Below are 243,793 nucleotides of genomic sequence, written 5' to 3' on the forward strand. Positions count from 1 at the left end.
AAGCACTGCTCTGCAATAACCAGAACATCCCTGAATTATCAACACTGTTTTCATCACAAACACAAAGCTCCATACTAGCTATTGTGAAGAAAATCATCTTTACCCCAGCCAACAAACACCAGAAGATTCTCCACCCCTACAGGTCATGAGCTGACCATGTCTGGACACCAGGTGACCACAAAGCCACTCCTCATACTCTTTCCCTGCTCTGATGTGAGGTCCCTCCCACACAGTGCAGTCCTTTGGGGAAGAGGCTGCTCCATCATGGGACCACTACAGAGTCACCAGTCCTGCAAGCAAATCTGCTCCAGTGTGCTCTTCTCTCCAAGGGACCAACTTTCTTGATGTTCTGTCGCAGACATCTTTTATGGAAAATTCTTTCCTTAGGATTTTTCCTCCTGAGAAGCTGAGAGGCCTCGGGAACAAAGTGTAAACTTTGATTATCTGCTGCTGTGGAATGCAACAGGTGGATCTTTGATTGGCCCATCTTGGATATTTATAATTAATGGCCAATCACAGCCCAGCTGGCTTGGACACAGAACCTGAGATACAAACCTTTTTTTATCATTCCTTACTATTCTATTCTTAGCTAGCCTTCTGATGAAACCTTTTCTTCTATTCTTTTAGTATAGTTTTAATGTAATATATATCATAAAATAATAAATCAAGCCTTCTGAAATACGGAGTCAGATCCTCATCTCTTCCCTCATCCAAGAACCCCTGTGAACACCATCACAATGTTCAAGTTTTTTGCTCTATTTATAGACCAAATAGATTCTCTGTGCCCTTTTAAAAGCCCTACATAAAGCCGCAGTTCTGTAGATGGATTATGTTATAGTTGTCATCAGCCATTCTTACCTGTCTCACCTCTTTCCCTCAACTAGGACAAATCTCTGAGCAAATCTTGAGTTACTGTGGAAATCTGGTCGCAGTCTTTGATAGAGTTTTGTAAAGGCTGATAATTTCATGCCTGGATAGCCAAAGTCCAGATCTCTGTCAGGCCTGTCAGGTGAAGGAACGTCCAAGTGCCTGAAGCTGTTTTTAGTGTTGTATCAGGCTGTCCATCAATGACAAATCCAAGAGTTTTCATGAGCCGAGAAACTGGTTTGACAGAGTAGCACCACTCTGGGGTCCTTGGTCAAAGGAGGTTTCTCTGCAGATGCAAGTTCTTCTAGGTGACACCTTCTGCTCATTGGTATCACCTTTGCTTTGCCAAAGTCAATGTTCCCTGACTGTTTTACCTTCAGAGAGTGCTCTATGTGCTCTTTCCTGCATGGTCTATCTTCTGCTCTTGGGACCTGACCTTGCCCAGGAGATGAAAGAAGAGAGAAGAAAGTTTCCAAACAGTCTCTGAACCTCTGGGCAAGTCTTTTGGCAGCCTCATGGCAGTGCTGCTCTCCAACAATTGTGCAGGACAGCCTGTTAGCAGGTGTACATCACTGTATCTCTCACAGGAAGCAAAACAAGAGATCCCAACGACTTCAGAGGCAGCAGGCATAGTCCAACTCACATCAAACCTGGATGCACCTTCTGGACAACAGACACCTTTGCCATGTATATCCACTGTTTCCTGAGTCAAGTAGTGTAGTGAAGCATTTTGTATGACCCTTTTCTGCCAAGATTGCTTTCTTTCTGAGTGAGTGCATGTTTCATTTTCCAGGAATGTCCGTCAGCAGTTTTTAAGATCTCAGGGAAAATCTTTTTACTTCCAAATCCCATTCTTGCTTTCTGAAAAAAAAAAAAAAGTAAATAAATAAGAAAAAAGAAAAGCCTTAGCTCTTCAGTGTGTCTAATGGAAGATCATACAAGTTTCATCTGAGAAATATGGTATTTGATTGTGACAACCAGACACTGCTTGATGTCTTCTTCAAATTAAAACACTTCTTTGAAGAAGGCTGTGTATTACACCTTTCCAGACATTTATTGCTAACCTTTATAAATAGCTGACAACACAGGAAAAACCAATTAACTGCAATCTACAGCAAGGGAGGTCAAGGGTTTACTGTAATAGAGACATGAAGGACAATGTTCTCTAGCTGGATCCAAGGGGAGAATACCATATAATTCCTCTTCTTTAATTAGTTTTCTCATCTAATTTAATCCACAGCTTTAAGTTCTTAGATTCTCTTATCTTTTCGCTTTCTTTGGCAAGAAATCTCTGAGGTGCCACAGAATTCCCAAGGCAAGGCAGTGCTAGCAGCCACAGCCCCAAGAAAGGGCATGTCTGAAGGGCCATCAAGAGCCAACTCTATAACTACAAAAATTGAAGTTGAAAGTCAGAACTGCCAGCACTTGCAAAAAAGATGTTCTCTTAGTTGAAGACCATGTTGCAATTATCTTATCCCTGTTCTTGTTCTGCCTCCCTATCTCAGCTGTGCCTAGATTGCCCCCAGTATCTGTAATGAAGTGGTGGAGACTCATCCAGAGTCCTTAGATCAGCAGAGCCTGAGCTCGTGAGGAAGTTAGGTGCTTGGCTGTAGCCTTGCTGAGGTTTTAAAAGAGCTTTATGTCCAGAAATATTGCATTGCAGTAGTTGGCACTGCCAATTGTTTCCAAATGACTTGAATACACATATACGTGTTTTTATACACACATCTTTACTAATAATCTTGAAAAATAAATGTTTTCTTGCAGCAAGTGTTCTGTCATCAGTAAACTCATAGGAATGGATTCTTCTCAACTAAAATAGGTTCACATAAATCAAATATTAGAGCACAGACTTGCTCCCACTAAAATTAGTGTAACTGAAGTGACCACTCAATATTCTGTAAAAAGATTTTCATCACATATTACTTTAAAAAGAAAATGAAAACCTTTTTTGGAAAATAGTGGTATAGCAATATAAGATACCCAGCCTTCCTGAAATCACAAACATGCCCATTTATTAAGGGCCATTTATTAATGGGCCTTAATACATGCCCATTTATTAATAACTTCAAAACACATTTTAAAAAATAGTTACTGTTTGATTAATAGGTGGCTAGTTAAGTGTTTTCCACTTTCCTTCAAACTGAAGGAAAAAATCATGGTGCACCTAGACTTTGATAGAGCTGGCTCTTCCTGTTACACATGCATGGTTAAACCAGATTCTTCAGCTTTCTGACTGTAGCCATTCTTTTCATCCCCCTCAGAGAGGATGCTCAGAGAAAACCACCAGGACTAAAAGGAAGACAAGGTAACAGGGGGATATCCAGGTAAAAGAGGTCTAAAAATTAAACAAAAATTCTGAAAATCCTGTGTAATTGTGATTTAGAATAATTCTTCAATGTTTTTATTACATGTTTTTCTATCTTTTGCCATCATTTTTCTTTTAATGGATGCAAGGATTTGTTGGGAAAAGGGTAGAGTATTACTCTAGACAATCTGAATCTGTGAATGCAGTATTCTTTAGGGTTCTCTCTTGCAATAATTGAAGATTTTGAGAGTTTTGCAGAGATGTCAGTGAGTATTACGGTAATGTTACTTTTTTTGAAGCTGTGTGCAGATATCTATTGCAGTGCCCAGTTTGTGGTTTTGCCTAGGAAACACATGGGAAATCTGGAAATCTATCTGCAAGCATTAATTCCTGTGTTTAGGGGTTTTTTTATTCCTTTTTTTTTCCTGTTTGGTTGGTTGGTTGTTTATGTAAAAAATTCATGCACATGTCTATTATTTCAGGAACAATGGCAAAGATGGGGGTGATGGAATTAGAGGAAAGAAATACATTATTTCCTTTCTTTTGCCTTCTTGACCTCAAAGTTGCTGAGTAGTAAAAATGAAATAATATACCATATTTTGTCTCTAAGAGATCTTTTGGTGTTCCTGGAAAGAAAGGAGAAAAGGGTGACTTTGGATATCAGTAACAGTCATCTTTTATTGGTCAGGGTTTGGGTTTAAGGACAATAGTATGGCTATTTCATGAAACTGTCCCTGTGAGAAATATCTTTAATAAACTCTCAAGCACAAGGCACAACTTTGTACCAAAAAGTTATTTGCACTTCTTTTTGTTAGAATTTCTGTCAGAAGAGATATTATAGGACATAAAATACTTTTTGCTCTTCAGAAAAAGAGCAAACTACTGATGAATAGCCAGTGGGTAGTTTTGAAAATGGGGTGTGCATTCAGTAGAAGAGGCCAGTGTAGGACAGGGGAAAAAACAGATAAGATTGTTGTAGTAGTCTTTATCAGGAGGTGGTTTGTAACACATGTGCAATGCTCTAAACGAACTGCTTGGTACCTCACTTCCAGATAAAACTTTCTTACCCTTTCTGTCCTTATAGAAGTGCTGAAGGATACACAGAGCTATATTTGTTCCAAATATTGCACAGATAAAACTGCAAGTTTTAGGTAATTATAGCTTGCATGTAATTATTGTTAGATATATAATATTTCTTTTTTCATTTATTTGTGTCAGCTTCCACCACCAGCCCTAGTGCTTAGCAAGTCTTTTCAGGTGACTACAGTATGAAATGATTTTTTAATGTCCATACACAAGATTTTATTTCAAGAGTATTACCACTGTATAATTTCAGGATTACTGACTTTGAATTGTTTTTGCTGTGTGGATTGCTAGTTCTTTCTGTGTCTGCAGTGTTCAATGCTTAAATCAGACTGAATAGATAGATCCTCTGGAATCTTCATTGACATCTGTAAATGCAAGGAAGTATGTTACACATAGGAGAAAAATGTAAAGAAAAAGTTAAACCTTTTTGATACAATGGATCCTGACATACTATCTGTCATTATCTGACATATGCTGTCTGTTAGGTCACACAAAAAAGCCTTAACAAGAAAAAGATTTGTTGTCATTTAGAAACAGAACAATTGTGAACAGCCTGGTTACAGTGGCTTGCAATGAAAAAAGTGATACAAAGGACCTCAGGTAAACATTTTTAATATTCACAAGTGGAAAAAACCCCTCAGATTAATGATTTGTGTGTGTTAACTGAACTTTTTTGTACATGTTGATTTTTACGGTCAAAAAGGACAGAAAAACCAGGAACTAAGAGTCTTCCAGTAATGAATATACTGAAAGTATGCTATGTTAATTATAAGGTACTGGATGTGTAACCAGCTGAGGATTGAAGTCTGAATGTTTTTCATAACAATAATTTTTCTTACAGTAAGAAGAAAGACGGAAAACAAGATGAAAGGTCACAGATTTGGTCATGCAGAAACTATCAAGTATGAATTGATGCCATTAATCTAATAATTATAATAATTTTTGTTTCTAGGAATTCCAGTTATTTCATTAGTGAAATGAAATACCTTTGCTCCTTGGTCTCCTTTCTGGTTGCGTCTCTTGCTCCAAGTGTCGTGGCACAGGGGCTTTTGCAAGGACTTGCTTTCAAGAGCTGTTGGAATTTTCATAGGTGTGTATTTATCTTTTTGTTGTTCATGCTCACACTTCCTACAGCCTTCATGGCATTCTCAATTATTCTGCATAATTGTGGTTTAGTATTTAATTTAAAAACAGAGTAAGTAAACTGATTTTCACTATCTGATGGAATAATTTAGCCCTACAAAAGACTGAATTTTTTTTCAGGCTGAATGTGAAGTATGAAACCCCAATCAATTCTCAAAACAATGAAAATTGCATAAATAGGACTGATCTGTGTAATTGGTACTTCACTTTAGGCTTCAAACAATAAGAATTCTTAACATCTGTACTCTCTGTGGATGCAGAGCTATCACCACAGAAAAAGCTGGTTCGCTCTTCCGAACACCATGCTTTGGTGACACTGTGGGCAGACCTCTGACCCAAAGCATTCTGGTAACTTGTCATTTTTATATGGGATAAACAAGAGTAAGAAGTACTTCATGTTTCCACAGTTTTCTGACTGATAGGCATTGCCCCATGGATACAGAAAATCTGCCAGATGCTTGTTCTTGTTGATCTCACTGGACATTTTCAATGTTCTGTGCACAGAAATTGCCTGTTAATATCTTCTCCAAGATTTGTGCTTACACAGCAATTAGGGAGCAATTAGAAGTTTTGTTAAATAAATTGAACTGACAGCTCTTCACTGTTCTCATGGGAAATCAGTGTGTGCTTCAGTAAACAAGTAGATAAATCACACTTTGGAAAAAGCCCACTTCTGCCACAGACAGTATTATTTGGAGAAAACACACCAGTCAACAGGATAGTTGTGGCAGATTAAAAGGAGGAGTACTTTCAGTTCTGTGAAACAAGATATTGCAAGTCTTTTGTTATCTTATGATGCTGCAGTAAAGTAACAGCTGCATCTCATTTTCCTTTTCTCCAGTAAAAAATTATTGACGAGTCACTGTGCAAAATTGGTTTGAGTTTTTTACACAAATCTATGACTAATTTTTTTATTCCATATCCTTGTGTTTCAGAGGGAAAATGCTGTCATAATTTCTTGAGAGGCTGTTTTTTTTTATTAGAAGAACTTCTTGTCAGATTTTAATTGCATTTTTTCCAGCTAACTAGGGTAAAGCTGGGGACAAGGGACTTGCAGGAGAACACAGACTAAAAATATATAGAGGCAGAATGACAAGTACATCATCATTGATACTCTTTAATTTTTTTTTAATAGATTCCTTCTTTACATGTGCTGATTTCACACTTGTATTGATTTTTAAATGTTATGTCTCTCATTTGCAAAAGCTTTTAATACTCTGTCTTTGTGTAAGTCACACTAAACAGAAGCAATGACCATCTCTGAATTTCCTACTATATGTGCTCCAATTCATCTTCCTTTCTTGCCTTTTAGGTAAAAAACTGCTGTAGAAGAAATAAGCTGGTTTAAGAGCAGTGAGATGATCACTTTTATTTCCCGTTAAGTTCTTTGTCCTGGTTTTTTGTGGCTTCTTTCTCCCTTTTCTTCACAAGATTTTGCATGGCTGAACAGTAATTTCAGATGTTCTCTGCAATGACAGGGACTGACAAGGGCTGGCTGCTCCCTGCTGAAGCATGTGCTAATTTTATTTTAAGGACTGTATTTTTAAATGGACTTTGAACATATTGGATGAATAACTCAGTTAACAAAAATGAGCTGAACTACTAGAAGAAAATTGGTGTTTTGATGTTATCCATTCAGGTTGTCTTATAAGTGAAAATGGTGTCAGACCTTAAGTTCTTCTTTCTTATTTCTCATTTACCATTAATTCAGCATGTTGAAAATAAGAGAAGAAGGAAAGAAATCTGTTAATTTCCAATAGAAAATAAAAAATTTATATCGCCTCTATATGTTGTTTGAATAGCACATATGTACAGTGCTACTATTCATAGAACTCTTCCAGGACCTGCTGGTCTGGAAGGCAGTTGAAGTGACAGGGGATCTCCAGGATGCAGGGTAAGACCTAGACTCCAAATGTTTTGCCATTACTGGAAACTATGTTTGTTCTTTTTCATTTTTAAGGGAAAATAAGGAGTGAAACAGAACATTTTCTTCCTGTTGTGGTGGTCTGGAGTAGTTATTTGTGCAGTGTTCTGATGACTTCCAATGATGTATTGCCCATACATTGTAAATTGCATGACTGTATTACCTTGTGAACTTCAATATTTTATTAAATAAAGGAGACAGGGAATCCATCTGTATGCAAGCACAAATCAGGTACTTCTGAATGCTGGTGGCTAATTGTATACTTATAAATGTAACTTTCAGAGGTCACCATCTAAATGCATGATTTGTGCACGTTTCAAAAGTGTACCTGACTCATGCTTTGAGCCTCTCCTTTTAAGTAACACAAAAGAGAATAATTACTGTCAGTAGCACCATAAATTTTGCAATTATGTGCTTCTAACAAACTCTTTACAAGTGCCATTGTGGGACTTCAACAGTATGTATCTTTAGTCTCAAATGAAGGAGGCTCACTTTAGAAATATTTATTTCCTCTTTGACTTTCAGCTTTGCAAGTTCAACACGGTATAAATGACAGATTGGGTTCATTTTCCACTCACTAATTGTTACCATTGCTAAGAAGTCTGCAGCTCTTGCTAAGGTGGTATTTTCCCTGTACTTCTTTCTAGAGATGATATACTGTGAATTTCTTACAGCTTCAAAATAGGATTAAAGGTGAAATGAATTGCAACAGTCATGTTCAAAAATTCTTCTAACTACTAGAGGTTGGTCCTTGCAAACAAAGAAACAGATGTTTTCTCAACCTAAATGGAAAAAACATTATATATCTATATGTATATGCACATATATGCGTATATGTGTGTATATATACTTATATATAAAAATATTTAATTAAAATAACAGATAACAGGTAGTAAAACCTTCAGTTCTATTGTGGAATTTCAGTATCCCAAATCATAGTAGACATGAAATAAAACATATAAAAATGTGTAATGCAAATAACTGTTGGCTTTGATTGGTTTTTTCCCCCATGATTAGTAAAATATCTGAGCAATTAACTGAGATGAAGACAACATAACTTGTAATTTTTTCTATTTTTTTTTTTAGGGGAGCAAATGACTGAATGGACAAGCCTGATTTTCTGTACATATCTCAAGCAAAGTCCATGTTACAAACACACACAATACACCGCCTCACCAAGTACTCCTGTGCTCATGTATGGCTTTTTGTTCTTGTCCATGTGAACTCATTACCTACATCTACAAAGACAGTTCATTACCTACATCTAGAAAGACAGCTATAAACATTCAATTGTGTTTTGATATTGTAAAGCTGAGTAATCCCTTTCTTCCCTGATTTACTAATATCACATTGGTTCTGTGTTCAGCACTCCTGTGAATGTATGATCTTAGCAGGCAGGTGCTTGAAAAATGATGTTAGGGCTGAGAATGCAAAAGTATTTTTTTGCCTGTTTAGATTACTTTATTTTACTGAAGTTACTGTAGCATAATCTGTTAGAAAAGTTAAGTGTGTTGGTATCCAGTGGTTCCAGTTACCATGAGGTAAGTTGGCACTCTTTTTCCTGGTCTATCTATCCTATTTCCTTAGGAGGTGGCTGTGCCAAATAGTAAAATTAAAATACAAATAGTAAAATAGTAAATAATAAAATCTGAGAGAAACCTCTCAATGAAAATGTTTGGTGTGGAGCAGGCCCAGGTCCTGCTTGTTCTCCATTCTCCAATAAAACCAAAAGGGGTTTAGCAAGCACACATAGCAGTGGAAGGCAGTAATGCATCTTAAATCACTGAAAGATTTAAAATCTGTAGAACTATGGAAAATAAATTCAGTGTGTGTTCCAACAGTGATTTCAGCTTTTGTTTCAAAAACTTTTTAGATGCAATGTTTTTCAACTAAACTTTCTTCTTCTCTTTCTTTACCGTTCTGGGATGGTCAGTACATCTTACTCCTATGTTACTGATACTAATGGTACTGTTTATTTGTCAAATTGTCCTAGCAGAGATCTGATAAGCTGTGAACTACTTTGCCTATGTAATGGTAGGGACCATTCAACCAAACACTCTGAGCTGTGTGTTTCCTTAACAGGGGTTAAATTCTTCATAGAGCCAGGTGTTTACTGATCTGCAGCTTCAGCTTGCTCATCCATTTGTAAGCAAGAGAAAATGAACTGAAAAACAGCATTTAAAACTAGATGTAGTTTCTTCAAATCTTTTTTATATCACAAATTTTTATTTACAATAATGGTCATGGGTCTTCTTAGGGTCTTGTATCCTTTTGTTTCAGTGATATTTTATTTAACACCATTATAAGGGTATTGCTGGCAATAATGAAGTAGTATGAGTTCCTCCTTTGTCATTTCCCCATATTCTCTATGTTTCTGTGCTTATTATTTTATTATTTCTTTCTACTTTTCCCTGAGACATACAGTTTGCATTATCCTTCCCTGACCTTTCATAATTCTAATTGTCTTGCAGCTTCAGGCCTGCCCTTCCTTGTCCCTTCTCTGACCCTCTTTTCTCTTTAAATTCACACCCAACAGTTCCTCCACTGCTTCACACTGAGCTGACAATTTTATCACAGCCATTATTTAAAACTGTTTATTTGTTCTCTTTATTTGTTCTGATTTCAATACTGCTCTCCTTTGTTTTACTTTGTGTGGTTTTTTTCCCTAACTATACTCCGTACTTGGCGTGTTCCATGCCCAGATGTGTCCATACCAGTTATGTACAGGAAATGATAATGGAAACCCCTGTCCTACACTGAATTTGGCTGGAATGGTGAGTCAGTAATCTCCTCCCTTCACTAGTGCTAGATAAATTATCTTATTGTTAATGTAGTTATGTTGCTTGCTGTAGCCTGTGATTTTTTCAAATTACATTTTTCTTCATGATGCAGCAGATTATTTTCATCAGCACAATTTCTGCTTTTAGATGTAATATAATGGCTGGAGTAATTACAAGATGAAACATGTTTCACAACAGAAATGTCACATTCATTATAAAACCTGAACAATTCTCTTAGTAATAATGCAGTAATAATACCATCAAATGAGTATCTGAACTCACTGCAGAACTTGAATTATTGTAGGCCCACACTGTGCCACAGAGGAGCTTTAAAAGGGAATATTGTGTGCTGAAATTGCAGGGTCCAGCTAAACACCCCAAGGCAGACTGTTGCAGGCTCACTCTGAGGTCAGTAGTGCAGGTCCTTCCTCTGCAGGCACACTCAGCAAGGGGGCTCAGGCTGCAGCAGATTTACCAGAGGTTCAGAGTGCAGGTGAATCTGAGCCTGCAAGAACTTGGACAAAACCCAAGATTATTTCTACCCCTGTTGTTTAGGTAGTGCTGGAAAAGCAACTTCTTTTCTCTGCTGCAGCTTATCCAGCTTTAAATAGTGCTAATAGAATTTACCTCTATTTTTCAAATATCTTAGTAAAATCTTTTCACAAAACCGAACAATTTTTATTCTTCTGTGCTTCACTTCAGTATACATTGGACAGGTTTTCGTCCATCTCCCTATTTTTCTTTGAGCTTCTATCAAGTGTGGAATGTAGTTTATCATTGTGTTACATAGCTTTTATGTGTATTACTCTCTGTGCCTGAGATGCAAGAGAACAAAATAATTTGGGGGTCTTTTTTGTTTCCTGCAACTCTGTTACCACCACCTCATCTACATCTCAGAGTTTCACAACAAGAGTATGTTACTCAAAGCACTAAAAAATATTTCTCACCAGAGATCCTCCAGTGAACAGGACACTAGATGTTTGATGAGATTTGTTGCCATGAATGTTTTCAGGAGAACTACAAGGTGCTAAAGTGAAAAAAAGAGCTGTGATTTACAGTCATGGACCATCTTCTTCTGTGAAACAAGCTGTTACGGAGAGCTGTTGAGATGAGTGCAGTAGAAGTCATTCCAGTAGTTATTATGAAGTTTCTTGTTTTGAGGGACTGCATGAATGGGTGTGGAGCTTCTGTTTCATGAGAAAAAACTGCAAAATGCCTCTACTTGTCTGTTCTGGTGAAGAGCCATCTTCTCACATGTAGATGTGTCTGACCTACTTTTGCCTATGAGTGAATGCAGATTCACTTTACAAAATGAGTTCTCAGAAATTAGTTGCCTTCTTCCACCTGATGTGCTGATGTGCTTTCCTCTTGTGATCTTATTTCTCATTCTCTGCCATTTATTTTAAAGAAAATGGATGAAAGGCTGATAAATGGGCTTCTTCCATCTTGCTTTAGGAGCAGAGTTCAGGGAAGCTACACTGGAAAAAAGCACCCTTGTGAGGCAGTGAGACTGACACAGTTCATGCCCTGTTTTCACAAAAGAGAAACTATGAAAGAGCATGAGCATAGGAAGTCTTTGGAACTGGGACACATGGACCAGCTGAGCAGCCTGGCTACTTAGTTGGATGTTGTTATCCACATTGCAATCTCTCCTATCCGTTGTTGCAAAAACTCCATTAGTTATGTTGTTGAGGTAGATGTTCCTTGTCACTGATGACTTCAAAATCCTCAAGCCAGTGAACTGGTTCTCTTGTAAATTTTGAGGTGAAATTAGTAGTGCCCATAGTGCAGCTAATAAGAACACAAAACCTCTTTTGAGGTGTTTTTCTACTTTTTTTCCCTTATATTTTAAGAAATAAAGCTCAAAATTATTAGTAATCATGTTGTTCTTAACAGGGCATTTTGTAGAATTACTATAGGTACGCTCTTCTTCTAATATAAATTACTGCATGCTGTAAATTCACTTAAGTATGGATTATTTTTTATTATTTTGCTGTTTAGTTTCTGAAAGGATTTTATACTCTTGTCACATGCTGCAAAAAAAAAAATGTTAGGAGTTCATTACTGTAGTGATTAATTTAATATTGCCCTGTGGCCCTACGGGGAAGTGTGATCTGTCTATGATAAATGTTCTAGGAAATAATGTAACTTCATACTAGATGAAAAAGACCAAATATAATAACATATACTTGGAATTAAAGAACATGTTGTGGAATGAGGGTGTATTTTTCTGAAAAAATATTAAAAATAGTGTAGAATAACTATAAATTTTGTGTTGAGAGTAAGGTATTATTCTGTCAGATTAGGAATGAGCAAAAGCATATGTGAAAAACTAATTGTAAGAAGGACACAGAAGATTTTTACATTAAGAAAACTGAGCTATTGATTTAGATTCTGTTAATGTTCACCAAAAATACTATGTGATGTTGCAGAAATTATAATAATACTGCTATGTAGGAAGGATTTTATGAATTTTAAGGATTTTTGCTCTATATTATAAAGAAAAACTCTTTATTAAAAATTTATTAGGTGGTGTTTCTCTAGCATGCAGTTGAAACTCATGGAGAAATGTCCAAGATTATTTTAAGCTATTAGGTTTTCATTCTGACTGGCATAATTAAATAATCTTAACTGGGAAAAAGCAGCACACTTCCATGTGCTTCCATGTGACACATAGTCTATGAAAAGACTATATTAGGTACCATGTAACTCATGTGAAAAAGCCCGAAGGGGAACTGTGTTTCTCATTAAGACTGAATTATTTAGTCCCATTCTGGAGGTTTCTATCTCAGATGAGTTATTTGAAATGGAAACCTCTTCCTTTTCCTCAAGTATCATGCTCAGCTTAGAGGTTAACAGATGAGAGACTGAGGCTTACTGAAAATCTCTGTTCTTGCTCATATGCCTCAGGCCTCCTCATGGGAGGGAGTCCAGGGGGACCTCACCTGCCACTTCTTTCACATTCACTGGATTTAACTTATTTCCTAAAGCACTTTTTGTCTTCATCCAAAAAGGTGTGACTTTTTTTTTTAACCAATGAATTAAAAAAAAATGCCTAAAAATGCCACAATAAAAGATTATAAAAGATTATGTAATTTGGTAAAGTTTAGTGTACTCTGGCATCCAGCACAATTTCAAACTTTGTTCACCTTGTAAAATCTCAGTGATCACTGCTGCTGCTTCCTCTGTGTCACGTGCTGGGCAGAGAGGGAGTTTACTGTCTTTCTTGTAAAAATGCGAGGAAGTTCATTTCAAGCTGTATCTGTTAGAGCAGAGTCAGTGGTGTGAGGGCAGACACAGACAGGGCACTGCAGAACTAGTTTTGCTGTTTCAGGTCTTTCCATAAGGATGAACAGTTGTCTGGAGACATAGTTCATAAACAAGAATGTAAGTGATCCAAAAAGCTGCCACCAAATGACCTGGAAGCCTCACTGGGTTTCTGTCCCAGACAGGTGATATTCTGGTCATTAGACCCCTGTATATATGACAGTGAAATCAAAAATACTACCTTTGTTTATTCTGAAGAGTTGTTGGGGTAACTCCTATTGTATTTACGGGGTGCCCCGTGGCAGGAAAAAATTATGAATCTGACTCCATGTTCTTAGAAGGCTAATTTATTCTTTTATGATACTATATTATATTAAAGAATACTAAACTAAACTATACTAAAGAATACAGAAAGGATACTTACAGAAGGCTAGAAAGGTAATAATGAAAACTCGTGACTCCTTCCAGAACCCCAACACAGCTTCACCTTGATTGGCCAATAAGTCAGAACAATTCACATTAAACCAATAAACAACCACCTGTTGGTAAACAATCTCCAAACACATTCCAAAGGAGCAAAACACAGGAGAAGTAAATCAGATGATTATTGTTTTCCTTTTCTCTGAGGCTTCTCAACTTCCCAGGAGAAGAATCCTGGACAAAGGGATTTTTCCAGAAAATATGACTGTGACAAACTCCTGAAAGTTGTTCAGTCAGATATTGGGGATCATATATTGTAGATTCATCATATAGTTAGAGTGGAAATTCAGCCATCATCAGGGCTGTTTAAAAACAGAGAATGCAAATGGGACTGTGTTCAGAATTAATTCTAGCACCTAATTTTCTCGCTACTGTAAAGATATAAACTCTGCCTGTCAAATAAGAGTGAGAACAGTCTAGTGATTGTCTGTATCCTTTACAAAGTGTGTTAAATTGTGTATAGACCATATAAAAAGTGTTCTGACTTGTCACTATATTAACTGACAAGTCAGAACACCTTACTAAGGAAATAAATAAGGTATAAATATAATCCTCAGAATCATCAAAATTTAAGTTTATTTAGGTCCTTCATTTTTTTTCTTTCAAATTTTCCTATTGATAAGTGCAGAATCAGACCACCACAGCATTCCTATATATATGTAGCATTTGCTGTAAGTGAATAAAATCAATGAATTTAAAATCAATGAATAAATTCAATGAATTTAGTCACTTAATTTGCAGCTATTCTTGGATAAAGGGAAAACTTTGCCAAAATCTTCTGAATCCCATAAAACTAATGCATTTTATTACTGTTTTCTGAACAGGAGAGGACAACTACACATCAGAAGAGCCCAAGGAAAAGCGCCGTAGACTCCACTTTCAGAATAAAAGAGCTGTGTAAGTCCATTAAATAATTATTCGGACATTAGGGGTTAATAGTGGATAAGATTTGCTTTCAGAGCACTGTCCTTCATGGGTATTTTCAAAAAGTTTTTTGTTTGATTGGTAAAAGTCTGCTTGATTTGCAAAGAGAAAGAGTGGAACTGGACTATAAAATCACATTAGAAATTTACATCATACTATGTTCGAAAAAGTCTAAAATTGTTATGCACAATTAATGGCATCCCTTGTGTTATTTCTGTGTTTAAATAAACCTTTACAGTCTCATGAAAATAGTCATTGGGCCCCTAAAATTTCCAATGCTGCAACATATTAATATTAAAATGCTGCTTTTGTTGTTGTTACACGAAGGCATAAACACAATGAAAAACGAGAAGTCAAAACTGAGGAAAACAGTCACTGGTGACAACCAGTTTTGTGATTTCTCCTGCCAAAGGCATTGGTTGGTTCTGAGACTGAATCAAAGGGCTCACTTGCAATGCAGAGATTCACTAGAGAACTGTCCACTAGGACACACACTGGAAAGTGCTGCAAAAGGACTGCAGAGCCAAAGTTCTGATCAGCAAAAAAAGGATGAAGACATTATGAAACATGAAGTTTCCAAGCCATTGTCTTCAGGCTTATTTCCCTGAAGCACAACAAAGAACTGTGTGAAAATTCCTAACATTTTCCTGGTTGCCATTACTACTGTACAGAAGGATCTCTGTTATGTAGGCAGGCACTTTGTCTTCTTACAGCTACTTGTTAAGGCAGCTTTAGCATGAACCTGGAGAAGAATTTGAATTCTTGCATTAGAAAAAATGGTGATAATAATGAGAAAAACCAAAGATTTTGAAAGCCTACTCTTGGAGGAAAGTAGCTAGAACAGCTGGTTGAGAGTTCTTGTTTCCATTTTCTTATGTTTAGAATCACCATCTCTTATCTGCAGTTACCTGTTTTGAGTTTTCTCTAGCAGCAGTTCACATTACAAGGGATCATGGCTGATAATAGCACTATTATTGACTCGTAACAGTCAACTTTGGTTTTGCCCCTGCTTCAAGCTGTTCTTTTCATTGCTTTTCTCCTTCTCTATTTGCAAGTGAATTATTCACATAAGCCTCCATCCATTTTCTGAGTGAATCCTCCCTAAGGGGGACAAAAAGCCTGATGCTTTTCCACTCACCTGCTGAGACCTAGCCTTTTAAAGTACAAGGTTGTGTTTTGGCTTCTCTCAGCTCCATGCTGTTTCCAAGATTTAGGTGAATAAAAACTGAACTGCAGAGAAGGTGTCAGAATAGTCAATAGCTGCTTAGCTAAAAGGAATGTATCTTCTTCAAGACAAAGTCCTACAAATCATTCTTAGCTTTTCCTTGAATTGCATTTCCTGAGAATGGGTTTTGGGGTTTGCAATCAAATGTTAAAACATGCTTTGTAACTTTTATTCTGAATTCTTTCTAGCTTTCATGCCTTTCTCAAGGTGTGAATTTCAACCACAGATACTATGTTATAAGAAGAAAATTGTCAGCACCATAAAGAGATGAAATGTTTTTTCCTTGCAATTTTCTGCTATTTGTTATCCCATCCCAATGCATCAGCAATGCTTGCTGAAATCATGATCTGATGAAGGCACTTTTAAAAACTTGCAGACAAGAAATCATTTTCAGCAGTTTTCTATGAAAAAGAGGGCCAGAAGGCAGGGATTTCAGGTCCTTTGGGCAGAGACTTAGAATATATCAAATTAATTGCAGGTGGAGTACATGGATTCTCCAGTTTCTATATCTTCATATCTTTTTCCATATCTTCAGCTTTTCATTTTTTCTTTTCTCATGCAACCTTCAGAGGAAAAAGAGAGTTATGTTTTGCTGTTAGGGACTACAGTGCTCCACAGTGATGAGAGATGTTTTATTCCCATCTATTTCCATCACAGGCTCCTAGAGGAGCACTCTTTAAATCTACAGTCTCATTCAAGCACATGAGTTGGGAAGAGATTCCCTCAACAAAATAGTTGGTATCTTGAAAACAAAGAGGACGCTGAAGATAGGGAGAAATGACCAAAGAAATAAATTTCTGTCTTCATAGGCAGATGTTTGTGTTTGTTTTGTCAGATGTCTGGGAAAGGGAGAAGGAATGTGCTTAAAAGGCACACAGTAACCTGAAGACAGGCAGAAGCTGTTCATGATTTTACTCTGGAAGTACGCTGCATTCCAGAGAGATGTCTGTTTCTCTTCAGTGTTTCCAAGAGTTACAGAGTCCAAGGTCCCTAGAAAGATACTTTAAGTACAGTACAGTTTTGAAATTAGAGTACCTGTTCCTCATGCCTCAGAGAAATAAAATATCTCCATTGCTTTCAGAAACCTGAAAATATACTTGAGCTCTGATGTTAATATGCAGCCTCTGTACTGCACAGGTGAGACTACTGAGAAGCTTCATCCTACCACAGTGTTTATCCTGTGTTTATTCTTTACTGGTGATAATTGATTTGCAAGGTGCAGTGAAGTTTGCTTTTTACTTTTTGTTTTGTTGTCATTGCTGTTAAAAAACTACATTGCAGAATTTCCATTTATCCTGATGGCGCTGCTCTAAAATGTATATCCTTCCTTATTAAAATCTTCTGCACGAAAATCATCCATAGGACAATTTCTTTCAGATGAAAGAGAATTGTGAAGTAAAAATTAAATTTGGCATATTTGTGAGATAGCATGTATGTATCCCTTTTGCTATTTACAGCCTCATCGATATCTCACAGTATGGAATTGTCCCCCACAGGTATAGGAATCAAGGAAATGAGAGGATTGAGTGCAAGGAAAAAAGAGTTTTCTTTATCTTCCAGGAAACCTTGTGAAGAGCTGGGCTGTAATGGAATTCTGATACAGAAAAACAGAAGAAATTTGTAGGGACACAACACTGTAGTGTCATTTGAGTTATGTAATTTCAAGTCATAAAACTGGAAAACATGTTGACTGCTCAAAGGTTGCACTTTTCATGAAGCTTCAGATGACTATTTTAATAAATTAACAGCAAGAAATGAGCATGTGCTCTCTCTTGTGCACTCTTTTGAGCCTATTAATTTTAATATATTCGACACAGAATATCAGCTTCTTTTTATAGATCAGTCAATTCTGATATTATTAAGATTACCAACCACTTCACATATTAAACTCTTTAATGTGGAATTTTGCTGTACCCAATATGACATGGAAGAATTGTACTACAAAACAAAAAAATATTATAACTATCAGAATTGCCAGTAAAATTACTTTAGATATGTCATATATACTGGGTTTCTCGCTGATCTAAACTTCTCTTAAATATAAGCTACTAAACCTCTTTTACAGAAGGAGGCTAACATTAACTTTATAGAAGAGATTAATTTTTGTATAATTGCTGTCAAAGAAGAATTGGATCTGGATATTCATAAAAGACTGGCTACTGTTTCCTTCATTAAGCTATAGGTGACTATGGGGGAATAAGGAAACTGCACATTCTCCATTCTACAGTTCAAGAAGTCTTTTCTAAAGTATTTGTTACTTCTTCATTCAAATGGGGGGAAAAAAATTAATACTCTTCTTGCAAAAGTTGTGTCCTTGGCCATGCTGGGCAAGAAAGGAGGAAAAGAATTGAAAGTGGGGCTCTCCCACTCAGATCTCTGTCATCACCCCAACTGTCCTGATTCTGCTTATAATGATATTGTCAGCATCATTTCCTCTTCTCTCTCCTTGCTCTTTCAGAGCACAGTTAAACACTGAAATCCATTCAGTTCTGCCAGTTCTTGTTCTTTCAAACCCTTCTCTTTTCTTTTCCAGTCAAAATATTTCAAAAAAGAGATCATTTATAGTAAGAAACTTACATCTATTTTAACCATTTCACAAAACCTAAAACCAAACAAAAAATCATCTCACTACTTGGAGACATCTTAATTCTGTGACACAGCTGAAGTTGTTTGATCCATCTGCCCCTTTCTTTGTGAAGTTTACCTTTGATTCTTACTTCACGTGTCTTAGCATGTCTAGCACAGAAGTACTTGGGCTTTCTTGGTAATGATTGCACTGTAAAAAAAAGGAAGCTCTAAGATGACACGGATGCACAGAATTATTCATTGCCATGGCTGGGTATATGTGATGTGTCTCCTAGACAGCAGGAACTCACACCTCTCCTGGACAGTATCTGAGCTCACACCCTGCTTTTCCTCTTAATAGACCATTGAATTTGTCCCTAACCTCTGTACTGCTGTCATCTTTCTAAACTCTGCAGGAACTTCAGAACTTTGGGATCATTACCTTTCCATCACATTTAGTTGAAATTGGCCAACATGTTCAAAATTCCACTGTGGCAAGAATAAAGAGACAGACGCTGTAACAATATCAACGTCATTTTCATTGGAAGGAAGGCTAGAAAAGAACTGTAAAAAACAGGACTGGTACACTTCACCCTTCCTTCTCAAAATAGCCAGATTTTCATTGTACATGTGCAAAACTTGTTTTTGAAAACTTTCTTCTTAAAACTAGCCCTGGTTATGAGATTGTGAAGAATTTTACAGGACGATGCCATATTTTTAAACTGAAAATGAAACAAGAAGTAGATTTCCAGCTAATCTTCTCTGACAAACTGTCAAATAAAAGCTGTCCCAGAAATTTATTTCATAATTTGTGCCATACATGATTAAATCTGTGGTTCTGGATCCTGAGTCCTTTGAGCTTGCTGTGAAGGTAACCACAGTACTCCTTGTGACTGTATAATTTCCAGTGGCTGCTTTGTACTGACTAACTCACTCTGGCTTTTTGATTCTTTTTTTTCCTCTTTTGATCCCTTTTTCTTCTTTTGTATTATATTCACAAAATATAATACAGCATAAAATGCTCATTTTCTCCAAGCAAAACAGAAAAACCAATAGGTTTTTCTATGTTCCAGCATAGCCTGTCTTGTATTATGATACACTGACAGGCATGGACTTCTGAAGCACGTGCTACTCTTCAGTATGAGGCTTGTGTATGATGGAAAAGCATCATTGAATGCCAGGGGCTTTTTCTTTCACTCAGCCTTTTTATGGCCTAGGACATAATGGCCTTTTCCTGCCTCAGTCTGAGATTAAAATTTTGGCTTGTGCTGGTTAATACAGAGCTATACATTTAGCTGTGTTACATTTTTATTGCAAGATAAGGATTTATGAATTTTAAAAGTCAAGTGTTCTGTCTCCCTTGGCAATATATTTTTCATTCTTCCCTGCATAGTTAACTCAGCTGGCATTTAGAAATAGATTCTTTTTAAAATTTGCTTTGCATGCAGGAGAATTTCCTGACTTTACACATTATTTCTGTTTTCACTTTTGCTACTCTTTTTTTTTTCAGATGCTAAAGCAGTCTTGCAATTTTTGTTTGAAAAGTCATTCTTTTAAAACCACACACAAGCGAGATATCAAAAAGAAGGATTTAAAAATGTAATTTTAAATAGATGCCTTTACTCATGCACCCCAAAATTGCAAGAAGTAGTAATAAAAATGGGAATGTCCAAACCTGGTTAGTAGTATATTCAGGGGATGAAGCACAGAAGAATAAACTACATTCTGGTTTCTGGTGGCTGCTGCTGGCAGATGGTTATGGTTTGACTTTCATTTCCAACCTTTTCCTAAGCATTCTGCCTTTGGCTCAAGCACAGGTTCCACTGAGATCATGTAAACTGTGCCAGAAGTGGACCCTCTAAACTGCATCTCACAGGCAGATGTGGTATTTACACAGAACTGCCAAGGTAAATCTCATCTTGAGGAGATTAGTGGGAAGCTCAAGCTCCTATTTTTTAATGGAAGTTTTGACATTCTGAAAACAATAGAAGATGATTTTGTCCTTGCCATTACCACTTCAGAATATTTACTGTAACTCATGTTGATTCATGTATTTATTAATTAATTTCAGATTCAGTGGTGATTATTTTAATGAGATAAATAACAAAAAGGTTTTTTCTTCTTGCAATGTCACCTTTTCGTACAGTGTGTACATGGATGAAGTCAATTTCATTTGCAGATTAGCCCATCTGACCCAGTTACCTTCAAAGATGTAATATTCTCCTTCTGATCATTTGCAACAGTAACATCAACCATCCTTGATTTGGGATTTGAGAGCAAGTTGTTTCTGTTACTCTGCTCGCTTGCATAATTCTCAGGTCTTTGTCTCCCCTGTGATTTTTAGACATACTCTTCTTGTCCTTGCTTTCCATAAATCCTTGACAGACCACTTTCTTTGGCAGTGCCTTTCTTTTCTGTGGATCTAAGAATATTAACTTCTCTCTCCTTAATTATGCTAGCCAGGTCTCTTGTGATATGGTCTCTTCCCAAGAGACTGTACTTGGTATCTCTTATCAAATCCCTTCTATGTAATGCCAATGTAATGTATTGTAATACTATTCTATTTCACTTTATTCTAGCCCCTGATTCACTTGTTCAAAACCTAGTTTTTACAGATGTATGTAGGTGATGATTTAATGTGTAATTATCTCTTTTGAAGCTGACACTTTGAAGAAATCAATGAGCTATGGAAATAATAAGGTGAGAAAATGGGCTTCATTTCAGTCATTATCCCTACACTGCATTCCTGAGGAAGGCTGCCAAAGTGGTGTCAGCTGGAATAGAAGAGTCTCTTGGAGGCTCCAACCAGCACAGCACAAACCCATTACAGTGCAGGATGAAAAACAGTGATTTTTAACACTTTGCTTTTCCCTCTCCTAGTTGGAGAAGAAAATCTGGACTGTTATCTTCACAGGTAAAAATAGAACTTTTCCTTCTACTTTCAGAGCTGTTGCCAGCTTTCCTTTACTGGTAATGCTAATGGTTTTCTGCCTCCCAGAATCCATGGCACCTTTGTGCCTTATGCCAGCTGGTCTAATTTTGACTACAACTAAATTATCTGAGCAAAACTGAGTCTCTGCTTTTTATGTAGTCAGGATATACTACCCCATGAGTGTTTAAAGTTGGAAGGAAATGGGATTTGTGATTCTGGCTGGATTTTTAAAATTGCAGAATAGTCAGGTAATTCATAACAGTCTTGCTAACATCAAACCATCTCTGTTTTCATGGCAACTGAATTCCATTCAGGAAGTTATTTTAATAAAAATACATTTTTCTCTCCCATTTTACAGAAAACTGTGTGCACACAAATAAAAATTTATTGTTTTTTCACAGGCCACTCATGTAAAAATTCAGTCTGGAATTGTTGCAAATCCACAACATTAATTTTCAAGATGGCTTTTTTGTACATATCAGTTTTGTTATCAGTAGCCCTTAATGGATTCTTTTTGGCTCTGAATGTACTTAAGTATTATTTGAACACAGGCAAACATTGGTGTTCACAACAGCCCAAAACAATGAGTTTCATCACTTAATGACATGCTTTATGAAACAGTACCTTCTTTTGTACATGTTTATCTCATCTTTTAGGTGATACTCTGTTGTTCTTGCCTTAAATACATGAGCAAACAGTTATTGCCTATTCAGTGTTTCCTGCCATTGCTTATTTACAGATCTGTTATCTCTTTCTTCAGGCTTCTGTTTTCCAGATGCTGACTCTGAGCCTGGTTAATGGTTCTTTATGTGGAAACCATTTTTTACCCACAATAGGCCTCCCACAGTTGTATTATATATATTTTCATTATTAAGGGGAAATACTACACACATTATTCGCAGTAAGAGGGCACCGTGGATTTGTTCACTGGTGTATTATCCTATTCTTTCCCTTGTAATATCTAACATTTAACTTCTGGATCAATATTGAGTACTGAGTTAATCTTTTTATAGGACTGTCTGTTATAATTCCAACATTTTTCCCTGAATAGGACTATGTATCCAGGACTCATTCAGGACTCTTCATTATAAACACAAAGTTAAGGGTTGGCTGTGTTTACCATGTACACCATTTGTACCTCCAAATAATTTAATTTTACATGGGATCATTCAGCCATCCATCACAATGAAATCTTTATGTAAAATTTCTGCAGTCACTTTTTTGTTCCTGCTGCCCCAAGTAACTTACTGTTTTCAGCCACTTTGGGCATATTGCTGCTCCTTTCTCTTTTCTAAGTCATTGATAAACATTATGCAAACAGAGGTCATGTCTCTCTACTGATGGCTTTACTCCACTGTGAAAACTGATCTATTTGTGGTATCACATATTGTGTCTTAACTAGAATTAAATAGTATTTAACAACTGTATTTAACAGTGTTAATCCTGGGAATATTTTGTATCAGATGACAGCATTAATTATTTTTGGAAGGCTTCCATTGGGTAATTTGTCCAAAGCCTTCCAGAAAAGCAAGAGAATTTGCCAGACATGTACTGTTCACATGGCTAGCAATTCTTTCAAAGATGAGTTTATGATAAAAGACTCCACCTTAGACTTTGACCCTTCCTTGATAGAGCACATTTATTGATGTCTTTACCAACCCTGCTTTTTTTTATAATTAATACTATTTTGCCTACTGCATACATTAGGCTGGTCTCAAAACTCCCCAGGATTTTTCTAAAAGATCTGGTGTGAATTCAACCTTTTTAAAACTAGAGCAATTTAAAGCAAGAGGCTCCAAACCATAGTTGGCAGTTTGGCTGTTTCATTCCTAATGCCCTTTAAAATACATCATCTTTTAGATGAGAATTTTCTGCTCTTGGCAATTTACTACTGATTGAAACCTCTCCTACCAAGCTGGCAGATGTTTCAGGCAGGGAGATCCTGTGGCACATCACATACATATGCAGAAAAGGGACAAGATTCTAGCACAGGAACCCCCCTGAATTCCTCCACAGCGAACACAGAGGGAAAGTACCCTTCTAATTATCTACCATGGCCTTGTTTTGTTTGAAATCTTTTACACCTTCCTCAATTATTGGCCACACAGAAACTGTCAGATTCTCATTCCCAATATATTTGGAAAGGAGTTTATTATTTGTTTTTATGTCTTGCAGAATGTTTTCCTGAGAATATATTTTCTATATTGTGTTTTACACATGGTTTCCAAAGTTTATTTTCCTGTGTTTTCTATTTCAGCATAACTTATGACTTTTGAAAGGTTTCCTTAACCTCATACTAGTCTTCAATATGCTACTGTGAATGTTATCTGAAAACATTATCCTTGTTTAAATGTCACACAGCAATAGGATGTCATCATCATCATGGCAGCTAAATGGAGTCTTTCATGATTGTGCTCTCCACCTTTGCAGTCTCTGTAGTTTCTTTTAGCACAGATGGAATTGCCTTTCTGGTAGAAAATCCATGCCTTCTTTTGATGGGATTCTACTGCTTCAGCCTCCCTTTATAGTTTTGCCAAGCTCTGCTCCAGGCCAAATCTGAGGACACAAAGCTTCTGTTGACACAAACCCAGAGGAAACGTCACTGAAAATATCATGCCCTTTCACATCCGGTCTCCACTCCCCTTGTCTTTTCTTTAAGTATTTCACCAAAACTTGTCTAATTGTAACTGTCAGCAGTGTGGTATAATTTTAGTTTAAGACCACTTTTCCTGAAGGAGCTAGAAATTATTCCCCTGTGCTCGCTGAATCTCAGTTCTGCTTCTGTACACAATGTCCTGTATCTTTTGTGCAAAATTCCTAAGACAGTTTTGCACTTCAGGCTTTGGGACTGGTTTAGCCAGCTGCTTAAAATGTTTTGAATTGTGGGTGAAACACCAAGCTCCTGAGTTCTAAGATGCTTTTGATTAAATATTGATGAAATTGCTGAGTTTTATTTGCCATTTCTAGATTTGGGAGGGAAAACAGGGACTGAACCAATATTGCTACTCTGAGAAATATTAAAATGAAGACATGTCCTGAATTACTGGGTAAATCAGCACTTTCACTTAGCTGGAAGCCTTCCTTGTTACAGGGAACAGTAAGTTAGAAGTTGAAAAATCCATGCTACTAATATAATAGTATTCTATAAGATGTAAGAGTTTTGATAAATATTATTGAATATAATTTTTTCTTTTCCCCCTTTTGCATGTCTACAGTGCAGCAGTGCATCATGGTTGTGTTTTCCTTCCCTGATCTAAAAGGTGCTCCTAAACTTAAATAATCCAGCTCTGATTTTAAAAGTCTGAGACTACAGGTAACACCAGAGAAGACCTCACTGTCTTCCTGGACTGTGACCCAGCAACATTTTCCCATGAGATCAGTCTCAGTGCAAATTCTTTTTAATACTATACCCACCATTGTGGTGTCCTATGTATTCATAATACTTAAAATGTCTTGTAAGTTTCATATGGTGTCAGTGGATTGTAACACCTGAAAATGAAAACTGATCTGCTTCTTTCATCAAAATACTTTGTCAGTGGGCAGAACCATTAACCAAGCAATGCAGCCACAAAGGTGATTCCCTTCACCAGGTGAATAAGGACCTGTTTAGAACTGTACACCAAATGGATATAGCAACAGAAAAAGCTTGACTTACCACCCTCTTCCTTGCTGCTCTGTGATATAAGTGGACTGAGAAAACCTTCCTTATTTCTGAATTCATACAACATAAAGGGACAGCACCAGCTCCTCTATACAAAGCCAAGGAAAATCTTCTTTCAGCATAACAGGGAGCAGCAATGATAAGGTCTGCAAAGAAATGTCACACTGTTCTTGAGCCCACTTCCTCTTTTGTTACACTTGGGGCAATGTCTACTACACTAAATCATCCAAGTAATGCACTCACTAGGGAAAGGAGTCTATCCATTGAATTCTGAGACTTTTTAAACAAGTCATTATTTCATGTGTTTTCTCTTCAAAGAACCCAGTTCACAAGTTAAGACCATTCCCTGCTTCTATCGGATACTCTGTAGAGAAGTAGGCTTCCATTTTTTTCCACTTACACTCAAGGAACACATGTAAAATTAGTGTTGTTTGTTGTCAGTGACCTTCTGAGTCAGAAGGTCCATGCAGAGGGGGTCAATCACTTGTTTTAGGGGAAAAAGTAGTACCTGGAACTGCAGATAAGGAATGTTAGTAAAGTTTAAGTATGACAAGGATTTGGAAATCTGAAGAATTGGATCAGATAGTGGAAGAGTAGTGAGAACATTTACTGTCCCTGTCTGACATTTAGAACTGCCTCTCACATGAACATTCCATGATGAAAAAGTACTTCCTGCTGAAAGCCATGTTTTGGCTATTTTTGACGTCCATACTGAATGACAGGGAAGACCATCCTGGTGGTGCTGCTTTAGGTTCCCAGGACAGCAGAGCTTAGCCTTAGACTCAAGTTTAAAGCAAGCTGGATGCAAGGCACAGTTGAGGAGCAAGGACACCACTGTCAAAGGACAGCTGAGGATTGACACAATGCTAAGATGATCTCAAATGACAATGAGCCCAATGGCTCTGCCAGCTGAGACTGTGGAATCACTGCAGCGGAACCACGGATGTAAAGAAACCCAAGTACCAAACAGGGAAGCTCAAGTGGACTTTATTATAGTTATTAGAATGTACAGGGACATCAGTGCACTGGTTCTTATCTCATTTCTCAGATTCAACACGGGAGCAGTTAGACACCAGCTCTTTGCTTTATGCATATTTAGAATGTGTCATGTGGGACATCCTGAAATAATTTTCTGAAAGGTTCTTGAAGAACAGTGTAGTCAAAACCAAGCTAAGTGACTTCATAGATTCCCTGCTATTTCAAGGAAATGCTATGGATACCAAAAAGCTTTAATATAAGAAGTGATTAGGAAGTGCCAACAGGGTGGTAGGATACAGGCAACTGATTTTATCATTGCTTTTATAGTTTTTAAAGTCCAGTCCATTCCATTAACTGGAATCAGTCCTTGAAAACTTCATTATAACACTATTTCTTTATTACAAATATTTACATACTATATATTAGTACAATTTTTATTTCCACACTTTAACGATCCCATCCCTTGACGCAGTTACTATAAACCCTTGTGTGGTCTGGAAAGTCGCGATATCGGTGATAATATCGTGATGCCCGACTGGGAGAGACTCTGGACCCTTCCGAGGGGTCTCATCACTGGGCCCCATCTTTTGCTTGTTCTGAATTTCCTGTAAAAAACAAAGTGAGAAATACTATTTACAGAAGGGTGAGCATTTGCAAAGAGAAACTGTCATCCATATTAGGTTGTGGGTCTAAGAAGACCACAAAACCTCTTCCACCAAAAAGCCAATCAAACAAAAATGTCCAAACATACCACCTCACTCCCTTTGACAGTTTTCTCAGGATTACTTCTTGGTTCATATCTTTTCATCATACACAGTCTAAGTCTTAATCTGAACTGACACTATAGCTCTTTGATTAGGTAAACAGTGGAGGTTTTTCTCGTATTTATTTCAATGACACTAAGATTTTATATTCCAATAAGGGGAAAAAAAGTTATAGGAACACATACATCTTGGCTTCCCAAAGCTTTTATAAAAACTGCTTCAATAGCATGAACGTAATATAGAAGTTTGAGAAGAAACACTAAAGAACAGTGCATTGGGTAGACCCCTACTGACTTGTTTTAGTCACCTTTGAAGTAGCATTCAATTTGTTGAACTGAATCAAACCATTGTGCTATTTAACAACTAGGAACACTGCCAGTTCCCAAAGTCACTCGGAAGGATGTAACAAAAACTTCAGCATGCAGGTACTGTATTTTCCTGGTGCCAGTACATCTCACATGCTAAGGTCCTACCCAAAAGACATTCCAAACACTGATCAAAGCCAAAAGTGTTAAAAGTCTAAATTTCAATATCCCAAAAGGAACATATGACTCTGGCTTCTGCATGTAAGTAGTATTTGTTGAGCCCAATTCTGTCAAAAACAAATTATGTACTTCTTTTAAAGTAACTTCTTCCCAACTGCCCAAAACATGCAATGCTGAGACCACCCACAAAACGTAAGAGTGAGTGAGTTCTGTTTGAAGACATCATGCAAAGAGTACAATCCATAGGGCCATCCAAAGGGAAGCAGAATAGGTGTCTATCAAACAAAGCAAAATACCTGAACCACCTCTGTGCCCTCAATTATCTTCCTGTAGTAGGAAACAGATGGGCAAGAACTTCCAGCAACAACATATGATCTCTCAGGGTAGGCTAGATCCCAAAACCTAAACATGAAGAAACAAAATCAAGGTGAGATGTTCAATTCTATCAGCTTAAAACAGCTGCTTGAAAGTGGTCTTGCTCTTACGATGAAAATGAGTGGGCTCAAATGCTATCTGCTTTCTACACTTAGCGGGAGGGAGTAATGCAGATAAATTTACGCTCATATCAAGCTCACACATGATTTATTTTTGGTTTTTGTCATGAAACCCATGAAGAATTTTACAGAAGGATACCCACTGTGTTTCAGAGTACACATTATGTTTCAGAGAAGCACCAAGTTCTGCAGTCCTTTTGCTGAGAACAATTTCCTCAGCCCACTGGTGTTTACTAATGAACACATGTTCAGTATTATTGTTTTGGACTCTTAGAGATTACTTAGGCAACACTTGGCAAAATTTAGTACACCAGCAGGGGTGGAGGGGAGGGTGACAAACAAGGAAGTTGTTTAGTTTGATTACCTTATTTTCATGTCTGAGCCTGCTGTCAGTAATATGGGATTACCAGAAGCTGGACTACAGTATATTCCATGGATGCTGTGAGGAGAAGGCTAGCAGGAAAAAGGCATATATAAAAATAACTTATCAGCAATAGCTGTTACATGATGCTTCAGAAAGGGAATGCATTCCTTGCCACATTCATCCACCCAGTTTCCAAATCTTTCTGGCAAATGCCAAGTCACTTTAGTGGGCCACATCTTAATATATTAATGTAAATTGCTCCCTTACAGTTTACAGAGCAATACAACAGAATTAACCCTCAGTAATCATCTTTTTTTTTTTTTTTAATCTTGGAAATTACATTCTCAATGATGAGAGATTAATTTTAAAAGAATCAGGCAGGCAAATCCTACTGAAAAGCACATGGATGCTTAAATTTTTAGGCTATGAAGGCATAATGGGACAGATATACAACAGAAAACTATCTTAGATCATGGAGACCCCTGTGTAAAAAAGGGCAGGACTGAAATTAACTCAACCTGCAATCCTTTTGGCACATACAAACTTAGGTTTAAGTAGATTCCAGATAGGCATTTACAACATTTATAGAAGCAGCTGTGGTAATTTTTGTCTATGGATTTGTGAACCATATTCCAGATTGCTCCTTTTCCAATTAAGTCCTTGAAGAAGAACCACTTCATGCTTTAAACTAGCAGTTAAGTGTAGTAGTGGTATTATATTACAGAAAGAATGTGTAAAAGAGCAGATGTTTACAGAAGTATGCATAGCCCCAGGAACAGAAAGCAAAAATAAGTACAAGATACCACACCATGAATTTTGACTTTTTCATAATCTTTACAAGCTCACTGGTTTTCTAAGAACATGGCTGGGCATAACAAGTGAGTGCGACAAGTACATTCCATAGACAGTGGAAGGTGCCAATGAAGATTTAGGTTACACTGCTGTTTTACAAAGGGCATTTAATTCTTACAAGTAAAACAGTTATGGTGCCAAAATGAATCCCAGGGCAAGTTCTGAACTGATGCACAGCATCAGTCTAAGGTTGTTCTAACCCTGGCTACACAACAGAAACTGGAAAAGAAAGAGACCAGACCTGCAGTTCTGAAAGAGGTGGCGCACTGCTGGCCCACAGAGTGAAGCGTCGATCACCAGTTTCCATATCCCACATGGAGACTTCATTGTTGCCTTGAACAGCTGCAGGAAAGATAAAGCCAGTGCAAAAAGTACAAAACAGATTGGTTGGCTCTTGCTGTTTGCTCTACTGACATCATATAGAGGGTATGACACAGAGACACTCTCTGTTTGCTCCCTGCAGCATTTGTGTTAGTCTTGCTTTAGTACTTTGGTTTTACTGCTTGAAAGCAGCTTCACTATAATTAAAAGTGCCTGATTTACAAGTGTTTAGAGGAAACCTGATTTAATTCCCAACCCTTTTAGAAATGTATAAAACCCTCAGTTTTATAAAACCCTCCCTAGATAACTTCTCAGTGTTCTTTGAGAAGGATATGTGGTTTGTTCAGCATAGTCTTCAGGGACACTTTGGAGAACACTCCTATGCATGTAAGAAAACAACCCAAAGTTACAGAGTTCAGTAGCTACAATGAACTTCCACACTCATGTGGACAGGTAAAGAATTCTGTTCAAGGGATTGCTTACAAGCCTGGCAGCAACCTAGCAGGCAAGGACTTTTAAATAATAATCCAAAATTACGAACTCTGTCATTCCTTTAGTCTCTCACAGCGAGGAAACAAACTGGAAAGCACAGTGAAACTTGCTTTATTTGTATGTTCTTTCAAGGAGTTTGTTTTATCTCCCAGGGTGGTTAATAACTCAGAATAGGAAGTGAAGCCTTAAAGCAAGTAAAATAAACTCAAACTACTCTTGTTTTACTGCAACTTGATAAATTTTGTTATTTAGGATTAGTTTAAGGTATTTGTCCATTTCAGAATGTGTTCCTGACACAAACATATAAAAGTCTATGACAGTGCCACATGCAGTGAGGATGAAGCAGCTGTAAGTGTATCAGATGAGGAATCTTGGAGATTTCCAAAAGTTCTAACCCATGACCCAGCTGGCTTAGGTTGAAAGGGAAATTGGAATTCAATCTCTGCTCTATAGAAGGCGGTAGCAGATTGTCCATCATCTTCAATGTATGTCATGGCTTTGAATTTAATCTTTTGTAACATTCTGTCCTTAAAAAGGGATGAGGTGGACAGCACACAGGGAGGGCCCCTCATGAGAATTGTAAACACAGTCATTTTGACAATGGCTAAACCCTACTTTTCTTCTTTTCAACTCTCCACCAGGGCTTGAAGCAGAAGCTGAAAAAAAAGCTGCTTTAATCACAATCTCTGGCAACTGTGAGGTAAGTTTAAGACATCTTTTACCTGCTATTACCCAGGACTGATAGACAGGATGCATGAGCAGGCGTCTGATTCGGGCCTTGGAAGGATGAGAGTGGCTGGAGATAGGTAACTGAAACCTCATGTCCCAGCATGCCATGGTACCATTGCTCGTTCCTAGTGAGAAAAAGCTCCCCTTAGTCAGAGGGATAAATATATGAGTTTTTGTCCCTATCTTTGTGCTATGTTCTGAGGGAGATGGCCTTCAGCCTCGAGTTCTTAGCAGGCAGAATGCTTCTCAAAAATAGACGAGAAGATATTTCTCTCCTCTTGTTTGAGAAGAGCATACACTAGTAAAATCAGATCAAGCAAAAGCTTGAGCTGTAGCTACTGTAAGAGAAAACCATAAGGAAGAGGGGGGCAGGGAAGAAAGGGGAACTAATAAGAAATACAGGCTTACCAATACACAGCCAGCACTGGTGTATGTCCACAGCAAATGAAGTTATGAGGCCTAACTTCAAATCGTGCTTTAGTGTCCAAGCATTGCTGCTGGATCGCAAATCCCATCCAACCAGAGATCCATTAACTGTTCCATAAGCCAGAACTGACTGGGCTCCTGAATTGAAGTGATGAATGTCTACCACACAGCCATCATCCTTCAGATCTAACGACCTGGGTTAAAATAATAAACTAATTTAGGCACAGGTAAGACTCCCTCCAAGTTTAAGACTCCTTCCCACATCTTATGCTGAGCAGCTTTTTCCTCTTTGTGTCACTTCTCAAGGCATCTGCCAGAAACATCTTTCTGAATTCAGTACAATGGATGCTTATGCTCTCTCAAATCTCTCTGCTGATAGGACCTGCAAGGCTGTCAGCAGCCCTTTGCAAACATAAACACAGCTCTGTGCCCTGGGTCGGGGCAATCCCAAGCACAAATACAGGCTGGGTTGAGAATATACTGAGAGCAGCCCTGAGCAGAAAGACTTGGAGTGTTGGCTGATGAGAAGCTTAGCATGATGCAGCAATGTCTGCTCAGAGCCAAAAAAGCCACCCACAACAGAAGAATCAAAAGTGTGGGCAGCTGGTTGTGGGAGGTGATTCTCCCTCTCTTTGCTCCACACTTGTGAGACCCCACCAGCAGTACTGTGAGTCCTTTCTGAGGCCTGGACATACCTCTCACTCAAACTGGAAGATCAAGCTGTAGCTTCAGTGCCAAACATTCAAACACTGCTCATATGGAGGTAAGAAAGAGCTAAATCAAGCCCAAAGACTCCCTTACATACTATCCCATTACCCGTATCTCAACCAATTTATCACATTAAGGGCCCAAGAGGAAAAACAGCAGGTCTCAAGCAACATCGCATGCTGTATGTCTAATGACCTGCAAAAGAACTTTCAAAATCACTTTGTAAGTATTAAGATTGTAACAAAGGAACTAACCAATCCCAGTATATAATTAAAACAACAGAGAACTATTCTGTATGGCTGTTTCAAGCTCATAATGTGTTCAGTGATGCAGGAAGTACAAATATCCTATAACTAAGAATGGTCAGCTCTGCAGAGTTGCCTTTCAACCCTTCTTCATGAAGCAGGATAAGAACATGGATTACAGCCTTCCTGTACACTCTGGGCTCAGCCAGCAGGAAGCCTAGAGCAAATTTAAGGACCTTATCTGAGGAATATAGTAACAGCTTGAGCTCTGTGTGTGATGAAATTTAATTGCTTGAAGTACATACCTGCTTTGTATTGGATGAATTTTTGGAGATTTAGGGAGCTTTGAGGATTCAATACCAAGAAGCTGGATGGCACCATTATCTGAAGCTATAGCCAAGTAATGTGAACCTTGGCAAAATGTAAGTGTCTTTACATGTCCTCCAATCCGAGAGTATGTTAAAATTGATCTAAACAGTACAGAGACAAATAGGGGGAGAGAAAAAGAGGTTATTTTTGGTGGCACTTAAAAAAAAAATTACTTCTCTTAAACACCAACTTAAAACCAATGGCTCTTGAGAAAGGTCTGAAAATAACATTTTCTAGCTGCTCCAAAATGAGAAAGCAAAAAATCCAGTGTTGGCTTTAAACAACAACAGCAGAATATATTTATATATGTACAGAAATGAAATCAAAAAGCCTGTAATTATTATGGCTACAAAGCAGTCCCTTTGCATTTTTTTCTTTTATTAACTAACTGAAACAGCAATCTAATATTATAGATGCAAGCCAAGAGGAACACTAATATATCTCTTCATTGATATTTCCAGTACACCCACAAGTGATTCGTATTTTGCTCCCTGCTCTACTTTATTTTTCACTCTAAAATTGCAGACCCAACTATCACAGGTTTTTAAGCTACCTGGTTGTAGTGGTTTTTCCTTCCATTTTTTGGCTGTTCCAGACCTTCACTGTGCCATCATTTGAGCAAGTGGCAAAAATGGAGTGTTCATCAGAGACCCGAATGCGATTCACGGCAGACTTGTGTTCATGAAGGTGAGCTACCAACAACCCTTTGGGACGCCAACCTACAGGGAAAACAAAACCACAACCTAATCAGGAACATGCAAGTCCCCCTAGATCCACCCACTAACAGCTATATCAGGATACTCCTTACAACTGCAAAGCACAGACAGCACTGAAAACAGTGTTAAGGCATTTTAAATATTAAAGCCAAAAGCCTACTTGCTCAGTTCTAAATTAGACACTAGTCATAGGTGCTCTGCACAGTAAACACATTTCCTAAACTGAGAATTTCTTCTTTTCCTCATTCTTTGCATTTTTTCCATGAAAGCATGATATCTTGACTCAAATTATATACATACATACATACACATAATTTTTTATCTAATAACCTCAGTGGCCAGTGATGTACCTGGAGGTGGGGGCTTGCTCTCCCACTCAGCATTCTCCATCATCTGTTTGGCAAGTCTCTCTGCATTACACTGCTCTCTCTTCTGCTGGATCAGCTGCTGCAGCTCAGTTTTGCAGGTGGTGATGCGCAGCTGGTGTGCAGATGGGGACATCGTGCTGCTCAGAGCCTGCAGGGTTGGTTTCCTGGGCTGGACAACTGCTCCATCAGATGCCTGCAGGAAATCAGCCCTTAAAAATATATGCCTTACATTCTACACACAGATAAATCCCCCTCACGAGATTTCTGTGTCACACACAGTGAATAAAAATAGCAAAAATCTTTTTTTATTGAATCAATTAGCAGTAAAATAGCATTTTAAAAAATGCTTGCATGAAGACAATAAAAATAGTGAAAATTATTGTTTATATAAAAGATTAACATTCTCTTATTCTATCCTGTTTGCCTACTCTGTTCTATATTCTGTCTAAAGAAACTATAATGTGCTGTACACACCTATTAATGTGATTATTACAGAGGCAGTTATTGGTCCCAAGACTGACAAATTAAAGGGCAGCTCTCAAATTTTTTTATGTTGGGCTTTAAAAACCAAAGTGTGAAGTGTTTCCCTTATAGTTCAGGGTAGACACATTTAAAGCTAGCAGAAGCTAATCTCCAACTAAAAGCCAAACAGAAAAGAGTGTTCAGTGTCAAGACATGCCTCCATGGCCCACAGAGCTCCCAGCCTATCCTCCTCCAGCCAGTACTAAGTATTACAGGTACAGGATGTCTAAATTATACTGTGATTTCCAAGTTAAAACCATGATATCTCTTCCTCACAACATGTATCAGGGCATTAAAGTTGAGGAAAAGTCTTCTCTGCCAGAGAAGTTTACATAATAATTGTCTAATCCACAAAGCCCCATCTCTCTCTGCAAAGCATCTATTTGTTAGTGAAGCTCAAGGGACTAAACTTATTTCAGTCCTCTCTCAGTTCCTATTTTAAAAATTAAAGCTTCAAAGTCAGCAACTCTGCTGAAGAAGACACCAGCCAATAGCATGGCCAGTGTCAAATAACCTCCAAACAAAACAAGAACATCACATCCCTATAGTGTCACCTGACTTTAAAACAATTTATCATTTTAGGTAAGATGCAAACAGAGTATTTTTCAGGTATACCTGTGGAGAGGATGACAAAGTGGCACAAATGCCAGCTGAGGACTCTGAACGAAGTGGCTTCCCAGCTTGGATGGCTTCAGGATCAGTAGTTTGCCCATGTCCTTTGGATATTGGCTGGGAGATGTTTGTGGGTTCCAGGGACCCAAACATGCTTTTCCATTCTTCATTTACATTTGAATCTTGCTTTACATGCTTTCTAGCTGTAAGTAGTTAGGAGGGAGGGAGGAAGGGAAGGGAAGGAGGAGGTGGGAGAAGAAAAAAACAAAACACCCCCAACATTACCATGACAACATTCACTCAGGATTGTCATTACTTTGGGACTACATGGAAATCTAATGTTTACAGGCCAGATCCCTACTGCTATGTTGTGGAGATCAGCTGACAGCATTTTTAAGGGAAACCAAACAAAGCACCTGCCTCATGTGTTCACATCCTCTGGATCATGTAGCTGACTCATGTAATAAATCACTTCACCAGAGGGAAAGCTTACATCTAGAAGGCTGCAGGATTATACTCCACCATATGACAATTTTTCTTAGAGAATCATGGATCATTTAGTCCAACCACCCTGCAACGAGCAGGGCATCAAGAAAAAAATTGTAACAGCACAGTACACAAATCATGGTTGGTGTCAAATACAATCAGTTCCCATCATAATTGCAACATCACCTGTAGATTCAAGTACATTATCTCTCTAAATAGGAAATTTATTTATTTCCAGCATTCCTTTAGAGTCACTTAGAACTGTAAAATATAGACAGAAAAAAAAAAACCCATGGAACAAATTAAATTTGGACAAAGACAGTGAAGAAAAGTTAAAGGCATAAAGACTTTAAGGGTAACAGCTTTGGGGGAAACAAATTATTTCAAGTATAGACTTCATATAGACTGTTTTAAATCATGTTGACTCCTAATACAAGGATGCAAAAAAAAAAGAAAAATCCTACACTTCTGTACTTTCCTTTACAATTATATGCAAAACACCCTAATTCTGGAAAAACGATGTTAATAGCTATAGGTTTTACAGATATTTCTGTATTTCTATATGTAAAAACACAGAACCTACCAGTGATGTAATAGAGGAGGGAATTACAAGCTTGAGAGAGTAAAGAGGAAGCTCAAACTGTCTGAGAAATGAAAATTTTGAGGATACAGAGAACTGGAATAGTTAGCAGCGAGTGGTTTTCATATCTGAACAAGGAAAGGTAAGAGGTTTTTGAGCTGAAAGAAGAGCAGGTAAAAAAAGTAAAATGGGAGTAGATGAGAAGCTGAAGAACCCTAGGGCCAAAACACATGTACTTGGGTGAGCAACAGCTGGGAACTCCTCAGTGCCAGCCTGAGGAGTTTTTGGTTTTCTTCAGGCTACCTCAAGAAAACACCCAGGAATTTCACAGTTAAAAAGCTTAGCCCTTGTTGAGAGGAGACAGAGCAGACATGTAGCCTCCAACATTTACACTGTTGCTATGAGTCACTAGAGTCCTGTTTGTCACAATCAGCTGAACAACTGCACATGCAGTCAAAATAATTTAAAATATTCTCAGGGGAAAAAATAATCCCCATTTTTCAATGATCAGAGAATATTTAATCACCTCACATTTCAAACAGAAGCAGTAATTTTCCTATTGCAAACTCAGTGAGGATGGTGATAGTCATGTAGCCTGATTTACTGAGAACACCCTGAAAGGAAGGCTATACTTCAACTATATAGATGACAAAATATACTAACCCCGTTTGTCATCAGAATCCTGCTTTGTTTTAACAAGATCCACTTGTCTTCCAGTTATTCCCAGAGCTGACAAGTCAATCACCCCTTTGTGACCGTTATCATGCAGGTGGCTCTGATCCACAATATTGGCTTTAGCTTTATTGGATTTTAACATAAAGTCCTTCAGTGCTAACAGTTTGTCTTCTTCCTCCTCAGTCATCCCCTACAGAATAAAAGAAAAGGTAATATTACTCTCTCTTAACAATAACATGCATCAAGGCATGAAGAGTTAAGAAGCAGTAAAATTAATGACTGGCTCAGAAGTGCAGAAGAACACATTCCCAGAATTCAAAGCATTGGTCCATTGCTCATAAAAAACATAAGGTAAGCTACTGCAGTGTAAGAACATCTTTCCTCCTAAGGAATGGGGCAAGGAAAAGTGAAAGGGCGGAACAGAATTTATTGCTGGATCACTTTCTGATGCAATCTGCTTAGCTGCCACCCCATAGCCCACATGCCATGGGGGAAAAACCCCACACAGCTACAGTCCTTTTTCTTCCCAGTTCTCACTACTTTGCGTGGGTGATTCTTTATGTTCCCCTCTTCACACATAACCCTCAAGACTTTCCAGCTCCATTTCCTTTTGGCACACATGTCTAGCACTTTGACAAATACATACTCCTTTATCCAGCACAATACACTTAATCCAGCAATGCTCTGTAAAGCTGCCACATCAAGGATGCATCAGAAATTTGAGACTTACAGCCATTTTTCAAAGACTTAGGTGGTATTTGTATGTCTCTGCATCTGGCAGATCTTTTAAACATCTTTAAGCTCTGAACAACTTGTCCCACAAGCATATACTGAAATCAGTGAAGTTAATGGCTTGGGGGATCAGAACCTCAGACTGGGAGTCCTTCACAGAAGAACTGCAAGGTCAGGGCTTGCCGAGGTGTACAGAGCCCAAGAGTCTCAAGCCTGACTTTTAAAGTACAAATAAAACCCAATTACTTGTGAAAGAAGCTTCTTCAAGAGCTGTGCAATGGCAGGGTCCTCTGGGGGTGGGCACTCAGAGAGAGCTCCAGTTCTCTTCATCTGACGCAAGTGCAGGTGTCGGAAGAGGCTCGTGATATCCTTTGATCTTAAGACATAATCAAATATGGAACGGCTGACAGGCTCCTTAAGGACACTTAACAGGACTATTTCTTTGTCTACCTGCAATTCAAAACAGATCAATCAACATGATAATATCCACATAACCTGTACAAATCATCTAGACCAACAATTGTCTCCTTTCTTGAAAATAAGATCTGTGTTGGTCATGTCAGACTTTCTCCATTCTCTTCCCCTCTTTCCTATCAAGTATTTCTCATAGCTGGCTGTCTACATGAAAAACAACTTCAAAATGAGTCCAGAATGAAGACTTAAAATTACAATCCAACTTCATGTTACCCACTACTCGATAAATATAGTGTTGCATAGCAGAGAAAAGATTTATATACTAAAATGAAGAAGAAATATTTAGATACTAATATGGCACAGGAAGTGAACAAGACAAATTTACCAATCAATGCCTAAAACACAGCACAAAGAACATGTAAACACAGAAAAATGTTATTATAGTGAATTTCCCATCTGCAAGGTTTTCAACAAAATATTAAACACAGGATACATTTCTCAATGTATGTGCTGCAATTATTTCTTCTTTATCTATTAAAACACCTGAGAGGTGCAGTCTACGGGTCCTGAAGCTGTATGCAAACATGCCTATGTGATCATATTACCAGCATCATGTAGGTCATTCCTGGACATGCACTAATAGTAAATGACTTAATTAATTCATGCTGAGCATTGTGCCCTGACCCCTGGCAAAGCACTGAAACACAGGAGTGGTTCTGGTGAAATCACAAGCACGGTAATCACTAATTAACAGACTGGTCTTGTAGATGAAAGCACAGAACATAAACCAACTTGTTTTACAGCCAACTTTCCATCCTTTTTAGACTCCGATAAACTAGCACAATATTGTAAGAGTTTGACTATAAACAAGGCCAAAAGGCTTGAATGAAAAACATACCTGCTGATTTAGGCCTTGTAAAAAGTAAAATGTTTTGCATTTTGCAACAAGTTTGAGACAACAGTCTTTAAAACATGGAAAGCAATGGCCATTCTATAAATCTGCCAGAGATTTATAGCAGAAATCAAAAAATCTATAATTGCCTGTAATCTCAATTGAAAAAAGTACATATGGTCCGTACAGCCAGGACCATGGCCAAAACAAACTTATGGATCATGGCTAGTCCAGACATTCCCACTAATATTATTTGAAGTATTACCTGTATTATTGGTTGTGTGATAAAAGGATGGAGGTATGGCATTAGCTTGCAATAGACATCAGCAATATTCAAATACTGTGCCACCACAGTGATAAATCCAACTGCACCATAACATATCCACAGATTAGGGTGACACAGGAATGGTGCTGAAAGAAAAACAGGCTGTTAAAATATATCATTCATATAGGAGAGAGGAGATCATCCTGCATATGGCAGCCTGTGATGTAATTTCCTTCTAACAGAATTACTCCCAAACTGAGCCTTCTCTCTTCCAGAGCAACAAGGTTAAAACATTCATACAGAGGAAATTATTTCATGGATTTCACTGTAGTCATGCTGCTCAATTTCCTTGCTCTTGCCAAAAAGCATATTTTCCTTATTTGCTCATTTCAATCCCTAATTGTCAACGACAGATTTGCAAGGGAGACAAATCCAAAAATAAATCTCAACCACATTTTAACAATTACAGTGAATCCTAAAACTGGTGATAGATTATTTTCTTTTTAAGTAAATACTTTATTCCTTCCTGCTTTCCCTCTCTTCCTTGAAAAGTCGCTACTTATATTATGAAATTAAGAGACCCAGAAGTCCCCCTAATTATGTGGGCTTTAAGAAGTTGTTGTTGAGGCACTGTATCTAGTCATGAGATGTAATCACAGATCATCTGCTCCAAATTCTGAGTGCATTTGTAAAACCATAACATTAAGAAGCAGCAGACTGCATCTCAAAAGATCATTTGGTATTTTTTTTTTTATAAATAGCTGTTAAATCTTGGGCATATCTAAATTAAATTGACAAGCCTGATCGGGAAAGAGAGACCAACTCTGCAACCAAGGATGTATTGAGTTAATAGGTTTTTCTGGTGTTAGAATAATAAAGGATCATGATTGTCTGAATTCTCTCATCTCCAAAGGCTAATGCATAAGTGTTTGAAAACGATGTGCCTGATGGACTACCAGAAGCATCCTGGACTTTTTCTTTACAGCAGGTTGCCATGCAGATCAAGGAAAGATCTGAAGGCAGAAAGTTTTTGGAGTGAATGTTTTTTGCTGCTGCCCTATATAAAATCTGGCAGAATGCATCCAATTTGTTCCACCAAAACTATTATTTTAGAGTCTTGAGCACTAACATGGTTCAACTAGCAGTAGGTCCATACCACAATTTTCTTTAGATTCTAAAACAGAACTACAGGTTTGTATTCTGGACAGCTAACCCGACAGTGGAGCTTTATGTAGAATTAAGATTTCTTTACTAGGAAAACAGAGTATTCTCCAGTATTCTAACTTACCTATATCACAAGCAAACTCATAAATATGGGGCTTTTGCAAGAGCCCCAGCTGGCACATACAAGTAAGAGCATTGAGGGCTTTATAAATGACAAATTCTTCAGCATCACTGAGACCTTGCTGAAGCAGAGGTTTGAGAATTGATGAGCTTTGCCAGCCAACATAAGCAGCAACACCTGAAACATAAAAATAACATAAAAATCCAAAGCAAACTGATAAACACCAGAAAACTCTATGTCTTCCTATCAGAATTAAGAGTAAACATAAAATAATTTTATTGCTTCTAATCTAATAAGGTAATAATCCATATACTTGTTTATGTCTTAATGCTGGACATTGCAATCCTTTGCTAAAAGGAAAGGAGGAAGGGGAGAGAAACAGCACTAGAAAGAGAAATACTCTCAGTGCCATTGCTACAGAAGGGCATCTACTCACAGCCACAGGCAGCAGTGCCTGCACTTAAATACCAGTTAGAGAGCTCAGTTCTAAAGATGTGCAAATGCCTGAAGTAAAATAAAACATAACTTTGGAACTTAATCTGAATTCTTCTGTGGATGTTCTGAATGGACACTGGGAAAGGAGTTAAAAACATAGGTTACATGTCTTCACTTTTAATTGCCTCACACGTCTCTATGTCTTTTGCAAGAAGGCAGGACACTCAGACCTGTGCTTTGGCTGTTCCATTGCTCCTTCTAAACAATTTCTGATAAGTTATCAATATCACTTCTTGGCAGTTTGCCAGCACAGAATTTTGTGGTTTCCAGTTACAATGGAATGTGTACCATACTGGCCCCACTGAAAGTTTGATCATGATTGTTTTTCCTGCCATGCACCTAAAGTACCATTTTTGCTCTCAGGAACTGCACTTGGGAAAGTTTTCTTGACCCACAAATCCGGAGCACTGACTCTCAGCAATGGTCATGTGGATTTCCAACATACATGGAACATTGGATATACTTAACAGCCGATGTCATTATTGGTAAGATTTTTTAAATTGTTATGAAGTATTCTCAAGTAACAAGAATCTTTCGGTGATGTTTTAAGCCACTAAAAAAACCTTTCCAGTTAGAACTTCAGCATATACCAATGCCTAGTTTTCATCATACGAATGGATCTACTGAAGTGAATGGGACCACGTGCATATGTGAAGTGATGCATCTATTATAGAGCTTGCAGAAATCCTAGTAATCACTTGCCATAATTTAGCTTTTTAAGTTAGTGGCTATAGGAGAGACTCAAAGAAGAAAAAAACATTTTAATTCCAATTTTTTAATGTTAATCTACCCTAGACTTAAATGCCTCAGTTGTATTTGTATTAAATATTTGGACTAAAAGAAGTATACATTTGTATCTACATTGTTTCATCTTCATTCCCTAATGAAACATTTCCTCCCAATAATTCAGAAAAAGTACTTTCTTATAAATTCTAGAAATCTTTATAAGAAAGGACTTTTATATGACTTATTTCTTCATATCCTGGTAACTGTTAATTTATTTATTTTCTTTCCACTCCGTATGGCCGAAACCAAACACTTACCAACAATGCTGTCAAAGAAAGCTCCTCGAAGATGCCAGTCATTCTTGTCATTTAAGAAAGTGATCATATGAGACAGAAGAACATCGTTGGCTTTTTGACGTCCAAAAAAGACACACAGACGTGTTATTCCATTTTCCATCAGTGTCTGCTTCACAATATTCTCTGGGTCACTTAGCAAAGTCACAACTTTCTGCTGGACCATTTCATGCAAGGCTTGCAATTCTGCAAGGGACAACAGGATGAGCATTTTGGCTGAGGAGAAACAGTGTGTGCATGTGTACCACCTGCTGCTAAAGGAGTTACAGTGACAGGTCATCCTGAACAACACCTGGCTCGGTAAAATTTGTAATGCAACAGAACCTCAACAGTTCCAACAAGGGCTTACCAAAGACTTCAGGCTAAGCATGAGGTGGTGACAAAGCCAAAGAGTAGAGAAATGTGAGACATTTTTACCCATATCAATTTATACTAAACATGTAACTTTCACTAAGATCATTCCACTCATTTTATACATATAGATGATATGCAGATGTGAAGAAGCATAAGAATGAGTCAGCAGCAATGTTACCACAGCTTTGAGGCAATTTTGGTTTGATATGTTTGACTACGAATTTCAAAATTTGTGAACTGACAACAGATCAAGACTATGTCTTTATTTAGGCAGATAGATTCACTTCAGTAAGCATGAAGTGTACTACTTCAAAAAGTGAGTGCTTCCAATTTCATTAAATTTCTGCAGTTAATCTAACAATAGTGATGAAAAATTTGATGACCTTGCCTATGGCTTCTACTTCATGACACAATTAAACCAAGTATTTCTATTAAATGGAAATAACAGATTGTTAATGCACTGCATATTATTGAAAACTACAAGGCAGGATCTCAAACGAGCAACACAAAAATTTCAGCTTCTGCTGCACCAGTTTTGAGGGGTGATTATCAGTCACCTGCAGTGAGAAGTCCAGCTAATTTGCTTTCTGTTGTGACCCTGTCCATCAGCCACATGAAATATCTGCCTCCTGGGTTCAAATTTCTCATGCTTGGTTTCAAAAAGGGTGAAAAGAACAGAACTACTCAAGCTTCTTTCTTCTTTGTGTTATTTCCTTCATCTCCAAGCTATCTCAAGGGATAGGAGACAGCATTCTTAGAAGCATAGCCCAAACAATGGAGCTTCCTCTCTCTCTCACGAATTCTGAGCACCCCCACCTTACATGAAGGAATTTGAAGAGGATCTTTTATATTTGGTTTTAGTAGATTTGTTGCTGTCTTATTTTAAAGTATCATCCTGCAACTAGTTAAGAGATAATTGCCTTTTCCCCAAATGGAATATGTGCAGGATGTTTACCAACTCTGATTAGTCACAGATTGCTCTACTTAGCCCAGAAGAGAAATGACAGTTTTTAACAACAAACTCTTCCCAGCTTAGTTTTGCCCAGCATTCTTCTGGGAATTCATGCAACACTAAAAGGCACTGGAGGTGACACATAGGTCGCTTATTACCATGTGTCTTTACAAAGGGAAAGGTTAAGAAAATCTATCCTTAGGATTTTAATTCATTCAACGCTAGTTATAATACAATGTTACAGTAATGTCACTGCCAAATGGCATCCACACATTTAGTTTTACCAGGCAAACAGACAAGAATTGTGAAGCACAGGGACAGAAAAGGAAGAATGAAAAATACAGTGCAATGACTATGCTAGAATTTGACAGATTTTCCAAAGCTAACGCTGCTTCCCACTCCAGAAGCAGTATTTGGAACACAGGCGTGTTTTTGCAGCTGTCTTGTTTATGAGATAAGCTGGAAGTGAAGCTGGATATGCAACCAAGCAACCAGCATCACAATCAAATACCTTGAGGACCTCTGGAAAAAAAAAATATGCTCATTTATGTACTTTTTTGTCTCACACCACATTCAGAGCAGAGGTGTCTGTCTCCGCAGGAAGCTGTCACACACTTTGATACTGGTCAAGGCAAAACATTCTTCCCATTTAATAGGAAGGCTAAGCTTTGAGAGATGAGATAGCTCAGTGCTACCTAGGAGCCTTGGCCCATGATTTGCTATTATAAGCAGGCAAAAAGTGACATTACCTGTGTCATAGTTATCACTAGGGTGAGATGTTTCATCCATTTCTTCACCATTTGGTTCATTTTCCATATTCAGATTTTTCAGCTGTACTAACTCCAGAAATCTCAGAGCTGTTTCTGCCAATAGTGCTATGTTTTCTGCAAAGGAAAACATTTTGGTTAAGAATTGTTCTATTTTGCCAATTTACATCAGTCTGGTGACCCCCTGAAGAGAGATTACAGTCACTGACAACACCAGTCACAACAGGCAAACAGGACTGAAATTAAACTGGATGCTCTGGTCAACCCACTTCTGTTGACTCCCAGCAAAGCTACCAAAGTACATCAAATTACACAGTACTTTTGTCATGTAAACAAGTGGAAAAATCCTAATGATATTAGGTGTAACAATGACTAATGTAATTCTTCTAGAACAAGCCCAATTAGCAACTAAATAATTTGATAGAAGGTAAAGGCCAAATAGCCTGAATTAACTAACATTGTCACATAGTAGACTGCAACAAAATAACAACAAACCACCACACCAGGACATTATCCTAGGAAATAACAACTTGTTACCCTGGAATCCACTTTTAGAACATTTGTCAGGGTATCTATCCAGACGATTTGGCACCGTTCTGCACCATTTGGAAGCTGCTGAAGCAACTCAGGCTGCATTATATGGGTCAGCCACTGCTGGCACAGGAACAATAACATCAAGGCAGAAGTCCCACTTAAGCAGCCGTTCTGAGTGTCATCCAAAGCAACAGCAACGTGCCAATGGAGCCTGTCCACAGCCCAGGCCAAATACTCTTAAGTACCAGTCTGACCACTTCCAAAAGTGTAACAGAAATTAACCCAGTTAGACTACCTTTAAATACATTAATGTATTTGAAATTTAAATTGATCATGGTGACCACAAACAATTGGTTCTATTCATTAAGCGTACAAAGTCTTCAATAATTATTTTTATCAGTTTACTTAGTAAACAAAAGAAAAACATCACTTGACGTTTTCAACTAAAAAAACCCCAAAATCTAATAAAAATGTGCTAGTCATAGTGAGTAAGGGCACAGAGTAAATAGCAAACATGGGCATGACTACAAAGCTTCTTCGTGAACTGTGCAGAACTCACACATCTGAATAACATCTAAAGAAAACATCTGTTACAGTATAAGCCAGTTTATTACAGAGCAAGTAATCTAATTTCAGCCACTGCATATCAAATTGCATGTTGTTGGAAAACAGCTCTGCAGCCCAGCAACACACTGATGCTTTAAGTTAGTTTCTTATTTATTCAGTTCCATCAGGCCATTTTATGGAAACAATCAGAGCTAATGAAATGTGACTACAGGTGTCATACCTGCAGTCACTTCTGAGACTTCTGGCGAGTTTTGCTGACAGAAACAGTTAAGAGAACACAGAAAAGCCCAAGATTTAGAGTTTTGACTGGATGTCCTCTTACCAGCATATGCAAGTCTGACGATGGTGGCTTCATCCTGGGCCAAGTGTGCAATGCCTGGCAGAATGTATTCTGGGTAAATGTTAATATCATTGCGTGGCACCTCTTTGACAAGAGCAAGAACTTTAGTTAGTGTCCTCACAGATTCTGCCCTCACCCTGGGCACAGAGTCGTTGCTGAAATGTAACAGATAAGGAGTAATACGATCCAGAAGAATCTCTACACTTAATCTTGGTGCTAAATGAAGAATCAGCTCCAAAGCAGCCAGTTTTGAATCACAGTACTTGAGAGTCTGTAAACAGGAAGTCATCACAGACACTAGAATAACCAGCCCATTCTCTTTTGTCTCTCCCTCGGCCTTCTCTGTGCGGTCGTGCCCACAGAGATTGTGAATGATGTTGTCCAGATCTTTACGTATTACCAATATACGCTCATCTGCTGACACAAACGTTTCCTTGGCAAACTGGGCCATGTAAGGCTGAAGGAAAGTGTAAAATATTTCAGGAAATGCATTGTTACGTTGCTGCTTCAAATAATCTTCAGCTGCTAAACGTTTATCTGGCTCTCGATGGATCATCTGAGTGACCTTGAGAAAGACAGAAGTAGGAGGGAGTGGGAGAGAAAGATCAGAGGTTTAGACATTTGTAATACAAAAACATCAAAACCCAAACCCAAACAATAAGCAATCTGTCACCAAAGTAGGGGAAATAAACAAACAGAACACATAGATGGTTCTAATTCTGTAGCCCATCCTTACCAGTTCTCTGATACTGCGGTCTTCAATTTTGTTTAGGACTTGGTCAGGGGAAAAGAGGCCATTTCTGTATGCCAAAAGCTGAGATAAATCAAACAAGGGTACACCTTCTGTGAAGAGCTCTGCTATTACACAGCCTGGGACAGAAAGAAAAAAAGGAAGTCAAAGACGTCAGAAGATTATAAACAGACACTATAACTTCGTTTTCTATATGCAGACAAGAACAAACCCTAAACAAGTCTTTGCTCAATTAAAATTAAGGCAAATGAGTTGCCAAATTAATTTGCGGAAAGGAGATAACATCTCAAGCTCCAAAACCTGGCTTTTGTACTTGATCCCTGAAATCTGTTCCAAGTAATGTATTTCAAGCATGTCAACAGCAGAGGAGTTTGCTGAATTAGAAAACATGAGGCAGTGACTTCAGCCACCTGCCAGCTGGAAAATCCATCACTAGAAAAGGAACTCACATCACCATCATGTGGAAGAAGAGAGTGGTAAGTCAGCACGGGTCTGGTAGTAGGTCAAAATTAAGCAGCCCTTTTACAGAAAGTAAAGGAATAACTTCTGCTCCTACAGCTGATGCTGGGGGACAGCATATATTCACTCACACAGGATTGCCAAAACCAGACCCCCAGTATCGTGTACATGACACAAGTCTCTCTTCAAAGAACATGCTCCTGCAGGTTGCTCCCAATAGTCTGCTTTATCTGTGGAGTGTCCTGGAAGTATGGCCATAAGAGCAACTTGTAAAATGAAGTAACCATTTCCTTCAAATTAATTTTCAATCACTTTATGGGGAGAAAAAACCCCCAAAAAGGGCTAAATAAACTCACGATTTTTAAGATAAGGCCAAGACTCAAGGCAGTCTCCCACAGTCAAACTCTTAACTAGTATTCGTGAGTGGGACCATAACAGGACTTTGCTTCCACTTTGTGCCTGTGGGGAAAATAAAAAAAGGGGCTTCTAGAGCCAGTACTGCCAAATTACCCTGAAAGCTGTGTCAGTCCCCCCAGCACTGGGCCATGGACTGGTTTCTCCTCTCAGGCCCCATGAGGCACATGCTTCTCTGCCAATGGAAGATGATGGACTGTGCCTTGAAGAACCACCTCTTTCCAAGAGCATAGGTGAGCCATAACAGAATAGTCTGTGATTTCTCTCCTCAGATAATAGTGATACACTTAACTTACGTAGCCTACTATGTTGTCTTTGTACTTCTCTGTGAATGGAAAAGGTTTGGGTCTTTATGCTTAAAATACACAAGTTTTTACCATGCTGCTCTCCGAGCCTGCTGTAAGGAAAGAAAAAAGGAATCAAAAACACCCAGTAAAGTTCTTCTGCACTGCATTAGTCAGAAACAACACCTGATAGCTCCAAGTACCTGCAGAAAAGATATCCATGGCACGTTTTAACTCCCCTCTTGTTCGCTGATTGCTATTTGCCAAGTCTACCAAAGGAGTGGAAGGGTCCCGCATGTTTTCCAGCTCTGTGGCAAACATGCTGCCATCGACAAAGCGCTCGGGAGCGATGTAACACGTTCTCCTCCGAGATGTGTCAAAGAAATAATTGAAGTCAGCAGGATTGTCTTCAGGAAGGTAAGTTGGTTTAAAACTGGCAAAGTCAGTTAGAAGAACCCAGTTCCAGCTGGTCACCATTATGTTCTCTGTTTTAATATCACCGTGGCGGACTCCAGATTTGTGCGCTTGGTCCACCGCGGTGAGGATCTGGAAAGCGATCCACCTCTTCTCGATGTTGTTCAGGAACGGCCTGGTACTAATTCGGTCATAAAGGTTGTCCCGTACGTACTGTCTGAAAAGCATGGCGGCCTTCTCGGACAGGGTGGCTTTCTGGAAGGGGAGGCAGTTCTGTGCCGAGTGTAACCTTATCTTCAGCTCCTCCAGCTCCTGCTTGTAGCTCGTCAGGGGTAAGGTGGGATCCTGAATGGCAAACACCTTCACGACCACCAGCCCCTCGCGGTGCTTGGCTCGGGCCACCTTGAAGAAACGGGTGCTGCCCAGGCTCTTGTCGTACTCGAAGTCGTGGATGTCCGAGAAGTAGCTGTCCACCGAGAGGATCTGCGAGGGGGCGATGCCAGCCAGCTGGTTCCCCATGGCGGCACCTCCTCCGGCCGCGGGCACCGGAGGGCTCAGGGGCTCTGCCTGCGGACAAACACAGCGCGGATCTCACGCAGCCCCGGGTCCGCCCCGCTGCCCGGGCCCGCGGGCCGCGCTCCCCGCCCCGAGCGGGCCTGGCCGCCGGCGCGGCCCAGGCCCGGCCGCCCGGGCCGGCCCCAGGGGCGCGGGCCCCCCGCAGCACTCACCGGCCCAGGCGGAGCCGGGACCCCCGGCCCCGGAGGCGGTGAGAAGGAGCGAGGCGGGACTCGGGGCGGCGGAACCGGCACCGCCGGGCGGGCGGGGAAGGGGCGGCGCCGTGAGCTCACATCCTGCCCCGGCCGGCGGCGCCCGGCTGTCCCCGAGAGTCCGCGGCGGTGCCTGCGCGGTGACAGCCGGCTGGCTCCTCTCGCCGCCTGGCCTCCTGATGAACTTCTTTTTCTCCCCCTCTAGCTCCGTTCCCTGGAAGGATTTCTTTCTGGGTTTTTTTGCTCTGCAATGGGAAGAGGCCAGGGCGGCAGCGTTTGGGGGATGTGTTCAGGCCAGCTCTAAGTTGTTTCCGTCTATTTGTTTAGCCGTGTTAAGGAAGAGCTGTGGAGGTGCAGCGTCTCCTGCGAGCCTGGTGCTGAGCCAGCTCAAGCAGTGCGGGGTCGGAAGGTGCCTGTAGGAGATGGGGGTGCTGGTGGAACGGGCCTCAGGAGCATCAGTCATTTGCTTCTCTCAGCAAACAGGAGAAGAGTTGCCGTGCTTCCTTCTGGTCCTTAGCACTGGGTGCCTGTAGGCTTTTTCAGGTGGCTTCACTTCTAGGTCTGTCCTGACAATGCATAGTATATCTGAAATATGAGGAAAAAGGCCTTTTTGTGGCAAACAAAATCATTGCCTTTCTCACAGTTTAATCTGAAAGTGCTTGAGAGCAAGAAGCCCAAGGCAGAGCTTGTTCATTCTTCCTTTACCTTTTCCCTTTGCCTTGTTCTTTCTTTGCTACCTATGATGCATTACTAAAGATGTGGTGTTTGGGTCTCACAGACCAGTGCCTGTATACTCAAAACTTTCCTTAATACAAGATTGCCACCAGCCATGTGTGAGGTCACTTAATCGTGCCGTCTTCAAAGTGGTTTGGGTTGTCCTAGTGAGGGTTTCTTGCCAGCAGGACTCACACATCAGTAATGGACACCTGGAGAGTTTTCCTGTCCCAGGGCAGAAATCTTAGTTCAGGCCTAGGGCTAAATTAGGACTAGGACCAGGGTGAGGAGAGTGAGAAGCAGGGAACCTTCTGGTGTTAGACTGGTGCCTAGGCACAGTTCCTTCTAGGGTCATAACTGTCATGCCATTTTTTTCTCTTTGGAATCCCATGATCTGGACATAACTTCCATTAACAAGACCTTTACCTGGAGGGCAGGTAGGGCAGGCATCAAGTGCCAGGGGAGCTTGGAAGAGAAGGCACATAACTCAGTTTTCTGCTCTGCTAGAAGCTTGGCAGGTTGGTTTTGTGCTGTAGCACTGTAAACAGCACTGTTTGACTCCTGTCATAGTGGGTAGGGAAGGGAATGTGGAGTGGTGACTATTGTGCTTCCTTTTTGACTTTGAAACAGACAGTATGCTAATGGTACCCTGGTATGAGCCTTCCTAATCACCTAAAACTTCATTCCCTCATTTTAGAGCATAATATGGCTGGAGAAAGCTGTCTAAGGAGACAACTGAGTGGCTGCTAAAAAGTCTGGCTAAGTTGGTAGTTGATTGTGTTATAAGTTACTAAAAAGGTAATCAGAAAATCTCCATGGGCTTTCCTGCAAACCAGTTACAGAGGTGTTGCTCTCTCTAATGGAAAACATAAATGGATTTAGGGCGGAAAGGTTTTCTCAGTTGCATCTGTCAGCCCCTGCACCTTAGCTGTGCACTCCAGCCTTTGATCATAGGAGGTAAGTTCCATTTCCAAAAGAGGGCAGGGCTTTTTCATAGCCAGGGCTCTTTGTAGCTGCTGCTACAAAGGCAGACTTTGCTCCAAGCTGAGCCATAGCTGCTGTCTCCGAGCTAAGGCAGATTTCTTGCCTGTGCACACGATTGTGATGGGCTAGAGTCATGCTTCAAGCCAGTTTTTCAGCCACCTGTGTCAGGGTGACAGCCTCCACATACTGCCAGGTGTATGTGGAGCGTGTGTGGGCACAGGTGCTGAGAGAGATACAACAGCATATTTTCATGATCTTTATTTGAAGTTTGGCTAAACTAGCCACAACAAATGGAGGAGGTGCATTTATGGCTTCAGAGCAATAAAGTGGAAAAAAAGAGCAAATTGTGTATATGCTCACCCCTTTCAACTCCTCTTCTTCCTAGGTTGTATACTCTTTTGGTGCTCCTCCAAATCAAAAACAAATAGGAAGGAAAACTTATAATTCACTGTGGCATCTTTGGTCAGCATTTATTCAGAAATATACAAGAAGCAAAAATAGAGAGTTTTAGCTGTTGATCATGCTGAAGTTAACAGAAATTATATAAGTTGCCAAATATATTGTCATATTTTTCCTTGTCTCCCAAATCTGTTTCCCTTCTAAAGCAAACATCCTTGGGTATCTATGCAAATGCAATGCCTTTCATCATGTCTTGAAAATGTCAGAACTCTGCTGCTTCTGCAGAGCAGAGCTTAGAAACAGAAAAGCAAAGAGCATTGTCATATCAGAAGTCTCCATTAAATCATGGATGAGGACTGGAAATTGCCTGGAAACTGCTTGGGCTCAGTGGTGTGTCCTATGGATCTCCAATGCTCTTGCCCCAGTACAAAGAATTTATACCTATTTACTCAGACCAGGGCTTATGGAAATATTTATGTTGTGTGAAACCAAAACTGCTTTGAAAGAAGAAAGAAGATTTAATGAATCTTCAATCTAAAGCATCTTGGAATAAGAACAAAGCTTCTGAAATGCTCAAATCTGTATATTTTACTGAAAAGGGTTTGTAAGGTTTTCATTTCTTATGATTCTCTATGCCAGCATTTTGGGTGATTTTTTGCTTTCAAAATGGTTCATTAATATGTCAGTTGACTTTCTAGGAATGGTGCTTTTTTAATTACTAATTTGCAAAGGGATTCAGGATCTGTGTGCATCACCCCTGATTAGTATGTCCGTACAATTTAAAACGTTCTGCAGCACCATTCTGTGCTATCACATCTTGTGACAGTCTGTCCTGCTGATTTAGCAAGACTGCACTGCATGCAATATGGCAGTGATCCCAGGGACTTAAATGAGTGAGAGAAATGGTTTATAGAATACTTTCTTTAAAAGTACCTAAGGTAGGGGAACTGCCTCAAGTTTAGTCTCCAGACTGATATACTGACAGATTTGTTCCCTAGTCATGTGCTAATTGTTTTGGAATGAGAATCACTTGCTCCTGGATCCTTCTACCAAAGCAGCAGGTATAAAATTAATTTCACAAAACTCAGCAAGAGACCATATGGAAGGGGAAAATGGTATTTATTTTAAACAAAGTTGATTTCAGTCACTAGCACATTGTGTTGTAGATGTCAGTCCCTTGCACTCCCACACCATGTACTCAGAAGCATCCAGTCATGTGTGGTACTTTCATACACAATCTTCTAATAATGGTTCATTCAGACCAAGTTCAGTATTTCTGCCACACAGCAAGTTAAATTGCTCTAGCACACATGGTTACACTAGGTTATTCTAGTGCAGTTTTATTCTGTGTCTGCAGTTACTTTTAACTTTGGGAATTAAAAAGAGAAAGATGGAAATTGTAGAGGCGAGTTCTATTACATACCTTAAAAACCTAAGCCTTAAACATACTTGCAAGCTGTGGATAGTTCTTAAAACCACCCCCTTGCAGGGAGAGTGGAGCAAGAAGAATGCTTTACTCTTTTTCTTCTGCAGAACTGTGGAGATTTACTGAGGTAAATGCTGCTGTTTTGAGCTTCAAATGAAATTTGAGTAACTCTTTAATCTCAGGAACTAAAGTGTGTAAATTTCCCCTTTCCTACATGTGATTCCTCTGCCTGAGACTCAGAAATGGCTCTTCTGTATTAGCCACAACTTAGCTAATGGTCATCTTTTACTGGACTAAGTCAGCTCCAATGCCAAACAACTTATACTTTTTATTTTCATGTATCTTAGTTTAGTTAACCTAAGCTCCAATGCCAAACACCTTATATATCTAATAAAATTAGTTTAATTTAATTTTTAAATTATTCTATTTTACTTTTTGTTTTATGTATTATTATTTATTTTATTTTATTTTGGTTTTTTTTTAATTTTATTCAGTGACTATTTAGTCTTCCTTTGAAATCCAGGGTACAAATGCCAAACTGGGCTCTTGGGCAGAGCTATAACATGTTCTTCAATAAAGGTACCAGCTCTGTGCTAAACAAGTTGCTCTCTGCCAGATCCAGACTTGGTCTTGGCTGTGACCCCACAGAAATGCCAAGTGTTTCCAAGGAAGCAGGCCTCTGCTGGAAGCTGAGAGGTTTGTGTGTTTCATCTGTTTATTTTGTGTGCTGATGAGAATTTGGGAGGGTCTAACAGAGTGGCCAGCACATTTTGAAAGCATGTTTTAGATAGGCAGGATTTATGGAAAGCGGATGCCTTCCCAAAGCAATTATAACTCACCATTTCCAGGGCTTTGGTTTCCCATGCCCCACTTGTTCCTGTCTCAGTAGGAAATAATTTTACCAAGACATAGAGGAGACTGTTCAAAGCATCTGCTGACAAAGGGCTGAGTATCATGTTGCAAATGCATGTCCTCATTTGCTGGAATTGTAGAGGCAAAAGATAGCACAGAACTGGGGTTGAATATTAAATGTCCCAGGGAGAAAAACAGCTAGCAGGTGCTAGTTGCTGTGAAATCTGGATGAAATTAAAAGCAATTCCTCCCTTGCAAGGAAGATGATGATGATGTGAGAGTGAGCTCTTTGGGAACAGGTAGACTTAGGAGAAAGCCTACTGAGAAAAGTCAGGTTTTAAGCTTGCCTGGCACACAACTGACAGGAGAATTGGAATGGCAACCTCTGGAGAGGTGATGCAAGGCTGGGAATATCTGGCTGGTCAGTGGTGTTAGCTATGGGAGTGTCAGGTGAGAGGAAAGTGAAATAGTTTTCAGTCCCATAACTGAGTTATTGTCCTCCAGGCCAATAATACTGCCTCTCTGTGTGAGAGCAACCACAGTGATACTGGGTTTGTCCATAGGAGGAAGGACTGAGAACAGAATCTCTGCTCTTCATGATCTTCTCATATGGACATACAGCATTAAAAACCTTATTTGCACCTTATTCTTTCCATTCTTTCCATGACAACTTTCTGGCAGAGACAGAAGCACTAATGTTTATACTGTGCTATCAAACAGTACCCTTTCTTCTCCACTCTTACCCTTCCCCACTGCAACTGTAAAATATCAGGGAAATTTGCCTGTGGAGTCTCTCTCTTGCTGCAGTCAGACTGTTTAGCTCCAAATCCTGGTCTGAATACAACTAATATTGCTGTCAAAGATTTTTTTCAAATTTGAGATAAAAATGATGGACTCAGGCCCATCTTTAGTGAAGGATCTATTATCAGATGCCAGGGGTAGTTAGATCAGAAGATAATTATGCACTTCAGTGCAATATTCAGTTGTTAGTCATTCTTCCCTGATGGTGAAATGCGTGACAGTTTCTGGTTTTGATTGGCACCTCCATTACCTGCTCTCAGTAAACAGATTATTGGCCTCTTTTTTTTTTTTAATAGAAATTTGACATCTTCACCTTGCACACAGTCTTGTTACCCAGCCTGCTCTAATATGTGCTGCAACTAATAAATGAGCAGCTGCCATGGCTACTGTAGCCATACAAAGAAAAGCTCTTCAGCTTTTAAGGAGTGGCTGGAGGCAGGTAATTAACCACAGCTTCACTCCTTGCATGCAAAGAGCCTGGAAAGCCACACACCAGGCTTCCCTGTGGATTTTCTTTTTATCAGCACTTACTTCAAGGATAGCAATGTCACTGCCAGTTCTGGCTACAGCAAGAGAATAAGAAAAAGCAAGGCAAATCTAGTTATAATTAAGCTGGTGATAACAAAGGGGTCCTAAAAATATAATAGCAGATTAATCTTTGGAGAACTGCCTTCTCCTTCTTCCTTTCCCCCATTTCAGGCTTTATTCCTTAGTGCTGTTGTCTGTTCACCGCTTCAAGAAATGCATCTCTAATGTGTCCAGGAGTAGGAGGGTGTTCACCAAACCATCCATTGTCATTTTTGCATCTTAATCCACTGGTCCTCCATTTCTGAAGAATCCCTAATATTATAGAGCTATTTAAACTAATTTTTTAGCATACAGGGTAAATCACATTCTGCTATGCAGCAGATTGTTATTTGTCTGTCAGGCTACAGTAAGAGGTCTGATTTCTGCCCACTGACTTCACTGCAAAATTGTGTGTTGCCTATAATTAGGGTAAAATTGGGTCCAAGAGTGTTAAATTATATCTTCTCAAGCACAGAAGAACATACCCTGACTTTCATCCATATCAATCTGTTTGCAAACAACAGTGAAATTCTTTTTGGGTCTCACTGAGCCATGACAACATGACAGTCTCTAAGAGCTATAGATTGGATTTCAGGACAGAAATTGCTACTGCTACAGCTAGTTTGGATTCTTGTAGAGAGAGGCAAAAATTCAGCCAGAAACTTGCTGCAAACCTATACATCCTGGGTGAGCTGTAGGCCAAGAACTGCAGCCTCTTTGTCTCAATAACAAAAAACTCTTACCAGGAAAGCTACTGGTACTGGTTTATTTGAGTATATTTTATTTCTTTCTCTCTCTCATGTCTCACTCAGAGCTTATTCACTTGTCTCAGAAATTCAGACCATTAGTAGTTGCTCTTTAAAGGTCAACAATAACTTTAAGTTGCTATAAAATTAATCTGAAGCTGAAGTTGCAATTTCACTCATACTCTTACTGTTCAAGTAGTATATTTTAAAAGTGTTTGGGGCTTTGGGCCAAACATGGGTATGAATCAAAATAAATACTTGGCTGACTTGCTTGGGTATCTTCTTTGGCAATCTGTTTCTAGCTCACAGTTTGGCCTTCTTTGCAGCTGAGATACCTGGTTCTTTTTCTGCCAGCCTTTTTTTAGTGGTTTATTTTTTGTTGTTGTTGTTTTTGGTTTCTGTTTTTGCATCTTCTGTCTGAAGCAAAAAATTGTCTTGGTTTAGCAGTCTAATATTGCACTTTGTGATTTCTCAACACTCTAATTAAGAGTTTTCAAGCTTCCTTGACTTTTGCAACTGCAGTCCATGCGTTTTTAAAGCATATTGCTTATTACCTAACTTGTGTAGTTCTCTATAATTCATTTTTTTCTGAGACAAAGAATTATGGTGATAACTGCTGGCATCGACTCACACTGCTGCTTGTGCCCAGCTTGCCTATCTGTTGACTACAGTCAGGCTGCTAGTGTAAGGTTTGCAAGCCTCTGCAAGAAAATAAGCTTCTTATAGATGCTCTTCTTTTAAAAATCCTCATAGGTTTCAGTCCATCTTTGTCCTTTCCCCAGACCCTCCTGATTCCCTAGCTGTTTTCTGTGGCCTCACTCCTAAGGCATGTTTGAGCCTTGCATGATGCCTGCCTGGGGAGGAGGGAAATAGTGATGAAAGCCAGCTGCCTCAGCCAGCTGGGGAACTGAGTGCTGGGGAAGCAGTTTTTGTCCTTGGTCGCCACCACCCCCTTCTGCACCAGTACTGAGTGTGGGAGCCAGCTCAATAACTGGTGAGAAACTGCAGCTGACTTTGGATGGCTGGGTTCCTCTTGAAAGCCTAAGTTCTAGCTCTTCTCTGCAACCTTTAAAAAGGATGAGTGGAATGTTTTGTTGTCCTGTTGTTTTCAACTGATTTTAGCATTCTTTGAACTTGGGTACACTTGGGGATAGCAAATGAAGTGTAATAGTTATCTTAGCATCTTTTCAAAATACTTTGAACAGCAGCAGACTGCAACTTAAAGGGAAAATATTTCCCATTTTGGGGTGGTTGTGTTTGCAGCCCTGGGTCATTTAGAGAATCTCTTAGCATGCACATTGCAGACCACCAGGAAAAAAAAAGAAAAAAAAGAAAGAAAAAAAAGAAAAATGAAAGAAAAAAAGGAGGCACTAAGCAGCTGGATTTTCTCCTGTAGTAGCATCCACTGGCTGGCCAATGCAGTCACTTAGAAAAACAGCATGATTGCATCTCATCCTTGTCAAAATCTGAGTGGTGAAAGAGTAAGGCTGAACTGGTGAGTAGGAATCTACATGGCTCAGTGCTGGCAAACTCACTCCAGCTCTGAGACTGGGAGGAGACTTCAAGCTCCTCTTGGGCCATACTTCTGCTGTGGACCCACCTGATGGCAAAAATACAGTAGGAAAGACCACTTGGAGAGTTATGGCAGATTAAGAAAGTGCTTCTGGAAGGAAATTCCTCCTCTTCGCACTAAGAGCCAGACACGCTCCTTGTCTTTGAGCTTTTTGACTACAGGGACAGGTTCTGCCTCATACAGGAGCAGTGTTGGTTGTCTCAAAACATTTGCAGAGGAGCAAAGCACAGCCAAGACCCACTCTCCACCATGTGCTGCTGGTCAGCTGGCACAACAGCACTGGACAAGGAAAACATCACTCTTCCTTCAGTAAAACACCCATTCTTCCTTCAGTAAAAAGCCCATTGCATTAGAAGCAGCAGGATGAATTCTGCTATGCTTCCTTCTTATACTAATTGTGTATTAGGGTATACACAAGATAATTTTATAGAGAGATTTTTCATTCCCAGGCTGTGAAAGATTCTGTTTTCCAGCTGCTGGAAAATAACATGAGCTGATCCTGTAATGAACTCTCTCATGTAAGAATTGCCTCATTACCACTAAATGTTGCCAGCTCTTAGATTTGTGTTCTACTTCATAAATTCTAAAAAGCAGCTCAATGTATTTAGAAGCTATTTCCCTGTTTTAAAAGGAACCAGAGTCTATTCCGGGACCCAAGCCAGATCCCTTACAGTGTAAATGAAGATAGACTGCCACGAGCTTCTTTCAATAGATGAAGAAAAAGTTTTTGCAAAGTAATTTCTCTCTCTCTTTTTTTTTTTTAAGGAAAAAGAACCTGTGCTTTTTGTGTTCCTGAAGAACAGCGAGTAAGTCTAACAAAATTGCACTATTGTGTGTGCCTGCTAGTCAAGTATGAATAGAATTTTTTTTCCATTGGCAGAAGGCAATAAAGGGCCAGAATCCATTTTCCCTTGGTTCTACATACCAAGTCCATAGTGTTCAATTCACTCCAAAATAAAGTGGAGCTACTTTGGAAGAGCTAATGATGAGGTCTGGAGGGTTTATCCCATCAGTTTTTAATTTGAATACAATGCATGTAAATGTTGAGCACTTTAGCTCAGTTCTGTGTTGCTTGAGTGCTATAAAACAATGAAAATCTCTTCTAATCATGTGAGTGGTTACTGTGAGTTTTCATATTTATTGGCAGCCTGAAGTAGTGAATAGGACAAAGAGGCAATTTTATTTTCTTACCTAGACAGGTATAGGCAGAGCAGCACAACAAATTTGTACTGTTATTCATGTTGCAGATACCCATAAGAAATAGAAGGGAATTTGCTATAGGCTGCAAAGGTAGTTCACAAAAATGAAGTTGCCAAGGAGAACATCTGTTCTGACCTGTGCACCTTCCAAATATCTGTGAATTCTGCCTGGGCAAAACAGTAATGTTGGATCCTAGTAGACAGTGTTACACACATGTTGGGTTTAACCAATGGATCTTTCCAAAGGAGATAGAGAGGGGAAAAATCCATAATGCAATTGGGCACATTTCTCTTTTCCCATTGAAATCTGTCTGCTTCCACCATGTCCAGGCAGATTTAAACTGATGAAAATGTCAACTAAACAATGGTTCTATATGTACATAAATTAAGATATGAGAGTGTTCAGTAATTTATTTTAGCTACTGAAATGCTGCTGTGATTTTGACTTTGAGAAAGGAAGAGTCTTAGAAGGATCAGAAGGCAGTATCTCATGGCAAACAACCAAAACTGGATGAGTTCAAAGATGCAAGAGGATGTGTTCAATCAAAGATGTATTCAGTCTGTTCAAGAAGGAGCATGCAGCTGTGTCCTAACAAAAAGAAATAATTGAATTTATTTGATCTTCTAGGGTTTCTTCCTTCATAGTCTATCCAAGAGAGCATTTTTTTGATGTTATGTCTTCTTTTTTTCATAATGTCTTTCAAAACCAGGCCTAGTGTCAAGAACCCTTCTTTCCAGTGTCAGGCCTGATATTTGGCCATTGGTACATTCATTACATTTGATCCCTGTTTTCTGCACTACTCCTGGAGAACTGCACAGCAGACAGCTGGGAAAGCCATGGCTAGACCTGGACTGTGGGTTTCCCATCCACATAGGACAGAAATATGCAGAGAAGGAAAGCACCAGGTCTGACATGACAGTGCTGAGAAAAACTTCCAGCTGAATTAATAGTTGCACCAGGATGTGGGGGGGATAGAATGTAAGAAAATAAAGATGGTACAGAAGGTAATCTTGCCCCTGAGGAGTTTCAGCTGTACTAACTACCAAAGATTAGGAACAGGCCTGCCCTTGATAGACCACAGCTGTGACTAGTAAGGAAGAGTGCTATAAAAGAGTGGGCTAGCTGGTCTAGAAGAGAGCTGCAGTTTGTTGGGTGTGCTTGAAGAGGGCTGCAGTTTGTAGTTGTGCTATGAAGAATGAGTTAGTACTGTGAGGAGCTGCCCATGAGAAATCACCAAAGAGGTATGGGACTTTTGAAATATGATTACAACACCAGGAAACTGTTGGACTATCTACATGGACTTGTTTTAGTATCTAAACCCAAAATTCAGTTTTACTTGTTATGTCCTAGCTGGAAGTAGAATGCATAAAACAGGCTGAAATTCCAAGTGTGAGTATAATTAAATATTTAACCCTAGTACCCTATTCAGCCGTTGCTTAGGGCTCCTTTCAGTTTTTCGAGAAAAGTGGATTTTCTTTCTATTTTCCCCCAGAAAACCTGTTAACAGTTATTGTTTCTTATTGCAAAAAGGGCTGAAAAATTTGGCATCTGAACATCATCACCTTATGGCATGCTGCACCTGAGCAAAAACTTACCCCTGCACTTCACAAAAGCAGAATCCATGGAAGGAACAGTTGTAGCACTTGAAGTGCTATTTAGGCTGTCAGTTCTCTTTCCATAAATGTTTTTAAATCAGGGATTTAAATTAAGCACTCACATTAATCACTCTCAAACTAATCAGTGAATTGATTCCAAATCTGGCAGCCAGTCAGTGTTGATATGAGATTTGCTGCATGTATACTCACAAATTTTGTTTGCACAGTATTTTATTGCAAATATAAAAAGGCAAATGCAGTTGTCAATTATGAATGAAGTTGAATCAGGACAAACTGAAGTATGAAACTGATGTGTATACACTCAGCAGCCTGTCAGTATGGACAAAACCACCTGAGATTTGACATCTTATTTGATAGATCTTCTTGTAAATAATAAATCACCTTTTCTTTCTGCAAACAACATGAACTGTGTTCATAATTTGAGATCCTTTATATTATTAACAGCTTGGCAGAGAGTTCAAAAACTCAGCAAAGACAATTTTCAGGAGATCATATATAGTTTATATTAAGATTCTGTGCTGATCTTTTGTACATAGCCTTTCTATTTGACTAGGAAATTTACATAATTTTGTATTAAAAAAGTCATGGTCTTCTGCTTCTTGGGGCATTTCCATACTGGAAGTATTCAGAAATTTATTCTTGAATGACAAGAATCACAGAATGTCTTGTTGAAAGAAACATTTAAAGATCATCTGGTCTAACACTCTGCCATGGACAAGGACACCTTTCATCAAACCAGGTTGATTAGAGCCCATCCAAACGTCACCTTGAGCATTTCCAGTAACAAGGCATCCACAGCTTCCCTCAGAAACATTTGTTAGTGCCCCATAACCCTCATCATTAAAAATGCCTTCCTTATATCCAATCTAAATTGTGCCTCTTTCAGTTTTACACCATTGCCCCATGTCCTACCACTAGAAGGCTGGAATCTTTGTTACTCAAGTAGTGCATACAGTTTGCTATGTATTTCAGAAAGTGAGATGTTTCCAGCAGTGCTCTTACATTTTTACAGGTCCTGGAGCTGATGTGCCAAGGAACAAATTTCTCCTCAGGTGCAGTCTGGCTCAACATGAGTCCTAAAGAAGCCATGGCAAAACAAGGGAAGAAAGTCAAAAGGTACAAAGAGCATACAGGCAACTCCTAGGACACAAAAATAATCCTATTCATCCTCTGAAGATAGTAACAAAAACAAAAAAAGTCTTTGTAGCTAAAGCTGGTTACTTTCTAGCCTTGATATGCTTTGAAAAATTTCCATGATGTAACCAACAATAACAGGCTGTTATCTGATGAAGACAGTGGTACCTTAAAACCCTCACTGAGTGATGGGCCTATATGTTTACTCCCAAAAATGCCAAATATTCCTGCTTTGGAAGGAAACTCCATGTTCTCACTGCAAGGGTTTAGTGGACAAAGAGAGGAAACCAAAAAAGCTATCACAAAGGAAAAAAGAATTCTGCACAAACCAGATGGTTTACTCCTTTCTCTCAATCCTTTTTGTTTTCTGAAATACACCTTCACAAAAGCAGAGGATTGCTGAGGCAGGGGAGAAAACTTATCAGGAAAGGATTCATGTCCATGCCTTTTTTCTGGTGCTGTAGTGAGCATGGGGAGGGTGGACATGGAGATGGGGGACAATGACACAATCAATGTTCTCTTGCATAATGGCCACTTAATCTTTGGCTGTAACAGTAGAAATTCTCTCTCCTCACGCTTCTAGTACAAGATCCATGGTCCTGAGCACCCTGGGGCAGCTGTAGGTGTTTCAGAAAAGATGAAGACCATCCTGTTCTTTCACATCCTGAAAATCTTTGCACGAATAGCCAAGCTTGGTTTTAGGTCTTGAAATTACACATGGGCTGCTGAAAGTAAAGCTATCATTAAATATTCATTAATTTCTTTCTAGGAGTAATTTATTCTTCTTACTTTTTTTCCTCCCTCTCAAATAGACATCTCTTTGACTGGTTTTTGTGGCAGATAACCTGCAGGGCTAAAGGGAAATTGAGTTTGTGCCCTTATTTCTAGAGTAATTTGGATTGGTGGCGTATCAGTGGAAAAAGTAGCCATCCTAGCTGCTAGGCAATTTTAATAGTGATTTAGCCACTTTTCCCTTATTTATTGTAGTCTTGTTTTCTTAGTTTCATATTTTCTTGTTCTTAATCTGAACATCCAGTTCATAGATAAATAATTATTTACTGTAAACAAAACATAGATTTCTTCCAATAGTGATTTGTAATAATTATATAAAATATAAAAGGAAGAAAAACAATCTGGTACCCTAGGGAATGTATAATATCTGCAACACATCTTCTTAATTGCACCAACCTGCATTTTTCAACACATACGTTTACTGAAAGGTCTGCAGGAACATCACAATTGCACATCTGATTAGCTAAAGCTAAATAAATCTGAGTGTTAATTCAGTAGAATCCTCTGAACTGGTAGACAGCCAACTCAATTAAACAGTTATCCTGATAAAGAGACAAACATGCTTCTGAAAAGACTTGCCATGACATAAAGTAGCCATCAAAGTAAAACTACAGCAATAAGAAGATTACTCACAACATCTAATTTGTCTTTGGTATTTATTTCCTTATTATGACTGGAATCTCTGTTTGTAATGGAAGTTTGGCATTTCACACTGATTTAAGAGCTTGAGATACTTCATTTCTGTATCACTAAATGAATATACCCCTGTTAAGCAGTTTCACTCTCATTAAGTATAATTGTGCTAAATTAGCATTCATGGAGATGTCCTGGTTAAAATCTTTCTCTATACCAGTGATTGTATACAAATCACATAATCCTGGTAAAAAAAGAAAAAGAAACCTAAGCAGTAGCTAAGAGAAGGAATTTGTAGTTGCTTTTTAGAAGAGCAGGCAGAGAAGTGTCTTCACACCAGCCTCTCCTGGGACAGGGAAGATTCAATTTCTCAGCTAAGTCAAGGGAGTGGTCCAGGCCCCTGAGGGTTGCTGTTTTCCACAGGTGTTTCTCTAAAAGAGACACATGGCCATTGCAGTCCTGCTTTTCCACAGTGCTTGGCTCTCTTGCTGAATGGAAATTATCTGCAGTGCTGGTGCTTCTTGGGCTTCCTCTGTGCACCCTGCACAGGAATGGTTTGCCGTACAAATTCTTGAAATGATCCTCTTAAGAATTAATGTTAGGAGAAAGTTTTTTTCCTTTTTGAGCTGTTCTGCTTAACATCTAATTAGCCCATGGTGTCAAGGCTAACATGGTAACTCTGTAGGCCAGACATTTTTCATGGAGAGTAAGGAATAATTTAAAACCATCATTAGGAGCTGCAAGGTCTTGAAAATAGAAATTCTGTTCACTCTATCTATGACTGTAGATAACTGTGCTACAGTATTCCTTCCAATTTAGTGCTCATTTCTGGAGTTACTAGGTAAAATAACAAGCTGACATCTGTACTGTATCATATGCTTGATTACCTGAATGCAGAAAATGGCAAAGAACCATTTCAGATAACCAAGTGATTTAATGCTTGAGAGAATTTCCAATAGAATTAATCAGCATCTCGGGACTTAAAACTGTTTGCTTAAGAAGGATGTTTGGTTAATTGAGGTTCACTAACTAAGGTTACATAGAATGCAGAGCAACTTTTAAAAGGCCTTGAAGTGTTGCAATGAAGGGTGTTTCAGAGGAATTTTTGAAAAAAAAATGTTTTTCACATCTAATAATTTGCCTCTTAGTTATCCTAATTACTTGCCATTTGATTATCTTTCTTATTGTGTAAGCTAAACTTATCTTAGAAAAAATTATCTTCCTTTTTTTTATGCAAAACAAAGAGTAAAAGTTGGGCCTTACCTACATACAGAAAAACTGAGTAAAGAAATCTGTTTACACTGTTAAACTACCAGGGCAAACCAGAAATGTTTACTGCTGCTGTCTGTAGCCTGTTCATCCAAATTTCATTATTTCAGTGACCTTTCTTGTGGTAGCTGTGTGTAATGTTTGTAAAAGCAAATTTTTGAGGCAAGGGATTTGTCTACAAATTCTCATTTGCTTCTATTCTACCTGTTTTATTTCTGATGAAAGGTTCTGATTGACAAATTAAGTGTAATTGCTTTAAAAAACAGCCTTGATACATGGTGCCTTACAACTAATACTTTATGAGGTGTTTGTGAACTTGGAGTCAGTATAAATGTCAACATGGGAAATATATTTAATCTTTCTGCACAGCTGTTTTTATCAAGCTTTTCCTCAACTATTAACAAATAGCTGATAAAGCCCTCAGGGGAACTTGCTGTGACACAAACTGAAATTAGTTTGCCCACCCTAGCCCTCCTCTTGCCTGGTGGAAGGTTAATGCTTTAAATTGGTCAGAGAGTTTGAGAAGATGGACTAATGCAGAAGCAGTTACACAAGTGATAAGAGGTCCGACCTTGTTCCACCATCTGGTATGAAATTAGAAGGCAACTCATTTCACTGGAAATAAGACTCCTCTCCTAATGCTGGGGTGATTTTGTGATTTGCTAATTTATATCAATGGCTCAGCTCCTCCAGATGGAAATTCTGACTCACAGCCAGTGGGGTTGCAGGTAAAGTGAGGGCAAAATGTTTCCCACCCATCTGCAAGCCCCAAAGGAAGGATGAAACTTGGTGAATGCTATTCCTGACAAATTCTTGGCACTATTCCTTTAAAAAGACTGTGTTAACATCCTTCTCTCATAAAATTGATAAGAGCATTTCCATTATTTTCAATAGAAACAGAATTTTGTGCTGAAGAGAAAGAAATGTAATTTCAGAGTGACTTCCTTGACAGTAGAGACTATATGATTTACCTAGGAAATTATTTTTCTAGTGCCTGGGAATTTCTGTTTTTCATTTTGGTCAAAATTGCTCTGTTGACAATGTTTATTCATGACACGTTACACTATGGGATAGTCTTTGTTTGCGGTGTTTACCTGAAAAAAGTGACTCAGTGAGACAATTGTGCTCTTGAGTAAATGATATTTAGGGTAGAATGTTTGAATTGTCCTTTGGCTGAAAGAGATGGGTGTGCTGCTGATTGTTGTTCATTCTGGCCATTTTTGAACTTAAAAGGTGCTGAGGAGTGCTTCAGCTCTGGAAAGACATGCTTTTGAGGGGAAAAAAAGGATAATATTGGAAATGACCTTTTTATTGGAGTTTTGTGACCTAGAAATTCTTAAATATTGCAAGAGTGAGAAGTGTTTTCCAGTAAATTTATGGCCATGTTCATAAATGGCATCCCTCACAACATTATAGGAGGTACTCTGGATTTACATATAATTGTTGAAGTTGGAAAAGACATTTAAGATCGAGTCCAGCCATTGCAGGCATGCAAGAGCTGTAGAAAGTAAAGCCTTTTATTTGCAGCCAAGATGTAACATGTGCCATGCTCTTGTAAAATGCCTCCTAGTGTCCCTTCAGCTTTTGGTAGAGAGGATCAGAGCTGAATCAAAGAATGGAAGTAAGGCTTGGTTTTCATGCTTTACTCAGAAAATGCATGTGGCAAGCATGCATTTTGTTATGTTACCTGTATGTCTACTTCTATGCCACTTACATGTGACCTGTATGTACATGACCACCACTGGACAAAATACATGAGGTAATTTTGCAGCTCAGTTACCTTTCCGAGTTAAAAGCTGGAATCTAGGGCAGTGAGCAGAAAGGGGTTTTATATATGACTGTTCCATCATCACTATGCAGTGAATCGGTGGTAACAAATCCACTTTACAGAACACGATGTTCATTTCATCCCAGTGGCCATGATGAGGCTGACTGGGTACTGGGACTTAAAGATCCTCTTACCTTGAGTGAGATTTGTCCTGTGTTTTTAGCTGCCTGAGATTCATATCTGATGAGTAGACAGCTCCTTGCAAATGCATCAGATAAATTATGCACAAACACTCTCTCTTAGGCAAAAAACCCCAGATACAAATGCTGCTTTCCTTTCCCCAAAAAGTGCTTGTTTCCATCCACACAATCTTCTCCTATCTCACACAGTACATTTATTTTATTTCCATTAATAGGCACTCTGTGCACTCATTTCATCAAGGGAATTAAATAACCCAGTACTGTTGAATGAAATACTGATACTGTAGAAATAAATGCAGATGTTTTCTATATGTAGGTTTCCCACATGGTTAATTGACAGTCTATACAAATGTTATTTTCTGGCACTGTTAATATTTTTTTTTTGTGATTTGTGTCATAATCCATTTATTTCCAGAATCTATCATTGCATTGACAGCAGGGAGTACAGTGTGCTTTTTGTAAAGTCAGTGTGAAGATTGTTATTTAAAGCAGAGTCCAAGGCTTACGAAGGAGATATCCCAGGAGGTGATAAGGGAAATTGCATTGAGACAACAGAGCAGGAGGTTAGCTTACTATGCTCTGGAACAGTGAGATATGAGGAGCAAAACAGAGCAGTAGTAAATCCCAGGGTAATGGCATCATGTTAATTCATGGAATGCCATGGAAAAAACATATGGAAGGAGAATAGTAATGTCTTACACATGCACTGTGAACATCTATAGGCAAATTGACCCATGTGCTGAAGATGGGTTTTAAACAGAAAAATGGGGGAAGAGAGGGGTAAGACACCCTGCTAGCTCCAGTTGTGACTCCACTAACTCAACTAGAAACCCTGTCTTGCAATGATCTCCTGTCAGTATGTAATGCAGCTCTTCATTTTCCCACCCAAAACCCATAGTCACTCAAAGGCTCAAGAGCAATGTTCTGTGTACAGAAAGCCCTCGAGATGACTCTTGACAGAGAACACCTGAAATGGAGGTGTTCTTGAGGAAATCTTGAGGAAAATGGAGTCTTCCTTTTTCTTCAGTCTTTTAAAGCCAGCAGAACACCTGGCATAAGCTTTCTGCATCAGATAGGGGTCTCTTGGATATCTGCATCAGATATCATCTCTTACAAGATAAGCTGCTGTTAGGGAACAACAACAGCCTGGAGGTGCTCTGAGCAGCTCGGGGTAGGCTGGGAACACACCGTATGTGCCACCTTAAGCATTTACCTTGTGCCATTTACTCCCAGCTAACTTTGCCAACAAGCTCTCATGCTCCATCCCTGAATATTTTTTCTTGGTGTTACAGGGTTTCCTGCACTTCAAAAGGTGATGCAACCAAGCTATAATAGCAGAGCATCCTCATCCTATTGCACATTCCCATTGCAGATACATGAGAAAAAGTCCCTGTTTTTGATAGCATCAGTGGATGAGAGTATTCTGCTCATGTCTTTATCTGTCCCAGCTCTGCAGTGTTATTTTTCAAATTTCCCCATACTCTGTAGAGTAAGTGAGCATTTCCCAGTTATATGCTGCACTGAAGATCCCAAATACAGTGACTGTAAGGTAATTTTCTTTGCTGACTGACAAATTGTGTACTGTTGCTCTATCATGGAACCTTGACTGAGTCTGGAAACAGCATTTGAGCATATTTGGTGTATTGTATCGATCAAACTGGAGAGAAAGCCAAAGAAGGCGTTCTCCATAGAAACACAAGGTTACAGTGAGAACACTGAGTCTTCTCTTGGTGATAAATGGTGCTGACACTGTGATTGCTCTGCTCTTGTAGTCTCTGGAGGTGTCTCTATGCAATAATTTTTTTACTAACATGCCCCTTACTTTCCTTTTTTAATCTGCTCAACATTTTGGCTGCCAGATTTTACGTAAGTGAAACACACTGTATCATTTTTTCCCATGAGTAGCTTTCCTAATATCTCTAAGCCCAAAATTTTATATTTGCATGTGAGCACAGTAGTATCAAATCACTCAAAGCAATTGATGCTTCTAGATCAAGGTCTGTTCTCAGTTACTGGTAAGAATTCAGCAGTGATTTAGCTGAATTTATAGTTTCTGCTTTTTAGAGTGATTCATAAAGGAATTCAACAGCCAGAGGAATGATAAGAAGGGGAGCTCATTGCTACAGAATGTTATGGGCAGTTTATATGGGCTCTTAGAGGAATTAGAGAAATTCATGCACAAAAAATTAACCTGGGCTGCCACACCTAAAGACACCCTTCCTGATGCAGGGACTCTGTGACCTGGAGATTGCTGGAAGCTGATGAAGGTATCTGGGGGAAGCAATGCTGTGTGCCTGCTCTGCTCTCAAGTCAGTTGTGTGTGCATCTGCTAAAAGCTCTTGCAGGAAGCAGCTCTCAGGGGACACATCTTCTGACTGGGTACGGCTGCTCTTGTGAACTGCTTCTGACAAAGGGTGACACCTGCAAAGAGAGCCCCCAGAACTGTGACCTGTGGTACAAGAACACAGCAGTAACACAGCAGCACTCCTTCTGTCTGGCAGAAATGGATGAGGACAGTCTCTACTCATGTCAGGGCCCTGAGGGTTTGACACAGCTAGTGCCCTGTGACACAGCTGCTGGTCTTAGGGAGAAAGTAGGTGGGACTCGGTGAGGTCTTTCTTCACCTGCCATTCACACAGGATCTGGTTTTAAGCTCAGGCTCTGGGTCCTTGGGTCCCAGCCAGTCTGCATTGCAGCTGCATCATGGCCATGCCCACACTTGGCTGGGGACCCTTCTGATGGACTATCCCTGACCCATGAATTTGCTTCCCAGCCTGACCCCAGACCTACCCCATCACCCATGGACTTGCTGGGCCTGGTTTGCCCCCTTCCAGCCTGCCCTGCTCCCTCCATGAGGGCAGTGGGATGAGCACTGGCTGGTGGGGCCATCCCCTGTGGCTCACAGCTACCCACCTCCTACCTTGGGAACTCCCTCCCTTGCTGTGCCACACCAGTAGCCCACTCTGGGGTGCCATGACCAAGTTGTTGACCCAGCTTGTGACCCATTGTGGGTGATGAAAGGTTGGTTGGTGGTTTGCTCACCTCTGGTTTTTATGCACCTTTAGCTGTGGGGCACAGGTACACCCTCCAGCTTGCCTTTTGTCAAGTGAATCTAGCACATTTGGTCCCACACACTGGGAGAAAAAGTAACAGGTCTGACAGTAATATACTTGATCATGCAGCACCATGATCTTATAATTTAATTATGTCTTTACAGAGATTCTCTTACAAGAATTTATAAGGTTGAAGATTACCGTGCTAAACACAAAGGTTAAGGGTATTTATGGACATGGCTGCTCAATAAATTTCAGTAATAATTGTAAGGTGACTCAGACAAGTTTTGCCTAGAGTTTCTAGAAGTTTGAGGGGGTCCTTTTGACTTCAAACAGACAAAGATAATAAAATGGCCTGGGCTGAAACATGGCTTATGGCTCACTTGTAGTCATAAGCCAGGATAATGAAGATAACTCCAGCCACCAACAGTTTGTGTATCAACATAGGCAATGTTCAGAGTGAGAGAAGTTAATAACACAGCAAACTCTGCAACTGGAATCTGTTAATCTAATTTGCCTCATGAGACAGAAAATAGGTTGCAGGTTTTCTCTTCCTGCCTTCCTTCCTTGAGAATTCATTGGCAGAGGAAGTCAGTGTCAAACAGCCCTGACAAATTATCATATCTGTGCACAAAACACATAATTCAGGTTTCATCATCCTTTCCTGTCAACAAGTTTCAGTCTGTTGGGGAATGATCATTTCTATGTTAGCTTCTGCCTCTGCTACAATTGAACTATGTTCAAGCTCAGGATGATAAATACACATAGCAAATAATTTAGGCAAATTGCCTCCCTGGTAAACCATCAACTTAAATTAACAAAACTTTAAAAACATTTAGTATTGCATCTGCTCTGTGATTTTTGTTTTAATAAAAAATCCATTTATTCATCTCTTCAATATGTCACATTTCTTTTTCACCCTCTCAATAAATGTGATGCTCTTTTACTCAAACATTTGGAACACTTTTCCTGTCTTTTCATAGCTCCACCTCATTGGGCCTAACCTCAGAACTTTGAGTTTCTCTCAGGGTGATTAACTGATGTTTCATCCCTTTTCTTTTTCTAAGGAGTAAGTTAGGGATTTTCTCTCTAAGTAACTACATGTTGATTTGTCTGTTTACTCATTTTATTTCTATTTCCTTTTTGCATCTGTGTCTTCCCCTTGTGTTTTAGGTCAAAGGCATTATGAATGAATTCACAATTCTTTCCTTGCCTGCCAGAATAACTGCTTATAAAAGTCTGGTTTCTAATTCCTTAGAGCTGTTGAGGGACCTTTGCCCTGAAGCATACAGTTTGATATCCCAGTCTGCACCCTTTCTAATGAATGTTCCCATTATATACTTACTTGTTCAATCTTCTTTTGAATCTGAGTAACATTTGACCCCTGAGATGACATGCAGAAAAAAAAAATTCCACATTTTAATCACTTCCTATTTTATTCAAAAGAAAATCTATTAAAAAACCAGACTTCCTTCCTGTGTTTCAGATGTGCTGTACCTAGTTCTTCCACAGTCTTTCATTTCCCTCTGTGTCTGTCTCCTTCCGGCTCTAAACAGTTTGCATCTTTTCAGTCCTTCTTCGTGTAAAAGCCTTTGTAGGACTATTCATGATCACTGTCTGTCTCATGTCTTTCCATTCCTGCAGCTGGTTTTTGTGAGATGATGATACATCTGGCTATGGGTGCTCTCAAGACACGTCCTTGATTTGTAAAACAGAAAATAATACAGCCCTCTATTATTCTCTAGGCACTTTTTTGATCATCTGTGCATAATGAGAGCAATAGCTTCTTCTTGATGTCTTTAAAGTAACTGTATATCATCTGCACTGGAGATCCAGGCTATCCAAAACTGACAGATAATTCAATCCTAAAATAATTTTTGGAGTGTGTACAAGGCAGAAGAGATTGACACGTAACTACTAGGAAGAGTGTCCTTTGATATATAAACAGGTAAAGTCTAAACCAGACATAATTTTTCAGAATCCATTTTTTGAATGTCTTTTTTACTTTCAAATACCATTCTTCAAGTCAGATGTTTGCCAATTTACAACATGAAATTCAGAGCATGTTGGGCAAGCTTTTATTCTAAACTATCATGCTGGTTCTTCCTTTTATGCTGCATGTAGGTTTCCAACACATTCTTCTTTTAGTCTGATCAATAGATAAATGAATTGCCCTTAGAGATAGATATTTTAAAATGGAATCTTTTCTAAAATAAGTTATGGTTTTTTTTCAGTATATGCTAAGCAGCTGAATTATTAATTGCACCTGGAGTTTCAGGTGCTCAGCAATTGGTCCTTACTCTCCACCAGCTTTCAAATGACATATGCTTTCAATTAGATCTTTTACATCCTGTCAGTGGCAGGATTCACATTCTCCACTGTAGGATTGTTAGCGTTCAAAACCACATAATCACATAAGTGATTATATGCAGTGCTTTTTATTCAAGAGCTCTGGGAATCTGGATAATTTCCACCCAAATCTGATTCTGACCATACATTTGAGGTGAACATGTTTTATACTCTATCATTACATAACTTTCATGTTAATTATTAAACTTATATTGTTCTATTGTATACACAGATTTCAGCTAAATATAGCCCTCTTTAAATTTCCAACATAGTTTCTCATGATTCTTCTTATGGTTATATAATAATTATATTTAATTACTAAACAATCATCACATCTAACAATTACATCTTTTATCATACTGCTTATGCAGGTGCACTGATCTGAGAAAACACAAAGCCTAATATTTTCAAAGACTATTTTTAACATTTTCCAGGGCTCCACTATCAGGATAAGGCGTATTTCATGCACTCACACCATTTTCTCTCCTTGCTTGCTTAACTCACATGCCTCAAATCTGAGATCTTCACAGACACAAGAGGAAAAAAATATAGAATTACCTAGCAGTAATCTCCTTAAATCATGTTCTAGGCTAGGTGTTTTAAGTGAGAGGAAGAGAACCTAAGGTGAGCTCTTATAAAGCCGATATTGCAATCCTTTTCCTTTCCTCCTCTGTGGTACGTAGTATTTCTGTAAGAGAAATGTTCCTAGGGGAACATTTGGAAGGGCCTTGGAAAAGAATTACAGACCATGAGAAGATGGGAAAAAAAGTCAGTTATTTTTATTTCTCAATTGTTGAATTATCTTGAGAATAGTAGGTACATTCAAAAAGAAAAAAGGTTTTACATAGATATGAAGTCAAACAAAAATACAGCAGAAGAAATTGTGCAAGAAGTTTGAGGAGTAAAGTTAAATTGCTAAAAGGGGCTACTTTCACTTGAGTGAAGAGACTCCTTACTTTCAAGGAGAAAATTGTATGCCAAATCTGGTAGAATGCATGTTGAATTTCCATGTTATCTTTCCCTAGTCTGATGAGGGGAATATTTTGAAAAGCTAATGCTAAGTGTTTAAAGGTGAATTGCTGGAATCAGGCTTAGTTTGAGAAACTTTCCTGTTTTCCTACAATCTCTTATGAGGCTCTTAGCACATATAAGTCTGGTAACCCTAAGTACACTTGCAGGTCTAGTCCTTGGTGTCCAGGATGCAATTTCTGTAGAGCTTGTACTTGAATAGGAGAGGGTTTTCTCAGTAATTTGACCTTGTGTGCCTCTGATTATGCCTTAAATAAGTGCTCTTGTTCAGAACCTGGATTGTACTGTAAGTGTTCTCCACCTTAAGCAAACCTCTAAGGGAAGTGCTTTGGCTTAGGGCTCTTCTGAGTAAGATATGGAAACTGTTCAGATGAGTCCTCTTTGAAGCTGGAAGAGTTGTGTGTCAGAAAAAAGCAAACTAAGGAGTAAAGGCTCTCTTCTTCCACCCTTCAGGCACTTTCTGCTGGCTAGGAGCTTAGTGGGTTTTTGGATGGCCTGCTACTTGCTTTCGAGTGTTTGAAGGCAGACTTGAGGATACAATACTGTAGGAACTTGAGGATACAATGCTAACAACGCTATAGGAGGATTAACTGGGCTAGAGAGATGAGACTGTGGTGATGTAATGAGTTAAACCTTGGGTGAAAGAGTAGAGGTGAGAAAAACTCAGCTGTCTGCCAGGTTCAGAAGCAGTGAACTTCCACCTGGCCTTTCTAGCCCCACAGCTCTGTGAAGCACCCTAAAACTAACCCACAGTCCATCAGTGCAGCGAAAAAGACGTTGTCATGCTCCTTTGAGATGTGTGAATAATTAGTTGAACTTTTTTGTTCAGACTAAGTTAATAAGCTGCAGTATATTATGTGTTTAATAGACAAGTGAAAGCACAGTGGATTTCTGTTATCTAACTCTACCATGGCTTCTTGTTGCTGTGTGTGGGAAGCTCCTTCAGGAAGGATTTGGAAGGAAAAAGCCCTTCTCAGCTTCATAAACCTGTAACATGAATGCAGAATTGCCTGGGCTACAATGTCAGGATAATTAACAATGAAACACCAGTGGTGAGGGAGCTATCAAATGGGATGTCTCTGAATCAGTATCGAGTCTGGTATTAATTAATGAAAGCACTAATTAAGGTTTCTATTAAACAATCTGGAAGACAAAATGAAGAACACATTGATCAAATTTGTAGAGGCTAGGCTGAAACTACAGAATGATTGATCAAGAGATTTTAGAGCAAGAGGCAAATTTTAAATAGGGTGTGATTTTAATTTAGATAAATTTAAACAATGCACTAGAGGGTGACACTTAATAAAATGGAAGGCTGCTGATTAGAGCTCATTAACGCGAAGAACTAGGAGAGTGGGTAACAAATGGGGCCCAAATCCTAATACCGTGGAGCTTTAAAAAGACAAATAGCTTTCCTGGCTATGCAGAGAGTAAAAGGTAGGTCATTTGTAGGACAGTGGCTATAAGAATATCTATTCTGTGTTTCTAGTGTGGCAATATGGGTATAAAACTTCAGCCTGTTATCCATGGGAAATTAACTCTTTGATTGTGACTCCAAGGTTGGCTATTAAAGGAATTAAGTTTCTGAAAGCAGTGCTGGGCTGATAGATCTGTGTACATGGCCTCTGAGAGGCACATGAGCACAGTGTGTTCCACTGACAGCCACCTCTCAGCCATGTGACACCTGATCACACACCCTGCTTACGATCCATTGATTTCTGATGCATTCCTTTACTTGGCACAATGTAACGGGAGGAAACTGCTTTGGCCAAGGAAAACACGGCAGGACATAAGCGTAGAAGTCTCAGCCTCTGTCTATCATCTTATCAACCTGTTCCTTCCTGTTCCTGCAAATTGAATATTTGACATTATCTTCTGACTGGGCAGGGTTAATCGGGTGAACATGAAGAGCGTTTCCAAGGAAAGAAGTTTTGAGAAATGGGTGCTGGGTTTTGAGCTTTTTTTTTACAGCTAGGGTCTCTCTTTTCTTAGAGTGACATCATCAAGGGTGAAGCCTTGGTATAGCAGAATTACCATTGCAGCCAGTTGCTCCTCATGACTTTGTATTCTTGGGAAATAAGGAAGAAAAGGGGGAAGCAAACTGCTTCATGCATGCTTGGGAGATGTAGGAAAAAATTCTGAAAATACTTCAGCACCTAGGATGAATTATAAACCAGTTATCTGGTCCAACAGTTTCAAGTAAGCTGTTGGCAACCAGACTTGTAGTATATGTAGTTATTTGATGCCTGTGTGAATGCCTCTAGACAAGAGTGCTGTATTATGCTTGAGAAGCATTCTGAAAACTCAGGCAAATTTTCTTGCAATGAAAGGAAATATTTTTTGGCACTGTACCAGCAATGAATCTATATATTTGGGAATCCGTTTACTGGTGACATTTCTTTAACTGTATCTTCTTCCTTTAAAAAGCACTTACTTTTACACAGAATTAATGATGCCATTTGCATATCCTTAGGGTTTTTTTTATAGTAATAGCTTATAATTGCACAGAATCATAGAACAGCTGAGGCTGGAAGGGACTCCTTGGAGATGGTGTAGTACAATACCACGCTCAAGCAAAGTCAGAAAGAGCAGACTGCTCAGGACTGATTGCAGGGCTTTGAGCTTTTGAGTCCAAAGTTGAAGACTCCCACAACCTTTCTAGCAGCAGGTTTCAATGCTTCACCACAGTAACTGTGGTTTAATAAACAATTATATTTAGATGGAGCTTACTGCATTTCAGTTTCTGCCCATTTCTTCCAGTCCTTTCACAGGGCACTGCTGAGAAGTCAAGCTCCTCCTTCATTTCAGCGTCTCAGGTATTTACGTATATTAAGAAGATCCCCCCTGAGCCTGCCCTTCTCCAGACTAAACAGTCACAGCTCTCTGTTTCTCCTCCCATAATTGGTATTCCAGTCCCTTAATTATCTTCATGGCTCTTTTCTGGACATGCTCCAGTATCATCATGTCTTTTTTGGACTCAGGAGACTGTTACTGGACATAGAACTAAAATTGAAGCATTAAAATCCTAGAAAATCTAAATTAGTGATGCATATCAGAGTTTGCATCATTCCAAATTAAAAAAAAAAAAAGGAACTGGATCAAGTTTTAACTAGAATTGAACTAATAAATCCTGCTCAAAAATACAGAAAATCAGATTAGTTGAAAATGTTGGACTAAAAGCTTTGCTGGAGTTATTGTTACTTATCAAAGCAATGAGGTGGGGGGAGATGGGGGAAGAAGCAAAATCTTATTCTGACTGTACACAAAGCCAAAATGCAATACTTCCTTTATACACATAGGATATGCTTCAAGCATCCAAAGGCCATGGTTTCCTTGGGATAGAGGAACTTTGCAATGAAAGGCTTTAGAATGCAAAAATGTCTGGCTGAGATATCAAGAATAGTTAGAGAAGACAATTAAACAGCTCACAACGAGCAAGAATTACCTGCTGCTGCCTGTCCTGCTGCCAGCAGCTTGCACTGAGTAGTAGGACAAAGTCTGTGTTTGTTCACCAGCTCCTAAATGTGTTTTCAGGGTGGGAGTATTGTGTACATAAGTAGTACCTACATCTATATAATCATACACATATACCTATTCAGATGCATACATATCTCTATTCTGGTGCAGGTTTTCTGCACTCAGTGAAAAAAGAATTATTTGCTACTATTATAGGGGATCTGGATGCTGTTTGTGGATTTTGTCTGCTAGTGATATATTTTATTATTGTCATTAGAGAAGCTTATAATACAGGGCAGGGGTTGTCTCAGTGCTGTGTGGGAGATGCTCAATTCACCTTGACTGATACCACAAGAATTAGTTGAACAAATAGGTTAGTGCTATTCCTGTTGATACTGGATAGTTGCCAGGCCGGAGCTGAGAAGTTTAGTCTCTGTTGTTTGCTGTTTTCTGAGCACACAATAGATCATTATTTTAGTATAAATTCAATGCATTCCTAGGCAGATTCAAAATGTTTAAATTTCTACCATTTTCTTTTAAACATATCATGGCATGAGAAGTGAGGGCATCTCTTTCGTAAAAACACGGGGTACAACGAGAAACTGTTCTTTCAGGTGTCAGAACATGTTTGGAAATTTTGTCACATTATTTTGCACCAGAGAAAGGAGACTTTTTCACTACAACTCTTAAACTAAAACATTCTGACAGCTGATACTGTTTGTTGAAAGCCTGTCTTTGCTTTTCTTGGCCTGATATTGCTTTTCTTAAACAGGGTGGAGGGCAGAAGAACATTTGTGATATGGACCCACTGACTTACTCTTGACAGTGCAAATATTTCCTAGTTAAGAAACCTTTCTCTCTGTTTCAATAAAGACTTAAGGTACCAATCAAGGAAATGCAGAATTCTGATATTTGCCAAGGTATGGCTCAACCAGGTGATGTTGTCCACACTTCTGAGGCTCCATCCATCTGGATTATTGCAGATGTCTCCCTTTGTGCTCCATAAGCACCCATATGGAGCACAGAAGGGGTAAGTGTACAACTGCCTGCTGAAACACTGCTGTTAGGCCAATCTGAAACAAGCCTACGGTGCTCTATTCCTCTGAAAGAGCTTGGTCATGCACTTCAGAATTTTGCAAAGAAGCAACTTCAGCCTGGCATGATTTTGCAGGGAATGGCATAAACATAACACTGTGATTTTAGGTACAAGTCTGAAGTTATACAAAACAAATATGTCCTCGTATATGTCATTTTAAAGGAATCACTACAGCAAACTGGAGCTCAGTGTTTTTCCCTGCTTGACTCTTTTATGCCTGTGGCTTGTGTTTTTCCTTTTACTATTCTTGTCCTTCTGTTTGCGGGGATCCTGGCTTTGCAGAGCAATTAAAATTCCCATGTTACGATATGTCACTGATCTTTGTAACATCCTCCTGGCATCACAGTAACGAGTGCACTTGGCAATTTACAGTGCTGACAACTCCAGTTTTCTTCCTCTGCTGCTCAGGTGGTCAGAATCACACAAGTGCCAACAAATTTTAAAAAGCACAGGAACAGTGATTCTGACTCAGCAGGGCTTTGTACCAAAGTGAGGGCAGGAGAGGTATTGTGCCGAGAGCCCAAAATTGGCTGGCATTTCTGGATAGGAAGTGAAACAGGAAGATCACCTTGTAAGCAGGCTTGGTGCCATCCAAACAGATGGGCTGAAATATAAGCAGCCAAACAGTCATTTAGGAACACAAAAAGGATTTGTTGAAGGCACAATTCCAAGCATGAAATGTCAGAATGTTTGCCTGTGTCAAGCATCAAACCTGAAGGGAGGGATATGTGCAAGTAGTGTGGGATGAGTTAACACTGAAAACAAACATGTAAATCTGTCCTGGATTCTTTCCTGAATGCATTGAAAGCTTTTTTGTAGCTGTGAGACCTGAAAAGGAGGAGTGGAAGAAGAGTCCTGCAAAGCAGTATTATTTCCCTACCATATGGATTACTTTCCACAAACTGTGCTGACAAGGTAAAGAAATTATTTCTTTTGCCTCCCACAAATGTTGATGTGCAGGAGGCACATAACGTTCTCTGGCTGGTTAGTCTTTAGCAGCTGTATTTAATAGCTTCAGGATAAATTCTGTAGCACTATCCAAGATGTAAATAATAGAATCATAGAATGGGCTGGGTAGGGACTGACCTTAAAATAATTTATTATGCACAGAGAAATACCTTAGGAAAGACTTAAAAAACTTGGAGTTGTAGCAAGGACTGAATTGCTTTACTGTAATAAGAACCCAGCTCTGTGACTTCTCTGCATAAAAGGTCAACAACAACAACAGAGAGAGGAAGACATCCACCCAAACTTCCATAACTCTGAAACTCAAGAACTTAGGATGATAATTGATGGAAATGTGCTTTGCCGTTTTTCTATCCACTACAAAAGCCAGATAAATACTTGTCTCCTGATTGAAAGTGCAAAGTAGAGAAGGGGTCATAAAGACAAATGTAATGACTTGAAAGGAAATGAGTTTGCAGGTAAGATTCAAGGCAAAGCCCCTAGTTGCAAGCTAAGCTTTATTTGAGCTTGCACTGTTATGCTCTGTAACTGGTGCCTTGCAGTTCCAGTTTAGAAAGTGGGGAATGAACGAATGCATTAATCTGACTGAAATCCACATAACAGGATTGTGTGTGAAACAAAAGTGAAACCAGACAGTGCAGTCAGTGAAATACAGCTTGAGGAGGAGGGGTGAATGTGCTGGAAACAGCAGTTTTCTATCCTCTTTACTGCAGCTGAACAAGCTTTAAGAGGCATCAGGCATTAGGGGGACTAGGAGAAATCAGGAGCTGGTTACTGTTATTTGATTTTGCAGCAGAATGTTCTTACCAGAAGTAGAGCTATTTGAGCAGGCTGCCAGGGAAATGATTTGCATTTGGTAGAACTGCCCCTCAGTTCTTGCAGCTCACACTGCCCTTGTGGCACTTTAACACTAGTCATTTGTTGCAGGCTCTGCATTTGATGTTTTGATTTTCACCAGTTGCTCTGCAGAAAAGGATTGTGCAACAGTCAAGGACTACGAGTCTTTGGGAAGAGGAGGAAAACATGCATTCTGAACTCCAAACAGGGAAGCAGTAAGAGAAATTGCCTAAATTATGGATAATCTGCTGCATAAATCTGTCTTCTCCTGTTTCATAAAGCTTCCTATCCATGCAGTTTGGAAACTTATATCGACAGTGAAAGCCAAGAGGATTCAAGAAAAGGTAAAAGCAAATTAAAAAAAGCACTACTTCAGTTGTAACCCTGGGGGTGATCTATCCATATCTTAAAGGGGAGGATCACAAGTTTAGCTGCACTGCTTTCTAAATGTCAGTATCTGCGAGTAATGGTTCTATTTAGGATTTTATGAGAGCACTGTGAATTTGAAAAAAATTTCTCTGAGAACAAATAATTTTTGATTCTGAGGAAATTGCTGGAGACTTAAAGCATTGAGACCATGAAGCTTTAAGTAGTCATTACCTGCCTCTTGAAGATCACAGAAGCCCATCTTTCACTGCTGTCATGAGCTGTTTTCAGTGTAATTCCAGTTCATCTTGAACAACTCATCTCCATACTAGCTGTGTAAAAAAAAATTGTTAAACTTCCTTATATTTAACATAGTCTTGAATCTGCTTGTTATGATAAGGGGAGTATATTTGACAAAATGAATTTCTAAATAGGCATATAAAATAAATAAAAAAATAAACCAGACTTTCCCTCTTTTAACTCTTTTCTTAGCCATAAGCTTTATGCTCTGCTGTTCTCTGTTCTGTAAAGGCTTTATCTTTTCTAAGAGATTTTCATTCTTCTAAGATCAGGTGTAGGCACTGGTCAGTATTTTGGCCCTTTGTCATGTAAATCTGCGTTAAATAAAAGGTTGCAGTCTTGGCAGTAGGGCTTGTAACCTGAATTCTTAAATGTTTTGGTAGATCATGATTTCTTGACTTAAATGCGACATGAATATCCTTAGGAGAACTTAATTGCAATCTGAAGCTGTTGCTGTTTCACAAGGAAATGGAAGCTGTTTTGCATGGGCAGGGGGAGAAGGGGTGAGTCTGGAATGAGGCTGTCGCTGATGAGTTACTGTTCCTTTTCATCCAATATATGCTGGATATTAAGCTGTGTGATGAGCATTCAGAAGAATAAGAGCTATAACAAGAACTGAAATTCTGCATTCCTTTGAAACAGTTAAACTTCTTTGTTCTCTGTGTGCTAAATTATGCTGAATAGCGTACTTCTCCAAATCAGAGGTCATCAGGCAAAGAAAGACACATTCCTTTGCCATGATATAATTTGGAAATAAAAAGTGCCAGGGCTGTAACTGGCAGGGGGTGGGTGGGAAGGAAATCTGCTTTTCCTGTTTTGGTACAGTAATGTTCATTATTTTCTTTCTTGCTTCTAATGTTTTTACAATGGCTAACAGCTCAAGCACTACATGCTTAAAGAAACATCGTGTTCATTCTCCTTGGGTTTGTCAGATGTTGGCAGGGCTGATACTCACCACATAGTAACACTTGCTGCTTTGACTCTACAAACACAGAGTGCAGTTTTGCTCTGGGAGCTGCCCTGCATGGTGTTGAAAATAAGCTCTTTATTTCTGAGGATCACAGTCTTTTATTTTGCAGGGTAAGTCCTTGGGATGGTTTGCTTAACACGGACTGAATGTCTTTTAATAAATGTTATGAGTAGATAAAGACATTTTTCTTTGAGGGTTTTTGTTGTTTTCTCACTATTCACCCTTTTCTGATCTCAGTGGGCATTAAATTTAGGTTCCAGAGAGCTTAGCACATTCTAACTGCGCTATTGTCATGTTCTGTTCTGATAAATTTTGTCTGATGCACATAGTGGTGCTTGTCCAGTCAGAGAGGCAAAAATCACAAGCAAAGGATGCATCCAGGGCTAGTTGGCTAATAACTTCTGAATTGTTCCAGATTTATCCTGACAGCTGAACTTCAGAGGATGCACAGGCCAGTTGTAACTTAAACATTCATTGGTGGAATTGAATGCGAGAATTAGAGATTGAATTAGAGAGCAACCTAACTTGATGCTAAATTTAATCATTCCACCTGCATAAGGATGTGAATATCCTTAGTGCATTATACTTCTGTCACTTCTGCTTCCACTGCTGGAAGAAATCCATTTAATCAAAACAAGCATTGATGTGGTTATTAGCATGTTAGTCCTGAGACAAAAAGCTTTATCAATATAAAATGAACTGAATGTGATGCTGCTATTCGTTCTCTTTACATTGCTTGATATTGTGCACTGAATGTAATGAGGCTTGTTGAAGAACTGCTGTTCACTGTGGAGTTCCAGAAAAGCTATGCATCCTAGGAGACTTGTTCTCTGATCAAACATTTTAAATGAAATACAACATTAAAATAAGTGTAATGGCTACAATCTGAGGTTAGCTTTGCATGCTCACTTTAATGAGTTGCAATTTCCTCTGGAAACTGACAACTAAAAAATCCTGTTTACCAGTTGCTTAGAAACTGATCATCAGTAAGAGCATTAGACATCAAATATCTCAGTAAACACTAAAGCTGGGAAATAAATGTGTATTGTTCAGAAACTATAGATTCTGGAAATTACCAGGGCTTTTCATGAAGTCCAAGACATAAACAGATTATAAGGACGTGTGTATAGATAAGAACATCCAGACTTATACTAAGAAGGATAAACTTGCTCGCTTCAATTCTTAAACCATACAAAATGGTTTAAGAAGACTATTTCAAAACTGGCAGTGTATTGTTTCTTTTCTTGGATCAACTTCTGGAATCATTCCTGACTGAACACACAAGGCCCAGGAGCATGGACCTCAGGGAGTATGAGTACGATCCAATAATGGAATTATTTATGATCTTTGAGATTCTTCTCTTATTTTTAATTCAAACTTGAATGTTTTAAAGCAAAGAAATCTGAAAGCTTTTTAACAAGCCTTATAGAAACAGTATGCAAATGTGTTTTGTGGCTACATGGTAAGAGTTTGAGAGCAAGTGACATTTTAACAGCACAGTTGAGTTTAGGAGGTAATTCTGGTTAAATGAGGCTTTTATCTAGACCTCTATAGCTTTTTCTTAGGAGAATATGTATTTTTTTAAGAGCAATTCTTATCTAATTCTATACATTGATTTTTTCCATTAAAATGATTATGATTAAGTTCTTGGAAGGTGTGAGGTTTTTAATATTAATTCAGTCTAAGTAAGGAAATGAAACATGCCACTTATTTTCCTGTCAAACATAAAAGGCCTATTATTTCAACATGTTTAAGCGGCCTCTCTGCTTTGATAAAAAACAATAGAAGGCATGTATGTGGCTTATTTAATGGTGTTTATGCTGGCAGAATTATCTTCTTTCCTTGAAAAAAATTTTCAATTCATTTGGCAAAACAAGAAATTATTTTCTTTTGCCTTTGTTGCTAGTTAGAGTATATCTCATTAACATTTGAGGAAATTACTTTTCAAGAGTATTGCAAGGTTACCTCTTTCCAAAACATGACCATAAAGCATAGACTTCCTGTTGAAAATTCCAGCTGGACTCAGATAAAATCTTTTCCTGGAAGAAACTACAGGATGCTTTTTTCATTCACAATCAGTCTCCAAAGAGTGTGTGACCAATGCTAAAGGAAATGGAAGAACCAACATTTTGTGCAGAGAAACCACCATCTTTCCTCCTGAATCCCAGCAGGAAATAGACATTTCTTACATCCTTTCCAGCCAATATTTCTTTAGAATTATTGCTCAGCCACACACCAGCCACAAGATGAATGCTAAAGTAATTTCTCTAGCTATTAATTCATGCATAAGAGTGATACCATCAATGAGGTTCTGTACAGGAGAATTAGCAGATGGGGCTTTATCCTTTTGGGAACCTACCAAATGAGCTTTGGGAGCTCAGAACTGAGGCAGCATGGAGTGATTTGTACATTGTGCTTGGCATTGAGACTATGTTTCTTTAACAATTAACACAACTGCTCTGGCACAACCCTTCTTAGCCTCTTTTCTGAAGAAAGTGAACTGTATATCTGCCCCTTTCCCCCAGTAACTGCAGAACTCCTGGATAGAGAGTCTCAAAGAGGTGAAACACCCACACACTTAATGAAAATGAGGCTGGTTGGTAAGAGGGGAGGCATCCTATTAAAAGTGCCTTTAAGAGCAGCATTACATCAAAGAGATCACGCAGGGGAGAATAATCAGCAGCACTTTGTGTGCTGGAAAAGCTCCCATCAGGTGTTTGCACCTCTCAAATATTGAAAAGAATAATTCCCAAAGCCTACCTTGGAGAGGGTAACTGAGAACAGCCTTTACTCCTGTCCCTGGTAGTGGCTGATTGCTCCAGCTCAGTCAGTTTATAATTCAGTCAACCAGAGGACATCAGACTGCTGGAGCCCAGGAGGGACATTCCCCTATTCATGAGAGACCTATTGCCATTAGAACATATTTGTCTATCTCAAGTTTTCCAATCAAATTAATTTAAAAAGCAGTGGCTGAATTGAGAGTAGAATTAGAAAATAGCATCTGTGCTGAGTGGTATTAAGCTTCCTTTCCTTCAAATCTCTGTTGTAACTGTGATGGACAGGATTTGTAAGTCCTTCTAAGGTCTGAGTAGGAACAGTGTACAGATCCTCTTGTGAGGATGTTCTCCTAACAGAGCTTATCAGATGCTTGCTTGTTTAATGCATTGTTATTTTGCCTTATCTTTAGTTTTTCCCCAAAATTGCAACTCTGTTCAAGTCAAGGTCTTATCTCAAAGTAACTGAGGATTTAACACAATCTTTGAAGAAGACAGTGCTCACAAAGGCTGGGTCTTTAATCAAGGAGAAAAAAAGCTCACAGGCTGCATGCAAATAGGATATAAAGTTTCAATCTGTATTTAACATCTGGAATAATTTATCCGTGGTCAGCTCATACTCTGAAATTGTGGTTGGAAATGCTTATAAAAGACTTTATACAGATGAATAGAGGTTATAGTCCTTGTGCACAGTTTACAGGTGGAAGGTCTCTGTTATATATGCAGTCAGACTAAAATAAATAATTCCTTACAGCTTTAAAATCTACATTTGTTGAGTCAAATTGGCGGTATTCAGCTTTGTAAAGGCAGTTGTTGTATGCCAAGCAACATTGGTGTAACTGAATCTGACATATGTTTGACACACAATTCCTGAAATTACAGGACTACAGCCATTTTAAAGTACACATTTCATATAGCAATCTAAGACTTTTGCAAGAATCAGCTCTTCCAAGTGGGAAAGACTTCGGACATCTAGTTAGTTAGCCTGGAGAAGAGATACTGAGGATGCAGCTAAAGGGTCTGAACAGGACATGACTTCATCCAGTGAAAGATCTGGCAGCTTTTGCTGTAATAGCTGGCACTTGATCTCTGCTCTGAGATGAACAATAGCTCAGATTCCACACAGGTTAACCTCTAGCTGGAAGTGATGCTGTCTCTTAGTGTGGAGAGATGTTTCTCTCAGCAGAGATGGCATCTGTGGTTGCTGGTGTTGTAACAGTGATAATGCTTTTATTATGGCTGTGATAGTTCAAGTGCTACTGCTGGCTTACAAAAAAAAAAAAAAAGGAAGAAAAGAGAGAGGCACTCTGGCTTTGTTTTCCTTTTCTAAAGATTTCTGTATCTAAAGAGACATTTGGTGCAGGGGCCTCAGGTTCACAGTATAAGTTCTCTATGAAATACATGGGTATTACAAATGACACAGTACTTCTCTACTAGGACAGCTAAGAAATCTGTATAGCTATTAAAGTTAATTGTAATGGCTTTATCATGTCTAGTTAATTTTGTTTACAACAGTGGTATTTTTACTTGTTGGTATGTAAAAACTAATGTATATGTTAAATTTAAGATGACACTTTAAAAATGCTGCTTGCTTTAAATGACTAAGGCACTCTGATTTTTGTGGTTAAACAGAGGCTTGACTAATTTTCCTAATGAAACATTTTCCCTTATTTCTCTTATTTGTGTTCTGAAGCATAAAAAGCTCCAAGTGCTGTGTATCCCTGGGATGTGATATCACCAGAATCTTTAATACTTGGATTCTCTGGGGCTGATGGATATTATGTTGTTTAATATTTTATACTTATATCCATTGTGTCAAAACAATTACTAATAGTTCCTTGCAGCTCACAAATTCATTTGGAAAACTCTAAGTTTTCTGATAGAGATGGGTAGCTTAGGTGTGTTCTTTGTCACATTAGCTTCTCCTAAGCTCACTTAAATCAATATTTGAGAGACTGCATCAGAACAAATCCCCATTTGGTCCAATTTGGCTTTGTGCTAGACTTTCTCCTGTAGTCATATAGAAATCCCTGTCAGGACTCTATGAAATTTTTCCAAAGATGTATAGATTCTTCATTTTTTTACTCAAAGCAAATTTTAATTTGAATTATGATCAGTGGCATCAAAGCTTGAATGTTTTGCCTTTTCAGATAAACGTCTTTGTTGAATCACCATCTCATATTTCACCCATAGGCTGGGTATCCACTGCTTTGTGGACAGACATGACCAGACATTTTTTCAAGCATATGCTATGACTACCTATACAGACACATTTTAAGATGAGCAGGTTTTGGTGTTGCTATAAGAAACCAGCAACTAATATAAACCACTTGAAGACACCACTAGGCTAAGCAAGGATCCTAATCACAAGGCACTGAGCTTCTGCCTTTTTCACAAAAGCAAGAAGGAGCTGCTTTCCAAACAGAAATCACAGAACTTATCAAGCTGCTGATGGACTGTGGCAGCTCTTGCCTAATGGTTTATTCAAATTCTTATTTTAATATGTTGTAAAAGTATTAATCTAAATGGTCAATGCTCATTTATTTTTGGAGTCTAAGTTTGAGATGATCTTCTGAAGAGATCTTACACCACTGACATTTTAAATAGGATTGTAGTACATTTCCTGAAATACTGTTTTTAATTTAGGCACTTTTTGTCACACAGGTATCACATCAATCAAACAGGGCCAGGTTGGATGTGTCTCTGAACAATCTGGCCTAGTGAAAGGTGTCCCTACCCATGGCAGGGAGGTTGGAACCACATGATGTTTATGGTCCCTTCCAACCCAAACCATTCTGTGTTTTGACAATTCTTCACTTAGGCCAGTATCAAGAGTGAATGGCTGCTGCTGACAGGTGTTGCTTGGGAAGGGAGGGGAGTGGGGCAGGCTGACTGCCACTCCTCAAACCTAGTGAAATGAAAAACCTTAACAGAATAGGCTGTGCAATAGAAAGCTTATTCTCTCTTTAATCCTTAAGCTCAACTATTATAGCTTTATTTACATGCACTGTTCTGCCAGTTATTTAAACACAAGTATGTCAAAGATTGAAAACCAAGAGAAAAAAATTGAAAACTAATATATATTCAATTACTGAAGCTTTATTTGATTACAAATGAAACAAATTATTTGTAACTAAAAGAAAAGTCTGTCTTATCCCACTGTTTCCTCTCTTCATATAAGAATATGTCTGCCAGATACAGATGGATTAGATTTAATTTTTGGAGCCTTCATGTTAGCATTTCTAATGTCATGAAAAGACAAGGAACCCAACAAAGCAACAAAGCTTAGGAAGCATTTAAAGTTCTGAGACAGTCAAACAAAACAGATGCTTGGTTCCTGTTTTCCTAACTGAATTTCCTCAGCTGTGCCCTATCAAATTAGCTTCTTCTATCATCAGATGTACCAACCATGTGCTACAGTTAAGAGTTATTGTGCTCATGAGCACCCAGTAACACATATATTTATTTATGTTTCTCCCCAGGAAATTAGACAGAAATATAGCAGCGCTACTTTTAAACCATATTTTAAAAATAATCAAGCAGAAACTGCTCAAGAGGCATTAAAAAGAGCTAGATGAAAATGGTTTTGAGTGTTAGAAATTCCAGGATTGTCAATCACAACCATTAAAAAAAAATGAATTACCCTTTCAAATTCTGATTTCTTTTCAGAGAAATTTCATTTGGCCTTTCTATTCAAGTTTTGAGGTTCATGCCTTCCAGATTTTCCATTCAACTAAAAGGATTAGAAGCTTTTTTTCAGCACAGGCAAACTTCTTTGATATAATGGCACCATTCCACAAACCAGCTTGTAATATCAAACAATACAATATTAAAGCCCAGGAACTACAAAAGCTTAAACACAGCAGTGTTATAGGCATCAGGCTTTGGGTTGTGACCTTCCCCTGGCATTCATGCCATGTCAAAGCCTCTTTATGGTATTTGCTTTGCATCCACAGGAAGTTTGTTATGGGCAGCTACTGCCTCCGCCCAACCCTGAAGTCAAAGCAAGGAATCTGAATTATTAAAAAGCAATCTCAATAATAGTGGCTGTCTTTCATAGTAATACAAGGCATTTTCACTGTGGGTTAAAATAAAATAAAATAGTATTTGCAACTATCCTATGTCTAGGACTCAGAAGTGCTGGCATTGCTGCTGGAAACTTTTAAACCTGACCAAATTTCATGTAGCTGCTCCTTCAGTTACAGTGCTGCAAAAGGCTCTGTATTTGGGCAGGGCTAATTTCACATGGAAGGACAGGATGTCATGCCACAGCTATTTTAAAAGGTTGCTTGGAATTACTGTCACCAATGACTAGGCTACTTCAAAATAATTTAAATACATATATATAAAAGAGTTGTGTTTAAAGAGAAGTGCTTGTGAACCTTGCATAAAGAAGTGCTTGTGAACCTGCAATAAATCTGAAACTCATCAGAAAATATTTGATAAGAAGTTCCCATTTGGATCAGAAGCCATTGTGTGCAGAGTTGCAAGAATGAAGTCGCTTGTTTTTTTTCTTCAGTGTGGATGTATTTCTTTAGGTGGCCTAGGGCTTGGTGGAGGAAGTGGTGGTATTCCTTTTGCTACAAACTGCAAAAGGAAATGCCGTTTTAGAGGTTTTGGCAAGTCTGAAAATGGACTTTATTTTTCCTCACCAATTTTCAGCTTCTCTGCTACAGTTCTGCATTCTTTGTGCTTTGACCCTAGAAGCAGTATCTTGATTACACTTTGTAGGATGAAACAGCTGAATTGATGCAAAGCTTAATTTATTCAAACCTAGCTCTCTCTTTAGATATTGCAGTGAGGCTATATTTTCAGATAAAACAGACTTTATAAACAGGAAAAACTGCAACACCAAGGTTAGTTTATTCTACATCCTTTATAATCTGTCCCTGGAAGAGAAAAACAGCATCACTGTACATAAATGGTGAAGATGTGAGGCTGTAAACAACCAAAGATCAAGTTTTCAAAAAGGGAAAACAATTTGGAGTGAAAATTGTGGGAGACATGAAAGATTAATTCTTAAAAGCACCTGGCTTACAGTAATCTGTATCTAATGAAGAAAATACTCCAGGAGTCCTGTGTTGCAACTCCAAGAGAAGTAAAATCATGATTTTGGTTCTGAATGCATACACATGTAAGTAATTTCTGACTAATCCATGTTGCTACTACAATGTCAGAGGCTCCCAATGATTGTTTTGTTTTTTCTCTTCATGGATGATTTTCCACAGGTGAGAAACTGATGAATCAGAAAGATTTACATCTTGGTATTGTTTCATTTCTGCATATTAAATAAGTCATAGATATATGGCTGGATAGATTTATTATTTGGTAGAACATAATAATAGATAAACAAATGATAAGCAGATTTATGATTAAGTAAATCATAGATATAATAGAAATCATGTAAATATAAACAGTACAATATATTGATGTGATGTGTGGTAGATATGTTCTCATAACAGTATCTTAAAACAACCAAAGATAATCTTCTGACCTTAAATTTATTGTATGACATATTAAAGAAGTAGGATAAAAACCATGCCTCTCATTAGATATCAAAATATTCTGGTCAAGTTCTAAATAGTATATAGGAAATTCAGGGCAAAAATTTACTTTTAGCCTGAACTTCAAATAGGAAACAAGATTTTTGCTGATTTATCACTACCAGTTTATGTACTCTGATTATAGAGTTGTATCCTCAGAACTCAACAGATCTGGATTAGGCTGGTTAGGCTGGAGGCCCTCAAAGATGGAATGGGAACTGCCCAATTTTTTTTCCTGAATGAGAAATGGTTTTTTTTCTCCTTCCTTCTGAATAGGCAGTTGTCATGCTGAATTGTACTGAATGTCCCCACTAGCCAGATGGTGGGGAGGAGGGCCTACAATACGAGTTTCAACTCTTTTTAAATTAAATCCTTCTCTGGTGCTTCTTGGCTTGTTGCAGATGCACAGAAGCAGCTGACGTTTGCTGCTGAATTACTGGGAGACAGAGGGGCACCTCAGGGCCCTTTTAACCTTCCCATTGCAACAGGCTGCTGGAATAAACTCTCCCAATTTATATGATATAGCTGTGGGGTTTGTCTCTCCCATATCCACTCCTGTCACTTTCAGCTGGGGCTGTATCCAGCCTTTGGAGATGCATGAACTGAACATGTGATCTATTATGTAGAGTTAGGCTACTAAACATGGTGATGCTGCTGGGTAATATTTTAGCACCTATTTTCAAGGCAGACAGGAGCCTTCTGTGAAATGTGTGGGGGTTTTTTTTAATTCTCTTGTGCTGAAGATTGATATTCATTAGCAGTGGTATGGAGACACTGCTGAGCACTTGCTCCCACCTCCACTCTGTCCTAGCACAAGCTTGTGTAGTTGGATAGGGAATGAGGTCAGAACAACCTTGTTAAATTTGGGTATTTTTTCTAAGTGTACTTTACTAACTTTCTGAATTTTACATAACCTGTGTGTGCAGTTTTTATTCCTCCCCCTGCAGTCTTATTGTTAACTTTGACTAAGAAAGCATCTGAATACAGATTTAGTCTTTCAGTTCACCAGTTGGGTCTATCTTAAAGTAAGGCGTTTCTACAATAGAGCACATAGTTGCAATAGAAGCATGCCACATTAATTGCTTTTATCAGTAACATTTACCAGCTTTAAAAATGTGACATCAGACCACTCTTTTTAAGACATAAGGTAAGGAAAAAATCCTCTGTATATTTGACTCCATTTACATGAAATTTGTAGTAATACTAAAAATAAAAATGTATATGGGCTCTCTGGTAAAACAAAAGTTTGTAACTAATTCCTTCCAACCTGAAAAGTTGCCACATGCTTTCACTTGATAGCATTTTTGGCTCTGAGTCTGAATAAAATTTCACAGCCCAACATATTATGCTTAAGTGTGTTATCAAACAAATCATCATATTCTTGCAGAAGCCAAAATTGTATAACTATGTAAACATCTGTTTATTAACTGCCAGCTCCTCACTATTACCTTTGCCCTGTTTTGCTCTCACCCATAGTCTTGAAGAAGAATTTCCAAGAGAGTGTTGGCAAGCTTACTTGTTGGTAATATATGCAGCATTCCTGAAATTCTTGGCACATTAACCCTGAATCAATTCAAACTTTGCTATCGCTGTGGTTTTTTTAGCTGTTTATAGTTTCATTGTTGAAATGTCTTTATTCTCCACCACAGACAGCTTGCTATAACGTAACTGAAATAATTTACAAGTAAATGTGAAGCCTTCTTTGCTAAGTAATAAATTGCAGTAATCCTTTAGAAGGACATAGGGAAGAGTTTTCCACCTTCTGCTGTATTCAGGCCACAACATGATGGTAGCTGCAGCTGGCAATGCAGAGGAGTGGGGTCTTTGTCCTGTAGCAGACATCCTAACAAGGCATTTTGTCTGCCTCAGCCAAGACTTCCAATAGTAACTTGCTTCACAGCATATTCCAATTATAGAGCACATGTTTCTTGGCTGTCTTTTAGAGGCAATGTGAAACTAGATCTTTACTTCACAAAATGTCTCTGGAAATGTGAAGCCTCCAGTAGATAGGATAGAGGCACTTGTGAGAGCTTCCATATTAGCAGTGAAACTTTTACTGGAGTAGTTAGCTTTGAAAACAGTCACTGAGGGGAAAACAGAAAGAAAACAGCTGAAGATCTCTGTGAGTCATTAATAAAGGGAAGGGAAACCTCTCTGGAAAATGTGCAATTAATATTTTTAACTATTTCAAAGTAGCGCAGCTGAAGGAGGAAAATAGCAGGTGAATATTAAATATGCATGTGAGATGGAAGGTATTAAAGAAGAAAAGTATGGAAGATGAAATGCAGGTTTGAGATAAGTTGAGTGCTATGGTCTGAAAATGAATTAACTTTCTTTGCCTGAAGGATAGATTAAACCTGATTTTCTTGAATGCTCTGAGTATACATTCGCAATAGTTCAAACTGATTAAAGGTTTTTAATCCTGTCACTGTTTTACACTGCCTTCCTCCACTAGTTCTGGGAGTTCAGTAGTAGAGCCTTTCTTGAGGCAGGCTTTCTTCTTGGCTAGATCAGTCCTCCTGAGCTGGGTTATCAAGAGAGGAAAATGTCAGGGCCAATGCAGAACTTGGCACCAGCAGAAGGGCAATCACAGAAGCCTGATTTTATGTCAAATTAAAATTCTGTGGTGCTGCACCCCTTCTCTGAATGTAGAATATTGGTAGGGATGCTGCTTAGGGGTGGGATGACATAGTTAAATTCAAGTGCTTTAAAAATCAGTGAAATATAATTTAAGACTCCCATAAACCAAAGTTCCTTAATTAGCATAATTGCACAGTGTCAAGACATGGCTGAGCTAAGGTAATTTGAAATTGTAGTTATGTTTCTTACATCCCAACATGCTCAGAATTATAAAATTAAATGAGCACTTATTTCCTCTGGGAAAACGGTATAATTTTTCTTCTTTTAAGCTTGAACTGATTTTATACACACACACACATACACACATAACATTTGGAGATGAGGTGATTGCTTCTATCTGCTATCAGTTGAAAAGCATGGATAGAAAGGATGTGGAGATGAAATTTGTAACAGGCTTTACAAATGATGTGCCGTTTAAAGCATGTAAATGAGAAGCTCCAGAATCATCCCTCCCCATCCTGACTCCAGTCATACAAGAACTCTGTAAAGGACTGTAAAAGCACTGGTGAGATTTTGACTTGCAGATGAAAGACAACAAAAAATCTGATTAAATCAAATGGAAGTCCATCTTACCAGAAACCAGTTTTCTTCTTCCATGAAAGCTGATTTATGATCAGTGTATTGAGGGATGTTTAAGTTATAACCTAAAGCAAAGCAAGCAAGCAGTGGAGAAGCCTTTTTTGACAGAGGGATCATATACTAGCCCTTTCTGACCCAAACTGAAGTCCTACAGAACGCTTTGTCCATATTAAAATATTATCAATGATATGACTCAGAAAAATGTCACTTATTATAATGTATAAATAAATTCCTATGAGATTAACAAAATTTGTAATAGATTTCAGTAGCATTACTCAACACTGACAAACTTCAAATGCATCTTGAGAAGGATACTATAAAACAATACTTTAAAAGAATTTGGAAGCTCACTTCAGAGCAACAAGTATTTCAAATGCTGTCATGGTCTGAAAAGTAACTTCAACAAAATTCTCTGCAATAAATCTCTAATCTGTGAACCATGTAGTTATAGGTATCCTTGTTATGTTTAAAACACATTTTGCTGCTTTTGGTAGTGCTGCAGCACATGGGAGCCATTGAGATGAAGCTGAATTGATCAAGATCCCAAAGACTAAACCAAACTTGAAGTTCAGCTTGCATATAAACAAACTGCAAGTTAAGGCCTATCTATTTTATGTCATTAGAGTGAATTCTCCCTTTTTTGCTTCCAACTGATTGATGGTACTTCCTGGAATATAATGTATTTACTACTTTTTAATTTTTCCAAGCTTTCCAGAGGCGTTTGATTCTTCTGAAGAAATAGAAAGGCAGCTAAAAACAGCATTTTGGGTTGCTTCTAAATTCATACAGAAATTACGTATGCTTTTTTACAGCTGCCTGTTATAAAACCCAACAAGGCATCAAAACCTAGACAACCAGTTCCATTTATCAAATCATTAGTTTTTAGCCCTGAAAGCCTAAGGGAGAAGAGAAAGTACTGAAAGCAGGAGTACCATGGACCCCATATTCTTCTACCCTTTTGGCTGTGCCAGAACAACCACTTCTGACTTAGAGAAGTCTGTATTCACTCATGTGTTGGGTTATTCCAGATATGAATCAGTTCCCACATGAATTCAGGTGTGGGTCAGTTTGGGGTTGTGAGTCTGAAATAATCTAGTGGCTGCCTGTTGCTGACAGACACTTACAGAAGGCAAAGTCTGACTTGGCCATGGAGAGGAGGTAAATGATGAGAATTTCATGGGGAAAAAGACAGGGAAGGGATGGGGTGGTGGTGGTTGGGTGGCAGGAACCCATTTTTGTTGATGTAGAACACTAAGGTGGTGCTGTGTGGCATTGAGACCTGGTAACACAGCAAGAGAAGGAGAATGCCTTTGGCAGGGGGCTGCCTAAGTTGCCATTGAATGCTCATGAAACTCTGCTCTCCTGAATGTAAACCTATTTCCACAAGGTTTGCTTGCATTTATGAAGTATTTTCATGTCTGTGAATTAGAAAGAGAAAATGCTAACAACCACAAGTATTCAGTCTTTTCCCTCCCAAACCTATCAGTACAGCATATCCTTTCAAGTAGTTTTTTAAAAAAGAGATTCTAACTCTTTAAGGAGTTAAAGGACTGTTTGTGTACATTTTTCTGGTTTGTATATGTATTTTCACTGGAACTATTCTGTTTGGGCTAGACATGTTTGTTTACTGGAAATTCAGAGGAGCATTTCATTGCAAGATTTTTTTTAAGATTAAAAGAAATAAAACAATTACTGTAGTTTGTGAGTACAACTGGCTATGACAGGTTACTGTAAGCCAAGCCTTTTTTTAATTTCAGACTTATCTCTACAATCATATTTTAATAATGTGCTTTGGTTTGCCAAATAATGCCTTTGCCACACACTTTAATAAGGCTTCCTGAAGATATTAAGGCTGTCCTAATACTCTTGTGAATCAAGCCCACATTAAGGACGGGATTTTTGAAGAAACAACATTTACCAGCAGCTGTAAATAAAATACTTTGAGCATTTTTTATTAAACAGCCACTGTTTGCATGTGTGGAATATAGCAGAAACTGTAATATGATTTTCAAGGATGGATACAGTCCTTGTATAATGCTGAAGTGGCACTTCCCAGCTGCCTGGCAGCATCACGGGCTGTAATATTGGTAGATGTACATAATGTGAAAGAGATTAAGCCTCCAAGATTAAACTTTTTTAGTTGTTGCTATGGAGTAGGACTTGCTTTTGACTTCTTTTCTTGTAAGATACCTGAACACAGAATGTTTCTTAGTATGCAGACTTTGGCACAGATATTTAGGTCTCAATTGTGAACAATCTCAGTAATGTTCAGGAATTCCCACTCTTCTCCCCAAAACTTTTTACAATGTAAAGAAGTCCAAACATGTTGTGGATGTAGACAGTATTAGGACTGACAAGTTTTGGTTTTTCTCCATGAAATATTTACCTAATTTTTAATATTTAATGTTAGCATATGATATTGAAAGCAAGACCTACCTGTTTTAACAAAGTAAGTAAATGTTCTTTTTGTTTTGTTTTTTTTTTTGTTGGCTGCATCAGTTTTGTGTTGAAATTGTGGCATTATAACTGTGAGCATGTCATGAGTGTCTTGGAAGGGTTTTTAGTTGCTTTCTTATATGCTTTCATACAGGTTAACAGAAGTGCTGTCTTGGAGGACAGTCACTGCTCCTTGTAGTGGGATACTTCATGGAGTAACCATGGAGATACTCCAGTAACGTGGCAACTACATGGGGCAGGTCAGAAATTATGTACGAGGTAATCCCAAACTATTAACCTGCCTGTTGTCATCTTAATTTCCTGAATGCAAATATCTGGAGCCTTTACTTTAGGGCAACACTTCTTCTTTACTTCTCAAAATATATTGACAAATCTATATTACATTAGCACTCAAAGTTATCTTCAAAAGAAGCAAGGATGCTCTTTTGCTTCAGGGACATGCTATTATGGGTTGTGAGATTCATTTGAAATGCTAAAATTCAGTTCTGTTAAATGCTGCTTATGAACTGACAAAGACTGAGTTTGGTTTCTTCTGCTGCTAAAGAAAAACAAAGCCAAGGTGACAGGTCGTTAATCATGAGATGTCAATGCAAGTGCTTTTTTCAGACCATGTTGTCACTGCTCCTTTAGAAATGGGGTGTAAAGCCTACAATTAGCATGTCTTCATTAGATTTTGACCTTGAAATCTGAAAGGTATTTTGTTCTTACTGGTAGTGTACATCACACCTTAATGAAAATGAATCATCTGAGTGGAAGTTACTTTTACTTAAAAACTTCCCCAGCCAAAGAGTTCAGCATTGCAACTATAGTTTCAAATAATACTCCTTTGGTGTCAAGATGAACATAATTGAGTTGATAAAGCGTTTTTTCCCCCCAGAATTCAACTAGTTATTAGGGTTGGTGGCTCCATAATTGGTAGCTAAAACCTACCTTTAAAATAGTTAGTTTTATTGAGTTGATTTTTTTTCTGCTAACATTTACATCATCTGTTTTGCTAACATATGATAATGTGGTGGCGCAAAACCAAGCAAGGCTGCCAGCCTAGCCTGGCTGTACTGTTAACTCTAATAGGAGCTACCTAAGGCCCTAAGATGACTCTGGGGAGATTCCCATTATTAGAAAAAAAAAAAAAAATCACTCTTAAGGCAATCAGGTGTTTGAATAGGCTGCCAAGGCAGGTTGTGGAGCTACCATCTCTGGAAGTGTTCAAGAAGGGTCTGGATTTGGCACTTAGTGTTATAGTTTAGTGGTTTAGGGATCTTAGTGGCAGTGCTGGGTGCACAATTGGACTGGATAATCTTAAAGGCCTTTCTTTTCCAGCCTTGATGATTCTGATTCTACTCCATGTGCGTGACCCCGGTTTGCATGGGAGGGCGGCAGAGCAGCGCTCTGAGGCGGGCGGGAATGACAGGGTTGTTTTCCCACGCCAGGAGGGCTGGGTTTGGCTGCCGGCGCTGGCGCCGGGCCCGGCGGGGCCAAGGGCACGGGCCGGGCCCCTCAGCACAGCCCGCGGCTCCGCGCTCCCCGCGCCGGCCGCTCAACGCCGCCTCCGGATCCGCCTTCTCGCGGCACCGTGCGGCTGCTGCCCGGCCAGGGGCGAGGTGGGCACCGGGCGGGCGCCTCCATGGCTCCCTGCGGAGGCTGGGCGTTCACACGCGTTTCATTTTCAACCGCGGCGCCGCTCGGCTCCCGCAGCCTGCGGAGCTGCCCGGCGCTGCGGCTGAAGCTGCTCTGCCGGGCGGGGGTACCGGGGGCCGGCACCGCGTGGGCGCTGCGGGCGGGGGCGCGGGCGGCGGGCGTGTGTGGGCTCCGCCCGCCCTTCCGCCGCGGCGCCCCGCCCCGTCCGCCGCCTCTGCCCGCGGAAGTGAGCGGAGCGGGGATGCGGCCGCGCCGCCCCGGCACTCCGAGGTGAGAGGCGCGGCCGGGCGCCGGGGCCGGGGCGGCGACCGAGCCGGAGCCGCCGCTTGCGCCTCCGTGCGCTGCCCCAGCCGCCTCCCCCGCGCTGCCCCGCGGCCTGCGCTACGGTGCGGGCGGGGCCGGGCGGCCGAGGGGGCTGCGGGCGGGGGTCGCTTCGTGCAGGCAGCGCTTCCCTTCGCCGCTCCGCTGTCTCCCGCCTGGCGCCGAGGATGCGGGGTGCGGGCAGAGCGGGGAAGGGGGGTTACTTGGGGTGAGGGTTTATTTTTAGGAGCGAACGCCCCTCCCCGGGCGGGACGAGGCTGTTGGAGGCGCTGGTGGCGAGGGGGAAGCGGCGGCGCTGCTCCTCCGTGTTGCTGGAGCTGCTGGGCAGCTAATCCTAATCCTCATCCTCGGTGGTCTCTGACAGCTCTGCGGGCTCCCTGGGTGTGCGTGTGCTGCTCTGCGCTGGGAAGCCTATAGGCATTTTATTTTGTTTTTTGTGTTTTTTTTTTTTTTTAATTATTTTTTCCTCTTTTAGCGTTGGTTTCTCTTGCAGATGTTGCTGCAGGTGGGGGCAAAGGGAGCACGGTGATTGCCTGGGATCTTGGGGCATTTCTCTCTTCACCTTTCCGCTCCCGCTCCAGCGCTGCTGTTGCTAAAGACTTTTGTAACTATCGACTCAAGTACAATTTCGATGGAAAATGAAGGTAAAGGTCTCATCAGAGTCACTGACTTCATTGGAGCTAAGAGGATTTTTGCATGCAATTTGGTGACAACTCCTACTGGTGCGTGTGTATGTTTTACCGTTCCAGGGGTTCGCAGGGTTGCTCTCGTGTGCTAATCTTGTGGTAGGGATTTTGATCTGCATTTCGAGGTTTTAAGATTTGTAGCATCATCGTTTTTCGTTATTTGTGTTGCTGCTTGTTGAACTGTCAGAGAGATTTTATTCTCTCTTCATATACAAAGTATCTATTGTGCGTTTTAGTGCTCCATGTGTTTGGAATAGAAATATTTTATTTAGACAGAAGCTTTTTAGCATTAGTTGCTTGGTATTTGCTTAGATTATATGGTTCTCTTAAATTTTTCTTTCAGGGACAGATTGAGAAGCATTAGTTGCATTTTTCTTTGAAATATTTTTGTATTTATACGTTCTTGAAAATTACTCAAATTTCCTCTCTTGGACAGTATTTAATTAAAAAGTGATACTGAAGTTTTGAGTACTGAAAAAAGTTGCTCTATTTTGCTTTCCCCTTCTTGTCTAGTTTGGAAATTACTTAACCTGGGGAGTTATTTCAGTTTTTTCCTGTTGGTCTTCAGTTTATGCTCTGGGAACCTTGAAAGCCCCTTTGCATTGTGACAGTGACTATGAACTTTATTGATTTGGTTTTTTAAAATTTTGTATGTTTCTCTTTCTGTTTGATTCTGTGTGTTGAAAATCTCTAAAATTTATTTTTGTTACTATGTGTATAAGGGAAGAACCATTGATATCCCCCCCCTTATGTCATCGCTATTCTCTGAAAATGGGTGGGGATTTAGGTGGCTGCTGGATTTGCTCTGCTACAGGTTGTTACATGACATGTTAGATGTCCCTTTTTCTCCCACCCCTCTCTGAAAAGAGGAGGGTTTTTTTAATTGTTTGACTTGAATGAAGAGCTGAATTGAGATTGAGGGGTAGACCTAAGTTATTTTTTATTATTGGATATTTTTCTGTTTTGAATTATGATTGTCATGGATGACTGGAAAGTTGTGGTAGTTGTGAAATCCAACCCATGTTGAAAACTGTGTATGTAGGTTGCTATCATCTGACATTTCAGAACTTTCCTCTAACTTTAAAATCATGTTAGAATATTTTAAATTCTACTGATCATGGCCTCCAGCTGGATATTTGTAAAGAAGAGTGTGGACCTTGTTAGGTAGCAGGAATTTTGAAGTGCACAGAGCACCTCTAGAAGATTGGTCTTTGTTTTTAGAGGCTGGATAGCTGACAGAAGTGGGGTCAGTGCTTTTGCATTGCAGTCACTGTTGCAAGTAAAAGGGTTTTGAATGGGCAACGCCCAGGAGGGGGGGGAAGGCAAGCAGAGATAATACCACTGAATGGAATCACACTTAAGGGAAAAAAGTATCTGTGTCCCAAAACCCAAATGGCAGAAAGACTTTTAATACCTTACAGTTCTGTTGCCAAATAAATAGTGTGTCATAGATGGAGTGCACAGTCGAGTTGTGTGTGATAGTGTGGCTCTGTGTTCTGTTCTTCCAAATGCACAAAGATGACGTTCCTTATGGAATAAATGAACTATACATAAAAATTAGTATTATTTCTGTGATAGAAATAATATTAAAAAAGGCTTTGGCTAGGAGAAAATACTTTAAAGTATGATCAGATCTATATTTCAAAGGTAGAAATGAAGGCTGTGGTTTATTGAGGGTTTTCAAAATGGGGTAGGAGAAAATGATGTATGATAAAAAGACTGAAGTGCTTCTTTGAATGCATGAATTACTTCTTCTCCACTATTTCTGCTCCCATATCCCTTCATCTCATGATTAATTGAGTCTCCAGATGGGCATGGATATTTACAACTGTGTACTATCTGTTTTGGTGTTCCTGGTATTTCTGAGCCCTTCTTTTTCTATCACTGTGACATTTTGAGGCAGCTGGACACCAACAGCTTTCATATTGGAACTTCCCAGCACTCTTGATGTTCTTTAATGTATTTTTTCCTGGCTGCAGCTGAAAAACCTTTGTAATCTTGTATAACAAAGATTGCATTTAGAATATTTTTAAGTTTTTTTTTCCCTCAAGTATGTGTTTGGAAAGTCTCATAAGTGAATTTTGTGGCTTCTTTCTGTAAGAGGAGCTTTTACTTAAACTGTAGGCAGTTAAGGAAATCTTGCATAGACAAGACATAATTTTGTAAATTTTGGATCTCTCCATTGATACCTCTAGGCCATTTGAAGTAATTTTTTGTAATGTAGTCTTAATTTTTTTTCTTCCTCTTATCAACGTCTTTTAGATTGTGATTTAGGCTGTTTGTTTGAATCAGGATTACCTTGTAGAAGTCTGCCTTTTAGCAGAAAAATAAAGAACAGGTTTCATAGACTTTGAGCTTCTTTAAGGTCAGACCATGACCACAAATACAAAATGTTAAATAGGAGTCCTGTTTTGTTTTCAAGGCCTTTAGGTAGGATTTATTTCTATATCATTAAGACCTGAATGGAAGAGGTCAAAGTAACATTTTTCTACAAAAAAGATTTTCCCAAAATCATATGGAAGGTGTGTGCAAAAAATCAGACCAGAGTTTCATGGGTGGTGGATTTTTGTTTTGGTGGCTTTTTTTAAATGACAAAAATGGGTTTAGTTGCTAAGCTATCAGATTGAAGATCATTGAATAGATTTTGGGTTTTGGGGGCAGGGAGTTTTAGCACCCTGGACTGGCTCATCATGGATTAGGCAGCTGTAAGTCCTAACGAAGGGGTGGAGCATGTGTACATGCCATAGACAACAGAGGGGGGAAGGATGCCTGCAGCAGCAGAGGCTTGAAAACAACTTAAATGGTTCCAGAGTGGCATCATCAGTTGTTCATTAAGTAATATCCAAAATAATCAGATTGAAATTTGCAATGTTGGAGGTTCTCAAATGGACTTGGTGTTACTGCTGCAGTTCAAGTTCCTTTTGGGATGCAGATGAATTCTAAACAAATTAGTAGGTGAAACAAGAAATTTTATATAAATTGATTACAATTTTTTACTATTTACAGCTTGTAGAAAGCTAGAAACTAATACTTTATCCTTATGTTGGCACAAGTTACATCTTTTGAACTTGGAGGTTAAGGTGAGAGATGAGAATTTTTCTCTTTTTTTTAAAAAAAAAAGGTGTGAGTTTTCACTCAAGACCAATTCTATTCCTATATTTAAACAGTACTTCAATAACTTAAATAACTGTTAAGTTATTATAGCTTAGAATTAATATGCATTAGAAACATGTATTTCCTTTTTAAATGAACAGTCAGAATAACTTTTTCATCTGTTTGGTTGATGGAGCATTTGATAGTTTTAGCCTTTTCTTTCCCCTTTTTTCCCCATGCAGAGAACTTGAAAATGTTAATGTATAATAACCTAGAAGTGATTTAACATGGTGCCACTTTGAGTTCAGATGTTGCAGAATGTATGTTTAATTATTTTGCTCCCTTTGTAACTTCTTTACTTGGAGAGTCTATGGTATATATAATCTCATGATGAGGCAGGAGGAGCATTGCTGTAAGGAAAATGCAAACAAAATTCAACAAAAGAGAAACATTTTTTCTTGGTTTTTTTTTGGTGAAGAGTGACACACATGCAGTGATTTTGAGCGTCTTGGGGTGCTTTTCTGTAGGACTGAATAAAAGGGTCTCCTTTATAGCTGAAAAAAGATCCTGCTTCTGAGCTGTGTTCCTGCACTAGCGTTGTGTTGTGTTGTCTCTCATGGTTGTTTTGTCTGGCTTGCAGACTTGGCAGAAGGTTAGCCCAGCCCTTCCTTCCCCTTGCCCTTGTTGGGCAGCTTTCTTGAGTTGGAAAATTGAATGTGTTCATGAAGTGTTCAGGTAATGTGGAAAATGGTGAGGGACAGAGGACTGAGACCTGTTAGCCTGACTCAGTTCCTGACATAATCACGGCTTCCATTCAGTATCAATTCACCCACATACCATGGTGGACTTTTGCAAGAGTGGCATAAGTTAATAAATAGATTTTTAATTGTGAGATCTGCTTTTGATCTAGGGAAAGAGTTCAAATGATACCTAATTGACATTGGGTGATAAAATTGACATTTGCAGTGTGGTTTGTAGAAGCCAGAAGGCATGATAAAGTTACAATGCAGAGAAGAGAGGGAAAATAAAATGCAGTAATCAAGGTATAAATTAGGGACAAGCATCTGTTTCTAGTTATTTGTTTTGTAAACATTCTGCTCCAAACAATTAGAAAGGATAAAATGGATAATGGACTAACAGATGCTATCAACAGAATCTTTTACAGAGGCTTCTAAAATATTTTTAAATCAAAAATTTTCTGCATACATAATTCACAAAAAAAAAGGAAGAAGCATTGTGAATACAGTGTTGCTGCTTTCTTGATACTAACCATAAGAAAATTTATTACCATAAGTGGAGTAATTATGCATTGAATTATATTTGCCTTTAAATTGACACTGACAGTAGTTAGGTCCTGAGAACTGTGGTAAACAGTAAGTTCAGTATTTTTTTACTTAGAAATTTATTTTATTGCACTATGAAGAGAGTGTATAGCTGTCAAAGATATAATCAGATATGGGGTCTTGCAGCTTCATTATTTTAAACAAATACTGAGAGAATATTTGTATTGCTGTTTTTGCTCAATACCAGTACATGGCAACTAAATTCTGCATGTCATGGATACATTAGCAGCACATCACAGGGTGGTAAAGCTCTTCATTTTAGTGTTTGCCATTCAAGTGCCATCCTTGATACAGAGAAGCTCAGCACTTCAGAGTGTTATGAGATACAAGCAGGCTTTTGGAGAGCAGCCATATGATCTTATTTCTAAGCTTAAATGTTCTCTTCTGGAAAGTTAGTGACTCTCTGGCAAGATAATTGACTGGTACTTACACCCAAAGTTTTTTGGCCTTGAACTTGTAAAGGCCTTCCAGCGAATCAGGATTTAACCTGAAGCAGGAGCTATTTAGAGTCAAATGAGGTATGGCCAGCAGGGCTCTCTTCCTTGGTGGCTGAGTTTCTGAACTGATGAGCTTTGCTTTCATCGAGGCACTAGCATTGATTTGCTAATTTTAGTGTGTGCTTAGGATTGTTTATCTTTTTGTTCTTCTGATTAGTAGGTAATGACAAATGTAAGAAATGCCCAAGGGGACTTTTCCAGTGTTCAAGGAGTTTTTTTGAACAGGAAGATTGAAAACTGAATATTTTGGCCAACCAACTATAGATAGGTCTGATGCGTTTGTCAGTGCCTTTGTGGTAAAGCTGATGCCATCTCCAGGCTTTCAGCAATGAGGCTTTAAACCCATTGTAGTACATCCTCCAGAGTATGCATAAATGCTCTAAATGGTAAATCTTTTGTAGAAATGAAAATAGAAAATGAGTTTGGCATTCTGAAGTTTCCCTGTATTGTACATTAAATAAGCTAAAGGAAGATAAGGTGATGTTGGAGGTTTAGATGGATTTCTTTTGCCGTCACTCTGACAGTCAACAGCACTGCAGTCAGGTTAAGGTATGATTATTTTTGTGAAATGTTTTCTCTAGCTAGAGAGTGGGCAGGTGCCACTCACAAGGTTTGCAAGATAACCACACAGTGTATGCCATGATTACAGCAAACTGCCCATCTTTACTCTTTGCTGGTAGCCTCAGTTGAACTAGATGTCCTACTTAGTTTGTTAAATTAAAGGAGACATTGGGAAACATGCTGGAAGAGTAAAATGTATTCCAGGTGTGGAGACATGTTTCTCAGAGAGTGTTCTTGGAGAGTATTCTTAGGACTTGAAAATAGTTCTTGAGGCTATTGTAGAGTTAATAAATTGCATGATAAGTGGATCATCTTAGTCTTTATTACACTGCCTGAAGTAGATGGGGTTGGGGAAAGGTCGCTTAAATATTTTATGACTTTTAAGGTAGGACAAATGTTGAGATTTAAAATGGTCAGTGCCAGTATTTGATTTCTGTTTCTTATTTGATCAGAAATGCCAAAGTTGTGTGTCAAAGAGTATGGTTCTGCATTATGGTTGTTTCTTGGCCATAGTGAAAGTCCTAAGCACTACTGAAGTGGTACTGGAATATGAGGCAGGGGTTTTTTCAGGGTTACAGAGCAGTTTACCAGGTATTTCTCATAATTTGGGTGTTTATATTTCTTTGGTTAATGGGTGGCATCTTGCCCTTTCTCTATAAAGTATTATGAAATGACACACAATAGCAAGGGTCTGAAAACTGTGACCTCCCAGGATAAAATTACTCTACAAGGAGAACTCATTAATGCAAATCAGTGTTTTTCTTCCCTTCTGGCTTTTTTAGAGTCAGAACTTTTCTGTGTGAACTTCCTTTGATGTGGGGACTCCTGGTAAATGTTTTAACTAAAATACTGTTGAATAGGAACAATTTTTTTTTTTTTGACTGTTAGAATACAGGACTGCTGCAGCTGTTTTCCCAGAAGTGAAAAATCATCGCACTTTTCCAGAGGAGTACATTCAGTAAAAGATAGTAGACAGTAACTTCAAAGCCTTCAAAAAGTATTTCTTTTTCTGAGCAAACAGTGCCTGGTAGAAAACAAGAGGCTCATTAGTTTGCAGACTTCAGTCTTTCGTGGGGTGGGAAGGGACAGCTCGTTGCAGTGACAAGCAAAACATTCTTTTTGCAAATTGGTCGTGGGTGGGTGTTTGTGTCAAATAAGTGTTGGCCCTTCTTGTTCTGAAAGCCTTATTTTCCACAGAGGTATGTGTCAGGGTTTAATGCTCTCTGACCAGGTTCTTTTAGATAACCCACATAAGGAGGGTGCAACATTGAATATTTGGGCAACAAAACTGGTGAAGGTCTGAAGCACAAGTCCTATGAGAAGCAGCTGAGGGAGCTGGGGTTTAGTCTGGAGCAAAGGAGGAGGAGGGGAGACCTTATTGCCCTCTAGAACTGTCCGAAAGGAGGGGGTAGCCAGGTGTGGGTTGGTCTCTTCTCTCAAGCAACTCATGACAGGACAAGAGGACATATCCTCAAGTCACGCCTAGAGGAGGTTTAGCTTGGACATTAGGAGGAATTTCTTCCCAGCAAGGGTGATTAGATACTGGAATGGACTATCCAGGGAGGTGGTGGAGTCACTGTCCCTGGAGGTGTCCCTGTTTAAGGAAAGACTGGATGTGGCACTCAGTGCCATGGTCTAGTCACTATGGTGCTATTTGGCCATAGGTTGGGCCCTGATCTCAGAGGTCTTTTCCAGCCTAATTGATTCTGTGATATCAAATGTGTGTGTTTGAAGATACTTGATGCTATGTGGGTTTTTTCGTTTAGCGGAAGCACACATGCATATGATGTTTACAGTATATTTTATAAGTATCGTTTGTAATTGGCAAAATGTAGGCATTTCAATACACAGTTCAATTGCAGTACCAATGTGATTCCCATTTCCTGTCTCTGTAATATATGCACCATTGTCATGCTGGGCATCCCTCATCACCAGAAAGGATCAGGTGGGGTTGAGACCCCATATGGTGCTCCTGAAATTTTTTGGTTCAGTGCATGTGGTCACTAAGCAATGTGAGCCTGACCAGCATGGGGGGGATGCAAACTCAGACATTAGCATTCTTTTGATGAAATTGGGGAGAAACATTCACACCACCAGTTGATCCACTCAGCTGACTGAGGTGTTTATCCAAAGCAAAGGCCACCCTCCTGTCCCACTGTGTAGAGGCCAAGTCAGCCTCTTTGCAACAGCAGTGGTTTGTCACACCCTGCGTTATTTCCTGAGCTTCGTGGGCGCTTCAGCCTCACTCATCTCCTACAAGCCTTCTGTTACAGGGCTCTGTGGTCAGTCACTGTACTTGAGTAGAGTTTGAGGCTCATTTGAGAAGTTGCTGGCCGATCACACTTGGTCTTCATGATTTAATCACACACAAGGTACAAACAGTCTGTAAAGATAAAGCCTTTCTCAAGATATCTTCCAATTTTATGCACAGAATTTAAGTATAAATAAATTAGTTCAAAAGCCAAGAATAAGACAGTAAAAATCAGAGTTTACTTAAGGTAAATATGTAGCTTGACTGCATTTATTGTTTGTGAACTTGATTGCACTGGGTTTTATTTATTTTATTAAATCTCTGTGTGCCACACTCAGCTGCTTCTGCCTGCTTCTTCTGCTAGCAGTAGTGGTTAATTTCTCTGGAGATTTAATTCCTGTTAAAATCTAGTGGAATCTCACAGATAAAATCAAGTCATTGTCACAACCATGTTGAGTATTGCTGGTTTCAAAATGGTCTGAGGGCTCTTTGTGTGCTCCTGTCTGCCTTATCTCCACTCGTGGAATCCTGCTATTGCTTCAGGGGTTTGCTTCTGGCTGTACAGTTGGTCTAGGATTTACTGTAACTATTAAGTGTGCCTAATGCCTTTTTTTGTGTGTGTGTGCTTTGCTTTTTGTGTCTTGTCATCACTTGGCCATGGTTCTGTGGCTGGGACTTGTATTGAGGTTCCAGAAGCACTTTGCCTTCTAAACAAGACGGGGAGGGAAAGATGGCATAAACATCTAGTGAGATAGATATTTTTAAGGGCATTGTTAGCTAGTGACTCTGTGGAATCACTGTTGTAATGCTGAGCAATGATCTATTGAAATAGAGAGCTTGATAGCTTAAGAGAGATAAGATAGTTCTGCTTTAAAGAAGACAGTTAAAAATGTGCATCTCCAACACCTCTAGCCACAATGTCCTAATCAGCAGGAGAGGATTTTGCAGTGATTCTTCACATCTGATGGAAATGACAGAAAAAAATGATTACTTCCATTCTGGGTAGTCTTTTCCTTAAAGATGCATTTTGCAGCCAAGAGTCTTTGCCTAGTGGGAACTGTGTCCAAAGTCTGTGTGCATCCACAGGGAGAGTCAGGTCTTTGTGCCATTGACATCTAGTTATCTCTAGTTCTGTGTGTTTTCAGGATTCCAGACAGTACAGAAGAATACTTGATATTTAAGTATCTTACTGTATGCATGGGTGTCTGTGTTGCCTCTGTGCACCTATTATCCAGGCTCTGGATTGTGCAGACTTGGAGAAGAACATGCTTTGTAGGATCTGAGCTTTTTAAACCTTTCAGTATATATCACACATAGCTTGATCATATAGAAAGTTCAGGAAATGGGAAGCTTGTATGTTTCAGTCTGGTGTTCAGTGAAATACCTTTTATTATGTTGAACACTACTGTTTTTTTTCAGTGTGGGGAAGATAGATTAAAAAATGAAACCTAATTTTTATGGTGGGTGAGGAAGTCCTTATTCTTTTGGGATCCCAGTAAAGAAAGGCACGAAAAGCAGATCACTTCTAATAACTGAGGAAAGGCAATAACAAGGTATAAAATCGTATACCCTTTCTAATGCTGTGAATCCTGACATGATACAGCTTTGGAAGGACCTCTGGTCAGGGCATGGCACATTGTAGATGTTGTTTACTCATTGTTCATTAGTACTGTTACGGGGTTTTACAGTGCAGAGTCATCCATCACTAATGGTAGTCAGGTCTGGAATCAGAGCTTTGAAGCATCCCATGGACAAAGTGCTCTAATATCCTTACCTCATCAATGAAACTGCAGTTCCTGAGCTGAGCAAGGTGCATGTAATATTTCAAGTGGGAAAGACAGCTCACTGTACACATACTTAAAATGAAATGCACATTGATTAGTTACACATTGATTAGGTGGACATTCATTAATTGTGCTATTGATTGGACACAGCATGACTCAGTAATGATCACACGGGATCTGTGATAATCACGTACCTGAATGTGGGTCACTGACTGCTCACACAGTAATAATCTTACAGGCAGATCATTACAAATGAGTTGAAAGGTCTTTGCAGTACTTGCATGGCTTGAAAGGGGTTCAGTTTTACAGGGATTGATGGGACAGATTCAGACAGATTTAGTGAGCTGTTCAGATGGACCTGAAGATTCAGAAGGAATCTCAAAGAATTAGAATTTCTTTCAGTACCTCAACTTAAATTTCTTTTTTGTGAACATCTGGGATTTTTTTTTCATTTTTGCTGTTCTCTATAGATTTGTTTCTCTACTACTTTTGAGTTTCATACTTGTAGGTCAGTTGAGTAGCTTTATATAACGTTTGGAGGGCTTTATATTAGCTAATTAGCCAAAGTGTTCTGGTCACCAGTTTGTCTAAAAATAGATTTTGCTATGAGGGTGTTCTAGATTTTTAGACCGCTCTTGGTGTGAATATGGGTCCTTCCATTTTCACTTCCTGAGCAAGAAGAGCTAAAATTGCCCTTAAAAATAATTGTGCAAATATACTGATGTCAGTGAGCCCTGCTGATGGATAATGGACTCATCCTGCTAAGCTGAGAAAAGCAATGCCAGAGGTAAGCTGTTGGTACTTCATATTGGTCATGGTAGAAGGAAGTTAGGTAGGCTCTTGTCGCCTATAAGAAAGAAGAAACAGTAACACATTGCTGTTAACTAGTTGACAAGATTTTTCTTCAGAGAAAAGAGAAGGGAACTCTGAATTTCTGGTAGTTTAAGCCTTCCAGACAAATTTGTATTTATTTTGTATTTATTTTGATAAACATCCTTTGGTCACAGTTCCATGGTCGTATGATTGATGCATATTTCTTGGCCTAGAAATGATGCTGTGTACCTTGGAAGTGGTCCAAGAAAAGCCCTTCCTGAGGCAGTGGTGTATTTTTGTTAGTTAGCATCCTGCTGCTTTGTTCCTTGGTGGAATCAGCTGCAAGTGGGGAATGGAAAGCTGTAGACATAGAAGCCTCAATGGTGATGTATGTGCTGCCTGTATCCAATACCTGACATTGGCCAGTATCATTTCTTAGTCCATATTTTCTTTATCCATAAAAAAACTTGGCCTGCAATGAAATACTGAACTATTTTAAGGTATGAACCGATGAATGATGGAAAATTGATTGCAGCATAGAATGGAAAGAAATTCTGCTATATGTGGGTTGTCTCCAACCCAGAGCACTGTGGTTCTGGGAATAGCTTCTGTTGGGTACCTTAAAGGGTGTTGTGGAGGCCCAGATCTCTGGTGGGCAGCAGTGCAAAGGGATGTAGAGAGCACTTGCCAACATCATAGAATAAATAATTTTTCTAGTTTTGTGGAAGTAAAAGATGCATAGTAAAAGCAAAATCATTTGCTTGAATATAGTTACTGCAGTCCAGCAGATAGCAAGCACAGCTGTTTTTCAGACCTAAATATGTTGGTGTAACATACTTTATATTTTGTGAGGAGAATAGTGATTGATTTCTCATTGACTAAGCAATTGAAATTTAATTTGTGGCAGGGTTAGACATTTGAAGCTGTTCTTTTCTGAACTGCAAGTGTAGTTTAATCTATAAAGATTGTAGAGGGTTTTTAGAAATTGGATGAGGATCCACGCAGAATTATTGTACCATATGTAATTCTACTCTGGTGAAAGAAGCTGGTTATAAAAAGACTTTCTGAGCCTTTCTCTTTCTGATTCTATATCAGATTTTCTCTGTAGATTTTTTCCACCACATAGAGTACAGCGTTCTTTGTAAAAGTGGAAGATAATGTGATTGAAATACATTCAATATGACTGGCTTTTTTGAGTCTGTCACAAAAAGGTTGTCAAAATAAGCTTTGTTTTTGCACTGTAGTTCTGTGCTAATAAAGATTTATTTTGAAAATAAACCTGGTCACTTAGAGAACCTTAACATTTCTGTTTAAGAATATTTAAATTCTTAAAATAATCTTTAAAAACATTATTAGACTACCTGAAGCCCTAATTGATAATATTAGGGAAATGACCTGTTATATGTCCTCTTTTGGAGTTGTTGTTTGTGTTTAGCACTGATGTCAGTTGTTACAGGGAAAAAGATTTTTCTTAGCACTAAAATTTGTAATGGCTGTCAGTTCATTTCTGCCTGCCCGTACTGGGAAGGCATGGTTGCATTTTTGTTGAGAATGTGGAATCACTTTGGTCAAAGTCACATGTTTGTGGGCTTGTTTTGGAGCACCACTTAGGCTTAAGAGTTTTCTGCCCAAAACTGGTATTGGGTAGCTACTAGGAAAATGAGCTACAATAGTAGAGTACGTGGCCAACAGTGTGCAATATAAAAAATGAAGATTCCAGCATTTTATGTCCCAGAAAAGGTATGGCAATCTCTTAATGTGTTGTCACCTTTAGGTACTCAGGTCTTAAGTCTCAGCACCCATAGAGGAGTTATATACAATGCAGTAATTATTTTCTAAAGCATAAACCTGCCACTTGAAATTCTGTGCAAGTACAATGTGAAAGCCATTTCTGTGGTCTGCATGTTTGCATGTTAGGTCTCTTCCAGTTAATGGTGGGGGGTTGTCTGTACAGCATGAAGTATTAATTGTGGCTGCAGTGAGACAGTCAGCAGGAAGAGTATCACTCCAGCTTCTCATGTAAACAAAAATCAGAAACTCTGAAGTTTCATTAAATATCAAAGCAGTGCTGACCTATGCAATCAGTGTTGCTATTGCGTTCTTCTGCAGTTCACAAAATTTTAGCTTCCTAAAATTACAGAAAACATTGCTTTTTATGGCATTGATTTGAAGCTTTTGTACTGTAGTCAAGTTTTATGGTTTCACTTGCATCTGTACTCTTGTTTGAGGTTTTCTTACTGGTGTTTCTCCTTTTTTATGTACAAGAAAATGTAAGTAGGCCTGCTTAGAGCACCTTCATTAATGACTAGAAAGTAGGAGCAGGAAGTGACATTTATCTGGGCTGACTTTCTGACTAGATATTGATGATAATGAGCTAAAGGATTATTAAGTTATTTTGCTGTTAGGATCTTTGCCATCAGTGAACATATGAGAGAAATTATTGTTCTCACTTGCATGTCCTGTGTTTTATTATTGCAGGTGGTAACTGCATGAAAATAAGATGAATTGTAGATTTTTTTAAAGTGCAATGTTTATAAAAAACTGCCTTTGAATGGTTTAAATACTTAATTGCTCTGGCATGTGTTGTTTAAAATAAAACATTAGCACTCTCCTTCCCTTCAGACTTTGGTTTTGTTTCTAGGTTGCACGTCTTCAAAAAATCCCTGATGGTGACAATGAGACAATGATTCCTGTACTGTCTTCAAAAAAAGCAAGTGAATTGCCAGTTGATGAAGTAGCAAGTATTCTGCAAGTAAGTAAATTTTTCATATCAAAAGAATGTACTGATGCTAGCAAGCAATAAGTGTGATATTTCTTAAGGACAGATCTTGCAATTGAATGTTGATGCATTATCATGCAGTTTCATGTTAGCTATTACCTGCTTCTAAAAGCAAGTTGATTTTTAACTTGTTACTAGGAATGCTTTAATCTCTTAATATTAAAAAAAAAATTGGACATGTGCAGGGGGAGTGAGATTGAATTTGAAAATGTTTGGATTTGTCTGCTTTGAACATTGCAATTTGTTAATAAAAATCCTAGAGTCAATTTTGCTATAAAATTCTGTCCTGGGTTTTTCTTTTTGTATTGCTTCCATTTCCCTAAGGAATCTTTAATGTTCTTAATTTATTTTGGTAGCCTCCATCTTAAGTGGAGAAACAGGACTGAGAAAGCTACCCATCGACAGATTTATGAACCATTCAGCCTGGATTAATTTTCATGATAGATGGTCTATTTTCATTTTCTGTATGCTTGACTGCTTGAGGAGTACACCATGATAAATATTGGTCACTGACAACTCAAGATTTTGAAGCTATTGCAGTCATTTGGCTGAGTCACTGAACTCCTGCCATCACCCTCAAGACCCTGAAGGATGTCCACAGTTTGGTTTGTTGTAGAGTTTTTTGCAGGAAAGACCAGCAGTCATTTACAGATGTGAAGCAACATTTGCTTCCGTAGTTCTTCTGTGAATTTTTGATTGAATTCCTTAAATACTGCCAGAGTTTAAAATAATTGTTACTTTAGTACAAACAGTAGTTCCAAGCTTGCCTTTCTGATGTTGCCCAGATTCGTATAATCGAAGGCTGTGTATTTGGGTGTGAGAATTTACCCCAGCTTCTCAGTGTAATTGGTGTTTCAATCTTTGCATATTTTAATAGGCTAATCTTCAGAATGGCTTAAAAAACTGTGAAGTTTGTCATAGACGGGCATTCCATGGATGGAATGAATTTGATATTAGTGAAGATGAGCCACTGTGGAAAAAATATATATCCCAGGTGAAGATTTTTGTCCTTTTTGCTTTTTGGTTTTAATACTTTTCAGTAGTTTTGCTCTTTATTTTGTTTTGCTTAGCTCTTGTATACATGAACATATTTTGATAAAAGTGGGGAAAAATCTAGTTGAGTGGGAACCTACAGCTTTTAAAATTTATATCTAATTTACCTATAGAAAAAGCTTTTACTTAGGTGTGTATCTATAAACATCATAGTGTTTTGATTGTGATTTGTTCTTAAATGTATGTTCATAGGTATCCAAAGGGTGCCATTCATAACTAGCCTGAGGGCTAGAAAAGCAGAATAAACTTCCCTATAGTCAAACTTGGTCCTGAGTTGTACTAAGATCAGAGAACAATGCATATGACCGTTGGTAAATATTTAAATGGAATGTGAAATATGAAGAACCTGATAGGAAATTTCAAAAAGCAAAACCGCTGCCTTTGATCTGAGGGTGGAGGTGGGACCAGCCTTGATTCTGGTGTTGAGCAGAACTGGCAAGAGTCAAGTGTGAATTTGTTTCTTGCCAGTGTGATATATCTCAAATACATATATGCATATCTGATGTGAAAGTGTCACTACTTTCTCCTGCCTACCCGTCCCGCCTCCCAGCTATACAAGATATTTGCACAGAGGATTCTTCTAATGCATTTGTAATGGTAAACCTTTTGGTCTGTGTTTGCTGCACCTTGGCTGTGCTGCAGCGCAACCCTGAAGTTGCACTCTGTGGTTGACTCTGTGCTCCTTGGGAGAGATTAAAAAGACATTCAGTGCTCTGATGATGGTAGTGGTGGGAACACATCCCATCCTGCTGTACTCTGGCGTTAATGCTTTATTTTCAAGTGTGTAGGGTCAATTACTCAGATACAACAGAGCACTTCTAAGGCATATTGCCCAGGACTATTTTAGATGGGATGTATTAAGATTCATGCTTGCTTTGAGTGTGCTTATCAGATCTGCTTTTGGAATGTTCTTCAACTGAATTGTAGGAATGTTCTTTTTTATACTGTTTCTCAAAAAAATCAGCACGTTAGCAACTAGCTGTCATAGAAGAAAGATCCTTTATTGTTTTAGCCTTAAAAAACTGTGGAAATCATATGATCTAAAAGGAAAACTTTTATCTTGTAAAAGAAGAAATCATGAATTGAAAGTTAAGAAATATATTGCTACCTTAACAGTGATCAGTTGCTGGAACAGGATCAGTCTTTTACCTCTAAGACATTTTGAATGTATTTCAGGCTTCTTTTTGTATGTTTGAATACAGTATAAACAGTTATAGGAGATTATTCTTTTTGCATTTAAAATGTGAATCAAGAAATGTAAGAAACATTTTCTTCCTGTTACATATTGAATACAGTCTATTCAAGGTCTTTGATATTTAAAAGAAAATGCCCCAAGTAAGCATCTGAACTGTAGAGTTAGCTTTTCTTTGCGCTGCTAGGTTATAAATATTTTAATAATGGAATAATATGTTTCAAAAATAGATCTGGTGTGCTCTGAGGGGGTAGGTAAAATGGCCTTTCTGTCAAGAGTGTGGCTGAATTACTATTCTGTTTCATTTCAGTTTAAAAATCCCCTTATTATGCTTCTCCTGGCATCTGCAGTCATCAGTGTTGTAATGCATCAGTTTGATGATGCTGTCAGTATTACTGTGGTAAGCAATTAAAATTCTGTCTTGGTTGGGAGTACTTGGGAATGTGTGACCACATGTGTGTTCAGCATCATGAGAGTGCCAGTGTGGGGTGGTATCACTTGATTGCAGTTACTGAGTTGGATTTGTGTGTTATCGTTCAATCCATTTAGTTTGTGACTGGATTTTGGTTTTTTTGTGTTCTTTGAGAGCAATACATATCAAAATACATCTATGAATAATTTTTGGCTGCTTCTTGCATCTTTTCTATTGGTAAAATGCCTGTCTTTAGGCATTTGTTCAGAGAAGCAATTTTTGGTGTATTCTATGTAATTTTAATCTAAAATTATGCTTTAATTTCAAATTGAAGCCAACAAAAACCTTCTGTGAATTTACTTGAAAGATGTAATCTTTTAAAACATGAAGTAAAACCTGAACTGTCTAGAAATCACAGAAGAAAGATAGAAGCTGAAATAATTTTTGTAGAAGGTTGCAGTTAAATAGGGTGCTAAACTAGTGAGCCAAATATAGTACTCATAACTGTTTGTCACTACAATTGGCACAGAGAAGAAAACTGTAATCCCTTTGACCTTTTAGGGGTCATAGGTGGTGACTGAAAATCATGATTTCTGTATGACTAGAGGCACGTCCTAGCTGGGGTTTTTTTCTGTTTTCTCTCGCCTCTGTACTTTCTGTGTTGACTTTACTTTTGTACATAACTCAGGGTAACTGGAGGTTTGCTCCTAGCCCCTCTAATTTTTTATAGAGAATAATTGCCTTTGAAAGACAAGCTGTGTGACCTCTTAAAGATGAAACTTGCAATTTTGAATTTGAGTGTAGTGTTAGTTTGGAATAGTTTGTTGTGTTCCTAAGTTGGATGTAGGTAAATTGTTGTATTATGAAATATATTTAATTATTGTGGCTGAAAGTTGACTTATTTCATGTTTTTTCCCCTTGGTTATTGCCTTTAATTCTATTTCTTAGCCCTTCTGAGCAAGGCAATGAGAAAAGACCAAGACAGTTAGTGTAAGAGAGGAGTAATTTCTGCATTCTTTGTTAGAGCCTGGGAAGAAATCTCTTAATTGCCTTGTGAACATTAGTAGAAATATCTTAAAATACAGCAAAAAAGTGTGATTGAGTTAAAAGTATCAGCTGTGTGTTTTGTCTTACTTCTAACATGTACCATTTAGTCTTGTTATTATCAATAATGCCCACTTTATCACCAAGTGAACATTTGTTTTATTTCATTTTCAGATGATAGTGCACTTTTTCTATGACTATGCATTGTGTTCAGAGCCTTGGCAACAAAACTCATTTGCTGCTAAAGATCAATGGCATATATTACTTTTGGTGGCATTGCTGTCTTGAGCTGCTTCTGCCATCCTTTTAGCTCTGCTGGTACAAATGTAAAACTTCTTGACCTGGACTGGGAACTGATGAAGATTAAAAGAAAAATAAATTCATTAAATACTTTCCATTTGGCTTCTTAATGCAAGCCATTACACACAGACACAAGCTGAGAGACTGATGTGAGGCTAGGAATGCAAAGCTTTTTCAGGTAGTGTGGTCTGTGGAGTATAATATAGCCTCCAAAAACCATGCAGCTGTGGTGGAAATATTCCATGGAAAGATGAAATATATATAGTTATTTCCTCATATTCAGTTGGTGAGGCTAATGTTACTATCACAAGTAAGGTGGTTTTATGTGGATTTATTCAAGAGTTCCAGAGAGTTTTTCACTTGCAAAATGGTAATATCTTGGTTATTTTTACTAGTTGCTGTGTGTACTTGAAAGGCTTAATTAATGGTTGTTGTGTTGCAGTTCTGGAAGGAATCAGTGTAACAACTCAGCTTGAGTAACAAATTCAGTTAATGTAGCAAAACTAAATATGAGAGTGTATTGAAGGAGAAGATGGGACTTGCTCTATAGTGAACTCTGATCTTTGTTGTTTCCTGAAATAGATTTATTTCATTTGCTCACTTTCACATCACATGCTTGGAAGCCCTGTAATGTTTATGTTGAATGTTGCAACCAGAATTGTATGTGATAGAGGGGACTATGAAGGCTGCTCTTGAGGCCTTAGTACTTATCTTGGATTTTTCCTAATAAGCAACATTTTTTAGCTTTTTTGTTTGGGATCTCTGACATCCTGTCTGTTTGGGTTGTGCCTGGTGTCCTGTTTCACTCTGTGGGTGCCTTGTGCAGTTTCTGAGGCTCATCCTCCTCTTGTTCTTGCTAGAATCTTTTATGGCTCCAGACTGGTTCTTCAGCTTGCTGCCTTTTATCTAGTCTTTGTGTTATCTTGGTATTTGAATGAAACCACATCTGTGATGCCCTATAGTAGTTAACACACCTTTGTTCTGGTCACAGAAAACACCAGTCAGTTTTTCTATTTGTGTCATGGGTCTCTTTCCATTGCTGTCTCTTACTCACTGTTTAGAAACAGGAAGCAGAGGCAGTTTTTCAAGTTTGCTATCTAGATATTAATCTTATTTTTAGTAAAATCAGGTTAATGCATTCTTGGACATCACTGAAGCATGTGCAAATAGATAATGGCATTGCTTTTATGACAGACCTGAGAGATACAGAGTGATTTTGAGCATGAGAAAATTAGTTTGTTTCCAAATCATCTTGTTAATATGTAGTAACAACTATGACTGAGCAAAATCAAATATGATTGCTTTCTTTCATGGTCATTTGGAATGCTTTTATCTCACCCACTTCTGTTCTCTTGCAGGCAATAGTCATTGTTGTTACAGTTGCCTTCGTTCAGGTAAGACAGCTGTTCCCAAATAAGATCATTGCTTTTATGTGAATTCCTTTATTAAAAAGACTGAAGCAGTTGTCTTGGTGCATTGTGCTGTGAATGGTTGAGTAATGTGCTTTCATCCAAGTCTTTGCCTTTCCTAAAGTGCATGATTTGTTCTGCGTTAACCATGTTGACATTTATGCACCTGTATCAGTATTATACTCAGCAATAAGAGTACTTGTAAGGAAGTCCTTGTGATAAACAGTGTAGAAGTACATAAACATATAACTTCATAGAAAAGAATTTGAAAATGTAGCTCTTGCTTAAATTTTGTGCAGAAATAGAAACAAAGATTGTCTTCATTTCCCAAGTCATAAAAAAGTTTTCTTTCTGTAAATGCACAGTTTTAGTCAGGGTGTGCCCAAACCATAATTGCTTTGTGTGTTTGTACTTTGTCTTTAATTATCTTAATTTTGTAACCTGTTTTTTGAGTTAAAGGTGAGCTGTGTTACCTTGGCTCTCGGGGGGCTAAGAACATGAGCACAGTATTTTTGGTACTCATTTGTTAAACTGTAGCATTCAATAATGTGTCTGATCCCTGAATGCTTCTAGGAAGTATTACAAAGACCTGAAGATATTGAAGGAAAATGCAGAGAACTTCTGCTATTTTTTCAGAAGAAATGCATGTAGGCAAATCTGTAAAATTTTTCAGTGTTGGGATCATATTTGCTTTTTAACCTATCTGATATAGAACTGTTGAAAGTCATCTCTTATCTGTTTGGAATATTACTTAATACAACTTTATTAATGAAATAAATTTCATTAGCTGTATTTTATGTTGTGCAAGTTTTCCCTGTTTAAACTGTGATCTGCTTTATTTAAAAAAAAATTTCTCTGCAGGAGTACAGATCAGAAAAATCTCTTGAAGAGCTTAGTAAACTAGTGCCTCCAGAATGCCATTGGTACGTAGTTTTGTCCTTCGAGTCCTAAAGTAAATCATAAAAAGTTTAATCTGAAATGAGTAAATGGGAAAGACTTTACTGAACTTAGTTCCTTTGTGTCAAATTTTTTTGCTGACATAGAACACACTTTGCTTTTGCTCATTTTAAAGATTGTTTTATGAACCTAAAACACTACACTGTGTGGTTGTGTCTTTGAACCCTTCCGGTGGTGTTAGTGGCCATGTAAGTTCTCAGAAACAAGCAGCAAGTTAGAAATATTTTGCTAAACTGTGTAGCATTGCAAAGTGCAACGGTGTGAATGCTTTTCTCAGCCAAAATGCCAGAGAAGTCACTCTCACTGCTCTTTGTGCCTACAGTGTGCGAGAAGGTCGGGTGGAACACACACTTGCAAGAGATTTAGTGCCAGGGGATACAGTCTGCCTGTCAGTGGGAGACAGAGTCCCAGCTGATCTACGGTTATTTGAGGTATATTCCTAACTTGGGTTTAATATTTAGTAACTTTACTTTCTGTGGGACACAGGGGAAGGGAAGATTGCCACTGAGTACTGAAGTGCAGTAAGTGTTCTTGTTTGAAGTTCACAATTATCTTGATAGAATATTTGATATAATTACTTTCCAAATGTCACATACATTCTTAACCAATGTATGTCGTTTCTTACTGTAGGACAGGAGAAAGACTTGTTCAATTTTATATATAATGTATTCTTGAAAATGCTATCTTTTCCCTCTCAGTGTTAAATATGTTGTAAAAACATACATGTTGTTTTCAGTCTGAATGCTAAGATATTTTGGCATCTGGTTGAAGGTGGTTTTCACTCTTTATTTGCGTTACATTTTGAGGCATAGTTCCACTGTTCTCCAATAGTGGAATATCAGAAAAGCTTGTGAAATTGTGCTGGTGTAATCGTTTCTCTCTGACACTTTTTCGTCATTGTGTGTTGTTGTATCTTCTAGTTTACTGAATACTTAATTTGTGGTATTAGCACTGCTGAAGTGCTTGAGTTGAAGCAATTGCACTATAGCAGTACTTGAACATTCTCTAAAAATGAAGTGAAATGTATATCTGTATATTAATCTGTCATATTTTGGTGGCCTTAGTTGAATAATGTTATTTTTCTGTCAGATTGGGCATCCTCAGTATGCTCAGTTTGCTCAGAATCTGGGCCATCTATCCTGGTAAAGTAGTGTCTGGATATAAAAATCTGTATGTCCAGGCTATCCACAGCTGATAGTTAATTAATCAGTGTTCATTTCATGACAAATTCTAAATTAACTAGTTGACAAATTTGTTTGGATTGTGTTGTTTGACTCTGTGGTGTAGTTGGTACTTGAGTGGGTTTATTTTTTATGACTGCAAACACTCTGCTTCCCTTGGCAATTGTGCAGTCCCTGCATTGTTATGAAACTGCTGTTGCAGCAGCACCTACTTTCCTGCTCATATCTGATACCATGCTATGATAGCAGCATGCTCAGGCCTCTTGCAAAGCAAAGCAGAAATGGAATTAGAAGTTTCTCAGCTGTCTGCAGCCCTTCACTAGATGAGAATTTTTTCCATCGTTAACTATTCTTGCAGATCATTTGAAAATAAGAGCATGTCACCTTATTTTCCTCTGGTGTCTACTGGGCATTGCTACAGGATGGTGGGTTTTAAAAAGGAATTATATGGAGATCACATTTTCAGAGAAAGAACTAGATTTGTTCTGCATGTTCTCATTGATGCTGTCCTAGAAAACTGTAGAAATGATAAGTAGGCACTATTTGCTTTGGGAAGGCATTTGTACAAATGAAAACTTTTCTTCACTGGTCTGATTTTTCAGCGACAATCTTGGTTTTTAAAATGAATTTGCAGATCTTTTCTGGCCTAGGTTTTCTGTATGTTAATGAGTGGTCCATCAAGTTTTCTGATCTTCTTTAAAGCCAGCATATTGAATCAAAAACTAATATACCTATAACAGTGTAGACATGAAACACAATTCCTTTTGGTAGTGGCAATGAATACTTCAGAGCTTGTTGCAAAATTTGAACAGTAGCAAAGTGGCATCTTCATCTTCCATCTTTGACTCTGGTGAGAGCTTTGTAGGAGTGCTTGTTGCTCTGTTGATCCTTAAAATATTGACATGTCTCCTAATCATATTAATAAATGGTTATATTTTAATGGTCAAAATTGTGAAACTTAGCATTTCGCTTCCAAATACTTACAAAATATTGTCATTTTTTTAAACCTATTTTGTTTTCAAAGGCTGTGGACCTTTCTATTGATGAATCCAGTCTCACAGGTGAGACAGCTCCTTGCTCTAAGTCTACAGCTCCTCAGCCAGCAGCAACCAATGGAGACCTTACTTCTAGGAGCAATATTGCTTTCATGGGGACATTGGTCAGATGTGGAAAAGCAAAGGTAAAATCATTATTGAGAGAAAAGGATATGTTCCGTGTTTTAACTATTTGAAAGTGGTTGTTACTTTTTAATTTTAACTCCCGGTGATTAGTGTGATACTTTGCACAGCTTTTCTCACTGCTGTTTTTTGATACACTAGTTTAATAAGAAAACTGTTGCCATGAGAGCTCAAATTCATAGGGAGTAGATGATGTGAAACTCCTCTGTCCAGGTTGTGGTGTTTTACTTCTAAAGCTAGACTCAGGTGTTTGAAAATGTGTAACAGAAAATATGGTTCTGGCTAGTATTAGGTGTTACCAGTTTGAGTTTTGCTACTGGTAGTTACTAAGAACTTCAGCAGTACACAGTAAAGCAATTTGTTTCACTGAGGCAAAAGGATTTTAGGAAAAAATCCCTACTTGTGACAAGAACTAATTCCATAAACCAAGTTAAATTTTTATTGGGCTAAATGGCATTTGCCCATGATTGGAGTCAAATCTGTTGATAACAACAACTAACATTAAAACTTCAGATTTGATTTTGCTTTATCTTTATGTTGTTTTTTGGTTTTTTTAGGGGATAGTTATTGGAACAGGAGAAAACTCTGAATTTGGGGAGGTTTTCAAGATGATGCAAGCAGAAGAGGTAAGAGAAGATATTTAGAAGCAAAGACAGTTTGAAAGTGTGTATTTCATTCATTAAAACTTTGAATTTATTCTGTAGGAACTTAGTTAAACATACATTGTTTTCAGTATTTCCCTTTCCTCTAGTGAAGCAAATCTTTTAGCTCTTGAACATGAAAGTAGTAATTGAATGCAGTGCAACAAAATATCCATAGCTGACCTAAAGATACTAATTGTGAATATAATACTCTGCACCTGTCTAAATATTTACATAGCTTTCTGTTTTGCTAAATTGAATTTTCTGTAGATGATTAAAAACATTCCTTCTGAAATATAACTGGCTTTCCAGGGCTCTAATGCCTGTATTTTGAAAATCAGTTTTATTCTTGTTACCAAGAGCTTTTTTGGTCTTGGAGAAAGTTCAGTAGCTTGTAGTTGGCATGATTTTTTGTTTGTTTAATGGAGTTTTTTATAAGACGTTTTATATTAGATTTGTTGCAGATATCACAAAGCCCTAGAAAAATATTTCTAATAAATATTTGATTTCATTGAAGTATTTTTGACTCTCATTGAATTCTGTGAAAGAACAGTCTGTTTTCCTAAAGTAAATGTATGGAAACAAAGGGTGTAACTGCATCTTATCCACTGACTGACTTGAATTTTGCATCTGTGAAGTAAAATGTTGTGCAGTTCATTTGTTAACTGATGCTTGTTTGCCATTTATCAAGGCTCCAAAGACACCTCTGCAGAAGAGCATGGATCTCTTGGGAAAACAGCTTTCCTTGTATTCCTTTGGTATAATAGGTAAGATAATTTATGTAAAATAATTGCAAAAGATTATCTAAAGGAAACTAGTGTGGGAGCCTGGGAAATGGAAGACTAAATCTCTAAAAATCTCTTGGCTCCCTATTTCATTGGTCACTTTGAGTTCATGTCACTAGTCATCTGCAAATTGCATAATGTGACATAACTCTAATCATAAGGGTGTTCACTTGCTTCTTCCTTCAAATGTACTTTACTGACTTTTTGTCCTCCAAATGCTTCCTTTTAAATTGCAATGTGTCTTGGATTCTGATTCAAGGTGTGCATAAGTGAGTACCTCACTTAAAGCTATGATTGGGCAACTTGACTGGCTAAAGCTCTCTCATCTTTGCTATACTAATGGAATCATGACAATGAAATAAATAATTTTTGTAGGTAGCACAGTTGTAAGCTTTATTCTGGTTATTTGAATTTTTTCTTGTCCCCATGAGGCTACAGTACTTGCTGGTTTTACATTTTTCCCCTTGACTGTTTTCTTTATAGGAGTTATTATGCTAGTTGGCTGGTTGCAAGGAAAGCATATCCTTGATATGTTCACAATTGGTGTGAGGTAAGATTTATGTTGTGAAATAATGCAGATCATTCATTACAGCAAGTGTTTGAAAGCTAGTGATCTATTTCATAAATATGCTTGCATACGCTGCTCTTAACTTCATGTAATACAAAATGAAAATAGAAAAGCAAATTCTTACATATTTTTAATAATGCAGTGTGTTCCTGTTAGTCTCTTAAACTTTACATTCATATGGTGATTTCTGACTGTCTTGTGGAACATCTGCAAACAGGCAATAGAGTTCTACAGTTTGAATTTTTGTTGCTGAGTAAATAAAGTAGCTGTAATTTTACAAGGCATATGACAAAGTTATTGCAAGCTTTGTCATGTAGTTCAATAACTCAACCTCTGCTATATTATGCAAACTTAATCCCAGTGTGTTTGCTGAGAACAGCACTGAATTTAGATGGTCTAACTCCATACTTCTAGAGAAGTTGTTGGGTTGCTGATTACATGGGCATAAGTGCTGTGCTGTAGGGTTTCTTTCAGTGACAGGATCAGATTCTGAAGAATTGCGCATTTGTGGAGGGGAGAAAAGAAACCCAGGAACTGCATCTTTGAGCATTTACACTGTCATCAAGTTTTTTATTTGTTTGTTTTATAAATGACCTTCAAGGCCATTCCCTCGCTTAATTTGCTGCCACATCATGATCTGGCAGTAGCAATTGTGGATCAGTGGTGGCATTTCCCAGTTCTGCTTAGTGCTGACTAAACTTATTCTTCACAATCTGGTCTGCTTTGCACAGCCCTAATTAGTGTTTTGTGTAGGCAAAACAGATGTACAATTGATTTCTCCCTCTCCCCTAGATTTCTTCATACTTTTGCATAAATAATGAGCAGAAATGATCTAATTTATTTCATTTGTTGCTGTCTTCAGCGGGTTTCTTATAATGAATGCTATACAACTGGAATCACATGGTGACTCCTTCTTTTCTGTTTTCATCTCAGTGACCAGTCAGCTACAGAAACAATGGTCTGAATTGTAAATTCATCACTACTGTGTAGTCCTGTGTGACATTTGAAGACAGATCTGTGTATTTACTTTCATTACAGTTTGGCTGTAGCTGCAATCCCTGAAGGACTCCCAATTGTGGTAACGGTGACACTGGCCCTTGGTGTGATGAGAATGGTGAAGAAACGGGCGATTGTAAAAAAGCTGCCTATTGTTGAAACTTTAGGTATGACTCGACTAACTTAGAGATAGTGTTTTTGGTGTAAATGTTAGGAAATATTGATGACTAATGAGGAAAACAAAGCAGGTATTCTTATTTTGCTAGCAGCATGTTGGCATCTTTAAAATATTCCTTAATTGAATGTGTGTTACCCTGGAGCAATGCAGGGAGATGTTTCTGTGCGCCTTCTAACTACTTTTTTTAAGAAATAAAAAATCTGCCAATTAATAGCATGCCATGCTAGCAATACACTAAACTGATTGTTTGCTGTAAGATGTTCTTGTTAAGTAAGACCTGTAAAATTTTTTTTAAATTAAAACTTTCTTGGTGTAAATTTAGGAATGATATTAACAGTTGAAAACAAATCCATATTTGAATATTAGAAAATGCTTTGTAATCATAATGAGCCTTCAGGATGTTATGCTGCTCATATTAGAATGTAAAATCATTTAAAAACTTTCAAGCTCAAAGAAGTTCTGTGTGCAGGTTGAGTCATAAAACATGTAAAGTACAGGACATGGAAAAGAAATAGAAATACTAAGTTAAATAAATCTGCTGCATCTGAATTCCTTTTTGCAATTTAAAGATTAAGAAATTTTTTTTCCAATGCCTCTAGCAGAGTTTCATTAGTGTTGCAAGGTTTTTTGATGTTTGTACAGCTCCTGCTGTCATGCCTAGAAATGTCAAGATACTGCAACAGTCTCTCAGAATCTCCATTCCAGAGTTAAAAAGGCATATACAAATCTCACATTTTTGTAATCTATTCAAGCTTATTAAAATTTTTGGGTTTATTAGTAAGTCACTTGTGACTTACTAGTGTGACACAAATATAATGACTAGTGTTAAGTACATGTTGTACTTTTTAATAAAGAAGAATGACTTCTGTAAAGCAGGCTCCTAGTATTTCTCCTCACCAGGAATCACAATTGAGATGTCAGTAATGTAGCTTGAGGTACAGCAGAATAAAATACAGGAGAGGCAGTGAGTGGACACATTTTGTATAAATTGTGAATTTGGGATTTAAATTAGTTTGGAGAGTTTTTTATTTATTGGACAAACTCTCAAAGACCCTTGTACAATCACTCATTATTAGTTGAAAATTTGCTGTCTCTCACTTGTTTTTCTTCACAGCTGCAATATTTCTAGAAATTTGCTCAGCTTGTGTACTTTTCTCTTAGTTACTTGGATTGTTCTGAACAAGAATTGTCTTATAAATGTTAATTTGTTATTTCAGGTTGTTGCAATGTCATTTGTTCAGATAAAACTGGAACTCTGACAAAGAATGAAATGACTGTTACCCATATTTTTACTTCTGATGGGCAGCATGCTGAGGTATGTGGTGTGACACTTAGACTTGAATTTGCCTTTTTATTTGGTTTTGTGTATCAGCTGAAACATGCTGGACTATACTACAGGTAAAGCATCAGTTAAGAAAGCATAAATTTATAGCACTGGACTCCTGTCCCTCAGTTCATTTAGTATGCAGCTTTTGAACTGTGCTATCCAAGCCTTCTCTGGTTACAGAAGCATTTTTTAATATATGCTAAGTTCTTACAACTTTTGGTGACTGTAGGTCACACAGAATAAGAGACAGATGCTAAGATACACAGACAAGCTGAGATACTGTTTTTCTTTAGTACAGAAAGTTGAGGCTATTTTGCTGTTTCAGGTATGAAGAAAACCCCTGAAAATTTACATGTTCCAAACATTTAAAGTGGAGATATCCAACTTTTTGCCTAAAAGGCAGTTTATTGTGTGAACTATTCATACTGAATATGCACTGTCATTCTTCATTTTTTATAATGGATGGACTTGCAAGTAGGAGCAGGACATGAAACAGTGATTGTTGAGATTAGGGAGTTGCTGGAAAGACCAATGATGTAAATCCACGGAAGAGAAGCAAAAGCAGGGAGGTGTGGAACTGGATGTGAGTTCATAGGAACGTTTTAATCAAGTTCTTAAATTCTCAAACTCCTTGACCTGGGTTTTGTTTCCACGATAGAGTTAATAGATGATCTTGTAATTTTATTCTGCAAGCAAAAATGCTGGCATTTTTTCACACTGTTTCCTATTATTTGCCTATATTTTCTTATATATCCTGATACTTGTTTTTTTTATTGCTGGAAGTCTATATGAATACTGCTGCTAGCACAGTTGCATCTGGGTCAAATCAGCTCCTTTTTCCTAATGGAAAGAGAACTTAAAATGGCTGTGAAATGTATTAGCTGTTAATGCTGTAGATATGAGGATTTTTTTAGGATCCTAGTAGGATGCCTGATTTTTATGCACTAAAAATACAATTTTACTGGTTTTAACACCTTTCTGAGGTATAACTGAGAGGCTGTTCAACTGTTTCTTTTTTTTTTAATAACTCGGTGGAAGTAGGTCTCTGCTCTGTAATTCCATTCCCCTGCAGGGGGTATGCATTATTAATCAGGGTGGAGAAAAATAGGAGGAAAAAGTTAGAAAGCAAAAGAAAGAAGAAAAAAGAAAAGCTTAATACTGTAAGGAAACAACATACACTACATTTATTTATGCTGAGGAATAAAATTGATACTGTTAAAAAAAATTAGTCCGTCTTATATTTTATTGAATTCCGACTGTTGCTGCATTAGAAGCTAAGTAAGAAGAATTCATGCACACTGAGTAAAAGCAGCATTATGAATGACCTTTTGAAATTCTTCAGTAGTTTATAATAAAAGCTGAGAGCAGTTAACCTGGTGAACACTACATTGCATGCTGCCTCTGGCTGCTTGTCTTGCAGGTTACTGGAGTAGGTTATAACAGGTTTGGAGAAGTGATGCTCGATGGTGAAGTTATTCATGGTTATAACAACCCATCCATTAGCAAAATTGTGGAGGTAAGATTTTGGCAAAGAAAGGTGAGTTTTAGCTGATGATGTAGCACAAGAGCTTTGCATGGCATTTACTTTGTGTTCTGTTTTCTCCCCCTTCCTTCCTCATCATTTAGGCTGGTTGTGTGTGCAATGATGCCTTGATTAGAAACAACACATTGATGGGGAAGCCAACAGAAGGGGCTTTAATTGCACTTGCTATGAAGGTGTGTACTTGATGGTGCTTTTTGGATTAATGGCAGGTGGGAAATGTGTAGAAATAAGTTGTGGCTTTGTTTTTCTCATTTTCTTCTCTTTTGGATCTCCTAGATTTGTATTGCAACTGCTCATCTCCTATGTTTCTTTCTTGTAAATCTTGGGCATTCTGAAGGATCAGAAAAAAAAATTTACAAGTGAAGTAAAATCTCTATTTTCATCTTTTTGCACTTAGTACTGTCTTTTCACCTGCCACAAACTGATTTACCTGTTGAGTATTGACTGTACTGTCTCTTTCCCAGTTTCACATCAGTAGCAGAGGGAAGTTGGTAACTGATGTATTGGTGACTGCAGAATTTATAGTGCCTCTTAAGTGCAGGGCTTTTGAATTGTAGACATTGTCCTGAAGTGTTTGGGCTCTTTTCTGTTGGGAAGGGAGTGGGGTTGTTGTTGGTTTTTTGTGTAATGCTGTGACGCACCCATTAAAGCTACTGAAAAATGTAGCAAGGCTCACGCTGAAGCCTGAAAGAAGTTTCTAGGTGTTTTCAGTGCTAGTTTGCCAAGAAGTCTATCTAAATTGGAACAGTGTGCTCAAAAGGCAACTTTGGAGATGAAATTGTTCTTTAATTAAGTGATGTTTGCTAACTAAGGTGTTTCAACAAGTCATCAAATTTCATACCTGTTTGAAAAGAAAAGGTCCTGACATTGTGGTGGTGCTTCTGTTTTATACAGATGGGTTTAGATGGAGTCCAGGAAGACTACATAAGGAAGGCTGAATATCCCTTCAGCTCAGAACAAAAATGGATGGCTGTTAAATGCATTCACAGAACACAGCAGGTAAACTTCAATCACTGTTTCCGTGAGCACTGGCTCTGTAGAATGGTTATCTACCTTGTTTAATATCTTCATTTTTCGCTTCAGAAGTTTTGGAAGGCTGGCAGTAGTGCACAGGCCTAGAAATATGGCTTGATAATAGACACAGCTTTAGTTTCAAGCTCTGAGGTAGAGAAAAGGAATCACAAGAAATAATTTCCCTAAAAGACATCCTGGAACATTATTTTAAGTGTTTTGAAAACTGAGACCTTGAATGTATACTTAGCTATTTCTCCTTCCTTCTTCTTTCTTCTCAAACATCCAAAGCAATTCTGCCAATCTTCTGCTGTTCCAGTGCTGCATAGTTACATAATGAATTAAGAGCAAGAGTATGCATTGATGTTCAATAGTAAAATTTCATTTGTTTTAAAACACAGGATTTCTGGTTTGATGCAGACATCACATCCCCAGCATTGACAAATGTTATTGATGTCAACACTGGCATGGATTATCAATAAAACCCACTCTTTTAATCTCTTTTTCTGCCTTCTGGTACTTTCACATACATATGTGCATTCATGTTTCCTTTAGATCCATATAAATGTTTTTGTTACAAGTATTGACATAATCGCTGCCAGTCTGATAACTGGAGCCTTCTAGACAGTATGTGCAACAACAGACCTTTTATTGGATTTATGAAAAACATCTTCCAGTACTTCAGATCAAAACCAGGCTTGCTGACAGTGTTCCAGTATCACTGTAAAATCTGCTTTGGAAAGAAAGCATTTGACTCCTTTTAGCTGTATGGGTTATGTTGTTGATTATCCATGTCTTTTTAAAGAGCAGAAATTGCTATAAGATTTTAATTCATGTAAAGACTTACCGTGTCTGTGTTTTGGAATCAGCAATTTTAAAAGAATGTTGGAAAATTGATAGCGGATTGGAAGGGAACATAAATTATTTGAAGACTAAGAATATGCAGTGGATTTAGAAACTTGGAAGTCTCTTAAGCCTATCATTAAAGATTGAGGTAACTTGACTGCTGTGCATATGAATAACTTCACAGGAAGAAAATAGGCATATTAAAAAGGAGCTTTTTAGTTCAGCTGGAGAGAAAGATGAGTGATCAGTGATTGGAAATTTAGCTGAGGCAGCAGTTCTTAATGGAAAGGTGGGGGAGAAGGAATGAGTTGATTTAGCATTGGAGTTAAGTGTTTGAGGTAGCTGGTGGACTCTGAGTCCCATGATATGATGATATCAAGGCTAAATGGATATCTGGAAAATATTAGAGTTACTAGGCCTTGTACAAGAATGGAGGGGATGTTTAATGACCTGTGCAGCTGGTTGGATGAGGAGCTTAAGGTCTTTCAGGTCTAATGTCCTGTGTAAGTTGAATTTCTGTCCTTTGCATGGCCTCCTAGTCTGTAAACTGTGACTTGCAGTGCCTGTGTTCTGAAATGAGAAATTGATTATTAGCTTGGCTCTTTTGACTTTACCACTCTTGAATTTACACTGTCTAGAGACACTCAAAAGAGCAGATTTTTATGTTTAGAAGTGTAAGTTTGATTTGCATTGTGTTCTTAAGATTGTAAACAAAAGTGCACATGTCATTCTTACGTATCCATGTGTGCATGTACTTGTGTATGTGTAGTTATGCATGCACACATGTACACACAGCAGCTCTTTTTTCTTTTAGGACAAACCTGAGATTTGCTTTATGAAAGGTGCTTATGAACAAGTCATTAGATACTGTACATCCTATAACTGTAAGGGACAGAGCCTACCCCTGGTGCAGCAGCAGAGAGAGCAATACCAGCAAGAGAAGGTGTCTATGGGTTCTGCAGGGCTTAGAGGTAAGGCTGTTTCAAAAGTCTCTCAAAATATCAAATTCATTTAAACGGCACTGCTTGTTGTTAAAAAAAAAAAAAAACTAAACCAACAACAACAAACAAGAGCAACCCAAAACACTGGGATCTTCTTTGTTTGGTTGGTTGGGTTTTTTTGTTCAGTAAGTGCCACTGTGTTTAGTTTTTAGGCCTGTATAATGCCATGATTAAACTGCAGAGGGTGAGAAAGGGCACTGTTGCTTTCTGTCATTTCTTGCCTATGACCATAACTGAACAGTACTACTTAATGAGCATTGCTACTTAATGGCTTCTATACCTTATTATGGATGCCTGTAGGGTTTTTTTTAAATGTAAATGTGTTTATTTGTCCATTACTTTGGCTTCTGTCACCTCATGAGTTAGGCTAGCACAACTGATTGCAGGTCAGGAGATGCCATTAGAATTGTCTTCTTAGTTAACAAGTTATAGAGAATTTTAGATAAAACAAAATCTTTTTCACAAGATGATTGACAGGACTTGATTATGGGCCAGGATTCTACATGGACTGGATTTCTTTGGCCTCTGTAATGAGATCTCTAGGCTGTTAAGTCCATGCACAGCTCTTTAATTTTTTAATTTTTTTTTTTTTATTTTTAAAGGGAGCCACAGAGTACCTTTGCTGTACTCTGTGGCTCAGGAAATTCCTAAGATACAAATTATTAGAAGCTGAGAGGATATGCTAGGAGTGGTATTTTTTTGCTATTTTATTTGAACAGTCATTTGTTCTGTCAGTCAAAAAAATCAAGGGTAATGTTTTGAAAAGAGCAAACTTGCTTTTTCCTTACAACTCTAATGATATTTAAATATATTTGAATTAAGAATCCTACTTGAAAAGACATTTCAGAAAATATTCAGCATGTACTCAATGAAATCTGCCTCTCAAAAGGTAAAAAAAAAAGTAAAGCAGAAAATAAATATGTTAAATGATCCTTCCTTTCATCCTAATGCATAAAAGAAATGCACAGAGAAATCACAAAGCTAAATGCGGTTCTCTTTCCACACAGTCAAAATATAAACACTTTCAGATGAGAATAAATAGGAAAGTTATCTTTAAAACCTGGCTGTTTGGTAAGGAGTTGTTTAGAAGACAAGAGTGTACATAAGTAGGCTATTGTGAATGCTCAGCATTGCTACTACCAAGGTTTAAAAAAAGGAAAATATCAATTCCAGCCCTTTGCTTTATGCTGGCCTCTTAGTTAGAAACAGTTGTTTTAAATGCTGATGTAAATATTAATTTCAAATCTTAAAATTTTTATTTCTTTTTCTTCCTAAAGTTCTGGCCTTAGCTTCTGGTCCTGAGTTGGGACAGCTGACTTTTTTGGGGCTTGTGGGAATAATCGATCCCCCGCGAACTGGAGTAAAAGAAGCTGTTACTACACTCATCACCTCAGGAGTTGCAATAAAAATGGTTACTGGAGATTCACAGGAAACTGCAGTTGCCATTGGTATGAACAGTTCACTTCCTTTCATATTTTCTTGTTTTCTGCTTAGCTAATTGTTAGGAAGTGTGCGTATTAAGGCTTTAACATTTGTGAGTTCTGTATTTTGAATGAATGAATGGCACAGTGGAATTAGCAGGGGAAAAGGCCCAAAACCCCCACAATCCTAGCCTGAAGTGATACTTTGGTTTCAGCTTGAATAGCAGCTTTTCTAGTTTGGTTAGCATGACTTTGGCTGTTTGAAAATTTTTTTTTTTCATGTTGTTTACTTATTACATATGCTTGATTTCTGATTCTTACTGTTACATCACCACCAGCACCCTGCCTACCCTCAGCTTTGGGTGCCTGTCTCTGACAGCAGGGATGAACTAAAAGAGCCAGTGACAAGGAATAATGATGTATGGCACTTCAGTGTTGTCTAGTAGTTTTGTCCATATAACTAAGTTTGAAGCTGAAGTATTTGTAATAAATATTTAAGCAAACTACTTAATTTCTTTTCACAATACAATGCATTAAAGAACAAGCACTTTAGCTAGAATAAAAATTCTTTACAAACAGGATGATGAACAGTTCAATGTGCACGTGAAGAGTATACCCCCAAACTTGGAGTGTATTATCAGAGGGTTTTTTGTTTTCCTTGTCTCCCTCATGTTATTTTTCATTTTCTGTCATGTTATTTTTGAACTGTAAATTCTTTGAGATAACTGAGCTCCTCTATTTGTTTATATGACACCTGACAGAATCAATTACAGACCTTTAGACCTAAAAAGACTAAGCAAATAAATACCTGATTTAGGATAGACTTTGTAGCATGTTGAGGGTTCATGTAATTTACTCCAACATACTGAATCAATAATGTAGTAAGATGTTCTGCTCCAGGTATTTCAAATCTGAAATGCTGCAGAAAATATTAGGATTAAAAAAAAAAAGAGTACTTAATGTCTTAAAAGGGTAAATTATTATAATAAGGTTTTTTATGACTCTTTTACAGCTAGTCGACTAGGATTGTATTCCAAAAATTCACAGGCAATCTCTGGAGAAGAGATAGATGATTTGGATATTCAGCAGCTTTCTCAAATAACGCCAAAGGTTTGTTTTGATATACTACTTTCTGAAATGTGGCAAAGGATACATTTACATATTGAGAAATGCTTTTTTTCTGTGGCAAGCTAAAATAGAATTCCTGAGTGACAAATAATATTGTTCTAATAAGTATCTTTTGGTCTGACATATGACCAATATGAAAATCTATTTCTTTCAACTTATGCAGTTATCCTTTTAGATCTAAAAATATAAATTGCTTCTGTCTCTTTTAATGATTTAGGGGTTATCTTCAACTTTCATTTTGCCACCTCTTATTGAACATCACCTTTTGGATTAGACCATTTTATTTCTGAGCAACTCATCATTTATATAATCTTAGAGTCTGCATGTTCAGACAGTGCATTCTTTTGTAATTTGTAAGACTTGTCTGTGTTTTTAATGATTTTGATTGATCTGAGGTCACTAGTAGGGAATTTTGAAAGGGTATATTTATTAAGTTACTGCTTAATACTTTTTAGTTATTAAATAACTAAATAGATTAATCAATGTCCAGGTTATGAATGTGAAGACATAATCAAATGCAATAGAGGTTCAAGTTTAGCCATGTTGCAAAATTCTTGCATCAAAATGCTGCTCTGTTTGCAAAGGACTGCAAAATTAGACTGCAGCATGCTTGAGCCTGGTGTAAGCAAGCCAAAAGCCAATATTTGCAATCAAGAAATGTGCATGTCAGCTTTCTGTCTTTTCTTAGTGACTCACAGAAAGTGGGAAAAAGCAAGAATTATGTGGCAAATAGTAATTTTTGGTTTATGTGGTAATATATGTTCTTAAGGGCTGTCCACATTAAATAACTGAAATAGATACAAATTTACTTACACGTGTTTGACCTTTGACCCAATTGCTTTTCTAGGTGTTTGCTTAAAATCTTACTAGGAATTAAAATCAACCAATAAAATTGATAGCTGTATACAGTCTAAACTGATTGGTGACAAATCTAGCTCTTTGTCAGGCTTCTTGAAAAGGAAAAATGATCACTGTATGGGCATTATGGAAAACTAAATTCCACATGCTCAAATTTCAATTTACAGAGAAGTCCAGAGACGAAGAAAAATCTGAAAGGTGGTCCTTCCAAGTCAGAATTTTTGTTTATCTTTAGGACTTCAGTTGTTAATAATATGCTATAAACTAGTAAAATTGAAATATCCTGAGTAGCTTGTCACTTGTGCTGACAAGGAAAAAGGATGTTGATTGTAGAGTCAGTGCCACAATTGCCTGCATGAATTTAATCAGAAAGGCCAGCAGCAAGCCATTATACCGCAGTTGCTTCGTTATTTCAGAAGGGTTTTAAATTGCACATTCTATCTTGAAATAAGTAGCACTAACTTTGTTTACCAGAACACACTTTGAATCTCCTCTAAAATTAATGATTTCACTCAATTAAAAACACAGCTCGCTGGTGCTTCAGCTTAAGAGCTAACAAGAATACAGTTGGCCTTTGATTGTATTTTTTGCCCTCTACCTTAAGAGAATCCAGTGCAATTCTTTACATATCTGAAATCTTCACCACTACTTCATTACTCTTTTAATAGGTTGCAGTATTCTACAGAGCCAGTCCCCGACATAAATTGAAAATTATAAAGGTATGTCTTACAGAGGCTCAAATGCTGGACTGTTGCTGTGGGTATTGTCTGTGGTGCCTTTACTTCAACTATAATGTGCTACTATAGTGTGTCAAGATGAAATTAGATATGTATCTGATTTGGCAGTGAAGTGTACTTGAAAATATTACCTAGAAAAACGCATAGTGCCCACAAGGAATAGGTAGGTAACATTGTGCTTTCTTCTATGTAGGGAGCTGGGGATTGATTGAGATTTTGTGTCACGTTGCAGTTGAATTGACTAGGAACTTGAAAGAACCATATTTCTGATACTTGTTAGATGAGATAAAAGGGAATGAATTTCAAACCATGTCTGGGGCAATGCCTCTATTCAGAAGTTAACAAAAGAAGGTAGCAAAGAAGGAGGGACTCAGTGTAACAATTGGAACAATCAGAAAAGTAACAGTAAGGAGAAGTCTAAACACTCAGACCATAGGGATGCATGCAAGACTTATAAGAAGGTGATAATGGTAATATGGAAATACAGTATCTTCTATATGTCTCTAGAGATTTTTTTCTTTTGCCTAAAGGCAAATTTTAAATGCCCTAGCTTTAAAATTTAGGCTGTGAATATATGAACTGAAGTTTAACCTAAAATCTTGTGTAAAAACTATTTAGAACAGAAGTAGCTGTTTTTTTCTTTAGGACATTACAGTGCAACTATAAAAAATGGGGGAGGGGGAGCAGTGATAAAAACCTTGTATCTAGAATAATTTTATAGGAAGGGTTATTTCAATCCCTGATTTCTTTTCCCTCTCTTTAGTCCCTGCAGAATAATGGTGCCGTGGTAGCTATGACGGGAGATGGAGTGAATGATGCTGTTGCTCTGAAGGCTGCAGATATTGGTGTAGCCATGGGACAAACTGGAACAGATGTTTGTAAAGAGGCAGCAGATATGATCCTCGTGGATGATGATTTTCAGACAATAATGTAGGTGGCCTTTATGTACATATCCTGTACTATATAACTTTAATGAGATGTTGCCTGGATTAAACAAATAGAAGTTTCCCTGAACTTGTATATGAGCTTGTAGCTGCTGTAAATGAGTTTTCTGCTCAGTGAGGAGTATTAACATGTTTGGAAATATAACTGAGGTGAAATTGTGAGTATATTAGCGCTTAGTAGATTTCATTCAATTTTGTACTTCAGAAGTATAAAACTAATCAGAAAATGACAGAGCATTCCACTCAAGATTAAAAAAAAATATGTATATCTCTGGTTTCAGCTCTTAAATGTGGTGATTTCAGAAAAGGAAAAAATAATAACCATTTAGATATCACAAGTGAAAATGGGTTATTAGTGTCTGGTAACCAGCTGTTTGTACTTGTTCATTTTTTGGTTGGTGTATTTCAAAAGAGCGTAGCTAAACTTAATCCTATTTTGACTTTAATTCATCTGACTTTTGAAGGTAGTGATTGTTGACCGAGCTGAACTGCTGTCTGGCAAAATAGCCTTCATTTTGAAATTATGCATCAATCTCAGAACACTTCAGTTCTAAAGTATGACATTTAACCCTTGGGAAGAAGTGAAAAGTACAGTATAAGAAAATCTACCTATGTAGCAGTATGTCAGAAGATGATCTGAGGTTGTCACACTAATTCAGCCAACAGAAATTTGCTGTTGTGCAAAAACATAACAGAGAAGGGAATCATTTTAACATAGGCAGAAGAGTACATAGGAAGGAGATCTGTAGTAAGTACGTTACATGGGCTTGGTGAGGTTTTTGCTGGACTGTGTTATCCAATTTTGCTCACTTCATCAGGAGAGTTCTCAATAGGAGAGAGAGAAGAGTGGTGAATGCTAAGGAAAAAAAAAGTATGAACTTCCATAGTTTTACATATTTTCCCCACCCTTTAAAATATTTTTAAGTTACCAAAGGAATGCTGTTTAATTATTGGGGGAGTGTTAGAAAAAAATCAGTTTTATTTGCAGCAAAGTAGGCTTGATTTGGGTACCAGAAAATCCTTTCTCACTGCAGTAATTGTGATAATGTGATAGGCAAGTTGTGACACATGCTAGGGGTTGTGAAGATTGTCTGTATATATTTCATTCTGGTACAGGAGGAATACATGGTCCTCTAAAGCCATGCTGCATTTCTGTGGTTTTTTTTAAAGAGTGTGTGTGGGGGAGTTGTTTGCTTTTTGGGTTTTATTTGTTTTTTTTGTGTTTTTTTTTTAATTATCTGACTTGATTTAGAAGGATCAAGGATGGTGGTGTATTTTGAACATAGAGGAGATCTTACTCTAATAATTACATTTTCAAAGTTAAGCATCTGGAAAAATAACTTGTGATTATTCACAATCACATAATAGTTTCGGTTCTTATAGACAAGTTGAAAAAAATGACCACCAAAGTTAAAAGAACCTCAGTTCCATTTGCTTCTTGCTGGTTTTATTGGTGCTTAAATTAATAGCTTTTTTGTTTGTTTTAAACATTTTTTGGCAGTAGATTCATCTTGTAATGTAATCTTTGTTTTTAATTGCAGGTCTGCAATTGAAGAGGGTAAAGGAATTTATAATAATATAAAAAATTTTGTTAGATTTCAACTGAGCACGTAAGTTTGAAAAGCTGTCAGTATCAGAAGTTTCTTGTGAATGAATCAAAGCATGAAGCAGATGCATAAATTCATGTTAATACTGTAAATTTTGAGTAGGATTCTGATATACTGTGCTTTTGAGTTTTCACTGTTTTGTGTTTGGTGGCTTGTTTTGTTTTTAAAGTCCCAGAAGGTAGTGCAATAAACAGACATGTAACTTTGTCACGGTTCTTCCTGCTGGGATGTGTAAAGTGAGTTACTGAAGGGATCATGAGAAACAGCAGAGCTGCCTTTGGGTCCCTGTTTAAATGGGAAGCTCATAGTCAGTCCCTCCTTAAGCAGTACATGTATTCAAATGGGGGAAGCCAGGGAATCAGGAGGGTAGTTTTTCTGAAATCCATGTATTGGTGTGTGGAATGAACTAACTATATGAAGGTGACTTCCTTTTCTTGCATACAAAGATTCATGTGCTAGCTACATAATGTGCATGTAAGGCAAGAGGACAAGAGTTTATTAAGCCTTAGTTTCAAATTTTTTGTGAGTTTATCTTATTGGATCTGGACTCAGGGACATGTTTTTTCTCTTCACCATGTTGTTCATATACTTTTTCAAAGCCTTCATGACTTTTCAGAGTGGTCTGAAATTTGCAGAAGTTTAAAAAACAAACAAACAACCAAATCTAAAACCTCTAATAAAACAAACTCAAAAAAGCCCCACAAAAACCCCAACCCCACAAACAACAAATACCACCCAAAAACCCCTCCAGAACAACACAAAATTCACATCAAAAACTCCCAACACAACAAAACCCAGAAAAGACCAATTTGTTTACTTGCATAAACGCTGTAACAAGTGGCATATACTTTCAGTCTTACCAGGTGTCCTGTCTAGTCTTACCCAAGACTAGCCTAGGAATCTGCTGCTGAAAAATAACTAAGCACAGATGTTGTAAGAAAGTGTGCTTACTACCTGTTTTTGATTAATCAGTTACCCTTTGATTTTTTTCTGTCTCTCTTTGCAGGGAGAGCATAATAGGGTTCAGTACAGTGCTAAATTTGGAATTATTGTAAGCCTTACTTTCTTCTTCTTGGTTATGAAACCTCTTAATCTTGCACTGAGAGCAAGTAGTGCATATTTGTTTACAGAGGTTTCTAATGCTGAGCTTGCAGCCAGCTAATCTGTTTTTCAGTCTTTGGCCTGGCCTTCTCATCTTGCTAGTAATGAGGAGTGGTTGTAGGTATTTTTAGGGAGCTTGAGTAGTACCTTGCCTTGACTGACCAGTCAAACCAGGGACAGGTGCACAGAGTGAGTTTGTTTACATCAGCAGTGGAAAAACAGTTTGTTTTTCAAAACCATGTTTAGAAGTTCGACTTTTGGCACAAGAAAACTATAGGACCCAGTCCCCCATAAAAAAATCAATTAGGTGATGGTGAGTGATAATTCTGAAATGTTACCTAAAAGTTTGGGACGTTTTAAAATGCAAATTTGCTGCCTTTTTATTGCTAGAACAATGCTGTTTTAAATATGGACTTTGTCAGAATGAGTATTTGAAAGGATTTCATGCTCTATCTTTAAAGTTCAATTAACATAAGTCATGATTCACACTGTCAAAATATGTATCCACTCTTAAACAGTTGAAATGTTGCTTACAAAGCAGTTATCAGTGGATCATCAGAAATGTTCAATGCTGACAGTTGTAAAAATGGATTCTTTCAACAGGAGTATAGCAGCACTGACTTTAATCTCACTGGCTACATTAATGAACTTTCCTAATCCTCTCAATGCCATGCAGATCTTATGGATCAATATTATTATGGATGGACCTCCAGCTCAAAGGTAAGTAATTACTCTAAACTCTGTTGGGTTCTGTAGTCCTTTTACTTCAACAAGGGAAATGGTTGCTCATAAAGGAAACTGTGAAGTGTTAAACTTCAGTGAGATGTTTCAGAAGTAGCAAACTTTTCTCTACAACTCCCTGAAAGGTGGATGTAGTCAGGTGGGGATTGGTCTCTTTCTCCAGGCAGCAAATGACAGAACGAGAGCCTTAAGCTGTGCCAAGGGAACTGTAGGTTGGATATTAGGAAAAAGTTTTTTACTCAAGAAAGAGTGACAAAGTAATGGAATGGTCTGCCCAGGGAGGTGGTGGGGTCACCATCCCTGGATGTGTTTAAAGAAAGTTTGGATGTAGCCCTTGATGTGTTAATTGAGGGGTCAGGGCATGGGTTGGATGTGATGATCTTGAAGGTCTCTTCCAACCCAATGATTCCATGTGAACTTCTCTGTGAACTCCAATGTTTGTAGTATGTTTCTGTGTTAATTCTATTTAGTTTGCTTTAGTATCTAATGATATGGGGGCAGGAAGGCTGTCTAAAGATCCATGGATATGCCCATGGAACTTGCATGCAGGGTTCTGGCTTCCCTCTGGGTTCTTTTTCTAACCCTCTTCACTGCAAGTAGATGGTGGGGGGAGAGATGGTGAGGAACTAGAATTAAATCCTCTTTTTTTCAACTCAGAAAATCTAATGCTTAAGTTAGAAGCAGTGAATTAATTTTATGATGATAAAAATGTAAAATGTTCTTTTAATTGTAAGCCTTGGGGTGGAGCCTGTGGATAAAGATATTATTCGAAAACCTCCAAGAAATCTGAAGGACAGCATTCTGACCAAAAACCTGATCATTAAAATACTGGTTTCTTCAATAATTATCGTTTGTGGAACACTGTTCGTCTTCTGGAGAGAGGTATGACAAAAGTGCCAAACCTTGAGTAGAAACTACCTAATTTAAAAGAAATCCTTTTTATACCAGCAGTTGGAATTCAGAGTTCATATGAACTTAGTAGTGAGTTTTGGGCATGCTTATTTGATACTAGCAGAGTAGAGAGAAAGATTTTCAAAACAGTTGTTGAAAAGCAAAATACAGTTTTATCCCCAGTCTCTATTTTAACATAGACCTTTTCAGGTTCCAAATCTCCTTTGGAAACTTTGCCCATAGAAAGTAATTATGTAAATCTTCTAACCAGATTATTATGAAACAGCCATTTGACTTTGTTTTCCCAGTAGAGAAAAATGTTATGTGAACATTTGGTAGTGCATCATAGAATTCCTGCTATTCCATGTGCTAGAATAAATGTTGGTCAGGAGGCTTCATTTAATCATAGCTTGGAATTACAAATTTTTATAAATTACAGGTGATTTCATGTATGATTTAATAAATCAGCTTGGAGCAGAAAACTTCCTTTTGCTTTCATTCTGTATCTGGTAAAACTTACTGTAGAATTATTGTAATAATTTTGTTTGATTGACTTTGTTTAATTATGGAGGGTTTAAAGCATGCTAAAGCCATTTCATTTTATTTTGTTGGCAGTTAAGAGACAATGTAATAACACCACGAGATACAACCATGACTTTCACCTGTTTTGTATTTTTTGATATGTTCAATGCTTTGAGTTCTAGATCTCAGGTAAGTGATTCATACTGTCCATTTACACAGTATTAACACAATAATCAGGGTTTTCTTTGAGGGAAGATCTTGCTGTGTTTGTTTCTAGTGTGTTCTGCAGATTTACTTCACATCTGCCGTTAAGCTCAGAGTTTCATGTGTTTACTAGGTAGGATTTCTTAAATTACAGATAAATTAATTACTTAATTTGTTTACATGGTGGTATCCTGACAAAAGCAAGAAAGTTGTTATTAAGAGCTGAAGTGTGATGGTCTTTTGTATTGCTGTGTATACTTGGTTGGTTTTTTCCCTTCCTGGAAATTCTGTCAGTTCAGCAGCCTTACCAGAATGTCAGATATCTTGAAGGCCTTAGCTTTTATATTTTGTCATCTTAAAGCCATAGTCCAAGGAAAATTCCTGAAACTGTTCTGTATTTTTTGGCTGTGTATATTTTTTTTCATTTTAAGAAAACAAGTCTAAAATTTTGTCATAGTATACATTACTACATGTACTGTAATTTGCAGTCTTATCTGTTTTGGAATAGTGTAGGGGTAACCTTTTTCTGATGAACTGTACTTGTGGAATAGTGAGATCAATATGCAAGTTCTTGACTATGAAGACAAGACTTTTATTCTGTTTGCCAGGGAGAAAATGCAATTAGCCTATTCAAGAACTTGTTCTGGATTATCTAAGAGGTCAACAGTAATACTTTATATTTTGCTAAAGGTCTGGATGAAAAGAAATTGTAGTTTCTTTCTAGATAATTAAGATTACGTATTGTTGTAATCTTAATGTAACATATGATTTTTTTTTACAGACAAAATCTGTGTTTGAGATTGGACTTTGCAGTAACAAAATGTTCTGCTACGCTGTCCTTGGATCTATAATGGGGCAGTTATTGGTCATTTATTTTCCTCCACTTCAGAAGGTTTTCCAAACAGAGAGCCTGAGTGTCTTGGGTAAGAACAGTTCCTTTTTCAAAACTGTCCATTAAAGATTAATTTATAAATGTGGTGTGATTCTGTAAGTTCACTTTCTGTCTGTTTGTATACAACAGGAATACAAAGCTTGCTGATGCTTTTTGTTTTGTGGCTAGGGGTTTTGTTTGTTTCATTGATTTGGTTTTTAGTTTTTTGAATCATTCTAGATGTTTTCTTTGGGAACCATTATTTAAATGCATATGGTACATAACTGATCAGTGTGTTCTTAAATTTATATAAAGGTGCTTATTTATTTGGGAGTTTTTAAAATAAATTTTGTTGCAGGCAAAATTATTGACTTAGGTTGCTGAGCACTGCTAATTAAACTAGTTCACAAATTTTTTCTCTAAATATAAACACCTTACTTAGAAATCCAATCCTTTAATATTGATTGCATTGTCATAGGGTAAATAAACAGGAGGATTTTAAAAAGCTATAGATACATAATGCTGTTGGCAAAGGTTTATTACTTCTGTAGTTTTCTGGATTTAAGTGATTGTAATGAAATACTTGTTATTTATTGTATCATAATTTCTGATTATATTAATATTATTTTTTCAGAATTAAGTTAATTATGTTGCTGAAAATAAGTCTATGAGATACTTTAAAAGCTTTTAATATCTTGTGTGTAGTTATGACTTGTGAATAAACCATGCATGTTAATCTTCTGGGCCTGCAAAATACTGAATTTTTCTTTATTTCTCCTGAACTTTCCCAATGACTGGGAGAAAATTTGAAAGTCTCGTCAGTCTTGTTCTTTTTTGTGTCTCCCCTTAGCCTTAAATAGCAATTTTAAAGAAGGCTAATTATCTTTTCCAGATTTGCTGTTTCTTCTGGGACTCACTTCCTCTGTGTGCATAGTGACTGAGCTGATAAAGAAGTTTGAAAGAAGCAAGGAAAAGATCCAGAAACGTGGAAGTTCTTCTTCATCAACTTCGTCTTTTCTTGATGTATGATGCATATTGCATTCCTGTGTTTGCAAACTTAGCGATTGCTGTCTAAGGATGTTGGAGAAAGCAAAACACTATCTGGAGGCTAAAGAAATTGAGGGCTTTTGACAAGTCCTTTGTTTTACTGGCTAATGAGGAACTTCATGTTTCAAGACTGTTTAGAATTTAACTTCCAGCTGTGGAAGTAACAAATGAAATTATGCAACTTTGGTAACATTTTTCCTCAAACATAAATTTACTTTTAAGATTGAATGGTATTGTGGGGGGGAGGGGGCAGGGATTAATTTAAAGAAAGATCTAAGCCCAAGTCCCATTTTCTGCACTTAAAAGATATAACTGTGTAAAATTCTTCTCTTAGATATAAATATTTTAGTTTGTTTTTATTTAAAGCATTGTACTATTCTACTTTTATGGTGGTGGGACTTTGCTACTAATACAAGGATAAAAATATTTCAGAGGCATTCCACTGGGTTTAGAGTCTGTCACAAGAGTGCCATATTCTAGCTACTGTATTTATTTACTTTATCCTGCAATGTGTAAGCGGCTCAAGTACCTTGTGCTACAGTTTTTTTGTATCCCACGTTTGGGTTTTTTTTGCACAGGATGTGACCGCTGTCGGATCACTGTTTTTCTTTTCTTTTTCTGTGATTGAAAAGCCTATACTGCAATTTGAAGTAAATGTTTGCTTTTCTTATAAGTGTGTCGTGTCATTGTTTTAAAAGAAACTGGCATTTACATGAAGTGAACGAGCTTGTTTTGATATCATTGCAGATACAGGCTTTGTTTCATGTCTTGTTCCATATTGACTTTAGCTTATGACTGTGAGATCACTTAAGTGATTTATAAGACAGTAATTATGGAAATTATCTGTAGTGTACTGAATTAGAAAATTAATGCAATAATCCTGCCTGGGCAAAAAGCCCCCATCCCTCTCTCAAAGAAGCTTCATTTTCCTTCCTTCCTGTTCATAAAAAACCCCGCTTTTTCCTAGTAGGGTAACTTTGAATTTTAACCTACAGAATTACTTTTGGAGCTATAAAAGCATTATAGTAGATTTGTTTTGACATTGTAAAATGATTTTTAATATATTACAATGTCTGAATACTCGTAATATTCACTAATTGGAAATAGTGCTTTTCCTCAAAATAGTCTTGCCCTGTTGTCATCGGTGTCATCTCATCGTCCTTTCAGGAAATGTGAGGAACTGTCACCCAAAGCATCTTGAAAAGAGGATGTCTAAAGATTCCTGGGGGAAGTCAAAAACTTGTAAACTTGTGCATGTGCATCTCTCCTCACTGTAGCCTGAAAATGTGGCGGTGGCATTGCTCTGGTCCACATTTTCAGTGCTCATCCTGTCATTTGAGGAGGAATTGTCATCAATAGACACTGGAGTATTTTTACACTTGCCATTGTGACTTGGCCCACATGACAAGCTCAAAAGTGCAATTTAATTAATTTCTCTGCGAATGTTACTGGAATTGTTTTCTTCTTTTTGCCTGTGGGATTCCTAAACTTTGCCAGGAAATGGAACTGCAGACAGGGCATGAATGCACATTCAGTTTGCTTTATACATGCAGTTCATCCATGGCTTTTCCTGACCTTCAATATGTCTATAATACCTGGACTACCAATGTGCTGGAGATGTGATTGTGTAAAGACAAAGATCCTGCAGCACTTGGCCCTCATCTCTTCCTGGGGCTGTTACCACTGAGCTGGGAGGGCCTGAACAACATGACCTCTTACAGAAGTGCTCTCGTGTCTTCAAGCAGAAGTTTCTTACTTACAGCAGTTCAGCCTTTCAGAAGTTGGACAAATTGGATAGTTGTTGAACAATTACTGTCTTTGGCAAGTGGGGCTGTAGCTGTTCAATATTGTAGTGTCTTCAGTATTTCAATACCATTTCAGAGCAATTCATTAATAAAGACAGATAGTAAGAGCTGACAGTGCGTGCTGATGAAGAATCTCGAACAAACTTTGATTTTGTGAAGGGACAGCAGCTATAGCTTTCACATAGTAACTCTTAACTTGTGGTTGATATTCTTCCTTGGGATTTGACTGCTTTGTGCTCTGCTCTTGGTCTTGGTGTCCCAGAAATCTAGGTAAGTACAGATGAATGCTAGATTGTTGTCTTAGCTTGGAACTGTCATTGCTAAGTCTTTAAACAAATGTTACTTTAAACAAATGTTACCAAGTGCCCCTTTCCCAGCACGAGTCCTGCTTTCTGAATAAGGTATGTTATTCTAGACAAATAAAATTTCAGTCTCTTAAGAACAATTTTGCCTTATTGCAGGGTGGGCTTAGTTGAATGTAGTCCACTTATATTTGCCAGAATTTTTCTGCTGTGTTTTCCAATGGAAGGCAAAATACTAATAAATAATAAATCTAATTCAATGTCATTATATATAAAACATGCCTGGACTGAATTCCATTGCCATTATTTTGGCTTGTTTTGTGATTCATTAGCACTTTACAGCAGGTTTGAGATTTTTTCTCAGAGCAGTTGAATCAATAGTGGGAATTTTTCCATAAAAATGAAGAGGCATTTCTTATGGGGTAGAAAAAAGCAACAACTGAGGAATTTACTTGCTTCTACTGAAGCATGGAACAAAGAATTTTGGTTTTAATAAGTAAAGGCCCTTTATTTTTTAATTTTCCTACAAAGAAGATGAAAGACCTATAATGAGTCAAAAAGGAAAACTGTAATATTTAAATTCTGCATGGTAACCCTAGAATCAGTAATTATTTTCTTCAGCCTACAGGACTGGGTTTTGCATGAGTGTGTATCATTTCATTAGCAATATAGAACAGCTGAATTCTGCATTGAGAACATATTTCCACTACAGTAATTCTTAATTGAGTCAGCTTTCCCAAAGGTATTCTCAAAATGCCATGTCGTCATAGCAGTGTTTTTAATCCCAAAATGGAATATTTGACCTTATTCTAGTCTTCTGGATTATCTAATTGAAAATAGGGTTTCTTAGCAACTCTCAAGAATTTTTATGATCTCTAGCACTTTTCTGATACAGAATTCAGAGTAAATGAAGATATCTCTTCTCACCAGCACTAAGAAAGTGGAATCAAATACACCTTCATTTTTATATTTAAGACTTATTTTCAATGTGACTATTTCTGATGATTAAAAACTATAGGGAATTACAAGCTTGGTAAAATAAAGCATGTGAGATAATAATGGAGAAGAGGATGATTTGGACAATAAAGAATTTCAGGTTTAGTTAGTAAAATCAGTAACTAGCCCCTTTCAACTTTTATTTGAAAGTCATCTGATGGTAAAGTGATGCTGGAGGTTGCTCTACATAGAAACCTATAGAGAAATGGGTTGTGAGGGTCTGGCTTGTGGTTGTGTGTTCGTGCCATCTGCTGGTAGTTCAGTAAGAAGCAGCTTTTCTACTGGAAAAAAAAGTTACATCTTGCTAGGACAGGCTGTATCTCAAAACTAGTTTTCTCTGTAACATCTTACAGATCTATTATTTTCTCACTGACTATATTTGGGCAGTATCAACACTCAGCTGTATAGTATAAGAGATCTTTCCTCTAAATCCTAAGATACAGTGATTTACTTCCATGGGAACAGGTAATAGGAAGCATAAGCAGGACTGAAAACTTGAGCACACAATGCAGGAATCAAGCTTGAATTCTGGTAAGTTATGGGCAAAACTTTGATGATTAGAAGTGGAAGTCATTTTCCTACATGCAAGAAAATGTATGTGGACTCTTGAGAAGAAAAAAACACAATTGTTTTACATAGGGAAAACCAATAGTTAATTAAGAAAAGTATTTATATAAATTGACTAATTATGCTGGAAAGTTTGCTAATGCAAAGCACTGAGAAACAGATGATGTAGGATTTAAAAAAAAAATCATAAATTGTTTTTCATTATTACCATGTTGATAGCAAGGGTTTATTAAGGAATTAGTGTACATAGGGGAAGTCAGCATGGGTCTGGTTTTTCAAATAGCCATTGCAGAAAGAATAAGTGACAACAGCTTTAATAGCAGAGGATTTACACAATTACTGTGACAACTACTGAGAATTAGCAAACCTGTAGAAACTTGCTCCCATGTGACAGCTTTGTGTGTGCATGTAACTCTTTCTTTAACACATCACAGGGGGAAGGGGAAGAAATGAAATCTGAAGTTTCTCCCTGAGTATTGTCAGAGCCTGTAATACTGCAAGCATAACTTAGTTTTCACTGAGCAAAGCTACCTCTCTCTCCCTGCAAGTAAAAGTACTCCACCAGTAATGACCGATTTTACAGTATTTTTAAACCTGTCAGTTTCTATTTTAATCTCAACTGTTAGACTGTGACCACTGTGTTCCTCAAACACAAACTTTAAAGTTGGATTTTTTGTAAATGAAGCGTTCAGGGAGATGAGGCAGAGCCAACTATAAATGTTCAGGAAAATAATTCCTCTAAAATAGTCCTGCTTAGAAATGCTGAACAACTTTGCTCTCATTTTCAATTAGACTGATACCCTTAAAGAAAAACGAAACACCACAACTTTTAGACAGCATTTCTTTTATACAAATGTAAATTACAAAATGTAAAGTTACAAAATGCAAGTTACAAAAAGGTAAATAAAAATCCCCTGAAGCAAGGTTTTTGGTAAAGATTGAATCAAGAACTTGTGTGAGAACAGTTGAGCAAATTCCAATGCAGTCACATATTTTAATGTTACTTCTTTCATCAGCATGGCATTAGAAGTTATTCCAAGAATAATGCTTTCAGTCATCCACTTCCAGTGCTGCAAACCTGTTAACATTGCATGAATGCTGAGTTTCTGGCACAGCACGTCGGGTGGCTGTTTTTTTCTTATGAGATGCTTTCCTCTTTTTGCAGGACTCTGATCTGGTCTTGGTCTTCTGAAAGAAGTCTGGAGAGACCATTGACTCCACTGTATTTAACAAAACCAGATAAAGCTGAGCCATTTTTGGAGATAAGAGAAACAGATTTTCCACTGAAGGTGCTGATTTAAGCTCTTGATACAGTCTGTGCACAAGGGTCCCTGTGTAAAGCCTGCTCAAAAGGAGAAAATCTGCATTTAGAATTGCACCTCAACAGGACAGGTACAGAAACATGTTGCTTGATGACAAAAACATACAGTATCCAACAGTCAACTCCTATGCCAAATGTATTTTTCTTTATAAAAAGTGCTTTTTCTTTATAACTCCTTTTAAGAAGGGAGTTTTGCTGTAAGTAAACCAAAGGAGTTTGACAGAGAAAATGAAACATTCATTCCATCAGGAATGTGTGGAAAGCAGATTTCTGGAACAACCTTACCTACTTAGGTCTGGTTCAGAGAGAGGAGTACCCAGTAGCTGGTTGAGATACAATCCCATCTGAAGACAGCACTGCCATTGGCAAAAACTGTGTGCAGCATCTAAATCAAAGTCGTTATTTTGCAAGTTTTTTTCCTTCCATTTTAGAAATTTGTTATACGCAACGCTGTCATCTTCAGCAGGTAGAACTGTGGGATCTAGGTTATAAATAAAAAAATAACTTGGAAATAACTGTTCTGCTGTGAACAGTACAAAAGGTATCTGCAATGTATAGAGTAATGTCTTTTCTCTGGTTCTGCCTGAAAGGAGGGTGTAGCCCAGGAGGAGTGGTCTCTTCTCCCAGGTCACAATCAATAGGGCAACGAGAAATGGCCTTAAGTTGCACCAGGGGAGGTTTAGGTTGGACATTATGAGGAATTTCTTCCCAGAAAGGGTGATTAGACACTGGAATGGGCTGCCTCAGGAGGTGGTGGAGTCATTGTCCCTGGAGGTGTTTTGGGAAAGACTGGATGTGGCACTCAGTGCCATGGTCTGCTTGACAGGGTGGTTTTTGCTCAGTCATGGGTTGGACTCTCTGATCTCAGAGGTCTTTTCCAACCTAATTGATTCTGTGTGAACAAGCTTTCCATCTCACTACAACCCACTTGGAAACCCTATCAGTCTGGTTTCTACAAACCAGAGTCTGGTTTCTACAAACCAGAACTTAAAGAAACTGTATAATCCTGGCATGCATCGTCTTTGCCATCAAATGAAGGACTCCTGGAGGAAATGTCCATAACCCTAACAGGAATCAACATTACTGAAGCAATTTCTGTGATTATTTAATACTTTCAAATTTGCAATGCGTAGGCAGAAAAAGTGTGCCCGGGCAACTCAGCATTTTTAATACAAATGTTTTTAGAAAAACTCATTAAAAAAATATTGGAATGCTTCAGTAGTAGTTTTTTGATGCCTGAGTACGTTAAGCATATTTTTGGTAACTTTTATATCTGAATTAATTTTGATCCTAAAGATAGTACTTATGAATGCAAATGAAGGTTTTACAATGTGTTAAAGTACTGTTTTACCTATATAAAATGTTAAAGTGATGGTTAGCACTTTTTCTTTGTGCATATCAATGCACAGAGTGTGACACCTCAGGATATAGTGCAAATCAAGGCTAATTCCTCTAAATTTGGACAACTCCCTATAAGTGTGGAAAAATGAGTTATGGTCTGGATTTCTGTAGTAGCTGAACACCTAAATCTGTATTCTTTGGAGACATACCTGGATCATCAGTTATCCTCTGCAGTTCTCCAGAAACTATTATTAGAAGCAGAGCCTTTAATTGGTTCAGCTTAACTTTTGGTTCTGAACAACGTATCCAGTAACACGTTACAGCAACAGGGAGTTGTAAATGACTTGGGATAGGTTCTAGGGAACTCATTTTCACTCCCAGAGTCTCCAGGAAAAGCATTTGACGGCATGAAACAGGCACCTGAAAATAAATTTAAAAATTGGAGGTAAGAGACTTGATCTGTTGTGAACAATTTCTAAAAGACCAGTAAGTTCTGGTTAAATTAGTTACCACTATAGATTTTTGATAAAAAATTATTTCAGTTTCATAGATATTTTGAACAGGAAATATTTTTTAAAATACTACTTAAGACTTAAAAAATGACACAGTTAAACGTCAGGGAGAAAGATAAAAGTAACTAATAAGTAATTAATTCCTAGCACATGTTCCCCTTTTTGCTGAGCCATTTAACTTCCAGAAAGTGGTGTTATACACTTTGTCCATAACTCCATGCATGCAGAATTGCAGCAGGCTGTTCAGCTGCAATCTGAGTTCTTTGTAAACCTTGATTAGGATTGTTTTGCCTACTCTTAGGCAGACACTCCCACAACAGAAGAGCAACTGAAGTCAGTTTTGCCTGGAGCGCTTTAAATGCTGAATATTTCTTCTTCTAAACTTTTGTTCAATCCAGATTTCCTATATACTCACTAAGGAAAATTGTTGTAGTAGCAAAGCTCAAATTCATTAAACAAACAGCACACACACCAAGGTTGAAGTAGGGTGTCATTAATGTCTCTTAACATGAAACTTGATTTTTTCAAACTCTTTAAGTGTTGCATATTGTTTAAAAGGTGTGTGCCAATAATGTATGTAAAGTAACCTGTACTTTGGACCCATAGCTATCTGTAACATTTAATGGGTGTAGCAGTGATAGGCTTGGTTCCTCTATAAAGGTGCCACCAGCAAGTGATAAAAACATTCAACATTCAATATGTCAACAGTCGATCTGACTGCCAGAATGGATAGACCATATGTGCCCTAAAAATGCAGAATTAAAACACATGAATTGTATTTCTGGACATTGCAGAAATTTCTGCATACAAAACCTCAGTTATGCAACTTCGAGAATGGGAGATTACTTCCCATTATGGCAAGACTTACAGTCTTAATCATTAGACTTCACATTGAAGTGCTACAATGGTGACTGGAACCAACCTAGTACAACTTTCCTGTCGTTTACAGGTTTTTTTTCAGGTGCTGTTCTGCTCTGTCTGACAAGCATCAGAGCCGTGTTAGCAGGAGCATACTCGGGGCAGGAAAAGCTGCTGGGCAGCTGCAACATTTACAGATGGAATAATGGCTTCTAGTAAAAAGGCATGGGTCAGATTTTGTTTAAGAGCACTGCTCTGAAACATTACACACTTGATCAAATACAAATTAGGTTTTGTAGTGTTAAAATCGGACTTTCCTAAACTATATGAAACTGAAATCCTTCCCCAAAAAAGCAAGTATTAGTGTAACAAAATATATAGGATGCAATAAGGGCTTCCAATGAAAAATATAGGGAGTATTGTATATACACACAGACTACAACTTCTCATAATTTGTCTTAGTACACTTGGAGGGGGCAGGAAGGAAAGGAAGTGAAGACAACCTCATGTAGCTTCATATCACAGATACTTCTGTGTTACAGTAGTTACTATTTTTGTGTCACTCGTGAAACACTGTTAACTATGATCTGTTGTGACAACCATTTACCTCCATTAACTTGTCCAAAGCAAAACGATCATCACAAAAATCTGGGGGTAGGCTTGCTGCTTGAACAAATGTTTTTTTAAGTGTCTTTTGGCATCTGTCAAATTCACATACAACGGGCAGCTCGTTGGTCTGCTTACTTGGAGAGGCATCTTCAGAACTGTGAGATACTCTCACAAGCAGTCCATAGATAACTTGTCGGATGGGCAAAGCCGTGCTATGAGCACTGGGTCTCTGCATGTTCTCCACCTGAACGCGGAGGAAGGTACTTCTAAGTATCAGGGCATTGATGACGAACGGGGCCAGCTTACCTTTCGCAAAAGCATCAAGTACCCACTGTGGTACGTCTGCTTTCCTGGCAGCCTCGCACTCATAGCTCCCATTCTGAAAGAAGTCCTCGAGATTCACGTCGGACGGAGCATAGTCCTCCATCGAAGTGCACAGAAGCTCCCGTATTTCTTCCCTCTGGTGTTTCTTGAGGTATTTCAGCACGTTGTCGACGGCCTCGGCGGGCTCCGCAAACTGCGCCAGCCAGTTCAGCAGCCCCTGGAGGCGGAGGTGCTTCCCGCCCCTGCCCGCCGCGCAGCCCCTCGGCAGGCGCACCTTGCTGAAGAACGCCTCCAGCGCTTCCAGGCCCACGAAGTCGTTGCCGTGCATGACGGCGAAGAGCGGGAGCAGCGCCTTGCTCAGGCTCCCGAAGTGCCCGCAGAACCGCTCGGCGGAGAAGCAGCGCGCGGGCACGAAGCATCCCTGCGGCGCGGCGGCGGCGGGGATGCGCACGCTCTGCCACTGGAAGTGGGACAGCGGGCAGTAGCCGCCCGCCAGGTCGAACACGAAGAAGTCGCTGTCGAGGGAGAGCACGGGGCAGCCCCAGCGGTTGGCCAGCCCGGCGATCTCCCGGTCGGCCTCGGCGAAGCACTGCACGAAGGGCACGCCGAGCCGGCCCAGCGCCTGCACGAAGGCCTCGCGGGTCAGCAGCGGCGCCAGGCAGCCGCCCGCGCCGCGGGACAGCCCGTGGGCCGCCCGCAGCTGCTCGGCGGCGCGGCCCCGCAGCGTGGGCAGCTTCCTGTCCTCGGCGCCGCGACCGCCGTCCAGCACCACGAAGGGCGCGACGCCGCAGGCCCGCAGGACGCCGAAGAAGTCGCGCACGGCCGCGGCGAAGGCGCCGTAGTCGCCGCCGCGTCGGAAGTCGGCGTCGGGGGCGAAGCAGAGGCGGTGGTACAGGCTGCTGCCGTCGATGACCAGCTTGGTGTCCCGCACCCGCAGCTCGGTGAAGAACACGCCGCGCTCCTCCACGAAGCCCGTGAGCCCCTGCACGCCCATGGCGCCGGAAGCGGAGCCGGCGGTGACCCGCGCAGGGGGGATGGCCCTCCCATCCCGGATCCGCTTCCTCCCGCTCCTCCCGCTCCTCCCGCTGGGGCGCGCGCGCGCCGTCTCCTGGCGACGGGGCCGCGAACGGCGCGGGACGGGCCGGGAGCGTGAGGGCTCCGGGAGCGCCGAGGGCCCCGGGAGCGCCGAGGGCTCCGGGAGCGCCGAGGGCCCCGGGAGCGCCGAGGGCTCCGGGAGCGGTGGCCGCTCCCGCTCTGCCGGCCCCAGGTCTACCCCAGGCCAGCCCCAGGGCACACGGGGCACCCCCAGGCACCGCAGCCCCGCCGTCGGGACAGGCGCTGGAGCGGCGGGAAGCGGCGGGGACGTGTGACACCGCCGGCTCCCCGGGAGTGCCGCCTGTTCCGGAGGGGTGAGGAACGGGGACGCCGCCCTCGCTCCTCGCTATGTGGGTACTACCTTGTGTTTTGAGTCTCATACAGTCTTGAAACAAGGTAATAACATCCCTGAGGTTGTGCTAGGGGTCTCGGCTTCCCGAATGTGCGCCAGGGAGATGCTAAATTTGACAGTCGAGTACATTTGTCCCCCTTTTACCACCATCCTCAAACTCCTTTGCTACCAGCTCTAATAATAAAATTTAGTGATCATTTCTCTAGGAACAGTAAAAAACTGAGCTAAGCGAGGTGATGTTTCTATAGCCTTGGGTAAGATGTTCCAGAAAAGAAGAATGGACCAGTGTTAAAAAGTTAGTTTTAGAATTTTTTTTTCCATTAAGGAAAAAACAAGGAAAATCTCTCTCTCTCTTTTTTTTTTTTTTTTTTTTTTAATTTTCAAAACATTTAAAGGAGCAGACTAGTGAAGTCATCAGCAGGAAAAAAAAATCAAGGTGGTAAATACTGAAGATATTTAGAGCTAAAGATTTTGAATTTGTGCTGCAGGGAGTGGAGGGCGGCAAAAGTTAATGTAGCACGATGGTTTGTAAGGAATAAAAAGAAAACCTGATAAATTGGAAAATGGCCTCGACTGGCAAAGAAGGGATTATCTTGGACGCAGAAAATATCAGAGTGTCTTAGCTGTTGCTAAAGAAATCTGAAGATTGATCTTACAGAAACTAAGAAAGGTCAGGGAAGAAGTTGAGATGGTTTGCACTCAGCATGTGTAGGTGGAGCTATGAAACCTTAACCAGCAACTTTCCTTCAGTTTGCAGGAAGGAAATCCTGCACAAAAATCTTCACAAAAAGAAATCTTCACAAAAAAAGAAGATTTAACTCTAGCCAGGGAAGAAAATATTAAAAAATAGTGATCCAGACAATGTAATTGCATTAGTTTGGTTGTCATCAGCAGGCTGCCTGGCTCTGGGATGGGCCTTGGGAATGCTGGATGGGACAAAGGAAACTCCTTACCAAAGATACTGGATAGGGTATACTGGGATTTTTTTTTTTTTTAGGAAAAGAGAGCTGGAGACTTGATTGCTTTGTGCTATCTGTAGTTGTTCTTAACTTTAATGAAGCAATTGGTAAACACCTGCTCATTGGGAAACATCTGCTCATTGGGAGGTGGACACTGGTAGGAAAGGAACACAAGGAAGGTTGGGCTAAAGGTTTGAGTGAGGTAGGAGAGGCTGTGATTCATGTACTTCTTGAAGAATCCCATGAGTCTTATGGCTGAGTCAATCTTTAAGGTTTGTTGGCTCCTAAAAGACATTTCTTCCAGATGCACTGGTCAGCAACCCACCTCTTCTGTGCCATTAAAATGCACCTGTGATGCCACAATGGCAATCACTGGCCCCTGCCTCATAACACTCTTCAGCAGTAGACACTAAAGCATTTCACAAAGTTACATGATAATTATTACTATTATTATATAGGAAGGGAACTTGAAGCATAGAGAGTGAAAGGTGGGAGGCATTATTAGAAATAAAGCACAGAAATTAAACTCAGTGAGCTACTTGATTTTAAGCATGGTTTTGTGGTGTAAAGGATTGTCATACATTCCTAGGCCCAAGTAAGTAGGGAAATTTGAAGGTGAGCTGTGTTAAATGACTTCAGAAAAAAAAAGTATAGATAGCTCAGCAGAATTTCTAAGTGCACTTATTTCTAAAGGAATTTATGAAGGCATGCATAACACAGCAATTATGAGAATATAACAGTAAATGAAAATTGCATAAGCTTTCTAGAATTGGCAATATAATATTTTATGGAGTTCATATTTCTGCCCTCCCCTCCTCTACACCTCAGCATGATCCATTTGGGCTCCTTCAGACAGATTTGGAGTTACAGAGAAATAATTTTCTAGCTGGTTTTCTTTCCTTAGCATTGGCATTTCAAGATTTTTGTCAGTGTTGCTGAAAGAGAATAACGAAACAGTATTAGGAGTGCTGTAGTTTAAAAAAGATGCAGGATTTGTATTATTAAGATGTCCTGTGGTAATTAAAGTTTATCTTGTTTCATAACATGCTGACAGTGCAGTGTCAGGCTTTTTGGTATAGTGTGACAGCAGCTCAGCAGATGGGTATGAAAATAGGTTCACACACACACACACACACATACACACACACAGAGTGAGTTTGTTTTTGCACGATACAAATCTGTTATCTCAATTTAGGCTCTGCATTCATTTGTCAGAAAAGCCAATGACTTGTAACCTAAAGTTGTACAGCTTTTAAAATTAGGCAGTTTGTCTTTGCTCTTCCAAAACCACCACTGCGACAAGGAAAATCCTGTTCTGTGCTTGCCTTGGCCTTGAAATGATGTGGTGAGCAAGGCCAGTGTGGGCTTGCTGCTCTGCAGTGCTGGTGGATGGTAACAATAGCAACACTGATCTTGCAAGACCTTTGTTTGTTCCAAAGGATCTTCCAGAAAAAGGATGCATTTAGCATTATATAAAGTAATGAAAACAATATTGTTTTGTTATGTGCAGTGAAGCACCTCCCCTTTTTCATTTGGAATGAGGAAGGCTGAGTAAACAAAGTTACTCTAAGCTCATGTTGAACTACTGAGAACCATAGAAATGCCAGAGCTTGGCCTTTTCAGTCCTTATGTTTGCAGAATTAGGACCTCAGTTAGACAAGAATTCCCAACCAAAGCCGACTTGTTGGAAAGGTTGGAAAGGGGAGTCATGGAAGGGCACAGTGATGGAGAAATGAACTTTAGGCAGAGTTGGGTTTTATTGGAAGTCTTGCAGATTTTCTGTGAAACTAATTTGCAGAAGATACTGCTAGTGAGTCATGGTGAAGCTGTGAGGTCAGCACAGGAACAGATGGTGAAATCTGAGGGGTAAATGAAAGAGCAGAGAAAACAGAGATGGGAGAGAACTCAAATTAAGAGTGGAGGTTATGCTTCAATATGTACAAAAGTCTTGAAATAAGCATCCTGAAATGAAGATATTTTTGGTGTCAGGTACTGTGGTGGTATAAAGACAGGTGGTGAGGAAGAGTGCTATATCTAGGGGAACTGTGCTATCAGTTCAGTGAATTAATTTAAGGTTCATTTAGAGGAAGACAGACTATGTCACATCTGCATTATCTGGAGTTTGTTTATCAAGTCTGCTGCCTGCAGTTTAGCAGCTAATGATTCCACTTAATTTGTGTTTCCTGCAAGCTGGGTACTGTAAACACTGCCACAGAATTAAACAAGAAGTTTAATAAGAAATATACATTGACAAATCAATATTTTTCTGTTTCAAGTGATTTCTGTGAACATCCATGGAAGAATAAAAGGATTGGAAAGCTACATCCTTGAGAAATTTGTGTAGTTTTTGTTGCACAGAGAAATGCTGAAATTTCAAGAAACTGCTAAGCATGTCACTGTTGCCAGATTTAATTCTGCTTGCTCAGATGCTGTGATTGCAAGAAGATACACTATTCAGAGGAAACTTGGCAATGGAAGCTTTGGAAGTGTGTATTTGGTTAATGACAGAAAAGCAAAACAAGGAGAAGAATTGTAAGTAAACCCTTCACATGCTTTAAATAAAAATGTTTGGAACATATTTCTTGCATTATAGATATTTTCTTTGTATTTGTGTCTCTTCTCTCAGTTTGGTGTTATGTTGCAACCTTAACTAACTTTGGTGAGGATGTAAGGTAGAAGCAGATTTTGTTTTTGATAACGCTTAATTGGATGCTTTCAGGAATTGATTCTGTGTTACTGTAAAGACTCAGATTGTTGGAGGGGTCTCAAAAAAAGATATGTACAGTATTGATGACCTAATTTTATAACTGAGTTGTCTGAATGCAACCTGAGAAGGAAGAGGTACAGAAATTCCAGTAAACACCTTTCTATTTGCTGTATACCTGACTGGTAGAAGGTTTGACTTTTTTTTTTAATTGCCAGCAAATCTTGATATTTTTTTTAGCTTGCCTGAATTTGGAGAAGTCTCATCAGTTTTATTGATAAACCCTTCGGGATCCTGAAGCCACAATGACAAAAGAACATTTTCAGAGTGTTGACATTCCTGTGTCTGGGTTTGATGTTGGGTTTGTGGCTGGACTTCCTGTTGTGTAGAACTGTTTGTCTGCCTTGATACTTACACCAAGTGAAATTTAACTATAAATATTTTTGTTTTATTCAAAAATATTTGTAAGGCTCTTTGTCTATAGTCAGAAACATCTAATCAACTTGTTCTTCAGCCAGAAATATGTAATTCCTTTAAAAAGGGGGAATTTACCCATCCTTATTGATGGACACATTACTGAGCACTTACATGATTAAAGGGCTTTTTCTGATTCATTTGTGCCTCACTTTTGCTACTTATGGCTACCCATTATTGGCAATATTGCTTTAAGAAGAGTGTAACCAAGACATAATTCTGTCAATTGTTTTCCTTCTACATCAATTTGCAGCCTCTCAGGTCCTTGGATTAGGGTTAGTGTCCTCTAAGCTCTTTGCTTTTTTTCACATGGCTTAAACAGTTTTGACTCTCTCATAGCCTTAGCTACACTTTTCTCAAAAAAATGTTCTTTAATGAAATATTTCATTAAAACAAATAAACCAGTATTTTTCATTTTATTTTTATGTTTAAAAAATTAGGATGACAGGAACTACCTGAGCTTCTAGGACACTTCAGAATTCAGCTGTTACTAAACTCATTCTTAGAATATTAACAGTATAGTGAAATGTGGGTCTCACACATTTGCTGCTATAGCAAAACTTGCCAAACCTCAAAAACAAGGAACATGCCATAAGGTTTTAAGTGTTTATTTTCATTTTTTTCTTAAGAATTTTGAGTGACTGCCTTGAACAAGCATTCACTACCTGCAGCATTTCATGCCTGCGTTTTGTTAGGGATGAGCCTGAGTGTGTCCTCTACTATCTTCAGGACAGAGACTGAATATCAAATGACATATTTTTGGTTTTAGTTTTAATTTTTTTATCAGTCTCTTTTTGTGACCACAGTGCAATAGAAATACCAGCATTTAACCAGCCCAAGTGCTCTGAGATTTGCAATGCTGTGTTTAAGCTTTCCATCACGAGGGGGTGCTCGCCTATCACAGTTCATTCCTTCCTTGCCTCAAGCGTGAATCGACAGGGGGATCCCCCCAAATTTCTGCCACTTATATGCTAGTGGATGACAAAAATACTGTCCCAGCTGAGCACGAAAACACAGGTTATTTATCATTATCTTTATAATGACATAGAGTGTAGGATTTAGAAATGCTGGTTCCTTAAGGTGGTAAAATATGCTAGAGTCACATTTCAATACTGCTTTCAGATAATCTCATATGGAACTGTACTGGTTGCTGCTTATGTTATAGATATTTTTGAATGAAAATTTACGTGGTTGAAAATAATGATCTTAATACAGCTCTGGAGGCACTTTCACAGAAATAAACCCACAAACAACACAACTGAATTAGAATTCTATTTTTATTGTTTCAGAAATGATCTAGAACATGCTGAGATGAATGTTACGTACAGTGTAAACTCAGACACAGATAATTTACTGAAAACTGCAATAGTCTAAAGCACTATAAAAAAACATAGGAATAAATTATAGGAATACTAACTCAATAAAAGTGGCATATTGATAGAGGAGTTGTTCTGGGATATCTTTCTCAATTTTCCGTTAATGCAATGTCTACAGAATGAGGTAATGCAGAGACTAACAGTGGTTATTGTGTAATTTCAAGTATGCTGAGCAAAACTTCTGCATGATTCTAGGAACAGTTTTACGTTGTGCCTTGTATTTTGTTACCTCTCAAGGTACCTATCTGTGGTGAGTGAAGTGTTATGCACAGAGTTGCTTCAGCTGGGAAGAAGAGAGAGTTGACTATTTGGGGCATACCTCAAACGAACAAATTTATTTCACATAAGACTTTCAGGGCTGCTCAGGCCAGCAGTGCCTGCCTTTCTAAGAAGTACATGCCAGCTTCATGCTTCTCTCCAGTTCTTTGTATGGATGGGATCAGGATTATTGACTTTCTCATGCCATAGTAGATCAGTATGATATGGTTGACTTGCCTAATCTATAAACAATAAGGTTATGAAGTACCACAAGTATAGTAGCATATGTAGATCCCTTACTACAAGTCCCTCTAAGTGTTGCATTCTATGACACATTCCTTGCCTGTTGCTTTAACTTCCTATCTGTTTTTGTTTGGTTGGTTGTTTTTTTGTTTTTGTTTTTTTGTGTGTTTTTTTTTTTTTTGTGGTTTGGTTGTTTTTGTTTGTTTGGGTTGAGTTTCTTTGTTGTTTTTTTTGTAAATTTTATTTTTTGGTGGAAGAACTTTTGTTCCTGTTGTATGATTCTCATTGAGTATGACAGCGGGTTAAATATCTCAGATAGAAGTCCCTGCAATTTATGTGAAAGCTGCAGAGTAGAGAACAAAAAGAATGCCCTCACAGAGAGAGGTCAGAACCTGGGAGGTTCTTCACTATGAACAAAGTCTCTCATGTACTAAACAATCTATACAGGAGAGAAATTATCAATTTCTCCCTTTCTTTGGGAAGAAACTGGAATCAGAATTCATATCTTAGACCCTAAAGTCAGTTAAGCACAAGAGACACATCTGTACAAAAGCAAGCTTCTTAGTTGCAGTTTAGACAGGATGTCTTAGTTTGTGGATTATTTGATATTCATTTGATCCTGGACATTATGGCCCTAGACCTACCCAAAGCAGATAATTTGGTTAAGTTATAAAGAAAGTAGCAGGATTGTAGCAGCATTTTTACATCTAAGTAATATTCCTGCAATCACTTCTATGCTTGTCACCTGGAATACCTGTTAGTGATAACAGGTAATTATGGTTAAAGACAAAATCGTTTACAGCAGAGGTAAGTTCAGCACTAGCCTTGAAGGACAGCGCCTTCACTTAAAGGAAATGAATGTCCTGATCAATTGTGCCGAGGGAAGCTCTGGGTTAAGTGTCACTGATTCATAACCAAGTATGGGCAGGCGGCTGAAGCACACAGTAGGCAATAGGGGCTGCTAGTTCATAAATATTCACAAGGTATTTATTTATGTGTCCCTGTGGTGGAAAGGACATGCTGACAAGTGCCAAACTCCCTGGACTGCTCCACTGTGTGGAAACGGTGGGATGTCAGCTCAAATTCTGCATCTGACTTGCATTATAGCTTTAATCCAGACTCATGCTAGGATTCCTTGGAAACTGTGGGCTTAGCTGAATAATTTATCATGTGACTTTCAATTATTTATGACTTCTTATAACAAATGATATAAAATCTAAAGGTGGGAGCAATTTGTTCCTTATGAATATCCAAGTGACAGTCAGCAGATTGCTGTGTTGTCAAATCTCTGTGTTTGCTGCCTGTTTGCTTCTCTGAAGGTATTCCAATGGAATGGTCATTTGATGCTGAATTGATTAAAACAGAAACAAATTATTCCCTGCCATTTGTTGTGTGCATATTCATCTAATTACACTGCTTTGTCCTTTATTTTTCTCCTTAGTTTAATAATAAAAACCAGAAATTAAAACTGGAATTTATTAGGGCATTTTGGATTTGTGAAAGAATATTCACGATCTCCTTGAAAACTGATCAAAGGTGCATTTGCTGTTGGACCTTCCTGATTGTGGTTTATTTTTAAATAAGCTTTTCTTAGTGAAAAGTGCTTGGTTCTGTCATGTGTACCTGTGCTTCTTCATGTAAGGCTCAGCTGCTGTGCCATGCCTGCTGACTGGGTACGGTCATGCTTGGTCCAAATAAGAGACCATAAAAACACTGACCTTGTGGATTTAGCTAGAGCAGTTTGAGAAGTGAGCCTTCATGAGCTTTCCACTTGAGTGGCCAAGCATGACTTTCATATTCTGTGAGCAGTGTTACAGCAGTCAAAGCCAAGGGCTAAGTGTCCAAGTAATTTCCTTGCTGAAGCTCTGTAAGGGCAGCTGATGCTCTCATGCTTTAGTTCAGAGTACACCTGCAATGGAGGTTGCCAGGGAGTGAAACTGTGAATGTTTTGCTTCAAGTTTAGCAGGCAGTCCCAGCTATGGCCACACTGATTTCAGATCTAGTGCAGGCCAGTACAATCCTGATTCAAAGACAAGTTTGATAACCTTGGACTCACCCAAAGCAGCTCTCAGTGGAATCCATGTGGGAAGGTGATTTAGTCCCTACCTCCTGCATCCCTGTCAGTGCCCAGCTTTTCCTGCAGCACAGCAGGGCTCCTCCAGCTCAATGTAAGAAAGTTTAGGACTCCTGTGCTGGATAAGGTTCTGTGGGTGCTGCAGGGTAGCTTGGCTTTGAAGCACAAGATGTGAGATTTCACCCTGCCCATGCTGGTGATGGATTTGGCAATTTAAGGTCACAGTCATGCTGCAGTCCTTTGCATAGGCAATTACTGTATTAAATTTTCTAGTTCCCTCATAACCAAAAGCATAAAACCCAGCATTCTGTGGCTTCTTTGGAAGCAAAAGATCCATACTGGAACATGTCGAGACCCTTTGTTTGGCTTGTGTAACACAGGTGTCTGTGCAATCCTCCTCAGTGCTGTCTGATACAACCTTTACATCTGCTCAGTCACCTTTATGAGCTTTGGTAGTGTTTATTTTTAAGGGTTTTTTTTGTACTACTTTCCTTTTAGTAACCTTTCTTAGACTAAGTATGGGAATAAATCACACAGGACTCCATTTTCTTCATGGTGGAAAAAGGCCATTCTTTATTCACATAACTCCTTTTTATAGACTTTTACAGACCCTGTGTGGAGCTCTAATTGGTTAGTAGTTTTCTTGCCAATTATTTTATTTGTTAGTAACAATTTGTTTTTCTGTATTGATTGGTCACTCAAACTCTTGGTGGATACATGCAGAGAAATTTTTTGTGAAAGATAGTTTTCATTTTTGTATCTAATGGTACAAAACCAGTTTATGCAGGTGCAAGTTGTTTTTTACCCAGGAATAGCTTGTTATGTTAATGAATTGCTCACAACAGGATTGCTTTCACAAAGCTTGCAAAATGCTAGCTTTGAGAAGGCCAGCTACTAATTCCAGGAGATCAGGCTTTTTTTTATGAAGCCTTTATGATTTTTCTACCTTCCTGCAGTAGTATAGTTGCCTATTTTTTCATTTTGGTGGTACTTGTCCATCTGACTGGGGAGGATTCTAACTAGGTCTTTAACATATGTAAGTGGGAGGCAGCGTGCCTTGAAGGAAACACTGCTTGGGTTTACAATGAATCTTGTCCCCCACAGAGCCAAGCTCCCAGGAGCTCAGTGCTGCAGCACTCACCACATTCTGGTCTGATGTGCAGGCAGTGAGCAGTGCTGGTGGATGAGTTCATTGTTTTGAGAATTGTTTACAAGTAACATTTTCAGCGTTGGGTGGAGAGCAGTGCTTAAGGCATTATTGGTGAATTACTTTTCTTTGAGGTGCACGGCAGAGACAGAATTTAATGATTTTGTAATTAAGCAAATGCCTTGAGATCATGTCTGTCTCATTCATTTTGCTGAAACTAATTTTCATGCATTTGTAAGCTAGTTTTAGTAAGAAAATGGGGAAAGGTGCAGTATTATTATTTAGGTTGAGCTGTGGCCACCTGCCTCAAAGATACTGTAGGTGTTTAAATATTTGAATATGCCTATCTACTGTATCTTCTTACAGGCTACCCTTGTTGGCAAGATGTTTCCTCTCAAGTCTGCATCAGGGTGGTTTGAAATTCTTCCATGCAGAATGAGTCTCCAGTTTTTTGTTGCATTCAGTACATTGTAATGATAAAACTGCTGCAGTGAGTGGAATAAATTCTGGATTTGCTGGACAGTCGCTGTACTTTTCCCTATTTTTTTTTCTGTTTTGTTTTGTTGCTGTGCTTATGTGACTTACTAGTAACTGTAATTTCTAGTTCATTGTTTTGCTTACATCCACAGTGTGCCCTTCAAGTGTTCTAAATGTTGCTGGGTAGTTGCTTAAGTTTTGAATTGCATATGTTTCACTGACTGTTAAGACCAGAGTGTCATACTCAGAAGGGCTTAAAAGTATTAAAAGATTTTTATCTAACAATGGATATTATATGCAATTAATTTCCTCAGCATTGCTGGATTCCCTTTGCCTTTGATTGTAGACTGTTTAGTAATGTGCTTTTGTAAAACTATAAACCATGTTTTTATCTTTTTCTACAGTCCTCTCCTTTTTTTTAGGTACTATAGATACTTGAATGCATATCAAAAATAAACATTGAAGGAGATGTCTGATGGAAAGAGTCAAGTAGGGAGAGTGAATTTTCTCATTGAAGTTGCAGCAATTACTGTTTAAATTACTTTTGGGAATGAGTTCCTCTGGAAGGACAATACTGTTGACATAAATATCCTTGCAACAGTGAATTTTGCTTACAAATATATTTAAATTCAGAAGAGAACCAGTTAAATTTTGCATTAACGAGTGTTTTAGTTGAAATTATGTAGAATGCATTCCTAAAGCAATTTTAGGTATATCTGGTTTCCCTTCAGAACTCCTCTTGTTCAAAATAGTCTGTTTTCTGTGAACTGATGAATATAGATCATAATATGAAGGTATTTCTTCAAAATTTCTGATTGAAACTAATTTAAAAATTCAAACTAATTCCTACAGAAGGAAAATTCTTTTTTTGTCAGATGTTCTGCCCAGGTGAAGAGTTATAACATGGCAATTATCAGATGTTTAATCATATTAAAAAGCTTGAAGACAAAATTCTGCATTCATTCTTGAGTTCTGTAATGATGTCTCCTCTTGTTTGAAAGCAAAAGTTAATTAGCAGAGAGCAGTTAATTGTAAAGTACGTTACCTGTGTAATGAAATCATAATACTGGTTTAGAAGATTTGTTGTGTGATTTAAGTCTTCAAAGATACAGAGAATAAACCAATTATTTAGTCCTTGCTGTATTTCTGAAAAATCCCATTTAGGTTAGGGACATCATGGTGTTTACTTGCATTCTTAAGCAAGACTGAGCTGTAGGAAAAAGGCTGGATGAACAGTAGAGGGGGATAATGCAACATGTAACCCTAAAGTATCGCTAAATAGAAGTACATTAACAGGTATTAGTCAGTATCTCATCATCATTTTTAGTAATTTTTCTGTTAAGACACAAATTTCTTCTGTTTAATCACAGTCCATTAGTATTTGATTTAGAGCTGAAACATATGAATGGACTATAAATGTATTTACATTTTATTTTTCCATTTCTCTCTAAGAAAAAGTTCTAATTTCAAAAATATGGCTTTAGAGAAAAATTCATCCTTTATTAATCAATGCCTACTTTTATTCTGCCTTTTTAAATCAATGTAGATGGCTACCCAAAGTATCCCAAAGAATTATTCACAATAAATGCATTTTTATATCTAAATAAATAAATCAATTTAATCACTTGTTTAGTTCTATGGAAGATAATACAGTTGCTCTGCTTTGCCTTCTAATTACTGTTTTTTTCCAAAATTGGCACATATGGTTGACCAAAAATAATTTAATTTATGCCCCTTTGTATAAATTACTTTTCTCAATGCAGAAGAAAATGATATAAGCTGTATTCCTTTAGGCTAACTTAGTTCAACAGAATTCTCGTTTCAGAAAATATATTCTATATTTTTTAGGATACTAATTAGGAATTGTTAATTTTCAAATAAGCATAAACTGTTTTCATCGTGAATTGGCCTGTTCAGTGTCAGTGAATATGTTAGAGCATTTGAAAATTTGGCATCTTGAAAAATATTTGTAAATGCTGTAATTGTGACTTGCTGATGGAAATGGAGAGTGAATCATCCATTTCACTTGCAAATTTAAGAAATCTCATTGCCATTCAAAGGTATTAAAGCAAGGTTAAATTAGTTAAAGTGCTTATTCAGAGAATGAAATTACATTTAATCCATCTGCAGATATTACAGTGCTCATATAGTGATTGAATCCATAGTGGTTAACTCGGGGATTAGTTCTCAGTGTCTGTGAATGTTCATAAACAGTGTGAATAGGATGTTTTGGGGAACAGAGAAAACGAGTTGCTGATGACTGTTCTGGCATAACTAGGAAGTCAATAATGTCCAGGGGGATGACAAAAGAAATGCAGCATTTGATTGAAGAAGCTATGCAGTAATACTTGGTATTGAAAAGGAGTTATGGCTTGACTAATAAATCCACAGTGGGCATGGGAAGCCCATGTTTCAATTCAATTTTAGAAGTTCTGTAGTAATATTTGGGTCTGAAATGCTTTGGATAATGAGTAAGTATGTATATGTAAGGATGAATTCCAAAGAGCACTTGTTTGCTTTTCACTGGAAGTGTGGTAATCCTCTTGATTTTCCCAGAGAAATCAAATGCTCTTCATTTACTGTGTTTCTTTCCTTAGCTAGAGCTAAGAATTCTTCTAGGTAGTACTGATTAGTGTATGCTGACTAACTGTATTTCATGGTTTCACCAGCTTCCTCTTTCTCTAACAGATAGATGCATGTCTCTAAATTATCTGACCATGCAGGCACTGGTTTTCCAAATATGATGGATAAAATGTAAAGAATGACTATTTGAATTTTTGTTGCTAAGCTGTCAACTGCAGGAAAGAAGTAGTAGTAATGGTGGGTGACTTTGCCCTGTCTGTAGGCATGTGGTGCCTTTGTTACCATATTTCCCTAACAGCTTTAATAGTGTGGAAGCTTAATGCAAACTTTCTGCATGAAGGTTGTCTCCTCTTCTTCATTTTGGTTCCCAGAGCTGTACCTTCTCTGTTTGCCATTTGATAAGTAAAAGGCATCATTAATTAGACAGGCACTCCTTTAATTTTATTGTTTGTGACCAACTTCAGATCCAGTTACAGACCCAGTAAGAGGTGATTTTTACTGAATTGCAACTGGTTCTTGTACTGAGGAGTTACCAGGGTGAAGTGGCAGTCCTGCAAAGCTCAGCATAGATAGAAATAGAGCACACAGTTATGGGTTATGTTACAATTCTCCATAGTGGCCACACAAAACCTAAATGAAGTTATAATTAACTGCAGTTAACTGAAAAGTTGCCTTTGTAAAATAAAGCTGTTTAGTTAAAAGCTTCAACTTTTTATCATATATTCCTAGATCACAGTTTTTCTGTTATTTTATCAGACCTATTTATTCTTGACATTAGAAGAGTTATATTTCTTTTGCTTCCTTCTCAGCAAGCAAATTTACCTAGGCAATAATTCATATTGCAGTTTACTCAATAAACAGAGTACATTTTGAGAAACACTGCCTTTTAAGAACTGCATCTGATCCAATAAACCAAATTATATAATAATAAAGTATGTCACTGATGTAAACAAATACCAGATGGGTTGTAAAAGATCAGTGGAAATAGACTGAGATAAACACTGCTGTGGTGTATTGTCAGTCACTAGTAAAGCTCAAAAAGGGATTCCCACTGCGTGCCTGAATCCTGGAGGGTTCCACCTTCATGTTTGTTTTTCTATTGCTTTAAGTCTCACTCTCTTTAGCGAGATTAGATTTTTAGATTAGATTAGATTTAGATTTGATTTTTTTTTCCTCACTTGCTCCCCATTATTGCACTTTCAGATCCAGTGTTTGGCTGCTTTTCAAAGTGTAACAATGCAAGCCAGCAAGGTTTTGCTAATGGAAATCAGAAGGTGTTCCCAGGGAAGGAGTGTGGGCCTGTTGAGGCATGGGCACTGGGGAGGCTGGGACATTGCTTTCTGTGTTTTGGGATGTGGGAGTGGGCTCATCTCTCCTGTTATTTTCCCTCCCTGAAGGGGTGGATGTTGTTGCCTGTACCAGACCCAGCTTCCTCCAGGATGGATGTACATGGTGACAGTAGGATATTTTTCCTCTTCAGATAGGAATGCTTTCACAACAAGGCTCTTTCAGTTGTGGTCAGTTCGAGATAAAGTTTAAAGTGTGTTTCCAATCTTGATTGAATTATAAGGCTTTTTCCACACAGTTAAAATCCAGAGGATGTTGTTCTGTATTTAAGATATCTGCTACCACTTCTGTAATAAAGTTTTCTAATTGTGTGTTCATTGACATTTTATCTTGTCTTTAGATACATGGTTTAGTGGTGGACTTGACAGTGTGAGGTTTGTGGTTGGACTCAATGATCTTAAAGGTCATTTCCAACCTAAACAATTCTATGATCTGCTTATGTGTTGTATTCTACACTGTCAAATTTATAATAATATTTAATTTAGCACATCTCATTTAGCATTCCATCAGGAAGGATAGTGAAGTATTGTATTTGGAGGATATCCACATTTTTGTGGCTTTACCTGGTTTTATATGTGTGCAACCTAGATCTCTATTTTCTCTGTTCATGTGATGAATCTGAGATTTCTTAGTTCATGCAAACTTCTTTAGACCTTTTAAATCCTGCTTAATACTTGAACTAAAGTGGCAGAAGATATAAGGGCAGATATTTTGAAAAAACTTGACTTTCAGGTGGCTCTGTATACTCCAGATGGAGTCTTAATAAAATCTGAACATGAGAGTGTATTATTCCCAAAATCCAAAATAAATGTTCCTGTAACACTCTTCAAAAGGTTTGTTCAAAATACTTCAAACAGTTTAGAAGAAATAGTGAAGTAACACAGTGCAGGCACATTTTCAGCAGTTAATCTACAAATACCATGTCTGAATTATGAGTAATGATGGCTCACTCTTTATTATTAGCCAACTATAAAATGCAGGTTGGATCATAGAAACAGAAATGTTTTGTCTCCTTCAGAATGTAGAGATGGATTTTATTGGTAGAGAGGAGATGCAGTCAGGATGGTTTAGCTAAGAAAGGTTTGTTGTTTTGTCATGATTACTAAGCTTTTATTTGTGGATCTATCAGCCTATTTGACATCACCAGGCGTGCCAAATTTGAGTTATCTTAGGAGCTGTATAAAGAACAGAATGTGCCCATTTTAGCTGCCTGTTCAGGTTAGAATTTACTTGTGTAAATACTGAAATGGGGTAGGGTGAATTTAGGCACTCTTTAGGTGTTTTATGTATTAAAAAGTATAGTTAGTTTATATAGATGAATTTCTGGCTGCAGACTTTTATTTTCTTTGTTTTTCTTTTAGAGATTATAGAAAAGAGCCACTTCAGATCTGGAGACTTCTCCATTTTCTCTGTGAGGCTTCTGAGTCTGACATAGCTTCTTTGTCAACACCTAATGAACACAGAGTTTTTTAAGTACATATCTTAAATTTTTAAGTGTATTGACTGAAATATTATCAAAATCTTTGCAGAAAGTATGAAGTCTAGTTAGCTTCTTCATATTTAATGCAGTAAAATCAAACCTTATCTACATATAGACCCTGTACACACATATACCAGAGGCATGCAGATATGCCTAATCTTGATTGCATCCAAAAGTTTTCTTTCTAGAAGCACATGCCTTCCAGCTGTGGGTATGAATTACAATTGTGTTGCAGAAAACCGATACCTTATTTACAGGAAGTATATTTTCTTGATTTCTTCTTCTGGGAATTAATTTCAATAAGAAAAACACCTGTCATCTTCTCTGACAGCTGATGACAGCTTTAAGATCACTGAGTGACTAAGATGACAAGCTTTCCTTACACATCAACACATCAGGCTTTTATTACTGTCTTGGGTATGCAAGAAGCTTTTATTAAGTGGTCTTTAACAAGGACTCATCCTGTTTGTCAGTTCTGTGACATGATTTTTATAAAGGAAGGGGTAAAGGCCTACGTCAGCTGAAGATGAGGAGATTGCAGTAGGTATTGCCTGTCTGTGTTCCGTGAAGCTTGTCTGTAGAGAAGATGGAAAGATGGAAACAAATCAAAGGGCATGTTTTTTCATCACAATTCCTGATGGGGATTAGGCAAGTTTATATGAAAATTCAAACATTGCTAGTCAGAAACTGATTGTTCAGACTTGGGAAAAAATTTTCTCATGAAGAAGCACAGCTTTTATTTTTTTCCCCGTAGAGAAGATGAATTATTGTAGTTTTATTACTGTCATGTTTAACTACTGTAAATTTACAACCATGCTCTATTGAATGGGGAAATTACTAAAAGCACCGTTGAAGCTTCTCTTGAGTCTGAAACTTGCCTTTCATGTATTCAAAAGTTTGGGGAAATTCACCACTTTGTTTCATTATATTCTCTAATAGTCTTCAGTATCTCTTTCAGAAAAGACCCATCCTCTATTCTCCATTAACTGGTAAAGTAAATGGAAATGGAATGTGTTGTATTGTCTTTTTTTAACATTTTATCAGGAAAATCTTGGCAAAATGTGCCCTGCACTGTATTTTTCCTAATATTTTTCCAGGTCAAGTTAACAGTAAACAGCCCTATTCCAGCTTCCTTATAGAACTACAAATTCTCCTATGGCACATTCATGTGTTAAGACTGGAGAAAATTAAAAATCCCTACATTTTCCCAGCATTTTCCCTGGGATTTAGGGTCTTCCTAAACAAACATTAAATACTAAAGGATTAGAAATCATTCAAACAGTATAATTAGATTCCAGCCCCAAATCTAGATTTGTATTTTTCACTTATGTGCTCAGGTGAAGGACAGGCTGATCTTTAGGAAAAAAAATGGACAAGCCTGAGTTTATCACTGGAAAAACAGCCACAGAAATATTACTCTCTGTGATTTTTCTCATGCCTCCATGGAGAGACTTGGGCAGAAGCTGCAAATGCAGTTTTTTACTACTCCTTGTTTCATATATGAATCTTGGCCATATGCTCTGAGTGGGTTTGAAATCACTTAGATTTGATTTTTTGTTTATGTTTGTTATTATGCAGTAAGCCATAGCACTGAAAACATGTTCTTAAGAAAATAGTGCAGTAGATAATTAGTGGGAGAAATATTTCAAAACAGTATTTTTAATATGTTGCTTAATCTATATGGTGACTAGCATATTTGTTTGATTTTTAATGCATTCTCATTGTTTACCCATATTTGCTTCGTCATTTCATGTTGCCAATAGTTGGTCAATGTTACTATTTTAAATTTAAGGAAATTTTGATGGGATTTTGGATGTTACATATTTTTATATATTTTTTGTTTTATTAATATAAATATTTCCTTTTTTTTTTTTTTACTTGTCTAGAAAGGTCCTAAAGGAAATCTCTGTTGGAAACCTAAAGCCTAATGAAACAGTTGAAGCAAATCTGGAAGCACAACTACTCTCCAAATTAGACCATCCAGCCATTGTCAAATTTTATGCAAGCTTTGTGGAGCGAGATAGTTTCTGCATTATCACTGAGTATTGTGAGGTGAGACTGAAGAAATTTGAAAACATGTGTGTATTAAAATAGGGTCTTCTAAGATGCCGTTTTATAAAATGTTTTAGTTTGAATTTTAGTCTTATTTGTTGCTTATGACGTCATCTGCTACTTGTTAGGTGTGTTCCTTTCAGATAAGGAATGTTACCTGCTCATATGAGACTCATAGACAAATAAAGCACAGAAGAAGAAATAGGTAATTTTAAGTGCAAGTTCTTTTGGTCTTACAAGGGCTACAAGAAAGGCTTAAATGCAGACACGCTGCCAGATCTGTGGGAGAACTCAGAAGGGTTGTACCATTTGTGTGTGATTGATGAGAGGGAAGGAGATTGTGGGCGTGGGGGCATGAAATAAAATCTGGCACAAATGAGGAAGGGAAAATTCACTTGTAGTTTGGAGGTGATTACAAGAAGCTTAAGCCTGATCACAATGTTGTTGGCAGCAACTTTGGTTTTATAAAATGAAAAACAGTGGGAGTCAAAGACCGGAGTGTAGTGGATACAACAAATATTAAAGCAGGATTTTCTACAGTATAGTTACCATTAATTTTTTGACTGCAGCATTTGGTTTAAGAACATTTTGCTGGAAGCTGTCGTAAAGCTTTCAAATAAGAATTTAAGCATATTTAAGCCAGTTTTTTAGTAGTTTATATAAAACAAGCTCCTACTTTGTATTAAATATAAATGTGCTCTTTAAAAAAAATCTGTCATACATAAAGTGATCTTTTTTTTGAAACTGTGAAGCAATCTCTTCAGTTGTGTTTGCTAGACATGCTGAAAAGCTTTGGAAGATAATGAACTTAGACTGCTGGGTTACCTGCACACAAATCAGATTTGACTTCACTAATCACACTTCTTCAAGAATTTAGCTTTCATGGGAATAATTAAACAAGTGCCATTTCTATCATTTATTTCTGCCTTGGAAGCTTTCTTTAATGATAGTCAAATGCATATTTATTGCTGGGATCTTTAAAAATTAAATCTGAAATGTTCAGTTCTGTGATACAATCTGAGTATTTGTCCACTATTTTAACACATGCAGAAGCCTTTTGTGCCATTCCTTGAATGTCTGACAGCTGGGGTTTGAAAATATTGTCAGCTCTTTGAGGAAATCCAGAGCTCAGGACTGAAGGATTATTCTAACTCTTCAGCTATTCCCATCCACTCATAGTTTTTTCTCTACTAGCAGTACAAAGTGACCCAATACCAGATCAGTTAAACATGTAGGAATAAAGGAGCCTATTTCAGTAGCACTATAGTGTCTTTTCTCTATCCCTGCTTTTTACATTTTTTTTTCCCATTTGGCATAAAGTTATAGGTGAATAAGAAAGAGCATGATAGCACAGTAATCACAAGCATCGCTCCTTGGAGCTTTGGGGGTTTTTTATGCAGGCAATATAAACTACCTTGCATGAAAATGTTTTGGAACAGGGATACCTGAGAATCTGTGAGTCAGATCCTCAAACAGGTGTGAATGTATTACAGCAAGGCAGGTAAAGGAAGACAAAATGGATTCATTAGCTATGCACTAAATCTTTTCAGTTTTAGTCTGTTAGGTGAGGTCAGGATGACACCTGGCCCAATAGGATGTGCTTCTGACTTTCCCCCAAAGGACAGGTTCTGTGGTATCATTGCATTTATGCCATTACAATATATTTCATCGAATGCTCAGTACACAGCAAAGTTGCACACAGTGCTATAGAGTTTCTTTTCTATTTTAGTCAGAGCGTTTCCAGAAGGTATACTCTGGCATTTACTTATCTATAACCTGCCTTTGTACCTGGTGAGATTTGGGTGTTTTGACCTAAAAGATGCCTGCTTAAACCATCCATAAATTGAGAATGAGAAAAATGTAGTGCTACCTGATCCTTGCTTGGAAGTCTAGTACGTTCAGTTTCTCATGCATAGAATAATTACCAGATTGGCAGTAATTGCTACTCTTGGGCAGGCTCAAAACAAAGAGCACACATTAAGTTGGCATGGAAACAGAACTAGCCCCCTGAGCTCTACTCTGTTTTCTCCAAAGTACTGTGACTTATTCATTAGCCACGGTGCTTTGTTCATTCTGGCGTGAGTGGCATGGAGGGAGCCTCCAGTGCAGCTGCCCCGTGCTATACCTTGTTCTGTGAAAGAAAACCAGTGACATCGGTCTCCATGGCTCAGCTTGACATTTATTATAACTCAATTCAATGAAAATTATAGAAAAGTATATTTGTTCTGTTTTGATCTTACTTGTAGAGCTTCTTAGATACTTTCCCCAAATCAAAATCTTATGGGTAATATAAACATTCTCAGCTAAGACTGGTTTCAAACAAAAATGCCTTAATGAACCTTGGATTTAATTTTGTAGTACAAATTTTACTTCAATAATATATAGTTTTCACAAAGCAGTGTACTTTTAAAATTGCATCATTTTAATGTATTATAAGGCAGAACTCCTTGTACTTTTCCCCCAGACAATTATTTATGTCTCTTGACTGCGGTCTCAGCTGGGATGTGAGTACACATATGCTAAGGAAATCTGAGCAAAAGGAATAACTAAAGCAGTCAATGCCTGTTCACGTTATCAGCTCTAGATGCTAAGCTGTTTTAGATAATTTACTGGTGTGTTTGATACTCTGATATTTAAATAGAAACTGCAGCTTGGAAACTCCATATGTACTTAATTTGTTAAATTGTTGAATTTCTCATGAACTTCATTAGACTGACCTTCCAAAATGCAAAATTGGGTTAACAAAATTTTTTTCAGCATTTTCCAGCAGCAGTACTTCAGCAAATCTTTTATGATGTGTTTTTGTTTTCCTTTTTTTAGACAAAAAATCAAGGGTAAATTAATTGTAGGACATTGAGGCCACTCTTCTTTGCTTGAAGATAAAAAGCTATGCAGTTATGTGAGGGCACATGTAGTGCATTATTCAACTGCTTTTGTTCTCCTTAGACCTTTTACAGGAATTGTCCCTGAGCTTCAGAGTATTCACTGCCATAACTCTGTAGGTGCTGCATTTATTTTACAGGGCAATGTGTTATTGTGAGAGGGGACACATTGGGACAGGGAGAAAAGATGATCGGAGCCTGCTGCACTTCATCAGTCCTCACCTGGATAGTACACAGTCCCCTGAGGCCAGCAGCCAGCTGACACATGTTTGAGCACCCCCTCAGTCCTGGGCTCTGGATGGGTTGGGGCTTCTGTCTGGAACAGTTTATTTTATAATAATGACTCATTGTTTTCGAGGTGCATGAGTAGCCTCAGCCACAGCCCATCTGGCTGCCATGCAATGGGGTACCCAGCAAGAGTTTTTCTTTTCTTCCTCTTCCCTGCTGCAAGCAACCAGGGGGAAGCTGCTGAGCATTTGGAGTTGCAAAGGGGAAGCAGCTGCTGAGAGTCCCAAGTTCCCAGAAGAGTTTCTCTCTGGGCTGCAGTAGGGTGGCAGATGGAGAACTGAACCCATATTCCCTTCCCTAGTGTACGAGATGATTCAGACATTTCAATTAAAAAAATTGCAGGACATTGTCAGGGAACACATTTTTGATAGATGACAAAACAGATTTGCTTTGTTTTAACACACTCACTTTGGAATGTTGTAACTTAGAACCAGAAATTACTGTAAACTTATCTCAGAAGCATGTGAATATATAGATCTGCAAGGACAGAATCTGCTTATTTTGTAGCAGCACTATGAAGCACTGTAGTGTTGGGAACAGAAAAACAAGAAATGCTGAAGACATAAAATGGTGAGAGTCAACAGTGCAGAGGAATACAGGGATGATGATGGAAAATTATGGTACTGGTACCATTGTACAGGCAAAATAGTTTCTTGTATATGGCACATAAAGCTTCTGATTTTATGTAGAATATATAATGTAAAAATAATGATTTACGGCTAGTAAGCTGTCCTGATGTAATTAGTCACTAGAATGTAATCAGAGTCACAGTCCCTTTGCTCTGGGGTTAGCTACCTCAATACATTGCTTACCATTAATGTGTGTGCATTCTTGTAGATGAAATTAATTTATTTTATAAACTGGATAAACAATCAGTTGACAACCACTTGTATTTTTTTGGGCAAAAATAATGGGTGTCCTGGAAGTCTCAAAATCCTCTTTCATTGTGTTGTTGTACAACTGGTATTTCTTAGCATCTGGATTACAGTTTTCAAGTAGTCCTTTTCTGGAGATATTTTCTGGTTTATTGGCACTCCCTGCTGTGTGTCCTATTGTTCCATTCCCAGTGCTACTTCAAGATCAATTGTTGTTTTTATGAAGTATCACAATAACACAAGCTATGTATTCTTGAGGCTTTAAATCTGCTTTGTTTCTGGCAAAAGTTTGGAAGAGGGCAAAGTATCATAATTAGAGAGGCCGTATTTTAATTCTTAAGAGAACAACATGGTTGCTTTGATGCTGACGTGATTATTATAACATAATAAATGAGTGTCACTTGAGTGTGCAATGTTTGACTGGAGTGGAAATGCTTTTCTCAAATTTATTAACTTAGTCAGACCGGTTGGGGCAGATTAATTTTACCTACCTAAGTGTCTATGTCATAGCCAGTCAATGTAGGCCCTCATCATAAATCTTTGCAGAGAAACAGTGTTTCTACAACATGATCCATCCCTTCCAAAGGTAGACAACCAGATGTCAGAGATAATTACACTAAACAGGTGTGTTTTCCTTTGTGTTGCCTGTAAATGTTTGGGGTCACCTGCTCAAGTCGGGTGACATGAAGGAAGAACAGTTGGAAACTTTGGCAATCTTGTGTAACACTAAAAGAAAACAACAAAGTGAGACTGGTTGATAGCATTTTGATCCTCACTTGTGTATGCTTTTGGAGCTGGGAGATTTCAGGATTCACATGCATATGTTGATTTTACAGATCTACATGACAGGATGCCTGAAGGCCTAAGGAAGTGGGGTCCTGTACTATGATGGAGATAGCATTTTGAAAACTTACTTTAAATGTAAAAATATGTTGTGATATTTTTCAGGGTGGAGACCTAGACTTTAAAATTCAAGAGTACAGAGATTCTGGGAAGATGTTCGCTCAAAGTCAAGTAATAGACTGGTTTATACAGCTGTTACTCGGAGTCAACTATATGCATGAAAGGTACAATCATTTGATATGAGAGCATTTAGCTTGGGAGGGGAGTGAATGGACTTACTGACTAGTTGGAAGTATTCAAACAGAAATGAAAGTTCTGTTCACCAAACATCGTTAATTTATGTCAGATACTTCAAGTGTAATTAATTATCTACCCTGCAGGATCATTGTGCATTACCTGTTTTAGCAGGACAATAGTAAATGTCTTCCAGCATTTAGACACGCTTTTTTTCAGAGCCAAATGGAAAATGGAACACAGTAGAAATAGTTCAATATTCTTAGAAGAAAATGGATTAAAGGTTGAAACAAAGTCATCTTTTTAAAGGGGAGTCAAGAAGCCTGTCCTGCACGTATTTAATGTGAAGCATCCAATAGATAGAAGCTTGATGGACTTCCAGTAAAATCAGTGGAGTTACATACAGGCATTCTTTGAGATGTTACTTTTACCAGCACATCAAAGATGAACTTCAGAAATTACTGCAGGTCATCCAAGTATGAGGAGATCACACATGGTTGGAGCAGGGGTAGTGTATATAGATGAATATCCACTGGTCATCTCCATGAGTTTAGCTTTTGCCTGCAGTGTGATTTAGCTGGCTGACTGCAGTGATGGAAAGATTTCCCTTATTGCCAGTGTGTTGAACATGTAGAATGCCTGTCTGGTCCCTTTCTGCATCATCTTTTGCAAAGATTGGGAAAAATTTTCTTGCCTGAATTTTAGGTGCAACCAAGCAATAGGTAGAGAGGTCACCTGTTGTCAAGAGCAACCGTTCCTGAGCTGAACTGAAGTTAAGTGTGTGGGAGGCGTTTGACCTAAACTGATGGATGCCTAATGAGTTTTTTGCCTGTGTCAGACTGTAGAGGGAAAAGGGCAGAGTGAATTGCTGTCCAAGATGCAAGAGCATTTTTGCTCCTAAATGCCAATTTATCTAGGCCTTATACATGAAATGCTGCCCTGCCAGTGATGGGAGGACACAAAAAAAACTCTCTTGGGATGGTGTGCTCTTCAGCATTCACCTCAGGCCAAAAGGACAGAGGGAAATGGACATAAAAATCCTGACAGTTTAACTAAACTAGCAGTGTGATTTAGTTTCTTTTTCTCCTTTGAACTTCAATTTATCAAATTTCATTAAAATTTTGGTCCCCTTTTGGCAAAATCCTTGCTTTAACATGCATGTTTAGAAGATGCATTGTGCAGAATAATTAAAACTTGACAGTTTTAATTCATATATATTTATTTGTATTTTGTGTTTTTTGGCTGTATGTATATAACATTTTCCTTATTAGTATAGAGTCAAACAGTAGCTTAAATGGAAAAGATTAGGCTTAAAAGAATTTAAAACTACCTACAGAAATCTGAAATACTAAAACATCATAACAGCCCTCTGTTTCTGTGTAGAAGAGTCATGCATGATTTCTTCTCTACTGACATGGAAAAAAGCTCTAATATAAGTTTGAATTATGTTCTAATGCAAAAAAAGCTTTTCCCTAGAATTAGAGGCTTAAAGTCTTTACAGCCTGTGGGTTGGTCCTTCCCCATGCCATTCCTAAGAAAACTCAGATTCTGTGGATGTGAGGTTTTTTTTTTTTTTTCCCAGAGCAGCAAAAATTATTACTTATGGTTTTAAACATAGACTATTCACTTATCCTTCTTGCACAACTTTAGTTCCAGACTTTTTGAAAACTCTTATGCTAGAAACTTAATGTATTTTTTTTTAAATTTGAAACTTAAAAACAAAGTTATCTAGAAATAAGCAGATTTAATCCTTACCTGTCTTTGATATAAAGAAAGGGAGAAGTAAGAGAGATAACACAGTTCAGTGGTCTTATCTCCATGGAGACCTTTAGCATGAAACCATCCTGTAGTGTCTCGTTGTACACATAGCCCGTTGCATGTCAGTACACAAAATGAATCCCACAGCAATCAGGCAATGAGGCCATTGATTAATTTAACCTCAATTTGAATAAGGCTGACCATTGTGTTACCCATCATTTTGCTAACCTTTATGAAAAATTTATGAACATAGATTTTTATAAGGTTACTCTTTATGCAAATAGCAGATAATACAGGGTTCAGACTTACACAGAGCCTCTTACTCTTCTGCAGACCTCTTCAGGCAGAGGAAGAGAAATTAATTGTGCATGATTTCACAGCAGTGATGTACTTCAGTTTTCCTCAGCTTCACTTGCAGCTCATTCTATTGCAGGCAAAGTTTCATTCAAGGAGGCTGCCCACTGCTCAGGGCTTGCCCTGTTCTTCTGTGACTTTGGGCCAGCAAGCAGGAACTCTGCAGAACATAGATATGGGTATATTTACAGTCCAGATTTGAAACTGTCCTCAAGTGTTAATTTCTACCCAAAATAACTACTCAATCAACACTTCACTGTCCATCAAGTAAAGTTTTGCTGGAGCCCAGTTAATTCATGTTGCCTTTATAGGTCTGTCTTTTCCTCCAATAAAAACGTTGATCTCTTTCTTTAACTGGATTTACAGTGCAGGCTTGATATTAATATCTTTCTAGTATTAAAGAATTCTTTCCAGGTAAGATTTCAGCTGGTACCTTGTTTATCTTCAGACATATCATAGCAGAATAAGTTGCATTGAAGTGAGCGATATCATCATGGAAAGTTGAAAAAAATAATCCTAAATATTTGTCATATTAATATATGGAAGCATCTTATAATTTTTGGTAATGCAAATGAAATACATAACATTTTCATCAATATGTTGCAAGATTAGAGTAGCATTACATTATAATTCAAACTTATGTGACCCAAACATCTTTTTTCATCTCCTTTTCAAATAATATGCTACCGAAAGCTTTCTGGACCATTCTTTTACTTCAATATACCTGTTATTAAAATAATATATATTGAGGAAAGTTTCAGGTTCAAAAAGGCTGTGGTTATATTTCTACAAAGAAATACTATTAAAAGAAGGTTGAAATCCACCAATTCTCAGCAACAATGTGCAAGAATAATTTAACTCAGTGAAAGAAAATTCTTTTAAAGACTTTGTGTGATGAATGGTAAGGAAGTCCTTATGAATCTCAATTAACACAGCAAGATTTCTGTAAAAGTGTGTGTATGTATATATATAGACATATATATACATACTTATGAAAGATTAATAAATATCACCTTAGTTTAATTTCCTTACCGATGTGTTGTATGAGTGCATGTGTATTGTTCACAGAAGTTGTCAAATAGAGAACAAATTATTTATAAACAATATTTTATAAATATGGGTGGAGGAATATTGAATAAAAGTTTCATTTTTCCCAATGTGCAAACCTTTTTCTAATGAAAGGTATTACTTGCAGGACAAAAAAAATGAAAGAAAAAGAAGTGAAAAAAGTTTACTATAAGAAACATGAAGAACTCTTTTCCTTCACCCATAAAATAGAAATTTTTTGTTTTTCATGCCCAGTCTCTGTACATACTGCAATGAAGCCTAGTATTATTTTTCATGTTTTTTTTCTATTTGTGAACTGAGTGTATTAAATTGCATATTTTTTTTCTCCTCTTGCAAAAAATATTTTCATATGAGTTGTGGACAAAATTGGGTATTCAAATTGTGCTCTAGAATGCATATGTTCTAATCTTGGAAATAATTGCATTATGTCAATGCCCAAGACTTTTATAATTCAAATTTGAGATAATACTTGAGGATTGCTCAAAAATTTGAAATTGAGTACCATATTTGGTTCTTCTGCCCTCAAAAATCTTAGAGCAATCAGTTTCTTTCTTTACATGATCCAAATGGCTGAATGACTACTGTATTTGCATTAGCAAATACAGTTTCTGTAGCCAGTATGTACCAAGTGCTATTCTAACCTCCTCCTGAGCAAAGCTGATGACTAATTCTGTGTGTTAGTAATAATTTCAAAAGTGGATGAATTCCAGTGTAGGTGAGGTTATAGGCAGCAATGCTTTTGGAAGCTTTATTAACAAGAATTAATTTAGAATATGTTTTGTATACCACATACAAGAGAGATACTTTGTTTTCCTAAGGGGCTGCAGAATTACTGTTATACATGTAGACTTATAAAAATTAAGAATGTTCTGTATATCCTTACATGGTGTGTAGCTTATAATGTTTTTTTTCAAACTCTGATGGAAAAATAAGTCTGTAAAAGCTAATTGTTCTGCTCCTTTTCCTTTTCATCTTGTCTTTGTAAAGTTCTTTCATCTTCCACACTGTTAGTGTAAAAAATTGAACTGCTAGCTTAGGCTATATTCATATTTGCCTTTGAAGTAATAGGTTTGCTCTGTAGGAGTCTTCCCTTAGCTTTGAGAAGCTCTTATTGCTGTTTCTCTCATCCGCTATTCTCTTGTGAGGCATCTCATTCTCCTGGCAGAAAATAAGATGTAATGCTCTTAAGATGAGTCAGGTAGGAAGACTTGCCTGACTCCCTTCCTCTGCTGCTCATGCTATGTCTGTGTCTGTATTCTTCAGCTGGGATCCCCAGGTATATTTTTATTATCCTGCTTAGGCTCTCACCCTGCATAGGGGTGCCTGTGAATGCACCTCTGTGAAGCTCCTTAATGCCATTGTCCATGGGCTGTCACTGGCAGAGTTAGACTCTAGCAGGCTGGCCAGCTAGAGGGCTGGCCTTTCTAAAAAGGGCTGAAGTATTTAACTTCATGAAATACTTAATACATGGCTCTGAATTATTCCAGTTGGGTGAGGTTGAATTTCCTTTTCTATTCCAGATGGATACTTCACAGGGATTTGAAAGCCAAGAATATATTTTTGAAAGATAATCTTCTTAAAATTGGTGAGATTTCCATACTTTTTAAAGATATATTTTCATGTGATAGAACAGTCCAGCAGACATTTTGTCAATAAGGAGATTTAAAGAACATCATGTAAAGAACATCAATAGCATTTTGATTTGTAGTCAAACATTTATTTGACAGTCAGACACAGGAGAGGCAGTGAAATCTCTAGCCTTGAGAATGCTTCAAGCTTGGCTGGACCTGGACCTGAGCAGCCCCATTCAGCTTTGAGCCAGGAGTTTGAATCAGATGACCTTGTGAAGCCTCTTCAAACCCACATTGTTCTGTGATATTATGCTTCTGTGCTGTTTTTATTTTGAAGAATTACAGAAAATAGTTTTTCGCATCGTTTTTAAAAACTAGCAGATTTTTCTAGATGTACAGTCACTTTATCATGTGTGACAATAAACAAAAAATTATATGAATACATATATGTTTATATTATTAGATTATTGTTTCTACTGATATTTTTAGGAGACTTTGGAGTTTCTTGTCTTTTGATGGGTTCATGTGATCTTGCAACTACTTTTACTGGGACACCATACTACATGAGTCCAGAAGTACTGAAGCACCAGGGATATAATACAAAATCTGACATTTGGTGAGTAGCCATGCTATTTTGGTTGGATTAGGCATTTATCTCCTCTAAAACTATTTCAGGACATTAGGAACAAATGTTGCAATCTGAAGCCTTGCCCTTTGTGTTAAGAAGCATGTAGTTGGCTTTTATTCCAGGTTATCTGAGACTTTAAAGGAGAATAAGATTCAGGTCCAGTCTCTGATGTGATAGAGGATGATTGTAGACAAAGTTCAGGTTTTCCTAGGGAGGGGGAAATCTCTTTTTTTCTTGAATTGAGATAGATGAATTGAAAGAAGCAACTTTCTGTGAAACTTTAGATGGATGAGCAAAGAGTGATTCTGGCTGAGAGGATAGCAGAAGGACCTTCTTAGGAACTAAATTTAAGAACATTAGCTAATGTTAAAAGCAAGAAAGTATTTGGAAGTGGAGCTAAAATGAGAATAACTGTGGTGTTAGAGCAAAAACAAAAAGGCACTCTGTTTTAGAAGAGGCTCAAAGGTAGAAAGAAAAGTGTTAGTCCTGCATTTAGATGGCACAAATTCTTGAGATCAGGACTTCTGAGGTGATGATTAAAGGGTCAAGTTTGGGAGCTGAGGTCTGTTGAAAGACTTTTGGAAACTTCTAGGTGTGTGGGTACTCTTCCAATTCTTCTAAGGCGAAGAATGATTTTTTTGGAATTGGAATTGGATTGGATTTTTGGAAAATATTTGGCTTGTTTATATATGTGTTCTAAAGCATCCCATGTTTTAAGATTACAGTTAAAAGTGCTGAGTTTTTAAATTTTGTTATAGTAATTTATTTAAGGGGTTTTGTTTCGTTTTGTTGTTGTTTTTTTTTCTGTAGGTATGTGTATCAGAAGATTAATTTTTTTAATAAATATTTCAAACCAGGAAAGTTCCTTCATAAAACATTTGGCCCCTGAAATATAGTTAAATTGCTTGATAATTTACTCTAGCTTTATCTCAGTTCTGCCTTTTCAAAATATATTTGTGGCTGCAGGATATAATTCTAAAAGTAGAGAACAGCCATCTATATTTTCAAGTGGTAGCAACCATTTTTCACAGTTGACATATTCAGTCCACTCAACGGATATGTCAGGAATCTCATCTCATGGCCTTTGTAGCTGACTGCTATAGATTTGGTGTCAGATTCTCTCTTGTTCATCTGTAGCAAATATCAGGTAGTACATGTAGTCAATAAAAATATATTGGGAGAAGATTTCAAATTAATAGACAGGGAAGCCTGCCTTTTGTGCTCTTCTACTGTAAGGAATAATTTATTTTATTGCAGTGCAAATAGAAAATAAAATACATTTTCTATTTGTGGTTACTAGTGTCAATCCATATAGGTCATCCAAGGTGTACAGAGTAAGCATAATCAGAGTTTGTTCCAATACTTTTATAAATTCTGTGTTGATCACACTTTCAAAATTTACAAAAACACAGAAAAAAGCCCCCCATCCCAAACCCAGTAGCTACCAGCTTTCTGCTATACTTTCTGCCTTCTGTGATCTTTCCAAAGCATTACCAAGAGCACTCACATGAGGATGAAACTGCCTTCAGCAGGAGCTTCTTGGCTCTCACTGTGGGGGCGGTAAGGAGGAGTTGTGCCCTGACTCAGTACTTCCCCAGCCCACAAACCCCTTTTTTATTGAGTCAGGAAACTCTTCTGATCAGGACTTGTGTTTGATTGATACTCTCATCTTTTAATCTTTGAATAATGATTCTATTTGACTATTTTTCCACTGTCCCCATTTAACAGGAGCCAAAAGACAAGAGGGCACTGAGCTCACAGGGGAGCCCACCCTGAAGGCTCCAGGTGGGATTAAGTCCTTGGGCCACTGTGCAGGAGGTTCTGATTCTCAAGAAGAATCAAAGACTCATAGAATGCTTTGGGTTGAAAGGGCTCTTAAAGATCATCTCATTCCAACTCTCCTGCTGTGGGCAGGGACACCTTCCACTAGATGAGGTTGCTCAAAGCCCCATCCAGCCTGGCCTTGAACTCTCTCTCAGTTTGAAGTTGTTACCCCTTGTCCTATGATTACATGCCTTTGTAAAATATCTCTCTCTGGCCCTCTATCACTTCATGTGCTGCAAGGTGCTCAAAGGTCTCCCTAGAGCCTTCTCTTCTCCAGACTGAACAACGCCAACTCTCTCAGCCTGAATCCATGGAAGGGGGGTTCCGGCCCTCAGATCATCTTTGTGTACCTCCTCTGGACTTGCTTCAACAGGTCTGCATCCTTCTCATCTTGAGGGCCCAGAGCTGGATGCTGTACTCCATGTGGGGTCTCCGAATAGTGGAATAGAGGGAAGAATCTCCTTCCTCAGCCTGTTGGTCACACTCTTGTGATGCAGCCCAGGATGGGGTTGGCTTTCTGGGCTCTCAGCATACATTGCCAAGTCATGTTGAGCTCTTTATCAAGCAACATCCTCCAAGTCCTCCTCAGGCTTGCTTTTCCATTCTCTGCCCAGTCTGTGTTTGTGACCTAAGTGCAGGACCTTGCAATTTGCCTTGTTCTCCATAAGGCTGGCACAAGCTCACCTCTCAAGTCTGCCAAGCTCCCTCTGGATGACAGCCCTTCCTTCCAGCATGTTGACCATACCACACAGCTTGTCAGCAAACTTGCTGAAGATACGCTCAGTCCCTCTGTCCATGTTGCTGACAGAGATATTAAATAGCACTGCTTGTTGACCCCTGAGGACTTTCAAAGAGTTGCCCAAGTCTTTTATATGTAGATGAATTGACATTCTCTTTTCAGACTTGTCTTCCTGATCTCCAGCAGGACTCAAAAATTCACACACAAAAATTTAGACTTATGAGTGTTCCCATGTTAAAGGTAAGATAATGTAAAATACCTTCTGCAAAAGACAATTAGTGCTATCTCACCTTGTTATCATGATCCTCTCACTGTTCACTTCAGTTCATTGGAAAGACCTTAATTTCTGCTGCATTACTGATGTGCTCTAAAGAGACACTGTACTTTTCAGGTTCAATGAAATGTTCTGCAACTGGCTTTTCAAAACTGGCTTGAATATTCACAGTGCAGCAGCTGGTGCAAGAAGTATTGTCCTTTATAGCCCAAGGTCAATAGATGGGGGAAAAGCTTCATGTTTTACAGTTTTTCCCCATGGAAGTTCTGCAGTTGGTCTCAGAGAAGTGGTAGCATTTATGTTTTTCTTCAGTTGAAATGTCAGGGCTGTAGTTCTTTGTTATTCCACGCTTTATGTCAAATCTAAATTCACAGGAGGCAAATTAAACTTGGCTCCCATGTTTTCCCCAGTATCCCTGAGCCTGGACTGGCTGGGCCATGAGAGAAAACCTTTGCAGATGACACAGTTTGGGGTTTCCTCCTTTCCAGACAAGAAGCTTCTTCAGGGAGCAAATCTCAGCTGGGCAGTTCCCCACCACTTCTCCCTGTGGGTGCTTCCTCTGCTCCGGCAGATGGAGCAGAGTCAGAGCGGTGCCGGCAGCTGAGCCGAGACAGAGAGAGCCCCAGAGGCCAGGCTGGGCCAGGGCTCAGTCACTGCTGTGTGTGTGTGTCAATGACTTAGAGGTTTACAAGCTATCTAATACTTATATAGACACACAAATAAATTAATTGCAAATAATTTTAAGACCATTCACTGGTAGCCCAGCCCAGCGTGACCCCAAGGCGCTGCTGTGCCACTGTCCCAGTGTCCCTCACACGCCCTGTGGTGACACTGCTGTTGTTGGGGCTCAGCCAGCATTGCCGTGCCTCCAGTGCTGTGGCAGAGACAAAGAGATGTTCCAGTCACATGTAAATCCATTGTACTCCATCTTCTATCAAGTACTGTCAGAGTTTGGCAGATGATTTGTCTGTTGTGTTTGGGTAAATTGGGCTGCCCACACCACAGATCTTGAGGCTTTCATTTTATTGTGCTTGCTTGTCTGTGCTATTCCCCCATGTTGTCTTTTTCTTTAATATTAACAATCAAAAAATGGAGCAATATGAAGGCTGAGGGGATGGGGCTCAAGAAGACAGCACAGGGAGTTCTCATTTAAGGGCTGATGAGTGAGTATTGAGGAAATTAAATTCAGAGACATATTCCTTACAGACTCTGAAGCCAACGAATTCTTAAAACCTTCTGATATGATCAGACAAAGAAATATAAGCCTTAGAGGTATATGCATTTATATTATCTGACTTTTAAAGTTGGATTTAAAGCTAACTTGCATCTTATAATCTTTGAAGAATTGTAATGTTTTACCAAAGATCAGAAGATATTAAAAGGATGACAATATTTACGTAAGCAACTTAAACCTCGAAAAAACCTCAGGGTGGTTTCTCCTAAGAGGGAGGAGTTAGAGGTCTGTCAGTTGAGACTGGGGAGAACACACTGAAGCCTGTCCAGATGCTCCATTTTATGATGTAATTGAGCATAAGTAGCTTCAACATGAACTTGTCATGCTGCAATTTTGCTGAAATTATGTGCTCTTCGGGAACTTTGTCAAACCCATTCGTGAAGATAGGGAGTTGTCAAAGTAAATGTGCTGGCTGGCTGGTTTAATGACCATTTTAGGATTTTATAACATTGGCACTTATGCAGGCTAAAATGATAAAAGTAATTAAATTATATGTTTGGATCATGTATGGATTACTTATGGGAATTGGGAAGCAATTTCCTCCTGCTCCTCACAAGGTGCTTCAAGCAGAAATGTAGAAACACAACTGAGAAATGCAGTTTTGAGCCAAAAGCTTGCCTATTATTTCTTTGGGTGTTTGCAGCTCAGCAGCTCTCTTGGGAAGAAATAGCCTTGTTCAGGAACCCAGGGCAGCATTTCTCAGCTTAGGAGATATTTATTTAATTTCGAGGATTTTGGTCCTGCAGAAAGAAACTTTATTCTTTTTCCTTCATTTTTCTTTACTTTTTTCCCCAGTTTTTTTCTTTCATGGAACAGATGGGATTTTCCCTGGATAGCCTGTTCATAGCCCTGGCTGCAGCAGAATGCCCTGGGCATTCTTTTAATCTTTTTCCACCTCAGGTGTAGTCAGAGTACTAAGCTAGATGAATAAATCAGCTTCCCTGATGTGTCAAATCCTATGTTCCTAATGGCTCATTAAACAATTTCTAGCTGCCAGAATCAAGCAGCTTCCAAAACATATTGATTCTGCAAAAAGAAGTTATAGTACAGTCTGTCAGGTTGGGATTTTCCTTCTTTTTTTCTTCTCTCTGGCTGATTTCCATTTTTATTTGATGCTTTCAGATGCTGTGTACATAGGGGTTTTTTTTGTTGTTGTTCTTTTTGCTTTAAGTATTTTCTCATGTAGTAATTATCTTGTTTCAGAGTCTGAACATACATCATAAATACAAATTATCATCTGTGTCTTACTGTTTATTGATTTTGTAAGTTTGAAGGCTGTTTGACAGCCTTTGACAGTTAAATCTTTAAAAAACCTAGGCAAGCATTTATTTACCTCCATAGCTGTTCTTTAGCTGGTTCTTAGCAAAAATGCTCTGCTAATGGTTTTCACATACTTGCTTGAAAAGTACCACTGAGTAGAGCCCCCTCAATTTGCACTGGATGTAGAGCCTGAGTTTCAGTTTTAAAAATATTTGCTTTTGTTCTTTTATTGCCAGATGGACCAAAACAACTCCTCTTGTTTAACCAAAATGAATAATTGAAACTTTATTCATTATTTGTTTTCAAAGATTTTTATACTGCTTTCCTGACAGCCATTCACCCATACATATTTCTTATAATCATACTTTATTGTCTTACTTCTTCTGGAATCACAGATTAAATTATAAACACCACAATCAAATACAAAGATATTTAGGCTGGAGCCTTGGTCTGTATCTGGCTCTCACCAGAATTTTGTATGACCTTGATCAAGTCAGTCAAGACCAAGTCAGTGAAGTGATCAAGTTTGTCAAGTCAATCATTGATCAAGTCAGCACCCCTGACTGGAGAAAGACCTGAGCATCCTCCAAGGCCTGCAAAACTCAACTCCCCTATTTTTTAAAAAATGTTCATCAGACAGAACTCAGCTGAAGTGCAAACTGTTATGAATAGTCATTATATAAAATTATTATGTGAATGTTTATTTTAAAATGTTCAGCTTGGTGACCTTTTGTGGTGGCCATTAGGACTGGTGAATAATACATACTATTCCCACTTGTTTGTTCTTCAAGGTCTCTGGGATGCATTTTGTATGAGATGTGCTGTTTGAACCATGCATTTACTGGACAGAATTTTTTGTCTGTTGTGTTAAAAATTGTGGAAGGTGAAACACCTTCTCTTCCTGACAGATATCCAAGCAAACTGAATGCTGTGCTATGCAGGTATGTTATTTTCTTGTTTAGCAGGTTTTTCAGTAGTTTGGACAATTGCTTAATTATTATATTTGGTTTTTAATGTTTCAGCATGTTAAGTAAGAATCCTTCATTGAGACCAGCAGCAGCAGAGATCCTAAAATCCCCTTATATTGATGAACAACTACAGGTATGTAAGAAAAAGCAGTAGCTGTACACTTGCCATTTGAGTATGTATTTTGCAAAAGCAAAATGGAGGCAGGGAAAACATGGTGAGAAAAAAGAATTTGATAGCTCTTGATGGGAGCATTAATCCAGGGGACTTTCAGAGCTATAGTACAAATATGACTGGGGAATGAAGCCCTCATCACTTGATATGCTGAAAGTATCCCCTCTTAAATGTTATGAGCAATAAGAAAACCAGACATTTATGCATAAAAAAATGTAGATCACTTGGGCCTGGGTACATATCTCTGAACTGTTCTGGATACTCATAGTTTTAATGAAAACCAATGCCTTCTGCTCTTTTTGCCCTGGCTTCACTGCCTGTATTATTTGGCTTTTGAGAAGGTGGGGAAGGAAACTGCTTGGTCAGTTTTTATATTAGGATGGTATTAGGTAATACTGAGGTACTTAGTAACTTATTATTACTAAGTAATACTTAGTATTACTTAGGTAATAGCTGAGGATTCTGAATAACTTTAACATCAAGTCTTGATGCCCCTTCTGTTTTATTCCCCTGCAGAAAATACAGTACAAGTTCACAAACATGACTGTGAAAGACAAGGCGCTTAACTGTCAGAAAGAATCTGCTCCTATTTTTGGTGCTGTGTAAGTATTTTAAACAGCTTTATGGGCAGTAGTATATGAAATGACAGTGTTGCCAAATAATGTCATTAACTTGTGTCTGTTATCACTTATGTCAATCTCATAGTGCTTTATGTTTAGACAAATCTATTCCCTAGAAATACAAGAGCAACCACTCCCATTAAGGAGGTGCATAATTAAAATTTAGGGAGTAAAACAAGATTTGCAGATGGAATATTTTTATTATGTGACTGTGTAAATTGCACGTGCATGTGCATATGTTGATGTTAATTTAGTACTAACTGGTATGTAAATGACATTTGTGCTGAAATTTTGGAGGTTTAAGCTGTCATTTTAGTTAGGTCATCATCATTTACAGTGCTGCTGTTTCTGTACCTCCTAAAAATGGAATGTGAAAGCTATGTTTCCTAAATGACACCGGACTGAAAGCATGCACACTTAAACTAATATTAAGCTAATGCCTCTGTAGGATACAGTTATTTTTGTCTTGTAACTTCAGTGAGAAATCAAGAGTAGTGATGTTTCTTGGCTCTTACAGCAGCACTGTCTTCACACATGATCTCTCTCTTAGGCACTGAATATATATTGAATTAAATAATTGCATTAAATGACAATGGTGCAATGTTTAAAGCAAATTCTAACACAGATGTTTTCATTTTGCGTGTGTAAATTAGCTCTGCAGTTTCATGGGCAACTCGCCCTCCCCTTTGCTCCCCATCCCTGAGCTTTCTGTACAGGTTTTGTTCTGTTGGGAGCTAGCAAGAGCAAAACCTGAAGTTTGTGATCCTGTGAGGAAGCAATGAGCATCCCTGTTCCTTGTTTCCTTTAAATAATTGTCAAGATTTTAACAGCTCTCTGATATTTGTTTTGAATTATTAGGTAACAGCAAAATAAGAATTCTTTTAGTAAAGATTAAAACAATCCAGAACTGGCAGTGCCTTTGAGGCAATAGGATTTTCACCTCTTATTTTGTGATCTCTGCTCTTGTACAGGACCCACAGTTTTGCAGCTATGATCACTTTGCAGATGCTGCCAATTCTGCAGCTTGCAAGCCTCCCTTCAGGAGAGATGACCATCTTCAGCTTTTCCAAACAAAGTGTAGTTTGCTGTCAGTGGTAGGAAGAAAGCAGATACAGACAGTTGAAATCAGCATAGCAAAACCTTTTATACATCATTTCACACAGTTTAACTGCTGTCAGTGTGTCTGTAGGCTCTCATCTCTACAAATTGTGTTTTGAGTTTCTACTTGTCACTTCTATCCTTAATGTCTCTTGTTGACAGATGAGTCTCTGTTTTTTTGTGAGGCCAAAGTTGTCCATTTTGGTACAAATAGGTACCTTTGGTATAAATAATTCATTGAACTTTGCAAGCCTTGATGTAAAATAAAATAATAAATATATATATTCAAGTTAATTCAATTAACTGCGAGAGGATTCCTTCCTTTTCAAATTACATATAGTTAACTGTAGAGATGTTCCTTAGAGATATACTGTAAATACTTTTGGGGCACTGAAATGTTTCCCAGATATTATGCCATTAATATATTAATTATATCCATATTAATATATTGTATGCATATTAATATAATTATATCAATATTAATTATGATATATAGTCCGTATTTAATGCTTGTTGAAACATAGATTATGAAAAATCTTCAAGAAACTTTTAATTCTTCCCTTCTCTTGTGAATACTATTTCAGATTCTCTATATGCACCAAAACTATTTTATCTGCTTTGGGGAAGCAGTATTGTTACTTGCAGAATATATATCCAGACTTCAAATATCCTCATTCTTCTAGAGGAGACTGATAAAACCACTTTGTATTTTTGTAAAATATGTACTGCATTCTATACATGACCATTGTCATTAGCTTGAATGTATTGAGTCTCATCACCTTTCAAATGGACACCATTTTCTGACAGAGCTAGCATGTGGGAAGGACATTTATATAAATCCCAGAATCTGTAAGTATACTTTTTCAAAATCAAATTTGTAGTCTCTAAGAGGAAGAGCAAGTAGTTCTAACTACAAACATCATGCTCTTATGCTACTGTTAGAAGGAAAGAGAAAATCTGTTTCTGTGCAGAGGTTTGGAGTTCCTATAAATCGTGAAGCAATGAATGTCAATTTATCTTGAGGTTTTAAAATTCAGGGCATCAATTAGAGAAAAAATCCTAGGAGAAGCTTTACTGTAACTTATCCTCACTTGTACTACAGTGTGATTATTTTTGCCCAAGTGTTTGGAATATGCAAGAACTCATAATCTTATAATGACTCTCATTGTACTTATGAGAGCATCAGCTGCCAGTATTGTCATTGGTAAGTAAAATGCCAACTAATCCCTGCAATCCCAGATCTAAACAGGTAAGCCAAATGAACTAAAAATACATGAAAAATGACAGAGAGCAGAAAAGGGGAGGAGAAAAAAATTAAACATAGTCAGTTCCCCACATCAGCTGTCTTGCAGCAATACTCTAGTCCCAGTGAGTGTACAAACATTTGCTTGCTGTGGTGTTCTCCTCAACCATTACCACTTTATGTTTACTTTTTTCTCACCAGGAATGCTTTTTGCCATGCAAAGCAAAAAGGTTGAGTCAAGTTTCTTCTAGTAAAGGCCTCTCATGGCTTATTTTAATCTATTCTCATTCAAGTAATAAATTTTAAATATTTAAGTGAGTATAAGGCTGTACAAGTTCAGTTTCAACTTGAATGAAAAATTGCTTTTTTCCCCATGAGATTATTTTAATTTAAATTAGGTTTTTTTACAGGAGACAAGAAATGCATCTACATTATTCATACTTGAAGAGTTAGTTCCATTCTTATGAATAATTGAAGTCTTCTTGTCTTTGTCCTTAATCTTTCATATTTCACACTAATATTCATATCTTTGCACTATTTGAAAAACATAATGAATCTTCTCTGCTCATTTATTAAAATCCTGATTTCAAAATGATAGTCCAGAAGGAGTGTTACAATTTGTATGGTTACAAACCTGGCCTCTTAGATTATCAGAAGTGAATTTATCTCATAAGAGCATAAACAGTAATTTGAAGTGAATACTTGGCATTATAAATATGTGGTGTAATATATATTGTGTAAGTGAAAGGAGACTGCCAAGGCATTTCAAACTAGGGTGTAATTTTTGTTTTAATTACTGTAGGATGTGAGATAAAAATCTGAGATTAGTATCTTTTTTCTGATAAAGGAATAGTATTGCCCTCCTTGGTTGATAAATACAGCTGAAATACATAAGTCAATAATTCATGCTCAGCTTTCAGAGATGGTCTATGGAGACCATTTTACCTGTGAACTCTTATTATTGATTAGGACCAGAAATTCAAGAGGAGAACATTATAATTATATCTGTCATTAAGGACACATAAATATTATCATTTATTCCAGACAGCTTGTAACAATCAATGTAAAATGTACAAGCCATATTACGGCTCTCATTTAATGACTGCCTTTGTACTCGGAATATGCCCAATAATGAAGCTTGAGAGGGTAAATATTTCACTGTGCTTCAATATCTGTTCTTTTAAGGAGATGAATCTGCCTTTTTCCATCCTCACCTGAAATGAATCACCCTCTTCACAAATCCAAGTTTAAATATTTCAATTTAAAGAGGCATTTGCTTTCCAAACCAAAGTCTATTTAGTCTGCTATAGTTCCAGAGACTTTCTAATTATTCCATTTGAAATGTCACTGTGTTTCAATATCCAGTCAAAATACTGAATATTTACATTTTTATGTGAAGATGGGTTTGCTTGCATTCAATTTCAGGCAGAAGAAAGTTCATTTGCAAACTCTGCAGGAACTTTCTGAAGTTCAGAAAATGACACCGCGGGAACGAATGCGGCTGAGGAAGTTAAATGCTGCAGATGAGAAGGCAAAGAAGTTGAAGTAAGTTGTGCCCTAACCATGCAATTTTGCCCACCCAGCAGTCTAATGGGAGAGTTAGAATTGTCAAGGTAGAAATAAAGATAGTATGGGTCTTCGGCTACTCAAAGTCAATGAGTATTTTGAGTGTTAAAAAAATCACACTGATTATTTATGTAGGAAGAAACTTAGAACATTAGCCCAAAACTGTTGCTTCAAATACCATGGTTCTGGTCAAATAAGTATGTGAAAGATTTTCAAATACGTTACAGTAGGAGGCATTTTTTAAATGACTGTTGATGTTAAGAATTGCACAGTCTCAGGAGTCAGACATTTAGTTGCAATCCAGCTTTTGTCAATTGTTTTGGCCTCAGTGGTTTTCCAGTAGCAGTTAATAGCTCAGAGGATAGATAGTCTTGTCAAATAATCAAATGGGGATAATGGACATGTTGTAAAGTGTTTATGATTGATGGGTTTTTTCAGTAAGTATGGTATAATAAAATGTTTGGGAAGAGACTAGGTACAGTTTCTGATGAAATATGAGAAACAACTGGAAGGCTTTGTTTGGGGTTTTTTAACAAAAACCAGAATACACTGTTTTGATGACACATTTGAAGCAAAGAACTAAGACCTTCATGTCCTTTTGGAAAGTATGTCTGAAGAGCACTTGTGTCTGACTGGCACAAGTGATAAAATTGATTCTCATTTAAAAAAACCCTCTTCTTGAACTGAAACCACTGTATAAAAAGTATTAAATTTAACACCTCTTCTGCATGGTGCTTTCAGTAATATGGAAAGCCAATTCTTGTACTAATATGAAATTTGTAAATAGGAAGTTGTAGCAGACTCCATAGAGCTTGGAAAAGCTCCATGGAGGATGGAAACTTAGCAGTAGGAACTGCTGAGTCAGGATGAGACAGCAAAATAAGTTCCTGTCTCTGACCTCCCGCCCCTTAGCCTTATCTTTGTAACCTCATAGGCCACTATACCTAACCCTTACTATTGGACAAGTTTGGATCCCCCTATACCCTATAAAAAGGGGCTGGTTTAGCCCATTCGACAGAAGAAGAGCTGTCGCTGGGACCCTTCACAGACTCCCCCAATAAACATCGCTGTGGAACGCCAGGACCTCTCCTTCTCCTCTCTCGCGTCTGCTGAAGCCTCAGCCAAGGGCACCCTAGCAAGCAAGCAAAGAGCTGAGATCCTAAGAGAGCTGATATCACTAAAGAGCTGACAATCACCCAGCTTGCTAAGGGGTAGCCTGCGGCGATGACCACGAGCTAACTGGGCATTCGGGCTCCTGTCTCCCAGAGGGACTGGGCTCCCGGACCATCCTTGCACCGCTCAATAATAAGGCCAAGATCGAGGCTTTATTATAGGAAGTCTGTCTCTTTCACTTTTTAAAAATTAATGGAAATCAGAAAATAATACTAATTGCAAGATTGTTCTAGTTTGGTTTTCAATTTCATTGCTTTCTCACATTTTGATGTTTTCTGATGATATTTTCATATTTTTTCTTTCCCCCAAAACCAAAATGAAATATATTTGTTTTGTAATATGAAGGCAACATTAATATTCAGACCTTGTTCTCAGTCATGAATCTTTAAAATGGATCAACATTGAGCTCTAGATCATTAACAGCTGACTGGCTGAAAATGTTGGAAGCAATGCAAAAATGATACCTTCTCAAACTGGAGATCTGCTCCCAGCAGTGCAAATCCAGAGATGGGTGGGAAGGGAATGTATTAATGGAAGTTGGAAAGACTGCTTAATGTAGCACCTGTCTTAAGTGGCTCCACACAGAAACCCACAGTTACCAACTGGCCCCCAGAGGAAGAGTTCATAGCACACAAATGTTGCGTGCCTGTCTACAGCTGAAAGGTTCCTGCACTACCTGGTGGAATAAAGCCAAAAGTATTTAAGACCGTTGGAAGAACTAGAAATGACGAATAATTTACTATTTCTTAATTATGTCATGCAAGTTGTGAAGGTAAAATATAATAGAGTTTGGAAATAAGGTCTGAAATCGCCTTTTGTGTTCATTATAAAACCTGAGTAGATGCCATGAATATTTGGCAACATGAAAATCTCAGTATAGAATTTGTTTTCCCATGTCTGCTTCTAGAAGATCCCTTTGTGCATGCCCTGATATCACATTCTTAATACAAGAGTTCTGCATTTACAGGCAGCTGGCAGAAGAAAAATATCAAGAAAATATCAAAAGAATGCAAGAATTCAGGTCCCGTAATTTTCAGCAGCTGAATGTCAATGTTCTACATGTAAGTATGGGCTGTTGTTTTGAAGGTCTCATTTTTGTGCACCCAGTATATAGCACTTTTCTGCTTCCCACGTGGTTTCTTTAGCACTAGAGACACAGGCCTGTTCTGAGACTAATAACTGGGAAGTGCATCAAAAGCTGAACTGCTTAGCTGAACCAGTTGATCTGTGATGAGGCAAAGTACATTCAATTATTCAGATATGATTCAACTAGCTCTCTATTCATTACACAGTTCTATTTTTTTCAGTTACGTTTTCTTAATTTGCCCTTAAGTCTAAATCTGCTCTCTGAAATGGTTTTACTGACTGTATGACATTGGAGTTCAAAATACATTTCTTTTCAAGATGTTTAGTTGTAATCCTTTAAACATTTTATATTTGGTGTGGCTTTGAGGGTGTGGCTTGTGAGGGTTCTTTTCATTTGGCTAAGCATATTAACACTTCAGCTGGCTTTCTAGTAAGAATGAAGCCTTGGAATGACTCCCAGAATAAGTTGTCCTTTGCTTTTAAACAATCTGCAACAGAAGATGAGCCAGTTCAATTCTAGCACCACATCCTATTGTAGAAAGGAAAGGGTCAGTTTGGAAATAGTTGGTGAATGCATCACAAAAATATTTTTTTGTGTGCTTGGTAATCTATCTTTTCTTTTGTATATCCTCTGGTTTCTGTTTTCCATAGTGTGTAGAAAAAAATATATTTTAAACCTGGTTCTTCTTATGGCTGAGTCACTACTAATCATTTACAAAAATGTTAGGATTTTATTTTAGTATTTGCCTAATACATGTCCCAGGAACTGTGTAGATCAGGACAACCATTGTGTTGTGATCGTGCTGAAAGGTCTATTCCTGTTTCTCCATGCTGTTTCATCATTTGACTTAGGAATCTGCTGAGCAGACTTCAAAACACCTCATTCATTCCCAACCAGCCACTATGGGCAACTATGTGTCCACAGGACAGGATGAACCAAGAGGGAATGGGACAAGTGAACTCGGCGTGTCTGAACTTACAGACCACGGTAAGAATTCAAAATCTAATGTTAAAATGAAAATTCCTGTCAAGAAAGATTTTTCCCTTGTAGTTCATATGCAGTGGGGAAACTGCAGCTTAAAAAGTGGTCAGATTTGTAAAGTTGTCAAAAAATGGCAGAGAGAAGGAAATTAATCTGGGTGAATGTATGTACAGCAGATGTATAGAAAGGTTACATGGCAGGAAGTCTGTTCTCCTGAAGTTTGAGTGACCTGTGAGCAGAAATAGGGGTGAGTGTACTTCCTCCAAAGGAGATGCTGTGTTAGAAGGAAGTAGCTTAAACCTTCCACATATGAAATGATTGGCATTAGAAAACCATTTCCTAACTCATCTTTCTCGTGAAAAAAGGAGTACAAGAATTCAAAGTGTTTGCACCTTTGGTACACTTTGATGTCCTTTTCTTTATCTTTAACAATGAGAAAAGCAGATGGAAACTCTTTAAACTCTGCTTGTCTATATTGTCCACAAACACTTAGCTATTGTCTAAAGAATATGAAGTACTATATAACATGTTTTTCTGTTATAGACAAAAAATAGTCAAGCTTTTTGAAAAGTGTCAGATTGTGGAAATCTTGTGGTCAATGAGGAGAATATTTTTAGGATGACATTTATATGGTTTTGTCTAAAATGTTTAAAAATTATTGTGTGAGCACTATTATGGTGAAAGATTTTTAATCAGATTAAAATCTTGCAAATACGCATCAATATACTTTAAAGTAGGAAGACTACTTTTCTCTAATAGCACTGCCTTTTAGTGTTGGTTTATGTGCATCTGTGAAAGTATAGGTCATTAAATTAATGGCATCAGAATCAGTTCACTTGTGGTGGAGGTGTTTTGGTACTTTTTAATAGCAAATGGCTATTTTTTCTTTCAATGTACCCTCATTTGTGTCTGTGTGGTTGGCTTACTGTTTCACAGCAGGAGGAGAGATGACCTGTGTAGGAGAGAACCCAGCTTCTAGAAATACATCCTGGGGGGAGGGTGGGGAAACGTGCAAAGGGAGGACTGAGAGAAAGCAGTAAACGTGGGTGAGAGCTGGGCTGGGAGGATCACACAAAGACTCCTAAATAGAAACAGAACAACATGCTTGGAAGGAAAGAGACTGATTTTTCTGCCTTTCGAGGTCATTAAGCTTTTAAACTGTAATGACAGGAATGAGATGCATTTGTATCTGTGATGCAAAAGCTGGGTCAGCCCATTGTACAAAACTGAATGCATGTTTAATTGCTTGTGCCAGAGTCTCTGATGGAGGAGTGGTGGGTTCATGACAAAAAGAGTTATGGATGAGCAAGAGAAATTACATGGTTTCTTTTCTTTGCTTTCTGAATACCTTGTTATTCCTGAAGCTGATGTCAAAACTTGTTCTTATTCTATTCAGTATTCATGCTCTTCTTTTCTTTAAGCATTTCAGTGCAACCATGCATATCCTACATGTCTAATTATTAAGTTATTAATTGCACCTTTGCATTTGAAAATGTAGAAACTGTTCCAGCTATTGATTTTCCAACAGACTTTAGTTCTTGATCAATGGCTATACAAGAATAAAAGGAAAAAAAACTTATAGGAAGGCTATAAAATGGTTTTAGCAAGTTGTCTTACGTGTTAATTAATCTTGCTGACCCTTATTATGTTAGCAGAAGAAGTTTGCCTGTGAAAACCAGACTAACAAGCTCCCTAGTTACAACTAATCACTCAGAATATTTGGAAAGGAGAGAAAAGGCAGGAGCAACTTTTAAATTACCAGGCCAGACCTAAAAAAAATCATCTCAAGAAAAGCTGATGAGGAATAGCTAGGGATAGTGGCCCAGACCCAGCAGGTGCGGAGGAAAGTTCAAATTATCTGTGGCTCTTAGCCTGCAGTCCTTCTAAAATTTGCAACATGAGCTAAAGAGAAGAGCAGGATTTGGAGTATTGAAAGATCAAGCTATTAAAGGATTAAGGAAAGAAATAGAGAATAAAACATCTTGCACTCATCTTTCAGTGAAAATTATCTAAACCATTATGAATCACAGCTGTATGTCATTGTGGAAGATGTCAAATACAAAGCTTAAGGTTTAGCTTTAGTGAGTAGTTTTGAATACTGTGGCATCTTGAGTCAGATTTAGTAGTGGTAGTTACACTTAACTGAAAGTCAGGAAAAACAAGGCAGTGTAGTTAGATAAACAAAACCCACTATGGCAGTTTGGGGTTTTGGACTTCACAGTGGACAAAATTCAGTAATGGCCAAAGCATTCAGCTGCTATAGACTTCCCTGGGAAGTTTAGGCTTCTCTCCATGTTTGTTTTATGTAATCAGCAATGATATTCTGAACATTTTTTATTCTAACTCTTAGCCTTGTGCACTTGAGACATATTTGAAAGAGTTCTTTGAAATCACCTACTGACCAATTTGTTAGTCTTCAAGCACATTTATTTTCTGGAATATGAAAGATGTGAGTGGACCCTGTGGTTTTGATGTGGAGATGAACTCATTGAACTACAGAAAAGATTCCTCAGTACTGTTTACAACTGGTACAAGTTCTTGAGAATCTTATATGAAGTTATCAGATTGTTATTCCAAAAGAGAAATGTTGCAGGCAATGTAAATACTGTTTCTTTAGCATTTTAAAAATGCATTGCTTTATTGCCTAGCAGCTTAACTACTTCTCTCCTCCTGTCTATAAACCTCTATAAACTTCTATCTGTTCATATGTTTTAATACTGGTCACTTGTAGCATACCTGCACCTTCCATCCTTATTCTTTTCTTAAGATGCTTCCTAGCTCTTACCTCAAAATATATAATGGATTATTTTGGTTTTTAATGCCCTAAGTTTTGAACTTGCAACTCTGTTCTTTGAGTTTCCTCATTTTCCATTATTCCACTTCTCAGGGTCATCTAGTGTTTGTTCTTATATTATCCTGGTTCTGGGACTTGGTCTCTCCAGCTGGCATGCATACTAGAACAAAGGATTCTATCGGTTTGGCTATTACATTTCTCCACACTGCAGATTTTCAGAGAGGTGGGCAGGGTAACATTACTTGCAATAATGAAGATTTAAAAATGCCTTTAGACTTCTATTTCTCTGAAGGTGCTATAATAAGTTTCTGAACAGTTTTGCATTTTTAATCATACTATCTAAGGTAAGCAAATATTCTCCTTATATGTAAAAAGACAGACAATGGAGTGGCTAAGAAGGACCTAGAACAAAATTACTTCTGTGATTACTGTTAGCCATATTAAGTAAATAACTGAAGCATGTTGATTGTATGATTGGAACAGTAAATGTTTTTACTGTATTATTTCAGCTAGTTAGACCACTAACATGTTCCTTAGAAGACTAAACCTTTGTAAATAGAAGAAAATGAAAAGCATTTTTGCTCATTTGCAAGTCTTTTATCTAATAGTTTTAATCTGCATTGAGTTTTTAGATTGGTTAATTTGAAAACAAAACAAATTATTTTGTCTAATGAGATATTTATGGAAAGATAAATGTTTTATAGTTGTGTTTAATATTAGTTGAAAAATGTTGATATCTCTGTCTTATGTTTCCAGGAGTTTATGGAATTGTCATCATATAAATAATTTAACTCTATGGCAGACAGTGCAGTTAAGAATATATTGTACTACTAGGAACATTTTTGGCTTACTATAGATATCTTTGTGTCTCTTCCGTCTTCAGTTTCTCCAAGTACCTGCAAGAGACTAAGGAGGTGAAATAAGATTTGTATAGAGATAGTACACAGAAGCACTGAGCCACTGTCAGTGTTAAATTCAAATATTTGTGTGTGGAACATATATGTATTTGTACATCTGTACACTTCATTTGTTTCCAATGAGCAGTGTAAAATGGAATAGCTGATTATTAGCATTAGGAATAGCTAATGATTAATAACTGAATTCCCTTTATATGTTGATTTGGATGTTTTGTTTTCTGCTTCATTTCTCCAGTTCTTTTTATTGATTAATTATTTCAGAATGTTAAAAAGCATATTTTGCAGGTCATGGCAATGATGCAGGAACAAGCAATGCAGAATGTGTCAGGATAAACTTGCACCTATGTTTCCTGTTCTTGCTGAGGGTTACCTACAAAGTAAATTATTCATCTTCTCTTGTTAAAAAATCCACCTAGCAATAAATTGCTTAACATCATGCACCCACACACACCCATACACCCCCCTTTGTCTCTTCACCAGTTTTTTGTAGAAGCTGTCTCCATTTGGACTAGGACAGATAGGTTAATATATATTTTTCTGGAGATTGCTGCATTTTCAGTGCATGTACTTATCTTTCAATAGTGAGTTTGTGAAAATACGGGTGAGGCAAATTATATTGTAGTGCTGGCACCCAGAGGTCAGTTCATCTAACAGAAAAAAACTCAACAAAGCTGTGAAAAAGAACTCTGCATATTAAACTGCTCATTTCCATTAATGATAATGACTGCAGCTGGAATAAAATCATTCATTTTATAAAACATAAGCAAAATATTATCAACAAGATAATAGGACCATCCATGACCTACAACCCAGCCTGGTTGTTATGGATTAATATGGTCAGTGTCTTCCTCTGCCAGTTAGAACAGGGCAGTTCCAGCTGGGCAGGTTCTTCACATGTTTAATGTTTAATAATGTGGCCTCCTTCTAGAAAGCTACTGGAACCATCACAAAAGTAATGCATTGCTTCCTAATATAGCATTATAATTCTTCTTCATCTTCTAATGTATCTGATTGAGATTGTCATCCACTTTTCTGATTCAAAAAGAATAACCAGAGACCCCTTTTCCAGAGAACTGGATATTGATATTTTAGGATGCAGAAAGTCATCTTTGCCCTAGATTTTCCACTGATAGACCACCTCAGCATTTTTGTGTGTGCTACTACACACTGGGCTAGGTAATGGCAGATCTCTCACTGCATCACATTAATTATTTGAGTGCAGGTAGTTTCACCTTTGTTGCAATGTCCTCTATCGGCGCCAGATTTTACAGCATAGTTCCTCTCAATTCTTTGTACAGATATTGAACAAATTAAGAAACACTACTTATGGAGACTTACTGTAAAGAATCCACAGAAATCTGTATCAGACCATGCATTGTACCCACCTATGTGGGAAAGTAGTGTGGAATATCAGACATTTCTTAGTTTACTAGATAGAAAATCCTCTAGGTAGAGGAGCTCAGTCTTTGCAGCTGAAAATAGCATGAAGAGCAAGGCATAATCCTATTATACAACAGTAATAGCTAAAAGTTCAGGGTTTCTGATTCCATTTCTACAGTAGAACCTGCCTTGAAATTGGCTACAAAATCATAAGCTGTATCTAAAAGTGCTTCTGGATAATTCAGTGCAATTCCAGATGCAACAAATCTGCCATGTCCTTACCGTCATTGTTGATCCCCCTGGTTTGGATCAGTGTTTACAGTTGAAAGATAAACTGGATACAAAGCTGCCAAAGGCCCAGACCTTTTACAGGAACCATAAGGAGAGTTAAATTCCACAAGCCACATTCTAACAGGCATGAAAACTTAAAACTATGCACTGGCATTTGTGGCTAAAATTGCCACTTTATATTCGTATCAATCTCACAGCTGATGAGATATGGTAAACAAGGGTGGAGATGATTTATTTTTTTAAAAAGGTATTCAAGAAATTATATATGTATCTATATCTTTAGGGGTTGTATTTATTGTACCACTTCATTGCCTGGAATGAAAGAAAGTCAAAGCAGAACAACACTGGACATAAGGGGCACTAATAAAATATTATATCCTGCATTTTTGGATTGCCAGCTGGGGCTTCCATTGTAGTCACATCCATTTTTGTAAGACTCCCAACTCTTCATAAACTGCTACTGCAGTTAATAAACATGTTTTTGTGTGGGAAGGAGTCAAGTTAAAAGAGAAGAATAGCTTCAGTTAAATACTTGTGGTATTTAAATTATTTGGGCAGAAAAACAAAGTAACAAATTAAAGCTGTATGAATAAAGGGACAGATTATATGATCTCTCTGATCTCTATTATATATTTTTTTAATTTCTGTATACTGCAAAGATTATAATTTGTTGAATTCCTTAGCTTAATATCTTGTAATACATTACACCTGGCAAACCCCTGATTTCATTACAGTTTCAAAATAGCTAAGTATGTTACTGTAATTGTGTACCTTATTCCTATGTCTCCGTGGCTAGTTTTAAGTTATGGATATATTGCTTTGACTTTCAAGTGGGCAAAGTTCAGCTGGCCCTCAAATAGGAAATGTTCACACATTATAAAATACTCTGCTTTTTTCCTAGCCTGTTATTTTTACAAACTGTGTTGAAGGATTTTCAAGGTAGTTTTGTAAATCTTAGAAGGTTAAAAACCTGTAATATTTGTGAGCAGATCTTCCAGCATCTTTGCACACACACCTTTGTTTTGGTGCCTGTAAAATTGTACTTGTTCATTCTCATGGATAACTGAGTAACACTCTTTAAGATGACCATACAAGTGCTCAAAGGCTTTAAGGAAAATCAAGTCTTGTCTTGTTTTTCAGTCTGGCAAGTATAAACAAAGCAGAATTGTACTTGGAAAAAATGACATTATGCACCTTTCTGCATTATTCTTGTTACATGATCCTTTTTACATTATCCTTTGTAACCAGGAAATCTTGTCTCAATTAAGAGGACAGAATGCTGTGAGTTCTGTGGTGGTTAACCATTGGTCTTCTCTTCCTTGTGGTTACCCTACTTCCAGGATCCTAAGGCTTATTCCCTGACTTGCTGCAACAATAGTGTGGGATGCTTGTGGGGAGAAACTTGCTGGTTTAGTTCTGGCATTTGCAGTTACCAGTCCTACACTTGTCCTTGGAACATGGGGTGACAAACTCCTGAGACTCTCGAAGGATCTGACGGTGTAGCGTGCTCCTCTGACCTCCTCATCTGTCTCTTGTTTTCATTGCTTGGTTTCACACTGAGCCCAACTTGTCCCAGATTCAATTAAAGCAATACTAAATCTGATTTATTATAACAAATTCAAGATTTAATGAAGTTTGCATGTTGTACTCAGAAAATGAAAAATTAATCACTGCTTTTTTTCCTTTTTTATCATTGACTAAAGCATTATTGTACTTATTTAAGAAGTTCTTTCCTTGAAGTATTGCCTTTGGAGAGCAGGAGTTGAACTCTAGCCATGAGCTCCTCAGGAAACCTTTTCCAAATCTATCTACTTTTCAACATGCCTAACTACTAAATTTTTTTCATAGCTTCACAGAAATTCATAGCTTGCTTCTTACAGAAGACTTGCACTTGCAGATTCACAGAGGGAAGCTTGCAAGAGTGAAGTCTTTACACAGCAGTTATATAAAAAAACCCAAACACTTTCAGTGGGGGGAGAGCAAATTATGTTAGTGTATAGCTCCTGCTTTTTTCCTAATCTATTTTTTAGACTTGTTTATTTTGGCATTGATAAAGAGAGTCTATTTCAAAATTCACCTTGGTCAATGACTACAGTTAAAATTATTCTGTCCTAGTCTTTTTAAAAATGTCACAGGAATTCCCTTCACTCCTTCCAAAGCATTATGTTAAAAAACATTTATGAAGCACCCCGTGAATTTAGGAAGCAATTAGAAGCAGATGCACTGAGATTGTGTAAGTCAAAAAAACTACTGCATGCTGGATTCTGTAGCAGATCCTTCCAGATAATATCAGTGTTTTAAATCTTCCTTAGAAATATGCTAGTTTCTATTCCAGGTCATCCTACATGCAGAGCAACATGGCTTTACACTGCACATTAGGCATGAGGTTAAACTGATGTAAATAAAGATGCACCAGGCTTTTGCTCAAAACAAAGCATCAGTGAACAGGATGGTGTTGAAAAACATTTTACAAGGACTCCCAGTCCAGCCCCAGTTGCAGTTTTATGGCTAACTTATCCAACTAGAGGGCCTTTCTGGGGAGCTGAGACAAATTATACGGTGATGCAAGAAGCTGGAGGCAATTCCAAGTGAGGAAGAATTTGCTCTGAAAGAAGCTGTAAATGCTGAATTAGTTTGTATATTCTGCCAGTTTAGCTTTCACTGCATGTGGCTGTCAGACAACTGGGTGGAGGGAATGAGAAGGTGACAGCAGTGAAGATCTTGGTTGAATTCTCCTGCTGTATTTTCTGCTTCACAGAGCAAAGTGTGCCCCTGTGGTCTTTTAAATATGTGCTTTCACAAGTAAATTTCATCTAGGTGTATAAGGGCTCAACACCTTTTTGCTTTGTTGCAATCATTTGCTTGTTTTTCTTACTTGTTCAACATATAAATTTTATTATTGCTTATATCTAAGTAAAATGCATTTTGCATCTTTGCTACATCCAGACTCTTGTGTGTACAACTACCTACACCAAGTTTGGATATGAGCCATTCCCATTTGTTTTCTTCTCTTTCTGTTACTTTTGGTTGAGAAAATGCTCCCAGTTTAAGTCTTAAAAATGGCGTTCTTGAACCAAATCTCAGGGAGAAGGAAGTGAGTCTCTTAAGGAGCAGATTTTGTGTTAACAGGTGGACTTTTTCCTTCCCAACACTCTTGTCAGACTGAAAGGGAAAGTGTCAGGAGGTCAGCATCTGCCAGATTCAGGAGGAAATCTGAGTTTTTATTGGAAAGTATGCTTTGACTGATAAAAAAAGTTTAAAATAACTCAGGGAGTAAGACAGTTTTTAAGTTGATGTCATTAGGTCACTTTTCCTTCAATTTACATCTCTTGGTCTGTTCCTGCTGGAAGCAGTGCTAGTAGTAGGGCAACTTTTACACTAAAAACGACTCTTATGGATAAATGAAATGGCTTCCAAAACTCACTAAATGCTCCTTGTTATTGACTAAATCCCTATGTTGTTCTTTCTCTTTATTCACCCATCATTGCTAAAAAGATTTCTGAATATTTGGAAGATTTTAGGTTTGCTGAACTTTTAAACCATCTCTGAAAGGCAGCATGGCTTCATCTTCATTGTCACTGCCTGCCAGAACTCCCATTTCTGTATATGTGACAACTAGGAAAGAAGAAAAAACAGACTATTCAGAAAACTAGGGGAAAAAGTGATTAAATTCTTCCTTTCCTTCTTGCTGTTCATTTTTTGTTAACCACTCCTTTTAAGGTCTTCTTTTTTCCTCTCATGCTCTGTCTCTTTACTTACTGAAAAAATACCAGGTAGTGGAATGTTTAGGGGAAAAAACGGTGTCCTTCAAATAAAATATTTCTCTTAGAAATTTAATTTTGGTTAAAAAAGGGGTAATTTTTCCTTGGATAAACACTTTGAAACTTGCTACTTTCCTTCTAACATCAAGTAGTAGATAATTCCCATAAGGCCACTCAGATTTACACCCCCTGTATCTCTTTTTCCAGCCATTTCTTAATAGGTAGTTCTTCATTCAGTGACACCAATAAAATAATTGAAGCTTTTTTTACTTTTTTTAAAATGCAAAGAGGAGAATTATGAAATATTACTGTTTAAATTTGGTTATATTTCTAGTTCTCATTTAGGAGAACTCATTTTACTTAATGTAAAGCTGCACATGGCCATGTCAAAAGATGATTCATTAAACAACTTCATAGTCCTTTACTGTTTCTCTAGAAGGATTGTACAGAACTTTCATGGGCACAAAAATCCTGTACATCTCCTAGTTAATTTCTTAAGTGTATGTTCTGAGAGTCTGTTTCTGCCTAGTTTAGAAGAGATGGACAAAAAGATTCCAGTTTTTCTGAACAATGAATCTTCAGAGCTTGAAAATGCATTTATCATCTATACCTGACCAAAGGATGGTGATTCTCTTTGACTGAAACTTTTAAAGTTGAAGGGTTTTGTCTTGCAGAGGGGAAAAAAAACCCACCTCAAACTCCCAAACCAATCTGACTGAGCTTAGATTATAATTAAGAAGTTATTTTATTTTTTCTAATCATATGGGTATTGTCCTGAGCTGCAGAGTGCCACAGAGCCCTTCATCTCCTTTGTGGTAGAATTTCTCACTCAGGATGATGTAGCTCAGGGAAACATGTCTCTGTCTTTCAAACATTTCTCCTACTGACCATGCTTCAGCTCCTTATGTTTTCTTCCTTGAAGGCAGAAATCCCTTTCTGTTTTCTCGCTCTGTGGTAAGTGATGCACAGCTCTGAAGAGAGCTGCCCAGCCCTGTGCACCAGCTCTTCTTGCCAGCTCCTAAGTTTCTGCTTAGCTTGTTTAGTGTGTATGTTAAATATGTGTGCACAGACAAATAGATCTGGGGAGGTTCTGAACTGTTTGTGAGTAATCAAACAACCACAGCATTAGAAAATAATTTAGGTTGGAAGGAACCCCTGGCAGCCTAGTCCAACCCCCTGCTCAAAGCTGTTATTTTCAGATCAGGCTATTTAGGGGTGACTGATCAAGTTTTGAACACCTCCAAGGCTTGATTGAGCTCTTGCTCAAGAATATTCTTTAAGCCAGTTCCAGTATCTTATCTTCTCCCTCCTCCTTCTCCTCCTTCTCCTCCTTCTCTCCTCTCGTTCCAGATGTTTGTTGTGTCTTGTCCTATCACCATTCAGCTCTGTGAAGAGACAGGCTCCATCTTCCTTTTATCCTCTGATCAGATAGGATAGACAGCAGCAAGGTTTCCCCTTTGCTTTCCCTTCTCAGGGCTGAAGGGACTCTGCTCTCACAGCCCCTTCTTGCACCCAGCTTGGTGCCACTGTGGCATCTGCTCCAGTAGGTAACACCTGCTCCTATGGGATCAAACTGGTGTTTGCTGATGCATTTCCACAGAAAGGAAAGGATCAAGGGCACCTTTGTGGTACTGATGGGGTCCTGCCAGGACCTTTGTCCTGGCCCTGTCTCTCAATTTTCTGAGTTCTCTGTGTCAGTCTCTGGTAGCAGAGGTGTGGAAACATCAATTTCTGGTGTCCTGGTTCATGTCACCATCTTAGGAGTCCATTGTGTCTCGTGGCAGTGTGTCTCAGAGCACTTGAGTGATTTGCTCCTCACTTTCCTCTGTGTGATACTGTGCAAACTGAGGAGTGTAACAAAATGAAAATGTAGCAATCTTTTCCTTAACATAGGAATGTGGCAACTGAGCAAATCTGCCTTTTTCCAGAGATGCAATGAAGCCTTTGGATCAAAAATAAAACAGTCGTTAAGAGTCAAGTGTGACTCTGTAACTGTGAATACAAATGGTGAAAATTTGCATATGTTGCACCATTCTGTTTTCTTTTTTCCTTTTACTGTTTTTTTTTCCTTTTTATAAAAGTGGTCTTATTATTGTCTTCTGCATGCTCTGGAATGTGGGAATACTACATCAATGCAACAATGACAAGTATGAGTTTCAGGCAGAAGAAAATTAAAGATATTTATCAAAGTATTTTCATCTCTTTGGAGAAAATTGTTGTTGCTGAGTTACCATGCTACCTGAAACAAGCTCTGGTGGATTTAAGCAAAATATTACAAGTATCACATTCCTCTGTTTTGTGTTTAGTTGTCTTCTTGGTAAATAACCAGGCTTTTATGTTTATTTTTAGATAATGGGTTTTTACCCTTCATTCCACTATTTACATCACGTTACTGTATAGAAAGAGATCTAAAGAGGAATAGTTTTATTCAAAGTTTGTTTTCTTTTGAACATCTAACAGCAAGTATCAAGTGTCTCAATGCTATGCCTAAACCATCTAGCAATACCAAAGCAACAGCTGAGTTTGTTTTGTATTCAGTGATCTGTAAGCAAATAAAAGCTGTTGTGACTGGCCTTGGTGCAATACACACAGCTGGATAAAGTACAAGGTGCTTTCAGAGACCAGCTGAGAGATGTGGGGGTGTGAGGGGGCAGAAGCAGCTCCACAGACCCTTCCTTGTGCTCCCTATGGAGAATGTAAGGATGCTGTATCAGAGATGCTCAGCTGGCTGCCAGTCCAGCTGTCAAAACAGAGGCAGGGTCCCCTGGGTTCTGCAACAGCAGTTTTGTTTCCTCTTTCAGCACAACAGTCTTGGCATTGCCCTTGCTAGCACCACTTCTTTACCCAAGTGCCTCCCAGGCACAAATAAGCTTAATTTCCATTTTATTTATCAGAACAAAGGACAGTGGCAAGGTCCTGTCACCAGAGTCCATGCTTGGCTTTTCAGTGGTCAAACAGCCTAGACCAAAGAGCAACATTTTTATTAAAAATACTTCTCTGAAAGCACAAACCAAAGAATTTTCTTCTGCATTACGTTACTAAGTGTGCAACTTTACTAGTAATGTTTAGGAATGGGAGCAGTAACCAGTCTTTTGTCACCTGGTTTGTGGAAATTGGAGGTGTATGTGGATTACATGGAATTATGGGATGACTCAGGTGGCAAATATTCTAGAGGATGAACTGCAGACATGGAAATGGAAGCTTGTGGGGCCTGAACTCCCCTGACAGTGCCTGCCCTGAGCTGAAAATACCAACTCACTCAAGCTATCTGCACTAGGCCAGCACAGGTACAGCTTGCCAGGCTGATTTATGGTGTCTGCTGTGCCAAATCCACCTGATCTGTTCTTGAAATTGGCCTGATCCTGGGTCTCAGCTCAATAAGCTGTTCTGTACTCAGCTAATTCTGCAGAGAACCAGAGATGTCTTGTGCATCTATAATACATGGAGGACTGGGAGCTGGCTCTACTTTGGTAAGATTCAAAGAATTGTTGTATGGAAACAGTTTAAATAAATGTGTAAATGCTTTGAAGGCTCCTTCTTTCAAGATGTCAGTCATAAAACAAAAAAGTTTTAAGAACTTTGATTAGGTAAATACTAAATTCCCCTGCACTGGACATGCTGTCTTCTTTCAGAAAAGCCACTTGGAATTGGTTTCTGAATTGGGGCCAGTAAACTTGTACACCCTGGGACATCTCCAGCATCTGAACTAGCATTTCAAATTGTATTACTAAGCTTGGATTAACTGACTGTCTATGAACAGCTGTCAATTTCACAAATGGTGAGGTGAATAATTCCAACAAGGATGCAAAGGCTGTCATGGAAGTGGAATAAAGCCACTGCCAGCCTCTCTGCATAGTTCAGGGGCATCACCAGTTTTCTGTGGTCATGGGCTGCTCACAAAGTATAGAGTTTACAGCAGCCAGAGCAGACATTTTAAAGTTACAGTGATGAGTAAAAAGGCTGATTTTGATACCTTGTTTGGTTGGAAAGGGGAGGCTTGCATTTTTTAGTACAGCAATAAACAAATGCAGAATGTGGGAGGAGATGACTCAGAAAACACCAGCATAGTCTGATGCTTGTATTACAACATAATAAATGGGCTGTTTTATATGTATGTGAATGCACATAGACAGAATGCAGATGAACCTAATAAAATTATCCTAATCACTGGGATGACAGCCTCTCTGCAAGAAAGAAAAATTGATCACCTCATGTGGAAAAGGAGATGTATTTTAATTTTGAGGTGTTCTTTCCATGTAGAATGGATGATATTCAAGATTCTCTTTTTAATAAAGTGCTGGACTTTCTGTCAAATGGCAGTTTGTAAACTCAAGCAATTAAATAAATGCTCTCTTTGTGAGAAAATATTTTTGCATTGGGGGTGATCTTCTGGAAACTCAGGTATTGATTAGTTGTTTATTTGACTGTTTTTTTCAAACTAAGAAAGGTGAAAAATAGAAACAGGAAGGATTAGGATTAGAAATTGTGACAATGGAGCATGGGGCTTTTATGCAGCTTCCATTAATATCTTAAAACAGAAGTCTGTGTAAAAATGTGTCACCCTTTTGGACCTAAATCGGGTTTATAAAGAAAGGAAGTATTTTTGAAATTACTTTGGAGACAATAGATAGTAGACCTTATATCTCCACAGGAGAGCTTAACCATCTAATGCTGCAGATAGCTACACTATTTTTTCTGAGTTCTCTTTCTTTCACCTTAAAGATTAGAATTATTTCTCCTGCCCAAACTCAAATGTTTTTTATATGGATTTTAATTGCATTCCCCTGTTTGAATCCTTTTGGGTTTTTATCCATGTAAAACAATTTAAAAATCGATTAATAATTTTTATGTCATGTTGTTTGAACTATATTTAAATGCAGTAAAATAGAAGATAGTTCTTATTTCTCTAAAGGGGCTTAATTGAGAAGAGTGGTTGAAATCAGCATTAGCTAAAATTATGACAATGACAGTGATGGTTTATGACAGCTGAACATTAAATATTTTTTGTCTTTAACTAACATTTCTTGTAGTAATATCCCCGTGAAGGAAATGCAATCAGACTTCAAGCTGTTTCACTAATTCTTTTGTACAGAGTCTGGGATGCCAAAGGATATCACCCAGTGCAGAGTGGCTGGAGTGTCTTTCAAACTGTGATGAATGTGTTGAGTTTTAGTACCAATTATTGTACTTCATGGGCTCACTGGCTACATTAATATTGCACTCACTGCTATTACTAAAACTTGTGATGGTAATAAATTGAGAGGGCATGACACCCAAGTAGGCATAGCTTGATTTTATACTAGTTTCTTTTATTTTATTGTAGTTTTTCTTCAAGAAAGTTTGGGAAAATATGTAGATTTAATTTCTCATATCTTTTAAACATGTACCTGATATATATTATTTTCCATTTAGCTTAGCAGTTGTATTCACCACAAGTTATGTGTGTTAGAGAAGACAAAACTGAGTTATAATTTCCGCTCACAAAAGCTGGATTAATTTCAAAACTGGCCTTGCTTTGACTTAATGATGCCATAAGGTTACTTCCAGCCTGATTTATTGTATATTTTAGAGATTTCAGTGTAATATCAATATAGATCCCTTAGGTTCATTAATTCACACATGATGATGATTTGCACTTTGCCAGAGACAGCTTTAACACTGCTTACCATATCACTGAAGACATTTTACTCTGAGAACCTATCCTTTGCTTTCAATTACAGAATGCATCGCTATTGACATAACACTGGTGCTATAAAGTTCAGTTATATCTTTTTCAGATCATTCTTTTTTTCTCTATATATGCTATAAACTCATAATTGCCTTTAGAGATCCCTGAAGACCCAGAAATTGCAGAAGAATATTATAAAGATGAGTTTGAATCCTGTTCAGAAGACAGTGAAGAGGAGGAAGATGCAGAATTGTCATGGACAGTCTCTAGGACAAATCACCAGGTAAATGTGACCTTTGAGAACCCTGTATACACTTGATGAACATTTTCCATGAGAAAACTGTGTTCCTTACCAGAATTAGTCCTACTGACATTGCTGATTTTTTTTAGAAGTGCGTGTGTATATCAATACCATGAATTAATTATATGTGTATTATAAGGTATTGATGAGAAAGAATTTTGCATTCCTTCAAGATTAAAGGTAATACTCCCATGAATGCCTTAAGATAGATCATTGCCAGAAACCATTCTTGTGACTCTAAAACACTCAGAGTGAGATCCTCTCAAATGCCAGCTGTGATTTAAATTAAATTAAAACTGAAGATATACTTCAAGCATAAGATCTAAGTTCCAGCTCTAATTCCCAAGCAAAGATAGTCACCTCTAGTTCCTGCATAGACATATTTTCTAGGACAGTGTGATGAATGATGAGCCTAAACAGCTGCAAGACTTGTTCAGCAAATCTGTAGACTTTTCCACCTCACTGAAAGTGTCAGTGAAGAGAAAACTTATTGCTGAAAGGCTTAAAGTAGCTTTATCATTTAAGGCTGCCACAAGAAAGTCAGGGATTGCAGTGTGAAGGTTGAAGATTATTGCAAAAGGCACCTCATTTAGATCTGATCAGAATGAGCTGAGATGAATCTTGTCTCCAGTGATCAAGTCTCAGTGAAATCAATAAACTTAAGTGCCTGAGGCAGTTCTGAAAATGGATCTTCCCAAGGCATTCAGGAACTATCAATTTCTCTCATGGCCTCCAGTTTCAATCATGGCCTGCAGTGCCTCTGAATGGTACTATCTAGTTCTGCCTAGGAACAGTAACTGCAATGTCTGCAGAACAGGGTCTGATGTCTTCTGCATTCCAGGGAACCAGACAAGAAGACTAATACTCTTCACTAAATTATAAATAACTTGTGGTTTTTGAAAAATTTGAACTAATAGCTTCTTTGAGATGTAGTTTTTAAAGCAAAAATAATGTGTGAGAGTTCTGGCATCAGAACTCTACTTCTACCACAGTAGCAGGGGATCCTGAAATTGTCCCACAAGTAGAACTTGAAGTTTACTCAGAAACAGCTCCATTCAATCTAGGCATGTCCCCCTAACTTTCAAATTAAACTCACAGGATGCCTTAAAATTCAGGAGCAGATTGTGCTATAGTAAAGAAATTGTTATTCAATTGTAAAACAGTGGATTATCTTAGACAATACTTTTTTAAAGTTTGCTGCATTTATGCTTACCCACAACACATAGATATACAAAGTTTTACAATGTATATACAAGTTATACATTGCCCAGAAAGTCTACCACAAGGTACTCTTGAAAACAAAATTACTGCTCATTTTCATCAGACTCTGAGACAATTTTTCTTTTTTAGAATGCCTTTTGAAATTTTCATTCATCTTTCATTGATGGTATCATTAAGTGTCAATCAGTAGTGGTTTTGAACAGGCAGACTGCTGCTTAGAATTAATGAAGGGCAGAAGACAAAATTAGATTTCTCAGTAATGCAGAATAAGTTAGGTGTTGGCATTCAGATGTGAGCTGCAACATTCTCTCATGTTGGACTGACTAAAAATCCCATAATAAGAATCAGCATGGTGGGCTGGAAGAGCCATCCCACTGGCACCCCATTGTCTCTGTCACCTTAAGATATTCAATAAGTGTGTTTCTGGCTATTGACACAATTACCTTTTCTATTTTTTGGGAAGTGAAAATAGGCAATTTTTGCTTTCTCAAGTGAAAAATTCTACAGTAAATTGGAGGTGAAAGCAGACTGAACATACCTGTGCAAATCTGAACACCTTTGTCTGAACTCAACAAACAGAAAGGCGTGAGGGGAAGTAAGCAAGCATTATTAGAGAGTAAACATCTAATGCAGGTTGGATGGAACACACAGAGAGATCCCTCTTTGGTGATTATAAAGGGATTTAGAGTTATTAACATGCACACAACATCTTCCTTTGGATATCAATGATTATGTGAGATGAATCCTACTCAAAGTAGGTGGGATCATGCTCAGTATTAATAATAAGTTTCAAATCCTACCAGAATAGCAAAGGTTTGCTTCTGCAGTCATTTACTTAATACCAAAACTCCTACTTCTGTTTCTATGATGGTATTCATACCCTTAAACCCTTTCTTCATAGATACCTTAAACCAAGCTTTTGGAGCTTTATGCTAAAAAGACTTTCCACTGCAACACAGTAAGGGCTAGTAAGGTAATTTCTGCAAATCTCTTAAATTTCCAGTCCCAAGATTGCTTTACTAGTTACTTCTGTGCAGAGAGGGCAAAAATGCTGCACCTGGTGGTGCTCTCTGGTGACCCCATTATTTCAAACAAGAATTAAAAAAATTTCCAATGTTCATGCAGTAGCATGGGGTCAGAAAAGTCATCTTTATGAACAACATATTAAGGTGCAAGATGTAGAAAGGGATGTGAGCTATTTATTCAAGCCTAATATAGGCTCCCACAGATGTCAAGACAGACTGAGAAGTAGCAGCCTCGTGTGGGATGTAAGACTGCCTAGGAAGGTAGAGTTAGGCACTGAAACACTTTTAATTTTAAGGGTTTGGGGTGGGAGCTGAGACAGCTTTTTTTTCTCATGTTGGTACAGCCAATCTGATTTCAGACACATTTTTCAGCACTGGAGTTTAGTGTCCTTTTTTTCCTTTCTTTTGGAGCAGAAATGCACATTGACAGATTTCAAGCAGCAATTTGCCACTTTTCCAGACCTCCACCTCTTCAAGCCAGTGGTTCTTTTCCACATGTTTTTTTTAATAGGGGAACCAGTTTCTAATTAGAGGGAAATCATAAAAAATAATGACAAACTGTTTTTAAGAGCATTTTAATGTGTGATTCTTAAACAGAGGTTTCATCTTGAAAAGTTAGTGTGTAGTGAAGCTTCCACTGGCTTTGATTTAGCTGAGATGCTGGTGGATGCTCTTTGCTGCAGTTCATCCCCATGCTCTTAGTGGTTTTTCTCAGTGACCATAATAACAAATTCACCCTCTTCACTATGACAAAGTCTACTACTGTGATGCAGTAGGTTCCTATTTTCAAATTCCAAGTTGCTTCTGAGATTGTCAAGCCAGACAATCAGCTGACATAAATTATCATAGCTCGAGCAGCTCTGAGTGGTCTGTGTGCTGTGACCCCTAAGATGCTCCCCTGGATTCCTAACACATGTTTTGGCAGGTTTATGGCTGTTAGAAGTGGGGTTATTTGTTCTGAATCTGGAATGTGCAAGCATTCACCCACACTGGCCCTTGTGCATGGGAGTGCCTCTCTTCTGGGCATCCGTCACAGTCCCTTGTCCCTTCTGTAGGGCTTTGCTTTCTCTGAAAAAAAAAAAAAAAAAGAAAAAGAAAGAGAGAAAGAAAGATTAAAGAAATAGATTAAATGAAACAGCTAAATCCTCTTCCAGTGCTGAACCCAAGAGGGGAAAAGATAGGAGTGATGAAGAGGTGAAAATACATCTTTTGCCTTACAGCATAAAAAGAAGAAACCAGTATTGTTGTTATAATTGGAGTAAACATGATGTCCTGTTGAGAGAAGTCAAAGGTTTGGGAATTACAGGCTTTATCCCATAAAAATGATTTAAAAAGTTTTTATTAAAGTGTTTTTATAACCATATAAATATAGTGTTTTATATGGTTATTTACTATGTTTTGCCTATCTGTCTGAAGATTTGTGGTTGTTAGTGATAATGAAAATAAAAATAATTACAAAGTAATATTAACAGAAAATCAATACAACTTTTTCATTTTGAATGAAAAAGATTTAATGAAATCTTTTTAATGAAGTCCTAATGGTTCTTTTTTCTTTTTAGAAGTACAGAGAAATTATATCTGTAATACTGTCTTAATTCAATATTCAGTATGTACTGTGTATATTAACATAATGAATGCATTCCCTGGCATTTCCTGGCCACAGAACTGGAAACCCTCGTGCTGACTTGATCCAATCTGGACCCCACAGGCTGCTCCAAATGGGCAAAGAGGCTCCTTTGAGCCTATGAGCTTGTGGGTTACCTGTTGTAATGGCCAAGCAAGAACCTGATTCCTGCCTTGCAAACCTCAGCCAGAGTAGCAGAGCCTATTTCAAATAGAAGCCCATGAAACAACTTGGGGTGAAGAATAGTTAGTTTATGCTCATCCATAACAGCTCCCACTTGCACCAGAAGGTCCCTAACCAGCTGGAAGTCATTGCCAACAATTATTGCTGTCTTATTTAGATGTACTGGCAGTTCCTAAGTTGAGAGATTTAGAACGGGCATTTTAGTAAGATCACAGAAGAATATAAAACAGGTTGTCCCTCAGAGAAATGGAGGTCAATAGTGTTTGTTTTTATTCCATTGTTTTCAATCTTAAAGGCATAGAGTGCTGACTATTTTTTAAAAATACATATTTTTGACATATTTTTTAAAAATATGTATTTTTGACATATTTTTTAGCAAGGTCAAGATTCTGACTGTCAGTTTTAAATAGTCAATAAATGCTGTGTTTTTAAATGTGATATGGCAGCAGCTTCTGCACACTCAGAGTCCAAATTTTTCTTGGACTTTCATAAAATTGTGATGTTCTTCCTGGACAACAATCACTGTTTAGTGGCTAGAACTTTAAATTTCATTTGTGTACACAAACAGCATTTCATATGAATGATATCATGGCAAAACTGTCAGCCATCTGTTTGGTAGCAGAACACTTGAAATATAAAAATGTTAAAATCTCTTCTTAATTAAAAAATTTTTAATTAGTTGTTGTTACTAGACATGTAAGTAGATGCAATTACATGAAAGATAAGTATTAATTTGCTGTGGGCAGCTATCATAAGCATAAAAATTTTGGCATAGTTAAAAAGTATAAACTTGCCTTTTTCAATGTAATATTGTTTTAGATATTCCAGAACTAACTGATGATAAAATGCTGGTATATTTTCAGAGACTGCACACCACCCTCCACAGTAAATATATCTCCTTTAAATTCCATGCACAGTTGTTGTAAACACTCGTGTTCTGCAAGGAATCTGACTTAAATTGTTGTTTGGTTATTGCATAATTCCAAAGCCTGATGTTTTAGGAGAAGAAGATATAGAAAATGTCCTGAGCAATGTAAATTCTTTATAGTTTAGTCTTGACACTTACTGATGTGATATCCTCTGTGTTTGTGGGATGGTACCTCTGGGACATGGTGTTTGTGTTTAGGTTTGTGCTCACACTAATGCTATTCCTATTTCTTTTATTCACAGGACAGTGATATGGAGGCAATGGTTGAGTATTTGGAGAGTGTCCTGAATAGCAGCTCATTGGGTAAGATGATATATCTTCTTTAGATAGCAGCAGTTATTAGCAGTCTATATGCATCACTGTCCAACTATTTCCATTTTGCAACAAAATAACTCAAAAAATGTGGTCCCTTTGAAAATTACTTCCTTAATCTACTGCAAAGAAGTATAACTATGCCAAAAGAAAAGGCATAAATAGTTAAGTGCTTCTGTTGAAAATAATAAAACCATAAAGCATGATAGTCAGAAGTATAGAATGTTATAAAAAAAACTTCTAAAAACTTGGCTACTGTCATTTTCTCTCCAGAGGAAAATATTTGAAGATGTGTAAGCTATTTTATAGTTATTAATCCTGGTTACAATAAGAGAAAATGAATTAAAATATTTAATATTTTTAAAATTATGATCAAGGTTTGGATAATAATTTATGTAACAGTATCTCATTACAGATACAAAGAAAACAGTAATAATTTAAGTCTGTAATTTAATCCTAAAATCTCTGGCAAAATATTGTCCATAGATTTACAGTTGGAAAACCTGGGTCATTGTGGTCTACTTAAAAGCTAAAAAGAAAACTGATGTGAAAGAAGGCTATTTACTGTGGCTGTCACAGTCACTGTCCTCAGAGCCACCAGGTGGGACTGAGTGTGAGCTGCATGAAAGGCCAACTGAGTTCCCAAAGGCTCCCATGACAGCTGCAGCCTCATTTAGCTGCTTTGTTTGCACTCATTTAGTTGGGATAAACCTGACTTGGGATTATCTAAAACCACAACACAGGAGACTCCTAGGAAGTCCTGCTTCCAGAGGTTCTTCCAGTGCTGAGCTCTGGTTCACCCCTGCTTGTGAGCCTGGGCAGATGGGAGGAGAGAGCCAAAGAAGAAGGATGAAGGGGAGTAATCAAAGCTGTTGCCATCATAGTCCTGTAGGTCACCTTCTGGGTGACCTTCTCTGATCACCTTCTGGGTCCCATGCCAGGAGACCCTCAGGACTGAAGGAAGGAACATTTACATCCAGTTTCTCTTCACACTCACAGAGAACCCCCTGTCTCCATATTCTGCACTCATTCATGCATTTGCAGCATCACTGTCTGCAATGGGTTTGCAGAAGTTGAAATAAGAAAAAAATTTTGCTCTGTGCTTCAATATCCCTTCATTTAATTAAAGAGAGGAATTGCCTTGAAGGTTGGTGAGAACAAACAAGAATATTAAGACAAACAGTGATGTTTTAAAAACAATCTTAGTATTAGAAACTCCCTTATCTTAATCTTTTCCCTTCAGTATTAGGGACAAGAATATGAGTTTTTAAAAATTGTAATATTAAAGAATAAATTGTACTTTTATCACTAAAAAAAATTTCCAACCAGTCTGTGATGAAACTTACAGGCTTTTTTCAAACTAGACAGTAATTAGGTATGATTTTCTCCAAAGAAATATATGTAATGATAATAAGAGACAAATCTCCAGGTTTCCTTTTATCTTTGTATGCCCAGTATCACTTAGAAAGTTTAAACTTTCATTATTTTAAGTTCTTCCAAAATCAAGCTATAAACCTGCAGCTGGGGTCATTTTTATGTGTTTGCTAATGTTCATTTATACCTTACATATTCTTCACTGGGCTCCAAATTCCCATTACATCAAAATTTTCTGTATATAGTGCAATTTACATAGGTTAGATACTTGCTGTCTTTTTCACCCTAAAGCTAGTTGTGTCCCCATCCAGGTCTGCATTTCTTTCACTAACCACTGGGACATTGGTTTTACCCATGGCATTGCCAGTGCGAGTCAGAGCCTCCTTTCTTGACATCCCATGCCTGTAGTCCTTTACATCTCATCTTTTGTTCCCACTTTTCAAGGCATCTGCTGTTGTATCGGGCCTGTACTTCTCTACATTAATTGAATTAAGTTAGTTATAAATATGTCTTTCTACACAGAATACTACTAATCCATCTTAAAAAGCAGGTTGTATGTTACAAGAATAACTGGAAATAAAACAAAACAGCCCACTGCATAGTAATTCAAAAAACTGCTGCTATAGCTTAAGCACTTGAGTCAAACTTTCTGTCAGGACAAGCCAAGATCAGACAAAGCCTGAAGCCTTGCAGACTCAGGTGTGTGGCCTGGGGCAGGCAGTGGCAATACCATATTGCTGGGCTACAGAGCTGCAACAGAATTGTAATGGCTACTCCTGAAAACAGTGTGGATTTCATGGCAATAATAGGGCAATGGAAGCAGGAATCTGGCCAGGACAGAATTTCTTGTAGCATCTTTCATTGTTAAAGTATTACAAAAAGATTATGAGTCATTTCAAGTGGCTGTTAGAGAAAAACCAAGAAGAAAAACACTAGAACTTTTTTTTGTCATCAAAGGCTCTGATAAAAAAGATGCAATAAATATAAGTTATTTTTCAACAGATGGAATTTGTTTAGTATAAACCTCAGTGTTTATGAAAGGACTTGGGAGGTAACTGAGTTTTCTCCTCAAGAGGTCCCAGAATCACTCCAAGTACAAGAGCTTTTGTGGTACACAATTTCTTTTGTGTTGTCTATAAAGGTCCATATGGAGTGTGTTTGAAATAAGATAGGCTGTGCTGATAAATTGAAAAATTGGGTAGATCCCAGAAAAAAACTCTAGAAGATAAAGGAGTTTGAAAAACTCATTTTAAAATTTACTAAATTTGCTTGGCATTAAGGGAGAGAGGGTTAGGGGCTGTTGCGTCACTTTGTATTGTTTATGAATCTGGAAAACACATCTGTTTCTAATCTTTTCTATCTTGTACAAAAAGGCATTGTAGGATCTCATATGTAGAAGTGAAAGGTAAAGAAAAAAAATCTGAAGTACAAACAGAAGTTTGTGATTCAGTGGAGATAACAGCTTCACAACACATCATGGCTTATGAAGAGATGCAGTAGGTGTGTATCACCTATTTTTTGGTCACTAGCAGGAATGTTTGTAGGAATGCCTTTGGACCATAATTTATGAAAACTCTTACCAGATAATGCACCTGTGAATAAATTCCTTTCTCTACAGATCCTCAGTGCAAACCTCCAACTGGTGCTCTATCACCTGAGAGGACAAAGATCTTTTGCCCTTTGCCCTGTGTTGTTTCTGCCATACTGGGTTAGACACTGGGAGACATTGAAATCGATTTAGAAAACCACAATACCTGGTTTTGAAAAGACAGTGCTCTTGTTGTTTCATTTGATTTTGTTTAATGGATCAAGAATGATATCTTAGATAAAAAAAATGCAAATAATTATCTGGTAACTTTTTGAAGAAGCATAGTTCCTCCTTGTGTGTTGATATGTGGGTACACAAACTGTCTGAAGCTGGGTGCAAAATACATTATTAATCAAGTAACTGCTTCTAAGAAAGTACCTTTGATGTAGAAGTGGAATGGCTATGAATCACCCCAGCAACATTTGTTGAGGTGTGCTGTAGCAACAATGTATCAAGCTCTTAGCAGTCTTCACTAAGAACTCATTTTTTTTAATGAGGAACCACACCTTTGCAGCATCCTAAAATATGCAGTCTGTGCTGCCTTGCAGTTGCCAAAAAATCATATTAAATGGAGAGAAAGATATAGAGTTTGCACAAAGGGACTAAGTTTTTCTTGGCCAATTGCCAATGTGTAAAGTAGACAAAATTTGAATTATCTAGCCAGAAATCCCAGGGGAGAAAAAAAAAACAAAACAAAACCAAAAACCAAAACAAACAAGAAGAATGTTTTTAATAATGAAATGTCAGAGGAGAAGGAAATATTGTAGTAATAAATATACTGAATTCACTACACAGAAAGAATATGCCAAGCTCTTACTACAGTGATCTATCCTGTAATAATAGTAATGCCAGAATTTATCTGGTGCCTGTGGTTAAATGTGCTCCTTTTTAAGAGACTGCAAGGTTTATATTTTCCTTAGGACACTGGTGCTCAGAGCATCCATTTTTAATTGGTTTCAAAGCACTAAAGCCCTACATCTGGACCTTAATACTGTGCCAACTGAGAGAGGAGCCCACTAAGTCACAAGCACTGCTTTGCACAGCACCTGGGATTTCCTGAGCTGTCCTGAGGATAACTCAATTTTCCAGTGCTGCTGAAGGAGTTGAATGCTTACAGACTCCATGTAAAACATATGGGTATGCATGTGCACTGTTACAGTAAACAATCAGGAAATGTTTTTTGCATTAATAGGCAAAATAATTGGTTGCCAGTAAGAACTGCGCTTGTCATTTTTCATCTTTTAAACTACATTAACTGTACCTGAGTTGTAATACTTGGGCACCAGATAACTCCTAGACATTAGGTGTAAGATAAGCTAGGAAAATGTTTTTAAATGTCCATCCTGCTAACAGAATCAGGAATCCATTTCTTCTGTGCTTCCAAGCTTCTGAATCCAGATGCTCACTGTGAGTGATCCAGTAGGATCATTCACAATGGAAAGTTTTATCTCAGTATTCAGATGGATGTGATCAGGGTCTAGAATCATGTCAGGCATAGGAGCTTAACTGTTGGGAGAGCCATGATTACACATTCCAGGAAAGCATTGGGTGTTCTCTGGGGATGTCTATATCAGCTCATAGAGGGAGGGGAGCTGCAAGCTCCCTCTGGCTGCATGCGATCCCTGTTAATGCAGTCCAAACTAAGCCAAACCCCAGCTGAGTCCAAGCTAAAAACCCCTGGTAGGAGGGGAGTGTGTGCTCAGTTAGACAAGACATTGTGTTAACGTGTTTGACTTTTGGCTTGCTCCTACCCTATGCAAAGCCCTCCCGTGCCTGGTCAGAACTTGGGTCCTGTGTGGCACAGCCCGCACATTTACACCCTAATACATCTCATTTTTTTGGGAAGTGAAATCCTAGTGCCAAACAATTTGCAAGAAGAGGCTAAAATAGCTGCTTTGTTCAGCTTAACAAATTGAAAGCTGAATAGGACTTTTTTCCAATTATGAAGAAATGAAAGGTGTGGTATTTGCTGAGTCCCCAGCATCAAGGAGGACTTGATGAATCTGACTCCATGTTCTTAGAAGGCTAATTTATTATTTTATGTATTATATTATATTAAAGAATGCTGTACTAAAATTATACTAAAGAATAGAGAAAGGATACTTACAGAATGCTTAACAAGATACTAATGAAAAACTTGTGACCTCTTCCAGAGTCCCGACACAGCCGGATGGTGATTGGTCATTAAGTAAAAACAATTCACATGTTGCATAAACAATCTCCAAACCACATTCCAAAGCAGTAAAACACAGGAGAAGCAATCAGATAATTATTGTTTTCATTTTTCTCTGAGTCTTCTCAGCTTCCCAGGAGAAGAAATCCTGGCACAGGGATTTTTCAGGAAATATGACAGTGACTTGAAAGGAGTATGCAAAAGGGAAGGAAATAACTGCATAAGCCAAGGAAAAGGACTGGCACAGGAGGAAAATGAGCATGAACTGCTTGACAAAGAAATTTTATCAGGAAATAAGATATTTTAGCCACTAGCTCCCAGTAAGGCTTTGAAATGTCTTTCAATGGAAACAGTCAGGGCAAAAAGTACATAAATTTCTTAGGAAAACCACAGACTTGTATGATGGGATGACTACATGAAATTGCAGCATATTTGAGCTGATAACCCTGACAGTCCTCTGTGATTCAGCACTTCTGTGTTCCTGTGGTCGAGGGCTTCAGTGGTAGGTGAGCCCTAGGTCCTGAAATATTGCAACAGCTCACAAGGCCTGCAAACAGAAAGAGTGGGCATGTGTGTTTATGCATGTATATATTTCTTACACATATATATGTATTTACATATACAGGAATGTTTATATATATATATTTTCGTACATAAAAAGAGTGCCTTTATCTGAAGGAGAAACTGATGTCATAAGATAAATACTTCCGGTTTACAGTAATGATCAAGCTCAAGGAGAGACTTGCCTGTTAGGAAGAATGTTCATGCTCTTAAGGATAAGTAAAAAAACAATGGAAGAAAATGGAAGAAAAGAAGTGATTTTCCTTTCTGTTGTAATTCCTTGTGTATTCCTTGTTATTGCAGTTCTGGTGCCTTTAGGCTATAAACCTACTTGTCCCTCAGAAAGGAGTTGCCCTTAATGTACATTTAATAATCTAATTCATCTTTAATTAATGTGGCACTGCCTTGTGAGAAACAGGAATAGTCTTCCTCCTTCTGACTGCCCTTCTGCAATAGAGCTCGGGAGGATGAAGGTGAATAAGGTTGTGTGTCTGTGCATTGATTTGTAGGCTCGAGGACTGTCACCAGAGTGTCTCCAGGGGAGCCCCGGGGATTCAGAGCTCTCAACAGCACAATGGCTGAGACCAAGCTGAAACGCATGAGGGAGTAAGTAGCATATTTATGCATTACCAATGTGCAGGCAAGGAATATGGATTTGGAAAACTGCAAAGCACAGAAAATAAAACCCAAAAGTCCCCTCAACAAAAAGAAGTGGATGGTAAGGTGTTCAGAGACTTGCCTGCTTGCCTCCAGAGAGGATGAAAGCTGACTCTCATTTCTGATTGTTTTCTTGTAAGCTGCACAATCACTGACATCCTTCAGGATCCAGTTTGCCTTCCTTGCTGTCGTGTCATTCTGAATTTCACTTTCTTTATTAGCACAGCCCATGCCCACAAGTCACCTGCAAATGTACACATTACCACCCTGTTTGGTCCCTCACCTGCACTTCATTTTTGCCTGGAATGAAAAGTAAGTGGGTTTGTTTCCCATGGTGATATGATGTTTTAAACCAAACAAAATTGCAGCTCTTGGCTGGTATTTTCAAATGAGACAGCAGGCAGTACATGGACAGTTCCCTTTGAAACTCATTGTCTACTGATTTTCAGCATTGCTGAAATCCCAGCTTTATTTATAAAGGTTTCAGTGTCTTAATAAAATGAAGATCTGTGCTTCCTTTCTAGAATGTACTGGTTAATGTATCTTGAGCCTTTATCTTGACTCAGTAATTTCTGGCCTTCCAAGATTGATTGCATCCTGTTTTAGGTGCTGATCTGATAATCATAGTGATGTGTATTATTTCTGAGATCAAATATTCTTTGCAATGTTGCAAGATTCAGCTGCTCTCAGAATGTAAACTCTTTGAAAAAGGGCAATTTTTTCTCCTGTGTAGGTGGACAGTGTCAATAATCTGGTGGATGTTATTGGAATACAAATAAGTTCAAACAGTCGATGCTAAGAGTTATTTAAGTGAGCTCTCTGAAGAAAATGAGTACAATTCCAACAGCATTGATAGCAATCACTGTTTAAAACAAATCACCATGTACTACAGAAAAATACCAATCACATTTACTCCTGATGGAAGTTGTTTGGTTTTATAGTATTTCAAGATTCAGCAGCTCCCGAGGTTTCACTTCATGGCTTAGCCCTTACTGTGCAATCAGTCCAAGGTCTCACAGCCTTCCACTTGTACTGCTTTCCATTCTTTTTTCATGGAAACTACTTATAAAAATAAACTACTGCATTATGTTGTCCCAGCTACTTGCAAGGTTAGATTTTTAGTCAAAATGCCTACTAAGCTTAGAGATTTCACCTGGTGTTCTCATGGTTTCTAGATAGAACTTAAAATATTTTGACTTTTAAAATACTTTGACATTGCTTTTAGGGCTGAAGTATGAATAAATCACTTCTTTCAAATTCTCTTTTTCCACTGCTGTTTCATGGTTTTCATGGTTTGTTGAGACTCACATTATTGTCCTTTCTCCAAAACATAGCATGACTTTTTCATTTTCTGAATACATTAAGGTGAGAAAGGACTTAATTGCTTGGAAAGTTAAGTGTAAGGAACAAGTCAATGAGCACAGTACCCAGCATGTGCATAGCCAAGGAGATCTCTGCAAACTCTGACCCCTGGCCAATCTACACACAGGGCACAGTGGGGTTTTCAGTGGTGAGAAGGAAGCACATCTGGCTATGAATCAGTACATAAAGCCACATAGCTTCTCTGCTCATCCTTCAGCAAACTTCATATGATGTGGTTTTTGAATGTCATCCACATAACAGTGCCACATAAGCAGGGCTAATATAATTTAGACTTGTGCTATTCAGTTTTACTTGGATAGGTGCAGACTTTTGGGGGGGGGTCTTCCAGATGACAGCTTCTGATGAAGGAAACAATGTGGGGGATTTGTCTTACTGAGACAAACTGAGTAGCTGGAGTTCCTAAAAGGAAAGAGGAGAGCAGAGCAGGGGCAATAATGTGGAGGTGCAGTGAAATCTGTTTGGGTGTCAAGTCACTCTAGAAAGACGACTATGAAGGTTTGGGATTTGTACCATTTCCAAATGTTAGGAACAATAGGTTCTGATGAGGGAGACCCCTGTGTCATGAGCTGCTCATAAAGAGACCTTGTGCCCATGCATTACAGATGATGTTACTGGCAGAAAGTATCAGTAGCTCTAATAAAATGGTAGATTAATCTAAAATAACACAGGGTCTAACAGTGAAAGCACCTTTTAGCCATTTCCAATTGACATGTGAAAAATGCTGGCTTGCAAACCACTGTAGCAAGGCAGTCACTTGACAAGATGTTATGTGCTCATTGCTTTAGTTACTGCAGCACGACTCACTAAATGCCTTCTTTGACTTGCTGTGTATCAAAGCATCAATTTAGGAGAGTCCCACTGTATTCTTATGGTGGACTTGACAAGAATACTCATGTGAGAGCAAAGCTGTGCTAAAAATCTTTATGGGAATTAGAAGGAAGCCACTGATGTTCTTGAACGTGGTAGGTATGAGTGCTTGGTCTCCTCCTTTAAGTGAAAAGAAATGGCTTTTTTATCACTACAACCCCTAAATATTTCCTCTGACTTTCTCCTTCCAATTACCATTGCACTCTCTGTTCCAGTTGATCTCATCCAGCATCAATGTGAATCTCTGTCCCCTCAGTAAAAGTCATGATAAAATCACCAACTACAGTGACAACAATTTCTACTTTGTTATATTTGGTATCAGAATTCATTATGAAGTTTATAAGAGCAGAGATTTAACTTTACCTTTCAAGCAGAGTTAATTGTCTCCACAAAAATTTCCACTTCAGTGCTAAGCATTTTGATATTGGGATCTGCAGTGTTGATAAGAAATCTCCATTTTTTGAACTAGCTCAAGGTTATCGTTATGCTCCTTCCCAGCCCTGTGGGTCAGCAGCGAGAAGTCAACCAAATATAGAAACTGACTGTGAGACTCTTATTCCTCATACTGGGTTTTGAAACTGAGGAATCATGTTAGATGCAGGAAATGGGAGGAGCCATTTCCTGGTATCTTCTGTCCTGGCCACCATCAAAATCTCGTGGTGGTTCCCATCCTTGGTGGCACAAGGTAACTTGGTGCATGCCGAGTCTGGGAAGCATTACTGCCACGTGCTATCCAGAGCCAAGTTATCTCTCTTTGTGGAGAGATCCACAAAGACAAACTGCTCAGACTGTTCCACTGATGTTCCCCTATAGAGACTTTCCAACTGTGCCTCTCAGAAGAGAGCCACACTGTTCTTCAGAAACAACTCCTCAAGCCAAAGCATTTTTCCCCTGTCAGATTAAATTGTAGTAGCACCTATTAATTTTTTTCCCCCCGAGGTCCATACAAAAAACTTGGTACAGATCGTTTTGTGCTCCTTTGTGGAGATATCCATGAATATCTACAATGAGTCATTTTAATAGCCATGAACTTTAATATGCACTTTAGAATTCAATAAAATGTATGGCAGTAGAAGGAAAAGGCTTTTATGCCCCAAATTTTAAGTAAATTAAAATCCTTTAGCCCAGCAGTAAGCACCTCTTAGCCAGTCCCCAAAGTGTTATGCACAGCAGCATACCACGATCAGGAAAAAGACTTCATCATCCCCTGCTGAGTGTAAGTAAAGCAGTCTTTCAGAAGTCATGAAGAGAAAGCACTGGGTGATATTTTTATTCTGCTCCTGTGAGTGCTTCTAACACTACTGGTTAGACTCATGAGCAGTATGTATATATGCTTCTTGTGCTTGTGATGCTGCCGTCAAATGCATAGTTTATCTGAAAAATTCAGAAATAAAGGTCATTTTGAGGACATCCAGTAGGCACTAGATGTTCTTTGAGATAAGTAGTCCTAAAATGCTAGAAGTGTAGAAGGCTTTTTGCACATTTATTGGTGCAATTTAAAAAAAAATACAGTAAAGTGTTTACTTGATGTAGTATTTCAATTTATACAGAGTGGACCTTTCTGAGCCAACTGAAACTGGTTTTGTTATTTATGTCATTGAGGGCAGCTTTAGTGAAGACAAAAGCAACAAATACAGAAAAGCTAATTGTTTTTTAAGATTTTGATTTAAGAACTTATCAGTGACCTTTTGATTGCCATTGACTTTCATGTTGATGGTATCACGATGTATACGAGCTTGAGGAATGTCTTCTCACAGACAAAAGACATATTTGGTGAGGAAATTTATTGACACTGTCTGAGCTACCACTTTCTTCCAGGTGAATAGAGCACTCTTGAAGGTATTGATCCTGAAATGTTTTTGAGCATTGAATTTCCTCTAACACACACCAGTGTTCTGTCCAACACTCCATTTTCAGGTAATAATTTCTGTCTGGTGATCCCAAGGCATCTTACAGCATGACTATAGCTTTCTGCATCTCATGGGCTAAGCCAAAATTTTATTTACATATCCATTTTCCTTGTCACAGTTTCTCACACCTCATTTTTAAAGGCCAGGCTCAAATGAGTCAACTGAGTTCATTATGGAAAAAATTAAACATCTTAGTCCATGAGTTTCTCTTTCTTTTACTGAAAATCTATTTTAAGATAATTGCACCATTTATACTTTTCAATACTTTCCAGACCCAAATTTGAAGAAAGTATTTTGGATTTGCAGTTTGCTTTACAAGCAAGTGAGAGTACAGTAAACTCAGCAGGAACACTGAAAGATTGAACCCTGCCTGTGCGTGGCCAAGCTGGGATATTGGTCCTTGGCTTCTGTCAGGGAGAAGTGAGTGGGTGCTCCTGGCTCAGGAGTCATTGCTGTCCCAAGGCAATGACAGAAAGAGAAAGTGGGAATGGGCAAATCCTGTGCTTCTCCTGCCTAAGAAGAAATGAAGGTGAGTGAGACAGTGTCTGCTGCTCAGAAGTGTAGGAGTCCTCTGCAGCAGAAACAGCAGGAACCCCTCAAGGCTGAAGTTAGAGCTGATGGTCTAATTCCTCAGGCATTTTCCATGGTCTTCCTTCAGCTTCTGCCCTCTGTCCTCCCCTTTCCATGACAAAAATGGGCTGCTTGTCTTGTTGGCATTTTGTCTTTTACGTTGCTCCTCTCCATCCTGCATGGGATGGGAAGAGCATGTCACCTGCCAACACCATGGTTTCAGCAGTTCTCAGCAGCTTTCTATTTGTTGGGGTGCACTTTGAAATGAATAGTGAGAACAAACTTGGTAGTTAGAGTGAGTGAGTATTGGGACACAATTAAAGTTTGATGCTTTTTTTGGGGCGCTCATCTTTTGCCTGTTTTTCTCACTACTTGAATCACTATCACCTCATATTACTATTACCTCAGGTCATAACAATGTGTAATATTTTGTGAATTTTCTTAGATATGTAAAGAAAACACAGATTTTTTTTCAGCTTCTCTGTTGAACTGTATGTCATAGATCCATGAGTCATTCTGTTAATCTGAATTTTTAAGGACTTTTTTTTTTTAAGTGGACATTAATGCTATGATTGCTTCAGCACTAGACAGAGTTTTTATTCACTTTGAAAATTGCATTTCAGTAGTGAAACAACTAAAATTTTAAGTATAGGCTCATTCATTTGAAAATGTCAAGTGGCCCCAAACACTCAAAACATTCAGAGCCTTATACTTCTTTTTGTTTTGCACACAAAGCATAGCTTGCCTAGTTTCTCGTGCTGAGCATACATAATGCATAGATTGAGCTGTTCAGATTTCCAGCACCTTGATTTTGTCAATAGTTTGCAAATGCAAATATGCTTTCATGCAACATTAATTATATAGTCTATTTTCCATACGGAACCACTCGAATAATTTTGACAGCATTTACTAGAAGTAGCATTGCAACCTTGGGAAGTTTACTTGAGAGAAATGTAGGTAGGGAATTTTCCAAGAGGTTTGATGCAGGAATGACCACAGCTCTCTTTTGAAAGATATTAAATGTTTGCTTTGTAGGAAAAAAAATAAGTACTAGACTTCTATCTACATCTTTAAATGCCTAAACAGCTCTGTGAATCTTATTTTGGTACAGACCCAGAAGAAACTAAATATGTAAATCTTTCTAGGCCTTTCTGAAAATCATAAATCTACTGTCCATAGTTAGTAATTGCTTTTCTTTCTTTCTCTCTAGAATGGTATCGTCATGGAATTTTAAGGTTCTGCCAAAATGTGAATTTGCCTTAGTCCTGTTTTATGCTAGGAATTTTTTAAAGAGCTACAGATGTGAAAAGAGACCTGAAAGAAGTTGTGGACTTAATCCACCTAGCTTCAGGCCCCATTGGGAGGATATAGATGTGAACTAAGCCTAAATGGTTGATGTTCGAACAATTGTTTGCATAAAATCTTATGCAAATGGGTTTGGGAGCCATTTTTGTGTATATGTTAGTGTCTATTTTATGTATATATACACTTAAATATTTGACATAATTGGACATCTCACATTCCACAGCAGTTAGGGTTTTTTTTTTTAGCTTTTAAAATGTCTTTTTGATTAGATAGTTTAAGAGTATTTTTACTTTTACTGTAACCTTGTATGGGTGTTTAGCATAGCTCAGATCTTGAATGCTGCTTCACCTCCCTCTGTGGCTCTACAGTGCTCAAGCCCAGCTGGAAATGTTGTGAGTAAATTACTGTGGTGTTTGTGATATTTCTGTAAAGAATTGTCTATCTCCCTACCAACTGATTTCATTAATCTCTCCAATGAAGCACCTTTGAAGCATTGACAAACCTTTTAATGAGACTGACTTATTGCTGACTCAGAAATGCATTGTTTTATGTAGTAACACTTAATAGAATGTGGTTAAACACAATGCTTGGATTGAGAAAAAATATATGTAGTAATAGTTAATATTCTGATTGTTTCATGAAAATGCATAAGTACCTTTTTCTTTCTCTGAGAGGTAAATTGTTGGTTTTAAAACTTTAATTTTGGTATGAAATCCTATGTCAGGAGAGACCCCCTGACATAGTATTAAGTATTAAGCCACGTAAAAGGAAATCAGCATTAACTCTGTGTTACCACACAGCTGAACAAAGGAGAATGAAGTTATATTCTTAAATTCTTACAAGATCTTCATATAATGGTTTACTTTTCAGAGGTAACTACTGTATCCTCACATACCCACATTCAAGAAGTAGCTGTACATTGTGCTGCTCTTCAGAGACACCTGTCTAAAACAAATGCATTGATAAACAAAGCAAATAGCATCAAGGATGTGTTGAGTGTGCCTGGAATTCCTTCTTGATCTTGATCAGTGATGCTGAATGAATTAAACTGATGACTGACTTTTCAAAGGTTCTTTGAATGACATGGCACTGCTAAAAATCAGAATGTTGTTTAAAATAATTATAGAAAAACTAGGAAATCTCAGGCTGTGCATAAAGCTCAGGGAAGTGTGTTTCAGGTAATTCTTCATGGCCACAGTGAAAGAGTGTAATTATCACTCACCCTACCTCATGAAGAAAAGCTCTATAGAAGCAAATATATTTCTGCTCTTATTTTTAGTATTGGTAGTAAATTTCTTAATATAGGAAGACTTTACAATTGCAGTGTTCAGGTTTGATTTAAATAACTGTTTTGCTGTAATTTTTTTCCTTCTGTGGGAAAAATGAATAGAAACATGTTTTCTCTTATGATAAAGTATTTTCTAAATCCATAGTAGCTAGAATTCAACTAGCAGCTCTAAATTCTAATTAACGCTTCTTCCAAGAGCAGATGTCAGCTTCAATTCCTATTATATTAATTCATTTATCTCTGAATATGAGGTGCATGGAGAATATTATGTTTGATATTTCTTCACCTATGTGTCTACATGTTTTAATAATAAGATCCTTCTTAACTCATGGGAAAACATGTCTTAAATATGCTTTAGATTTTGCAGGTCTTTGAAGTAGGACATCAGAGAGTTTTGTTTGCAATCAAATTAAGGTGCTTTAATTCAGGAAGTACAAAGTAATTAAGGATGAATTAGGAAAATTATCATTGTGTTTTCAAGTGAAGAAATTTTCATTCAGCAGTAATATGAGAATAGTCGAAGTCCATTGAGGCTTGAAGGTGAAGGTGGAGGCTAATATTAGTAATTTGTATTTCTTTTCTTACTAGCTTTTATATAATAATACTTTCCATTGCCTTTTTTATTTTTTATAAGACCTTTTCTTAGACTTAGCTATTTTTTTTCACATTCCCAAGATTGAACAGCTGTCAGAACTAGAAAAGAGTTGCCCTACCTTTATAAATAAGTTCCTAAAACTTGGATCATGGAACTTATTATGTCCTTCTCCTAGCAGATCTCAAGGGGTCTTTAAACAGCAACAAAGAAGTAATGCTGAAAATGAAGATTTGAACCCAGAGCCATTTCTTTCAAGTGTCAAAGTTTTAATTATTCATAGTCAGCAATGCCAGCAAACAGAATGACAGAAAGATAACTCGAGAGGACAGAGATCCTTTGTGTTCTAACTGAGATAAACCTGTTTGTTTACTGAACCATGAGATGCTGTAGCAGATATCTTCAGATTTTCTGGTACAGTTAAAAAACAATATTTTGTATGAGATTAAGGATATGTAATTTCCTGATTCTTTTGCAAAGTCATCTCAGGAGATAAATGTAACAAACTTTTTGGCTGAGATTCCTATCACTACTGGTTAGCTGCTAAGTGGCATGGTTGTACTGTTTTAAAGAGAAATATGGGGTTAATAAATTGTTGCTTGGAAATAGCATTAATTCAGGGACAAATCATTTTTGGATGTGTTGATGAGAATCCTAAGTAATACGGCTGGACTCTATGGGGTTAGCTCCTTGAGTTAGGAAGAACAGAATTTAGAGGCATCTACTGAAATTTTTCTTTCAAAGATCCCTGCACTTACTTTCATGCCCCATGAGCCAAAATCAACACAGATTTGTTCTCTACTTTACAATGTGCTCTTTGGTGGTGGATGCAGGTGGCCTGGCTGCATTCAAAAGGATAAATAAATGCTCAGTGGAATGGGTATTCCATGTGCAGAAAGTTTCTTTATTGAGGTTTGCTTTGATGTAGGCATGAGTAACTGGAATTTTGAAATAACTGAATTTTCTGTGTTTGTCTTAGGAGCAGAGTGCTTGTTGCCTGTTATGGCAGAGGTGCTGATGCCTGATGCTGGAGGGACTTTCATGGTGTTACTACTCTGGTGTGTTCAGTAGTGGCTTGTGCAGAGCCTCTCCTTGCACAGACCACACGCAGCTCCCTGCAGGCATCACTGAGACCAGGATAGCTTTAAATGATAGCTGCCATCATGCTAAATGACACTGGAAAGTGAGAAGCTGAAAAACCCCTTAGCTGCTGATTTGTGTCATAGTTATCCTTCAAGGCAGGTCATGACAAGTTGTTGAGAGATATTAACCTGGCTGCTAATGCCCAAGGAGGAGCACAGCTTCAGCATTAATCTTGTTTTGTGGCTTTTGTCAGTGTGGCATAAAGGTAGGTCTATTGTAATTGATCTCCAAGCCAGAAAGGAGGCGTTAATATGTAGCTAGCACCAGAATAGTCAAAATGAAGACCAGTGAAATAACAGAGAATTCTTTGTTCACCTACCTAAGATTTACAACTTCCTCAGCCAGCTTGAGAACACAACATTATTATATTGTCAAATTTTAGTAATTTTGCACTGATGCGTAGAAAATCAACTGCAAATCACCAGATAGCCTGATAAATTCAGATCCACTAAATGACTTGGAATGGTTTTAGACACCCTGTGTCTAAAAATTGCAGTTCTCAAGGCTCCTATTTAGCTCCCCTCTAACTCCAGCAGTGCCTGTGATTTTGCTGATATTCTTTACTGCATCTCGCATACTCAGAAGTGCCTTATCCTTGATAAAACCAAGTCTCTATTTTATGTCCACACTCCATCATTATCTGCAAATCAAATATCAATATGGCCTTTGGGTCTTGTTGCAGTTGATTTTCTCAGGCATGTGTTGTGTGCTTGCACAAGAGCTGGCAACAAGAGTAATTTTTTTTCAGGCCACAGCTTATGTGGATGTCAGTGTCCCCAGACTGGCAATATCTGCTGTGCAGCCAGTGGGTTGGTGGTCACAGCATGCTTCCAGCCCTGTGTCTCCTCTGCCTGTAGCATTGGGACCACTCACCAGGAGTGAGGCAAGTTGAGCTCCATGAATCCCTCCATCTAACTCTAACAAAGAAAGAAAAGAACAATCTGAGATACGACATTTAAGCACATTATTGAGCATCATCCAAAGCCAGACCCTTGATTGGTAGAGCCCAATGTAATTCCTTGCATTTTAGCACACTGAAAAACAATTTAGGCCAGTGTGGGAAGGAGGTCTGGCCCATAATTTTTCACAGTAATGAAATCCCAGATGTCAGGTATCCCCTTCGCTCGTGTCATCTTGGCTGAAAATGAGATGATGACTCACAGTGAGTTTGTAGGTGACTGAGCTATAGGATAGCATGAGGAGAGTAAATGCCAGTAAATCAGAAAACATGGATGGCCAAATGTGGCTGTAAATGGGAGTTCTGCACTTGCTCTCACAGCTCATTTGGTGGTAAGGCTTTAATTCTTTTTAAAACGTTAGTGCAGGTATCCCATATTTCATGTGAATAGCAATCTGTAGTTGTGCATCTCTAGGATTTTACATGGATGGACAAATATCCCCTAGCATAGGATCAGGGCCATAATGGACAAACCTCCCTTTCTAGGAAGTGCTTTCCCCTCTCCCTCTATCAGGATCATAGATTAACTCAGTGACACCTCTCTGACATTTACTCTCTGAGATCCCACACTTCTGCCTCTGTGATGCATGATGTGGTAGTAGAGTCAAATTAATGCAGCTCTCAAGTCCAAACAGAGCCTGATGTCTTCTTTTGTAAAAGCAGGTTATAATTTTTGTTACCTACCCTGTAATTTTCAACCTATGAACATTTTCCCCTTAATTCTATTGTCTCAGCTATTGCACACATTGGCTGATTTGCATGCTCTGCCAAGCTGAACAGAGAAGACTCAAGTCTGCAGGTCACATTTATTAGCAGAAGCAATACTCCCAAGGTATATATTTGCTTAATTTTTCATCTTTAAATAGACAGAACTACCCAAAAATTGAACATAATTGTCTGAGAGGGAGAGAGGAGTCATTAAAGGCACTGATGAAGTAGCAGTAATATCAGGATGGCTTTTCATGTATTGATTTTTAACTGTTGGGAAGAAATAGTGATATTTTTGATAATGTTTTGTGAAGAAATGTACATTGTTTGTCAAACAAATCTCCATTTACCTTTCGGTGGTAATCCAATCCCTAGGTTTCCAGTGTCTGAGAATTAATTATTTCCAATAGTTTTTATTTTCTCCTGAACAACATTAATTTCTAGTTATAGGAAGCAGGACTGAATCAGGTCTAGACCTGTAGAGATTCCAGCTTGGCCCTGTGAGTTCTGATCCTGGGTCTTGGCTTTCTCTGCCCCAGGTTCCTGATCTACCTCTGTGTCTGGAGCCAGCAGAGGGGTGACCTGAAGCCAAAGGGGGATCACACCTGGGCATGATCGAGGTGCTAGAGAAGCAAAGAGCAAGTGAGATGGGAGAAGTTTGAAAAGCAATAAAGTAGAATTCTTTGCAATGTTTTCCTAAGAATTGAGGAACTCACATAATATGGAACTCTTACTGGCTGACATTTTATTATGATGATGTTGTTCCTCAGCAATAACAGGATGACCACTGATAAAAGGTAACTACACCATTAGGTTGATTATGCTATTGTGTGAGAAGAGTTTACCTTGTCCTGATGTTAGACATGTAACAAAAAAATCAGTACAAAAACCAGGAAAATCTACAACTGCAGTTTGTGAAGTTGTTGTTGGGAGGTAGGTTTAACTATTTAAACTGCTCTGGGAAGTGTGCCTGCTTCCTCTGAACCTACGTGCACATTTACTGAAGTTCTAAGCCTTAATGCTGGCACCAGGAGACATCTGTGATCCCCTTTTTTGCCCCTGTATAGATCATCCTTGGTACAGCCACAAGCTGATGGTGCCCCAGCTCCTGCTGCCTCAGGTACCGCAGCCACCATATCACATGGTTGCCTTCCAAGTACCTCCTTTTTGCCTAAAAGACAACTAACTCTCAACTGCTGTTACATGTAAAGGTTTAGTGAAAAAAAACAAATCCTTTGTCAGAAGCATGGAGAGCAGGCAGATAGTCTCTGAAACACTGAAGGAAAATTACCCTGGTATTTTCATCAAAATATGAAGCCACCACTGAGTGAAAAATTCTATATTACCTGTGATATATGAACTGAAAGATGTTTTTCCTTTAGGAGGAAGAAATGCTGTTCATTGTCTTACAGTTTTCAAATGGTTCTTTTTTATAAATCAATATTAAGATGCTGTGTGTGTTTTGTCACCGAGTTACAGATTTGTGTTCTGATAAAAGGAGAGCACTGTAGAAAAGAAAAAAGTGTCAAGTTTGCTCATACTGAGCTTGTACAATGGTTTTCTTGTATTTGATAGAAGCTAAAATAAAGCAATGAATAACAAAGTGTGCTCACATAACATGCCACTGGTGTTCAGCTGACTGGGTTGCTTCTTTGGATTTTGATGAAATCTGGAAGCAGTAATACATGTGCATTTACCAGACTTGTTGTAGATAAAAGAGTGTGTCAGACTCAGCAGGAAGAGGATTCTTGGATTGTAACAATGAAGATGGCCATGCTTCCCATGACTTTCCTATGGCCAGGCTTTTATTCTTGGGCTTGGTATAGCAACTAACCACGGAGAAATTCACCAGGAAACTTTAGTTCCTTTTCCTGTCAGGCAAACAAGGTGCTTAATCAAACCTACAACATTTAGAAGGAATCTGCACTAGTTAATGTTTGTGTTACTATATAAGATGAATTACCTTTCGCTTGACCTTTTGTATAATATTTCTCCCCAGATCTGCCATTGGGAAGCTGGGAGTGGAGGCATTTGAGGCAGTGTACAGCTGCCTCAAGCAAGCGAGACAGCAGAATGCCAGTGAGGAGGAGCTCAGGAGCTGTCTGGAGAAACTGGTTTCTAGGGCAAGTGATTGCTTCGAAGTGGATCAGCTGCTGTACTTCGAGGAACAGCTCCAGGCTTTAGAGCCACATCTCCAGCTGTAACAGTGTGTCTGCAACATCTGGGGATGGCACCAGGGGAAAGGGACCTCCTTCAGGCCAGCAGGCAAGTACAGGAGTATCGCCGGCTGGGGGACAAATCACCAACAGGACGGGACTGCCAAGAACGCATCTCAAGCTGTTTTGTTTTCCAGCAGCAGTCTCATTACATGGTTATGACAATGGGAAGATGCCAGCAGCTCACATGTCAGGCAGCAGACAAAGAACTTAATGTTACAACTTACTTTAAAAGTTTTTTGACTAATCACACAAGGCAAAAGCATATTACAGTAGTTCTGTCCAACCACTATAAGCACACATACCTTTGGTTAAAACAATGCTTCCTTATTTCGAATACAATACTGCTTGTAAGTCTTAAAACACAATGCACAGAGCTCTATTATTAAGCTTAGAACTTTCTAATATCTTGCTAGATATACTTTTCTGCAGCTTAGGGAGTTATTCTAGACAAGCATTAATACACAGACCATTGTTCTATTTGTCCTTACTTTTCTACTTCTTATATAGTTTTGCTGCTGACAAATCTTATGGCTACTGCTTAGCTCTAATTCCAGTTCTGCTATCTTTGAGGCCTGCCTTTTGCAGCTTTCCCAAAAACCTCTGATTTTAAAGATTCTCACACAGGAGGTATTTGTAGGACACTGCTGAGGGTAATGGAGTACCTAAGCATGTGGGTAAGCTCCATTTGAGAGTCCAGACTGCAGTGAGAAGTGGGTAAATATGGCACTAATTTAAGGGGAAGGAAGAGGAACAAATGTTTGTGACAGTGGAGGGAGGATTCACAGTTACCTGTGTCCCCTTCTTCTGCCACTTAAAGCAAAGGAAGGGTGTTCTGGGCTGTGCCTGGATACCAGTCCTGCACTCAGAGCATCACTGGCAAAGCTGTCTTTGATGGAATGATGCAGGATTAGACTCCAGCTGCTGTTGATTTCTGTGCTAACTCATCCTTGTGATACTTATTCCCATAATTTTTCTAATTTGGCAGATTTACTTTTAAACATATATGTATATGTATGGCCACTCAGCCCCTAATTGTCTTGTTATTATTGATTGTTCAAAAGGGCTGCATTAAATCTGAGCTTCAAAGGAACTGTGGACATACATACATACATATGTGCATATTTATATACATATATGCATGCTCACATACACAGAGATAGGTGTGTATGTTCATAATGGCAGAAGTATGTCTGGTCATACACTGTACTTGTCTAAAGAGTTTCTTTGCATTAAATTCATTCTTCAAAAATGGAACAATAAGCTGATTTTTTTTTCTGCACATTGTTACTGTTAGTGTTCTTTCTTAGTGTTTATGCTCCCTTCTTCATATGCATCCCACTCCTGCTGATTTCAATTGTCTATCAGGCTCTGATGATATATTTAATGTTTTCCTTCTACCTCTTCCTTCCTTATTCTGCATTCTGAGCTCCTTCCTCCATCTGTGTAAAAGACTAAAGGTTAACAAAGGATTGGTAAAGGAATCTAAAATGAGTTGTAGACCAAATGGATTTTAGGTATTGAGCCATTATCATAATCCTTATGCATCCTGCTTTTTCATCACAACTCTTAAAGGACTTTGGGATTGTACTAAATAAATTAGAAGAAATTCATAATAAGGATATCAAAAAAACATTTCTATTTGACTTGAGTTATTTACAATGAAGTATACCAGTATTGATGGTCAATTAATCCTACTGATCCATCTTTATGACATATGTTAAGAACAAGGCAAAAGACAAGTAGAGTCATCTGAATCTATTTTAGCAGCAGCTTAAGCTGAGGAAGCAAAAGGCACATCCAGCTACAGATGATGTGGCACTATACTACTAGCTCAAAGTAAAAAGAGATTCTGGTATGTTTCAACTTATTCTAGCTTCAGCTTTTATTTAGAATATGTGTTACAAGCAGAGACTAAAGCCCACTATGATGTTCACTGAAGTAAGGAAACATATTTGTTTATCAGGTTTCAGTCCTTTCCTGTTACTTCTTCTTACACTCCTCATCCTTCTCACTGCTGTGTAGGTGTGCCTGATTCCATATTTTCTGCACATAACTTAAGACCATTTAAAACAGAAGTGCTGAAGTCCAGGATACAGGAGGAGAGCTTGGATGTTGCAGGGACTTGTAAGTCCAAAAGCAAACAATGAGTGCCTGACATGGTGAGAATAATGTCAGAGGAAGATAATCTTCACTCCTTCTTTTGCCTCTGCTGCAATTCAAGGTGATTTGTCACAAAAACTTCAAAAGGAGCCTCTGTAAGCAGTCAATGCCTTTTTTATTAGCGACAAACACTTCTTCAAGCTTTTTTCCATGCAGTTTACAAGAAAAAATACCTGGGTAAGAATGGGTCAGGCTCCTTAAGGCAGTCAAGGACTCAGATGATCATTAAAGGGAAACTTTTAAAATCTGAAAAACATGGTTTAGTCACTCAGATTGACTTCAGGGAAATGGTTGCTCTCTGATGAGCAGTATTTTCTTTCATTTGTTGCACAGGAAAAAGAACTCACAATGCCTTTTACACTTACTTAGTTGCTTTCTGCTCTCTGCAGGGAATGACCTTCAAGGCACGTGAGGATCTGGAGGTTTACTGCTTGTATGCTTTAAACCATACTTTGTTTCATTTTGTGGGTTTTTTACATGAATCACATCACAATTAGCCAATGTAGTACACACATTAAACACAGCAGGAAATTTTTGCCTTTGAGCTGTAGTAAAAGCACAGAAGTACATCCCATGAATTTGACAGAAATTTTTACATTACTGTTTGACTTGCAAAATCCCATTGCTAGTGGTCATTAGTAGAAATCTAAAAGGAAGGAGGGGGATTGTTGATATCATAGATCTTCAGTAATAAAAAAGCAGCAGAACTGCTGGAAGTAAATGTGAGGAAATAAATGTAAAGACATTAAGTTGCTAGGCATAAATCTTCATAAAAAGTCCCATTTAACCTACATATTTGTACCAAAAGCTTTGCAAGCATGAGGCAACCTTGCTGCCTTTTTTATTGATTCTCTTTAAAATGCTACAAGATGAATTGCTTGATGAAGAGATATTGAAAACAAAGGAAGTGGAGTGAATATTTTTTTTAATGTTTTGAAGTCTTAAACCTGGTATATAGGTGCTTGAACTATAAAGGGAAAAGCAACATCTGAGTTTTCTGATAAGAAGTATAACTGTCCGTTTCTTGTCGACAGCTGGATTAGGAGGCAGACCAATTCTATTTTTCACAGCAAACAAAAAGGAAATCCTTTCTTAGAGGTGATTGCTCCGCTGGGTAATTTCTAGACAGCATCAGAAACCCCTCTCTGCAAGATGAAATAGAGGTTCCCAGTGCCTGAAAATCCTGCTTGCAGGAAAGAACCTTCCTCCCTCATGGACCTGGCTTTGTGACTGTTGCCCTGTGATGACCAGACTTTCCCAGCCATACCACAAACCTGCACCTGACACAGCAGGAGCTCACCCCTGGCTGCTGCTGGATCTCCAGCTCCACACATAACCAGAACAATGGAGCATCAAGCAAATACACAGGTGAAAAAAAGGGTAGGAGGCAGCAAAATGGCCATATGGATAATGCAAAAGCTGACCTTTCATCTTTGGTATAAGTCAGCTCAGACTGACCTGTAGGTGCAGCTACTGTTATCTGAGGGGATTTAGTGGGCACAAGAAGAAAGGCTCAAACAGGAGATTTGTTTGGAAACAGGATCAATATGAACGCAGGCACATTTATCTTTGATATTTTGTTTGGAATATTTGTGCACAACACAACATAACCTGAAAACTCCTTAGCCTGTCTCCACTGAATAATCTTGTTCTTCAGGGGGGAGAACTCCAGCAAAAGGTTTTTGCATGTGATTATTGGTAGTAAGTAGAAGTCTGATGAAAATGCAGTCTCCAGATGCTGATTTGGCTGATGATTATTCCTGTTCAGGAATATGACTGCCTTGATAATAACTATCCAGATGTGCTGGATATATGCACATAAGAAGAGCTGAATTACCAGCAAAGGCAGATGTATTTATGTACAGACTGGTCAGGCACAGAGGGTGGGCAAGGGATGAAATAGGATGAAGAGGGTTGTAAGTTCCTTCCTCTTACTCCTTCTCCTCATACACTTAGTTACCACACTCAGTCCTACTTATTTTTGTCACTTTTTTATGGTTGGGGGAATAAAGGGATGGTGAATGGCCTTTTCTGAAGGCCACTAAATTATCTAAAATGAGATTAAGAATGAAAACCTAACAGGAGACCTTGATGTCAGTGGTCACAGCAAGAGAAGACCATGCAAATGCTTCTGGTTCCATAGAACTATGGGTCCAGTTTTCTTTTATCTGGGTTGGAATGTGGCCATCATGGCTGGGAAGTTAGTTAGCATTCCCAGATAATTTTCCCTGTTAGCTCTTCAGACAGGTTTCAGTCCTCAGTTGCTCATGAATGGTTAGCTACAGCCTCCTGACTTCCAGCATTCTCACACTGTGCAGTTGGTCACTTCCCCATCAGGTCAGAAAGCAGAAAACAGGTCCTGGGAAAGCTTCCAGCAGAAAGAGCAGTTGAAGAAAACAGACATTTTAGTCAGCTGGTTTAAAAGTACACCTCTTGGGTAAATATTTTCCCTTCCACTTGATGACACCTGGCCAGGGATTTCCAATGTTTTGCAATGTGCCAGAAATACACACACTGTGATTATCGTCCTGTAGATGAAATAGGCTCGGCTTTGTTGTAATTTTTATTATTACATGTGTAGCTGTAATCTGTAATCAAACTACAAAGGCAGTGGTGTGCAAGCAATAAGGAAAAATACCTCTGAAGAAAAAGGGCAAATGAAAGAGAAGATTACTGCTTTGTACTAGTTAACTGTCCTATGTATTGATATATTTTAACGTTCAGAAGCTGCAGTCTGTCTTAGGGAGCCTGAGAATGTTGTATTTATGTACATGTACCTACACAGAGAAATGAGTTGTGACTCTCTCATGAACTGTCTATCCATCAGTCATCTCCCTCTGCTTCTAGGCATGCACACACAAACATATTTATATACACAGCATGTCACCAAACCTTCAAGAATCAAATTTTCTCTCTTGATAAACAAAATATCTGCCAGTTGCTCCAAAAAGTTCTTATGAGCAGGTAAATACATAGCTCAATGCACCTTGAGCAAAAAAAAACCCTGAATGTTTTGATCAGGTACTGCACCAGGCACTGTACAGAAGAGCTCCAAGGCAATCCCAACCTCCCAGGTGTCCCAGCTGGATTTCCAGCAGGAATATGAAGGGAAGATGGTTCAGAGAAGTAACCTGAGCTTGTGTAGCAAAGTGAACAGGAAGCCAGCCAAGGTGAGCACTCCTCCTGGTCCTCACCTGGTACTGGGCAAGGCAGCCAGTGGTGGCTTGTGGGTACCAGGGTAAGGCAAGGCATAAAGGAGAATCAGTGTTGTGAAATGGATTTTAATACAGGAAAACAGTATTTAATGAAATATGACTCTGTGACTGTGCATGGAAGTGAGTGTGTGATGGACTGTCGATGAGGTGATTCTGTGCCAGAGCTTTATGCCCTAGAGGTGACTGAGTGCTATGAAGAAGCTGGGAAGTTGTGAATTGCTCTTCTCTTTCCATTGCCATCTGCTGATCCCTCAAAAACTGCCTTATTGTACCATGGCATGCAGATATTCCCTTGGGCTGTGTTATTTCCTCTCAGCATCTCTAATATGAGTTCTATTTCAGGTTTTTTCATATGAAAATCTCTTTCTGGCTGAGGCTGCTCTATTGATCTGCGTCTCCAAAGGGTCAGTAGTGTCAGAGTGGTCTTAAATAATGCATTGGAGTTTTGTCCCTCTGCTCTCAGTGAGTTCTGGGGAAATGCTCCATAGAACTGCCATGGACTCTTCCTAGCTTGAACTGTCTCAGTTGTCTTGTCTTGTCCTCTTTCCTCCCCAAATCCTCAAGGACAGAAAGTAAAGTGAACTCAAGGTGCTCAGAGTGTATAGAATAGATGCTGTGATTTAATGTTGAGAGGCTGCTTCTCTTGTTTTGTAAGACAGTTTTTGAGTGTGAGTATTATTTTATTGATGCCTTTAGGCAAATGACAATAAGTGGCATACTTTTGCTATCCTGTCTTTGCCAGTGAGTTGTTTTTTTTCCCCACCTCAAAGCGAAGCCTGCTTATTTTGAATGCTTTTTTGGCAGGAACTTGGCTCCTGAGGCTGACAGTGAATGCTCCTGACTCCCTAGAGGCCTAATTTTGCCAGTTACTCATGCATGCCCTTCTACAAGCTGTCTTGGCAACTGGGGACTGTGTTTCTGGGAGGGGGTGCTATTCCAACAAGTGTAAGCAAGGGTGTTGAAATGATCCTTCTATTGCCTGAGGACAACAGGAATCACTTCCAGGTACACAGTGGGAGTGGAGGCAGCCAGAGCAGCCCCAGGCCTGAGCATCTCCCTGGTGCTGCTGGAGGAGCTTCCAGGGTTTGCTGCATCCCAGTCCAGGTCCATCTCCAGGGCCAGGAGAGTCGGGAACCCTCTGGATTCACATTCAGTGCTTGCTGCTCTTTTGAGCTAATACTGCAGAGTGGAGATTCATGGAGAGCAAACCCTTGTAAAGAAAATGAGTCTCCAGAATACCTAATGACTACTTAATGAGTGTCTAAGCACTGCACCATTATTGATTTTTAATTGCCTTCTTCCTGGCTTTGTGCTAGAAAATGAAAAAGGAGCAAACACTATATGTAATGAGGGTAGATGATTAAAAAGTAATACCTAAGAGACACCCAGTCGTTTGTGGAAAAGACCACAAGAGTAATGTGATGAGAGAAACCAGCACTGCTGTGTGCCTGCCACCTCTTTGGACTTTTGCAGCTGTTAAAAATTGAAGTTGGTTTCAGCGAGATCTAGCAGAAAAATAGATTATTTGGTATCAGCAATGTAATTAAATTTATGGATTTTATTAAATCAATAAATATTGGTTCATTTCCACTGCATGGAAAATCCAGTCCACATCAGCAGGACAGTGCAGATGGGCTTTTCAGAGGTTGCTCTTTAGCACTGTGCCCTTTCTGATGTCTGATCAGACTATTTTTGACTGCATTCAGTGAATGCGCATTACTTTGAGCAGTAGACAGCAGAAAGGCCCAGTTGAGAGTGGACCAAATGAGCCCTAAATCCATCAAGCATTTAACCATGTGCTTAGCTGTGAATGCCAGCCTCACTGCTGCACAATTGCCAGGGAAACAGGGAGCAATGGGTTGTTGTACAGAGCAAAACACAGCACAGGGACTCTTTGCTCATAAAAGAGGTAGCTCTTCAGAGCTGGAAGCACACCTTTGAAGCTACATGCATTCACAACTCTGAGAAGATCTCCAGCCACTGAGACAGTGGTTGTGGTCCAATCAGCTGAAATAAAATAATATAGATTTATATAATCAAATGATGAATTTAATTAAAATGCACATGGATTAAATAGATTCCTAGAACACAAGCTAAATGGCAGAAAATGTGGTTTTGAGGAGAAACTCGCATAATTTCACTTCTCAGCTCTGAAGTGTGTGCATTTGTGGGGTATTTTAACCTGAACCAACAAAAAACTCTGGCCAGATGTTAATGTCTCTAATTCTACCCTTTTGTATCTCTCTTTCACTTTCCATGCCACACATTTTGTCACCAGGCGCTAATCTGACAGGTCCCTCTTGTTTGGCTTCTGTTCTGCAGGAGTTTATGGTGACTCTTAGTGAAACATATGTTTTCATAATGAAAACTCTTTTCCTTCCTTCCTTCCTTCCTTCCTTCCTTCCTTCCTTCCTTCCTTCCTTCCTTCCTTCCTTCCTTCCTTCCTTCCTTCCTTCCTTCCTTCCTTCCTTCCTTCCTTCCTTCCTTCCTTCCTTCCTTCCTTCCTTCCTTCCTTCCTTCCTTCCTTCCTTCCTTCCTTCCTTCCTTCCTTCCTTCCTTCCTTCCTTCCTTCCTTCCTTCCTTCCTTCCTTCCTTCCTTCCTTCCTTCCTTCCTTCCTTCCTTCCTTCCTTCCTTCCTTCCTTCCTTCCTTCCTCCCTCCCTTCCTCCCTCCCTCCCTCCCTCCCTCCCTCCCTCCCTCCCTCCCTCCCTCCCTCCCTCCCTCCCTCCCTCCCTCCCTCCTTCTCTCTTCCTTTCTCTCTGCATTTGACTCTAAGATTCTTCCTTCTAAGTGCATACTGTTTGTCTACATCCCTGTAACATCTTAGAAAATTCTCCCTTCAAATTCCTGACAGGCATAAAACCTATAGGTAAAATTATTCTGATGCTTTGGATCATTTGTTACACTTTCTATGTATTTAGTAGCAGCCTCCTCTTAAATTGCATCAGAACTATATTTCTGTCACATCCTTTCTTTTTGCTTTCCTTCCCTTTTGTTAAGGCTGAACTTCTCCCTTATGCTTTCCAGTGTTCCTTCCATTTTAAATTAGTTTTGAGCTTTTGAAATAATTAAAAACATGATTCTACCTAGGAATGATGGGTGATCATCAAGCAATACCTCATGGCAAGACAAAACCACCCTTCTGACTAAAGAGACTCTACAAAGCCAAACATCAGAGAGACAAGTCATAAAAACCAAGTTTTTTCAGCCACCAAAAGAAAGGACAGGTTTTCAGAATTCTTGCTATGAAATAAAATATCTGGAAGACAATAAGAAAAATGAGAAGCATCATTTAGGCATTATTCTTACAAAAAAAACCCCTACAGTATTTTAGTAAAATTCAGGACATGAATCTAATTATTTGACATCAAACCACTTTTTTATTATTACATTTATATTCAAAAGAAACAGGAGAAAGGTCATCCCATTATTGTCATCTGAGAAAATACACATTTTTTTCATCTTACTAATCTAAGTTTGGCAGCAAAAAATGTAAGAGACTAAAAGCCTGGACAGATGACTTTGAAGAAAAACACTTTTCTTCGAGATTTATGTATTTTTCTAGGAAGGTAGAAAGATTTGAAAATGTCTGAAGTGTGAGTTGCATCAGCTGATCGTGTGAAAACGAGCTTCAATCAAACAGGCTTTGATTTCTCAGAGAAGGAAGCACGCTTTCAATGTACTCATTTGCAATCAAAAAGCCTAGACAGATTTGATGTTTTCTTTTGCAGCATCAGATTCAGGGAATTGCAGAACCTGAGGATATGTTGATTTAATGACAATTCCCATGAATTATAATGAGTGGTTCTCACACCTGTGAACATTTCCATTTCTTCTCAGCCTTTCTTTAATATCCCCACAGTACAGCACCAACTCATTTAAAATTGCTCAAGAGCAGGAAGATATTATTCCTTGGGCAGTCACTAACCAGAAAAGTCACACAGCTCCTTGTGTGGACCACATCTTAGGTTCAAGATGATGGAACCTGGTCAGGATGTGTAAGAACAAGATCTTAGGCCAAAAGCAGAGTCTCAGTCCCACCTCCACCTGTAAGAACTGCAGGTGCTGTGGTTGGGCCTGACAGGGGCAATGCTACACTGCCAGTGCCCCTAAGGCAGGGCATGGTCCTGTTTCTGCCAGGATGTCTCATTGCAGAGTCAGTGAAAGGAGATGGTCAAGAGAAATATATCCCTAGGGGTGCAGGTGGTGTGGTTTTGTTGGATCACAGAGCAAGGACAGTCAAGCACACCATTTTAGATGGTGAGGATTGGATGGACCTCGGCCTGACAGCCCTGATCTGGTCTGTGCAGCCCAGCACCCTGGTCCAGAGCTATCCCAGCAGTTTTCAGGCTTTTTCCAAAGGGTAAAAACTTTTACACCACAGCACCTCAAAGTTGGTGCTATGGTGTAAAAGGAGCCTGCATTCCCACTGCTAACATCTGTCCATAATTCCAGCAAGGCACCAGAGACTCATACAGATGAAGACAGAGCTAGCACCGAGATGTGAAGTTTTATTGTTGCTTAGCACTAATAGTTTCTGCCTTATTGTGGCCATTTCTCCCTTTTCCTTTTCCCTTTGTCATATCGTTCTCTCAGATACTCTTTCAGAGTTACTGTCACCAAAGAGGGGAAGCAATTTGCTTGGGCTGCTACCTACCTCGAGTTGCTAATTATAGAGCAGAGGCAGGCAGAAGGAGCCAGGTATGTTGTGAATCTGTCTTGATTAAGGAGTGAGCAGCTAGGCTGAAGGTCTCCAATTTTGTTCTCTGTGTCAGCAGACTGGCTTCTCTCCTGGCTCATTGTTCAGGAGCCAGAACAGCAGTCCTGCTGGGTAGATGTGTGTGCTCCCAGTGGGAACTGGCCCTGCAATGATCAGGCTGCAGGTACAGAGGCCTGAAAGCAGCATGCCATGTGCCATTGTCTACCCAAAGTGGCCTTTAAACACCCACTTAAACCCGATGTCCTCAACATTCATTGTGAAAACAAGACAAAACCTCATTTGGTGGTGAGGTGAGGTAAGTTTTATTCTCAGAAAGAGCTTTCACTCTTGGATTTGTGACTTTGTACTGGCTGTCCAGATAGAGTAGTGACTTCTCAGTCACTGCTGCTGGCCATACCACAGCTCTATCTGTGTCTGTGGTGGGTTGCATGGACAGGAATGCTTCATTCCTCTTGGACCACACAGACCCCATGGCTCAGTAGATGGTTGTATTTCCAAGGATGTATTAGGAAACTGTTTCTTGGAATGGAATGCATGAAGACAGAGGCAGAAGCTCCAGATGTGCAGAAGATAAGGAGGGGAAAAGGCAAAATGCCTTGAAGAGAATTGTAGACCTCAAACCCAGCCTGGTAAATGAGGATTTCTCCCTTGAGCAGGTAAGGACTCCTGAAAGAGACACATTTCTGAAAAGAGAAGAGACTGCTGCTGTCCCTGTGGGTGTATGTCAGTGTTTTGAGTTCTCTTTCAAATAAAACAGCAATCAAATCTTTTGAGTATCAATAATACCATAAACCTGCCTCTCTAAATTCAGAGAGGGCTGATGTGACTGACCTCCTGTTTCTGATAGCTGTTGGCTCTAGGGCCATACCTTAAGTCATCTGATTTCAGCCAGAGCAAGGCACAGGGAAACACTGGAGAGAAAGTGATTTTCCTCATCCTACTCAGCAAATCAAATGTGAATAAGAGATTTCACAGAGTCAGCCTTTCTTTAATATCTGGGTATTGCTAAACGTGTCTGAGTTTATGCTGGGTCTGACGGGTGTAATATCAACCATCAAACATAATGGAGCAGACTGCCTGAACTCCCTTCCCAGGACAATAAGATACCCTGAAGTAGGGACGACTCTTTTCATTTCAATGAGCCAAGTGCCTTCCATTATATTACCACCATGAGGAATTTTAATTGAATTCAGAATAAAGCCCCTGATCTGGCAGCAGGCTGACTGTAAAGCTGTTTGAATGACTCTTGTTTTTAGGTTTGCCACTGTGAGGGTGAAGCTTCACCACGAGTTCTTTAGCAAATGGTTGTCAATGAAATATCAGCTCCTTCATTAATGAAAATTAGGAAAAAGGCACCATGGATAAACAGCTCTGAGATGTTATTCTCATTAAATAAGCTTTGCTTTACCCAGAGGCTTATCACCAACAGTGTACATGTTTGGCAGCAGAGCTGTCTCCAAAGGGTGTGGAGTTGAAAAAACAATTTATGACAGGTGGTAAAATGTCCATAACGAACAAGAAGTGATGTGGCAAGAGGGCAAACCAGTAGGATGCATCAGCACAGGTAAGCCCACGTGCATCACTCATCTCCCAGAGAAGCACTGAACTGCTATAGCATGACAGCAATTAGTGCACAAGTTTGAAGAGGCTGGGGTGTCAGAAATGGGGTGCTGGCAACTGAGAAAGTCAAAGGTGCTGGCTGGACAATCAGACAAATGTGACTGCTCTCATCAGTAGGGAGAGAAGGCAAGGACATGAAGTGGTAATGAAGCACATTTCACACGAGATAAAGCCCATAACAAAACCTACAGCTGACAAGATCTCCAGACACACTCAGGTTGGTGTGTTTGTCCACAGGGACCAGAGAAGACATTGATTCTGAGCCTCTGCTGCTCTGAAAAGCAAAACTTGGCAAACAGGCTTCAGCCCTCCACTGGTATGGGTATGAATTGAGGCAGCTACAAAGTTCCAGTCACTTGACTCAGTGCAGAGCTCAGTAGCTGAAATAAAAGGATCTGTACAGGGTAACCTGTATATCACAGTAGTAGTATTCTTTCTGCCCTCCCAGGCAGCTCTGCAGGTATGTTTTTTATGCAGCAACACAAGCAAGAAGCAGTTATTTTCATCAGCAGGGTCTTTTCTGTGTTTGAAAGCGCTTGGGTGAATGTCAGTTGATTGAAGAGGTGTACTCCTAAGGAATATCCCACTGACAGTGTCAACCAAGTGGCTGCCCATCTTTTCCAAGCAAAAAGATACAGACTGACTATATTTCTGAATTCTGCTACAGTGTCCTTTAGGTAATCAGGGAAAAATACATTCAGAGGTGTTGCCAAATTTGATTGCAGAAGTAGAAATCAAAGTCTTCTCCATTTTCAGTGTATTTGCTTCTGAAAAATTGATTGCATTTCAATGACAGTGCACCAAAATATGAAGTGCTGAAGTTATTCAGTTAGAAACAACTTGCTGCTGCTCCTGTCTGTTTAGTCTTTCCTCACTCAGCTCATGTCACTCAGAGAAGGACTTCCATTGAAAGGAGATGCTCGCTAGGCTTTCCAGATTGCTGTTTAATTGGCTCCATTCCCCAGAGACTAAGACTCAGAAGAAGTTTTCAAAGTTGAAATGACAGTGGTGCAAGGAAGTGTTTCCACCTTCTCCTTCCCTTCAGCCTCCCTGCATGCAGGTCCCCTCCCCTGAGAGGCCCACATGCTGAGGAGCATTCAAGCCTCAGCTCCTGTCAGGAGGGGAGGGCACGCAGAGGTGACAGCACGCGACAGCGTGATTCCATGGAGATGCAGGTACCCTGGAGAAGAGCAGTTCCCAGCTGGGGCAGGAGATGTGTGTGAGCTTGAGCAGAACTGAGGAGAGAGGCAGGGTGAATGCAGAAAGGCTTCTCAGTAGCTGCCCTCTGACAAGCTGTCAGACAGTGTTCCCTTGCTAACTACAATATCTCTAGCATGTCCACAGTGAGCAGGATTCAGACTTTGAAAAGCATTTCAGAACCACAAACTTGATTCAGATTCACTGTTCCTATTACTTTCTTATTACTTCTTTTAATTATCTGCTTAAATTGATTTATATAGACTAATTAGATTGAGCCTATTCAGATTAAGACTTCTGATGTCTTAGTTCCAGTAATTCAGACCAGATTCTGTCTGCGACTGTTCCTGGCTCATCAGTGGATGACATCCACTGTGGAGACCAGAATACTTACAATAGCTTGCCAGAATACACCCACTGCTCACAGGCAAGCTGAAAAGCTCTAAGTCCATCCACAATTCGTGGCTGTTCCTTGAGACAAGGTCTTGACCAGGTTCTGGGAGCTGAAGTTGTTGCTGACTCC

The 243,793-nt window shown here is 38.3% G+C and overlaps 4 protein-coding genes across 11 annotated transcripts; 2 read left to right on the forward strand and 2 right to left on the reverse strand.

Annotated features, from left to right (window-relative positions):
• Positions 1–26,133: 26,133 nt before the first annotated feature.
• Positions 26,134–47,913, reverse strand: PIK3R4 (phosphoinositide-3-kinase regulatory subunit 4). The gene is made up of 19 exons (XM_066555893.1): positions 47,136–47,913; positions 45,761–45,894; positions 45,007–45,589; positions 43,566–43,700; positions 41,475–41,696; positions 39,940–40,113; positions 38,652–38,797; positions 37,327–37,530; positions 36,337–36,538; positions 34,611–34,810; positions 33,456–33,666; positions 32,943–33,108; positions 32,326–32,490; positions 31,050–31,261; positions 30,635–30,766; positions 29,341–29,441; positions 28,248–28,336; positions 27,686–27,791; positions 26,134–26,745 (listed from the first exon to the last, which is right to left on the reverse strand). Exons 1-19 carry the CDS (start codon positions 47,863–47,865, stop codon positions 26,575–26,577), a joined length of 4,083 nt encoding a protein of 1,360 aa, XP_066411990.1. The 5' UTR covers positions 47,866–47,913; the 3' UTR covers positions 26,134–26,574.
• A 29,744-nt stretch (positions 47,914–77,657) lies between these two features.
• ATP2C1 (ATPase secretory pathway Ca2+ transporting 1) lies at positions 77,658–139,335 on the forward strand. Of its 5 annotated transcripts, none has more exons than XM_066555922.1 (28): positions 77,894–77,917; positions 95,655–95,805; positions 108,831–108,941; positions 109,846–109,962; positions 111,524–111,613; positions 114,328–114,363; positions 115,240–115,301; positions 115,658–115,766; positions 117,541–117,696; positions 118,252–118,320; positions 119,027–119,102; positions 119,604–119,670; positions 120,727–120,851; positions 122,080–122,177; positions 123,610–123,705; positions 123,816–123,905; positions 124,627–124,731; positions 126,404–126,560; positions 127,868–128,038; positions 129,024–129,121; positions 130,666–130,716; positions 131,498–131,664; positions 133,220–133,288; positions 134,990–135,106; positions 135,862–136,009; positions 136,634–136,729; positions 137,526–137,667; positions 138,508–139,335. In XM_066555922.1, the coding sequence occupies exons 2-28, from the start codon at positions 95,800–95,802 to the stop codon at positions 138,642–138,644; spliced, it is 2,766 nt and encodes a 921-aa protein (XP_066412019.1). In that variant the 5' UTR covers positions 77,894–77,917; positions 95,655–95,799; the 3' UTR covers positions 138,645–139,335. The 5 variants fall into 5 exon arrangements, with proteins under 5 accessions (XP_066411999.1, XP_066412019.1, XP_066412027.1 ...); XM_066555930.1 differs by lacking the exon at positions 77,894–77,917 and adding an exon at positions 94,787–94,803; XM_066555908.1 differs by lacking the exon at positions 77,894–77,917 and adding an exon at positions 95,052–95,110.
• Positions 139,336–142,984: 3,649 nt separating this feature from the next.
• ASTE1 (asteroid homolog 1) lies at positions 142,985–148,291 on the reverse strand. Its single transcript, XM_066555942.1, has 4 exons — positions 146,972–148,291; positions 145,204–145,414; positions 143,939–144,134; positions 142,985–143,674 (listed from the first exon to the last, which is right to left on the reverse strand). Exons 1-4 carry the CDS (start codon positions 148,289–148,291, stop codon positions 143,383–143,385), a joined length of 2,019 nt encoding a protein of 672 aa, XP_066412039.1. The 3' UTR covers positions 142,985–143,382.
• Positions 148,292–148,490: 199 nt separating this feature from the next.
• On the forward strand, positions 148,491–231,984 carry NEK11 (NIMA related kinase 11). 4 transcript variants are annotated; one of them, XM_066571738.1, is made up of 16 exons: positions 148,491–148,788; positions 151,980–152,235; positions 165,753–165,918; positions 170,912–171,030; positions 175,741–175,805; positions 176,281–176,407; positions 182,542–182,691; positions 182,773–182,851; positions 183,407–183,492; positions 187,277–187,396; positions 189,558–189,651; positions 190,529–190,664; positions 205,628–205,752; positions 210,994–211,054; positions 217,269–217,365; positions 230,140–231,984. In XM_066571738.1, the coding sequence occupies exons 2-16, from the start codon at positions 152,066–152,068 to the stop codon at positions 230,342–230,344; spliced, it is 1,800 nt and encodes a 599-aa protein (XP_066427835.1). In that variant the 5' UTR covers positions 148,491–148,788; positions 151,980–152,065; the 3' UTR covers positions 230,345–231,984. The 4 variants fall into 4 exon arrangements, with proteins under 4 accessions (XP_066427835.1, XP_066427843.1, XP_066427850.1 ...); XM_066571746.1 differs by having other exon boundaries at positions 148,491–148,742; XM_066571758.1 differs by lacking the exon at positions 148,491–148,788 and having other exon boundaries at positions 152,141–152,235; positions 165,757–165,918.
• Positions 231,985–243,793: the final 11,809 nt, after the last annotated feature.

This window comes from Molothrus aeneus, chromosome 1 (assembly GCF_037042795.1).
Source record: "Molothrus aeneus isolate 106 chromosome 1, BPBGC_Maene_1.0, whole genome shotgun sequence".
Classification (NCBI taxonomy): domain Eukaryota; kingdom Metazoa; phylum Chordata; class Aves; order Passeriformes; family Icteridae; genus Molothrus; species Molothrus aeneus.

Bases quoted from the DNA above. Each gene is read 5' to 3' on its own strand.
- PIK3R4 (XM_066555893.1), bottom strand. From the start codon at position 47,865: ATGGGGAACCAGCTGGCTGGCATCGCCCCCTCGCAGATCCTCTCGGTG. The intron at 31,262-32,325 runs GTATGTACTTCA...ATTTTAACCCAG, and splicing joins ATTCATCCAATACAAAGCAG to GTCGTTAGATCTGAAGGATG. The intron at 29,442-30,634 runs GTAAAAGATGTC...TCTTTCCTGCAG, and splicing joins TCAGTCCTGGGTAATAGCAG to CTGTTCAAGGCAACAATGAA.
- ATP2C1 (XM_066555902.1), top strand. From the start codon at position 77,810: ATGGATAATCTGCTGCATAAATCTGTCTTCTCCTGTTTCATAAAGCTT. The intron at 109,963-111,523 runs GTGAAGATTTTT...GTTTCATTTCAG, and splicing joins GGAAAAAATATATATCCCAG to TTTAAAAATCCCCTTATTAT. The intron at 119,671-120,726 runs GTAAGATTTATG...CTTTCATTACAG, and splicing joins ATGTTCACAATTGGTGTGAG to TTTGGCTGTAGCTGCAATCC.
- ASTE1 (XM_066555942.1), bottom strand. From the start codon at position 148,291: ATGGGCGTGCAGGGGCTCACGGGCTTCGTGGAGGAGCGCGGCGTGTTC. The intron at 144,135-145,203 runs GTATGTCTCCAA...TTTATAACCTAG, and splicing joins GAGGATAACTGATGATCCAG to ATCCCACAGTTCTACCTGCT. The intron at 143,675-143,938 runs GTAAGGTTGTTC...CCTTTTGAGCAG, and splicing joins TCTGAACCAGACCTAAGTAG to GCTTTACACAGGGACCCTTG.
- NEK11 (XM_066571738.1), top strand. From the start codon at position 152,066: ATGCTGAAATTTCAAGAAACTGCTAAGCATGTCACTGTTGCCAGATTT. The intron at 152,236-165,752 runs GTAAGTAAACCC...TTACTTGTCTAG, and splicing joins GCAAAACAAGGAGAAGAATT to AAAGGTCCTAAAGGAAATCT. The intron at 182,692-182,772 runs GTATGTTATTTT...TTAATGTTTCAG, and splicing joins CTGAATGCTGTGCTATGCAG to CATGTTAAGTAAGAATCCTT.